This window comes from Pleurodeles waltl, chromosome 5, assembly GCF_031143425.1.
Source record: "Pleurodeles waltl isolate 20211129_DDA chromosome 5, aPleWal1.hap1.20221129, whole genome shotgun sequence".
NCBI classification, from domain to species: domain Eukaryota; kingdom Metazoa; phylum Chordata; class Amphibia; order Caudata; family Salamandridae; genus Pleurodeles; species Pleurodeles waltl.
In genome coordinates this window covers 1,060,880,374-1,061,168,731 of record NC_090444.1, presented here as the reverse complement: position 1 = coordinate 1,061,168,731, position 288,358 = coordinate 1,060,880,374, and the positions used below count along the sequence as shown (strand labels likewise).

Sequence of the window (288,358 nt, the reverse complement as noted above, 5' to 3'; positions counted from 1 at the left end):
AGGTTCTGTTACCCAGAATCCTTTGCAAACCTCAAAATTTGGCTAAAAAAACACATGTTCCCCACATTTCTGTGGCAGAAAGTTCTGGAATCTGAGAGGAGCCACAAATTTCCTTCCACCCAGCGTTCCCCCACGTCTCCCGATAAAAATGATACCTCACTTGTGTGGGTAGGCCTAGCGCCCGCGACAGGATATGCCCCAAAACACAACGTGGACATATCACAGAAAACAGAGCTGTTTTTAGCAAAGTGACTACCTGTAGATTTTGGCCTCTAGCTCAGCCGCCACCTAGGGAAACCTACCAAACCTATGCATTTCTGAAAACTAGAGACCTAGGGGAATCGAAGGAGGGGTGACTTGTGTGGCTCGGACCAGGTTCTGTTACCCAGAATCCTTTGCAAACCTCAAAATTTGGCTAAAAAAACACATGTTCCTCACATTTCTGTGGCAGAAAGTTCTGGAATCTGAGAGGAGCCACAAATTTCCTTCCACCCAGCGTTCCCCCATGTCTCCCGATAAAAATGATACCTCACTTGTGTGGGTAGGCCTAGCGCCCGCGACAGGATATGCCCCAAAACACAACGTGGACATATCACAGAAAACAGAGCTGTTTTTAGCAAAGTGACTACCTGTAGATTTTGGCCTCTAGCTCAGCCGCCACCTAGGGAAACCTACCAAACCTGTGCATTTCTGAAAACTAGAGACCTAGGGGAATCCAAGGAGGGGTGACTTGTGTGGCTCGGACCAGGTTCTGTTACCCAGAATCCTTTGCAAACCTCAAAATTTGGCTAAAAAAACACATGTTCCTCACATTTCTGTGGCAGAAAGTTCTGGAATCTGAGAGGAGCCACAAATTTCCTTCCACCCAGCGTTCCCCCACGTCTCTCGATAAAAATGATACCTCACTTGTGTGGGTAGGCCTAGCGCCCGCGACAGGATATGCCCCAAAACACAACGTGGACATATCACAGAAAACAGAGCTGTTTTTAGCAAAGTGACTACCTGTAGATTTTGGCCTCTAGCTCAGCCGCCACCTAGGGAAACCTACCAAACCTATGCATTTCTGAAAACTAGAGACCTAGGGGAATCCAAGGAGGGGTGACTTGTGTGGCTCGGACCAGGTTCTGTTACCCAGAATCCTTTGCAAACCTCAAAATTTGGCTAAAAAAACACATGTTCCTCACATTTCTGTGGCAGAAAGTTCTGGAATCTGAGAGGAGCCACAAATTTCCTTCCACCCAGCGTTCCCCCACGTCTCCCGATAAAAATGATACCTCACTTGTGTGGGTAGGCCTAGCGCCCGCGACAGGATATGCCCCAAAACACAACGTGGACATATCACAGAAAACAGAGCTGTTTTTAGCAAAGTGACTACCTGTAGATTTTGGCCTCTAGCTCAGCCGCCACCTAGGGAAACCTACCAAACCTGTGCATTTCTGAAAACTAGAGACCTAGGGGAATCCAAGGAGGGGTGACTTGTGTGGCTCGGACCAGGTTCTGTTACCCAGAATCCTTTGCAAACCTCAAAATTTGGCTAAAAAAACACATGTTCCTCACATTTCTGTGGCAGAAAGTTCTGGAATCTGAGAGGAGCCACAAATTTCCTTCCACCCAGCGTTCCCCCACGTCTCCCGATAAAAATGATACCTCACTTGTGTGGGTAGGCCTAGCGCCCGCGACAGGATATGCCCCAAAACACAACGTGGACATATCACAGAAAACAGAGCTGTTTTTAGCAAAGTGACTACCTGTAGATTTTGGCCTCTAGCTCAGCCGCCACCTAGGGAAACCTACCAAACCTATGCATTTCTGAAAACTAAAGACCTAGGGGAATCCAAGGAGGGGTGACTGGTGTGGCTCGGACCAGGTTCTGTTACCCAGAATCCTTTGCAAACCTCAAAATTTGGCTAAAAAAACACATGTTCCTCACATTTCTGTGGCAGAAAGTTCTGGAATCTGAGAGGAGCCACAAATTTCCTTCCACCCAGCGTTCCCCCACGTCTCCCGATAAAAATGATACCTCACTTGTGTGGGTAGGCCTAGCGCCCGCGACAGGATATGCCCCAAAACACAACGTGGACATATCACAGAAAACAGAGCTGTTTTTAGCAAAGTGACTACCTGTAGATTTTGGCCTCTAGCTCAGCCGCCACCTAGGGAAACCTACCAAACCTGTGCATTTCTGAAAACTAGAGACCTAGGGGAATCCAAGGAGGGGTGACTTGTGTGGCTCGGACCAGGTTCTGTTACCCAGAATCCTTTGCAAACCTCAAAATTTGGCTAAAAAAACACATGTTCCTCACATTTCTGTGGCAGAAAGTTCTGGAATCTGAGAGGAGCCACAAATTTCCTTCCACCCAGCGTTCCCCCACGTCTCCCGATAAAAATGATACCTCACTTGTGTGGGTAGGCCTAGCGCCCGCGACAGGATATGCCCCAAAACACAACGTGGACATATCACAGAAAACAGAGCTGTTTTTAGCAAAGTGACTACCTGTAGATTTTGGCCTCTAGCTCAGCCGCCACCTAGGGAAACCTACCAAACCTGTGCATTTCTGAAAACTAGAGACCTAGGGGAATCCAAGGAGGGGTGACTTGTGTGGCTCGGACCAGGTTCTGTTACCCAGAATCCTTTGCAAACCTCAAAATTTGGCTAAAAAAACACATGTTCCTCACATTTCTGTGGCAGAAAGTTCTGGAATCTGAGAGGAGCCACAAATTTCCTTCCACCCAGTGTTCCCCCACGTCTCCCGATAAAAATGATACCTCACTTGTGTGGGTAGGCCTAGCGCCCGCGACAGGATATGCCCCAAAACACAACGTGGACATATCACAGAAAACAGAGCTGTTTTTAGCAAAGTGACTACCTGTAGATTTTGGCCTCTAGCTCAGCCGCCACCTAGGGAAACCTACAAAACCTGTGCATTTCTGAAAACTAGAGACCTAGGGGAATCCAAGGAGGGGTGACTTGTGTGGCTCGGACCAGGTTCTGTTACCCAGAATCCTTTGCAAACCTCAAAATTTGGCTAAAAAAACACATGTTCCTCACATTTCTGTGGCAGAAAGTTCTGGAATCTGAGAGGAGCCACAAATTTCCTTCCACCCAGCGTTCCCCCACGTCTCCCGATAAAAATGATACCTCACTTGTGTGGGTAGGCCTAGCGCCCGCGACAGGATATGCCCCAAAACACAACGTGGACATATCACAGAAAACAGAGCTGTTTTTAGCAAAGTGACTACCTGTAGATTTTGGCCTCTAGCTCAGCCGCCACCTAGAGAAACCTACCAAACCTGTGCATTTCTGAAAACTAGAGACCTAGGGGAATCCAAGGAGGGGTGACTTGTGTGGCTCGGACCAGGTTCTGTTACCCAGAATCCTTTGCAAACCTCAAAATTTGGCTAAAAAAACACATGTTCCTCACATTTCTGTGGCAGAAAGTTCTGGAATCTGAGAGGAGCCACAAATTTCCTTCCACCCAGCGTTCCCCCACGTCTCCCGATAAAAATGATACCTCACTTGCGTGGGTAGGCCTAGCGGCCGCGACAGGAAACACCCCAAAGCGCAACGTGGACACAACCAAAATTTTGGAAGAAAACAGTGCCTACCTGTGAATTTTGGCCTGTAGCTCAGCGGGCACCTAGGGAAACCTACCAAACCTGTGCATTTCTGAAAACTAGAGACCTAGGGGAATCCAAGGAGGGGTGACTTGCGGGGCTCGGACCAGGTTCTGTTACCCAGAATCCTTTGCAAACCTCAAAATTTGGCCAAAAAAACACTTTTTCTTCTCATTTCTGTGGCAGAAAGTTCTGGAATCTGAGAGGAGCCACAAATTTCCTTCCACCCAGCATTCCCCCAAGTCTCCCGATAAAAATGATACCTCACTTGTGTGGGTGGGCCAGGTGCCTGCAACAGAATAAGGCCCAAAACCTGAAGAGATAGAAGGGATAGGTATTTTTGCAATATATCATTTTGATGTGTGCACATACGTCCGTGATGTGCCAAACACTAAAATAGTGAAAAGAAACACTTAGGTTATGTGAAGAAGACCCCTCACCCACCAACCAAGTTGGTGGCATGCTTCATCATCGGGGTCCCACCCGAGGCACCTAGCGTGTCACAGGTGTGCTGCGACGCCTGATTACAGCGGAGCAGGTTTTGTCATTTTTTACAACACATACTGGTTGGATTTGGCACGAGGGTGAGTGATGGTTCAGTGGATCAAATTTTATTAACAAGAGATTTCACAAAAATGAAATGCACTGCTAATAACTGAAAGGCAAAAAAGTGAACCAATGACTCACAGCTCGTGAGCTGTAAAGCCGCGACAAGGCACCAACCGCTTTACAGTCCATTCACACACCTTTCATACATGACACGCACAAGACCATTCACACCACCAGCCACGGGCCCAGCACATTACAACACTCACATCGACAGACCGCGCCACTCAAGGGCCCATCACTTACATACGCCACATGCCTGATACAAGAATCACACCAGCTGATGGGAGTGTGGACTGCCGTTTGGCTGGCACCGCCAGCCAAGCGCCACCCCACGCACACCGCCAGCCAAGCGCCACCCCACGCACACCGCCAGCCAAGCGCCACCCCACGCACACCGCCACCCCACGCACACCGCCAGCCAAGCGCCACCCCACGCACACCGCAATCACTTTTTTTTATTTATAAACAACAAATAAACTACTAATTATAAAATAGGCACAAAACTACAAACACAAAACCTCAAACTAAATACACGACAGATGCCAACCGTGGAAAATATAAAACAGACAGCTTACGCTCACGGTATTTCCCAAAAGTTTTTCCTTGTGTGGTAACTTCTAAAACAGCTAGGCACACACAGCCCAGGCTTTGAAGGGCATTCGGGGCAGTACATCCGGCTCTCCCTCTGGATTGATCTCCGGGCACATACTCTACATTTCTTTGTGGGCATGTCTTTTTTGGGAGTGGGAGGAATGTGATCTGGAAAGTGCCGATCTTTCAATCTAGCCACATCCTCCACCACTTCTACTCTAGGAACTCTTGCCGGTTCCACCACAATAAGGCTTTCTATCACCGACTCCTGAAATTTAACAAAAGTCATCCTTGACTCAGGTGAACAATCCTTGTATACAATAAAGGCATTAAAAGTTGCCAAATGAAATAAATGTAGGGCCAACTTTTTATACCACACATAGGACTTACGAAGAGCAGTGTAAGGTTCCAACCTCTGATCTACTCTATCAACACCACCCATGTGCCTATTGTAGTCCAAAATGCACGCAGGTTTGCGCACTTCCGCAACCTGACCCCAAACAGCCACAGGGGAAGTACTCTCATCATGGATGGTCGATAGCATGTACACATCCCTCCTGTCTGAAAATTTCATAGCTAACAGCTCATTATTCCGCAAGGCACTGCACTGTCCCCTCTCAAGTTTTTTACAGACAAGCTCCCTTGGATAGCCTTTGCGGTTAGAACGGATTGTGCCACAAGCAACAGTGTCCACCCTAAACAACTCCTTGAACAACTGCACTCCAGTGTAGAAATTATCTACGTACAAATGGTGACCTTTGTTAAACAGCCGTCTAGCAAGTTCCCACACAATTTTTTCGCTAACTCCAAAAGTGGCCGGACAACCAGGAGGGTCAATACTGGAATCCCTACCAGTGTAGACCCGGAAATTATAAACATATCCTGTACTGCTTTCTGACAGCAGATACAATTTAATCCCATACCGTGCCCTCTTACTAGGGATGTACTGCTTAAAAACTAAACGCCCCTTGAAAAGGACCAAAGACTCGTCCACACTTATCTCTTTGCCTGGAACATAGACCTCTGAAAACCGATCCACAAAATGATCAAGGACAGGCCTAATCTTAAAAAGGCGGTCACAATCAGGGTGATCTCGTGGCAAGGCTAAAGCATTGTCTACAAAATGCAGCATACGAAGAAGAAGCAAATACCGATTACGTGTCATAGTTGCAGGAAATATAGCAGTTGCCATCAAGGGACTAGTAGACCAATAAGAAGCCAGTGACGGCTTCCTGATCAACCCCATCAAAAAAGACAAACCTAAAAACCTTTTCATCTCTTCCAGATATGTGGGAACCCAATGAGTAGCTCTAGACTGAGGCTTAAGTCTGGCAGCGTTGTCCCGCAAATATTGCTCTGCATACACATTTGTCTGCTCCACAATCTCTTCCAAAAATACATCGTCCATAAACAAGTGAAAGAAATGGACAGGCAGAAAGTTTTCCGTATTAACTCTACACCCTGGGAGACTAGTAAATGCAGGTAACTGTGGCTGCTCCATGTTTGGGGCAATCCAGGTGTCAGGTCTTCTAATGGGAAACCCTTCAGCCCCAGGCTGCTGCACTCTTGGCACATCAATGTCCTCCTCTAACTCAGGCCCTTCATCTGCACTGAGAGTAGCTTCCTCATCAGAAGAATACTCTTGGACAGAAAACTCACTTCCAGAATCTCCTGCTTCCTCCTCTGCCTCAGATGCAGAGTCAGTGTCGTAATCATGGTCTGAAGACGACTCAAAGAGCATGCGAACAACCTGCTGAGCGGTCACTTTGCGGCTAGCCATGATCCTAACAACAAATGGATTGCCAACAACAACTAGCACTAAAATAAGTAATAAACAAAGTGTAGCTTTATCACAAAGAGTTATGTACTACAAAAAACTATACCACTCAGTTGCCTGAAATAGCTACTCACCAAGCAACTACTCTGCACAGACACAGCAATCACCAATGATATCCCACTAAAAAGAAAAAAGAAAAAAGCAAATTAGACATATGACAACACAAACATCACTGTGCTCAAATCTAAGGACAATGTCAAACACACAATACTGCATTTAGTACACCACCTACAAACATGTCATTCATGCATGTCAACAATACTCCTTTGGAGTAAATTGCTTTCACTTACCTAAAACATGCAGCTATGCAAACCACTGGACAACTACTGCCAAAACCGCTAAGATCCACAGCAAAGGAAGCAAAAGCGTTGAACTAGAAGAAAAAGAAGAAATAAATTGTTATAATCACAAATACAAATACTTTGCCTGTTGACAAACACCCCACCACCAAGAACTTAGAAGTTGTCCCTGGTACCTAAGTGGATCCTGCCCCCCCTCGGGGGTAGATGGGCGTAAAAAAATTAGCCGAAATGGGCAACACCTCTGTGCCCCCTTTTAGGGGGCAACCCTTCCCAAAGGGGGCACCCCCAGCACAAAACAAAAAAATCCCTGCCGTATTGGTGGTTTCTGCCCTCCTTGGGGGCAGATGGGCCTACAAAATTACACACACACCACGCAATCCCTGGCGCCTAGTGTGCTTCCACCCCCCCGGGGCCAGATCGTCCAAAAAATGACTGGTCTGCCATCGGGGGGCCGAAACAGAAAAAAAAAACTCCCCAGGGGAGAGACCCTTGCCCAAGGGGTTGCCCTCAAAATAAACAACAAAAACAAAATCCCTGGTGTCTAGTGGATTTTGCCCCCCCGCCCCCCCCCCCCCCCCCCGGCGGCACATCAGCCCAAAAATTGGCAATCTGCCCCCGTGGGGGGAGGGGGGGGGCAAATACTAAAAAATGTGTCCCCCAGTGGGACGCCCCTTGCCCAAAGGGTCGCCCCCCCCAAAAAAAACTTTACAATAAAAATAAATCCCTGGTGTCTAGTGGTTTTCAACCCCCCTCGGGGGCAGATCTGCCAAAAAATCAGCGGATCTGCCCCCCGGGGGGGGGGGCTAAATACAAATAAAAATTCCCCGGGGGGGCCACCCTGGCCCAAGGGGTCGCCCCCAAAACATACACAAAATATAAAATCCCTGGTGTCTAGTGGTTTTCGCCCCCCCCCCCGGGGGCAGATCCGCCGAAAATTCGGCGGATCTGCCCCAGGGGGGGGGGCGAAATACAAAAAAAAATTGCCCCCGGGGTGGGGCGACCCTTGCCCAAGGGGGTCGTCCCCAAAATAAACATAAAATACTATATCCCTGGTGTCTAGTGGTTTTCGCCCACCCCTGGGGGCAGATCCGCCGAAAAATCGGCAGATCTGCCCCCAGGGGGGGGGCGAAATACAAAAAAAAATTGCCCCCGGGGGGGGGCGACCCTTGCCCAAGGGGTCGCCCCCAAAATTATGGCAAAATAACACTATCCCTGGTGTCTAGTGGTTTTCGCCCCCCCCCCTGGGGGCAGATCCGCCGAAAAAACGGCGGATCTGCCCCCAGGGGGGGGCGAAATACTAAAAATAATTGCCCCCGGGGGGGGCGACCCTTGCCCAAGGGGTCGCCCCCAAAATATTGAAAAAAATAAATCCCTGGTGGCTAGTGGAGATTCCTGCTCCACGATCGCGGGCTCTGCCCGCGATCGTGGAGCAGGAATCTAATGAAAACAGGCACCGGGGGAAAGGAAAAACCCTTTCCTTTCCCCCCGTGTCTGTTTCCCACCACCCCCGACCCCCAAAAACGAAGAGGACTCACCTTTCGTGTCCTCCTCGGTAGACGCGCTGGAAGCAAATGGCTTCCAGCGCGCCCGGCAACACTAGATGACGTCAGCGCGCTGTGCGCGCGCTGACGTCATCGGATTGCCGTGGGGGGGGGCGGGGGTGGAAGGGGAAGGTCTTCCCCTTCCATCCCCACCTGGGGGGGGGAGGGGGGTGCACGGGGGGCGCGCTAGCGCGCCCCCAAGTTCCCCTGTGCCTAGGACGAGATGATCTCGTCCAAGGCACAGGGGAACTGTAGCCTTGGACGAGATCATCTCGTCCAAGGCACAGAAGAGGTTAAGCGCTACTGGCACTTTGGTACTTCTGTCTGAGCTGTAGAATGCAGCACACACAGAAGAGACAAATTGTCTTTTATATATGGTTGTTTATGTGCATGAAGGAACACCTTCATGCTCATAAACAACCATTTCTGGCATTTTGCTATTCCCATGCATGCTGCAGAATGCAGCACACATTGGAAAAGCAGAAAAGAAGGATGTCTAAATGTATTCCACATCGTCACACCTTGCTAATGCCACCCCTGGTGCTGCCGTTAGATTTTTGGCCCTTCCTCAAGTTTACAATATTCCATTTATCTGAGGCAGCATCAAAATGTAATGGGTGTTGCTGTGCACCTTCCATGCACAGTCCTGATCAAGAGAGTACGTACTTACAAGGTGACATAATGCCACAAAAAGTGGCTCAACGCTACCTTGTCAATACAGCGCAGTGCTTAGCGCCACAGGAGCATCACTGAAAGTGACGGTTTTGTGGCACTAGGGGCTTATGATGCGCCCATTAGTTCCAAAGGATTGTTCCAGGACATCATAGCTGCAGTCTACAGCCCTATGCCCCACCTGCATGTCACATGAATGGAAGCCCAGTTGCCACTATTGGCTGCGTCATATCTTCTGAGTGTGTTGTCTATCCTAATTGAGTCTTGACACCCTCTTATAATGCAGAATGTTCAGAAATGCATTTGTCTCTTCAAGATAAGAACTCTGCCAAAATATGAGGTCTGAAATACACCAGCTGTTCTAGGAAAGTACGGCGCTCAAAGAACAAACTCCCTGGAGAATACTAGTCACTTAGCTGCAGTCTTTTCCGGAGTGCTGGAGGAATGCCTGGTGTCAGCTGGTACAGGAACGAAGAAAAGAATTGCTTCAAAATTCCTGAATACGCGGATGACAGCAGGGGCTGGACTGCCAAATCAGATGCTGAGATCAGAAAGGAAAACAAAGCCAAGCAGGGAGACATGCTTCACTCTGCTATTTACAGCCAATCAGGAAAACAGTTGAGTTTCCAAATGTGGATGAGTAACCACACCCAGTTAGAAGCACATGTCTACACCACACCCAATTAGGAGCACATGTCTACACCTGCTCACATTAGCAAACAAGCACTGGTAAAACAAGCATTGATAAAACCAATTGTGTAACACAGCACATTATGGGCCTCATTACGACCTTGGCAGCCGGCGGTAAGCTGGAGGTAACACCGCCAACAGGCCGGTGGTGTTCCGCCAGCTATTATGACTGTGGCGCAATAGCCACGGCCATACCGCCGGCCCCTCCAACATACCGCCAGGCTTCCACGTGGCGGTCTATTACGAGCCAGCAGCAATGTTGATGTGCCTTTTCCACTGGGCCAGCGGACGGTAACACTGTTACCGTCCGCTGACCCTGCGGAAAAGTCATCATAGGGAGCCAGGAATACCACCGGCACTGGCGGTATTCTGGCTCCCGCAGCCTCAGCAGTCTTTTTAAAAGACCGCAGAGGTTGTAATGAGGGCCTATGTTCACTTAGAAATATGAAGGTTTAACCAAGAACAGAGATATGATTTAACCCTAATCCTTGGGAATGCTGACAGATAACGCAGGAGGCACCTTGGGGATTCCTGACAACAGGAGTTGTACTTAATTCAGGGCCTGAGGCATGTTCATATTTCATGTTCATCAGCCCAAGGGGTACCTGACTGCCACTGTGTAATTGATCACCCCCTACAGTACATGTGGTAGTGACAACTGTTGTCAATGTGTAATGCCCCATGGGCCAATGATCTGGACATGGCAAGTTACCATCAGCTTACAGACTGGCTATGGCATCAGTCCTGTGACACCAGACCAGTGAAACATTCAACACTACCCTCCAGGTATGTTTCCACATTTCCTCCAGCATTTGCATGGTGGTGTAACCCCCAAGAAATGGTTGTTGGTGAAGTGGTGTGCCCCTGGTTGCCGCTACACAGCCCGTGCACTTGACATGGGCAGTGCAGGGTGTCCCATACCTTGGCCATTTGCCCTTTCCACTGCCTGATTTGCAGGGCTGAGTGCAGTGTGTCCTGTTACACCCAATGCAGGCCACAACTGGCACTGACTCTATTTGATCCATCAATAACAGAGCTACCATGTGCAGACATATTTCCAGCCACCATCCCAATGTGTGACTCATACTGTCAAGTGTAATGGGTACACTGCACTGGCAGTCTTACCAACACCGGGCTTGCCCATGCACCATTCCCCACCCATTGATGTGGAATTAACCACCATTAAGTGGCATACCCCATGTGTTGTATGTGTGTTTATTTCCACATTCCCATATGTCTGACATAGTTGTGTCTAAATAGTTGTTGTCTCAGCCTGTGACTGTTGTGACCTACTGCTATCTGTTGGTACGTATTTTCTGTAGTGGTACATTTCAGTTCAGCATCAATATGTGTGGTTGAACACAACTTCAGTTTAGTTGTTCTGGGTAGTGGCATGTTACCAATGATAACGGTCCAGCCTGCTATACCCCCAGCACCTGTTGAGTTAATTGTTCCATGCACCCGGGGGACACCCTGACTGCGTGATAAAGGGATGGCTGCCTCATGTGGATGTGTTGTCTGTGTGTGGTGTGGTGGTGCTACCAGCACATGCCTGGGTACTGTTGGGACAGTTGCAATGACTTGTGTGCTGTGAAATGCAGCACACATGCATTTGGGCAAAGAGGCAAGGCAGTTGCAAAGTGTTACTACAAGGAACAGCACTTTTAAGTAGCTTCAGGAATTGTGTTGACTGACTACCTGGTCTCTGAGGTCTTGGTCGAGTTAGTGGTGTTGATGTGACTACATGCAAGGGATATTGTGATGTCACAACCAGTGGCACAGTGATTATAGATGCCATCCATCCCATGTGCTGCATTTTTACATGTAGGTATTTAGGCCTGGTGTTCTTAATATGTCCAGGATGTGTTTGTGTCAATGGTGCATGCCACTCTCAAGGCGTAGGTACATGTGTAGCTTACAATGGCATGGTACAACTTGCTTAATGTGTATTGTACCCCTCTGCGCTCCTTTGACATGCATTGTGTGAAGCCTATGTGCCTCACACTTCTTGTACTTGACATTTAAGCATATATTTCCCCCATGCAACTTACCCAGCATTTGTGGTGTTTCCTGGTATTCTGTGCTGTCCTGTCCTTGTATCCCTGTCATGATTTCCTCCGGGATGACCGCTGACAGCATCTCCTCTATCTCATTAAAGTCCTCTTGCGGTGCTGGACTCCCACCTCCAGTTTGCAGTGCTGCCTTCCTTTTCTGTGCCATTTTTTCCTTGGTCTTTCTCTTAGAGTCATGCCAGTGTTTCTTGCACTCAGTCACAGTTCTCCTGACCTCTGCCACACTGTTGATCTTATCTACAATGTCCTTGCAATTGGCAATTTTGAGGTGACGAAGAGTTGATTTTGATGCTTCGTCACTTCTCTCACCAGTATTTCATGCTCCTCTGCGCTGAAATGACACTTCTTCTTTTTCTTCTCCCTCCCCTGGGTCTTGTCTGTGTCCTCCAGGCTGGCTCCTGGTTGAATGGGGTTTCCCTGGGTCTCCTGGCTTCGGGAATCCATTTTTGGGCTCCTTTGCACTGTTTTCTCTGTTAGCATCTGTTTTTGACGCTATTGCGGGCGAAAATGGTGGATTTCCGTTTTGGGATGTGTTTATATGTCGTAAACTGGATTAGAGTCATTTTTCCTCCGTTAACTTCATTTTGACTTACGACAAGGCGCAATGGTTAACATGGGAAAAAATTACTCTAAACATTTTTTTGCGCCACCCAGCGTCAAAGTATAAATTTGACGCCTGAGTGGCACTAAAAATGGCGCTAGTCAGCGCTAACCTTTTTGAGACAAAACTGTGTTAGTGCAGTTTTGCGTCAAAAAGTATAAATCAGGGCCTCAGTATCTGTGTGATATGAGGTTGTGGGTGGGTGTTTATGATGGTGCACTCTTCAGAGCTCTCGCAGTTTAGGTGGCAGACTGTGAGATTTTCTCACAGTACCTGTCAGTGGGTCATAAAGGTGTTCAGAATACATACTCATCCAGTCTTTGGCTTGTCTGCATATCGCACAGAAAGGTGTATATAGTAATTGCACTTAAGTAGTGCTTACTACCCTGATGAAATGACAAATGAAACTGTGATTCTTTGCAAATGTCTGTCAAGAAGGTGCATAGCTGTTGAAATATTGACAGGGTGAAAATAAAGCAAAAGATATGCATAAGTGAGTTGGTGTGCTGTGTATAAGGGGGTGGTAAAGCGAAGCAGATGCAAGGAAGCTCAATTGCGCTACTGAACATCAACCCCCAAAATATTGTAGTACAAGAATATCAAGAACAGAATATCAAGAAAAAATATCAAAAAGAAACTGCATGTAAGGATATATAGATGTACTATTCCCACTACCCAGCTACATGAATATACATGTACTGCATAAGTACATATATGTGGTGTTAGGTATAGAAAATCGAGACTTACTTGCCTGTCAGTATTTCTGTTTTATATTTTGTCTTTCATATTGTGTTCCATTGATTTTCTGGGCTCGATATTCAAGGTGCACACCAGGAAATGCATGCAGGAGAGACTGAAAAGAGGGTGCTGAAAAGGAAAGAGATGAGATATGACATAAGCAAAGGATTTCAGAAAGATGTGGGGAGAATAAGGATGTGTCTTAACAGAGAGACTGCAGGTGAAAGCCATATGAAGGAAAGAAGTGGAGTGACTGAGGCACTTCGAATATCACTACGCCTTGCACAGACCTTAGTAATGTATTTTTAAACATTTTCAGTTTTAATTATTCACAACAAAATCATAGTTGTTACTTATTTATCTGCTACTGACAACAAGCAGTGGCAAAGCCAATAGGTTTGGAATGTTTCTGTGCATGTCTGTTACTGTGTGCAATGTTTCATTAGAGCCGGTGTTTTCTGTTGCGGGAACCAGCACTTAATTCTGTGGACCGGCACTTATTTTCCAGCATCAGTTATTTACTGACCTGAAGAATGGAAAAACACACACATCGGGAAGAGAAAGAGGCTGAATCCACCAAAGATGCTAACACAGCAGCTGATGGAAGGGAGACACACAGTTACATTGGCAACATTATATTTGAGGTAGGTGTTTTAGTTAAAACATGCAATGTATAGGGGCATTGGTAAAATGCAGAACAATATTTTTTATTCCCAATTCTATTCACAGGAAATGCGAAGACTCACGACGGTGACTGAGAACAATTGTGTTTTTAACAAGATTTGGTATAACAGATTAGTGTCAAAAATAAATCTTGGTTTTCACTTTCACAACATATATATTTGACGCCTTTTTCTTTGCTGGAAGTGAGCCTCTCTAGATTGCTTTGCAAAATATCAACTTCTAAATCAGTAGCCTGACTGAGTACTGCTAGATCGTCTTACATCAGACATAAACATACTTCAATGACTACTAGCCTCCCCCTTTCTAAAGCAGGGGGAGCCTGATCGCTAGAATGTGTTAGCATAGTTCCAATATAGTGGAGATATGAGGTAACCTGCCCTAAACATTTTGTTTTCAACATCTTTGCTACAGTGTGACATTTCTTGCTGATGTGTATAGGGTGACGACTGAGTAGCCCTGTCGCAGTTGCCATTTTTTCAATAATTTTCCAAAATGCTGAAATTAAATACACCATGTCAATGTCTATTATGTTCTTGCTTTAATTCCTGAGCAATAGAATCACGTAATTACTTCACTGATTCATTCAAAAGCTCAATAATATTAACCATAGTAGGTATGCCTTCATCCATGTTTCGTGCTATCATGTTACTGGCATCCAATTGCTTTGCTTGAATGTCTAACATTGATTTCTCGATTTGTACACCTGTATTGTCAGGTCTTGATGGAAGCTGTGGTTGTAGTTATAAGAATATTTGCCTCCTGAGTCTCTGAATAAAAAAGTTTGTTGTACATTGTGTAGCTGCCTGTACATTCCTTGAAGATCCATGTGTGAGTCTTCGTGTCGGCACTGATTTTTCAGACACTGTTGGTGTTGTTATAATGTCTATTGTTGGTGATAGATCAATGATTTATTCTCCTGTTCATGTACATTATCCATGTTGTGATCACCATGATCCTCTATTATGTTGCCTATATATAAATTAAAGATTTATTATGCCACATAGGTGGATATGTACCAGAGGAAGCATTCTACATGTATGATGCACTATTTTTTCCTTGCCTTTTCAGGATCATGCTACTAAAGATTAAAATAATTGAAATTGCAGTAATCTGCATCCTATAATACAATAGGAGACTGTGAATTCATTTAAAAAAAGGGAGATGGATTGGACTGCAAATTCCATTTTGTTGAACATAATAAAAGTGAATTAAATTAGCCCACCTCAACTGTAATGTTTTTTGACAAAATTAAATGGCACTGATAATAACTTCCTTGAAAAAAAAATATTATTATTGACTCATTTGAAAATAATTTGGTAGACACTTTCCCCTGGTTCTGTTAAGGAGGTTCTGAGGTTTCAATATTTGGAGGGCCAGATATAATCTCAGCAGTTAGTGTGCTCTCGTTGGCCTTATCCATTGTTGTAGCTGGTGGCTGGGTAAAATGTCCCACTCCAGTGCCAGCACCTTCATTTATCCTACTGGCTAGCCTTTACTTTGTGTGTGAGCGAAGGTTGTTCCACCACTTCCATATTTCTGGAATACTGCGTGTCGTTACACCCACAACATTTATCCTTTCTTTGATATGGGTCCATATTCTTTTCTTGGTGACTTTAGCGACAGTCAGGGAGGCTTTTCCAGAAGAACACGTCACAAAACTTCTCCATTTGTATAGCAATCTCATCATCTGAGAATCTCTGCTTGTGCTTTATTGATGTTTTCTCTACCAGTCCATCCTAAGTTAACATTCTTCCAATATCGTGCAGCTGGGAGTCCAAACAGTCCTTACTGGAAGTTCCTGTTCTTCAGAAAGGCAGTGCAACAATGCATTTCCTAATTGTGATGTCATCTGTGTGTGTCTTAGTGCAATTCATATTTTGCGAACGGGTAAGTACCGCTTTTAGAGATTCCGTATTTTAGGGACACAAACCCCAACAAATGGCTATTAGGAACATATACGTAATAGCATATTTAAATTATTGAATCACACAATGCAATTTCTTATCAATTGCAACTGATGATTAGGTAAAAAAACAAAAACAAACATCAGATGTAAACGTAATAATATTCCAAAAATATAGGAAATGGTGTACCCGTAAGCTTGAACCACTATAAAGAGAGTTTTTCATAAAAAATGCATGAATAAATTCCTTATCATTCCACTCATTCCTGTATATGTAAGTAAAATAAAGCCATACTATAAATGACCAAGGCACATTTTATCATTTGGTTAAAAGTGATACCATGCAAAAGGTTGGACTGTGGCAATCACCCAATAACAACACATTTTTCTTTCCTTTGTTTCTCTCATAATTTGTTGGTGTATTTATTTGTGAGTGCACCAGACATACTTCCCATATTATTACTTCACTATTGGGAAATGCTCCTAGGGAAGTATTTTTTTTTTCAAATTAGTATAGCATTTTTCCAGTATTTGCACCTAGTTTCTCTAATTGTGATGCACCAATTGGTCCCAATGCATTTACACTTGATGATATTTTTAAACATCCAAGAAAAATAACACTAAAGCAAGCCTGTCATAAATCGCATTGGAATACCGAATGGTGCAGATTGGATTTGGCAGTACTATCCGATATGTTTTTATTCTTTTAACAGCTGTGATTGATCTACATGCAGAGCTCCTTTCAGCATTTCTCACAATGAGTTTTATATTCTTATTAATTCCTTTATGATTCTGTAAGGCTGCTGCTTCTTTGCGATTGAAATGCTGTGCGGCTTTTATAAAGACGTGGAGCTGTAAATCATGTTCATCGTTTATTTTTTCTAACCCTCAGTGAATCTGCTGACAGGGGTTTTCAGAGGCTAGTGTAATGAAACAGGCGATATGGGTATGACATGTTTTTTTGTTATCAGTGATTTTTAGGTCTGGCCTGTGATACTTCTAGCTTTAGCCAGAACTCTTGTAATTAAAAACCAAATACAGAGAAGAGCTCTTGTAATTAAAAAACAAATACCGTGAGGGGATCATGAAAGTCAATTCACCAGCAGAAGTAATATTCACACATTACGTTTGACAATTCAACTCTTGACCATGATGATGCCAAGTGATCAAAAACATGACAATAGGTTAAAAACTAATAAAAGAAACATGATAATAAACCAAACAGTGGAATTTCTTATCAACCATACATTAAAGTTGATATGTAAAAGTCATGTACAGCAATAATTCTCCCAGGGATTACTTTGTACCTACTACAAGGTAACTGCAGTATGTGAACTATCATGCGCTTACTGGAGAAATTCTACCTGACGAAGTCTGAAGTGAAAATGTTTTGACGTTTTATGACTACAGAGCGACATTGCCCTAACATGCTTTTGCAATGTGGCGCGCAGCTCATTGACAAATACAAATTAATCCCAGGTTTTAATATTAGTTTTTCCTCATAATGCTGTTGTGCAGTGCTGTGCTTACTCATCATGCAATTACATGTGCTCTAGGATTTGTTCAGTCAAAGAGAGCAGAAGGACAAATTGTTTCACATTGTGGGCCAAATTTACAAAGTATTCATGCAACGCAGTGCTGCATTGTGTGAAAGGGAGAAAGCAGAACAGCGCCATGTCTGCTAAAATATGGCGCTATGTGGTAAATGTCTAGTAAGACACAGGTGCTTTAAAGAGTTATCAGGTGTATTATATCACAGAACTCTGCCACTTGGAATGTTGGAAATCAACTAAGAGTCAGTTGATTGGCTGAGGTGCAATAAGTGGGAGATGAACCTTCACCTCTGTCTTTTCATCTACCAGGATTTTCTTCGATATTAGACCAGCAACTATTTCGTATGTTGGACACCATACATAATTTTATTCCTCCCATTTCTTTGTTCCAAATGCAGGAGAAACAAATATGTGCTGATGAAAATGTAAAAACGTTATATAAAATATACCGAAACTATACCTGAAAATGTGGTTCAAACCTAAACATAAAAGGAAGTACTCATTGTTTCTGCACTGTTTAGGTGTTAAAGGGGATCAAATCTTATAAACTCTTCCAACACTTAGTCCAGAGGAAGAAAGGACTCTAAATGAGTATAAGGTGTGTGTAAGGATGTTGAACGTAAACTACTTGCCTCAGGTAAGCATGATCTTTGAGCTCCATTGTTTTGGTTTAAGGGTGTTCGGAAAAGACTAGTCAGTTGAGGAATACATTACAAGTCAAAGGGACTTGTCTCTTCTTGCAAATTTGGAGCAACAACAGGAAAAAGAACTAGAGAGCAATTTGTTTTGAGGTGCAACTGTGATAACATAAGGGAAGAACTTTGGTTAAAGGACAAGCCACATTTGCAAGAAGTGATTGGAATAAGAAAAATGGCTGAGCATATGCTTAATTGTGAGTATGAACATATCAAGGAGTGGAGTGTGAAGGGTGTGTCTGAAGAAGAAGCAAAGGAAATTGTTTATATAATAAAAGAAATGATACAAGAAGACAAAAAGTACTTTGTTGCAGTATATTTTCATTCATTGTGGCAACATAGGCCATAAACCAAATGTGAGAGAGTGTCCTGCATTGACTGTGATTTGTAATGCTTGTGGTATAAAGGACCCTTTCATCAGATGTTCCAGGATGAAGGATAGGAAAGATTTTCAGAAAAACAAGTCTAGGAATAAATGATGAGATAGTATTAAGGGTAGGAAATGTGGGGAACAAACATCCTTTTGATGTGATGGAAATGGAGTTGATAACTGCATGACATTTGCTGTATTTCTCATCTCACGATTGTATCTAAAAACACATTTCTAAAGAAATTCAAGTCAGGACAAAAGTTACATAAAATGGACATACCACCTGGAGGATATGGTGGATAACTTATAAACATGTTCGGATATTTCAATGCATGTATTGAAGTGCCAGAGAGATATCTAGCTGGCAAATAGTTTCTCTCTTACGTATTTGCTGACATAATTGGATGGCCACAACAGAGGGTGCTGGCTGTAACACTTAATCCGAATGCCTCACTTCAGTAACAAGTGCATGAGGTGCCCGATAAAGCACCCTAATTTGTGTGAAAATTCAAGACGTTTTTTAGGAGAAAACTAAGTTTTTAAAGGACTATCAGCACAAGATCAGATTGGAGAAGTGGAAGTTCCTTTGTCATCAAGTGTAAGACGCATTCCGTTGAGTATGCAAGATGAGCTTAGCTATGAATTAGAGCAGAGGAGAGAGCCTGATTGTTGTCTCGAGAAAACTTGATGGAAGACAGGTTTCCACACCATAATATTGAAGAAATAGTGATGACCTCGGAAGGGGTAAGATACTTTATCACCCGCAACTTCCCTTTGTAAATTTTGTTGTAGCATGACTCACAAGAGTTGTCTCCAGTTATCACCATTTCAGTGTGTTTTTGCTATGTTGTCTAACTCTGCTTTTAAAAGTTCCATGGCATGGGTTTTGAAGTGAGTGAAGGAAGTTAGGTAGTATGAAGATGGCCTATTGATTTTTGGTGGTACCAAAAGCCAACATGATGAGCTTTTCAGAATAGTGCTCAGAAAACTATGGAGGCAGTATTGACTTTGAAACAGGAGAAGTGCAAACCCTATTTCTGCTGAATGTCCAAAATATGACTTGGGTATTACTACTGTAGGAAAATGCCTCTTTTTGCAAGACCACTCCCATTTTTGTGGACCGATGTTGATAGCTTTTTGACTCTATGCAGTGGGTGTGTGCTACAGAGGCCCCAGTGCAAGTGCTCTGACCCTTCAAAACATTTTAAAGGTGGTTGTACAACTAATTGGCATAGTTAACCTAACTATGCATCCCTAGTATATTGTACATTCCGTACCTTGGGCCTGTAAAGAAATGCCACTACTAGAATGCAGGACCAATTTGTAGGAAAGAACCATCTTTCTTGGCATGTTACCGCCAATTTTACATGTATGTCAGGATGTTTTTGCCAGTCTCACTGGGAACCTGCTAGCCAGGACCCCAGGGCTCATAGTTTGTGGCCTAAATGTGTATGTCTGTGTAGTGCCTAACTGTGTCACTGAGGCTCTGCTAATCAGAACCTCAGTGCTCATACTCTCTCTGCCTTGAAATTTATCACTATAGGCTAGTGACCACTTTTACCAATTTCAATTGGCATACTGGTTCACCTTTATAATTCTCTAGTATATGGTACCTAGGTACCCAGGGTATTGGGGTTCCAGGAGATCCCTATGGGCAGAAGCATTTCGGTTGCCACCCATAGGGAGCTCAGACAAACCTTTACACAGGACTGCCATTCTCACTGCACTTAAGTAACTTATAAGTCACCAAATATGTCTAACCTTCACTTGCTGAAGGTTAGGTGCAAAGTTACTAAGTGTGAGGGCACCCTTGCAATAGCAAATGTGCCCCCAAATAGTTCAGGGCCATTTCCGCAGATTTTGTTAGTGCGGGGACACCATTACACGCGTGCACTACATATAGGTTAATACCTATATGTAGCTTCACAATGGTAACTCCCCATATGCCAAGTAACATGTCTAAGATCATGGAATTGTCCCCGCATTCCAAATCTAATATTGGGGAGCCAATTCCATGCATCCTGGGCGCTCCACTATGGACCCCCAGTATTGCCAAACCAGCTCTCTTGGGTTTTCTCTGCAGCTACAGCTGCTGCCACCCCACAGACAGGGTTCTGCCCTCCTTGGGTCTGGACAGCCCAGTCCCAGGAAGGCAGAACAAAGTATTTCCTCTGAGAGCAGGGTGTTACACCCTCTCTCTTTGGAAATAGGTGTTAAAGGCTGGGGAGGTGTAGTCTCTCCCAGCCTCTGGAAATGCTTTGAAGGGCAAAGATTGTGCCCTCCTTGCATACGCCAGTCTACACCGGTTTAGGGAACCCCCAGTCCCTGCTCTGGCACGAAACTGGACAAAGGAAAAGGGAGTGACCACTCCCCTGTCCATCACCACCCCCTGGGTGGTGCCCAGAGCTCCTCCAGTGTGTCTCAGACCTCTGCCTTCTTGTTTCCAGAGGTGTGGGGGCACTCTGGAGGCCTCTGAGTGGCCAGTGCCAGCAGGTGATGTCAGAGACCCCTCCTGATAGGTGCATACCTGACTAGGTGGCCAATCCTCCTCTGAGGGCTATTTAGGGTCTCTCCAGTGGGCTTTTCCTCAGATTACAACTTGCAAGAATTCATCAGGGTTCCTCTGCACTTCTCTCTTCAACTTCTGCCAAGGATCGACCGCTGACTGCTCCAGGACACCTGCAAAACAGCAACAAAGTAGCCAGAAGACTACCAGTGACATTGTAGCGTCTAATCCTGCCGGTTTTATCGACTGTTTCCTAGTGGTGGATGCTCTGGGAGCTGCCTGCCTTCACCCTGCACTGGAAGCCACTAAGAAATCTCCCATGGGTCAACAGAATCTTCCCCCTGCTCCAGCAGGCACCAAACTTCAGCTTCACCGGTACTCTTGGTCCCCTCTCATCCTGACGAGTGTGGCCCCTGGAACACAGGTGGTGGACCCTAGTTACCCAGACTGTCCAGTGGTCCAACTGTCCAAATTTGGAGGAGGTAAGTCCTTGCCTCCCCTCCCCAGACAGTAATCCTGTGCACCGTGTGATCTGCAACCACAAGGGCTTCTGTGCACATTTCCAAGAAATCCTGCATGCACAGCTGAGCCTAGGTCCCCGGCACTCCGTCCTGTGATGCTCAGCTCCCTGAGTTGATCTCCTGTGTTGTGGGACCTCTCTTTGCAGTGTTGAGATGACCGCCGTGTTCAGACTTCTTGAACCCATGTTCAAGGACTTCTGCAGGTGATTCCTTCTTGCCCGTGGGCTCTCTACGTTGCTGAGGGCCCCCTCTGTCTCCTCTCCCAAGTGGCGACATCCTGGTCCTTCCTGGGCCCAGGCAGCACCCTTTTTCTCTCCAACTGCAATTCTTGCAGCTAGCCAGGCTTGTTTGCGGTATGTTGCCAAGAAAACAACTCTGCATCCTCAATCACGCCGTGAGACATCTTCTGCACAAAGAAGAACTTCCTACCTCCTTTCGCTGTTGCAAAACTTGCAGTTTCTTCCAACCGGAGACAGACATTTTGCACCGTCATCCAGAGTTTACTGGGCTCCTGCCCCCCCTGGACACTTTAGCGACTCTTGGACTTGGTCCCCTTCCTTTGCAGGTCTTCAGGTAGAGGAATCCATCTTCAGTGTTTTTCAGTCTGTTGTGGTCCTTGCAAACTCCTTTATCACGACTTTAGTGTGTTCTTGGGGAAATAGTTGTACTTTACTCCTACTTTCCAGGGTCTTGGGGTGGGGTCTCCTTTACACCCTTAGTGTTTTCTTACACTCCCAGCGACCCTCTACACACTTCACTTGCCTAGGGGTCCATTTGTGGTTCGCATTCCACTTTCTTAGTACATGGGTTGTGTTGCCCTTAGGCCTATAGCATCCTACTGTGTTTTATAGTGTTTGCACTACTTTCTGACTGTATTACTTACCTAATTTGGTTAGTTGTGTATATTTTGTGTATGTTTACTTACCTCCTAAGGGAGTATATCCTATGAGATATTTTTGGAACATTGTCACTAAAATAAAGTACCTTTATTTTTAGTAACTAGGAGTTTTGTCTTTCTTATGATATGGTACCTATTTGATACAAGTGGTATGGCATGAGCTTTGCATGTCTCCTAGTTCAGCCTTGGCTGCTCTGCTATAGCTACCTCTATCAGCCTAAGCTGCTAGAACACTACTACACTCTACTAATAAGGGATAAATGTACCTGGCATAAGGTGTAAATATCATTGGTACCCACTACAAGCCAGGCCAGCCTCCTACATTGGTGGTGCAGCGGTGGGATAAGTACTTGTAACTGCTTTACCACTTTGTCATTGGTGCTTTTCATAAGAAAAACATATTCTAAATACTTTGAAATATACACAAGTAAACTTAACAGTCTTACTTTCATTCTAAAAACTTTCTAAAAAGTCTCTAAAAAGTTTGAAAAAGTTTTTCTCTTGTCTTTAAAAGTTTCAAAACTTTTTTGCTTACCCATAACCTCTTTCTTCTCACCATGTCTGTGCTAGAGGCCCTTCCCAAAGTTGTGAAGACAACTTATGACAATCTAAACTTTAAAAGTTTGAGGGGTCTCTGTATAGAAAGAAGTTTGGGGATAGGTAAGAACCCTACTAAGGATCTCCTTCCTAACCCTCTCCTTGAAAGTGACCTTAGTCAGTCTGATCAAACCCAGGATCAGGAGGTAGAGGAGGGGGGTACCCAGATAGAATCAGTGGAGGGTCCTGAGAACTCTGGGGAGGGTACTTCCATAGACCTTTCACTTATCAGGCCACCTGGTGAAGCTTATAGTGGGAGGGGGGCACGCAACAGTAGGATACCTTTCACTTCAAAAGGCCAGGTCACTAGGGTTCAGGTAGCTAGAGAAAGGTCCACTTCTGCACATTCTCACATTACCTCTGTATCAGAGAATTCCCAAACCTCCCACCCCGAGGATAACACCCTAGACAGGGAACTCAGAAAGCTGAGGTTGGAAGAGGCCAGACTGAGGCTAAGGCAGCAACAGTTGGCCTTAGAGAGGGAATCCCTAGATGTAGAGAGAGAAAGACGGAATCAATCAGTGATTTGTTAAGTGTGCTACTCACCCGGTAGGGTCTCAAGGCGCTAGGCGGGGTGCTACTGCTCGAAGAGTCAGGTCTTGAGGTGCTTCCTGAAGATCAGGAGGTCCTGGGTCAGACGTAGGTTGACGGGAAGGGAGATCCAGGTTTTGGCGGCGAGGTGGGAGAAGGATCTGCCGCCGGTTGTGGTTCGGTAGACACGGGGGACGGTGGCGAGGGCGAGGTTGGCGGAGCGGAGCTGGAGTGTTGGGATGTAGAAGTTGAGACGCTTGTTGGGGTAGGCAGGTCCGGCGTCATGGAGAACCTTGTGAGAGTGGATCAGGAGTTTAAAGGTGATCCTTTTGTTGACAGGGAGCCAGTGGAGGTCTCTGAGGTGGGCTGAGATGTGTTTGTGGCGAGGGAGGTTGAGGATGAGTCGTGCTGAGGCGTTCTGGATATGCTGGAGTTTTCTCAGGAGCTTGGTCATTGTTCCCGCATAGAGTGTGTTACCGTAGTCCAGTCTGCCGCTGATGAGGGTGTGGGTGACCGTTCTTCTGGTGTCAATGGGGATCCATCTGGAGGTCTTGTGAAGCATGTGAAGAGTGTTAAAGCATGAGGATGCGATGGCATTGATTTGCTGGGTCATAGTGAACGATGAGTCCAGTATGAAGCCGAGGTTGCATGCGTGGGTGGTGGGCGTTGGGGCGGCTCCCAGAGTGGCAGGCCACCAGGAGTCATCCCATGCTGCTTTGTTGGAGCCAAAGATGAAGATCTCGGTCTTCTCCGAGTTCAGTTTGAGGCAGGTTGCCTCCATCCAGTTGGCGATGGCGTGAAGTCCGGTGTGGAGGTTGGTCTTGGCGGTTGCGGGGTCCTTCGTGAGAGAGAGGATCAGCTGAGTGTTGTCCGCGTAGGAGATGATGTTGAGGCTGAGGGATCAGACGATGTTGGTGAGCGGTGCCATGTAGACATTGTGGGGCTGATTGAAGATCCCTGGGGGACTCCGCAGATGGTCTTGGTGGCTTTTGACAGGAACGAGGGGAGGCAGACTCTTTGGGTTCTGCCAGAGAGGAAGGATGTGAGCCAATCCAGGGCCCTGTGGCGGATTCCAGCATCGTGGAGGCGTGTGCGAAGTGTGTGGTGACAGACGGTGTGGAAGGTTGCAGAAAGGTCAAGGAGGATGACGGCAAAGGTTTTATCTTAGTCGAGCCTGCTCCTGATGTTGTCGGTGGCAGCGATAAGGGCAGTCTCAGTGCTGTGGTTCTTGTGGAAGCCGGACTGGGAGATGTTGAGTAGGTTGTTGTCCACCAGGAAGCGAGATAGTTGGCTGTTGACTATCTTTTCAATGACAGAAGTTGGGGTTAGTTCCCCATGATGGCAGCAACAGCAGCAATCTTGATAGTCATCCTGTTAGAGAGACAGATTCAAGAAACCTGCATAATATTGTCCCCCCATACAAGGAGGGGGATAACATAAATAAGTGGTTTTCTGCACTTGAGAGGGCCTGTATGGTACAGTTGGTCCCTCAAAGGCAGTGGGCTGCTACATTGTGGCTGGTTATCTTTCACTGGTAAAGGTAGGGGCAGGTTCCTTACTGTCAGGGAGAGTGATGCCAACAATTACAAAGTTTTGAAGGATGCACTCTTAGAAGGATTTGGCTTAACCACTGAACAATATAGGATAAAGTTCAGAGATACCAGAAAAGAGTCTTCTCAAGACTGGACAGACTTTGTAGACTTTTCAGTGAAGGCCTTGGAGGGATGGTTACATGGCAGTAAGGTGACTGACTATGAAAGCCTGTATAATCTAATTTTGAGAGAGCATATCCTGAATAATTGTGTGTCAGAATTGTTGCATCAGTACTTGGTAGACTCAGATCTGACCTCTCCCCAAGAATTGGGAAAGAAGGCAGACAAATGGGTCAGAACAAGGGTGAGCAGAAAAGCTCATACAGGGGGTGACAAGGATGGCAAGAAGAAGGATGATAAGTCTCATGACAAGGGTGGGGACAAAGACAAAAATAATTCTGAGCCTTCATCAGGCCCACAAAAATCCTCTGGGGGAGGTGGGTCCAAATCCTCTTCACACAATCAAAAGAAGCCATGGTGTTATTTATGTAAAAGTAAAGGCCATTGGGCAAGTGATCCCACTTGTCCAAAGAAAAACACCAAGGCTCCCACCATCACAACCCCAATTGCGTCCACTAGTGCCCCTAGTAGTAGCAGTGGTGGTGGGAATAACACTACAAATAGCCAGACAAAGGGTGTAGTTGGGTCCACCATTTGTAATGTAATGGGGGTTGGTCTAGATAGGAAGACCACAGGGGCTGATTTAGTCTCTGATGGTGTTATTGATTATGCCACCTTAGTTGCTTGTCCCCTTAATATGGGTAAGTACAATCAACTACCCCTAATAAATGGTGTTGAGGTTGAGGCCTACAGGGACACAGGAGCCAGTGTCACCAAGGTGATTGAGAAACTGGTTGCCCCTGAACAACACCTACTTGGTCAGCAGTGCCAAGGGACTGATGCTCTTAACAACACTCTTAGCCACCCCGTGGCTGTTGTGAACCTCAACTGGGGGGGGTTACTAGCCCAAAGAAAGTTGTGGTAGCCACTGATATGTGGCTTCGCAATGGTAACTCCCAGTATGACCATGTAACATGTCTAAGATCATGGAATTGTCCCCCCATTCCAAATCTGGTATTGGGGAGCCAATTCCATGCATCTTGGGGGCTCCACTATGGACCTCCAGTACTGCCAAACCAGCTCTCTGGGGTATTCTCTGCCACCCCACAGACATGGTTCTTCCCTCCTGGGGTCTGGGCAGCTCAGTCCCAGGAAGGCAGAATAAGTATTTCCTCTGAGAGCAGGGTGTAGCCTCTCCCAGCCTCTGGAAATGCTTTGAAGGGCACAGATGGTGCCCTCCTTGCATAAGCCAGCCTACACCGGTTTAGGGAACCCCCAGTCCCTGCTCTGGTGCGAAACTGGACAAAGGAAAGGAGAGTGACCACTCCCCTGTCCATCACCACCCCAGGGGTGGTGCCAGAGCTCCTCCAGTGTGGCTCAGACCTCTGCCATCTTGTTTCCAGAGGTGTGGGGGCACTCTGGAGGCCTCTGAGCGGCCAGTGACAGCAGGTGACATCAAAGACCCCTCCTGATAGGTGCATACTTGACTAGGTGGCCAATCCTCCTCTGAGGGCTATTTAGGGTCTCTCCAGTGGGCTTTTCCTCAGATTACAACTTGCAAGAATTCATCAGGGTTCCTCTGCACTTCTCTCTTCGACTCCAAGGATCGACCGCTGACGGCTCCAGGACACCTGCAAAACAGCAAGAAAGTAGCCAGAAGACTACCAGAGACATTGTAGCGCCTAATCCTGCCGGCTTTATCGACTGTTTCCTGGTGGTGCATGCTCTGGGGGCTGCCTGCCTTCTCCCTGCACTGGAAGCCGTGGGTCGACGGAATCTTCTCCCTGCTCCAGCAGGCACCAAACTTCAGCTTCACCGGTACATTGGGTCCCCTCTCATCCTGACGAGCGTGGGCCCTGGAACACAGATGGTGGACCCTAATGACCCAGACTGTCCAGTGGTCCAACTGTCCAAATTTGGAGGAGGTAGGTCCTTGCCTCCCCTCCCAAGACAGTAAACCTTTGCACGGTGTGATCTGCAGCCACAAGGGCTTCTGTGCACATTTCCAAGAAATCCTGCATGCACACCTGATCCGAGGTCCCCAGCACTCCGTCCTGCAATGCTCAGCTCCCTGAGTTCATCTCCGGTGTCGTGGGACCTCTCTTTGCAGTGTTGAGATGACCGCCGTGTTCAGACTTCTTGAACCCGTGTTCAAGGACTTATGCAGGTGCTTCCTTCTTGCCTGTGGGCTCTCTACGTTGCTGAGGTCCCCCTCTGTCTCCTCTCCCAAGTGGCAACATCCTGGTCCTTCCTGGGCCCAAGCAGCACCCTTTTTCTCCAACCGCGACTTTTGCAGCTAGCAAGGCTTGTTTGCAGTATTTTGCCAAGGAAACATCCTCTGCATCCTCCAGCACGCCGTGGGACATCTTCTGCACAAAGAAGAACTTCCTACCTCCTTTCATTGTTGCAAAACGTACAGTTTCTTCCAACCAAAGGCAGACATTTTGCACCTTCATCCGGGGTTTAGTGGGCTCCTCCCCCCTACCCCCCAGACACTTTAGCGACTCTTGGACTTAGTCCCCTTCCTTTGCATGTCTTCAGATGCATGAATCCATCTTCAGTGCTTTGCAGTCTGTTGTGGTCCTTGCAAAATCCTTTATCACGGCTTTAGTGTGTTCTTGGGGAAATAGTAGTACTTTACTCCTACTTTACAGGGTCTTGGGGTGGAGTCTCCTTTACACCCCTTGTGTTTTCTTACACTCTCAGCGACCCTCTACACACTACACTTGCCTAGGGGTCCATTCGTGATTTGCATTCCGCTTTCTTAGTATATGGTTTGTGTTGCCCTTAGGCCTATTGCATTCTACTGTGTTTTACAGTGTTTGCACTACTTTCTGACTGCTTTACTTACCTGATTTGGTTAGTTGTGTATATTTTGTGTATGTTACTTACCTCCTAAGGGAGTATATCCTCTGAGATATTTTTGGCACATTGTCACTAAAATAAAGTACCTTTATTTTTAGTAACTATGAGTATTGTCTTTCTTATGATATAGTACCTTTTTGATACAAGTGGTATTGCATGAGCTTTGCATTTCTCCTAGTTCAGCCTTGGCTGCTCTGCTATAGCTACCTCTATTAGCCTAAGCTGCTAGAACACTACTACACTCTACTAAGAAGGGATAACTGGACCTGGCATAAGGTGTAATTACCATTGGTACCCACTACTAGCCAGGCCAGCCTCCTACACCATTGTGCCACCCGCTAATGTCACAGTGCAAACATGACTGCACACCTACCATTGTAGCCTACCTATGTAGTTTTAAACTGAAAATCCCACCTTTCAAAATAACCCCTGTAGACAGGCCTAAACCTTCCCTTTAAACAATAATAAGTCATCCTGAAGTAAGCCTTGCTGCCCCTAAAGCAGGGTTCATGGTATTTTAAAGGAGGGCATGTAACACATTTTATATTAAGCATGTCCTTAGAGTGAAAAGGCCTCAAAAGTTATTTTCACAGTAGGAAGGTTAGCTGGTTCATAGGAAAGCATTGGGTTACAATGTTAAACTGTAAAATGGTTACTTACCTCGAGCTAGAAAACAGATATACATTGAATTATTTACTTTTTAATATAGTTATTACAAGCCTAATTCACTGGTGAAGTCAGATTTCTAATAAATATTTTGGCAAAGGTACTTTTAGAAAGTTGAGAAAGTTACCTTTCCCTTGCCTAAAACCTCTTGAGGCCAATGTAAATGAGCTCCAACTATCACCTAGGAGCTGAATAGTTCCCTTGATAAGGTGAGAACCTGCTCCCAGAGCTGAAACAAAGGCCTTGGATCTGGGTAAGTGGTCTTTTCCTCAGGCAGGATGACCATCTGGGATGTTCCCAGTAGCTTGATTAACTACTAAGAGGCCTGTCTTGCCACAAACAAATGTTGGATGACACCTAAGAAGGACCCCTAGTCAGACAGGCACAAATCACAGTGGGACAGAAGCTGCCTCCAGAACTGGTTTGAAGTGACCACAGAGGAAAGGTTGCTCATTTCCTTGGCCGTACCTCTGGCATAAACAAATATCATCTGCACAGAGGAGACAAGTTTAACCATCTTGGATTTAGATAGAGAGGAGCATTGTGGGAATGTTTTCAGGGTACACTGGAACTGATGCAAACGTGTGAAGTGCTACCCCTGGGAACTTTTTCCCTATTGGTTGGGGAGGGGCCAGGAGTCACCCTTCACAGGCTAGTGCCAGGAATACATGTGGTACACTGGGAACCCTCATCAGGACACTACTGGACCTGTGGAACACTGAAGGAGGACTGCAACTACTGCTGAGATCGTGATGAGACCTAAAAGAGAGGACCTGCTCTCACTTGTGCCTCAGAAAAAAAACAACTCTAAGGGTTAGTTGACTGACCTCCTGTAAAGCTGCAGGGACACATTAAGCTGCCAGCAGCCCTTTTCCTGAGGAGCTCAGCTGACTAGTTCTAACTGGATCTGCCCTCCCTCGACCTTGCTGGTAGCTTTTGCTGGGTGAGTCGTGACACCCAAGTGCTGTTCTAAGCTCCTGGTAACTTTGGGTGTGTCAAGGTGTACTCTTTACAACATTGTGAAGAACTTAATACTTTTTTGGTGCCATAGACCACTGGAGGACCAGAACAAACTTTGCCAAGTCAACCTGATGAAGGTGCGCTTCAACGTGCCACAGATACAAACTCTCTGACCTTTTCCGCAGCAGCAAATCCTTTTCAGTCAGATGTTGCAGAAAGGGTATCCAGCCTCTTGGGGCCTTGTTCAGTTACAGTTTGTAGCCCTGCCCTGCTACAGATGTCCGAGTTCCAAAAAAGGGATTAAGACCAGATGTATAATTCTTCACTGGGTGAAGGCATCTACGTACCAGCCGGTGACAGATCTTCCTTGGAGTGAATGTTAAATTTCACCCACTCAAAGAACTTTCCTGACAAAAGACAAAGGCTTCCCAGAGCTCTCATTCGATGGCTTTCCAGTGTCATGACGCTCTTCTTGGTCACATTCTGTTGCTTACCCCCACTGAGGATTTTCGACTTCCATTTCGGAGACTAAGGCCGAACATAAAACTTATGACGGGTCGAATCTGGTTTCTGTATCCAACACGTGCTCCATTGGGTCAGTCTTAAATTCAAGCCTAGGTCCCAGTCAAGTACTATCAGATGACCGCAGTTAGCACTTCATGCTTTTTGTCACTGTTTTTAAATTCAAATTTAAAAATCCATTATCTCGAATTCCTCTATTGGAGTAACGTTGTTTTGGTGTTGTTTTGTTCACTAAATTATTTTCAATTTTTATAGATCATTGGAGTGAGAATTTTACTGTGTTACGTTTTTTACCTTTTAAATGTTTTGATACTTCAAACACCTTTTAATCTTTTCTTAAGTTAAGCCTGTCTGCTTTGTGCCAAAGCAACCATGGTTTGAGCTCAGGTTTAAATTACTGGATCCTTTACTAGACTTAACAAGAAAAGTGTCCTTTTTACTTGAGGCAGACTACATCCCTCCCAACTAATAACCCACTGTCTCACAATCATCAGAAATATGTGTGTGAGCCTGCCATCCAAGATTAATTATCTTTATTTCAGTGTATGGTATCATATTATAAGTTTGCAAGGTTATAATGACAAGACTTCCAGCATGAGAACATTGCTCATGAAGAAGATGGAGTTCCAGGGGTGTACTTAGTGTAAGGATGATCCTAACTTGGTAAAGCATAAACTAGAGACGACAGTGTATTTACATGTGTATTATTCGAGTGAGAAGATGATTACTGCCATGCATGCAAGTTTAAAAAGACTTTGCTTCTGCAAAAAAAAGGATTGGAAAAAGAGTCTGAAATCTTGTGCTTCACATATTGTGAGAGGTTCAGTGTTCAATTTTTTCTGCAATTGAAAGAAAGACACTAGCCACTTATTGGGCTCTGAATATATTTAGGAATCTGATTTCTGGTGCTAAGTTCAAGGTGTGCAGGACCATTAACCCCTTAAAGAGTTATTCGCAAAAAAGGCTTAAATTCAATTTCATCCAAGATTAGGTGTGAGTGTCTGGGCTGCAAACACAAAAACTAAACCAACTCTACCATGCTTTTGCCATGTGAACACAATGCCACAGCACTAATACACTCTTGAACTTCAATGATTAATAATTAGGTGTATATTACAGAGCTCAGCTCCGAATGGCATAGGAAGACTAAGGAGTGAGATATGATGTTCTTGTTCTAGCATTTGCTGGTGTCTCTCAAGGTTGCATCTGCAGTGGAAAGAAGGAACTGATTAACAAAAGTTATCAATGTACCAGGAAGGAGCTCTTACACGTAGAACTGATGCATATCTGTTTGTCCTGTCTGAGAGCTGATCTGTTGAGTAAATGTCCATTGCTGGACAAGACTATAACTACTTGTGCTAGGAGTCTCTCATCAGACATTTTACTGGAGTTCTAGGAGCTCCTATGTCATTCAGCTTAATAAAGCTTCCCTCTCAAAGAATGATCCTGCTTACGAATTTTATTTATGGTTTGTGTGGTGACACAGGTGTTTGGTTATCTTCTTGCAGGAGTTTTGTTTTGTTGTCAAAGGTATTCCATGGGTTTGCAACTGTTCAGATGATAGTCTTTCTAGGCTGGCTATCAGAGATTAGGGCCCATAATTATACTTTTGTTGCGCCGCATTTGCATCATCTTTTGATGCAAAAGTGGTGCAAACTTACAAAATACAACTATATTTTGAAAGTTTGTGCCACTTTTACGTAAAAAATGACGCAAATGGGGCACAAAAAAGTATAAATATGCCCCTAGGAGCCTGTTTCCTCAGGTGAGGAAGTGGAAGAAGACTGATGTTTGTGTCATATCTTTGGGTGTGGTAACCAAGGATGAATGAAGGATTATCTAAGAATGTCTTAGTATTGTCTAAGGATAAAACTCTATGTACCTCGTACATTGATGAAAGCTCCACAGAATGAGCAGTTGACTGAGAGAATGTTGTGTGATTAATGTTCAACTTGGTGGATGGGAAGGAAGAAGTTGTCAGTAGATAGAGTAATTTTGTTCAAAACCTCGAGCCTTAAAGCTCTAGAGAACTTTTGGAAGAAACTCTTGTTGGTGACCCATGAGGGATATCTAGAAACTGTAATGAGTAAGGAAAGACTGAGGGCTGATTGTTGTGGCCAGGTTTAGACGAGGAGCTGAAATATATGGTAAGGGAAATTATGGAATACAACAGTAGTGGCAAGGGGCTAAAAGTGACGTAGATGTCTCCTTGGGAAGAGGTTACTGTAGACCTGCGTAAACCCATAAGGAGGGAGCACTTTACTCACCAACTCATAATTATGATGGACATATGCTCAAAGTGGGTACTGGTGTCATGTATCAAAGACATATCATCTCAGGGCGTTTCTTGGAAATTGTTTTCAAATGTGAGTGCTATCCCAGGGGTTTGCTTTTTGATGCAGTCCAATTTTGTTCAAGCATGATCCATAGTTATTTGAAGTCATGTGGCATCATCCATAAAAGAAGTTCTCTCTACCATACCAAAATCAACGGGTGGTGGAGAGGTTATACAAAACGCGTAAGGAAGGTATACAGCTGGCGGCAAGATTAAGTGAGTTGTATTGGAGGGTAGCACTTCAAAAATGTATTTAGGGATATTTCATGCCCCCTTACTGCTCAATGGGTAAACCCCCCTTTGAATTTTTTCAGAGATGTGTCCCATGTACTATGTTGTGTCCACCTGTGCTGGGAGTTTTTTGTCAGACATTTTACTGGAGTTCCAGGAGCTCCCATGACATTCAGCTTAATAGAGTTTCGCTCTCAAGCTGAGGTGTGGCCAGGGAGCCAAGATGGTGTTTGAACCGTATGTAAGCTCCCATCGCTCAACTTATATCTCTCCCCATCCTGCCTGACAGCACCAGACACAGTCCCCCCTGAGACCCAGGGAGCCTTGGGACCTTTTCTCAGCTCTCCTTGGGGTGACAGCTGACCTGCTGGGGCTTCACTGCAGAAACTGGTCGAGAGACAGGCCCTTGACAAAATGGTAGTCACCTTACATTTGAGCCTCCTCCTGCAGGCAGCACGAGGGCACTACCCCTAGACAGAATTGGTGTCCCTCAGAGGTGGACTCCAGGGCCAGGGGTGACCAGTGGCATATGAAGGTGGGCCCTTCTGCACTCGAGGGAGACCCCTGGAGCACATCTGAGGCCATGTGCTCAGGGAAGGTCGGCCCTTCTCTGCGACCAGAACCCTGAGTGATGCAGATCCTGGCCAGCAGTTCCAGATGCAGGAGATCAGCAGTGATTGGGAATATGCGACTGCCACAGTGAGACCCAGGTGAAACAGACTGTGGGACCCCCACAATCCATTGCAGACCCTGTGCCTTGGTTTTGGGTGGTTGGGGAAACTGCCTTTCCAATAGTGGTCCTCCCCCACCTGGAACTGTACCTGTGCACTCCCTGGACTTGCTGAAGGCGCTCTGGTGCCCTGGATTCATGCCGCTGTGGGTCTGCTCCTATGACACACCAGACCCTGCCTATGGCAGTGGAGGGACCTTGTGGGGCTTGCTTTGTGGATCCCAGTGCCTTTGTGTCCTGTGAGGAGGAAACCTGGGGCCCTATTGATTGTAATGTGATGCAATCTGCAGCAGTGGGGGGGGGTGACAGTGCTGCTGCACCACAAGTAATTGGCAGTCAAGCTAAGAGACACCTCATGTTGACAGCTGTGGTGCACTGAGAGGAGATTGGCTGTGTGTTGGGTGACCTGCACTGCCCAGCTCATCTGCTGGTCGGGCCCCCTTGAGGAACTTCTTTTGGGTTGGAGGTAGCAGCAGCTCTTGCACTGGTTTGGCCAAAAGGGAATGCTTGGGCCTCTTGGACATTGAAGTCCCTTAGGTACTTGGTGTCAGACGACTGCAGCACCCCATTGATGTAATTGGAGGCACTGATTGGGTGGTGAAGGAGCCGATTCCCTGCATCTGGTTGCTCATCTGCCTGGCTGGATCCATTGTCCTGCACTGGAGAGGGTCTTTCCTTCTTGGGGAGGGGAGAGGTGCCCAGCCTACCACTGCTGCCTGCTTGTGCTGTACTTGGACAAATGGGTTAGCTACGTCTTCCACAAGCCTCATCTGGTCCGACATGGGCTCCTGAACTGGCACCTTCCTGAAGTAGATCTCATCTCCACTGTGGCTGACTGCTCTTACTGCCCCAAGACAAGCAAGCCAACTGTACAGCAATCTGTTCCCCATAGTAACCGTTAATTTTTGGCTAGAGATGGAACATCATAAACCCCCCATGCCGAAACCAGGCCAGACCAAGATAGACCAGAACAACACTTCCATACTGGATATTAGCGGGGCTGTGGAGACGCCCCACCCGCCATACTTCAACAGCTCCCTGCAGATTTGATAGCCATCCTTACCATTGGTGGGTAGCCCATATTTACAGTTGGGGGCAGGAGGGAAGTTACAATCATAATAAAATAAAATACAGGCACTTACCTTAGGATCATCTCTTCTCTCATTGTCTCTCCCGGCTCCAAAGCACGATGGGACCAAGGAAATTGCAATAACCAATTCTGGTGCTGCTTTCATGCTGATAATCAGCATCAAAGAACAGTCAGGATTGCTGGGAGTGGCCTCTCCCACCTGTGCTTTCTCTAACACAGCTGGGTTAGAGAAGTTTAAAGTGCGCATGTCAAGCTGGCCATCTCAAGACAGCTGGCCAAAGGGACATGTACACTTTAAACAAGACCAGCCCCGTTCTGACACTTGGTTCAGGATGCTGAAAAATAAAATGGTAATAAAGAAAGTTTATTACCATTTTATTTTTCCGTTCTGGAGGCATTTTTTTTTAGCGGGCGAAGCTCCTCCCTTCTAATTGAGGGGCCGCCACTGATCCTTACAGCAATTCAGGACTCTAGAGAGACAGTGGAATCTAAAGCAGACAACCTCTGCATTGATCTCTCCCTCCTGCAGGACCTACACAAAGTGGCGGAGAGGGTGACATAGGCTGAAGCCTAGAATTTGACAATGAAGGATGAGGTGGTGACCCTCAAATGCCAGGTCTCCAAGCTGATGTCCACAGCAGCCATCCTGAAAGAAAGGACAGAAGATACTGAAAATCAATCCAGGAGAAACAACCTGCACCTTATTGGTTTTCCAGAGGGGGTGAAGCTAACCGAGATGGTCAGCTTTCTAGAAGAATGGTTCCGGACCTTGGTTCCGATAGATAAAGCATCCTGATGTTTTGTGGTGGAACAGGCACATCGTGCCTGACCGGTCTCCAACTGCCCCCCACCCAGGATAGCATGCATCTTCAATCATTGAAATGTTATCCTCCAAGAAGGTTGAAATCAACAAGACGTGCAATACCTCAATGCCAAAATTCTGATCTTTCCAGTCTGTACCGGAGCGGTCCAGCAGTGCCTCTGCTCATTTGAGAAAGTCAAGCAGAAACTTTGTGCACTCAGGGTCCAGTACATGCTCCTTTTCTCAGCCTATCTCAAGGTGATCTTTCATTTGTTGAACTATTTCTCTGACACTCATGGACAGGCCTCGGAGTTGGTGACAGAGCAGTGGCCACAGTCATCCTATACACACGTCAGTGGCCCACAAAATAGAGTTCAGAATTGACCTGCTCTGACTCCCAGCCTGTGAATTACTGTTGGTGGAGTCCATCCGGATCCTGCTTCGAGGAATCTGGGGTCATGCACCCCTACTCCTACTATGGGGGACTCATCTGGGCTCCCTTTATCTGCTGTGGAGATTTAATGCATGGCAACCAGGACTGCACCCACTTCGTGAAAGAGGACCTTCTGCCTTTTTTTAGAATCAGTCACGGTCAGTGTCATCTGCTATGATCTTGTGGGCGGCAAATAAACCTACCTTGAGAAGTCTGCTTATAGGGTATGTGCACAGAAAGGAGCAGTGCCAACTGGCGCAGGTGGTGGACCTGAAGACCCAAATCCTTACCCTGGAGTGACAAGCTTGTGCTTGGGACCCAGAAGAAGGCAACTGCCAACTGGCGCTGCTGAGATCCAGACTGCGACAGGTCTCTGTGGAAGAGTCAAAGAAGTGCTTGAGAGTATCAAGCCAGAGGGTATATGAATACGGAGATAAATTCAGCAAATTACTCTGTTGGCTGGTGACCTGAGATGGCTCCAACAGAATAGTACTGGCCATTTGGGGCTCCCCCAGGGGCCTCTGTCAGGAAATGCCTGCAATTGCATAGTAGTTTGCAGCTTATTATTAAAACCTCTATACAGCACTCCTGACTCCCTGTGTGAGATTGAATCTCCACTAATTTGATATATCCCACTGCCTTCTAGTCCTGACTCCTTGGCCTGTGAACTTGATCAACCTTTAACAGCGGAGGAGATAAGCTTGGTTGTATCTGACCTTTAATCAGGCAAGACCACTGGCCCTAACATGTTTCCTATTGAATTCTTTAAGTGTTATGCACTCATCTGATACCCCACCTGTTGGCCCTATAAAATGAAGCAGAAATGTGGCTCAGAAATGGGTCTCTTTTCCCCCAGATGTAGACAATGCCAGTATTGTGGTTATACCAAAGGTGGACTAGCCTGCGCACAGCTGCTCCTTTTACCAGCCAATTTCCCTTATTATTGTTGACATCAAGATATGCGCAAAAGTCTTAGGGACTACGTTGAGCCAGATACTGTCTTACTTAATCCATCTGAATCAGTGTGGCCTTATGCCAGGCAGGAGCACCCAACAATGCATTCAGAGGGTACAGTTGCCCCTCTCTCAATTGAGACGCCCTGGTCACTACTTAGCCCTCCTTCTTGTGGATTTATAGAAGGCATTTGACATGGTTTAATGGCTGTTTCTGGAGGCCGCGCTCCAGCCGTCTGGTTTTGGGTCCTCCTTCCATAGACCTATTGGTCTCCTAAATAATGTCCCTACTGCCCAGGTCTGTGTCAATGGAGTCCTGTCCTCCCCTTTCCCGATTCGCAAAGGCACTCGTCAGGGTTGCCCTCTGTCGTCCATGCCATTGAGCCTATGACATGCCTGATTAGGTGCAATACTCGGGTTGGGGAATGGCAGTGGGAGGGAGGTGTTGAGGACTGCATCACCCTCTATGAAGATGATGTCTTCTTCTTCCTCAGCGACCCTCAATGTTCGGACCCCAGATGCTTGCGATCCTCCATCTTTATGAGAAGGCCTCAAGTTCTAGATCAATGTCTGCAAATCACTCTTGGTGCCAGATGCTGGAGACACTGCTGAGTGTCTCTGGTGCCTGAGGTACCAGTGCAGCAACACTCCTTCAAGTATGTTGGAATTTACATCTCTTCATTCCCAGACCTGGCTTGGCCCTTCAATTTTCAACACCTTGCATCAGCTTTGGATAGGAATTTGGGAAAGGGGAGCTGAACCCGACAGGGTGCATTGCCATTTTCAAAATGAAGTGTCTCCCTCGCTATCCGTATGTTCTGTCTAATTTCCCCCATCCGATCCCTTGAAAGCAATTTTGATCACTGACTTTGAAGATGAGGGCCATTTTTTGGGCAGGAGAGGCAGCACTAAGTGGCTTTTGCCTCTGCGAGAAAGTCCCCATTCAATGGGTGCCTTGTTATGACTGATCTGTTGACATATTAACTTGGTGCGCACCAAGTTGTGATAAATGAGTGGTTTACAGGGGGGGTAGGATGACCTCATGTATCATCTTGAACACCACCTCATGGAACTTCTTTTAGGCAATCCAATATCTCCTGCAATTCCCTCCTGTACACAGGTGACGTTGCTTTGCTGGAGAGCAGCTTGTGCTATCTCCACACAGAAATCATCACGTTATGGACATGATAATGCTGTGGCAGGGTACTTGGCTCAAGCAAGTGGCAAGTCTTCTGTGGTTCGCCCTGTGGGACAGGATGGTAATCACCTACTTGGGGACGTTCACTGAGGGGGGACATTGATATTCTTTCAGGAGCTGTGGGACCAATACTGCCTCTCCCACACGCAATTATTTTGTTACCTTCAGCTGCATCATGCCTTGCTTGTTAACCTCTCAGTAAATGTCCAGAACCCCAAATACAATCATCTTGAGACCAAGCAGTTGATGGGAAGATTGGGCAAGGGAGCTAATTCTGTGATCTATTGCTTCTTGATGATTAATGCACCTGATCACTTTCTTCTTCTGAAACACAGGTGGGAGGGCTCAGTGGGGGTGAGTTGGATGATAGTGACTGGAGGGAGACATGCTTGGCCTAGCAAGAGCTGGCAGTCTCCTTGCAACTTAATCAAATCAACTATCTCCACATGACATATCTGATCCTCCAATGACTGCAGTGGATGGGCCTTTTGGTTCCTTTTGGAGCAGGGTAGAAAGTTAGCAATACGAAGGGATGATGGACGTAGTGCTGAACAATGCAAACACTCACCCCCAGTCACAGATCTGGGTTTAATCCATTGTTCTTTTGCTCACCATGCCACCCCAGTTTGGACCCAGCCACATGCAAATCAGTCTTGACTGTGTTCCTCATGGGCACATTTTGGGGATGGTGTGCAGGAGCGTAGCTTTAGGAGGTGTTTGGGGTTTTACACACCCATAAAAAATTTATGCTGCTGCAAATATTTGGATACAAGTGCTTTCAGCCGGGTGAGGTGCCTCTCAGATTTCAAGTGTTGTTTTTACATACAAACACACAATCGATCTCTTTGTTTTGATGATCTTAAAAATGCCCCTTAGCCCCCCTCATGTCCTGCTTGATTGTTGGGAAATCTGAGGTTCGCACACCTCCAATCCTACTGACCAGGCTACGCACCAGATGGTGTCGTGCCATCCACCCAGAAACACTACTAGCAAAAAAGTACCAGATGCACACCAAGCCGTGTGGTGCATAAAATGGATTTGTGTGGTGGTAGATGATGAGTACCTACGCATCAGGTGATACCTCATTCTGCGCTAAACTTCATGCACTGCCGGCTCATCTCTGGGTGGTGACTGCCAAGCATGTACCTTGGAGGCAGGCCATGCTCCCCTCGTCAGCTTGGAGAATAGCAGCACACCTACATGACCAGCCCATTCTGCCCCACCACCATGCACGTCATTCAGCAGTACAGACGTTTGTTTTAATTATACGGCTCGTGAATTATTCTGACTGCAAGTGTGTTTCTCAAAACCTGCTTCCGTGTGCCAACTGAAGTGACAGTTCACCAGACCCAGCGTGTCACAAATAAAATGTGCGCGATCATGAATTGCATTCCTGACATGAACTCAGAAGATGTTTACAATACTTCACCACTTCATTCACTCGCGTTCTGTATATTACCCATCCGAGGTGTTAACAGTTCTACAAACTCTTACCAAACATTTGCGGCTAACATTCTCCTTGTAAGATAAGACCATATCACAGAAGTTTAGCACAGGCGCTAGCCACAGTTTTTGGCTGATTGGTGCTTTAAGTGTTGAAGGGCTGGAACAGAGGTATTTTTCTCACTTCAGAAGGTGTCTTGTCTGCTTGTCACAGGAACTTTCAAGCCATGTCCTGCTTTTCTCACTGAGTTTATTTAAACAATATGAAAGGGGTTAATAGCTTACCTACTCCGCTATTGGTTTATGTAAGTGGTAATTTATATTTTGATGAGCCCACATTACAGTCACTATTTGTTGTACCTGTCTTTCATAATTTATGGAGTATTTCCTCCACATAGAACACAATGGTGCACATTAAATATAAGAATCACTTAGACCAGTGGTTCCCAACCTTTTGACTCCTGAGGACCCTTAAAGAATCATTACTGGAACCCCCAGCAATTTGTACGATTTAATTTTCAAACATTAAAACAGTAATTCACAAAATATATAACAAGTACACACCAAACAAATACTCAAATTACTAAAGGTAAAATTCTTTTATATTGAAAAAATATGCAAAAATCGAAACATTTTATTGGGAAGGTTGGCGCTGCATCTCGGCAACTACCTTTTCAATGTTTGGTTCTATTTAGGAAAGGTGAGTCCTCAGGTCAGATTCAACATTTCCGGAGTGATTTCTGTTTGTATTTTTTAGGTATGCAAGATCTGAGAAAGCTTTTTCACATAAATAAGTGAAGGGGAAAGGAAGTAAACCATAAGGGCCTCTCATCTCTCCCTAGCCTCTCTGTCACATGTACTTCATTTGTTTTATAGCACCTCTCATACCACTGTAGGGTGTCAGGGCACTTTGCAGGGGACTACAAGGTGTAGGATTCACATGTCATCCACACTGGTAGGCATTTTCTAAGAGTGCTTGGTCCGGAGAAGCACAAACTTAGGATTCAGAACACAGCACAGTGATTAGCGATAACGCTAGCGCAGAGCTTAATTTGTAAATAAGAACATGCTGGTGCCCAAAGCCCTCCTCTTAAACACACGGCTGCTGCAATTAAATGTGGGTACACGGAATACTGCGGCAGCATAATCCTGAAGCTATCTCGGGACTCTTCAATCCATATAAAGCCACTCCCTGCCACTTCAGCTCACTCTAGCAGCTTTCTACTTTCTCCCTTTCTGGCTCTTTTTCGTTTTTCCCTTCCTCTGTCTTTCCCATATGTGTCTTTTGCTCACAGCAAATGCTTGAGGCAGAAGAATAAGCCCTGGCCCTCAAAAATAAGTGCTGGTGCTCAGCACCGGAAACAACAAGGACAAATTAAGCACTGCATTAGCAATAAGAATGTATTTCTACACAAGCAAACCTTTTTTAGCAGCATAAGGAAAATGAAAGACTAGGAAAAAAATAACTTTCCAATTAGTGCCATGCGGTTTGCATGCAGCTCTTTAATGGCAATTCACAGCTCACTGTGCTAGATTACGATTATGAACTGCATTGTAACAAAATAATCTCTGTGACAAAAGCAGTAACCCACTGTGTCATGCACATAAAATACTGTTCTTTGCATGATACACATTCTTTGCAGCAGGCATATTAACCATCTGTGCTACCTTTGAGTCAAAACTGCCACTGCACAAAACTCCCATCTCTCTCCAGCAGATACATTAATCACTTGAGTTAGCTTGACGCTTTTATTTTTGCAGTACAAGGAGCTTTGCAGTGCGCTTAAAACTGCTCAACGGAAGTAATAAATATGAAAACACGCATGCACGTGTTTGTCAGAGGCCCTAGCTAGAGAAAAGCCTTCCTCCCAGCCCAGGCCTGCGGACCCCCTGGGAATGTGTCACGGACCCCTGAGGGTCTGCGGACCACAGGTTGGGAACCACTGACTTAAACAGTGCTTCCATTGAATATCATGGATGGGTTAGCACCCTTGCACAACATTGAGGGGCGTACTGAAGCTGTCACAAGAGACTACATGGCATCTATGACAATGGCACAATGTAAGACATCTCTGTTAGTGTGGATAGTTGCAATATCTCCCACTACGGATCCTTCAACAAAGAACACACTTTTAAAATAAGCCGGACCCACTCGCTGTGAAGATCGTTAAAAGTTAACTACTGGTCTTAATTCGATCACTGCTCGAATTAAAAGAGAATTCCTGTATTTATTTACATTGAAAACAAACTGAAAATAAATGATACAAAGTTTCCTCTTTGTTGATCACATTGGCTCATTGTGTGGTACATATGTGGTAGATTGGCCCCTGAGCTGTACTCTGCTAGAAAGAAAAGGGTATGACATGCCAGATCATATCATATTTCAGTTGCATTTTTGTAAAGCTATACGTACAGTAAACTTACTTATGGGGGCTTTCAACCAGCCCTCTTAATCCATGGTTCTGTTATTATGTAATATACAATTTTTATGCCCAGCACAGCAATGCGGTTGAGCTCACTTCAGACACTGGCTAAGCTAACAAAGAGGCACAAAGAGCACATGTACATACAAAGTAGTTCTCGAAAGGGGCAAAAACCACTATGGCAATGTGTGGTTTTTGAGACCAAAAACTATTTTTGCTCTTAGTTAATGTTTTTTTTACATTGATGAGGGCCTGGCACCTTTCCCAAATATAACATTTTGCAAAGAAACTGTACAAAAAGAAACAAGCACTTACAAAGCCAAAATGTTGACTGCCAAAGACAGACCTATTGGCTTTGCCCATCCTTGTTAACTTGTACATTTAGATATGGCTGTACCATGAAGTTGTCCGGTAGGGGAATAAATAGAAGAACAATGATTTGGGAGTTCAGACTTTATTTACATCCACTATTGACCCTATTGGATGACATGTGTTTCCCAATTTCCAGGACTTTTGGACTTGGTTCAATTTTCAGAGTTATTCAGCCACAACTGTGGGGCAGGCCACTTTTGAGTTTTTTTTTCCTATTAGACATTCTAGGCTAATCATCTCCATTGTTACCTCCAGTCCTATATATAATGTTGTGTTGGCCCAGAGAGGAGTGAAGGAGATCTTCCAACTGAATAGAGTTAGATAACATTTTAGTCTACTCGGCCACGCCCCGATGCCACAAAAAGTTTCTTTTGAACATTAGTTGAGTGAGTTTCAAAGGACTTGAATTTATGTTGGGGGTGTCAGTACAGTCCTGATCCCACACAACGTCGGTTGACAACCTTCATGCAAGAGCTCCCCTTCACCTCTACTTGCATTATGAGGTTAATAGGCTGCCTTCATTGGTAGGTATCATTGAAGGGGCTACACCTGGCGGGCAGTAATCAAAGTAGCCTTAGAACTTGGGCAAGGTGTAGTGCTGGTAGGACTGGTACTCAGTCGTCTGCTTTACTCTTTCAGGGAAGGCTTTCCTAGACTCTGCTTCTTCAAATCAAATCAAATCAAATCATTAACATTTATAAAGCACGCTACTCACCCGTGCGGGTCTCAAGGCGCTAGGGGAAAGGGGGGGGGGTTACTGCTGCTCGAAAAGCCAGGTTTTTAGGAGTCTCCAGAATGCGGAGTGGTCCTGGGTGGTCCTGAGGCTGGTGGGGAGGGAGTTCCAGGTCTTGGCTGCCAGGAAGGAGAAGGACCTCCCACCCGCCGTGGAGCGGCGGATGCGAGGGACGGCAGCGAGCGCGAGGCCAGAGGAACGGAGGAGACGGGTGGGGGCGTAGAAGCTGAGGCGACGGTTGAGGTATTCCGGTCCCTTGTTGTGGAGGGCTTTGTGTGCGTGGGTGAGAAGTCGGAAGGTGATCCTTTTGCTGACTGGGAGCCAATGCAGGTGTCTCAGGTGTGCGGAGATGTGGCTGTTGCGGGGTACGTCGAGGATGAGGCGGGCCGAGGCGTTTTGAATACGTTGCAGGCGTTTTTGGAGTTTGGCGGTGGTCCCAGCGTAGAGGGTGTTGCCGTAGTCCAGGCGGCTCGTGACGAGGGAGGGGGTCACGGTTTTTCTAGTGTCGGCGGGGATCCAGCGGAAGATCTTGCGGAGCATGCGGAGGGTGAGGAAGCAGGCGGAGGACACGGCGTTGACTTGCTTGGTCATGGTGAGAAGAGGGTCCAAGATGAAGCCGAGGTTGCGGGCGTGGTCTGCGGGGGTCGGTGCGGTGCCGAGGGCCGTGGGCCACCAGGAGTCGTCCCAAGCGGATGGGGTGTTGCCGAGGATGAGGACTTCAGTTTTGTCAGAGTTCAGCTTTAGGCGGCTGAGCCTCATCCAATCTGCGACGTCCTTCATGCCCTCTTGTAGGTTGGTCTTGGCGCTGGCGGGGTCCTTGGTGAGGGAGAGTATATGTTGGGTGTCGTCGGCGTAGGAGGTGATGATGATGTCGTGCTTGCGTACGATGTCGGCGAGGGGGCTCATGTAGACATTGAAGAGTGTCGGGCTGAGCGATGAGCCTTGAGGTACGCCGCAGATGATCTCGGTGGGGTCTGAGCAAAACGGTGGGAGGTAAACTCTTTGGGAACGGTTTGAGAGGAAGGAGGCGATCCAGTCCAGATCTTCTTGCAGAGTTTAATAACGTGGGCACTCAGTGGGTCCATGAAAGAACTTCGTAAACAAATGCTCTTTTTATTTTTTCTCTTTAGGTTGCTAATTTTGGCTTGAGAGATACCAATACAGTTTAGTGCTTTTTGATCCTTGACTCTTGACCTCCAAATCATCACGGACAGAAAGTACATGTAATCATTGTATCAGTTCCTTGGTGAATTGGGTGGCTTTCTTGGCAAAGTCTTTTCTAGTTGTCTAGCCGTTGATACGAGAGTTTGAGTCTTTTTTCCAATCCATTATGTTTACTTAATGAACAGGTAAGATAGTTCTGTGAAAACATCTGATTCCTTTATTTGACTATAGAAGAGGACCCATGCATCCTTCTGAAGTGCCCAATGCGTCCTGGTCATCTAAATATCAGCTCCTTTTAACTACCCAGAGAGCTTTTTTTAATTACTTATAAGACGTATTTTTACTAATTATTTTTTTATTAAATATTTGAAAACACTATATTGGAAAAAGTAACTACACAAGAATCACAGCAACTTATCAGATAGTAACTTTTCTAATAATTAAGAAGAAAAGGCAATGCAAAAAAACGAGATTAGACATATTATGAAGCATTAAAAATGCAAACGACAATTATACAGATTTTTTTGTGTGGGTACACTATATAATATAATCTCTTATAATTGTTCAATCATACAAATTAGAACTAATAGAAAAACTCCATCCCTCTCCCTTTCTGCATTGCTATATTTTCGGAACACTAATAAAAAACTAGGCTATTACTTATCTACGTTTTTAGAGGCTTATGTACAACCGTACCTACCTCCACCTCTCACTTCATCCTCATTTCTCTTACGTCCAAATTTTCATGAAAATTTGACTACCCACACATGATCAATATTTTCACTGCTTTCTGAACTGTTGATCCACACTTAATGACAAAAATCAAATTTTGCATATGACAGTCTTGCACTCTTTCAGAAAACCCATGTGTTGCCTTTACATTGGCAGGTTCCCACCCTGTTGGTTTTCCCTTGTCAACAATGCTTGATTTACATATGCCAACCCAATAATTATTCTTGAAATCTACATATTGTTGTCCAATTTTTTATGATCTCTTAAGACTGTCCTTGCTCTTGATATCACTGGACACTACACATATGTCCTTCATATCATCCTCATCACTCCTACCATTCCATGTTCTAATCATCGATGCTGGATTCAGTGTAACTGGCGAACTCAAGCACATCGTTCAATCGTAGAGATTCTTTTGACTAAATATCGATTTTTTCTATGGGTTAACAAAAGTAGCAAGCGCTTCCTTCTTCAAATCAATTCTTTATCACACCACTAACCTTTAATATCATGAAACTCTAAAGAGCATAGAGCTCCTAGCTTATTTCAAACTGAGCCTTTAACCTACTTCATGCCACTCTGAAAACATGCCATTGGCTCTCTATCAAAGAAAGATCACAGTTTGATACATTGTGTGTGGTCCACAAAAGACCAGAATGCCAGGCTACTGTTGATGGCTCCAGATCTTGCTGATCTGCTATCCAGAAAGAAGCCTGTGATCAATGTTCAAAGATTTTCGTGTAATCTGATCAACCATAAACATAGAGATTGGGAGAGTCCACTCCATGCACATGAGCCCATGCGCTATGGAACAACCAGTCGGCGCACTTATAACTTAAAAGCTATTTTTTCAAATTTTGAAGAGGGCTTGAAACCTACCTTCTGTCTTCAGCATATGACTACTGAACATCTCTTGGCCCTTCACTCTCTAGAGATGTCTCTCGATTATGCATGCACTTCGATCAATCAGATGCCTAAGAATAATCAGTGTGCATAGACTCTTCATTTTCACCAGATTGGCGATGTTAAATATCGGGTGTACTAATATAACACGGACCTTACTCAATCAGGCTGTAGAGCTCTTTACGTCGGGGTGGAAATGGAAATACCTACGATTGGTCTTGTGGGATCTGGCAATATCTGTTTTGCGGACTCTGCAGAAGAAAAGAATCACCCCTCTAAATGTATGTTTAGATCCTATAATGTTTTAACCTATCCAAGTGTTTTTATAACGATGAAGGGACGAGTGTCTGGAAGAGACTCATCCCCTTGTAAATCGCAAATCATCACTGAATGAACAGAAAATATAGGATTATATCCTGTTACATTTTTTTCTTTAAATTGAATAAGTGCATTGTACTTGCAGCAATGAAATCAGAACAAAAAAGAAAGGGAAAAGCACAAAACTGTGTTTTTAGTTGAAACATTTATAAACACTAGTGAAATACTCCTTTCAAAAACTTGAAATACTAGAGAAAACCTATCAAAATGACCTAAAAAAGAATAAAAGGCTGTAAACAACCCTAACCATAGCAGGCCTTAACAACGCATGTTATGCGACTGCATTCCCTTGCTAAAGATACTGAGACCTTGGCCATACATCATGAATTAATACTGACTCAATTTCAGTATTTTTGTACTTGATACATGCATGAAAACATGAACCATGTTTACTCTCATTAGTGCAACTATAACCTTCTTAAGCCATGTTTTCTTGCTCGAGCTAACCTTGCCTCCAGGAACTATCTCTGACGCGGAGCCTCTTTTTGAACTTAGCTTTTGATGCTTGAAAAAGCAAGAAGGGCTTGCTGAAATGAAACTGTTTGCTTTTCTACTACTGGAAGCCAACACTATCGTTTTCATGACTTCAGTTAGGCACCTGCTTGTGTTCATGGTAGGAATTAACTTCATAAGTACAACATGAAACTTATCAACATCATAAATTTGAACTTGTCACGACTAATATTTGCCGGGGGAACCCCTGGCTGATTGTCTCTGTGAGTCACAGACTATTCGTTTGTCAACTAAAACTTTGAGACTACATTTGCTGTGCAAGGAGACTGACTTCTTTGACAAATGCATTTGAGGAGTCCTAAGGAACGGGAAGAACTTGCTATGAAATGCTCAAATGAAAATGGATTTGACTAATTTACTGCAATGATATAAGCACGAAATAGGGACAAATATGCCACATATGCCTTTCCGTACTGGACGCACACATTTAAAGAGTGTCTTAGAACAAGATGGTTTGTTTCAGAGCAGCTTCTTAAAGCGTTCATGTGTTAATGGTCCACTAGGTAATATTTTGCAAGATAAGTGAGTGCTCAAAAAATGAAAGGCACATCCTTCCCAACTCTTCTTCCGATGGGTTCCTTTTTCCCAGATCAAGTCGTTTTCCAGTGCCTATTTCTGTAGATTGTATGTATTTGTACAAAGAACCCCGGAAATACATCTGGATATGTTACTCATTTGTATATTTTCTTCAATAGAAGTCGTTCTGCCCCTTTCTTCCATTCCATTAAATTTCTTTTGACTTGATCTCGTCTATGTTGGATGTCATGCTGCTCTGAATGCCCATTCATTAGCATTGTGTGTGTGTGATGCACGCGACCCCTGACAGCCTTTTCTTGACTGATGAAGTCCTTTTAGCGCTCGCAGAAGGAGGCTGATGCCTGACTCTCAAGTCCTAATTTACTCAAGAAGCATATTTTACCCTGCGCTGTGAATAATAAAACATATTGCTGTCAGGCAGGAGGGCAGGTGAGGCAGGACACAAAGGCAAGGAAGACTATTAAAACTGCTGCGCATGTGACACAGCCAAGTTAATGAAAACACATAGTTACATCGAAGAAAGTGTCCAATTTAGATACACAATCATTCAACCTCAATGGCTAAAATGTGTCACTTTAATGAGAGGAGACAGCAGGCAACGTAATCTTGTTGTCAATTTGCAGAATCCCATGCTGTTATCTACACACTAATATGTACTTTACTAAAGACATAATTGTACTGTTTTGCGGATGTAGTTGTCATTAAGTTGTATTACCTGGAAGTTCTGTTCTGGTTTAGGCTATGGCTGTTTACCACCAGTTCTCCGAACTGCTCTCCGCTAGCATTACATATCTACCCTTTTTTATGGGCGAGCGCAAAGCGCTCCGTCCATTCTGTAATCTCTCTTTGGGCTTCAAACCAAGCCCATGCCATGTCAGTCACTTACATTGGTTCGTGGGCTTGCCTTTTAAAATCCGCTTGCTTTCATTTGTGAAAGGCATGCATACGTCATGCCTTTTCCGGTGTTTAGCCCACCTACACAGCACCGGTAAAGTACCAAAAACATAAGAGGCTCGATGTTTTCAGCCTGGAGTCCGGACTACTTTATCTGTTTATTTTCCATGCAGTGCGATCGCGCTGCATTTTACATAGCGCGATCGTGCTGCGTTTTTTTTTTGCTTTATAACGCTAATAGCTCTAACTCGAACAAATCGGAGACCCGTTGCATTGAAAATGCTTGTTACTGTCTGGCCTCTATTATTCCTTCTTTTGCACTCATATATATGGATTACTATTAAACTAACATGACACATTTTCACAAAGTTACCTTGCAGGGCCTCTACATCCCAGACTCACTAATACTTTGCACCATGTTTGCATCACTTTTGAGACACAAACCCTTCACAAAGTGTTGTGGTGGGATTTGTTTCTCAAAGCAAAACATAATTTGTGTTTGTTGGAAAGTGGATTATTGGTAAAGGCAGGTAAGTACCTACACGTAGAAGGTAACTCCCAATAGGTTCAGTTAGGTCTCAATAAATTAACCCCAGCTCAACCTTTGGTAGCTTGGCAACAAGCAACAAGGCTTAATTTAGGAGACAAAGGGCCATATTTATACTTTTTGACGCAAAACTGCACAATGCAGTTTTGCACCAAAACGTTTACCGCCAGCTAACGCCATTTGTTTGCGCCGCTCGGGTGTCAAATTTATACTTTGACACACGGCGGCGCAAACCACTGGTGTGAGTCAAAAAGTGGCGCAAACACAGCAAAATGTTCTAAGGAGAGCCAAAATGGATCCCAGATGCTTGCACAGACCCCAGGAGATGACAACAGACAAGGAACCAGCCAGGAGGACCCACAGAAGACACAGGACAGGGACAGGAAGAAAAGAAAGTGTTGCTTCAGTGCAGAGGAGCAGGAAATTCTGGTGAAAGAGGTGACGGAACACCAGCACCCACTGTTTGTCACCTCAAAGTTGCCAATCAGTAGGAAAGAGGTAATGTGGCAACAAATTGTTGACAAGATAAACAGTGTGGCAGAAGTAGGGAGAACAGTCACCAAGTGCAAGAAATGCTGGCATGACTGCAAGCGCAGGACCAAGCAAAAGATGGCCAGGAACAGGAAGGCAGCACTGCAGACTGGAGGTGGGAGTCCAGCACCGCAGGAGGCCCTGGACCACATGGAGGAGATGGTGGCATCTGTCATCCCTGAGGAGATCGTCACAGGGATTCAAGGACAGGACAGCGCAGACTACCAGGAGACAACACACATGCAGGGTAAGTCGCATGTGGAATTAAAATGCTAAAATGTTAACTGCAAGCGGGGGGGGACATACCTACTACACAATGCATGTAAGCCATGATATTCAAGGAGTGGAATGGGTAAAGGGGCACGGCAGGGGGGCATGGCCCGTTAAGAGGAAACCTGGGGCACAGTACCACACTACATTAACAACCTTTGCATGGGGGTATGCTGCCATGCCAAGGATGTTGGAAAGGTAAAGCCAGTCCAGGAGGGTAGGGTATAACGTAAAACTGGCCTGCTGTCACACGTCAGCTGGTATTCTTCCTACATGAACTAGGGCTCCATTAACAGTCTCAGGCCATATCTGCAAGTGGAATTTAACATTGACAACAGTTTCCACTACCACCTCTGCTGTGTGTGCAGGTCAAGTAGCTAATGGCAGTAACGTCCCCATGGATCAAACACACCCAAATTAGAGGGTTCAGGATGATAACTCTATCAATCCCCTGTAATCAATAAAAATTTTCCAATCCTGTCAAATCTGATTGTCCATAGTTGCTACAAACATTAGCAATTGTCATAAACATTATGAGGTACACAGCACTAATGCCATACCCATCCTGCATATGTCAGGGTCCACCCTGTGCCTGGGTCACAATAGCTCCAATGACACCATGCAACATCCCAAATGTCATACTGCTCAGACAACAGCATTGAGGGGGGGGGGGCATATGTCACCGGCTAGTGAAATTCACCCTCACAGTCAGAAGAGGAAATGGAACACTGCTAGGACCATCAGTGCAATCCAATGTAGCAAACATTCCCCAACATCAACATTACACACTCCAATGCTGACATATGTAGTGTGCCATGCCAATGCTATACATAGTATATGCTAGGTCTCAGCAACATATAGCGGGATGTGAAATATCTGAGACTGGGTCAGTTCCAGATTGTGAAGTGTGGTGCTAGGGCCATCAGAACAACCACAGCCAGTGCAAGGCCTCACCATGAAAATGGAAGTAGACGGAGGGTTGAGTAGGACAAGAAGGTGGCAATTCACAATTTGGCCAGAACCAAGACCTAGAGGATGTGATGTTGACAAGTCCCCAAACTGACCACAATACATGTGACATGAAGGTGGGGCTTAGGCCATGGGAGAATGCTAATATGAAAGACAGGAGTAATGAATCGGAACCAAGATCACAATGTGCAACAAATAGGAAGGCAGGGATGTCACATTACAAATCCCACAACACAGACACACTAATTGTACCATATCTCATTGCAGAGGACGATGGCTCTCCTGGGGATATGCCTGTCCTGGACTTCCCTGATGGCATGGATGACGAGCTGACAAACATCAGCCAGCAGACCCTCCAAGATGTCCTTGGGACCCTCCAGACCCCACCTTCAGTCGCAAGGAGGAGCACAGAAGTAGCAGCCATCACAGAGGAACCACCCCAATTGTACGACCTGCCAGCTCCAACCCAGCTGAGGACTCTGACAACACTGGCACCAGCTTTGAGAGAACTGTAGTTGGAGTACAGCGGGAGCTGGCCAAGGAGGTGCGGGTGGAATGGAAAATATGGCAGCCAGCCTAGAGGGAGTGCGTTCGTGTATGATGTCAACTGCAGAACAGGCAGCAGCCATGCAAGGGCGAACATCAATCTTGCATGAACTCGAACAAAGTGTGAAGGAGATCAGCACAGCTGTAAGAGAGTTGACACAACACCTCCAACAACAACCGTGTCAACGCGTGCATGAATGCAATATTGACCCCCTCAGGGCCGACCTGGCTGCCTACCACAGTGATGTGGCTGCTATACTTAAGAACCAGCAGCTCCTCCTTGCTGCAGTATTGCCCTTAATAGCCCCACAGTTGGCAGCTGCCGGGATGTCTGACTCCGTGTCTTCAAACACTGAGGTGTGTGTTGCCCCTTCACAACCACCACCACCACCAAGGGCAGAGGAGACAACACACACATCAGAAGATGAAGACGTGGAACAGATCACCTTCACCCGTAAGAGTACCCGGTAGCACTAGTCCCTGCCACATGGCCACCTATAACCAAGGTCCTGTGCTTTGTAACATGCCAGTCTTGCAACAGCTGCTCACAAGCACTGTTCTCCAGCCCACTGTTTATCTTGTCACCCTGCCCTGTGATTGTCTCTCCCTAACTCATTGGCAAATCCTGTCCCTCTGCACTGTCTGACACTTCACCCCAGCATGTCCAATTACATGTCCTTTTGCACCTGTGTAGGATCACAATGGAAGGTGTCACACTAATGGACTCACAATCATGGACAATGTACATATAGCACTACAACACTTTAAAATAATTAGCACTTACACAACAACTTTGTCTCTGTAATGTGACACATCAACCGTGATGGAGATCAGTGATGTATACCTCAGGTCAATCATTATAGAATGTCAATACAACTGACTTGAAAGAATGTTGCCTGATAACTATGCACTGTGGTCTGGATTGTACCATCATCTGCCCTTCCTGAGGGTTAATTATGAGGGAAATAGAAACTATACAGTATAATACTGTGTTGGACAGAAGAACGCTTCCTCAAGGGATGTCTAAGCCAAAAATTATTAACTTCAACGTTTTCTTCAAGCCAATATTTACGTATGTGACATGTGACCCAAATGTTTCCTAACACACACCATACAGCATGAATGGATGTGTATGAGTGTACGTACAAATATGTAACCTGGCTGAACAACGTAAAAAATGATAGGTGTGAGTTATGTATACCATACTACATGAGATCATACTACTACTCACCTTATAAGGCTTCACTTGAACATCAGGCTACAGGCAGACTTAACACAGTGTCCTCAATACCAAATCTGGTCGCAAAGTATGTGACATTGAAAACATACATAAAAAATTAACAATACTTTGGGATCCATAGTAACATTGAGTGGTGGGTGCAATGGATGGCAGATTCTTAGCAAAGTAGCTCTGGTGTAGCTGCCAATGTAACAGCTCAATTGGGATTTGGTTGCAGGATGGGACACAAATGTAAATACTAAAGCGACACTGTTCAGCCATGCCAAGGCCCTGATCCCCAAGCATGTGACACATACTGTAAAGGAGTACCTAAATATTTATTTAACAGTAAAAAAGGAAGCTAAAACCTGGGGAAACACTTTACCTAACCTAACCTATCCTAACTACACATTACCCGCAACTGGCCCTAACTAACCTAAGCTAAACTTACTTATCACATTTAATGAAACGATCTAAACATCAACCCTCCACCCCCCTTATAAGACGGGACCCATGGAGTACAACATATACTAACCTAAACACATACTATCTTATACTAAACAAATATATATATTTTTGGATTTTATTTAAATATATATATTTTTTTTATTATTTTTTTTAACACCAAAACCCCAACATCATCAACACACATAATAAAAAACAGATATTAAAATGATCATACCCCCTCCCTTCCACCCACTACTACTAACTAAACTAACAGCCTATTCTAACCTAACACTAAGCCCCCTAAACCCACTAATGAAAAGAACCAGAAAGAGGGGAGGGAATCATGGCTGACGGTAAAATGTTTACAAGTTTGCCCTCCGCAGGGTCTTCTTTATGGCAGGCACCCTCCTATTCACTTGAGCCACCTCCTGCTGCAGCCTGTTCATTTTCCTCAACATACGGTCAATGTCACATTGCATCAGTTGAAAATCTGCTGGGTCAATGACTGCAGCAGGGGTGGTCTGGGTGCCAGTTGAAGATGTATGTCCAGTTGTCGGTGCCATGCGTGTAGGAGGAGGTGCAGGTGGTGCTGTGATAGGTCCAGGAGCAGTGGAGGTTGACGGTCCAGCAGTGGTGCCTGCTTTGGTTGGTGCCACCTGGGTGGTAGTGGTGGTGCTGATGGTGGTGTCTGTGGTGGACACGGAAGGGCTCCCTTAGGCAAATGTCCTCCACACTCCAGAGGCTCTTTCGTGGCGAGAACCCCATGCCATGTTGCGGAACCCAGACTCCACATCCAGAATGTGGCGGTAACGCATCGCCCTGCGCTGAAACTCCCCAATCTGGATGGGATTAATTTTGGCTGCTGTTAAAAAAATGTATAAAACCAAACTTTAGGTACTTCATTGTGTTATATGGCTCCAGAAGTAAATCAGACAATACATCTAATGTACCAGAAACAGGCCATCTCGTCATACAGATCACTGATTGTCCCTGAGGAAGTACATGCCAACGCAGCCTACACATGCCCTATCAAACAGCACAGCAATGCTCTAAAAGATGTATAACAACTTAAATGACCTGTGCATCATTGTTCAGCCATTTGTCACCTAAAAAATGCTGCAAGTCCTCCACATGTGACAGGCCATCTAATGACTAACTTCTGGATGACAATCAAGGGCCACAAGATCTGTGATTTGTAAATGGAATTGCCAGGATAGAATGCAATTGCTAATCATGAGTGGGTATCCTAGTTTTGAACAAGTGATTTACAGATTTACATGTCTGTGTACTAAACTTGGATCATCAGTCCTAGGTACACATTTCATAACCCTACGCCTGTGCCTGAGGGTGGGGGATGGACAAGCAACGAAAACATCTAGGACACCCAGGAAGCTCTGGACAGCAGTACATGGGTTTGGGCAGTCCATCACAGGTAAGGAGGATGTCCAACTAGGATAGACCCAAACCTTGGACAATCCCATCCACATTTATGTTTTTAAAGGCAGACAATTGTCAACATCATTTAATACCACTAATACCTGTCGTACAACAAGCAGATAGATGCAAGCACACATCTGGCCATGAGCTGCATGCACACCTATGACATTGTACACGTAGCACAACATGTGGAGCTAGATGCTGCTAGGAAGTCAAACATACAGTTGAACATGTTCATTAGTGAACAGGGAGGCTGAAGTCTGTGGGTAAGACTTTGGCATCCCTATTCTGTGAGATTCAGGGTCTGACTTGCTGACTAAATCATGAATATGGACCTCTGCTAATTTTTCTTTATAAAAATATCAAAAACAAATGTCACCCTCTTCACATGGCCATGCCTACAGGGTTGCACTGCAATCCCAAAATATGACTATATGCTACTTAGTGTCCAACTCAAAGATGGAAAAAAAGTGAAACTCTAGTCAAGTAACATTTCAGATCATTTGCCAGCACATTATACCTTGCTATGTGTCCAACACACAGGAGTCAATCACATAACAGCTGCAAACACAACACAAAACTGAAATATCAACACTTACTGGATATGTCTGGGTCCGCAAATCAAGCCACTTCTCCGATTGTGTAGGGGGCAGGTCCACCTGTAAAGCATGGAAGGGAGAAATGTGCTCAATGCCTGTGCACTGTACAACACTTCCAAATACAATTACCGTGTGGAAGATTAAATCATAAAGTCCAGCCTCTCAGGCATGATGATACTGCAACCGGCATACCACTGCAAACATGTACAGACCTCAGCACTCCAGTGAGTGATACACACATATCTGCACACATGCAGTGGCCCTAACTATCATGTGGTGGCAAACATGCTCCATCATTTGTTTGCAGACTCATTTATGGAGTGTACTCCTCTCATCATGTGTATCAATGAGAGAAATGCAAAGCCACTTTCCTGGGGGAGTGCAATACCAGTCACTCAGGTATTGTGGCTTGGGCATCAAAGGACAATCCTTTACTGTGTGACGCACATGTGGGTTGAATTAAGGGCATGATTTATCATGCTTTCTATGGTCCCTTACATGTAGGGCCTGTGTTGTGTCTAGGTTACATATGCTACATTAAAAGGGTACCCTCAGCCACATATGCCCCCTATGACCCCATAATGGTACGGATCCTGTGAATTATTTGGTGACAGTTTGAGGCCAGCCATGGATTGACCAGTTTTCATATTTGGATACAACAAGGAGATATATGTTGACAGTGTATATTGTATTCATCCATGACAGACTGCATGGGCACAGGTGTAGTCATTGCACCTGAAATGTGTCTCTCATTGCCCTGTTTACCCAATATGGGTTTCGGAAATCACAGATGAGCCACATTCATCATCCTACATTTGCCAATTTGTTTGATCAGCGGATATATAGCAAACTGACACTGTGATATTATTAATACATGGTTAGGCAAATGTACCAGTGTGTCAATCATGATGATGTAGTTTTCAATTTGTATGTACCTTCGGAATGACAGCAGTTACAGGAATGCTGGTCTACTGATCTTAGCATACACCCATGTCAGTGATAGCCTCCATACTGGGAGGTTAGTTATTAAACACATGCTGCTCTTGATCAGCATGGGTGTGCCAAACTAAACTAGCTAAGTATTAGTTAACTTTATATGTATGATGTAATTGTTCAGTGGTCCCTTGCTTGACATCATGCACTTAATCCATTGTGATCATGCATTCCTCAACGTCAGGTATCCCATGATGATCCCATAACTTATGAGAAGTACATGGCAATAGAGTAACACATGCATTAGCTCGGGTCCAGCTATTGTGACTAAGACCAATGTAAAACACACGGGTACAATGTACAGAGGGCCATGGATAGTTGTTACCCCTCAATTTGTATCATTTGCTTCATTTTATGTGCCACAGCTATGGTAAGTTGCACCAAACATTTTGATATGAACCCGTGTGCATTACTTTTGGCATCCATCCCTAATTTAATTGCGGCAAAACCAAGTCCAACTATCAGCCTAAGATGTTACCTGAGATCAGAAATAACTTGTTACGTATGTGTCAGAATCCAGTTCAGACATGTATCAGAAATAATTGGGGGACACATTATTTCTTTAAAATATCTGGATTAAAAACATGTCTTTCCTGGTACACTCACAGACCATGCATAAAACATATGTTAGAGCCACATTTGCATCATCGAGTGACGTGAAGGCAGCACTAATTTACAGGCTCCTGTTGTGTTTTGTAAGTTAGTGCAGCTGTTGTGTCAACAAATTACGGTAATGTGTAGGAATTATTGTATAACTCACTGCAATTGTATGTTTAACTTGCATTCCACATGTCCAAAAACATTGCCTGCAGCATATGAACAAATCTGCTACTGTCACTACAGAGCATTTAAATGTGTGCATTACTCTGAATTGTACTCAACAACAGGGCCACCAATCACAATCCTCAGGTGGTCCAGCAGGTCTTGCTCCCTGGCAACCAGGTCAGCCCAACGGTGTTTTAGCTGGTGGTCGTTGCGCGGTGTGTTGTATATTATTTTTAGATGATACCGGACCTTTGCCCACCGGAGCCTCCTTGCCTCTGTGTAATACCCCTGTATCACACGGCCACCTGCTTCATTCATTAATGGGAGGAAGTGGCACACCAGTCAAATAAATCCCCCCAGCTCCTCCTCTCCCATCCTACCAAGACGTGGCCTACCCAACATGCTTGAAAAAAAAGAAGTAATAAAGGGGTACAGAGGATAAAGAAGGGAAAGTAGGTGAGGGAAAGGAAAACTAATTAACAGTAAAACAGCCCAACTATCCCCAAACTAACACTACCAACAACAGACTCCCAACAGTACAAAGCCAAAATTAGACACCAGAAATGACAAAAATACACTTACACAGGATAACATAGACACTTAAGAAACACCAAAAGACAATATAAAGACCACACAGGAGACAAGTTCACAATATGCAGAGAGAGACAAGTCCAAACACAACCACACAGTCAAGAAAAATCACAGACTGCAAAGTGAAAGTGAAAGTACACCCACTGTACCAACTCTGTAAACAGGATATCCTATTACATCACTTCCTGCCTCAAATGCGGTGCGTTTTTATTCGTATGCGTCAAAATATTATAACGCTTACAGTCTGTGCGTAGTTTTTTTTTACGCACATGCTTAGAAATTACCCTGCATCCATATTTTCTATTATTTTTCATACTTAACCAATTTCATGAAGTACAATGTGGGAATTACCGCTCTGGGCCAATGGATGTATCATGGCAGTGAGCGTCATTTTTCGACGCATATGCAGCATTTTTTGACGCAGTTACATCTTTTTTCACACGTATGCGTCAACATTTCTGTTTTTTACTGGGTTTGGGTCATTTCTCAATTATAATAGTATATGATAGGTGTGACTATACAGAGATACGCTGTTTGCACCTACATTGTGCATTCCGTTGTATGGGCACATGTGACAGATCATACTACTGCAGACCATGATCCTCTAGTTGTTGTACCGGATTTGCACTCTTTACTGATGTAATAGATGGGCAAACGTATGGAATACAAATTGGCATTACCCAGTTTAGGCATGTTGTGCGTCAATAGAGGATAGCAAGGCTACGCAACTCAATACAGTAACTCTTTGCCTGTGTGTCAATGTGTGACAATTGGCTCTTACTAATGTAGTTGTCCCACTGTGTGAACATCACAAGACAGCTTTTCTTAAATGTGTTTGTATGCATGTGTTCTCAATCTGCCTAACCATCCGATGCTATTCAGTGTGGAAATGAGAAAGGAAATGTGTTTGTCATACACGTAGCAACAAATGCTGTGTGAACTTCCCAGGTTTTTTTGGGACATAAGCCTCTCCAATGACAAACCATGCACAGGATAGATAGAAGACGGTTGATCATGGCAAAGTTCCAAGACTAGGCCATCACATTTCCTGGAATGTTGGATACCACTTCCCGGGCCATGAGTCAGGCATTGGAAAATGCTATGTGGGTACGGTGTTTGTGACACCGAGTCCCAAAACCAATCCACAAATGTAATGTCACGCCACAGTTTGAGTCATATAAATGACCTATGTTTATCCTGTGGCAGTGGAGGACCAGCAGACCAAGCAGAACGTGTGCACATATTTCCAGTGGTTAATTGCACAAAGGTGTCCAGTTCAAGTGTGTGGGGCCATTTGTAGCCTGTGTCATTATTGGGGTCCATGTTGTCACAGTTACGTGCAGGTCTACTCATGAGTCTGTGGAGCCATTTCCTGCATTTACAAAGTATCCTTCACAGCTGAATTGAAGGAAAGCCGAAGAGGAATTGAGAACACACATGGGGATAGTCCAGCTATGGCACTGCAGACTGACAACAGGGCAACCTTGGTGTGCTCACAAAGTTAATGGATCAGGCATTTTAAACCGGCAGGTTTTTTCACAACATTTGTACACAGGGTGGCCTCTAAAATTCCGACTGCAGCCGGGAACATCAGTGCCTCTGTGCTGATTAATCTCACAGCTATTCACCACGCAAGCCCCATCAATATGTTGGGGGCAATGTGAATCAGTGTGTGTACTGTCAGGGTACAAACAAGTGTTGACATTTCATGCACATTATCTAAAGTTGTTTGTTGTGCTCGAGGCACCATACCCAATCCAAGCATACAGCCATGGTACACTGTCAATATTTGTCACTCATGCATACATGAAACCCAGACAAGGGATGGGACATGATTAGGCTATTTGAAGACAAGTTCCACCCCATGATACAATAAGTAAACTGATTACGCTATACAATGTATTTGAGAATTTATTGTAGACCTACATGACACAATACCACAGGAGGAGAGTGAGGGCATGGAAAGCAACTATGAGACAAATGTAGCCACAGGGAACCTTTATTGTGACGCAAAGACAGGAACCAGTCAGGCTAACAGGATGCAGGGTCAATCAGGAACAAAAATGAACAAGGCAAATACACATTGAGCAGACTGAGACTGGAGTGATTTATACGGCAATGCATAACAGTGTTATACATATAATGACAGTTTCTATGCCGTTCCAGGCAGCTGCAAGGGCAGTGCAGGTTCAAATGGCTGGCCTGCATGGAGGTGCACACAGGTGTGTGCAGCTTCAGTCTCTCACAAGTCCTGTAGGTGAGAATCAAGTTCAAAGGGCCAACAGTACCTTTCACATGGGAAGCAATGGACAGGTGATTACAGGTCCTACAGACTACAAGGCAGTGCATTATTCAACCAGAAGTCCATGCAGACAGAAGAACAATGACTATGGCATACCATACTAAAGAGGGAAGCACAACTGGAGTCAGAATGTAAGTCTGGGTGTGTGTAGATGAGGGATTATCTGGGTACAAATATTCCATTTCCAGGGCCCCGTGAGGAAGGATGGGGTGAGACTGAGAACATAGCAGTGACAGGACTTATGACCTGGTATGGCATGTGCAGGGGATGTTGTGTGAGCAATGCCAGTCATACCTGGGGCACTTGTGCTATCCATTTGCTGCTTACATGGATTTCTTGTCACACATACTCCTTGCAAAAATGGCTGATGTCACACTTACCGCTGTCAAGGGTCTGGTCATACCTTCTTGTTACCAATGCTATAGCACATCCACTGCCTCATGCATGAGGCATTTTTTACCTTAGTGAATGATGGTGTCTTAGTTGTGTGCCATATGAACCATGTTGCCAACATGTATGTGTGAAATAGCTGTGGTCCTCTGCGATTGCCCTTCAAATGTGAAATGGACATGATATATGTCATTTACAGTGTGTGTGTGAAGTTGGGTGTACATTCATACCCATCAAATATGATGTAGATTTTTCAGTATCCTAATATGTATTTCTGCAATGCTCCAGGAGGCTACACTCTGATTATAATTCTTAGGGATAATGTGATGCAAAAATGATTACCCAGACCATGATATAGTGATTCGAACAGGTGTTTATTGACATATGTGATGGTGAGTTGAGTTAAAAGAAAAGAAATTTTGGACAATGTGTTGTCTCCGACGCAATCCTGCAGCTGTGTTTGGATGGTCCCCCTCATGTTGATGGACAACGTCCTCCTCTTCCTCCTCTTCAGGCATTTGTGGGTCGGGTTCATATAGGGGAATGTTCCTCCTTACACATATGTTGTACAGGATGGCGCAGGTCAAAATGATCTTGCAGACCATTTCTGGTGAGTATAGGAGGCTGCCTCCAGTGATGTCGAGGCACCTGAATCTTGACTTCAGGATGCCAAAGGTCCTCTCGACTATGGTGTGTGTCCTCTGATGTGCCTCATTATAGGCACGCTCTGATGCTGTGCTTGGGTTGGCAAATGGGGTCATGATTCATGGCTGGATCCCATAGCCGTGATCAGCTAAAAGAGAAAATGAGTGAGAAAATGTTGATGCTGCTTGCACCTTGATTATCACTTTGCATGGCAGTTGTTCTCTTGTGTTGTCTGTGACTCATCTGTGTTTGTGTTATTGTGTGGAATCCTAGGCTTCTAGGATGTACCATCAGCATTGGGTTGTTTCATTATCTGAACTGGTGTTTGGCTGATTGACTGGATGTCAGCGGTATGTTTGTAGAGTTGCAGTACATTGTGTACTCCCTTGCATTATGTCATGTGAAAGAGGTGTCCATGTGTCTTAACTGGGGGAGACATGATACTTCCATACACAGAATCAATTCCACAGTGGTGGTAACATGGTTGCATCTATATGGCCTGGACATCCCATCCAATTTAACATATGCAATAGAATTAGTTAAACATCAGTGAGGCCCTTAGGTTTGGCAAGGTGACAATGTACAACGCATCTCCATAAGCTGTCAGCACTGACGTGTTGACAATTGACTATGCACAAATATCCCATGTGTGACAAGTTCTCCGCAGACCTATTTCTCTGCCCTTGCCAAGTCGACTCAGGTAAAAACATGTACCTATTCTACTTAACCTGTTCCAGTTCATCTGGCTAACTTGGTTGTGAGGTTGTCATTTACAGTGTCAGAAGGTCTATATGCCTGTACATCTGTTGTGTTTGTGTGTGAAATTGTCTCAATCTGTATGTGTAGGAATGTGCGCTTTCAATATTGTCACATCTATATGTGTTCTTAGCACAGTCCACTTGCTTATTGGTAGGGGGCAATGTCACAGCAGGAGTGATGTGAGATATTGGTACTGCCTCAGTGATTCCATGTCGCCTTCATTAGAATCATCATCATCATGCTATGTGTCTCATGGTGTTTGACCTGGAGCGAAACACATTACACACCCCTTACACAGTACATAGGGCAAGATGTAGGAAGCCGTTTGCATGGTGCAAACTGCGAAAATCGCAGTTTGCGCCATGCAAACGGCCTAACGCGATGCACATTCACAAATTGCGAGTCAGTACCGACTCGCAATTTGTGAATGCGACTCGCAAATAGGAAGGGGTGTTCCCTTCCTATTTGCGACTCGCATCGCAATTCAGAATTGCTTTGTGACCGCGAATGCGGTCGCAAAGCAACTCGCAGTTACCACCAATGTCACACTTGTGGTAACTCATTCGCAAAAGGGAAGGGGTCCCCATGGGACCCCTTCCCCTTTGTGAATGTCGCCCAGAATGTTTTTTCAGAGCAGGCAGTGGTCCAATGGACCACTGCCTACACTGAAAAAACTAAAGCAAATGGTTTCGGTATTTTTTTCATTTTGCAACTCGTTTTCCTTTAAGGAAAACGGGCTGCAAAATAAAAAAAAAACTGCTTTATTTAAAAAGCAGTCACAGACATGGAGGTCTGCTGACTTCAGCAGGCCACCATCCCTGTGAGTGCAGGGACTCGCTATGGGGTCGCAAAATGCGACCCACCTCATTAATATTGATGAGGTGGGTCTTTGCGACCCCATAGCGAGTCGCAGACGGTGTCTGAGACACCGTTCTGCATCCGAGATTGCGACTCGGAAATTGCGACTCGGACAGACTCGCAATTTCCGAGTCGCAATCTCGGAGTTTGCTACATGTGGCCCTTATTGCTTCGAAGGATGTTTGATTGAGTGTTATTGATGTGATATTGAAAGATTAATCTTCCAAGTTGTACTGCCAGTTAAGGCCATGTCATTGTCATTGTGTTGTTTTAAATTGTTCCCTTGTGTCTGTGGAGTGGCATCTGTTGTTATTTGGATCTGTCATTTGTCCATAGGTGTGTATCCAAATGGGTCAGGATATCACACATGCCTAGCAGTGTCACAACCTCAGTGTGTTCCTGGCAACGTGTCAATGTAGTGGTGTATGTGTTGTGTGTCCTAGAGGGTTGCTGTGCAGTATGTATATAAGTAGGTTTCTGTACTTACCAACAAGTAGGCCATTTCCATATCGTCCATCCTGGAAGTGTTGATTGATGGTGCAGTGACGGAAGATGAATGAATCATGTACACTTCCAGGATACTTTGCCACGATGTTGGTGATCAATCCCCGGTGATCGACAATGGCCTTCACATTGATGGAGTGTGTGTGCTTCCTGTTGCGGTATAGATGTTCGGTTGCAGAAGGTGGCACAATGCGTACATGTGTGCAGTCAATGGCACCAAGCACGTGTGGGAAGCCATTGATTTGGTAGAAGCCCTGTTTGGTCTCCTGCTGCTTCTGCTGTGTGTTGGGGAAGCTGATGTGGTGGGGTGTGAGGGAGATGATGGCATCCACTACCTTGGGTAGGAAGGCAGAGAATGAGGGCTGTGAGATCCCGGCAACCAGGGCACCAGTGGTTTGAAAGGAGCCACTTGCCAACATGTGCAGGACAGCTAGCAGCTTTCTGGTGGAATGGCGTGGGGTGTCTGCAAGCTGGGTGCCAACTGTGGTTCAATGTTGCTCAGCAGCTGCTGAATGGCTTGCCAGTTAACTCTGTACCTCTGGATGATGTCTTGTTGCCAGATTCCCAGAAGGGTTGTCCTGGTGCAGAATATCCTCTCCTGCCTTCTGCGTTGCCTTTGGGGTCCCTTCTGGTGTTGTAGAAGCTGCTGTTGTTTGTCCTGTGCTCTGCGTCAGCGTGCATGCTGGATGAAAAGTACCTCCATGTCTTCCTTTTGGAGCTCTGCTGTTGCATCTGTGTGTTTTCCTTATGTACTGGTGTGTTTGTCCCATTTTAACGCCTGCCCTGACCCAGGCGTTATTTTTTTACGCAAATTGGGCCATTTTCCGACTCTGCCTCCCGGCCGTGTGGGATTTTTGCGCAGTAGCATAAATATGGCGCATGGGTGTTTAAGTTATTTTTTGGACTGGAACGCCTACCTTGCATGTCATTAACGCAGGGCGGTTTCCCGCATCCATAAAATGACGCACACGGCAGACTTTTGGCATTCGCGGGCTCGGGCATCATTGTATAAATATGGTGCACGGTTTGCACCGAATGTGCGTCATTCGGCGCAAACAGAGTATAAATATACCCCAAAGTATGTAAAACATTCAAGTATCAGAGAACAGTAATTAAATAAAACATAGGAAACAGTTTAAAAATCAAAAGCCAGTTTATAAAAATAGGATATATTTTTATCTTTAATTTCATACCAAAACAAATAAAATCGGATAAGGGGAACCAGAGATCTGAATTTTTAAAGCATTAATGTCGTCTAGCACATAGAAACAAAAAGCGTCAATCTGGTCATCTGGTCGCACCTTGATTGGGGCAAAGTCAAAGTTTCAGGACAACCACGATGGAGCCCTGCTCAGCTACAGCAAGTGGGAGGTCTCAATCAAAAGTTTACTTTCAGACTTAGCTGTTTTCTTGAAGATTTTCTTCAGCGGGACGATGTCACAAATCCGATCCAACCTCCCTGAAGCCCTGCTTGGATACGCTGTGCGGGAAGTCCCGGTCAACTTTTTACCTTCGGACGTACTCCCTTTTTTGGAGCTTTTTCTCTCTGACGTCGTACAACCCTCCAAAGCCAGCCGATTTCCAGTCAACGTCGTCGGATTGCCTTTCCAGGGGCCCCCGGTGAAATCCTGGAAGTCCGGGGCTCTAGAGCTTTTCAGCGGGATGAACCTGCAAGTCAGGCCGGGTCGCGGTCAACATAAGCTGGCTTGAGTCTCAATGGTGGGTCGGTCCCTTTATGGAGCTTTTTACCAAAAAGTTCTCCAATCTTCTCCAAACCTCTGCATCTTCTTCCAGAAGGTCTTTGAATGTCCTTTAGAAGTCCAAAGCTCACCCCAAGGTTCCAGAAGCTCTCAGTTGCTCCTTGAGGGTTAGGACTCCAACTCCCAGAATACACCTGGCTCAAACTCCAAAATGACCACAGGACAGTGGTCAGCTGCTCAGTTTCTTCAGGATTTGATGCAGGGGACTCTGGTTATATGTTTTTCACCTGTAGCAAGCAGGGAGTTCCTTCTGGAACCAGTTGAAGCTAGTCAAAATCTTTCTTGTGGTGAAGCCCATGTGTGCAGCTGGTGCAATCCTTCAGGGTGCAGGGTCCAGGTGCAGGTCAGGGGTCCAGCAGGGCAATCCTTCTTCTTCTGATGTTCTTCCTGGTAGGGATGTGAGGTGTGGGTGCAGCTCTGCCATATTTATCCTTGCTCCTGGGGTAAAAACCAGGGGGGCTAGTTGTCCAATCACAGGCAGGCTCATTCCCACTTTGATGACCTCTTCCTGGAAAGTGTGGCAAAAAATCAATCCCAGGGAGCAACCTTCTTCAAAAATCCAACATGGCTGAAAGTGATTTTTGGAAGTTAGATCTGGCTGAGCCCCCCCACCAGCTTGTGGGTTTAACCTGTGGCTAAAAATCCCAACCACACCTGTCTCCTGCCCTCTCCTAATCTAATCAAAAGGGCACCTAGATGTCTGGGGTTGCAGGAAATGGGGGAGGTCCTGAGCTGGTCCAAATGTCCTTCCTTGCCTTTGAAGACCAGAATGTTTGCTCTCCCCCATCCTGTTTCACCATCTGCTGAGGCAGATCTCCACACCCAGGCACATCCTTTGTGTTCATCCCAGACCACTTCATAACTCATCAAGGCAGCCTGCCCAGGCTGCCAGAGGTTGGCCAATCAGAGAACGACACTACAGAGCTGAAGTTGGCAACTTTCAGGTAGAGTTTTAAAACTCTTTACTTGCACTAGTTATATTAAATCCAACAATGGCAAGTTGAGGGATTTATTATAACAATCATTTTGATACCAAACTCAAGGACCTGTCTCTTTATGGGGACTTTGTTAATTAAAATCAAGTCTCCCCTTGTTAGCCTATGGAGGCCATTCACTACAGTGAGAGGGAAAACAAATTTGCCTGTTTTAAGACACCAGGGCTTTTGAAACAATTTTTATAAGGTCCCTGCTCATAGTTACATGGCACCCAACCGTAGGGGAGCATAGGGCACACCTTAGAGGTGATCTATATGTTAAATTAAGGTAGTTTAAGAGTTTGGAAGTACTTTTAATTCCAAAGTCGCATTTGCATATAACCTAAGTTTAAAAGCAGCCAGCAAGGCAGGCCTGCCTTTAAAATGACACTGGGCACCACAGCAGTGCACCTATGGGTGCACTACCTATGCTGGGGTCCATTAACCTACATGCCCTACCATATACATGGGACTTATAGGTAGGTTGATACTGACAATTATAATTAGCCTAGTTTGCATATCCCCTTTACACAGAGCACTGGCTCTGGGACTGGTAAGCAGTACCCAGGGCACAGCCAAGAGTCAGCAACCGCCAGTATCTGCCCAAGAGGTTTGGGGATGACCAGGGTAAAAAGGAGGACTTTCTAACAGTGTTGGAAAGTTGATTAAACTAACGCAAATTAGACCTATGTGTTACTTTGCATCAAGTGGGCGAGGGTGGCAATTGAGTGTCTTCCCATGTAAAGGTTTTAACACAAATCCCTAACTACTAAAATTAGTTGACAGGGATTTACACCAAAACATTACCCTTTTTCCAGGCATGCTAACAGTGGATCAACTTTTAAAAGTCACCACATTTTTCCAACTTTGTAAGTGTGCCGCACTGTACAACACTCTACAAAGTTTTAAAGCACAGTATTTGTTCTAGAAGGGTCCCCTTCCAGTACAAAACCTTTGCTTGACAGAACGATGAATCCACCTGTGAGAAAGTAGCCTCTTTCTAACATGGTTAACCACATTTTTGGCTTGTTTGTTAGTGTTTGTCAGTGTGTTTACTGTCTCACTAGGATCCTGCTAGTCAGGACCCCAGTGCTCATAGTTTGTGGCCTATATGTCAATGTGTTTTAATGTGTTGTCAGTATGCTTGACTGTGTCACTGGAGTACTGCTAACCAGAACTCCAGTGCTTATGCTCTCTTTGTTTCAAAATTTGTCACTATAGTCCAGTGACTCCATATTTCAATCCAGATTGGCACACTGGACCCCCCTTATAAGTCCCGAGTAAATGGTACCTAGGTACCCAGGGCATTGGGGTTCTAGGAGATCCTTTTGGGTTGAAGCATTTCTTTTGCCACCCATAAGGAGCTCCTAAAAACACTTCTTCAGGACTGCCACTGCACCAGGTAACTTAAAAGTCACCTATATGTCTAACCTTCAGTTTCTGAATGATAGGTGCAAAGTTACTATGTGTGAGGGCACCCTTGCACTATCAAAGGTGCCCCCACCTTGTCCAGGACCATTTTCCCAGGTTTCGTGAGTGCGGGGACACCATTATAAGAGTGCACTACATATATGTCAATATATGTAGCTTCACAATGGTAACTCTGAATATGGTCATGTGAGGTGTCTAAGAGTGAGAAATTGTACCCCCAATCCGATGCTGGTATTGGGCAGCCAATTCAATGCACACTGGGGGCTCCACCATGGACCCCAGTACTGCCAAAGCAGCTCTCCGAGGTTTCAACTGCAGCCTCAGCTGCTGCCACCTCACAGACAGGTTTCTGCCCTCCTGGGGATTGAGCAGCTCAATCCCAGGAAGGCAGAATAATGCATTTCCTTTAGGAGAGGGGTGTCACACCCTCTCCCATTGGAAATAGGTGGTACAGGCATGGGAGGGGTATCCTCCCAGAGCCTCTGGTAATGCTTTGAAGGGCACAAACGGTTTCCTCTTTGCATAATCCAGTCTACACCGGTTCAGGGACCCCCAGTCCCTGCTCTGGCGCGAAACTGGACATAGGAAAGGGGAGTGACCACTCCTCTGTCCATCACCACAGAGCTCCTCCAGAGTGTCCCTGGTGTTAGCCATCTTGGATTCCAAGGTGTGGGGACCCTCTGGGAGCATCTGAGTGGCCAGTGCCAGCACGTGACATCAGAGACCCCTCTTGATAGGTCCATACCTGGTTAAGTAGTCAACCCCCCTCTCAGGGCTATTTAGGGTCTCTACTCTGGGTGTTTTCTCAGATTCGGTTTGCAAGACTCTACCACTACTCCTCTGCATCCTCTGCTTCAGCTTCTGTCTGTCAGATCAAGCGTAGACTGCTCCAGGACCACTGTAACTGCAACAAAGTATCCAGAAATGCTACTGTGACCCTGCAACTTCAGCTCCAGCCAGTAACTGCAACAGTTTCCAGGTTCTGCACACTCTGAGGACTGCCTATCTTCATTTTGCACCAGAAGGACCGAAAGAATCTCCTGTGGAGTGACGGAGTCACTTCCCTGCTTCAGCAGGCACCTCTCTGCAACAACAACTGGTACTCTGGGACTCCTCTCCTGTCGACGAGCATGATCCCTGGAACACAGGTGGTGGACCGAAGTGATCCTGACTGTCCAATGGTCCAGTTGTCCAGATTTGGTGGAGGTAAGGGCTTGCCTCCCTGTGCCAGACAGTTCCCCTGTGCACCCCGTTTTGTGCAGCTCCTTGGGCTTCTGTGCACTTCTTCCACAAATCCTTCCTGCACAGCGTAGCCCAGGTCCCCAGCACTCTATCCTGCGACGCTCAGCTCCCTGAGATGTTTTTCCGAGGCGTGGGATCCCTTTGTGTAGTGCTGCGACAACCGCATTTTGCAACTCCTTTGTCCCTGTGTTCTGGGACTCCTGTGGGTACTGCCTGATCTTCTGAGGGCTCTCTAAAGTGCTGAGAGCCCCCTCTGTTTCCTCAGTCTGAGTTGAGACACATAGGTCCGTCCTGGGCCCGGTAGTACCTTTGCCTGCAAACCATGACATTTGCGTGAGCTAAGGCTTATTGGCGGAATCCAATGACGAAAACCAGCCTGCATCCAACGACTCAACATGGGACATCTCTTTCACCAAGCAGGAACCCGCAGCTGTCTTCCGGGGTGGAGTTCTGACTTCTTCTTCCAACCGGAGAATCCACTAGCAGGGGCTCCTGTTCTTCCTGAACTCTTCATCAACTTCTGGACTTGGTCTCCTCTCTAAACAGGTCTTGAGGTCCAGGAATCTATCATTGGTTTCTTGCAGTCTTGCTTGGATTTTGCATAATCCCTTGCCACAACTTCTAGTGTGTTCTGAGGAAACTTGCTATACTTTACTCCTCATTTCCTGGGCTCTGGGGTGGGATAATTTACTTACCTTTTGGGGTTTTCCTACACTCCCAGCGTCCCTCTACACACTACACTTGCCTAGAGGGGAAAGAGACATGAGCATTCCACTATTTCAGTATATGGTTTGTGTTGCCCCTAGGCCCATTGCAACCTATTGTGTTCACACTATTTTATGACTGTTTACTTACCTGATTTTGGTTACAGGTGTACATATTGTGTATAATATTTACCTCCAGAAGGAGTATTGCCTCTAAGATATTTTTGGCCTTCTGTCACTAAAATAAAGTACCTTTATTTTTGGTAACACTGAGTTTTGTCTTTCTTATGTATAAGTACTGTGTGGCTATAGTGATATTGCAAGAGCTTTGCATGCCTCCTAGTTCAGCCTTGGCTGCTCTGCTACAGTTACCTCTAGACAGCCTAAGCTGTTAGACGCTGCCTATATTTCACTAAGGTGGATCACTGGACCTGGTATAAGGTGTAAGTACCTCTGGTACCCACTACCAACCAGGCCAGCTTCTCACACCACCAAACCCAGAAGTACATAAGCCAGGTAATGTTCAATGTATTGTCATGTAGTATAAATACACCCATTTGCAGGGATACAACCCAACCTTCTCTGTACACCAATGAATGCAAATGCATAAGGCATCTAAATTCAAAGAAGGTGGGTCTTGTTTCCAATGAGAATTTTTACTTCTAACTACCAGATAGGAGATGCTCTAGGCCATAGAACCAACCCTAGAGTGAAAGGACCACACCTCCACTGGTCTTCATAATAACCTAAGGCATATGTCAAATGGTGTAATATGTCCTTAGCAAGAACCTACACAGCACAGCAGTTCCCTATGATGCCATCAATGATTTAATATATGTGACTGGTGTCCCACCAAAGGAAACAATCTCAGGCCATGTTGATAACAAATCCATGATATACCCTTAGGGGACATGCATAGATAGGTATAACCTTTTCAGTGAATCATGTTATAGTTACTACTTGGTGGTCTTACTTTTCACTTACATGTTGGCAGACACTTCATGGAGGACATATCACCAACAATGATTATGATGGGTGATGTGGTGCGAACACAGAGTTACTCATTCAATAAAAATGAACAGGGATGTAATAAAAATAAAGTCTGACAGAGATTACCTACAAAAGAGTGAATATCAACTTCTGTTGATAAATAAATGGAGGCCTTTTGACACTGATATGTCTAAAATAATAGCTGTGATCTGAGTGTTTCTGTTGTTTTGCAGTCTGTAAAAAACATTACCTAGAGACGTGAAAAAATACAATTCTAGATAGGAAGGTACAGATTTGTGAGCTTATTGCTGGTATGTATGATTCGGCTCAAAAAATAGTATAAAAATGATACTTAATGCCAAGACTCAATGTAGAATTAGGTTTAGGAACAGTGGAATAGTGTCAATGTAGTGCTAGGTGGAGTCCGGGAGCATTTTCATCCTTTGCAGGAATCAATGCTCAATGAGGTCAATGTATCTTTGGACCCTGCATACGGAGTGGTAGTACCAAACACCAACATTTCAATACAAACCAATTACATTACACAGTATGACCACGGTGGCCACACAAGGAAAGCTCAAGTGAGGAATAAAGTTAAGAAGTTTAATATGAACTCAGAGTCAGAGTCATGTAGACAATTCTCAAACAAAATTATAGAGATGCAGAATCACCAAGGGTTGACCATGGCGATGAAATAAGATCAGGCGGACTAACGTTAAGAGAACTTGGCACTCAACAAGCACAATACAGAACATCAGTAACATAACCTGATATATGGAAAACAAGCGATGCTCAGTTTTGTTGAGCATTAAGGCAGTTCAAATCATCAAGGTTCAGCCAGTTTGGACAAAGGAAAACCGTAGAGATTAACCAATCAGGGAAAACGTGTGGGGAGGAATACATGCAGGCAAAAGATAAAAAAGGCCAAAAAGAATTTGGAAAAAGGTAATCACAGGCATCCAGTTACTAACTAAGACAGGCAAAAAGTAAGTAATAGGAAAGTGTCAGCATTTCAGAAGCTTGGTCAAGAGTCTTCTTCTTTGGGCTAGGGAGAAATCTATAAGTCTCAGCAAGGCATTTCAAAGGGGCAGGGGCAGACAGGGCAATACCTCTCAGAGTCCAAGGGGGTCAGCATACAGGGTTCTTCATCTCAGTTCTGCAGGGAAGTGCAAGGGTTCTCTGACCAAAGTCCAGCTGGGTATCAATATTTAAAAGTTAATAAGGAAATCTGATTTGTCAATTCAACAGTTCATTTGATGTTGAAGGGGCAACATCCAATCAAAATTCATCATGTGACTCCAACTTGAAACATCCACATGGGTTACAAGGTCTGTCATAAGAATGGTATCCAGCTGTATATTTCCACACAAGGTTGTAAACTGCTAGTCCACAGTCCAGGATGTTCTTGTTTCATGGGCATATTCTTACAACTCTCTATGTGTGGAACAGTAGACATATTTTACCAAACTAGCATTCTCATGGGAAGAGAGATAGAAAGAAATTTACACGTTAGCAAGGTGACTTCATGTTTTCTGCACGGTCACAAATACATGGCCTAGCAGACCTCACTTTGGCTAATACAAATGCATTTAAACAGCACAGTAATACATTAAAATAAAACGCATTTTAATATGCAAACTATAGGTTTGCCCTTAATAAATCTTATTTAGCATTCATCTTACAGTAAAAACAAAATAACATTGTCAATACATTTCAGTCAGAGTGGCACAGAACTGCATTTCTCTATTTTTGGACCGTATTTAAACACTAAGAGGCATATTTATAAGAAAGTGGCACATCGGTCCGATGCACCACTTTTCTTGCACCGCCCCTGCCCCACCTAACAACACCATGGTTGCAGGATATTTAAAATACAGTGCACCATCACTAGGACAATAGTGTCAATATTTTTGACGCCATTGTGGTGCTTTGCTGCACTAGCGTCAAAAATGTTTTTGCTACTGCAGCACTGATTAAAATGGGTGCATCATTTTAATGCCTGCTCTGAGCAGGCATTAAAAATGATGGAAAAAATGGCACAGTGAAATGATGTAAATTTCACTGCTCTATTTTTTCGTCCCTCCCTGCATCGGAACGCCCCCCTTGCATACCTTATGCCTGGCCCAGGCATAATGTGGCACAAGGGTTTAAAAAGTGGTGCAATGCCAGCATTGTGTCAAATTGTCAATATGGTGTAGGAGAAAGGCCTCCTTAACGCCGCCCTAGAGTAAAAAAAATGATGCTAGGGTGGCACAAGGTGTCTCTAGGGGTTTCTAAATATGACCCTAATCATTAGAGATTCAATATTGTTTCAATGCAGACTATCAGTTTAGCCTCTAAAATATACCATAATAACAGATTAATCTATCAAACGTAATTCAATCACAATACCACCTATGTTTCAGTCATTAGTGTAAGACAAATGCACACTAAAATACCTTCTCAGTGCATCCCTCTACAGTCAATCTATTTGTACTTTGATTAACATAGTTCATAAACTGTCACATAAAAATGATCACTGTGATGTGGGGGACGGTACTAACATTTCGGCTACATCAGTAGTGAAGTAGTAAAATGAAGATCTACCAGACAAGCTCATATTAATGTATGTTTCATTCCTAGCTTAATATCATGCGTCGGGTGCATTACTGGCCAAAAGCAGCATTATACAGATAACAGGCCTTTGCTTCACGCAGAATCATGTTATTGCATTTTTAAAAAGGTAACAGTACTTAACTGCAATGTTTAAATAGGTCTAGACATATTTAAACATTGCCATCTTTATAAAATAATTGTGGAAAATTCAACTGGGGGGGGTCGACATTAAAAAGTTTGGAAACCACTGGTCTAGAGACATAATTACTGTGGGTCAATGCACAAGCAACTGATACCTGAGAGCTCCTCCTTAACATGGGTGATAAAGTAAAGTAATACTGGGCAAAGGTCCTTGAGACAGACCCTGTCATCATTCAATGGGATAATAATCAGGCCCTGAAACATATCCTCCTGGCGATATGGACTAATAGGGAAATGGGGATAGAGGTAGGCTGCTTCTGGGGCATCTTTTACAGTTTGAAAAGAGTTATCACAGGTAGTAAAAGGCAGGCTCTGTGTCTGCTAGGGAACAGTGAGGAATAGCCAGGGATGGGAGTATGAACCTGGAACACCTGGTATATAGAAACAGACACAGTGCCAGGAAGAGACATTCTACATGGGGCAAATGGCAGCTTCACAACTGAGTTATGGAATGGATGATCAAGGTTGAGGATAAAACTAAGTTGTCAAAAGTAAAAGTGAGGCATGTTCTGAATGGGTGACTGGTTTCTGAACTGGGACTGTATTGGTGATATATGACAGGAACATTAGGGTCAGGTTTCGGAATTATGCAGTATATCGATTTACAGTGTAGTTTTCTGATAATTCTGCTGTGTAGTACTATCTACTTTCCTCTTTGGTTTCTAAATTATGATGAAAATGTCAATAACAATAACATATGAAAAAGAATGTTTAGAAAGATAATCCTTGGATGCATAAGTGTATACCCAACATCTAGTAAATCATCTTAGGTCTATTACTTCATTCATAGCCAGTTTATTCATTTTTGTGAGCAAAGGCAAAATGTAATTTTGCACTGCTCTCCATTGTAAATGGGACACATTAGAAACTTGTAAATGCCTTTAAGCACTCCCCATTGGTGGTGATCTAGGCTTCTGTTTTCAATTGCCTTAGAATAGCTCTGCTAAATTGGCTTGTAGGGCCTTTTGAACTTACAGACAGGTCACAAAAAGTGAGTACAGATTGCACATATACTTTTTGCAACCTTTTTGTTATTTTACAATGAGACCCGTGTATTTATAGGTCATATCACAAAATATCCATTCTGAAGGTGTCTCAAAATCAGCTGTCTGATGAATATTAATTAGATAGACTACTATATGCAATACCCTAATATTGGCTATACAGGGATGGTGGGCTGCCAGGGGCCACAGACTTCCATCTCTGTGTTCGCATTCCCCAAAGGGAAACATTTAAGCACTATGAGTCTCTTAAAGGAACAAGTGCTGCTTTAAAATACATATGCTTTCCATTAGGGAAGACATTGGAGGAGTAAGCAGTCCCTCTGAGCCCACAATGATTCCCAAAGAGCAAGGTGCTACACAACGATAGCTTGCTCTTTGTGACTCAAATGTCTCCCAAACTCAGGTGTTGTTATCTGATCAATGGTTTGGGGCCACAATTGCAGTCATGAATCATGAATACATGTCATTGCATATTGCAATTAAGAAGTGATATCCTTTTCACACCACTTCCTAAGTGCTTTTCCCAGTTGTCAACCTGGGCCTTCCCGATGTTACACTTCTACAGGCCTAATGGTTTCGTACAGTGGCAATGGCAGTGGAATAGAGGTAAGTCACACACACACTGTACCTTAGCCATGTGTCCCCCTGCACTACACACCACACAATACACCACATACACACTGTTATCCATTGGACTGTCTCCAACTTGGGTAAATAGATGGAATAGCAACTACCAGTCAGTGTGCCAAAATGTCCTGACCTGAAGCCCGGGGTTCCACACAAGTGGGTACCAGGATATTTCTATGAGCTCGAAGATTGGGTGCTGGTAGTCATCTCCCCTTGAGAGCTCCAGACCAGTAACCTGAGAACAACTTGACTATTCTGCCAGGACAGGCTACCAGGGCTGTGCCCTTGCATGAAGAAGATGCTGCTCTGAAGTAGAGAGGAATGTGATGGAGGTTAGTTGAAACAAGCCAACACTGAGAAGGTGACATAGGCTGAATTCTGCACCACTGCATTAAGGGCGAGGTGTGTCTACCCCAGGTGACTGATCTCATACTTGAGATTGAGGGTGTCTTGGAACTTGAAAGGGTGAGTTCCACCTTGTCAACAAGTACTAAGAAGTGCTGGAGGCTACGGACTGCAGTCTGAACAAAATGCAAAGAAACAAGACTTGAGAGAAGACTAACACTGTCAAAAGAAATTGCAGCTGCACAGTCCTTTCGATGCTTTGACCTGGAGTGAGCACCTCTCTTGTTTATGCGAGGGCTTTGTGACTGGGCCCGAGACTCAAGCAGAAAAATCTCAGGATCATGAGCACCGTGCCCCCAGCACAACCTCTTTTGGACAGTTGCTGCCTTGACTCACCTCTCCAACCTCATAGTGTGAAGCATAACCACTTCGCCTGGGCCAGAGCAAAAACAGCAACAACCCCGCCTGGTGGGCTATGCTAGACACATACCACCTGGAGCCAGTCTGCTCCCACGGACAGCAACACTTGCTTTGTGACCTGCTTGGAAGGACTTCACAAACTCTACAACAGGGAAATAGAGGTACAGAGGCATTGTATCTGACAGGCGAGAAAGAGTGTTCATCTATTTGAAATGCTGAAATTTGATCTTGAGAGAGAGAGAGCGAACCTTTAATAACTACCCCTCCCATCCCCACACAGGGCAAGGTCAATCCCACAGGACACTGTCTTAATATTACTGTGGGTGCTGTTCCTGTTAGTACACTTAATGAAACCCTTCTGTTTGTTATGTACAGTATCTTTCTATTGTGCGTGTTGGCATTAAAGTACTTTTTTCTCTAAAGGTAAAGCATTGGCTGGACCTCAATGTACTGACTTATAAATGATGAATATGGAGTGCGGAGTTTCTGATCCCACACCGCTTTAATGAGTAAGCCTTTGACTGCTCGACTTCACCACTCGGAAAACCAAGTGCAAAAGTCGTGTATTTGTTACTCAGTTTAGGGCACAACAGTAGTATTACCACAGGCCCCAATCGTAAAATGCTCTGATTTATTTTAATTTTAGACTGTTTAACTTGCATGAAAATAATATATACACACATTTGTTGGTGTGATATATCTTCTAAAATGTGAAAGTACAAAATGTAAACCTTTGTTACACAAGATTATTTATATTACATGAACATTAACATTTTAAAAATAGCCACACTTTTTAGATCAAAATAAACAAAAGTAAAAATCAAGATCACATTAGGAACATATGTGAACTATGGGCCATCAGGCTTAGAATTCCTTTCAGAAAATATAATCGTCCATTACTCATCTTCAGGCAGCAGGAATTTTCTCAGCAGTAACTGTATCTCCCTAAAAAGAAAATCAGTCTGTTAACATGCATTTAAGCACATTTTATATTGAAAATAGGTACATGGTAAGTGATGACACTGATGTACAATTGTAGTTCTTACAAAGCGCTTCAAAGCCTCATCAGCACTACATGGTCATCATTATCACCTTTCTTTTAGTATTGATAATCATACAAGTACAAAAACAGTACAATTAAAAGACATGATTATCAACACTATTAACACTATTAACATTTGCACATACAAAAACAATTAATTAACATAAACCACGCATGCTGGGTCTGCCCTTCGCATGGTTAAAACGTACAAGCATGCACAGCGTGAGCCGAAAGAGCAAATACTTGGAAATCCGAATAGCAGATTTTAACCAGTGACCAACTGCTACGCACATAGGTCTGCTTTTATTGAAACCATGTCTCTTCAATAAGTGAAACCAAAAAGGTGTTAAAAAGATTCATAAAATGTACAAAAGAAAGAAAATTGTTGCCGGGTTTGAAGTGAGAATTCATCGCAAGGACAACTACAAATCAGATATGGAATCTGAATCTGGTGAGGCGCAATGGCTCCCAGGAATGAATCACAGTTTGTAGGTATGGCTGCAAACACACTGAGGTTCAGACCACTACAGGAGGTCTCACTAGTGTTGTTTGCAATTCCACCGATCTATGGTCGACTGCCTAATGCCTAATGTCCACAGAGGAAAGCTTAACCCAGGACTTGTCCACAGCTCCAATTAAAGAGCGTGAAGTAAGTAAGGACGGCTCCGAACTGGAGGTTATTTCCCCAGAGAAGGGAGAGAAGTATATATTTTGGAAGTGAGCAACCCATTGGTCAGCCCTAATGTTTGATCCCAGTACATGCATTTCGGTTTCATTTGAATTGATTACCTTCCAAAATGCTCGGGTATCCTTACAGATGCTAATCAAGCTCTCCCAAAATGATTTTCATAAGTCATTTGTTCTTTTGTCCAGAGCAAGCGTGTAAGCAGTTTGTCAGCTATCAATTTCTTTCATATCCCTGGGTTGGCATTTCAGGGCCTTCCAAAGTCTTCTGCTGGCTTGACTATAAGCTGTGCCATACAAGCCAGGAAATTCTAGATTAGAAGGCACTGCTTTCAGAACCAACTTCCTTATATGGTTGTCCATTTTTACCAAGGCTTAATAACATCCCTTGGCCTACACTCCAGAGATAAGCACTAGTTCACACAATCTGAAATTTCTCCTAGTAATTTGGGTAACAGTCTAGGGAGATTGTGTATCTTCCATGCTTACCTCATACTACTGTCCTTGGTGGTGACATGCGTCACACCCCTTAAAGAGTTATGGAACTTGCCCTCGGGGAAGCTAATATCACTACCAAGGGATTATGGCAGCTATACATGCTCACTCTTGTGCCCCAGTCTAGGTTTACATATACAAATTTCAAGAAGTAAAGAGCTAATCAATCATGACCAACAAAGGTAGATGGTTGGCTATGATAGACGCCTACAAATTATTTTACATTGCATAAATCATAATCAGCAAGCAAATAGAAAGGATGTTGCCACTTTTATCAGAGGCATTTGCCAGTTCATGTGTTTCCACAACCAGAAATGGGTTTGCCTATAGAGATCTGTCTTCTGTTTTGCAGTTAAAGTTCTCCTCACCTTCCATGATAGCCAGCAGGCCCCTCATGTTATTATACAGCGTAGTCTGCTACCCCCCATACCTCTCCCTGCAGCCTCCTTATTGCCGCTCCCAGGCCATCACAAGAAATCCATACCATCTGGTGTACTGTTTGGGCCTGGAATAGACTGTCTTCATTGTGTAATGTTCAGGTACCATACTCACTGCAAATACCCGGGTACCATACTCACCGCAAATCCCCACCCATTTGCTGCAGCTCAGCTGTGCCTCGTAACTACTGTTGTCCCTTTGAAAAAAATATGTATCAAAACAACGGGTGATTTATTTACAACACGTAAGTGTAAAACGTACCGGGAGTATCTGGGCGACTCCCCTGCCACTTTGCTGGACATTCTTACCTAAGACAAACTCTCTCATGAAGTTTGCCACCTTCTTACTATATTCCCAGAGGAGCCCCTAGTATGGCTGGTTCTGGTGATATTGCTTTCTAACCCGAAGCCATTTAAACTTATCACACGATTGTATGCTGGGGTGATGGATTGTATGCTTACAGAGGCCCCCAGGGTTTGCATGGTGTGGGAGGACGATTTGGGTCATGGCATCTCAGATGCACAATGGCACTTCTGTTGTCAACAAACCAAAGAGGTGTCTCCTAATGGTAGATACCAGTTAATTTATTATAAATTCCTGCTAAGGGCATACCTCTCAACAGTAGACCACGCCTGCTACTACCACACTGATGATACTAAATGTAAGAGATTTGCAGTTTGGGGGTGGATTTCCTTCACCTGGCATGGTCCTGCCCGCGGTGGTGACGCTTTGGACTCAGGTACTTGCCCTAAAGGACATGACAGATAATGCTTTTCAATATGCTCCCATTTTGGTTCTACTGGTTCAAGTCAAGGAAGTGCCTAAACAGTTCTGTAAATTCATTGCCACAAGCCTGCTTTTAGGTAAACGTAGAGTGTCAATGATGTCGGGTAACAGGCATGCTCCGAAATTCAAGGACTGGATAAAAGACATGTCAATTTGTGGTTACTCAATGATGTGTTGAGATATTGTGCACTATTGTGACCTTTGCTGGCCCTGTACCTCTTGTAACACTTGTGAATTTTGGGTGTACTGTATGACTGCTCTTGCCATATTACTCTTTTCAATTGTGATGCTGTATGTTGCTCTGCTGCGTTGATGACTACACCAGCAATGTTTCGTATACATTTTGAATAAATAAAGTCATAAAAAAGTTCTCCTCACAAACAATCCAAAACCTGTAAGAAATGTTGCACAGCTATTAATGAAGTCATCAATTACAACACAAAGGGCTCAATAATTATGATGACTAACATTGGAAAAATCGTCATTATAAAAAATTGGATGAAAAAAATTAAAACTGCCGGACAATTTTAGGTGAAAATCGTGATTTCTTTGCTAACAGGGTTCGGTGTTACGGTACAGTGGAAAGAAACCTTGAACCAAATACACAAACCAAGTCAAGTTCGAGTGCATAGCAGGGCAGGGACCATGCCAATATATTTGGACCCATGAGGGGGAGCCTGCCTCATACCCTGCCAGCCCAAATTTGGCTAACTTCAGCAACTACTGCAAGTTGTTCCTGACTGCCTTGACAATCTTTCCCTCCCCCCGACTCCCGCTTCCTGAGAAGGCAAGCACAGTAACAGTAGTGACAGTGGTAGAGGTGGAAGGAGGCAGAAGCACAAATACAGGCTGGTCCAAGCAGGCTCCCGGCTTCCTGATGAGCGGCTCCCAGTGGTAAGCAGACAGGGATGCTGGAAAGTCCGGGGCCGATGCAGGGCAGAAAAAAGGAAGAGAGAGAGCTCAAGCAGTGCAGTGCACTGAAATAACATCTAAAGGAGACAAAGAGGCGTTTGGAGGTCTGGGAAGACCTGAGAAGAGTGAAAGGTATTCAACGACTGAGGCACCTACGAAGCACCGATTGGATGGACATGAGCACAGTGCAACCAAGGGGGAGGAGGAACCTTGTTTGCCAGAAATCCATTACACTACATAAATTCAACTACAATACAATACAAATGGTATGCATGCATGTATGATTGAAGGGGTTCATTGTGAAGTCAGTTCAAAGGAGAAAACTGCCAATGCACACGCCAATGCCCCATACTGCAATGGTGTGTGTGTTTTGTAAGGAATAGTTTTTGTACTGAAAGGGGACACTTCCACTTAAACAAATATCCCTTAACCTTTTTCCTTTGTATGTGTTCTGCACAATTCAGCACACATGCAGAGTAGGACAAACAAGGAGAAATTAAACATTCCTCCCAAATACTCCTGTCTCAAGGAGTCGTATTTTTGGCACAAATCTATCTCTACCAAAGACTGTAGATAGGGATTGCATCACAACCAATGGGTGGTTGCATGGGAATGCCCATGTACCACCCCTAGAATGTCTCTATGACGCAAAGTACTGCAAAGCAGCGCATAGCGTAACTTTGTGTTACTTTGGGAACCTATCCAACTCAAATCCTGATTTGTGTTGGATAGTAAATTCAAGCATTGCACTTTGTGTCAGATTTGTATTACAAAAGTAACACAAACCTGCCACAATGTATTACTAAATTTCAGCAAAGCTATGATCCCCTTCCCACTGCAGCTTGTCCATAGGTGGTCCAAAAGCCCACTGTGTTCTGAACACTGCAAAGTGCTCCAGCCCTTCCTGCGTTGCTCGGTCCCCTCATCCAAAAAGCCCTTCTGGAATTTGTGGATGACGTGGGGTTCCAGCTCCGTCACTTACACAAAGGAATGTTATGGTGCCATGAAGCACTCATTTCTCCTCTATTTTGTCAGTGAAGATGTGGAAAATCATTCTAATGTCACCAACCACAACTGATGGAAGTGGCTTGATGCAGCTCTTTTGTTAAGAAGCCCCAGTTCAAGCCAGAGGTGAATGTAGGTGACAAGCATTTTGTTCTGCAAACAACCAAGCAGATAGTAAGTTTGATACAGAGTACATTCATCTGAGGGAAACAGTAACTACTTGCATGGTGGCACAACAGGAAGAATTGATGGCTCAGGTCATACAATCGTGCAGATCTTCAAACATATGTAAGCCCATTCTCTGGCATCTGGGGATGTCTCTCCCAAAAATACTAAAGCTGGGAGGTCCAGTGGATGTCTTGAATGCTTAAATGCAAGCACAATACATTTTGAAGAGTTTTTTTTTACCAACATTGCCATCAAACAGGAGCAGATAGCATTTAAAGGGGGCTTAACACTACAGCCAAAATAGAACACCTACCTGCAGATACTTTGTTTTCTTTCAGTCTCTGCAGGCAAGCCGATAAAAGGCATACATTGCAGAAAGCGGACTTATTTTGCCAAGACGTGCCTTGGAGGCTACCCTTGTAGACAGTGAGTGAGAACTCAGTGAGTGCCAAGAACATCGGAGTAGTAAACACAACTTATGGAACAGAGAAGAATGCGGAGAAAGAGAAACACTGTCAGTAGGAGGAGATCATCCTCTGTCATCTTCATAACTGGTATAGGCAAGAGCAGGTGCCACTCCCATCCAAGGAGTAGAATAACGAGAGGAAATTTATAAGTCGTAGCAGTCATGAGCACAGGGGACTCCAAGAATGTGATGGTGGCAGAATAGATCAAATAAATTCACAACCAACCACCTTGATGAAAAGGATCGATAAATTCTGCAGAGTGAAAAGCTTAGACATAAATCTTGCTAAGACCAAGTATATGGTCTTCAATTATTCTCACTCCACTTGTCCGAATCCTAATCTGAGGGGGTGCCCCGTGGAGTGTGTCCAAACGTTTGAATATCTGGGTGTAATACTGACTGAGCATTTCGAATGGCAGTATCACATTACAAGGTGTGGCCTAAAACTAGATCACACTTCCGGGGGGATCCTGACAACGCATAGGGGTACCCCATTCCAGTCTGTTTCTCCAGCATTGCAGGTTTATAACCATCCGGCATTGGGATCTGCCTTATATGGAGCTGAGCTCTGGGGGCACAGTGAGGCATCCATTTTGGTCAACATGCAGAATCGCTTTATGCGACAACTGGTTGGCGTTCCATTTAGTACACTGTTTCTGCCGTTAAGGATGGACTTTGGGCTTGAAAGTATTTTTGACATAGCAAAGTTAAGGCCCCTGTTGTTCTGGAAAAGGATCTGGTCAACACCAGAGCTGAGCTCCTACCAACTGGGTTTGTCTCAAATACTGTACCTGCTAGGGGCAGACCAACTCCTGTGGGTCAAGTACAGGAGGTCCACACTAAAGACCAATGGTTTTGAGCATTTGAAACAAGCAGGCTTGTGGCAAGGAATTTGAGCATTTGAAACAGCAAGTTTGATTTCCAAAGAGCAAATTAAGAGGGCATACAGTCTGCATAGAAGAGGTTTACTGCTTAGCTGACCCAATGTGGGAATTTTGATGCAGACCTTCCTTGTGCAGAAAGCTGATCCTCTTTTGAAGCAGTTTATGGATGACACAGACCCTAATAATGCAAGTAAGCTCTGCCTTCAGTTTAGATATGGGGCCTTTACCCTTGCATCATTCATTGCCAGGTGGGGCCATCCAGCTAACCATCCAAATGGTCACTGCCCATTTTGTAATGTTTGGTAAGAAACCATCGAGCATGTTTTATTTTCTTGTTCCATCTTTCACAGCATTAGGATGAAATGGCTGGCCTCACTGTGCCGTAGCTTTGATGTAAGGGAATTCAAAGTAGCCCTAAGAATTACTCAGTCTGACCCTAGGCAAACTGTTGTTTTCACAGTTTCGAGATTTTTGATGGCGAAGTGGAAGATTAGGCAAAGAGCACTTTAACAGGAACAATGTGACATACTTGTAAGAACTGTATCTAGCTGTTTTAACATTTTTTCTTACCTGTTTTAACTACTGCTCCTTTTAATGTATTTTATTATATGATATGTTATGGATCTTATTACCTTTATACTGCACCATAATGTTGTACATTTGTATTTGTTTTTATATGATAATACATGGAGAGATTCGCAGAATAAAGATATTGTTCTTGGATTTCCCTATCTCAATCAATCAGTCAATCAAGTCTGATTTTTAACACTCAGCTTGTCATCTAGGTGGGTTTCTAGGTGCTTGCTGCAGGTCTCAGATGAAGAGCCAGGTCTTGTGCTCCTTCCTAAGGAGGGTCAGAGAAGTGCGATGCAGAGGTGGAAGAGGAGAGCGTTCCAGGCAATGGCAGTGAAATGGGAAAGGAGTGTCCTCTGGAGCAGAAGTGGTGAATGCATGGTGTCTGTGCAAGGGCGAGGAGGGCAGAGCGGAGGTTCCTGGGAGGTCAGTGGAAGTGCAAGCGTGGTTTATGTAGGCAGGTCCTAGGTCATAGAAGGTTTTGTAGGCATGAGTCAGGAGCTTGAATTAGTATCTCTTCTGGACCGGGAGCCAGTGTAGGTCCTACCAGTGTTGGGTGATGTGGGTTCTATTGGGCAGGTTCAGGATCAGACTGGCAGCTGTGTTTTGGACTGTCTGTAGACTTTGCATGAGTTCAGAGGTGGTGCCTGTATAGAGTGCGTTGCCATAGTCCAGTCTGCTGGTGATGAGGGCCTGGTGTCACCGTTTTCCTGGTGCTGAGGGGGAGCCATTTGAAAATTTTACAGAGCATGCGGAGTGTGTTGAAGCAGGCTGAGGAGAGGGCGTGCTTTGCATAGGCATTTAAACAATAACACTCCCTTATCTAACTTGTGAAACAATAGGCCTCAGTTAAAAGCGGTCAGCACCACTGGTCACTTTTTTCGATGCACCAGTGGCAGAGACTGCAGGGCCATACCTACAAGGACATGCAATCTGATGCATTCCCAGATTTACAAGATTTTGTAAACCCTGTGAATCCGTCAGTTTCCTAAGCCAGCAGAGGGGTGGCATAAGAGTGGTGCAATGGGGAGAAATAACATTATTTCTCCCTGTTTTACTTCTTTCTAAGTGTGCAGCATACATAGAAGGAGGAAAACGCCTCTTGTGATTGTTTTTGTGCACAAAAACAATCACCCCAGCAACGCAGGCATCATTGCACCATGGTGCAAGGTTGCCTGCATTGGCGTATGGCAGCAATTTGTGCATAGGCACGGGGACAATGACATGAATGCACCATATCTTGTAGATACGGTGCATTTCTGGGTTTTGTTCTGACCCAGGGCAGTGCAGCAAAATGGTTTGCAATGCTGCCCTGCGCCAAAACTTTGTAAATAAGGCCCTATATTTAGACACTATGAGGCTTATTTACAAACCCTTTGCCCTGCCAGTGCATCACCTTTTATATAGGGAAAAAGTGACGCACCTGTGGTGCAAGGAGCTTGTAAATAAGCCCTTATATTTGATGTCTCTTGTCTAATTCGAAAAGCCATATTTATTGCAGAGACTACGGTCTCTGCACATTCTAAGAAAAAGGGCCCAAAAGAAACTTCTGTTCCCACAGATCCTGGGTCAGATTGGGCTCAAAAAGCACTTCTGTTCAGCAGTTGCAGTGCCATATTAGACCTGCAAAACACTTCTGTCCCCACTGAGCACAGGATAGCAGATGCTGGGACTGAGTGGGATCACAGTGCACTTCTATTGCCATGCATGTTGTGATAGCAGATGCTGAGGTAGAATCCGCCTACAACACACTTCTGTCCCGCAACTGTGGACAGATTGTGGTCACAATACATTTCTTCTCCAATAGATGCTAGGCCTAAATGAGCCCAAAATGCACTTCTGTCTCTTTAACTTCTTGAACAAGCACAATGCATTTCTGCTCCATCAGATGATGAGGCAGATTGCGCTTACAACGCATGTCTGCCCGAACAGATTCTGGGATAGCAAACCCTGAGACAGAATAAGCCCACAATGCTTGTCTGTCCCCACAGATGTTGGAATGGATTGCAGCCACAATGCACTCCTTTCGCCAAAAGTGTTGGTAAAGATTGTGACACTGAGACACAGAGAAAGATAGAAAAGGTGTTTGGGAGAGAAAGGGAGAAAGCAATGGAGAGAAAAAGAAAGAAACAGTGAGAGAAAGTGAGAGACATAGACTGAAGTAGACAGGGAGAGAAAGAAAAAAAATCAGGGTTTGGGAGAGACAGACGGAAACAGAAAGAGAGAAAGACAAAGAAAGAAACAGACTTATGGGGAACAGAAAGGTAAAGAGAAAGAGAAACAGGTAGAGAAAACTACAAGAGAAAGCCAGCAAGAAAAAAAGAAATGAAAGAATGAGAGATCAACAGTGAGAGAGAAAAAAAGAGCAAGACAGGAAGAGTAAGGAAGACTTGTGCTTGTCCTATTTTAAAACTTGGTGCGTAACAAGTAGCTTCCCACCGCTATTAATAATATTTCTGCATTTATGGAATTTGGCTCCATCCAGCTACAAATTTAGTCATGCACCAATGCATTTGTGCACGTCCTCAGCCATTTGCCCATCTATTCAAATACTCACCCATTCATTTATCTGGACATGCAATCAGTCATCCAGCAACCCATCATCTATTGACTCACCAGCCTATCAACTTTACCACACACACAAACTCAGACAACGAAGGAGCACTTATCACTCAAGAAGCCAAACATAGGCCCTCATTATGAACCTGGTGGTCCATGGACCGCCAGACTCATGGTGGCGGACGGACGGCTGCAGAAATGGCGGTCTGCCCGCCCTATTATGAAAGTGGCAGAAACGCCACAGTGGAAACACTGCCACCACCAGGCTGCCATCACCACGCCTGACGGTGGTGGCGTTTCAGATCCGACAGGGCAGCTGCCCTGCAGATTATGAGTCCCATTCCACCAGCCTTTTCCTGGCCGTTTACACCGCCAGGGAAAGGTTGGCGGAATGGGTGACTCGGGGCCCTCATGCACAGCCCCGTCATGCATTTCACTGCCCGAATTACGGGCAGTGAAATGCGAGAGGGGTGCTGCTGCACCTCCAACACTTGCACATTAGCACTGGCTCCATTTGGAGCCGGCGTCAATGTAAAAGCCCTGTTTCCCACTGGCCCGGCTGGAACATCATTATAGGGCCGGCGGGGGCTTTGCCACACTAGCGGTCTTCAGTCAACCGTCAGTGCGGTTGTCGGCGGGATATCCCGCCATCATCATAATTACCCCCATAATCTTTCTCAATGCTTGTTTACCTTATAATGTGTAAATCTAAGGAAAGCAGTGGAATGTCTTTCCCTTTGTCCATTTCTGCACAAAATGAACATGAGCTGAGTAGGAGTTCCTATGAGTGTCTGGCACTTGCTTTCATTGGAAACTAAGATAAAGTTGATGTCCCAATTAATTATTTGTAATTTTCATTACTCAGTGTCTTCGTATTCTGTGTCCCAGTTCTTATGCAAATTAGCTCAGTGCCTTCTCCCCACCCAAGTCAGAACACACACAAGAGTGCAGAGCAAAGCTAGATGAAATCCACTCCCAATTCAGGTTCTGGAGGGCATCCCAAAATCCCAGCATGGTCCACATTTCATCAAGGAGAATAATCAGGGGCTGGGAACAGCAAAGGAAATGTGTGCCCCTAGAAATACAAGAACAAGGTACTCCGAGACCAGACTATCATAGTCAGAATATCATCTGACTTAAATATTAGTCCTAACTATCCATGCTGTGCTAAATTTTATACATGCTGCTTTTTGTGCTCGGAAAATGTATTAACAGTGTTTTTAGAAATTTTTATGACTGGAAATTCTGTATGTTATTTATTTATTTTATGCCTTTTATGGTCTTTTTGCACCGAATAAAGTAAATTAAAGAAAAAAACTATCTTTTACAAAAATATTGCCCCATTGGAGTTAATAATAGAAGTCCTGCACCAAAAAGGGCACTGTTTTTTAAACATTATTTAGCACCAGATATTTATGGGAGACAATATTTTTGTATATGATATTCAGACATACAAACCCCAGACCATCAAGGCAACAAAAACAGTCCCAAAGGGCAACGCCAGGAATGCAGATATCCACCTTTGAAGTAGGAAAAACAAGCTGATTCAGAACTAGAGCAATAGCCATGCCAGGACTGAAAAACAGGACACATAGGGGGTCATTCCAACCCTGGCGGTCAGTTTTAAAGCGGCGGCCAACCCGCCAACAGGCAGGCGGTAAAAAAAATGGAATTCTGACCCTGGCGGAAACCGCCAACAGAGACCGCCACTTTAACACTCCGACCGCCACAGCGGGACAAACAAACAGCGCGGCGGTGACCGCCAACAGACAGGCGGGAGACAATGTACCGCCCACCCTATCACAACCCACCAATCCGCCACCTTTTCCGGGGCGGTAGCCCCGCCGATAAAAACACGGCGGAAACAGACATTACGAACGGAAAACACTCACCTCTACACACTCCACGAGGAATCTGGACAGCATGGAACCAGAACTACACATCCTACCAGCTATTGTCTTCCTGCTCCTCTACCAGGAGCACGAACGCCGGTGCAGAAGACAACGGTGAGTACTGCACCTACGACACAGGGGAGGGGGGAGGCAAAAAATTACGGGGACACACATACCCGACACACCCACCCTCACCCTCACCCTCACCCACAACTACATACACATCAATGCAGAGCAACAACTCATAGTGACACCCCCAAACCCCCCGGAAGAATGCAAAGACAAAATAAAATGACCATGAAATTTGAAGTATATTGTACGGCTAACTTAAAAAATATATCAAACATCTATAACTATATATACATATGTAAATTGTCCTGTCCAAATTGGGTATCAGTCATTGTTCGTGGGCCAATGGGCAAAAACACATGGGCAAAGCCCACACAGGATACCCGACTCCAATGGAGAGAACACTGCAGGGGCATCAGATAGCAAAACTACAGGCACCTCAGGGGGAAGGGAAGGGGGGGCACCTCAGCCAGATGAGTCCACGATGCCAGATCCACGAGGGGCCTCCATGGCAACTGTTCAATCCTGGGGAGTGCAAAGCCACAGTCTCACAAGTCTCTACAGTGGGTGGATTGCCCACTGTGCCATCCTGGGGAGTGCAAAGCCACAGTCTCACAAGTCTCTACAGTGGGTGGATTGCCCACTGTGCCATCCTGGGGAGTGCAAAGCCACAGTCTCACGAGTCTCTTCAGTGGATGGATTGCCCACTGTGCCATCTTGGGGAGTGCAAAGCCACAGTCTCACAAGTGGATTACAGACTCCACTGGTTCTGGAGGAGGCATGGTGCCCAGAGTGCTTCGTGCAGCCCTGCCCTACACAGATGCGGGCCTGCCCCTTCTGCCAAGGGCCAGCGGTGCTTGAGACGGCGGTGCCCAGCGGAGCGGTGCTTGAGTTGAAGGGCCCAGCGGAGCGGTGCAGAGACGGTGGTGCCCAGCGGAGCGGTGCTTGAGATGAAGGGCCCAGCGGAGCGGTGCAGAGACGGCGGTGCCCAGCGGAGCGGTGCCTGAGATGAAGGGCCCAGCGGAGTGGTGCAGAGACGGCGGTGCCCAGCGGAGCGGTGCTTGAGATGAAGGGCCCAGCGGAGCGGTGCTTGAGTTGAAGGGCCCAGCGGAGCGGTGCAGAGACGGCGGTGCCCAGCGGAGCGGTGCTTGAGATGAAGGGCCCAGCGGAGCGGTGCAGAGACGGCGGTGCCCAGCGGAGCGGTGCTTGAGATGAAGGGCCCAGCGGAGCGGTGCAGAGACGGCGGTGCCCAGCGGAGCGGTGCTTGAGTTGAAGGGCCCAGCGGAGCGGTGCAGAGACGGCGGTGCCCAGCGGAGCGGTGCCTGAGATGAAGGGCCCAGCGGAGCGGTGCAGAGACGGCGGTGCCCAGCGGAGCGGTGCTTGAGATGAAGGGCCCAGCGGAGCGGTGCTTGAGTTGAAGGGCCCAGCGGAGCGGTGCAGAGACGGCGGTGCCCAGCGGAGCGGTGCTTGAGATGAAGGGCCCAGTGGAGCGGTGCAGAGACGGCGGTGCCCAGCGGAGCGGTGCTTGAGATGAAGGGCCCAGCGGTGCAGAGACGGCGGTGCCCAGCGGAGCGGTGCTTGAGTTGAAGGGCCCAGCGGAGCGGTGCAGAGACGGCGGTGCCCAGCGGAGCGGTGCTTGAGATGAAGGGCCCAGCGGAGCGGTGCAGAGACGGCGGTGCTTGAGATGAAGGGCCCAGCGGAGCGGTGCAGAGACGGCGGTGCCCAGCGGAGCGGTGCTTGAGATGAAGGGCCCAGCGGAGCGGTGCTTGACTTGAAGGGCCCAGCGGAGCGGTGCAGAGACGGCGGTGCCCAGCGGAGCGGTGCTTGAGATGAAGGGCCCAGCGGAGCGGTGCAGAGACGGCGGTGCCCTGTTCAGCGGTTCTTGACTTGAAGGGCCCAGCGGAGCGGTGCAGAGACGGCGGTGCCCTGTTGAGCGGGTCTTGACTTGAAGGGCCCAGCGGAGCGGTGCAGAGACGGCGGTGCCCTGTTCAGCGGTTCTTGACTTGAAGGGCCCTGTTCAGCGGTGCTTGGCTTGAAGGGCCCTGTTCAGCGGTTCTTGAGACGGCGGTGCCCTGTTCAGCGGTTCTTGACTTGAAGGGCCCTGTTCAGCGGTGCTTGGCTTGAAGGGCCCTGTTCAGCGGTTCTTGAGACGGCGGTGCCCTGTTCAGCGGTTCTTGACTTGAAGGGCCCTGTTCAGCGGTTCTTGACATGAAGGGCCCTGTTCAGCGGTGCTTGACATGTGTGTCCAGGTCACCAGATCCGGCCATTACATGGCTTTCACTCGCCACCTGACATGTGGCTGCCGGGCCCTTCGTGCACATCTGTCTTCTCGCTTGCGGGGCCCTCCTGTGCTGCCGTCCCGGGCCCGTGGGTGTCCTCCTGCACACCTGGAATGGGGCTGGTGGGGCCCTCCTGGGCAGCTCGCCTGCTGCCGGACTTGTCGGGCGTGCTGCCCTTGCCACCCTTCCCTGCTCGTCTGTGGCCCTTTCCTCCCTTTGGCGGTGTGCCAGGTGGCACCCCACTCCCTGACGGTGCCAGGGTAGTGCTTTTGGAGCCTGCTGTCTTTGGCCTCTCGCGCCGGGCACTGGCTTTCTTGGCTTTCTTTTCAGGGGGTGGGCTGGTCGTCTCTTTACTCCTAGCCGAAGTAGCTGGCCTTGAAGGTGGTGGACTCCAAAATCCTTGGACTATTGTCTTTGTAGGTCCAGGTTTTGTGGTGGCTGAGGTGCTGGTTGGAGTCTTATGAGATGGAGGGGGTGGGTCAGTTGTTGGAAAGAGGTCAAGGTTGGAAAGGAAAATCAATTTAGAAAGACAGGGACGGGTAGTTGTAGTGGGTATGGGAGTGGAGGAAGAGGATGTGGTTGTAGGAGAGTGAAGTCTGGTGTCTTTGGGTGCAGGTGCTTGTGCTGGAGGCTGTCGTGAGGTGGATGGCTGTTGGGTGGGTGGCTGCCTGCGTTTGTGTGGTTTGGAAGAGGGGGTGACAGACACACTGGGAGAGGACACAGGGGACGTGTAAATGGTAGTGGGGGTGGTGACTGCACGTGTGCGGAGTGTTCTGGTGGGTGTGCTGGTGATGGACGTAGTGGCTGAAGATGTTGTGCATGCAAGTGTGAGTGGAGACGTCACAGGGAGGGAGGAGGGAGACGAGGAGGAGGGGGACACAGAGGAGGCAGTGGCTGTTGGCATGTCTGCATGTGGATGTTGCTTGTGTGAATGCTTGTGTGATGTGTGGTGCTTATGTCTGGATGAGCTTCCCTTGGGTGTTGAGGTGTGTGCAGGCTGGTCTGTAGGTGTGTCTGGGATAGGCAGAGGTACAGGGGAGTGGGACTGGGTTGAGGAAGTTGGAAGAGGGAGGCAGGAGACAGGGACAATGGCTGCAGTCAGTGCTGAGGCCAGAGCGTTGAACGATCGCTGATGGGCAGCCTGACCCGAATGAATGTCCTCCAGGTATGCATTACTCCGGTGCACCTCCCTTTCTACACCCTGGATGGCATTCAAAAGGGTAGACTGCCCAACAATGAGCGTCCTCAGGAGGTCAATGACCTCCTCACTGAGGGCAGCAGGGGTAACTGGGGCAGGGCCTGAGGTGCCTGGGGCGAAGGAGATGCCCACCTTCCTGGGTGAGCGGGCACGGGGCGAAGGCTGAGGGGCTGCTGGGAGGGCGGAGCTGGTGCGCTGGGTGGCGGCTGTACCTGTTGTTGCGGTGGGCACGGATGTTGCCCCAACCCAAGGGAGCTCCCTTCCGAGGACGTGTCTGTGTCGCTGGTGTCACCACGTGTCCCTGCTGTGGAGCTCCCCTCGCCCTCCGTCTCACTGGTGAAATCCGAGTCAGTTGCATGGCCCTCCATGGCCATGTGAGATGCAGCTCCCTCGTCCTCCGATGCCACTTCTCCTCTGCCTGATGATGCTAATGCACACATGAACAGGAAGACCACCAAAAAAGGGTGGGGGTGGAGAAACAAAGACATGTTGAGTGCATGCATTGGCGACACCGTTGGCAGAGAGGACAGACACAGAAGCCCCCTGCACTACGCCGCGCACTTGGGGTACACTACTCAATCCGTGGGACATGGCCTACAAGCCTATGGACGACAACTCCACACATAGGTGACACAGGGCCATGAATAGCTGTACTAGGCAACATACAGAGGTGGGGGGCGGGGCACAGGGCCGTGCCTAACGGAGGGGCCTAGCCTACAGAAATCGCCCTGGCCTAGGGATACCCACAGCCCTCCTCCCCCACCCAGACACCTCCAATGTGCGCAAAATCAGCAGAATGTGCTTGTACTCACCCCCTTGTGTCTGCTGTGATGTCCTCACTCGCCCATCCAAATCGGGGTAGGCCACCGCCAGGATCCGGGACATCAGGGGGGTCAAGGTACGACTGGCACCCCTCCTACGTTGGGAGGCCATCCCGAGCAGAGCCTCTGCGGTCTTCCTGCTCCCGCGGCGGATGTCCTCCCACCTCTTCCAGCAGTGGGTGCCCCGTCTGTGGTGGAGCCCCAGGGTCCGGACGTCCTTGGCGATGGCACGCCAAATGTCGATTTTCTGATGGGGGCTGACCTATGTGACATGTACAGGGGGAGAAATAAAAAATCATCACCTTCTGCATGCTCGATGTGAGTGGCCCCCCATCCCCACCCTTGCAATGTGGCACATGCTCTCATCTGTCGTTTGATGCATGCCTCATTCGCTCCCCTCCCCACCATCTTTCATTCACCCCCCTCAACCCAGGCATTGGCCACAAAGCATGGTCCCAGTGTACTTACCTGTTGGTCTGGAGGACCGTAGAGTAGCGCATACTGGGGGAGGACCCCATCCACGAGTTTCTCCAATTCTTCAGAAGTGAAGGCAGTGGCCCTTTCCCCAGTCGCAGCAGCCATTGTCTCTTCCAGACCGAGGTCACAGCAGCACTTGCAGTATAGGTCCTCTCCTGTGGATGATCAGGTATCGAGTGATTAAGCAGATAGAAAATGGCGGTCACGCCCGCGGCGGTGCGTACCGCGGCGGGGCGTACCGCGACCGCCGGCGCACATCGTCGTTGGCTCCTGAAACCCATAGGGTTCAATGTTAACCAATGCGGCTTTGCGCCGCGGTCTTCGACCGCCTACCGCCACGGTGTGCCACGCCAGCACATTAACCTCACATCCCACTGTCGCACTTCACAGGTCAGGCAGCCGCCATTTCAAGGGCCCCCATATCTTAATTTCTACTGCGTCACACTTGCCTAGGCCTTGCATCAACACTCATACAAGCCATTCAATGCATTGAGAATCGTGTACTGTGCAAGCTGTGGGAACGTACCTGTGGGTTGATTGACTCTGTGCTCCATGTTGTCCTTCCTAGGCACCGTCCGCTGGGACTTGCGAGGAGATGGAGGAATCTTCGCGTGTACAGACCGCTGGTGGACCTGTCGACAATGGAAGAAAGACATGTCATACTGACATACAGGCTTGACAGAGCCACTATACAGGAACTGTGTGCCCAGCTGGAGCCAGACCTGATGTCACCCATCTGCCAACCCACAGGGATCCCCCCTCTAGTGCAGGTTCTGTCAGTACTCCATTTTTTGGCAAGTGGGTCATTTCAAACAACAGTGGCCATTTCATCAGGGATGTCTCAGCCTATGTTTTCCAAGGTGTTGTCCAGAGTGTTGTCTGCCCTGCTGAAATACATGCGGAGCTACATTGTTTTCCCTGAGGTGGGCGATTTGGCTACAGTGAAGGGTGATTTCTATGCGCTTGGACATATTCCCAACATCACTGGTGCAATTGATGGGACACATGTTGCTTTGGTCCCCCCCAGCACGAGTGAACAGGTGTACAGGAACAGAAAAAGTTATCATTCCATGAATGTCCAGGTGGTCTGTTTGGCTGACCAGTACATCTCCCGTGTAAATGCCAAGTTCCCTGAGTCAGTGCATGACACGTACATCATGCGAAAAAGCAGCATCCCTTACATGATGGAACTACTTCAGAGACACCGTGTGTGGCTAATTGGTGACTCTGGTTACCCCAACCTGTCATGGCTACTGACCCCAGTGAGGAATCCCAGGACAAGGGCAGAGGAACAGTACAATGAGGCCCATGGGCGTACTAGGAGGGTGATCGAGCGGACCTTCGGCCTCCTAAAGGGCAGGTTTAGGTGCCTCCATATGACAGGTGGATCCCTAATGTACTCACCAAAGAATGTGTGCCATATCATCGTGGCCTGCTGTATGCTTCACAACCTGGCTTTGCGACGCCAGGTGCCTTTCCTGCAGGAGGATGGTCCAGATGGTGGTGTTGTGGCAGCTGTGGAGCCTGCGGAGAGTGAAGAGGAGGAAGACGAAGAGGACGACACAGACAACAGGAACACAGTAATACAGCAGTATTTTCAATGACATACAGGTAAGAATCAACACCGGCATTTTACATTTACTTAAAGTCTCCTGCCTCTCTATTGTCTGAGTTTCCCCCCAGTGTATGTTAACTGAGTTGTGACTTTCCCTTCCAATTTCAGAGATGTGGGCCCCACTCCGTGACCTCTGCTTTGTTTCCCCATGGACTACAGCTGTGTGACAGTGGTATGTTGTCATCACAATGTAACTGGACATTTTGGTATGGTTCTGTGTAATACATTTGTTCAAAAATACAGGCAGACTCCAGTTTTTTTTTGTGCAATAAGTGTGTTTATTAAAGTGCTCAATTTTGGGTAATGGTTGCAATTCGGTGATGGGTGATGGTGGAGGAATGTCCATGGCAGAGTCCAGATTTTCAGTCTCACAGGTGCATTGTCCATATGCCTGTGGAAGGTGGAGCAGGGGCAGTTTAAAGTTGGACAGGGTGACAATGTGGGACAGTGAGATGACAATCAGGGGGTATCCTTTCCTGGCGGGGTCTTGGCATCCTACTCTGTCTTCTTCCTAGATCTCAGGCACCGCTTGCGGGGTGGTTCTCCTTCTGCAGGGGGTGGGGTTCTGGTGGCCTGTTGTTCTTGTGTCGGGGCCTCCTGTCCACTAGCGCCGGCGGAGGTGGTAGCCTGTTCTTGGTCCATGCTAGTGACAGGGGCCCTTTGTGGCGCCACATGGTCCCGCAATGTGCTGACAATGTGCTGACAACGATGGTGCCCATTGCAGAACTGATGTTTCTGATTTCTTCCCTGAACCCCATAAACTGTTCCTCCTGCAGTACCTGGATCTCCTGGAACCTGGCCAGGACCGTCGCCATCGTCTCCTGGGAGTGGTGGTATGCTCCCATGATGGAGGATAGGGCCTTGTGGAGAGTGGGTTCCCTGGGCCTGTCCCCCCCCTGTCGCACAGCAGCCCTCCCAGTTCCCCTGTTTCCCTGGGCCTCTGTCCCCTGGACCGTGTGCCCACTACCACTGCCCCCAGGTCCCTGTTGTTGTTGGGGTGGTGGGTTCACCTGGGTGCCCTGTAGTGGTGGACACACCGCTGATTGACGTGTCCTGGAGACAGAGGCATGGGCCCGCTGGGTGGGTGCTGTGCTGGTGTTCCCAGAGGGGGGTAGGTCTGCTGTGGCCTGTGCCTGTCTGAGGGGAACCGACTGTCCTGAGTCCCCGATGGGCCGGGCTGGTCAACTGGGTCCAGGGAGACAGAGCTGCTGTCATCACTGTGGGCCTCTTCTGGGGGTGGAATGGACATTTCTGGTCCCTCCTGGGCGGTGTCGTGGCGTTCGGGTCCTGCAGGGGTATAAGAGTATGGTTATTGCTTCTGTGTGTGCCATAGCGTGCAATGGGTGGGTGCCCGTGTACCCCAGTGCTGGCATTCCCTTGTGGGGGCTGTTGTGACGGTTGTTTGGGGGGATGGGTATGTGCAGTGGGCATGCTTAGGTGATGGGTGTCCATGGTTTGTGGTCGCATGCAGGGCTTGGTGTTGGGATGGGTGGGTTGTGATGGTGAGACATTAGCAAGGAGGATGTGTGATGGGGGTGGGGGGGGGAGGGTGGGGGTATGATTTGGCATGCCGGTGGGTGGGGGGGGATGAAGTAGTTGAGATTAGACTTACCAGAGTCCATTCCTCCGCCTACTCCTGCGAGGCCCTCAGGATGCAGGATCGCCAAGACCTGTTCCTCCCATGTTGTAAATTCTGGGGGTTGAGGTGGGGGTCCGCCGCCAGTCTTCTGCACCGCGATGTTGTGTCTGGATACCATGGAACGCACCTTCGCCCGTAGGTCGTTCCACCGCTTCCTGATGTCGTCCCGATTTTGTGGATGCTGACCCACAGCGTTGACCCTGTCCACTATTCTTTGCCATAGCTCCATCTTCCTGGCAATGGTGGTGTGCTGCACCTGTGTCCCGAAGAGGTGGGGCTCTACCCGAACTATTTCCTCCACCATGACCCTGAGTTCAGCGTCTGAAAACCTGGGGTGTCTTTGGGGTGCCATGGGGTGGTGTGGATGAGGTGTGGGGTGTGTTTGTGGTGATGAGTGTGGTGAGTGTGGTGGTGTGTGGTGTTTTGTGCGTGGATGTTGTGTGGGTGATGGTGTAATGTGCCTGTGAATGCTCTGTACTAGCTGGTGGTGTCTCTCTCTGGCCTTAGTCAATAAATGGTGGTCGTAGGAGTTTGTGGGTGATGTGGGTGTGTATTTTATATTGTGTTGGGTGTGTGGGAGTAGTGTTTGTATGTGTATCAGGTGTGTGTATTTCAAAATGTCCAATGTGGCCGTGTTTTGGAGCTGTGTGTGTATTTTGACCGCGGCGGTGTGTACCGCCAATGGAATACCGCGGTTGAAAGACCGCCGCTTGGATTCGTGGGTCGGAATGGAATGGGCGTATTTCTGTTGGCGTGACGGTGGAGGTTTGGTCATCGCCAGTTTTTCGCTGCCCGTTGGTGTGGCGGACTTCTGTGGATGGTGGGTTTTTGGCGGGTTGCCTGTTGCGGGTCAGAATGACTGTGGCGGTTTCCCGCGCCCCCGGCGGTGTTATGGCGGTCTTCTGACCGGCGGTAAGCGCCTTTTACCGCCGAGGTCAGAATGACCCCCATAGTCCACAAAGTCAATGGTCAAAAATGCACTTGGGGGGGAGATAATAGGAAGCAAGCCACCCATGGGGCAGAACGCCAAGCCAATGATGAGTGAAGCCCCAGAATAAAGAGAAGTCACACATTTCTAAGGCACACATGAAGAGAAGCACCACCACCCACTTAAAAACTGTGAAGAAGTGGAAAGCCTCTGAAGTCAAAGGAGACCCACTGGAAGCACTACTGAAGGAACACACAATGAAACAAAATAGAAGATGACAAGGCATGAACAATATCATTGAGAGTGATTGGATCCAAATCATGGCAAGGAGAGACCAAGGGATAAACCAGTGATCCACTAACAACTCTCAGTCCTGCTGTCACTTACAGCCTTGGTTGCTGTCACTCATGGTCTCAGCCAGACTCTAAATCTCAGTCATGCTAACTCTTTCTCACTCTTTCTCAGTCACTATTATTCTTAGCCACACTCAGTCTCCAGCTCTCCAAATCTGTCACAATCAGTTTGTTTTGGTCACTCTCAGTCTGTCTCAGTCTCTGTCAGCCTTAATCTCATTCTGTCTTGGGCAACCTTGGACCACATCCCTCTTGGTCACTGTTACTCAGTCTCAGCCACTTGTTGGGTCTTTGGGCGTGGAATGTTGGGAGACAACTGAAATAGAATGTCCCAGGGCTGCGATTCAAAGTATTGGCAGTTATGAGTTGAATCTCAGCCCTGCTGGTTGTACTTTGGTTACTCAGGAAAACATTAGACTTAACTGCTGTAGTACCTGAAGTCATCTGGAGTTTTTTTCTTTCTTGGATCCTTCCAGTGGCAACGAGTCGCTTCCGAGACAAGCATGTAGCACCCACACACACATTTGACCGGCAGGGCAAGTGTGCGAGTGATCCTCATTGGTTGTGGTAGAAGGCCTGGCACAGTAACCCCATTGTAGTTTGATGGTTTCAGATGGTAGAGTTTTGGCAGCAATGGAATTGGAATAAACGCATTGCTGTACTGTCAGCCATCGCAAATGCACAACGGGACATTCATCATGAAGTCATGAAAGCAGACACTATCTTCAATTGGGGTTATAGTCTCAACTATTGGATGTGCCTCAATGTGCGTAGTGATGACAGTACGCGCGACAGTGAAATCATTTTGAAAAGGCCATTTCTCGGTTGGCGGTGATTTGTACATATCAATTAAGGTGTGGATCTCAGGGATTTACACACTGGCAAATAGCACACTCTGCCATGCCAATGTTAGAATTAAACATGGTGCCTATCACAGAACCACACTGATACACACACCATGGCATTAGGTACTGTATTCAATTTCAGTTGCATTTACAGAAGTATATTTCGCTGACTACAGGAGCTTGGTGATTTGCATGCCAGCAGCTAGACACTGATACTTGAGTGTGACTAATATTCTCAAATTGTATTTTTTTATGTGTACCTGACTTGCACAGTTCTATCAGCATGCAGCAGAGTGTAGTACCTCCTCCTTCCTTTTTGTCATCCCCTGGTAATTCTCCTGTTGGGTGGGAGTTATGGATAGAGGGTTCTGAGGCCTATTTGGAGGTAACTGAGGAAGAAAAAAATATTTTATTGCATAATTTGTGGGTACTGAAGGAGGGAAGGTATTGGAACATCTGCCTGTTTTAACTGTGTTGGATGAAGGAGATGCACTTGACTAATATGCCTCTGCCATGAAGATGCTGGGCATTGATTATAAGACAAAATAAAATGTTGTAATGGAGAGGCATAAATTCTACATGAAACAACAGTTACCAAGTGAATCCGTAGAATGTTTTGTCAGTGATCCCTCCATCCTCCCTCTTTTGCCTCACCCTCCCCACCTTGCTTTGTCCTCCTCCATTCCTGCCTCATACTCCTCCCTTTGCCTCAGCCTCAACCTCTTCTCTCTGTCTCCATCTTAATTTCCTCTCTTCCTCCACATCCTTCCCTCTCTTATTCCACTTGTCCTCTGCACTCTATCCATCTCTCCAGCACACATTTCAATCTATCCTCCTTACCCCATGCCCTCTCTGCCCACCTTGTCATTCTCGCTCTCTACCTCGCCCTGCTTCATTTTGCCCTACAATCTCTCTCTTCCCTCCGTCCTCCTTTTGCTCTCCCTCCTCCATCACTCTTCCACACCTCTTGCGTCTCATCCTCCTCATCCTCTTCCCTCTCTCTGAAATAGTGATCCTCCCTCTCTCTCTCTTTGCCTCACTCTTCTACTTCTCTACCTCACTCACATCTCTTTGTCTTTGCCTCATCCTCCTCTGCTTCTTTGCTCTCCTTCCTCTCTTTCTTAACGTCCTCTTTATCCCCAAGGAATAGCCCTGCTCTCAGTGCTCTCTCTCCCTTGCCCTCCATTCTCTTGCCCTACACTCTCTCACTCCCTCGTATTTTTCTCTGCTTCCTAGCCCTCTTAACCCTCCTTTCCTACTCTTCTCTCTCCCCAACTCTTCATTTTCACTCCCACCTAACTATCCTCTCTATTCACCTCACAATCCTCTCTTCCCACCTCACCCTCCTCTCCATCCACTTTACCTTCCTTCTGCACCTTACTCGCATCTTTCTGCCCCTCACCTTCCCCTCCATACCTCAGCCTTTTCTCTCACACTGTGCCTCACACTCCTCCCTCTCTCTACTTCAACCTCCTATGGCTGCTCCTCAACCCCCTTTTCCTCTATCTGTCTCTCCCATCACTCTCATTCTGCTTCACCCTCCTCTTCACAGTCTGCCCGATTGTAAAACATCTCTCACATTGTAAAGGTGTGTGGTGTTCACAGTGGCTTGGATGCAGAGATGAGTGGAGCTTGGGCACACGGCATGGCTAACTGGGAAGCCACAGGGCTCTTGCCTGTGGAACAGATGGCATGTCCTCTATGCGATCTGCTGGAATACTTGTGAGAAGGCAAACGTATATTGCTAATTTGCTTTCGCTGCATACTGTGCTCTTTTCCTCAGGGTGGGAAAATAAATGTACTTTGATTCTCTCTTAGGAAGCTGTCTCAATTTGTGGACCTGCCATTTCATCTAGAGTCTTCTGATCAACCACTGGTAGGTCTGAGTCTCTCTTCTCTCTCTCATTCATTTCCCCTTGCCATCACATGTGTCTCCTTCACACACCTGGAACTTAGTACAGGGGGTGAGCAGACCCTTAAGGATGGGAGGGGAGGGCTGGCCTCAACACCTTCAAATGGCATTGACAATCATAGCCAATTTCAGCATAGCCGTGTAGTTCTTCTAACTGACCCCAAATACAGGATAACAGAAGCTTCTGCTTCGCTTGTGTCGGACCTAGCTGATACTTAGGGTTAGATTTCGGGATCCTGTAATAGTGGAAGCCTTCCAAAATACAATCCAAGACATGCTAGCTGACCTACTGATTGCACTCAATATCAGTGACAGCGTTCTCATCTATACCTCACTGGACAAAGTGCACCATGCAGAGCAGAGGGGAGGACAGCATAAAACAGTGAGAAAGTGAGTTTGTTCTTCAAAAAGACAATAGTGAATTTTCAAATCCCTCTTAACTACATTTTCTCAGTGGAAGGGGTAACAGTCAACCACAACAAATGTTGGCAAAGCTGATCGATCTCGCCTTTAAAAGGAGAGTTCAGGACTTTTGGTTTTAACAGTGCTTGTCTGCAGTGGATTTAGAAAAAAAGAAAATAAAAATAAACAAGAATTTCACTCCCAGAACTTTTAATAGGGACAAAAACTTTTGAACTACTTTCAAATTCCCTCTGTATTTTCCCTACTTCCCACCTGTTACGTCTGTGCTTTTACTGGTTTAGGAGATATGTTATCTTGTGGAGGTCCAGGTTCTTGGGTTTAAGTGGCAAAGCCACACCTGTAATATCTGAATGTTTTAATTTTATAACTTACTTTCACTCATAATAGTATCCAAAGGCAAAGAAATCAAATGGAAAGTGGTGCAATAAATGCACAGTTATGCTTCATAATGAGGTAGGTGAGCATGTGAGTGAATATGTGGGAGAGTGAGTCAGTGAGTGGGTGAGAGTAAGTGCGTGAATGCATGTATTCAGTACACATAGCCTGTTGGGCCGGCTTTGGGCACTGTTGTCAGTTGACTAGATCAAAGTCCAGCACAGGTGTTTCCAACCGGTCGATTGGAAGCTACCAGTAGTTCCCAGAGACACCTTCAGAGTAGCTCACTGCCTTGAGTTCATTTTTAAATAGGCACAAGGTCACACTTTATCCTTTTAATGTTAAGGGAAGGCAGTGTTTACTTTACATTATTATCACCACGCCCCAGATAGCAGGGCCCAATAATGGGCAGTTCCGGAGTGAGATTTATGACCCATGGTGAGACACAGAGGTGAGGAATTTAAACAATAAGGTATCTAGCTCGTAAATAAAAATCGTTGTCAACTCAATATTGGAGGTGAGAACCGTGTTTCTGAAATGCTTTTAAATCAGAGAAAATGAAAATGAAAAGTTACTTTAAGGATTAACTTAACATTCCATTTTAATGTTCTCAGTTTGTTTCTAAGTGTTGCATTTACAAACAGCAGGCCTCTTGCTGCCCATGCACTGTAGAACAGTGTTCCATAGTTATAGCTGAAAAATACAGGCATTTTTTTAAATGGGAGAAATTTAAAGTGCAGAAAAATGTTCCATGTTATGAACATTTTTGCAGTTTAAATTTCTCCAATTTAAAAAAATAGTTTTATGTTTTTTGTTATACATGTAGCGGTGCCACACATAGCGTAAATATGTCCTGTGCCACAAGTATATGACACAGGCATTCTGTCACCCATACGCACATTTTTGTAATTTTTCAAGTGTGATAGAAACAATGATTTTAAAAGGATCGAAACAATTCAAGACACTTTACTTGGTGATGCACAAATGATAATGAAAACCGATTTCTACACAATACCATGTGTGTGCTTTAACAGAAAAGCTATATGTCTGACCAAATTTAGTGGCCATTTCAATGGAAAATGTGATAAGTGCACATTACAGTACTCTACAACACAATGCTTTAGTTACGATAAAAAAAGGCCTGCATCATGTCCATGAAAGCTAGGTGGGCCGTGCAAGTTTGTTCTAAAAATTGAGCTGTGGATTTAAAATATTTGGGAAGCTGTGGTCTAGAAATGTAGGTGATTTGTTTACTTTTTGATGATCTCAGATAAGTAGTTCCTAAAAAGGTAAAGATGGGCTCATACTGTGTATATACATCATTTCCAGAGTATGCCTGACTAAATTTGAGAACCAAAAGGAATTCTTGGTTAACCACTCTTACATTGCTCATTAAGGTGGCTTAATTTGTTTAACCTTACAATCATGTACACCTGCATAAATAGAAATTTGGTTTAAAAATACTGACTGCCTTAATTCTGATATGCTTCTCATGCTCAATGGCAGGGGAGTATGCAAGCTACTCTACAAAGCTCATTAAGTGACATCTATGCTTTATCACATTGCTTCCCAAATTATTCATCTAAAAATGCACACTCACTGAAAGAGTAATTATCTAGGAGGACAACCAATCTAATTCCAATATTCCAGACATCATTGAAGACATAGACAAGCTTGGTTATCACTCAGTCAGAGATTGGCACAGAGAGGGTGTCTTGATTTCTTTTTTCCTTCTCAAAGGATTTCAACATGGCTCACTAACTTTGTAAATTTTTCATTGGTGGTTGTTAGAAATGGGGTTTCTGGTTGGCTAGGGTATACACCTAAGCCAGGCAGAACCCACCCACTCTATTCAGGGCAAGGGAGTTACACGTCCAAGATAACCCCTGCTCACCCCCTTGGTAGCTTGGCACGAGCAGTCAGGTCTAACCCAGAGGCAATGTGTAAAGTGTTTGAACTACACACACAACTCATGTGACGCACTATCCCTACCACAAAGGAAACACAACACCAAGTTATATGAAAATATACTGTATTGTACGCAATGCAATTATTAGACCAAACATCACATATCAGTAATATCCTGCTGCCTTAGCAGCAGTTGTCTGAACATTACACATTAGTTACTCTGAAAACTAGCAGTAGTCACACATAACACACAAGTTACTCAGTATTCTGCAACGTAAGCAGTAGTCAGGAAACATGTTATTACACCAAAGCACTTGTCATAAGAATATCATAAACACCCATATTAGGAACATTATAAAACATATGGTCGGGTGATAGAGGAGAGGAACATGACGGCCAGCTAATGCGCTGACAAAGACAGTGACATTATCTGTTTGGCGGCTTGGGAGGGGGGGGAGCCCGGGGCATTTAGACTCTTGGTTGTAGCTTGACTCTAGCAGGCAGAGGCAGTTCGTATTATCGGTGCTGCCTTCCCAGGAGTAACGGGGCACTTAAGGCAAACATGTATATATATATAAGTGTTGCTTATTTGTAAAAATAAGCAGGTGCAAGAGTTTTCTATGGACCAGAGGAATTTCGTGCTTCTGTATCGCGTTTACAACTGTATTTCGCTAGGGGGTGTTAAGTTTCAGCTCCTTGTCACTCCACAAACACAAAACCTGTGCAAACACACTGCTCTGTGCAGAAGGGAGGTGAAGCGCAGATGGACGCCGAATATTCAGCGCTTTTGTATTCGTGGTGGTTCACCGTTTGTTTGGAAGGGCTGAGATTGTAAATTGCTGCTTCAACTGAGAGTTCTTCAGGTTTAAGGGTCTTTGAGAAAAGAGGTGGGCCATTGCTTAGATAGGTTCCCCGGGGGGTGAGGGTATTCGGACCCTCCCCTCTTGCACTGTGTTTTCCAGGATTTCCAGTTGTCAGAAAGAGAGAGAGGGGGTAAGAAAAATACTTCTGTTATTGCGCCTCGTTAATTTCATTTCACCCCTCTACAGTTTTTTTTTTCTCTTTCCGACTTTTGTCGGGAAAACTAGGAAGGAAAACGGCAAACAAGAGGGGGGGGTCATTGACTGCGGGGAGGGGTGGCGGGGTGCCTGGGAAACAGGCTCTAAATTCCAGTATTTGGACAGAAACAGCGAGGGGTGTGCGACGTGGGAGATCTTATACCTCCCGTTGCTCTCTTCGTGGGAGCCTCCCGGAGACCCCGGGGGTCTTCACCAGAAATAACTTAAGCGGGAAGGGGGTAAGAAGGGACTGTGAGAGTGTTGGAGCCCCACAGTGCATGTCACCAATCAAGCGTCGCCCTAGAGGTGCCCGGGCAGAAGTTAATGACGTGATTGTGGCTAGGAAAAGTAAGCCCGGTACCCGTGGTGCAAGTGCTAATCATCGGACTCAGGTGTCTGGGACTATAATAACAGGCATAGCGGACTTAGATCCTAAAACCTATGGTGAGGGGTCAACCTACACAACATTACTACCTCACCGGGAGGAGAGTCAAATTGAGCTCCAGGGGAGGAGCGACTCGTTGATCACAAGGTACTTTCAGACTACAATCCCTCCACTACAGAACATGGCAAACGCTCAGCCAGTCTTAGGCAAGTTAGGGGTTTCTAAGCTAGTGGAAGGCGGTCCAGCTGTTGGCCCAGCACAAGAACTATTAGACAAGGAACCAGCCATGCTGAGAGAGGGCCCTCCTAAGACACTACCCTTACTGGAAGTTGATGGTAATTCCTCTAGTGGATCAATAACACATGACTTGGATGTACAGGCTCTGTTAATCTCTCTCACTAAAGAAATTAGGGGAAAATTTGAGATTTCAGAAACTAATCAAACTAGGATTCGGGAAGCCTGTGAGGTCTTGGAAAGTAAAATCAATCTGTTATCAGACCGGCTGGGGAAGCTAGAGGCAGTGGTGGAGGCCCACGAGGAGCGAGTGTTAGCTCAATCTAAGGACATTTTACAATTGAAACGGGGGGAAAAATTGTTGCAGGACAAATTGGAAATATTGGAAAATAACATGAGGAGAAATAATATCAGGCTCCTGGGAGTCCCAGAGGGCTTGGAAGGGGAAGATATTAAGGGCTATGTGATCACGCTGATTAAGGAGGTCCTCCCTAGTATGGCAGGGTTTAATCTGGAAGACGATATTCAGAGAGTCCACCGTGATCCTTTTAAGAAAAATCCAGGAAGGAAAAACCCCAGGAGGATTCTGATAAATTTCAACACATACTCTATTAAGGAAAGAATCTTGTCCGAAGCCCTCAAGGTTGGGGCTTTCCCCAAGGGGGAATGGTCTCTTAGGATAAGATCAGATGTGTCTAAGGCAACGTCAGACAGGCAGTGGGAGCTGGGAAACTTCATGCGGGAGCTCCGTGAACTTGGAGCTACAGTACAACTAAGGTTCCCGGCAGCTCTCCGTATAATGTGGAAGAATAAAATGTACAATATGAGAGATCCTGGGGAGGTCAGCATATTTATAGATCAGATTAAGGCGTCTCAATAAGATCTAGTGGAAAGCCCCCGTCCGGCGAGGGGTTCGAAGATAGGATAACAGGATGGTTATCCCAGTAGAAATAGGGAGGGTTCCTCTGGGGGGGGGTGTGGTTTTGGGGGCATGTTGGTGCTGGGTGTAGGGGTGGGAGGCACGGGGTGTCGGGGTTTGTTTTGGGTTTGGTAGGTTGAAAATGATAAAAATAAGAAAGTCCTCATAGGTTGCCAATATAGGTCGGGGGGTCGGTGTCCTCCCTTTTTCTTCCTTCTTTTTACGAACGATCATGCAGGGTATTGAAAGGTTGAAATTCCTCTCTTGGAATGTGAATGGGTTAAGGGTGTCTGGTAGGAGGAGGAGGATCTTTGAGTACTTGCGTTTGGTCGAGGAGGAGATTATTATACTGCAAGAAACCCATCTTCACCAAACTGAATGGGAGACTTCGCTTAAACAGTTGAATTGGGTTTCGTTTAGCGTATGCTCTTCTCAAACTAGTACAATAAAAGGTGTGGCAGTTTTGATCAAGAAATCCATGAGGTTCAGGGTAGGAACAGTACATGTTGACCCCAGAGGGAGGTGGGTAGTGGTAGAGCTGTGTGTATGCGGCCACTGGATTACAGTGTCGGGTTACTACGGGCCAAACATTGACGACCCAACGCCATTTCAAGACTTATTTAATATTCTACTTTCAGCTAGGTACCCAGTAGTGTTAGGTGGGGACTTTAATATATTGCTAGACCCTGCACAGGACAAGTCAATCCCCCGGGGTACGGTAAATTCACCTAAAACAAGGACACTGGTGAAACAAGCGATGCAGGATTTAGGCTTGGTAGATGCCTGGCACTAGAGAAGGGGTGAAGGAGATAGATATACATTCCACAATAAAAAATATGGGCATAGATCCAGAATAGATTTTTTTTTAATTCATAAAAGTTTATGCCCGGAGGTAAGAAGGGTAGCCCACAACACAGCATACTTGTCAGACCATTCAGCAGTAATATTACACTTAGATATTAGGGTTATTAACAGGACTATTAGGAGCACAATTAATCGTGCTTTATTTCTAGACGACGCATTAGTAGAAGTGTTAAAAAAAGATACTAGAGAATTTTTCCAGGTGAATCAAGGAACAGCAAGTCTGTGGTGTGTTTGGGATGCGTTTAAGGCTTATATAAGAGGGAGGTTAGTCAACCTTGCTGCTTATAAGTATCGGGAAGAGAGGGAAAAGCTGGGAAATATGGAATTGTCATTAAAAACCCTTCAAGTCTCAATGTATAATGCGCAGTTAGAAGGGAATACGGACTTAGTAAAGGAGCTGTCTTGTCAAGAGGAAAAGGTTCGGTCTAGTTTAGATGCCTTTTTGGAAAATCGCTGTAAGTTAAAGTGGGAAAGTAGTCAGTACGCACATTTTTAATATGGAGAAGGATGCAGTAAATTGTTAGCGTGGAAGGTTAAGTCGGACCTTTCCAAAAGGCACATTTTATCGGTCAAATCAGAGCGTATGAATCAGATCTGCACGGAGCAAGAAGAGATTGAGGGGGCATTCGTTTCTTTTTTTCAGGAGATATACTCAGAAAGTTCGGTTAACTTGGAAGAGCCGGTAAGAGAATTTTTAGATAATGCAGACCTCCCAGTTCTAGAGGAGTCTAAGATGCTCCTATTGAATGACAAGCTAAATGATCAATATCAATAATATATTTTTCTATGCTATATAGGTTCTTTGTTTAGTCTCTTCCCTTAAAGAAGAAGGAAAAAAGAAAATAAAAAAAAAAAATATATATATATATATATATTTTATTTTTTTATTTTTTAACTTTAAAGTCCAATGATTAGATCTCCCCCCCATTTTTTGGGAGGTGCTGCTTTGGCTATGATTGAAAGTAACAACTTTTGATCAATGACATCCGTACGAGAAAAGTATAATTAGTAGATTAGTTGGGATGAGCTATCGAGGTTTGGACTATGTACTTGGAGGCATGTGGTCGCTTGCCGCGCCAGTGCTTTTCCTACTCAACCAAAGCAGGGGTGATGAATATGAGGACAAAAAAAAAAAAAAACATATGGCAAGTCATAAAAACACATTAGCATGTTATGCCCATAAAAGGAACATTTGCATACACATATGAAAACCTCATCAAACAGGTAGGCAACATATAAATCAAGAAAATCTTTAAGAAGAACTTATGTTGTATATATATTGTCATTGGGTAGTACCTGCTCTGATGTAGGCACCTCTAGTGCCTGAAGAATGAAAAAGGGGGCCCCTGGCGCTCCTCTGCACAAAACAGGGGCCTCCTGTGAGCTCTGAGGCAGAGAAGGGTGGCATGCACCCCAGTGGCCCGTGATCGCTGGGGGCCCCCCTGGGCCTCCAGCAGCCCTCACAAGGGGGGGCAAGGTCAGGGAGAAACTTAAAGGAGGAGGGGGGTGACAAGCACCCCCTCCGTTCCAAGAACGGGCCCCTCCTGGGCCTGTGGTCGCCGAGGTCCCCCCTGGGCCTTCACTGGCCCTCCTGAGGGTAGCCACGGTACAGACACTGGCCCACAAGGGACTGGCGGCACGGGGGAGCCTCCGGCGAGGTTTCCGCCCCACCCGCGGTCCAACAGAAGGCCCGACAGGGGCAGGGAGAGATCTCTTCTCCCAGACCCCCGTGGAAGACGAGAAAAGGGGCCCGGTGGGGTGGGGGAGCCTCCGATGAGGCCTCCTTCCCCGCCTGGCTGACAACAAACGTCGTGGCGTGCCCAGGCAGTTAAAAGCAGCAGGCACCAAAGTAGGTGCCTGCCTGTGCCCCGGGGGCGCTCCACGGAGCGCACTTCACCCCAGGGGTACAATAGTAGTGCGCTCGCTCCAATCTTTACTTTGGCAATCTTCTTTGTGCCCCGGGGGGCAAAGAAAACAGCGAGACTCCGGTGCTGCATTCAAGACGGCCCGGGTCTAAATGAATAAAAGAGGCAGCACTTTTCTGTTTTAGCGCTAAGCCTCTAAAATATGAAGCGCTTTCCAAAGCGCTTGGTCTGGCCAAGGATTGAAGCACTCCTCTTGCTTCACGATGTTGCAGGGGTCATGGGCCACAGTACCCTGCTCCTGGGGAGCAGAAATTAAGGAGCAGGCCCACAGGTGAGGGGGCCCAGCAACAGGCCAGCACACAGAGGAATCAAGCAGGTGGCAAGTCCTTACAGTGACCAAGCAGGTCACAAGTCAGCATAGCAGCAGCAGTCCCTGGTGGTTCCTGGTGAGTCCTTCCAGCCCTTTGTATCCAGTTCCAAAATGATTCCAAGAGTCTCCCAATTGTGGGGAAAATTCCCCTGTACTTATACTCAGTCCTTACAGTGTTTTACAATGAAAGGGGAGAGGAGGTTCCAACCAGTTACAACTGGCCCTGGGAGTGCCCCCTCTCTCCTCCAGCACAGGCTCCAAACATCAGTTGGGGGTAAACGACCCTATTGTGTGAGGCCAGGGCACAGCCTTTACAAATGTAGGTGAGCCCCGCCTCTCCCTTCTCTCAGCCCAGGAAGACTATTCAGTATGCAGATGCACCTCTGTGACACCTCCACCCTCCCTGTGTACAGGCTGTCTGAAAAGTAAGCACAAAGCCCCAACTGTCACTCTGCCCAGACGTGGATTGGAGTCAAGCTGCAAAACACCAGAGTAATTTAAATCACAACTTAATATGAAGTCAGATTTTAGATTGTAATTCTGAAAATTGCATTTTGAGAAAGTTGGCATTTTCTTAAATTTTTGCCATTTGGTGCCTTCTGCCTGTCTCCAAACACACCTCTGGGATGGGTGACAGCTGAGCTTTTGCGTTCCCCCCAGGAAGCCCCACACAAAGGGGCTTAGGTGTGACTGATGGGCCATCCACAGCCAGATGGGCCATGCTGGGCAGGATGGGAGGGAGGAGCTGACACACCTGAATGGGCTCTGTCCTGTCCCACACAAAGGTCTGCATACCCCCCTCTGTTGAGTGTGGAGCTAGGGCACGAAAGGAGGGGCTCTGTGCGCTTCAAAGGCCTCTCTTTGAAGTCTCCCCACTTCAACCATACTTCTGATCAGGGCTTCTTTCATGGGGGATACCGCATCCAGTCACCCACATCTCGGACAAGGAGAGTGTCCCTCCCTTCACTAGCGATATGCCTCCACTGACTAGCCACAAAACCTTCCTCAGGGATCTTGTACATCTGCAGAGCAATCTCATAGGCCTCAAACCATCCATCCATGTTGTCTCCCACCAAAAAGTCAGGGACCAGTCCCTTGAAAATGTGGACCCTTTTGTCTCCAGAGGGCAATGGGGCAATGCTGCCACCACTGGACTCTACTTGCTTAGCTCTGATGTCCAGTCTCTCTAGATTTAGCTCATGGGCCACTCGATGTTCCTCCATAGTTAGTCTCTTCTCCTCTAAGGCTCAGCCTGAGGCTCCAATTTCCTTTGCTCTGTTTCCATCTCAAATTTCAATTTTGCAAGCTCCAATTTTATTTTGCCTCCTGTCCTTCAAATCCTCTGTGGACAAGCCTCTGTATTACACACTGCTCCCTGGCTGGAGTGGAATCACTAGTCAAGATAGGTGTTGACCCCCTCCTCTTTCGGTAGCAGTCCCAGACTCCCTGGGAGTCTTGGTCCAATCCCTCCTTATCCAGTTCCTTATCCTCATCTGGGGTTACATTCAAAGCAGCATGAACTTCTGCCCAGGCCCTCTGCATATTTTGCAGCTCCACTATTTTGCAGAAGCCCTGTTCATTTGCAGAAATCCTTGAGCTGGGCCACAGTATAACTCTCCAAGTTTGCCAACTCAAACTCTTTCTTTGCAGCTGCAGGTTCATCCAGTCAGAAACAAGATTTTAGAAAAAATTATAAATACCAATTATGGAGAACTGAAAAGAGTTCCAATTGGTATTTGGTATGAATCGGTAGTGTACACCAAAGTTCTGTATGGCACTGCACAAACATAAGCTCTATCCTCACAGCTGATCACTAATGTTAGAAACTGGGTTTCTGGTTGGCAAAGGTATGCACCCTGTTCAAGCAGGAACCCAAATCCTAATTAGGTTAAGTCACCAACACACCCTAGGTTAACCTGTGCTCACCTTCTGGTAGCTTGGCACAAAGCAGTGAGGCTTAACTTAAGAGGCAATGTGTAAAGTATTTGTGCAACACTTCAAATAGTAAAACAGTGTGAAAAATACACAAAAAAGATACTACACATGGTTAGAATAATAGTGTTCAATTTAATAAATGAAACAAGGCCAAAATGTCAAAAATTCAATAAGTAGAACTTGAGATAAGATTTTTTAAGGAATAAACTGTTCAAGGACTGACGTTAGACGGCGCTGCGGGCTGGTCAGAGTAAAAAACAAATGATTCAAACCAGGCAGCGCCGGCGTAGGGGAAAATGGGGGTTGTGCAAGTCAGGCTTGAGTCAAAAATCATGGCTCAAACCGGACTTGCGCCATTTTTGACGCACAACAGCCATTGAAATGACCCCTGTCTTAGCAAAGACATGCCCCCTTGCCCAATGGCCATGCCCAGGGGACTTCTGTGCACAGGGGCATGTAGGGGTGCCCACGTTAGGCCCCCCACTTCAAAAAATAAAAAAATTATACTTACCTCAACTTACCTTTACATACATGGGATGGGTACCCCCATCCATGGGTGTCCTCCAGGGGTGGGCGAGGGCAGCAGGGTGTGTCCCTGGGGGCAGGGAAGGAGACCTCTGGACTGCTTCCATGGTCAGAGACCATGGAACTGAGTCCACAGGTCCCTTAACGCCTGCCCTCACCCAGGCATTAAAAAACAGTGCACATCAGGCTGTGCGCCGTTTTTTAAGGCCCGCCCCCTTCTGTGCGTCAAAATGATGCGGAAGTATAAATAAGGCGCACAGGCCTTAAAGTCATTTTTTAGACGGGAACGGCTACCTTGCATGTCATTAACGCAAGGCGGTTTCCTGCATCCAAAAAATTACGCACACAGGTTTTTTGGCATCCGCGTGGTCGGGCGTCATAGTATAAATATGGGGCAAGGTTTGCACCGAATGTGCGTCAAAATTTTTGACGCACATTCGGCGCAAACAGAGTATAAATATGCCCCTGTGTTTTTACTTCCCCTAGAATGCATCTCTTCCCAATTGAGAGCTTCTGCTTGGTTCACACACCTAAGAGTGGTCCCACAAACGTTTTGGCCCCTAGTCCCACCAAACCTTCATATATGTCTGAACATTTGTGATGGTGGAACATGGAATCATGCATCATATTTTACTATGTTGGCTGAAAAGTTCATACTCACTCTTGATCTTCCAATTTAATGGTCTGTTTATCCAGGGCTTTTTGTACATTGGATTCAACATTCTATTGGGGAAAAGAAATTGAAAAGCATGTATCATCAAATTAGCTTCTGTCAGGCTCATACAGAAGGTTCGCTTACTCATGTCTAAAATTGTTTTTCCATTTTGTTTTGTCGTTTGTTACTTGTAAAATTATTTTTCACTCGCAATTTTAACAGAAATGTGTCGAGGTTGAAGGGTGTCTTGTTAAGGACAACTGTGCTTGTCGACATATTAAAGTTACCATTCAGTTTTCTGACAGAATGCAAACATCCGTAGTGATTAAAAAAGTTGTCATGCTAACATTTAAAAATGCGTGATTAATTACACCGTATTGCTTCTTACAGAACTGCTGCGCTGCCAAATGCTCCACAAATCCTAATAAGTACCCTGGGTTGCTTAACGGGTGAAGGAAAACGACACAAATTGTGGGTAAACCTTTTGCTCTGTCATAGAATATTCTTCAAAGTGCCTGAGTAACTTGTATCGAAACACGTAAGTGGAAGATCCACAATATGTAACCTGCTCATCTAAATGATAATTACAATGATCCCATTTAATGTGCTCTTTCATCAGTTGAGCCAGACAGGCTTCATTTTATCTAAGTGAAGTGGGAAATGTAACTCCCACTTCCCTCCCAGAAAACAGAAATTGCAACCCACTGTAATAATGGCATTTTAGGGCACAACTCCTTGCTGTCCAGAGAGTAGAAGCAAACCTTGTCTTAAAAGAGTAGATGCTGTATGGGCTCATTTTACCCCTGGATATTTACTAGACTGTGGTGGAAAACAACAATTGAGTTAGTAGCCCCTCCTATTAAATATTACATTCCCTAAATGTACACAATCACGGCTGAGGTCCAACTGGCTCTGCAGCTGCCGCCAGACTCATCTGGATAAGGATGAGTGGTGGGAGTGAAATTTCAGACGGCATCCTGTCTAACATCCAGCCTTCTCCGGGCTAGTAATGCCTCCACTGATAAAGCAGTTGGTGGAATGCAGCTCTCGACTACTGTGGAGGCACAGTCGGGTTTTGGAGGCTTGTCAGATTTGCAAATTATGGCTTTTGATGGGTTCTCTTATTATGAAGGGAAGACAAAACTTCCAACTAAACCTAAAGAAGGAAAAGCAAATGTCCTCAGTAACACTCTCATGTAGTTTTTCAGGATATAGTCAACCTTTGAGTTTTTGCAATGTCTTTCTTTGTTTTCTCGCTTGACAAGGTTCGGTGAGTTGATGCCACAAATGCCGGCATGGATCAAAAACCCAGGTAAGTATATCAACAAGATTTGAACACCAAAATATTCATTCTATTCCATCAATTGTAGGTTGGTTTCTCTCTTGCATTGTGGGCCCCGTGAACCTCAGGGTTTAATACCTACACCTTTCATTGTACAATGGGTATGCTTTTAAGTGATGTAGTATTCAGCGTTGGACAACCCACTTCTTAGCTAACGGTGTATTATCCATCCTATCACCCATCACCAGTATCTAGTGAAATGTGCAACACATCCCATCTCACCTTCCTGAGCTTGGTGGATATTATAATATAAAGTCCAGCACAATAGTATGAAATACTGAAAAAAAACTAAAGAGAGAAAGTGAAAAAATTGTAACCTCTCCCAGCACCGGGTGTGCAATCACTCACCAGGGTAGTCACAATTCTCCTGAGTTGTGGTGGGCTTTGCCACAGCCGCTGATGACATGCATCACTCCTCGGTCCAGTCGTCATCCTCCTCCTCGTCGTTTTTAGCGTCTCCACCTTCCGGGATCTCTTCATTGAGATCCATCATTGCGTTGTGGAGCTGACATTTCCTTCTACCTGGGTCTTTCTGAATCCTGTTGTGCTAGTCTTATCCTTTCCTTCCAGGTTGTGTTCTCTCTCCTTGCTCCTGGTTTCGTGATCTATCTCTCTCTCTTCCTTCTTCCCGCAGCTTTGCGTTGTCTTTACTTTGCCCACACCTGTGAAAGCGAGTCTGACTTTACTGTTCAATCTTCATTCAGTCTCTGCCTTTTTTTCCTCATGTGTGTGTGTGTGTGTGTGTGTGTGTGTGTGAGCCTGGTCATCCTTTCCACCTCTCTCTGTGTCTCCAACCTATTTCCTCCTATCTGTTGACTATGTGCTTTTTTTCTTTCTAGGTATGGCTTCGGGGTGGGATTTGGACTATGGAGAGGATAAGCATGAGGAAGGAGAGATTGTGGAAGAGCAACAGGAGGGTGAGTGATGGAGGGCACCACCAGCGGCACCTGAGGGGCGGAGTGAATCCCATGTTTTGAGGAGCACTGGTGTTTTGCATCCTGTTACGGCATCAGCAGAGGTGATGGCGGTGTCTAAGACAGTAGAAGCGGGGCCTGTGCAGAGGCAGATGGCTTTAGTACAGGCCCCGACTTTGAAGCCAGGTAAGAGGATTTCCATGGGGGGTGGAGCAGCAGGTGATGTGGAATTTGGGATGCAGGCAGAAGTGGGGGCGTGCAGGGCAGAGGAGAGCAGAGCTTGAGTTTTTCAAAGGGAAAGCATGTTCAAGACCAAGGCACAGGCCTGGAGGCAGGGAAGGGGCTGGAGGAGGTCAGGATGTCTCAGGCGGTGGGTTCGCAGACAGACTTGGGGCGTGACAAACAGGAAGGTGACAAGAAAGAAAGTACGGATGTGAGACGAAATAACCTGCCGTACATGGGGATTACAAAGATTTGAGGGCGCATTTAATGGCAACAACCAAGAAACGCATATGGAAAGGGGAACATATTGAACTGTTTAAGCTGTTGCATCGGGAGGTGCGGGCTAAGGAAGGCTCAAACGAGGAGGAGGAGTATGAGCCTTCGTGCAGGCCAAAAGTCCCAGTTAACAATGAGCAGCCTTCCTTATATATGCAAGCGTTTATTTCAAGAAGTATCCTGAGAGATGTGTGGAATGCTACAAATATCTGGATGTAGTGCTCAAGGAGCAAGTGACTTTTGGGTGAATTGTGTGGATGCACAATGATGAGGAATTTCAGTCACGCCTGGCGGAGAACGTGGATGATATATATGGGGGCAGCTAGACAATGATCTGTTTCTGCAAACTATGATGCCACAACGGCCAGACCCATCAACTTATATGGCGAGCGGCTGGCCAGTTATTTATAAGCCCTTTTTGGGGCACCCCACTTCATTGGGGGTGAGGGCGGTAGGAAGGTGCATCAGGAGTGTTCTGGTCCTACAACAAGGACCAGTGCCTGCAGGAATTCTGCAAGTACAGACACAAATGCTCAAAGTGTGGGGGAAACACATGCTTAAACAGGGTGGCAGGTTTAGCCACCAAGAAGGGCAGTGGCATGGTAACAGTGAGTGTGGCAGTGGTCAAGGGGGAAAGAACCATCTAGGAAAATTCATGCTCACCAGTTAAACTGGACCACTTACAGCTATGGTCTTCAAACATTTTAATGCCACATCCACCCAGCGAAAACAAAAATCATAATGGCCCCCCTCTGAATTTTTTCCAATTATTCTGTTAGATTGGCAATGTTTAAGTATTTCTACACTTTTTTGAACATTGCAGTTCAGTTAAGTTCTGTTACAATTTCAAAAATGCAATCAAATACATGATGCCAAACATACTATTCGGGACAGGCAGGCCTTACTAACGTGTAAAAGTATCCACAGTGTGACTATTAGAAGTGAGGGTGGGGATTTTGAAGAGTGTTTTGGAGTCCATTCCCTTTTCACACATACTCCCAGCTTGGATATATATGGCAAAACGTGTTAGTGATGGACCATTAAAGAGTGGTTTACTGCTGCAAATTTTTTCAGCTCAAAACAAAGCCTGTTTATCACCAAAATGCTTCTTTTGGCCAGAGCCTGGCCCCCCCCTGAGATCACTTGAGGCTCCCCTAGGAGTATTGCCTTATGGGGTAGGGTCGGAGACAGAGTGGGAACTCCTATTGTCTGGTTTTAAAGTTGTTTTTTTCGGTTATTTTATAAAGGCCAGAGAGTACGGCAGTGGGCAGACAACTTAAGTTCAGTGAAGGGGCAAGAGCTGCTTGTGTGAGCCAAATCGATGAAGGAGATACAGCTGGCGAGAATGGAAGTTCCTTTTTCGGATTGGCAACTTGAGTATCTGAGAATCTCCCCAATCGGGGTAGTCCCCAAGAAGGAACCAGGGGTATTTAGATTGATTAACCACCTTGCCTGTCTCGTAGGTCAGTCAGTCAATAATTTCATCCCTGAGGCCTGTAGTAGGATGCATCATATTTCAGTAGACATTGCTGTCCACTTATTGGATGCCTGTGGCCAGGGTGCATGAGTGCGACATAAAGTCAGCATTCTGGCTTTTGCCAGTCCACTCTGATGTTTATGAGTTGCTGGGGATTCAGTTTGGGGAAAGTTTTTCTTTGCCAAAGCATTGCTGATGGGCTGTTCAATCTCTTGTTCCCTGTTTCAAGCTTTCAGTTCCTTCCTGCAGAAGATGTTTGTTCTCAAGGCAGGGAGAGATATCATGACCCACTGTTTGGATTACTTTTTTCTAGTGGGTGCAGCAGATTGTATAGACTGACAGATGAATTTGGAATTGTTCAGGAGCTGAAGCTTGATGTAGGTGCCCCCGTAATGCCATTACATACAGAGGGCCAGTGCAAGTGATTACCTTTTTGGGAGTGGAGGCAGGCTCCATTCGGATGGAGATCAGGATGCCGGAGGACAAGAGGGGGTATTGTTTGGAGCTTTTGGCAAGAGTAAAGGAGGGTACAGGTGAAGGACATTTAAATTCTGTTGGATACCTTTCAATATTCAAAAGCAGGTGGAGGATGAACTCACTAACCTTTTGAAACAGGACATCACTGTGCATGACAGTGACTCCCACCTACAGTGTCCCCCATAGCCCCTGTGCCAAAAAGTGGAAGAGGAGATCAAACTGAATTTGTGCAGTTCCAACGTTGCAATTCAAAAAGAGGCATCTAGCATCTCATATTCAAGACATGATACACCAACTTAACTGTGTTAAGTTATTTTCAAACCTAGACTTAAATAAAGGATGCCATCAGTTGAAGTCAGAGGAGAGATCCAGGTATATTACAGTCCTTACAGCGCACTGCAGCCCGTAACAGATCAATTGCCTCGGTTGTGGTATGTCATTGTCGGCTGAGGTATTTCAAGAAGAAATCCATAGAGTTCTTCAGGGCATTCCCAACTGCTTGAATTACAGTGATGACATACTTGTGTTCTGAACATCCAAAACAGAGTATGGTAAGAACTCCAAATATATGCAATCTGACCTTAAACAAAGACAGGTGCATTTTTGTAAGGCTTCCATAAAATTTTATGGCAATTTCTTGTTGTATGAGGGTATGCACCCTGACCTCGACAAGATCACAGCACTCACTTTAGTTCTAGCACTCCTGAATGTGTTGCCAAACACTTTTCCTAGGTCTTTCCAGTTATTGTGCAAGATACATTCTGAAATTTGTCATTGTCAACACCCCTTTAAGCAGGAACTCATTTGTAGAGGAGTTAGGGCCAGTGCCCAAAGCTCTGTTCAGAAGACCGCAACCAGCACCACCCGGCTGAATACCAATGATGCGTAAACTGGAATCTTATCTCTTGCCTCTTTACTTGAATACCAGACACTCTCTACTCCTTTATCAGACTTCTGAAGGTTACTGCTTTTTCCATTTGAAATTGTTTATTTGTATTTCTCTTTCTCCTTCTTTCCATTTTGTGCTTTTTCCATATCTTGCTCTCTGGAAATGTCCGATTAGCAAAAATGAGTGCCGATTGGGCCTCATCGGAGTCCTAATAACAAAGGGAACCGCTTCCCAATGGTCAGAAGTATATCAAAATGCATTTGAATCAATTTGCAACAGGACTGCATGTGCTAAGAACTTACCATACGCTGATCCTGGACTTGGTCCATAAATTGTGGTAAATGCAAATCTGGTGGGCCTGGGAGCCATACTAGCTCAGAGCGACAGTGAACCGACTGCCCTGCGTCACACTGTGCCCTATACTTGTATGAGTCTCACAAAACCAGAACAAAACTACTTATAGGTAGAAAAATACGATTTGGGAATTATGTAGGCCTGTGAAAACTTTCATCTGTTTGTGTATGGCAAGCAATTTGCCATCATCATTAATCATCAGGCATTGGTTTTCATATTTGGCAACTCCAAAACACAGGTGCCCACATGGATTTAGAAGTGGGTTCTTCGCCTACAGGATTGCAAAATTAACATTGTACACCATTTCAATTGCAGATGTGTACCTATGCTATGTGAGTAGGCGGGCTTATTTGTGTATTCTCAAAAGAAAAGGTCAATGGCACAAGTGGCACGAGAAGACCCAATTCTCCAAGCTGTAGTTGACCCAAGAACACCCATTCGTCTCACGCTATTAAGTGTACTTGCAAAAAACTGAAAAACAGCTTACCAACTTGTTAGAGGACGGTTCTGACCATCAGGACTGCCCTGATTTTTCGATTTTTGACCACCTGGTTTTTGACTGTTTACTGTGAGGAAGCCTCCTATGAGGTGACTCCCGCACAATAAACACATGGTAAAATGGACTGCACGTGTTTACCGCTGGTGTCGCTGTGCTAAGGAAAGGCTGCTGTGGCGCAGCAAGGCAGGAGGCCCCGGGCAGGTTACATGTGATCATGTGTGCGCATGGATGTGCACCCATGTGAGGGCTATGGGAGGAGGATTCCTAGTGTGCGCAGCCCAAGAACTGCGCTTAGGTAGTCCTGGTGCAGGCGGAACTATGCAGAGTGGGTGGTGACCTGGAGAAGGTCTCATGAGAGGGGTGTATACATGTGAGGGAGAGTCAGTGTGCTTACTATCTTTTCACTGTAGGGACACCCAGTTCAATGCCAATGTCAGGGTGCTTAAGATATTTGCATTGGGGGGATACTCCATTGAATGTCAATGGGAAAGGAGGGCCTAGGGTGCAACTCCAGTTCTCTGGGGACCACCGAGACCAGAGTCACACCAAAGTACACTGTAACCTGTAAGAAAAGAATGATGCAGTAGGTTACAGGAGCATAGTTGTACAGCTTATGGGTCATCCAGGGATGTCATCTGTCTCTGCCTCAGCTCAGGATTAGGGCCAATTACTGCTCTGTCCAGTTGCTGGAGCAGGGCCTAGCATCAATCAGCCAGCTGTCATTCCGTGCCAGGAGCAGGCTGAAGAAGCCCTGCGAGGAATGTCAGGGAGGAGGGGCTGAGACTTTCAGAGCACATGTGCCAACTAACTCTTGGAGGATGCCATCTTGAGCTATCCCAGAAGACTGTGCAAGAAGGAGGGGACGGGGGCAAGGAAGTGATGTGGCACATCTGGATAGGCCAGAGGTGCAGACCTGCTGGACACTTCCGCCCCCACTTAAAAGGTCCTGCACAGGGGAGAGCTCTCTCTCTTGGCTGTGCTTCACTGCTGGACACTGGGACTGCAGACGGGCGTCATGGACAACTGGAAGGAAGAACCTCCTGACTGCCCTGGGGGCAGAGACTCTGCCCCTGAAGGATTCCAGGCCAGCGAGGCGAATGCCAGGGCCAGGCAAGCTGGCCCCCTTACCCCCCAGAGGACTAGTTGGGGGAAGGACTGGGCTAGCGCAAGGAGAGCGCCCTGCCCAGAAGGAAAAGAGGGAACCCAGAGGAAAGATTGGCCCAGGAGTCAGTGGAACTGGCTCCCTGATGATCTGGGACCCTTCCAGGCCAGGAGGCCTAAGGAGAGTACTCCTGGTGGCAAGGGCTTGTCACCAGGAGCGGAACGACACAAGAATGATGAAAATCGGCCCTTGGGGGCCCGAGATATCACCAGACAATGGATGGCGACCTTTGACCTTTTGGAAAGCAGCTACGAAGCGCGTGGAGCTTCGCAGCTGCTTGTGACTGTGGCCCCAGGGTGGGCCAGGGCCTGGGGGCTGCCCAGGAGAAAGAGGAGCAAGAGGGGGTGCCGTCGCACTCCCCCTTGCAGAAGAGGAAGGGACCCGGACCCCATCCCGGGGCCCCGTGAAGCCTGGTCCTGTGTTGGACGTTAAATGGGGCCCCCGGAGGCGAAGACAAGCCGGGGAGCGCCATCGCACTCCCCGCAAAGAAAGGAGTATCGGGGGGGGCGCCGTCGCGCACCCCCAGCAGAAGGGAAGTCGGGGTGCGCGTCGCGCTCCCGTGAAGATGGTCAAAGGGGGCCCCGGACCCTATTCCGGGGCCCCGAGAAGAGGCAGGAGTGGGGGTGCGCCGTCGCACACCCCCAGCCGAAGAGAATTCGGGGAGCGCCGTCACGCTCCCCGTGAAGGTGGCCAGAGGGGCCCCGGACCCCATCCCAGGGCCCGAACAGAAGAGGGCCTGGGGGAGCGCCGTTGCGCTCCCCACTAAGGAGGAGAGGGGCCCCGGACCCCATCCCGGGGCCCCGAGAAGAGGACGACTCCGGGGAGCGCCGTCGCGCTCCCCGTTGTAAGGAGGAGGGGTCCCGGACCCCATCCCGGGACCCCGAAGATGCTGGGAGGAAGGGGGTGTGCCGCTGCACTCCCCGTGTCTGCCCGACCCCAAGACAGCAGGCCGGCTCCTGCGGCAGCACCTGGAGGTGCAGGCCGTGCGGGGAGCCGGCGGGGGGGCCAGGGGTGGGCTCCCTGGGCCGCCCTCCAACGAGGGATCCTCTTTTTGGTGCGGGGGGTGTCCGGTTGGGACCGGCACCCCCAAAAACAAAGGCAGCAGACAAGGGCACAACGGCTCTCCCCAGCACAGCGGGAGAGCCGCTCATCCATTATGCAGCCGCCCCAGCATGCTTTGCGGGCCAGGGGCTGTTGTTTGAGCCCCTAAAACGCCTGTGGTGGTCCCAGGGAGATGGGGGCCACCACCAACGGAGAATTAGGAGACAGGGGGAGCTGCAGGAGCAGCACAGCCTCCCCCCAACATCTGTTGGTGTCCCCACCCTAGGTAGGGTGGGACACATGAGAGATAACCCCTCAAGGGTTGGATGGATTTTTTAAGCACAAGCTTCAGTGAACTTTTGTTCCTGGTTGTGCAAGGGTGCCTACCATAGGTGTAGGTTGGTATGGCTCCATGTATTCTACTGTTATTTCATGGTTAAGTAGGAGTAATCTAAAAGTAATCCAAAAGTAATCCTGATGGTTATAATGCTAGAATTTGGTCTCTTATGTTCCCTGATTATGCTAATTTGAATAATGATACTGATAGTCATCTCTTGGCAAGATGAAAGTATTTAATCACAACTGTAGGTGTAATCATTGTACTGTAGTGTTGAATACTGTCAAAATGTTCAAATGTTGCAAGGGGGGCACTGGGATTGTTTTGCAAGGTGGATTGTTGGAATATATTCTCTCTTAAGGAGACCTGAGAGATTACATACTGTTTGTCCAGAGTGATTCTATCATTTTGTATATATTTGTAGATTGTTGCATAGTATTGAGTAGTGTGTGTGAATAATAAATGTACTTTTACTTTATAAAAGGAAAAGCACAGACTGGACATTCATTTATTAAGAGTCATGCTTGCGTGCTTGTGAATGGGGATCACTAGCCCACACCACCTCCCTTGAGTAAGCCTTGGACTGCTCTGCAACGCTACCCAATGAGAGTCAAGCGCTACAATGGGGTGTTTGGTTCCCAGTGGTGGTCGTGTGCGGACTCGTTACTTGTGCAGGCCACACAACTAACGACCCACCTTCCAACACAACTGATCTTAGAGCTTTTTGGTACATTCATAATAAACTGGTGTATAGAGGCACTCATTTTGTGAAAACTTGTTTATTACAAAAACACGCACTTGAATTGGCACATCAGGGTCAGAAAGGTGTTGCTGCCACCGAACACCTTCTGAGACAGAAGTTGTATTTTTTGGTCCTTATTCCCCTTGTAGAGAATATTAAAGGAGATTGTCACGTCTGTCAGCCTCTGTGAAAGGGGCAGGCTCCAGAAGCAAAGCAAATGTCACCCTTGACCCTAAATATGTGGATGGAAGTGGCAAATTGACTTTTTTGGACCCATCACTACAGGGCAGTTACCACTGGTGGCGATGGAAGAATGCTTTCAATTTCTAGAACTGATGGCTATTCGTAGTACAAGTACAGTCCTCCTGGCACTCAACTAAATGCTTGCCACATTTAGTATTCCTTCCATGCTCAAATCCGACAATGGACCTCCATTCAAAACAAGGGAGCTCAAAGAATTTGCAATCTTTCTGGGCTTTAGGCACAAGAATATAACAGCCCTGTAACCCCATACAAATGCATGATTGAGTGTTTTGTGGCTACATTTATAAAGGTTCTGCATGTGACCAAAACCACCAGCTTGCAAATATTCACTGTGCTCCTTTAGACACTGAGAGAATAGAGAGACATCCCTCAAAGTACCACCAACATTGTGCATGCGGAGCTGATGTTGAGGAGAAAGGTAAGGATGAAAATCCCACAACTTCCTACTAATCCTTCTTACAATATTGATCATTAAGTGCAAGCCTGAGGCATTTCAAACATGAACAAAATGAAACACCATGCTAACACAAAAAGGAGACCTTGGATGTGCCAGATACTGCAAGAAGAGTTGGTATTGGTGAATTCACATGTGACATCTGAAGACGACCACAACTGTGACCCCCACACCTGATGTTGTCAGAAATGTCAAAGACTCTTTGATAAGTGTATAGTGCAGTGGTCATGCCATCATCCTAAACTCTTCACTTTTCTCGGTGAACTCCATCCATTGATGAACACTTGGAGGAAGGGGAGCCTGCAGCTGATTCATTGTGCATCAATGAAGTTTACAGCAGCAATGCCCTGTTTGACAGCGAATGGGTCGAGCTGCAATGTTCTTACTTCTCCTGTGGTGTCATTGCCTCTTTTATCCTTTCCTTCTCCATCCTACACCGTTATCCCTATATCTTCGTTCGCTCCCTCACTTGCCTCATCCCTACCCCAATGAACTGTGAAGCCTCCTGAAAGATTCATTTCTTTGATGGAACGATGGGTTCCTATTTCTGCTAGGGTGGAAGATGGGTAAAGTCCTGCTCTCTGCCTGACCTGGGCGCCATTTCCTTAGTACAGGAAGACCGCATCTCCTCTGAGGAAGTGAGTACGGGTGGCCTGGGAGAAGGCCAGCTAAGCAGTAAGCGTATGCTAACAGGCTCACCGATGGAGCCAACACTGAAATCTCCTCTACCTACTTCCACTAGAGGATAGTTACAAAGATGTTGTAATGGAGTTTCTTGCACCTCTGTGTTGTATAAGCTGTCATCACTACAAGATGGCGCACCACAATTTCATATAGCGGCACAACTAAATCAGTTAGGTACATATTTCATTATCAGCATCATGAGTGACCGTACATGTAATGCTGAACTCTCAGAAACAGGAGTGCAAGACATCAATGGACTCCTCATTCAATACTGCCTGCTATGGTAATCAGTTTCAAAATGAGAGTTCAAGAGGTGCGAGGGCCTTGACATTATGATTTGGTGACCATACTGCAATATCATCTCTCTTTTCAGTAGAAATTAAGTTTTCAAAGTGAATACACCATAATCTTGAAGGAGGATTTGAAATGAAGGGGCCCCAGTTATGTAAAACTGGGCAGCTAGGCAGGTGGCAGCCATTCTTCTGCCTTGCAAACTCGAATGTGTGTGTGGGGAGCAGGGGGTGATGTTGTAAATACCCTGTAGTCATGTCAAATCAGAGGCAGCAATACACTGTACACATGGAAGATGTCTCTGATGATCAGCTACGAGTCACCTGCTAGTGATGTGGATGGCTATCGCCTTGTCCTAACACCTTACAGTCATTTTGCCATAGTCAGCGTTGGGAGGGGTGATCAGTGGCAACAGCGGCCTGCATGTGCCATGTCAGGCTGCGGTGAGATCTCTCTGCAGGCACCTTTCATTCATTGTCTTGCAGGTTCCTGATCTGATGCAGCACCTGACTGTTGTGCGCTAGTCTGGGCATTGGTCCCGCCCTGCTGATCCTGTTCTCTTATTTGCCAGTGACACAGGTGAGGGGTAGGTGCTGACCACCCAGCAGAACACAGACACACACAACTCCGTAGTTGCCAGCTGCACTCAGTACTTATTTTGGGCCGATGGTTGCAGATGGCCCATTTCCATGCATTGTTTGGGGAATGGCACGTATTTTACCTTTACACACTTTGATCCAGAGCAAGAAAGAGAAAAACTTAAAAAGGGGAAGAAAGAGTACGAGAAAGGCCAAACCACAGTGACAAAGGGAGAAAGCAGGGATCAAAGAGAATCTGCAAGTATAAGATAAAGAGACAGGGGGTGTTTAATGGTGGAAGAAAGAGGCATTGAGGTGGGAAAGACAACAAATTAACTGGGTGAGCCAAGTCACAGCTGATCCAAGGGTATGGCTTGGGTCTAAGAGCCCACACACGCTGACAACTGAACGCGTTTGTCATGCGAATTGTGCAAGAAACACCATATAAGCTATGATAACATTTCTGCAAAATTTAAAAAAGAGCTTTTCTTTAACATGCAGAAGCTCAGCACAGTAGTTCATGTGACTGTGTTGAGAGTATAATAGTTATTATTAAACTGATCTTAGAAACATTCATTCACCCCACTTCAATGCCCTGACAATGCCATTGGTGAAGTAAAAGATGAATCTGTTGTCACATGCATCTTATGTGTAGACTACATAATTATTACACATGGAGAAACAATATAGTATAATAATAAATCAAACACAAGGGGCTCATGTACAGCGCACATTCTGAGCTCACATATTTGACGTTGGTCTTTTGTGTGATCACAAAGAAAAAGGGGAATGGTTGAAAGAAAATATTCACCTAGAATCACACAATATGGTCACACAGGGAAGCCAGGATTAAACGGGAAACATCACTTACATTGCGGCGAATGCAACAAAATGCATTTACCACGATGCATTTACAATGCATGTGCGTTTGCCACGCATGGCTTTACAACAAATTTCATTGTAAAGGCATGAATGGTAAAGGTTTATGCGTGGTAATGTTTTTAAAGGTAAGTGCAGGTAAGTATTAAGTGGGTTGAATTGTATATATATATATATATATATATAAATATATGGGCATTTTTATATTTTAGGGTGGGCATGGGTTTTGGGGTGGTAAGGGCATTTTTAGGTTCTAGGGTGGGTATAGATTTTGGGGTGGTAAGGGCACTTTTGGGTTTTGGGGTGGGTAAGGGTTTTGGGGTGGTAAGGGCATTTTTAGGTTTTAGGGTGGGTTTGGGTTTTGGGGTGGTAAGGGCATTTTTAGGTTTTGGGGTGGGTATGGGTTTTGGGGGTGATAAGGGCATTTTTAGGTTTTAGGGTGGGTAAGGGTTTTGGGGTGGTAAGGTTATTTTTAGGTTTTAGGGTGGGTATGGGGTTTGGGGGTGATAAGGGGTGTTTAGGTTTTAGGGTGGGTATGGGTTTAGGGATGGTAAGGACATTTTCTAGGTTTTAGGGTGGTTATGGGTTTTGGGGTGGTAAGGGGTGTTTAGTTTTTAGGGTGGGTATAGGTTTTGGGGTGGTAAGGTTATTTTTAGGTTTGAGGGTGTGCATGGGTTTTAGGGTGGTAAGGTTATTTTTAGGTTTTAGGGTTAGTATGGGTTTTGGGGTGGAAAGGGTTTTTTAGGATTATGGTAGATAGCGGTTTTCGGTGATAAGGGCATTTTTAGGTTTTAGGGTGGGTTTGAGTTTTGGGTTGGTAAGGGCATTTTTAGGTTTTAGGGTGGGTATAGGTTTTGGGGTGGTAAGGGGTCGTAAATCTTTAAGGTGGGTATGGGATTTGGGGTGGTAAGGGCATTTTTAGGTTTGAGGGTGTGCATGCGTTTTAAGGTGGTAAGGTTATTTTTAGATTTTAGGGTGGGTATGGGTTTTGGGGTGGTAAGGGCATTTTTTGGTTTTAGGGTAGTTATGGGTTTTGGGGTGGTAAGGGTTTTTTTAGGTTTTAGGCTGAGTACGGGGTTTGGTGTGGTAAGGGGTGTTTAGGTTTTAGGGTGGGTATGGGTTTTGGGGCGGTAAGGGCATTTTTAGGTTTTGGGGTGGTAAGGGGTGTTTAGGTTTTAGGGTGGGTATGGGTCTTGGGGTGGTCAGGTAATTTTTGGGGTTTAGGGTAGGTAGGATTTTTGGGTGGAAAGGTGTGTTTGTGTGTGTGTATATATATATATATATATATATATATATATATATATCCCCGTGCATATGCCTTTACCAACTATGCCTTTATTACAAAATTTTTGTGGTAAAGACATTTGTGGTAAAAGCATATGCATTCTAGGAACATTTTGTGGTAAGTGCATGCGCGGGAATGACCATGAGTTGTACTTACCGCGTTGTAAAGGCATGCGTTGTAAGTGCATGCGTTGTTCCATCATACAACCGATGAATCTAGTGATTCTAGTTTCACATTGTTCCATTCAACCAATTGATGGGAATTTCTTTCTCTTCCTCTGGTGCATGACATTATGGCATAGGTGGCTGGCAGATTTGATCACACAGGGAAACCAGGATTAATCTAGTGATTCTAGTTTCACATTGTTCAATTCAACCATATAGACCTGACAGCCATGAAGGTTGTCTTCCCCAAGTTTTTGCCTGCCTCCCTCCATTTCTCTAATCTCGTTTTTGCTGGTTTTAGGAATCTGCACACTTTACTCTGCTGACCAGTGTTAAAGTGTTTGTGCTCGCTCCCTTAAACAAGGTAAGTTTGGTTCCTACCCAATTGGCATATTTAGATTACCTATAAGTACCTAGTAAAGTGCACTACATGTGCCTAGGGCCTATAAATTCAACACTACTAGTGGGCCTGCAGCACTGATTGTGCTACCCATATAAGTAGCCCCATAATCATGTCTCAGGCCTGCCATTGCAAGGCCAGTGTGTGCAGTTTAACTGCCACTTCGACCTGGCATTTAAAACTACTTGCCAAGCCTTAAACTCCCCTTTTATTACTTATAAGTCAATCAATCAGACAGGGAATTTGTAGAGCGCACTACTCACCCGTGAGGGTCTCAAGGCCCTAGGTAGCCCATAGGGCAGGGTGCTCTATAAGTAAAAGGCAGGATATGTATCTGTACGTTTTACATGTCCTGGTAGTGAATAAAAATCCATACTTGTTTTTCACTATTGTGAAGCCTGTTCCTCTCATAGGCCAGCATTGGAAATGCTCTTATATACTTTTAATTGGTAGCTTCTGATCTGAAGGGGTGGCATTGTCATGTTTGGTATGGTTGGAATGGTAGTATGAAATCCTGCTTACTGGCGATGTTGGATTCAACATTACTATTTTAGAAATGTCCCTTTTAGAAAGTAGGCATTTCTCTGCACTTACTGCTCTCTGTGCCTTACAGCTTGTCTCCAATCCACATCGGGTCTGTGCTGGTTGACAGCTACCCTTGTGCATTTCACCCAGACAGCCATAAACACAGGACACTCAGCTGCATCTGCATACTGAGCAGCAAGGGTGGAATGGCCCTCACACTTCAAAGGGTGGTGGCTTGACCCCACACAAGGACTGATAACACCACACCCCCGCACACACACACACACAGATCTCCTGGCAGACAGGGCTGGGTTGAAAGGGGAACTGGTGCACTTCAAAACCACTCTTTGAAGTCTCCTCCACTTCAAAGGCACATTTGGGTATATATATTGGGTCTTTGACTCCCTAAAATCAGACACTTCTGGACCTACAACTGGATTCTGTCAGAAGGACTGCAGTGGTGTCCAAAAGGCCTCATCTGGACTGGTGTTCTGGCAGCACTGCTCTCCTGCTTGATGCCCTGCTGCCTGCTGCTCCCTGACTCTGCTGGAAAGACTGCCTTCCCCCACAAGTGATCTCCAAGGGCTTGTCAGCTTGTCTCCCGGGTCACAGGGCCATCAAAAACTTTACCTAAAAGAGAAAATCCACTCCTCAACCCGGCACACCAGAAAAATCAATGCAACGCCTGCCTCGCAGCTGGAGAATCAATGCAGCACCTGAAGAAGCGACGCAGCACCGTGGCTGCAGAATTGACACAGCGCCTGTTTCACCGCAGCCCCAACAACATCACACATCTGGATTTTTCACCCATCATCCTTGGACACCAATTCATTGACTCGGAAGTGAGGAACCGAGGTCCCTTGTCCGGAAATCAATGCATCACCTTTCCTGTGAGGAAAGAATCAACGCATCACCTCCCCTGCCAGTAAGGAACCAACCCATGGTCTCACCCGCGTAGGAAGAATCAATGTATCACTTCCTCTCCGCAGTAAGGAATCAACACAACACTTTATTTTCCAGTACCTCATCTCCCCTGTGGTCTGCAGCGTCTTTGTTTTTGACACAGTCCAGGTACTTTGTGTTAAAGAGATACATCCATTATTTCCTATAGATTAAGACCTACTTAAACCTCTAAAAGTGATATCTTGACCTGTGTACATTGGATCTTTGTCATTTTAGTCTTGTTTTATTCAGATAAATATTTATAGTTTATAAACTGGTGTGGAGTACTTTTTGTGGTGTTTCACTGTGTTACTGTATGAGTTATAGCACAAACACTGTACACATTGCCTTCTAAATTATGCCTGCTTGCTCTGTCCCAAGCTATTGGAGGGTGAGCACAGGATAACTTATGTTGTTTTGTGACTACTGTCTAGTATTGTGGTCTCTACTTGGGAAGGGTGCATACCTCTGCCAACTAGAGACCCAATTTCTAACAAACCACAGAATGGGCATTTCTTTCTCTCCTCTGCCAGCCACCCATGCCATGATGTCATGTGCCAGACATCACATATAGGCTTGGCCCATTTTTTGCTTGTGATTCCAAAACTACGCAGCATTGATATTCAGCACCCGACCTTTGCTACAGTCGGCCGTTGGCTTTTGAGCAAAACTTTGAGTCAGCCCCTGGCACTTATTATTTCACAAGTTAAGCAACAGTTGCACTGAACCATGGACCCTAAGCAACATTATCTTTTGTCATAACCACATGAGTTGTACTGTGGGACCAGAACATGGAGGGAATGGGAGACTATGGGAGTGCAACTTTTAGACATAAGTTACAAAGCAGTGAAAGAGCGTGACCTCCAGCAGCTGTGACTGACTGAGTGTAATCATATTCAAACGAGCATACGTTATATGATGGGGGAATACTATATCGGGGCAGAAGGCTCTTTGCTTCTCTGTTCGTTACTGCATTTCAGACAGCAGCCAATTACAATCAAGAAAATCAAAACTTCATTTCCTTTGAGTAATACATAATATAAACAGTCATGTGCTCCAGTCACCATGAAGCCAGCCCTATAATAACAGCAACCACTATTTTAGGTGTGAAGTGATTCTTCAGTACTCTATTGAATGTGAAGATTATTGCAATTCACTTATTGGTACATTGATTGCTTGTACATTTGTTTTACATACTTTATTCAGTCGAGCACCAACTTCAGATCATTTGGGGTGTTGAGTGATAATGCACTTCTAGGAGTAGGGTTTCTTTCCCTTTTTGCATCATTTTTCTTTACACACGGGGAGCGCCTCAGACCTCCTGACTCCATTTCCTTACACAGGGGGAGCGCCTTAGACCTTCTGACTCCAGTGGCCATGCCACGAGCATCCAGTTTCTGTGGAGCAAGAGTGGGAGGGCGAGACATGCTGGCCTCTTAAACCGGAATTAGTCTCTTTTCTATGGCTAAGAGCGTGTGTGTGCATGTGCGCTTGTAAATCTCCTGGTGCCAGGCAGCACAGCTTGCATTGAATGCAGCAGCACATTTTCTTTCTGCACCTCCTGGCCTGCATAGCTCCCCAGTTGATGCCTTATGCATAAGAGATCTCAATGGTTGCACACAATGATGAGGCTTATGGCCAAGAGTGTTCAGGCAGCTCCCTCCAAACTTTACCAATCTCTTTTAATATTCATATTGTGCCTGACTGAGGCATACACTCCGCAGAATATTGAGGGCATAGGATTTTCATCCTCCCCCACCTGGTAAAGGTGCAAGCATGGATTTATTCTTTTTTTATGACACGGCCTAGTATAATCCCTTCAAGGTAGATATGGACCACTACCCTGAGGACCCTGAAGGCTCCTTAGAGTAAAACCTGGTTGATGCTTTGGACTCCAGCATCCAACAGTCTGTGAATAATCTTCTGGCCAGGGCTCTAGGCCTATTACATGCCAACTGAGAGGCTACGCTCACCAGCAGAGCTGGATCACCCCATTCCCATGGCTGTGTGTGATGTGGTTCCCTCAGCTAGGCATGGTAAATCTAAGTCCAAGACTGTGAGGGGCCCTCATATAGCAGCCTTTGAAGAATTGTCTGATACTCTGGTAGGTGTTCATGGTTTTATTGCCCCCAATAGATGTTTCATTCCCCTCTGAAAGCTGTTTTAAGGTAGAGGCATGTGGGGACTCCCACACTTCTGACTCCAGGGACTCCGACCAAGAGGACAAACCAAGTAAGACCAGTAAGAAAAATGCTTGGATCGCCTCAGCAACTCCTCTTTCCCCCCTAAACTTTTGAAGGTGTGATCTTTGGGACCAGTGATATTTTCCATCCCCACTCATCTTACTGAGTCCCCTTCCAAGAGGTGGCAGATTACATCCAAGACCACATCAGACAAGGTTTCGACAAAGAAGTGAGAGCCCACCGCCGCTCTGAATGTCCCAGGCTGGGTAAGGTGACAGACCCCAGAAGAAGACCCCCTGAGGTCACTTTTATGAAAAAAGTACACCCAAGAAGGCTCTGAGCAGTGCCTGGTGCAACTGCCAGGACAAACTACTGGACATTACGGGCCCACTTAATAAAATATTGGAGCTTTCCTTCCAAACAATGGACTCCTGGTCTCCCATAGATCCAGATGTGCTTGTGGGATGGGCTCAGCATGCCGTGTGCCAACTGGACAACCCAAATTGTGCGACTTACTATGAGAGCAGACATAGGGGGTCATTCTGATCCCGGCCGGCGGCGGTAGCCGCCGGCCTGGCTGGGACCGCCAGAAGACCGTACCGCGGTCAAAAGACCGCGGCGGTCATTCTGGGTTTCCCACTGGGCTGGTGGGCGACCGCCAAAAGGCCGCCAGCCAGCCCAGTGGGAAACACCCTTCCATGATGAAGCCGGCTCCGAATGGAGCCGGCGGAGTGGAAGGTGTGCGACGGGTGCAGTAGCACCTGTCGCGAATTTCAGTGTCTGCTGAGCAGACACTGAAATTCAAAGTGGGGCCCTCTTACGGGGGCCCCTGCAGTGCCCATGCCATTGGCATGGGCACTGCAGGGGCCTCCAGGGGCCCCACGACACCCCTCACCGCCATCCTGTTCCTGGCGGTCGAAACCGCCAGGAACAGGATGGCGGTGAGGGGGTCGGAATCCCCATGGCGGCGCAGCAAGCTGCGCCGCCATGGAGGATTCCCATGGGCAGCGGAAAGTCGGCGGTACACCGCCGACTTTCCGTTTCTGGCCGCGGCGGTACAGAATGCCCTGCGGAGCACCGCCAGCCTGTTGGCGGTGCTCCCGCCGACCCCAAGGACCCCGGGGTCGGAATGACCCCCATATTGTTCTAATGAGGAGTGATCCAAAATTAAATGAATTAGCATCTTCGGAAGTGGGCCCGGTGGCCCAGGGTCTCCTCTTTGGTTGTCCTTTCGTCAAGAACCATTCCAAATTTGTCTCCACATACAGCATGCTACATAAGGCTCAACTATCCCTTAAAAAAGTTTCCCCCAATTTCTTTTTTGGCAGGGCTTGGCGCTTCAGGAGACAATTGGTAGCCCGTGGTTTCCAACAAGGTCCACACATGACTATTCCCTGCAAATACAGGGAGGATGGCTGGAATCCAACTCAGGCGCCACCTTCTATCCCTCGAGATCCTGCAACAGTAGAAACCTTTTCTGCAGGGGTGCAGCACAGAGAATCAGAAGGATATGCCCAGGCCTCCAGATTTACAGGTAAGAATTATTTCTCTGACAGAAGTGATTCTGTGGAGTAGGATCAGTCTCTTTTTGAGCAATTGACAGGCTTTAATGCAAGATCCATGGGTCCTTGATTCGCTCCATGGATATGAGCTAGAGTTCTATGACAACCCTTGTAAGGGGTTTCTACCCCAAGGGATGTGTTTCTCCTGAAACAAGCAGACTTTTATTTCCACAGAAATACAAACACTCTTAAAGAAGGGAACAATCTGTCCGTACGTCCCTCACCCTTACTAGTTTCTCAGTCCCATCTTCTTAATAGACCTGAAAGATGCTCAATGATTCTAATCTTTTCTCCACAAAGGAACTTTCTACAGTTCACATGGATAGGCTGTTGTTACGAGTTCAAAGTTCTTTCCTTTGGCCTTTTCTCTGCTCCTTGGTTCACAAGGCCAGTTGTAGAATCCCTGCATGTGAAGGGACTGTGTATCATTTATCAAGACAATCTCATTATATTGGTGCAGGACTGTCACATGGTGCTCATGCATCTTAACTGGATGATTTGTCACTTACAAGAACTTGGTTTCGTGATCAACATACAGAAGACTCTTCTGACCCCCTTGTAATGCATACAGTTTGTGGTGTTCCAGATAGATTTTGTCTTGTCTCAACTCATTCTCCCCCTCAAACAATTCAGGATATCAAGAAGGATGTTGTGGTCTGCTATGTGCAGCCTGATTACTTCTTTGCAATCAGTAGCCCAGATTGTGGGCGTTTTTGGCCTCCTCGATCCAGGCCATCTTTCCGGGTCCCCTTCATTATAGAGCTCTCCAATGGTTCAAGATCGAACACCTTCAGAATGGTCTCTGAAACTCAAATCAGGTCAGTTTGACAAAGGACGCAAGAACAGAGATGGCTTGGTAGCTCAACCACATGGAATCCTGCAATGGCAAGGTATTCTTTGACTCCTCTCTAGAGATAGTTATAGAATCGAATGCCAAGATGTGGTCAGATTTCCATGGGAGGTCTTTGGTCGAGATCGGAGTTTGACCTTCACATTAACTGCCTAGAACTTCTGTCAGACTTCCCCATGAAGACAGACTACTGCATCCTACTAAGAACGGGCAACATTTGAGTGGTGCAGTATGTCAACAAGCTTGGGGGCACCAAATGTTGGCACTTTTGCGTTCAACACCAGATATCGGTCAATGCAGAGTATTTCCCAGGGCAACCGAAAAAGATCGTGGATTGGCACTCTTGCTATCTCAGGAATTTCAGTGATTCGAGGCTTAACCCAAAAGTCTTCTTCGCTATCAGTTGTTTTGCAAAGTGTATCTGTTTGCCTCCCGCCTCAATCATAAGATCCTCATCTTTTTCTGGTGCCGGCTGGATCCACAGGCCCCAATAACAGATGCTATCCCTTCAGGATTGGTCTTCCTTCCTGGGTTATGCATTTCCCCCGTTCATGATGATCTCCAGGGTTCTTTCATAGGTGAGGAATCAGAAAGGGGAGATAGTTCTGTTGACTCTGTTTTCGAAACCCCGGCTGTGGTTTCCTGTTCTTCTGGAGTTGTCTTGTGCTATTCAGATGTTGATTATATTCCAATGGAACCTGTTGCTGGACCCAGTGGGATAACCTCATGTTAGACCTAGCGTCTTTGGCATGGTCTAACTTTTTGCCTCTACTTCCCAGGTTGTTGCTGTGTGCTGGACTCTGTTTTTGTTGTTTTTGTTACTCTGGGCACTTTACTACTGCTGACCAGCGCTAAAGTGCAAGTGCTCCCTACGTGAAATTGCATGTGTAAGTGACTTTTCCATGATTGCCATATTTGATTTACTAGTAAGTCCCTAAAAATGTGCAATAGAGGTGCCTAGGGCTTGTAAATCAAATGCTACATGTGTAAGTGTTTTTTCCATGATTGGCATATTTGATTTACTAGTAAGTCCCTAAAAATGTGCAATAGAGGTGCCTAGGGCTTGTAAATCAAATGCTACTAGTGGGCCCGCAGCACTGGTTGCGCCACCCACATGAGTAGCCCTGTAAACATGGCTCAGACCTGCTACTGCAGTGTCTGTGTATGATGTTTTAAACTGCCCATTCGACTTGGCAAGTGTACCCACTAACAAGGCCAAAACCTTCCCTTTTTATACATGTAAGGTACCCCTAAGGTAGACCCTAAGTAGCCCCATGGGCAGGGTGCAGTGTTTGTTAAAGGTGGGACATGGACTGATGTGTTTTTACATGTCCTAACACTGAAATGCGGCCAAATTAGGTTTTCACTGTTGCAAGATCTATCTCTCTCATAGGTTAACATGGGGGCTGCCTTTAAATGTCCTTAAGGTGCAGTTTCCCTTCGAGAGCAGATGGAAATGTGGAGTTTGGGGTCTCCGAACTCACAATTTAAAAATACATTTTATAGTGAAGTTGTTTTTTAGATTGTTAGTTTGAAAATGCCTCTTTTAGGAAGTAGGCATTTTCTTGCTTAAACAATTCTGTGACTCTGCTTGTTTGTGGATTCCCAGTCTGGGTTAGACTAACAGTTGGGCTGTTTGTGAATCCCCTCTAGACAGAGACAGAAAGGGAGCTGGAGTGTAGCCTGCATATCCTGATGAGCCATCTGGGCTAGAGTAGAGGGAGGAGTTGTCATTTACACCGGAATGGGCTGTGCCTGCCCTAACACAATGCAGTCTCCAACTCTCGGTTATGTGTCTGGGGCCTGGCCTGGGCAAGGCAGGATCCTGTAAACAACAGAGACTTTTCGGTGAAGTTGGGCAAAGTCAAGGACAGAAAGGGGTAAAGTACTGGACACAAAACCCAAGACTTTAGATTTCTTCAAGATTTACTTCTGGAACCAAGAGGAATTTCTGGCAAAAAGAAGAGCTGAGGTGAAGTGCTGCCCTTGCCTGTGACTGTACTGTGTTGGGCTATCCTGCAGTTGCTGCTTCTGCCTGTGAAAGGGGACAACGATTTGACTTTTTGGTATATTCCTGCTTGAGAAGAATCTACAAGGGCTTGGACTGAGCTTGCCCCCTGTTTTGAAGTCTTAGGTCCATCAAAGACTTTCGCTGCCAGCCTGGACTCTCTGCTGAGACTCCTGTCCTGCCAAGTGGTGCTTAATCCAGTACTGGGACCTTGAAAGGCAAAGCTGGTGGAAAATCAAGAGGAACCAAGGAAACCGACTTTGGACGTCTCTGGACTGATGCCGCTGCTGAATCCAGTGATGCACCCTGTAACCGAAGCTGTGGTCCTCACTGGAGTGCGACGACTCCGCAGGCCCAATGCTGCTACAACCTCCCTGAAGTCTGTGACTCCACCGAAGTTGCCACACCACGTTGTGACGGCTGGATACCGACTCCACCGAAAGAGTGTTTCGCACCGACACCGCCTCACCTCCATCGCTCCACAGTAAGGAACTGATGCCTCTTTGTGACATCTCTGCTCCGCAGCACCGGCACTGATCCCACCTCGAATCCAGCGACACTGTGATCCCTGACTCCATGCACCAGCTTGTTTCCTCATTTTCACAAGGTACTGTACCTGGGGGTCCCTGTGACTCCGTGCCCGGGGCGTTTGATTATTGGGAACAGCGACACCACAGTATTACCTAATCAAAGCATTTGTTTTTCTAAGCGCTATATTGAAGTTTACTCTTTAAAAAATCATAACTTTGCCTGTCTGTCGGATTTTTAATGTTTTGGTCTTGTTTTGGTCAGAAAAATATTGGCTATTTGTCTAACCTGAGGTTGAGTCATTTTGTAGTGTTTTTACATTATTACTGTATGTGTTGGTACAAATATTTTACACATTGTCTCTGGGTTAAGCCTTTCTGCTTGTGCCAAGCTACCAAGGGAGTGAGTAGGGTTTAACCAGGTGTGTTTCTCCTTTGCCCTGACTAGAGTGAGGGTCTTTGCTTGGACAGGGGGTAACTTGACTGCCAACCAAAGACCCCATTTCTAACACCTCATACATTGGTTCTCTCTTGACACCTCTTGCTTGTCATGGAGGGTTTCCAAAAGAGATAGAGATTGCCAGGCATTTCGCAGGACACTGCAGCATACATCAGCAAAGCATGGCCTGATAGTACCTGATAGTACCTATAAATGTTATGGCTCAGCCTGGAGGGGTTGGTGTAGTTGGTGCAGTAAAGAGAGTGCTGATGCCGCTGGGGCTGATTGTTATCTAGCAGCACATTTTTTGTCTTCCTTGGCATTCTCTGGTATGGCTTAGAGATCGGTTAATGACTTCAGCTATCTCAGCAGTCAACTCCCTGTAGATGATAAGCCAGTCAGTGAAAACCCTGGAGTTTGCGAACTTGTGGAACCAGAATGTCAAATCCTCCTCAACTTCAATATTCCATGTTGTGGGATGTGAATATAGCTCTTAACTTCCTGAACCATTGGCTGGACAATAAATATCTGTCCCACTATCAGTTATTAGCTAAACTCACAATGTTGTAATGCTTGATTTCTTGTAAAAGGGTTTCAGATGTACGAGCCTTTGATCTCCCTGTAGAATTTTCTCCCTTGAAGCTGTTTCCTTCCCCATTACCAGGCCAATGACTTTAAATTACAGCATGGTTTTGCTTATCAGGCTTTCCCAGGTAATGCTTTGTGTGGTCCAATGCTCAAAGGCGTACGAGGTGAGTACTAGTAATTTCAGTTAGAACTGCAGGGTCAATTGTTAATTGCTTTACAGAAACCCTACAAACCTGTGGCAGTGGCAACTTTAGCCAGATGGATGCGCTGGCTCTTATCAGAAGCAGATATTGACACACTGTGTTTGGTGCTTATTCAGCTAGAGGAGTTATGGCTTCCAGGTCTTTTACTTTAGGTTCACGTCTAGATTATATTCTCAAGGCAGCTAACTGGCCATCCGAATCAACCTTCAAGACCATTTATTACAAACCTACTGTTGATGTAGCATCAGGGGTGGTGGCACAGCTTTAAACAAGAATAATCGGAGCCTAAGGTCCTGACATAGCATAAAAATAATTTTTAGCTTGCGCCATAAGAACTATCGAGCATACCTATATGTTAGAACTTTGATATTCAATGATGCTTGCATTATTTGGATTCTTTTGTCGTCCCACCTTGTTTATGGTGGTTTGGAGGTGATTCTCATAAGTGAGGTAACAAAACTTGAGCCCCGCCCCCCCCCGCCCCTGTAAAGCACATGTATGGACACCACCCTCCCGAACCCAATCAGGAACCTAGTCAGTGTCCTGAGGGGGTTCCCTGACGTCGGGCCCCCTTGCACCGTGGGAGGTATGGGGGCAATGTTACGCCACTGATTCCCAGGGAATTGTATTTGCGGCTTGATGTTCTATTTCCATAGGAGGGGGTCAGAAAAACCCCTGAGCAGAGCTGATGTCAAGAACTGACTGGATAGCATAATTCGTCAAGGTCGATGCCCCTCTTCTCAGAGGTTTCGGATTCACACTTCCTGCAGCAGATGTTATACAGCTTTAAGATGGTGGTTCTTTTCGAATGGACGCCAGTTGAATTCCAGCTTTTATGGGCAAAGAAAAAGGAGCTAAGATGTTACCTGCTATTATTTCAGGGCTGGGTCCATGGTGATTGTAGCATGTGACTGTTAATATCATGTATTATTCCTGGGAAATGTAGGTTTGATTTTCTTGATTGTGATTGGCTGCTGTCTGAAATGCAGTAAAGAATATAGAAAAATAATACTCGCCTCCGTGTCCTCAATAGAAATGAAAATTCTTATCACGTAAGCTAGAAAATGTTTTATTTGTGACCTGCAAGTGAGAACTGCGCCTTCTAGTACCAAAATGCCATGACTTATTCGAAAAACATTGTAAAGGGATGGCACACATACATACCAGAAGAACCCCATTCAGTCGGGTGACTCTCTTTTGAAGAGAAAAAAGGGTTTATGTTAGGAATCTACTGGCTACAATTGTCACTGTTTTAATAAAAGTTAATTGGGAAAATACATTCCCCTGATATTTTTCCCAACTCTCTTACATGCCAGTTTAAAAATGTTGGCATGAACGGGCACATTAGAATTGAGAGTATTTTATGCAATTGCAAAATGCAAATGTCTCATCTTACCTGTCCATGAAAATGAAACAAAAGATTCGATGTGATGGGGCAGGGAGACATTGGTGTATTTATTAGGAAACACCGCCACCTAAAGGACTTTGTAATAACAGCAACCTTTAATTACAAACATTCTTTTTGGTTCTTTTAAACAATAAAGGACTACGGTGTTTCTATCATGACAAAGAGGAGGCTGGATATTTCTAAACAGCACTAATGAGAAACTGTTTCCATTCTGAACCATATATATATTTATATATATATATATATACATATATATATATATATATATATAATAAATGAGTTATTTTGTTCAGTCGCGGCTCGCAGGTGTTAAAGTGGGCGGGGTGACACGCAGGGGTGGTCGCTACAGGGGAAATATTCATAATGTTTTTTTAACTTAGCTGCACGCAGGCCACTCCGCTCCTTTGTCTCCTCTGCATCACCCGGCTACAGGCACAGAATTCCAGTCTGCCCAGCGGCCAGTCCTGATGCTGCTTAAAGCAGCATCAGGATTGGTTGGGAGCGCCCAGCCAGGGCACTCCCAGGAAGACTGGGCTCGAGAGAGCCTATTGCACATGTGTTTGGCTGGCCTGAGACGGCTGCCCAAACACACATGCACTCTGAGGAGGAGTGCTGTGCACTCCCCCTCACTGCTCGTCACCACTGTGGCCCCACCCCTTTAAAAGAAAAAGATAATAAGCTATGTTTATTATCTTTTTCATTTAAAGGTTTTGCAGCTGCTTGACACACTAGTATGGTGTGGGTGCAAAAGACCTGCTACCCTTTTAGTTTTAGTCCCTCCTGGTTCTCTATCTTTTAGTATCAGATGGTCACCATACTCAAGGTCTCTTACAGCTACATGTCTGCCCACTAGTTTGTGTGTTGTTCCTCCTGCATCTGTTTTGTGTTCATTGCGGGTCATATCTTGGGGGTTCCCTCTCCGTATGAACAGAGATTGTATCCCTCCTGTTCCCTTTTAATATCATGGACCACGTTGGCTGCTGCGTGGTGCAGTGGGGTGTTTCTTGGTATTCCCTTAGGAGCCGATGTTTGCTGAGTTGAGGGTCAGTCTCCTCTAGGACCGCAATCCTCATGGTTTTTTTGAGGATGCGCATAAACCGTTCGGCATCCCCATTCACCTGTGGCCACTTGTAGGAGGCTAGCCTGGCTTGTAGTGAGTACCAAGGGGTACTTACACTCTGTACCAGGTCCAGTTATCCCTTATTAGTGTAGAAGAGGTGTTTCTAGCAGTTTAGGCTGATAGAAGGTAGCTATAGCAGAGCAGCTTAGGCTGGACTAGGAGACATGCAAAGCTCCTACTATACCACTGGTGTCATATACACAATATCATAAGAAAACACAATACACAGATTTACGAAAAATAAAGGTACTTTATTTTTATGACAATATGCCAAAAGTATCTCAGTGAGTACCCTCAGTATGAGGATGCCAAATATACACAAGATATATGTACACAATACCAAAAATATGCAGTAATAGCAAAAGGAAGTAATGCAAGCAGTGTAAAGTTACAATAGATTGCAATAGGTGCACATAGGTAAATGGGCAACACAAACTATATACTCCAAAAGTGGAATGCGAACCACAAATGGACCCCAAACCTATGTGAGCTTGTAGAGGGTCGCTGGGACTGTAAGAAAACAGTGAGGGTTAGAAAAATAGCCCACCCCAAGACCCTGAAAAGTAGGTGTAAAGTGCACCTATAACCCCCAGAGAGCACAGAAGTCGTGATAGGGGGTTTCTGCAAGGAAGACCAATACCAGCAAAGCAACAGCAGTGGATTTCCGGACCTGAGTACCTGTGAAACAAGGGAACCAAGTCCAAGAGTCGCGACAATGTCGAGAGTGGGCAGATGCCCAGGAAATGCCAGCTGAGGGTGCAAAGAAGCTGCCACCAGATGGAAGAAGATTTGGTTTCTGCAAGAACGAAGAGGACTAGGAACTTCCCCTTTGGAGGATGGATGTCCCACGTCGTGAAGAAGCTTGCAGGGGTGTTCCCACGCAGAAAGACCGCAAACAAGCCTTGCTAACTGCAAGGGTCGCAGTTAGGGTTTTTGGATGCTGCTGTGGCCCAGGAGGGACCAGGATGCCGCCACTTGGACGAGGAGACAGAGGGGGCGCCCAGCAAGTCAGGGAGCCCTTACAGAAGCAGGCAGCACCTGCAGAAGTACCGGAACAGGCACTTGGAAGAGGAGTGAACCGGAGTCCACCCGAAGTCAGAAAAGGGAGTCCCACGACGCCGGAGGAGAACTCAGAAGGTTGGGCACTGCAGATTAGAGTGTCGGGGACCCAGGCTTGGCTGTGCACAAAGGAAATCCTGGAAGAGTGCACAGGAGCTGGAGCAGCTGCAAATCACGCGGTACCCAGCAATGCAATCTAGCGTGGGGAGGCAAGGACTTACCTCCACCAAACTTGGACTGAAGAGTCACTGTACTGTGGGAGTCACTTGGACAGAGTTGCTTAGTTCCAGGGACCACGCTCATCGTGCTGAGATGGGACTCAGAGGACCGGTGATGCAGTCTTTTGTTGCCTGCGGTTGCAGGGGGAAGATTCCGTCGACCCACAGGAGATTTCTTCAGAGCTCCTGGTGCAAGAAGGAGGCAGGCTACCCCCAGAGCATGCACCACCAGGAAACAGGTGAGAAAGCCGGCAGGATGAAGCGATACAAGGTTGCAGTAGTCGTCTTTGCTACTTTGTTGCAGTTTTGCAGGCGTCCTGAGCAGTCAGCGGTCGATCCTTTGGCAGAAGGTGAAGAGAGAAGTGCAGAGGAACTCTGGTGAGCTCTTGCATTCGGTATCTGAAGAATTCCCCAAAGCAGAGACCCTAAATAGCCAGAAAAGGAGGTTTGGCTACCTAGGAAGGAGCATAGGCTAGTAACACAGGTAAGAGCCTATTAAAAGGAGTCTCTGACGTCACCTGCTGGCCCTGGCCACTCAGAGCAGTCCAGTGTGCCAGCACACCTCTGAATCCAAGATGGCAGAGGTCTGGGGCACGCTGGAGGAGCTCTGGGCAGGTCAGGGGAGTGGTCACTCCCCTTTCCTTTGTCCAGTTTCGCGCCAGAGCAGGGCTGGAGGATCCCTGAACCGGTGTAGACTGGCTTATGCAGAGATGGGCACCATCTGTGCCCATCAAAGCATTTCCAGAGGCTGGGGGAGGCTACTCTTCCCCAGCACTGACACCTTTTTCCAAAGGGAGAGGGTGTAACACCTTCTCTCTGAGGAAGTCCTTTTTTCTGCCTTCCTGGGCCAGGCCTGGCTGGACCCCAGGAGGGCAGAAACCTGTCTGAGGGGTTGGCAGCAGCTGCAGTGAAACCCCGGGAAAGGCAGTTTGGCAGTACCCGGGTCTGTGCTAGAGACTCGGGGGATCATGGAATTGTCTCCCCAATGCCAGAATGGCATTGGGGTGACAATTCCATGATCTTAGACATGTTACATGGCCATGTTTGGAGTTACCATTGTGACGCTATACATAGGTAGTGACCTATGTATAGTGCGCGTGTGAAATGGTGTCCCTGCACTCACAAAGTCCGGGGAATTTGCCCTGAAGGATGTGGGGGCACCTTGGCTAGTGCCAGGGTGCCCACACACTAAGTAACTTAGCACCCAACCTTCACCAGGTGAAGGTTAGACATATAGGTGACTTATAAGTTACTTAAGTGCAGTGGTAAATGGCTGTGAAATAACGTGGACGTTATTTCACTCAGGCTGCAGCGGCAGGCCTGTGTAAGAATTGTCAGAGCTCCCTATGGGTGGCAAAAGAAATGCTGCAGCCCATAGGGATCTCCTGGAACCCCAATACCCTGGGTACTTCAGTACCATGTACTAGGGAATTATAAGGGTGTTCCAGTATGCCAATGTGAATTGGTGAAATTGGTCACTAGCCTGTTAGTGCCAATTTAGAAAGCAGAGAGAGCATAACCACTGAGGTTCTGATTAGCAGAGCCTCAGTGAGACAGTTAGTCATCACACAGGGAACACATAAAGGGCACACTTATGAGCACTGGGGCCCTGGCTGGCAGGGTCCCAGTGACACATACACTAAAACAACATATATACAGTGAAATATGGGGGTAACATGCCAGGCAAGATGGTACTTTCCTACACCACTGAGGAGTGATACTGCAGTGGCAGATCCCTAGAAGTTCTAGGAATTCCTTGAAGCCAGCCCCTTCGAAGGGAGGGCCATTATCTGTTCTCAGTTCATCTGGCAGCCCAAACAGTGCAAACACTTGTTCACAAGCAGGGGCCACTTTTACAAACACTGTTGAATCCAGAATGTCGGTCATTGGGTATTTTGAACATCCATCTACAAGGACCATTGTAATTCTCCCATCAGGAAGACTCCCAAAATTCATGCTCACTTTAGACCAAGGAGCGGGGCTTGGCTCTTCCATGATAACATAAGCAGGTGCTTCTGGGACACTCATGAGTTGCCAGGCGCTGCACCTTCAGATAAGGTCATCAACGACCACTTGAAGATTTGGGAACCAAACTTTTGTGCAAAACCATGCTTTTACTTTGGCTGTGCCTTGGTATCCCATATGGGTAAGGGACACTGCCCAATGTTGCAATCTGGCGGGGATTACTATCCAGTGGCCCCTCAATTTCAGGCCATCTGGGATGCTGATAGGCTCATCGTGGATTCTTAATACTTGTATAAGGCTCTCCCTCTCTCTCAATGCCTTGCCAAGGTGTGGTGTCTCACAGGAAGTTGGGCGACAATCCCTTTTTTATGGCCTCAGGCACTTTGGTTAGCAGGGCATCATTCCTGGTGGCCTCGGTGATCTGTCAGGCTCATCACCTTTGGACACGCACTTCGCACCACTACGTAGATCTGCTCTTCGGATACTTTGGCATCTTCTTCATTCCATTTAGTCTCCTTGGCTGGATGGTGTGACAGGAAGTCGACAGGGTTCTTAGTTGCTGTCAGTACACTATATTAAAGTTATATTGTTGTGTTCGGATGGCCCATCATTCTATCTGGGGCGGTGGGTGAGGAGCTGTGCCCCAGGGCAGTGACACAAGGGGTTTGTAGTCTGTTACCACTGTGAAAGACCTCCAGCATAGATACAGAAGGAAGCTGTTTACAAGCCCACTTGATGGCCAGGGCCTCTCTCTCTATTTGAGCGTATCTTGTTTCACCCGGTGTACGTGCTCAGCTGGCGAATGCCGGCAGTGTCCACTTGCCGGGCTCTGCCTCTTGGGTGAGCACTGCACCAACTTCTAACGAGCTGGCGTCTGTCTACAAGTAGTTCTGTCTGCCGTGTGGGATCAAAAACACCATTGTTTCCTTACATAACAGGGCAGTTTTGCTTTTTTGAAAAGATTGTTCTTTCAGTTGTTCCCATTTCCATGCTGCATCTGCTTTTGTGAGGGCCTGCAGTAATTCAGAGATCGTTGCTAACTTGAGGATCAATCGGCCACACTATGTGGCCATTTTGAGGAAGCTGTGGACCTCAGATACTGTGGTGGGTGCTGCAGCTTGCTTGATGGCTTGCAATTTTCTCAGGTCTACCTTCACATCATCCTGGTTGTACACGTATCCAAAAAACGCAATAGAATTTTGTAAGAATGAGCATTTGTCTTTGTGCAGCATTACTCTCTGTTCCCACAACCCCTTCAGAGATGCCTTCAGGTGCCTGTGGTGTCCCTCAGCTATCATCCAGAATATCAATATGTCATCTCTAATGTTCATGACCCCCTGGAACCCTGAGAGGGTTGCCTTGATTGCATCATGGAACACCTCAGCAGCAGATGAAATCTCAAAGTTTAGCCTTTTTTTATCAGCACAATCCCATGTAGGTTGAGAAAAACATGATGTACCTGCAATTTTCTGCTAGGAGTAGCTGGTGGTACCCTGTGTTGAGGTATAATTTAGAAAACCACCATGATTTGCTGAGGTCTGCAATTATGTCATCCATGGTTGCTGTCAAGCAGCTTTCTCTTTTGATGGCTTTGTTGGGTAGCCTCATATCAATGTACAAGCGTACCTTGCTGGGCTGTCTGAGCTTCTCAGTAATGACCATGGGTGACACACATTGGGTAGGCCGGACACCTTTTGAATCACTCCTAGGTTTTTGATTCTCTCAAGCTCCACTTCAGCTAAGGGTCTTAGGTAGAACAGCACTCGTCGGTGTCAGAGGGCCACAGGTTTGATGGTTGAGTCTATATGTAGTTTTCTTGGAGGGGGCCTTGAGGCATCAAAGCCCATTGAATAGCCCTAGGAACTGTTGTAATAGTTCACCGATCTGATAAAGTTTAAAACTGTAGGCAAACGAAACCAGCCCTAGGTCTTCTGCTGCATAGCTTTCTAATAGGATGTTAGCCTCTCAGTCTACTGCATGGAAGGTGGGATGGATTTCTTGGTTATTGGATCTGACACACACCTTCAAGCTTCCTTTAAGTGGTAGCAGCGTCCGGCTGCCATAGGTGTATATATTTGTGCGGAAGGATGATACAGTTGGTTGGAGCTTAAGGCTGTGGTACTGTTGGGTGCCCATTACGTTTACCATTGCCCCTGTATCAATGAGCTTTAACTACAGACCCGGCTATTACTAGTAAGCATGTTGGTTGTGGTCTTTGGTGTCTCTTTAGCTCATTTGTGAAATAGATTAGGAATACCTCTTCTTCTTCTTCTTCTGAGGGCGAGTTGTCATCACAGTGTTGATATTTAGGCATATGTTTTGTTGCTCCCACTAGACCTGCTCCTCTAGCGACAGCAGTTTCATTGTTTTAGTCGGTATTTTTCTTCCTCAAGCCCCTCTGCCTTGTTGCCCTCCCCGGCATACAGATACCAAGGGACTGATTCTTCCACAGTCGGAGCATGTGTGTCCTTGGTTGGGGCATTAATTTTGGGGTTGTTCCTCTCTCCTGTAAAAGCCACAACATGGTTGTGGGGAGGTGATGGTTGGCGCTCATGGTTTCCTAGGTTTTCCTTTCATTGTTAAGGCATCCGTACATCCAACTTTATTATTGGGTGTCTTGTTAAGTGCTTGGGTGATGTCTAGATCCATTTTGGATGCTCTTGCGACTGAGAGGTCATGTGACCAGGCCATGATGAGAACATTTTCCAAGCTTATATTGGGTTGACGCAAGATGAGGCCTGTCAGAGTCTTGCTGCGGCAGCCTTGAATCAGTTGTGCTCTTATTTCTTTGAGCTGATCATCAGCTGTATTGGTGCTGGCAAACTAGCGCAGTCACAGCTAAAAAGCACTGATGGACTCTCCCTCTTTCTGACGGGCTTGAAGTAGTTTGAATTGTTTAAAGTCAGGGTTTATCTGGGAGTCAAAATGGGCATTAAGGACTCTAACTGCCGCATCATAGTCATTTGCAGCTCAAGTTTTGGGCAGGTAAATCATTTAAGGGTTTCACAACACTGAAACCCCATATCACTGCAATGGTTGTGTCTTAAAATACAGGAGCCGCAGTGCAATTCATAGACACAGCCTGGGCTGGCTTTAGCGCTGGTGGTGCAAGGTGCAGGAATCTTTTTAAGGCTCCCTCTCCCATGACCTCTTCCTCGAATTCCTTCACTATCACCTGGCAAAAGTGCCCCTCATCCCTCCAAAGCCCCTCCTTCTCATACATTTCATTTGATTTAAAGTGCTGGTAAAGGCTGGCTTTACTAATACAGGAACACTGCAGCAGGTGCTTTCAAATCGTAAGTTACTGCTACACGCGGCGTCCCCCCTGAAGTCAGTGCCCCCCTTGGGGTAGGCGCCCAGTTCACGGCAGCACCAGTCTTCCTGCCCTAAAGCTGGCCCTGGACAGAGCCAAACCACTAAACATGGTTAAAATTATTTAAACAATTTAAAAAAAACGTATTTAGTGACATTTATTGAAGGGTATTGTTTCTCATCAAAACTGCTTCAGGGGGTGAAGGAGGGTTTTGCCTAGGGAGCTTGGCCTGGGTCTGTTTTGGATTCCCACTGTCTGTGGGACAAGAACCAAACCACAGCCAGACAATTTACACAAACTGAGCACGAACCGTGGTTGTTTTGCCCACCTCAATGATCTTCTCCAAGAATGCCAAAATCATCGCACTTGCACCCCTGATGCTTAGCCTTGGAATAAGAGAAATTCACACTCTTAGTTTAAATTAAATGGTTGTGGTTCCCAAAGTGGGCATGACCTAGGATGCATAAGCAAGAGTCCTTTATATGAGCAAGTTGAGGAGCCTGGACAGCCTAGTTCACTGATCAGTGCAGTACATGTCAAACCCAGGTATGATGTCTGCACTGCTACTTCCATCTCTATATGTTCAAATGCCCTAAAAAGAGTATGGGTGGCTCGGACCCGCCATCCCAGACCCCATCTGCCAAGAGGAGGTGGGCTTAATGCCCAGACCCCATACCAGTCGCATTCCAGCACCGCTGTATGGGGTGCTCAACACCGTGAACATAGTCTGGGGGCTTTGAACTCGCTTCCCATGCTGCATCTGCCAGAAGGAGGTGAGGCCTCATGCCAATGCTCCAGTTCTGCAGCACGGGATGCACCAGGGCAAAGACCGGCCCCGTCTGAGCCTGTTAGAAGAGAAGAGGTACATCCCTATATTCATACCTTCAATTAGTAGTTGATGGCAGAGTTAAAAGATTTAATTCATTGAGCGTTGTCATATACGCCACGCGGTCACAAGAAACTTGCTAACCGAGAGGATTACAGATTTAGAAGTATCACTCTTGAAGATCCTAATAGCTGAAGAACACTGGCTCAAACCCAAATCTCGACACGTTGCTCATAACCATTTTGATCTTGGAACAGTATATACAGGGCAAAAAAACATAAAATGTTCAATAGTTTCAGAACAGCCAAGACAAGCTGGACAAAGATCTATAGATGGAGTGGTGCCCCAGCTTTTAGTAAGGGATAACAGCGGGAGGCTTCCAAACCGGAAGCGTGCATTGAGAGCCTTCCCCAATAAGTCGGGAATCAGATCAAGATAAGGTTCATATTGGGGATACCACTTAAGATCGATAAATGAGTTGGTCAGCCGGCCACAGGATGTACAATGGACCAGGTTGTTTTTTATGTTGGACCAGTATGCTATCTTCAAAAGAGTTTTATCAGATCTCTCCAGCTTGTGTGGCTCTTCCCAGAACCTTCGTAATCCAAGAATACAGAACCAATTGGAAACATGCTTGACCCATGGAATAGTGGCCACTTTCGGCCTCCTTAGTAGATCAAGTGCTGAATCTCTATATACAATAAGCTCAGGGACAGTCCAAATCCTTACTCACTATAGCAAAGGTCTTAATGCTATCAGGTCGGCTATATGTTTAAAACCTAGGTCCAAAAACATAGGGATCGAGGGGGCACTACGGGGGAATGCTAGTAAAGCCCTGGCAAAGTTATTTTCTCCTACTGTTAATCGTTTATTATCGGAGAATCCCCATATTTCAGCACCATAAGCGGCGGCACCCTGCGCCTTTGCCAAATAGATTTTAATGGCTGGTGATACAACTTTTAATAAGGAATTCTTATAAAAGCACAGGATAGCGGCCGCTCTGTAATGAAGAAGCCCCAAGCTTTTATTGATTTGGTCCTACCAGTGCAGGTTATTTGATAACCACACTCCCAGATAGTCTATAGTCTTAACTCTACTTAATGAGGCCCCATCCAAATTGGTGGTGCATTTCCGACCGGAGCCGGAAGTAAACACCATAAATTTTGTTTTATTGGCATTCAATTCCAAACCATGGTCATCACAAAAAGACTTGAATCTGTCCACAAGGATTTGGAGACCCATGGGGTTCTTAGAAAAAAGAAGCGAGTCATCAGCAAACAATAATATTGGGATCTTCTGCTCATTCAGGGTGGGAGCGTCATTGGAACAGGAGGATGGAATTTTAACCACTTTGTTAATAAAGAAGGTGAATAGTATGGGGGCCAAGACACAACCCTGACAGACTCCCCTCCATATAGGGATTTTGTCCGTCAGTTCTTCCTGAGCACCCCACCTCACTTGCGCATACGTATTAGCATGTAGCCGCTGTAGAAGAAGAACTAAATTAATGGGAACACCCATCTGAAATAGTGCTTTCCACAACTTTTTTCTAGAGACCATATCGAAGGCAGCTCTCAGGTCCACGAAACAACATATAAAGGTTGATTAGCAAGAGCCACGTATTTCCAATACAGAAGTGTCAATCTAAAGACCTGGTCAATCGTGCTGGTTTTAGATCGAAAGCCTGCTTGCAGCGTAGAGAGGGCCTGGTGGTCTTGAACCCAAATAGTTAACCTCTCTAGTTATTGTTTGGCGAAGATTTTCTGCAAATTATCAATCAAGCTGATGGGTCTATAATTGGCAGGGGAATTTGCGCTGCCCTTTTTAAAAATGGGAATTATTTCTGCTCCCTTCCAGGTGCTAGGAATTGCACCACCAGCTGCAATTCTATTTGAAATCAAGTTAATGTACCAAGACCAGATAGAAATTTCTGATTTATAAAGATCGCCTGGTATCTTATCAGTCCCTGGTGCTTTCCCTGATTTTAAGGAATTTATTGCAGCTTTAGTTTCCTCTATAGAGAAAACAAGTGGCTCGTACCAATCTCCCCGGCTAGCCAACCATGGGGTTAATGGGCTGTATGCTGGAAAATGACAAGCCAAGGAGTTGTAGGGGGTAGCATAAAGTTGAGTAAAGTGATCTACCAAGTCTCAGGTTGAATGTGATTCCTGATAGACCTCCTGCTTCCTCCTTGCCCTCTGGACAATAAGTCCCAAAACATAGCATAATTTTTGTTATCCGTAGCAAGGATCAAGCCTTGCCATAATGCATCTTCCCATGACTTTTTAGGTACCATTTGAGCCTTCTTATATGATCGTCTAGCTGGTTAAATCTCTACTAGGCAACCTGTCTTAATGGCAGCTTTTAGTTCAGATTTGGCCCTACTACAGCCCTCGTCAAACCACCCTTAATCGCCATTGGTAAAATCACCACCTAATTTGACACAAGATTTTTTATAAAAGAACCTCTGCAGTCCCTTCAACATTTCTTGATGAATATCCAGAATGGGGATGTTATCAACTTCGCAGTCCTCATAAATTGCCAGCTTATCCGTAAACAATTTGTAAATCCCACAAATCACATAGGAGCTAGACAGAACCTTTGGCCAAAAAACCCTAGTGTGATTGTTGTTCAGCAATGGGGAGGGAACCACTGTGCGCTGTAGGTTCAGAGTTCTCCTAAAGACATCCCCATCCATGGATAGTAACAAGGGATTATGATCACTTTCACATCGAGATTCCACCTTCATATCCTTCAATAGTGGCCACAATCTAACGTCAAGTAGAATATAGTCAATTACACTTGAAGACATCCCACGTTTGAAGGTAGGTGCCATATTTAAATCAGATGGTGTATGTCCGTTGCAAGCCCGCAGTCCCATACCTCAAGCATAGCGAAGCCAACTGGAGGGCTACGCGAGAATGGGTACATGGATGATTATGTATTAGCTGCGGGATTCCCCACATTTCATCTTCCTCATCTGTAAATCCAGTAACCAAAATGGAGGGTTCAAAGGTACAATTTAGATCACCTGCTATTATTAGATAGAATGGGGGGCATAAGGAGTCAAGAAGTTCTGACAGCTGTATCAAAATTTGGGACTCAGTACCCCTTGGAACAGATGTAGCGTACACATTGATAACAATGATTTTAAATTCCCCATGAAAGGTAAATTTTACTCCCATTAGATCCACTGAATCTGTTTTTAACAAATGATGCTTACATTGCAAATTCTTATTAATGAGCATTAGCAGACCCCCTTTAGCACGACCTCGGCCCTTCTCTGATAACTGGGCAGGAATATTATACAAGGAAAACCCATCAATGTGAATTTGGCCAACATCCCAGGTTTCCTGGAACAGGCAAAGGTGGGAATCATTAATGAAGGTGGCCCACTCCGAGTCCCCTAGCTTCTTTCCAAGACCAGCTACATTCCATGTTAAAATTAGAAGCTCAGGCTTAATTATATCATGGCTGTGGGCGGGGCTCAATCCCTCTTCCATACAATTGACCCCAGTAATGTCTCCAGACCACGCTTCCCGATTACTATTTAGTAAATCATTGGCATCCAGGGAGTGGGATGAGTTATGATCCACAAGAGGTTCACATCCCAAGACCGGAGCTGGCTCACTACAATTCTCTCCTATACGAGTGGACGGTGGTTTTGTAGATAAATTAATACCAACCTCCTGCTTCCTCCTTGCCCTCTGGACAATAAGCCTTCTTAGCTTGATCGTCTAGCTGGTTAAATCTCTACTAGGCAACCTGTCTTAATGGCAGCTTTTAGTTCAGATTTGGCCCTACTACAGCCCTCGTCAAACCACCCTTTATCGCCATTGGTAAAATCACCACCTAATTTGACACAAGATTTTTTATAAAAGAACATCTGCAGTCCCTTTAACATTTCTTGATGAATATCCAGAATGGGGATGTTATCAACTTCGCAGTCCTCATAAATTGCCAGCTTATCCATAAACAATTTGTAAATCCCACAAATCACATAGGAGCTAGACAGAACCTTTGGCCAAAAAACCCTAGTGTGATTGTTGTTCAGCAATGGGGAGGGAACCACTGTGCGTTGTAGGTTCAGAGATCTCCTAAAGACATCCCCATCCATGGATAGTAACAAGGGATTATGATCACTTTCACATCGAGATTCCACCTTCATATCCTTCAATACTGGCCAGAATCTAACGTCAAGTAGAAGATAGTCAATTACACTTGAAGACATCCCACGTTTGAAGGTAGGTGCCATATTTAAATCAGATGGTGTATGTACGTTGCAAGCCTGCAGCCCCATACCTCAAGCATAGCGAAGCCAACTGGAGGGCTACGCGAGAATGGGTACATGGATGATTATCTATTAGCTGCGGGATTCCCCATGTGAGAAAACAGGGCTGATTGAGAGGCCCCCTAACGTTTTGCCCCCATTTTCCTCTTTTTGCTGGTGTTTTCCTGACTCTGATGGTGCCCTGGGTACTGCTAACCAGTCCCAGGGCCTGTGCTCTGTGTAAAATGAATATGCAAATTAGGCTAATTATAATTGGCTAAGTTAACCTACCTATAAGTCCCTAGTATATGGTAGGGCATGTAGGTTTAGGGACCACAGCATAGGTAGGGCACCCATAGGTGCACTGCTGAGGTGCCCAGTGTCATTTTAAAGGCAGGCCTGACTTGCTGGCTGCTTTTAAATTAAAGTTAAATGCAAATTCGACTTTGGAATTAAAAGTAGTTCCAAAGTCTTAAACTACCTTATTTTTACATATAAGTCACCCCTAAGGTGTGCCCTATGTGCCCCTAGGGCTGGGTGCCATGTAACTATAAGCAGGGACCTTATAAAATAGTTTTATAAGCCCTGGTGAGGTAAAAACAGCCAAATTCGTGTTTCCTTCATTGTAGTAAATGGCCTTCATAGGCTAAAATGGGGAGACTTTATTTTAATTTTTAAAGTCTCCTTAAATGATGCATACCAAGAGTTTGGTATCAAATTAATTGTTGTATTAAATCCCACAACTTTAATATAGCTTGTTCAGGTAAAGAGTTTTAAACTTTACCTGAAAAGTTGCCAATTTCAGCCCTGCATTGTTTTTGCTGCTGTGCTCCGATTGGCCAGCCTCTAGCAGTTTGGCCAAGCTGCCTTGATGAGGTGTGAAGTGGCCTGGCTTCACACAAAGGAATGTGCCTGTGGGAGGGAATCTCCCCTCAGCAGATGGTAAGGCAGGAAGGGGGAGAGCTGCCAAACTGGTCTTCAAAGGCAGAGAAGGACATTTGGAGAAACCAGCAACACCCCCACATCCTACAACCCCAGACAACTAGGTGCCCCCTTGATTGGATTAGGAGAGGGCAGGAGAGGGGTGTGTTTATGATTTTTAGCCACACCAGTGGGTGGGCTCAGCCAGATGTAACCTCCAAAAATCAGATTCAGCCATGATGGATTTTTAGAGAATGTTGCCTCCTGGGATTGATTTTTGCCACACTTCCCAGGAAGTGGCCATCACAGGGGGAAGGACCCTGCACCTGATTTGAGAACCAGGACCCCCTGCTTTTCACACAGGAGCAAGGATAAACCTGGCAGATCTGCACCCACACCTCAGTTCCCTACCACATCCAACAAGGAAGAACAACAGAAGAAGAAGGACTGCCCTGCTGGACCCCTGGCCTGCACCTGGAACCTGCACTCAGAAGGACTGCACCAGCTGCACACTTGGGCTTCACCACAAAAAGGACTTTGCCTGGCTTCAACTGGTTCAAGGAGGGACTCCCTGTTTGCTACAGGTGAAAAATTGCTAACCAGAGTCCCCTGCACCAACTCCTGAAGAAAGCGACCAGCTGACCACTGTCCAGTGGCCAAAAAGGAGTTTGCGCCAGGTGCATTCTGGGAGTTGTAGTCTGCACCTCCCAAGGACCATCTCAGAACTTCTGGACCTTGGGGTGAGCTGTGGACCTCAAAAGAACCTTAAAAGGACATCTGGGAGAAGCCCCAGAAGTTTGGAGAAGTTTGGACAACTTTTGAAAAAAAGCTCCATAGAGGGACCGTCCCGCCGTGGCAACTCTAGCCGGCTTGCCTCAACCGCGACCCGGCCTGATTTGCTGGTTCGTCCCAGTAAAGAAAATCTCAGAAAAAGAGACTAAGTCCGAAGCTAAAAAGTTGACCGGGACCTCCCAGCCAGCGTATCCGAGGAGGGCTCCATGGACGTCGGATCAAGATCCAGGTTTACCCCGGTCGAAGGATTTTCACCTCGAAAAAAAGACTAAGTCCGAAGGTAAAAATCTCCACCAAGGATTCACGCATTGCGTATCCGGAGAAGGGCTCCAGGAGGTCGAATTGGACTGGCAGGTTCGTCCCGCTGAAGAAAATGTTGGAAAAAAAGACTAAGGCGGTCATTCCTACATTGGCGGGCGGCGGTCTCCGCCCGCCAAGCGGGAACCGCCAGAAGGCCGCCCGCCGGCCCAGCGGGAAACCCCCTTCTACGAGGATGCCGGCTCCGAATGGAGCCGGCGGAGTCGAAGGGGTGCGACGGGTGCAGTGGCACCCGTCGCGATTTTCAGTGTCTGCTATGCAGACACTGAAAATCTTAGTGGGGCCCTGTTAGGGGGCCCCTGCAGTGCCCATGCCAGTGGCATGGGCACTGCAGGGGCCCCCAGGGGCCCCACGACACCCGTTACCGCCATCCTGTCGCCAGGAACAGGATGGCGGTAAGGGGGTCGGAATCCCCATGGCGGCGCTTGGAGGATTCCCTGGGCCAGGGGTAAACCGGCGGGAAACCGCTGGTTGCCCTTTTCTGACCGCGGCTTTACTGCCGCGGTCAGAATGGCCAAGGAAGCACTGCCAGCCTGTTGGCGGTGCTTCCGTCATTTTAGCCCTGGCGGTCGCCGACCGCCAGGGTTAGAATGACCCCCTAAGTGTGAAGGTAAACTTTTAACCGAGGCCTCCCGCGACCTGTAGCCGAGCAGGGCTCCATCGCTGTCGGCCTGAAACTTTGACTTTGCCCCGGTTGAGGTGCAACCAGATGACCCGATTGGCGCTTTTTGTTTCTAGGCGCAAAAAAAAAAAAAAATCTTTAAAAATTCATATCTCCGGTTCCCCTTATCCGATTTTATTCGTTTTGGTGTCATTTTAAAGATAAAAATATAATCTATTTCTATAAATTGGTTTTGGATTTTTAAACTGTTTCCTGTGTTTTATTTAATTACTATTTTGTGATATTTGAATGCTTTACACTCTGTCTCCTAAGTTAAGCCTTGACACTCGTTGCCAAGCTACCAAGGGTTGAGCTGGGTTTAATTTATTGAGACCTAACTGGACCTAAGTGGAGGTTAGTGGCCTATTGCTAAGTGTAGGTACCTACCTGCCTTTACCAATAACCCATTTTCCAACACCCCACATTTCATCTTCCTCATCTGTAAATCCAGTAACCAAATTGGAGGGTTCAAAGGTACAATTTAGATCACCTGCTATTATTAGATAGAATGGGGGACATAAGGAGTCAAGAAGTTCTGACAGCTGTATCAAAATTTGGGACTCAGTACCCCTTGGAACAGATCTAGCGTACACATTGATTTTAAATTCCCCATGAAAGGTAAATTGTACTCCCACTAGATCCACTGAATCTGTTTTTAACAAATGATGCTCACATTGCAAATTCTTATTAATGAGCATTAGCAGACCCCCTTTAGCACGACCTCGGCCCTTCTCTGATAACTGGGTGGGTATATTATACGAGGAAAACCCATCAATGTGAATTTGGCCAACAGCCCAGGTTTCCTGGAACAGGCAAATGTGGGAATCATTAATGAAGGTGGCCCTCTCCGAGTCCCCTAGCTTCTTTCCAAGACCAGCTACATTCCATGTTAAAATTAGAAGCTTGGGCTTAATTATATCATGGCTGTAGGCAGGGCTCAATCCCTCTTCCATACAATTGACCCCAGTAATGTCTCCAGACCACGCTTCCCGATTACTATTTAGAGACAGACAGTGGCTGGGCTGGGCTGTGCATTCCTTTTGGTTTTCCAATGTTCTGCACTGAGCAGGCTAAGATGAGAAAGAGAAAAACTGCAGGTACATATGTGGGTAATGATAACCCTTCAGCTACTAGTGCTGTGACTTGTCTTACAAGGCCAATGGGAGCCATACATAAAGAGATCTGCGATGTGGAAGAAAGGCTGAATATCAGGCAACAAGCTGTTTCGATATGCTTTATTGTTAACAGTCCAGTAGTTTTTTTTTTTTTTTTTTTCAATATCACTATCAAAGCTTTATTTGGTCTAAAAGACCATCAAAGCATAAAATACATACATAACAGAATTAAAAACAAGATAAAACAACTAGCTTAATAACTTAGTATATATATACAATAGTTAGAAAAATAACAGAAGAGGTACATCCCTATATTCATACCTTCAATTAGTAGTTGATAGCAGAGTTAAAAGATTTCATTCATTGAGCGTTGTCGTATACGCCACGCGGTCACAAGGAACTTGCTAACCGAGAGGATTACAGATTTAGAAGTATCACTCTTTAAGATCCTAATAGCTGAAGAACACTGGCTCAAACCCAAATCTCGACACGTTGCTCGTAACCATTTTGATCTTGAAACAGTATATACAGGGCAAAAAACATAACATAAAATGTTCAATAGTTTCAGAACAGCCAAGACAAGCTGGACAAAGATCAATAGATGGAGTGGTGCCCCAGCTTTTAGTAAAGGATAACAGCGGGAGGCTTCCAAACCGGAAGCGTGCACAGAGACCCTTCCCCAATAAGTCTGGAATCAGATCAAGATAAGGTTCATATTGGGGATACCACTTAAGATCGATAAATGAGTTGGTCAGCCGGCCATAGGATGTACAATGGACCAGGTTGTTTTTTACTTTGGACCAGTATGCTATCTTCAAAAGAGTTTTATCAGATCTCTCCAGCTTGTGTGGCTCTTCCCAGAACCTCCGTAATCCAAGAATACAGAACCAATTGGAAACATACTTGACCCATGGAATAGTGGCCGCTTTCGGCCTCCTTAGTAGATCGAGTGCTGAATCTCTATATACAATAAGCTCAGGGATAGTCCAAATCCTTACTCAGTATAGCAAAGGTCTTAATGCTATCAGGTCGGCTATAAGTTTAAAACCTAGGTCCAAAAACATAGGGATCGAGGGGGTACTACGGGGGCATGCTAGTAAAGCCCTGGCAAAGTTATTTTCTCCTACTGTTAATCGTTTATTATTGGAGAATCCCCATATTTCAGCACCATAAGCGGCGGCACCCTGCTCCTTTGCCAAATAGATTTTAATGGCTGGTGATACAACTTTTAATAAGGAATTCTTATAAAAGCACAGGATAGCGGCCGCTCTGTGATGAAGAAGCCCCAAGCTTTTATTGATTTGGTCCTACCAGTGCAGGTTATTTGATAACCACACTCCCAGATAGTCTATAGTCTTAACTCTACTTAATGAGGCCCCATCCAAATTGGTGGAGCATTTCCGACCGGAGCCGGAAGTAAACACCATCAATTTTGTTTTATTGGCATTCAATTCCAAACCATGGTCCTCACAAAAAGACTTGAATCTGTCCACAAGGATTTGGAGACCCATGGGGGGTCTTAGAAAAAAGAAGCGAGTCATCAGCAAGCAATAATATTGGGATCTTCTGCTCGTTCAGGGTGGGAGCGTCATTGGAGCAGGAGGATGGAATTTGAACCACTTTGTTAATAAATAAGGTGAATAGTATGGGGGCCAAGACACAACCCTGACAGACTCCCCTCCATATAGGGATTTTGTCCGTCAGTTCTTCCTGAGCACCCCACCTCACTTGCGCATACGTATTAGCGTGTAGCCGCTGTAGAAGAAGAACTAAATTAATGGGAACACCCATCTGAAATAGTGCTTCCCACAACTTTTTTCTAGAGACCAGATCGAAGGCAGCTCTCAGGTTCACGAAACAACATATAAAGGTTGATTAGCAAGAGCCACGTATTTCCAATACAGAAGTGTCAATCTAAAGGCCTGGTCAATCGTGCTGGTTTTAGATCGAAAGCTCGCTTGTAGCGTAGAGAAGGCCTGGTGGTCTTGAACCCAAATAGTTAACCTCTCTAGTAATTGTTTGGCAAACATTTTCTGCAAATTATCAATCAAGCTGATGGGTCTATAATTGGCAGGGGAATTTGCGTTGCCCTTTTTAAAAATGGGAATTATTTCTGCTCCCTTCCAGGTGCTAGGAATTGCACCACCAGCGGCAATTCTATTTGAAATCAAGTTAATGTACCAAGACCAGATAGAAATTTCTGATTTATAAAGATCGCCTGGTATCTTATCAGGCCCTGGTGCTTTCCCTGATTTTAAGGAATTTATTGCAGCTTTAGTTTCCTCTATAGAGAAAACAAGTGGCTCGTACCAATCTCCCCGGCTAGCCAACCATGGGGTTAATGGGCTGGAAAATGACCAGCCAAGGAGTTGTAGGGGGTAGCATAAAGTAGAGTAGAGTGATCTACCAAGTCTCAGGTTGAATGTGATTCCTGATAGACCTCCTGCTTCCTCCTTGCCCTCTGGACAATAAGTCCCAAAACATAGCATAATTTTTGTTATCCGTAGCAAGGATCAAGCCTTGCCATAATGCATCTTCCCATGACTTTTTAGCTACCATTTGAGCCTTCTTATATGATTGTCTAGCTGGTTAAATCTCTACTAGGCAACCTGTCTTAATGGCAGCTTTTAGTTCCGATTTGGCCCTACTACAGCCCTCGTCAAACCACCCTTTATCGCCATTGGTAAAATCACCACCTAATTTGACACAAGATTTTTTATAAAAGAACCTCTGCAGTCCCTTCAACATTTCTTGATGAATATCCAGAATGGGATGTTATCAACTTCGCAGTCCTCATAAATTGCCAGCTTATCCGTAAACAATTTGTAAATCCCACAAATCACATAGGAGCTAGACAGAACCTTTGGCCAAAAAACCCTAGTGTGATTGTTGTTCAGCAATGGGGAGGGAACCACTGTGCGCTGTAGGTTCAGAGTTCTCCTAAAGACATCCCCATCCATGGATAGTAACAAGGGATTATGATCACTTTCACATCGAGATTCCACCTTCATATCCTTCAATAGTGGCCACAATCTAACGCCAAGTAGAATATAGTCAATTACACTTGAAGACATCCCACGTTTGAAGGTAGGTGCCATATTTAAATCAGATGGTGTATGTCCGTTGCAAGCCCGCAGTCCCATACCTCAAGCATAGCGAAGCCAACTGGAGGGCTACGCGAGAATGGGTACATGGATGATTATGTATTAGCTGCGGGATTCCCCACATTTCATCTTCCTCATCTGTAAATCCAGTAACCAAAATGGAGGGTTCAAAGGTACAATTTAGATCACCTGCTATTATTAGATAGAATGGGGGGCATAAGGAGTCAAGAAGTTCTGACAGCTGTATCAAAATTTGGGACTCAGTACCCCTTGGAACAGATGTAGCGTACACATTGATAACAATGATTTTAAATTCCCCATGAAAGGTAAATTTTACTCCCATTAGATCCACTGAATCTGTTTTTAATAAATGATGCTCACATTGCAAATTCTTATTAATGAGCATTAGCAGACCCCCTTTAGCACGACCTCGGCCCTTCTCTGATAACTGGGCAGGAATATTATAGGAGGAAAACCCATCAATGTGAATTTGGCCAACATCCCAGGTTTCCTGGAACAGGCAAAGGTGGGAATCATTAATGAAGGTGGCCCACTCCGAGTCCCCTAGCTTCTTTCCAAGACCAGCTACATTCCATGTTAAAATTAGAAGCTCGGGCTTAATTATATCATGGCTGTGGGCGGGGCTCAATCCCTCTTCCATACAATTGACCCCAGTAATGTCTCCAGACCACGCTTCCCGATTACTATTTAGTAAATCATTGGCATCCAGGGAGTGGGATGAGTTATGATCCACAAGAGGTTCACATCCCAAGACCGGAGCTGGCTCACTACAATTCTCTCCTATACGAGTGGACGGTGGTTTTGTAGATAAATTAATACCAACCCTTCCCTTGACCTATAGATCGTTGGTACGGATTACAAGTTCCATAAGTTGGTTCACCATGGCTTTCCAGTAGTTATTCCGAATGGAAGTGGTGCTCTTCGCCCAGGGTCAGAGTTTTCCCCTGGGGTTCCAAAATATGTATTCAACTCCTGAATGTTTCCCTGACTATTGAAGTAGTTTCACTGCCTGACCAGAGTGCACAGTCCCCTGCCACAAAAATCTAATTGGCACTGCGTTCCATCCGACAAAAGAGCATAACTATTTCAGGTATGCAGACAGTCCTCAGTGACGTTTACAGATGTAATATGCAGGGTACCGGAGAGAGAACTTTTTAGAAGGCTGATGAAGGAGGTTATGGCCAGTAGTCTCCGATTATTGGAAAATTTGATAACAGAAAATTTCAAAGCTATTTACAATGGACTGGACTCTCTATAGGTGGTTGTTAGTAACTGCACAGCTTCAATGAAGCAGAAAATATCAGAGGAACAGGACAGTGCAGTGCAATCCAATCATCTTCGATTACTGTTTGCTGCAATATCTTATGTCTTAGTACCGAAGGATGTTCCTCGGCTACGCAGTGATAGTGTGAAGGGTTTGAGAAAACTGTGTAACAGGGTTAGACACTGGCTGGGTGTTGGGTTGGATAGGAACTTGGAACATGGTACGAGGCATTCCATGGATTGGTAGCAGTCCAAAAACCTCAAAAGGTGACTGCATTGTGGCGGATTTTAGCTCTTCTTACTAACCAGAAAGAATTTGATCTGAAATTGCTCCCCAGGCACTATAATTAAGCGAAAGTTCAGTTGTTCCTTTTAGGATATTTCTATAACATAACTAATGATATCAGAAAGGGCATTGAGAGGTAAGCTGATCCAGATCGACAAAGAGAGCGACCTCCCTGTCTTTGATCCAGTGTTTAAGCCACTCCATACCTATAATGGTCCAGTAGCCTTCGCCATTGCCAAACTATGGACCACCCACATATAAATTCAGTGGCCGGACCATTATATTGACGATAAGCATACTCTGTCTGTTTTGCAACAGAGTAGGCTTACCGCCAATATATAAATCATGCCCTTAGTTGCCTCTAGCACCCAAAAAGAAGTCTGCAGGAAGGACAATGTTGGGATATTAAGCTTGAATGTTGTGGGTACTGGATCAAAGCTAGCTGCAATAGAAAAGTCCTACACATGGTAATGGACATTAACTCGTGCTCCGAGTGCCCCAACTGTTCTGATGGCTGATCCCTAATGCTGTTTTTTAGGTAAACACAGATCATGACTGTGTACCATTACATAGACCTGTCTCATGGATTGTGGTCTTTTTGGATGGAGAGGGGCACCCAAAACTCTACCCTCAAAGTGAAGAAAGGCTACTGCCTTCACCAAAGAGTTAAACAGCACAGACATCATGGTGGCAGCATACTGTGCAGTGATTTGTAGGAGTGAGCAGGTCCTTTCAAACTGTGTCACTGGAGTGAGCCCTGCAGGCTCACTCATTTGAAGTTCCACTGCTATGCACTTAACTTACCCTTGACCTACATCGGTTTGGTGTGTAGTGCTGCACAGTGCATGTGTGGTGTACATGTGCTGAGTGTATGTGTGCCTGTGAATGGTACAATACAGGGCTAATGCAGTATTGTACAGAATGTGTATGTTATATGCATGTGGTGGGTGTATGTGTGCCTGTGAGTGGTACATAACATGACTGATGCAATGCGGTGCAGGTATGCTGTACACATGTGATGGGTGTGTGTGTGTGTGCCTTTGAATAGTGCAATACAAGGGTGATGCTGGGTTCTATTTTGGAAGACCCTCTGCTGCATGGTGAGACATGAGGAGGTAGAGGAATCCCCCCAGGCATATTTGTGTATTGCTGTATTCCTGTAAGTTGGGTGGGACACAATGGAGAAAGGGAGAGCCAGGCTCCAACAGTGCCCTTGAAAGTGTGAGCTTCGACTCATAGAGAAGTCACAAGAAAGGGGCCTGGGCACACCCTAGTAAGGTAGATGGGGCTGATGAGACAATCATGAAGAGTAGGGCTGAGGTTCTGGGCTAACCTTTTGATATGCATATAATTATGATTGACATTCAGGTGTGAACACCTAGTCACTGCCATGGCCTGTGTTGTGGGGTTATCAGCTGTGCAGTCATTCCTGCTGTGACAGGCTGCTTTCTGGACGGCAGAGGAGTGGGCAATTCAAAAGGAAGCTGACCCCCAACATAAACTTCAAAGATTCATACTCTATACTTTTGGTGTCTGGAAATGGAAAACAAGAAGGGAAGCTTGAGTAAAGCAGACAGTTGGGCAGTGTGAGGAGAAGCTCTGCAAGATTTCTGCCTGTGACCAGGAATGGGATGCCAAGGATTGCTACCTTCATGTGGATACTCTGCCAGGAAGCAGGACTGCTTTGCTGCAACAAGGACTGCCACACTGAGGGACTGCTACTCTAAAGGAACTGCTGCCCTGTTGTGCTGACCTACTGCCCTCTTGCCCGGGGAAGGATAACTGGATCTGCAACTTCATCTTGAACCGAGGACCCCAGAGTGCCTCAAAGGCCTAGTCTTGTGGCCTCCTGGTCTGAGCCTCAGGGACATAAAAGGCTCTACAACCAGCTCTTGGATCCAGCTGCAGCTAGTTCCTAACCCCCAAGTGGTGACTCTCAGGCCATGGACCCTTGGTGTAGCTCATGGGCTCTTTAAATCAAGCTTTTGGACTCTTTGCGATTGCAAACGTCCCAGTTTGTACTGAAATTCAGTGTAGGTCACCGCCTTCACACAGCAAGCATTAATCACCTGCAGAAAAGCGCTAAAGCAAAGCACCAGCCCTTCCATCCTGGTCTTCACACCACACCGACCACCACCCGTGACACTCTCCTTGCTCCCCCCAACCCTCCCTAATGCAAATGGAGCTCTTGGCACAAATCTTAAGAAGGTAAAACTTCAGCAGGACTTATGTGGCACTTTGTCCAGCCCACGCTCCATCGCAGTCTGCTTGAACTTTTGACTTTGGCCCGGAACAGCACAACTAGATAGCCATGAGTGGCGTTTTATGCTTTAATTGCTATTTTACAATTTATTCTTTAAAAATTAATAACTCCAGTTCCAATGATTGGATTTTTGTTGTTTTTATTTATAAAACTTTGCTCTATTTGTCTAACCTGGTGTGGGATCTTATTGTGTGGTGCTTTCACTCTTTTATTGTTTGAAGTGTTGCACCACTATGTTACACATTGCCTCTACATTAAACCTGACAGCTCTGTGTCAAGCTACCAGGAGGTTGAGCAGAGGTTAATTTGGGTTTTGCTTGTGCCTTACCCTAGCAGGGATTGTGGCTGCTGCTTAACTGAGGCTAACACTCCAGTCAACCAGTAACCCGATTTCTCACATTGGTGATTGAAGGTGGGGATAGGACTTGTGATTGTGTAGTGCCATACAGGGATTCAGTGCACACTACCAGCCCACATCTAAGACCAATTTGAGTTTACATTCTCCTTGATTGGCTTCTTTTTGTTTTTTCAAAATTTTCCACTGACTTTTGTGTCTGAGACCACAGCTGTAAAGATGGATTTTGCTTGCCAACATGGGTGCCTATTCTGTGGCCCAGCTCAAGGAGTTCTGCAAGGAAAGGGGACTTCCTGCAAAAAGCACCACCAGGAAGGTGGAGCTACAAAAGATGCTGATTGCCTGGGTGGAAGCTCCCCACTTAGTAGTGAAAGCCACAAGGGGGATGATGAAGTGATGAAAGAACAAGGAGTGGCCCTCTTTGAGATCCATCCTACAGTTGATGTAGATGACTTGATCCCTGAGGTGGGGCATAAAGGGCATAAAGCAGTCTCTCTTCCTGCAGCCTGTCCTCGGATGAGGTGGCGAGAAAAAGGAGGACAGGGAGTTCAGGCTGTAGATGGCCAAACTCAGGATAGAAGAAAAGAAATGACCATGGAGGCAAAGAAGGCAGAAGCAGATAGGGCCTCAGAGGAGAGGAAACTAGCAATGAAAGAAACAAGAATTGACCTTGAGCTACGACTGAAGGAGCTGGATATCAGTGCTAAGCAGGTGGAGTCCAGCAGTAATGCTGGGAGCATAGTAATAGTGCCCTCTGGAGAAAAGAGGGTCAATATTTCAGAAGGCCTGGTGCCTGACTTTGTTGTGAAAGACAAGATTGACAAGTGGTTTGAGGCTTATGGGACTGCTGTACAGATGCACAAGATCCCTAAGGAGGATTGGGGGGGGATACTATGTGGTGGCATCTTCCTGGTGAGGGGTGGGACACCCTGCTGTCCCTAGAGAAGGGAGACAGGATGAGGTATCTCCCCATTAAGGACGTTCTTGTCAGGAAGTATGGTCTCAATCTGGAGAAGTATAGGTAGAAGTTCAGGGACAGTAAGAAATTTGCCCAACGGACCTGGTGTGGATTGAGTAGATTCCTTTTGCAAGACACTAGATAGTTGGGTGAAGGGCAATGTATATAAAGGATTATCAGGGGCTGTACAATTTGATTGTGCAGGAGCAAATGTTCAGTCTTTGTTGTGCAGATCTGCGCCAACACCTGATTGATAGTAACTCACTGACCCCAGGGAGCTTGCTAAGGGTCAGCCCCAGGGTCTACAAGAAGGTATCTGGGGGGGATTGTAAAGGAGCAAAGGTTCAGTCCTTGTTTTGCAGATCTGCGGCAACACCTGATTGAAAGTAATTCACTGGCCCCAGCACTCATAATCCCCGGGGTGACGCTGCATGCAGCGCCACCCTGGAGGATTACAAACATCGAGACCGCCAGGCTGCTGGCTGGTGGCAGCCTGGCAGTGGTGGCGTTTCGAACATGGCGACTCCGCCATGTTCATAATATGGCGGGTGGACTGCCACGCCCGCGGCGGTCTGCTCGCTACCATGAGTCTGGCGGTTCCAGGACTGTCAGTCTCATAATGAGGGCCATAGTCTTGATGGCATGAACAGGAAATGGCTTGCAGCGCCTCTTGGATACCTTTGTGACCTTATGGATCACTGAGTTTTAAGTATCAACTACGGTAAAACCTATACTATGATTTTAGGTCCAGCTAAGAAGAAAGTAAGCTCCTATTTTTTAAACTGCCGAAAGATAGCTACAACTGATACCTTTTCTTATTTAGGTTTATATTTTGATTGACTGAATAACCTGTGCCATCTGAGGAGCACTAGGAGTTTATATTTTGAGGAATCAATTTTGGATATGAAGTGTTTCACTACAAGGTTGTGGTGTAAACCTGTAAAAGAGATGCTGGACCTTTTTTCAAATTTTCAGCTAAATGCTTATCAGTAGTTTGCTATTGAACAGGTATTTGGGGGTCATGACAATTTGAGTGTCTTACACGGTAGAGAATCAATGTCTCAAAAGTATTTTAGCTGTTCCAGCAAGTTGTTCCTCTTCTATTTACCATCAGGAGTTAGGTATGCCACATATAGAAGATCGTTTACCAGACTGTTTACCAGTATCACATTTATTAATCTTTAACCACAGAGCGAGAACTAAGGTGAGAACAGAGCAATCTTAGGTGACCATTAAGAGACATATCTCTACAGATAGATTACTTTGCCCAGTAACTATCAGCACAGATCTTTCCTACCAACATTTAGCTCAAACACAGTACACCGTTTGGCGCATTTTCCCATGAAGTACATCTGAAGGATTTTTTGCATTTTGCCCTTGCAATAACTACTCCAAACAAAGCACTGTACACCCGCTAATTGTCTGTGGCTTTTATGTATCCCAAGCAAAATAGTTTTAATCCCCTGAACTTTACACAATATAAGCCTGCGCTTCAGTATCTGCATCCACACCCCATTTTATCTGTATGCCAAGTAAGAAAGATCATGTTCTTTAAAAAACTAACTAGTTTTAGAACTGTAATCAATGTTCGATGATACTGATTTTGTTTATGGGTGTGTGGCTATTTCGTGTTACCAGTAACCAGAACCTGCCTTTAATTCTAACCTTTAATGTATTCATTTTATAATTTGTATTGTATCTATTTTATAATCTGTATTTAATAGTAATTAACAATATTTGTGTCTGTTTTTATCGTGTTTTATGGCTCAAATTCTGATCCAAATAAAACAGATTTCATTGATTGATTGATATATTAATGTGTTGCTTCTCTTCCTTTTAGTGTAGAAAGTCTGCATTAGTGCCTAAAGATTGTTTTCTACTCTTGTTGGCTGGGATTATGGTTTTTAAAGGTGTTACCTCTTTTAATTTCGTCCTGGTTTTCTACCAGTGTCCCAATTTAATTTATGTACATGCAGTCTAGAGTCAGAACTCATACTGACAGAAAGCTGAAGCCTGCAACACCAGTTGAGAGAAGGTTGACATATTAAGACTGTGTCTTCAAGTGCTGACCCCTTCACTCCAAGGATGGGAAGAAACTAAGGCCAGAATGAAACAAACTAGCAGTTATGCGTTGATAGGAAGACCTGGAGGTATCATGCCTCTAGTGCAGATATGCACTCCTTGCCCAAGGCCCATATACTTCAAACCTATGCTGAGGATAAGTATAGAGCCTGCTGAAAAGACTATACGACCCACAGCCTACCTGATGTGGACCAAACCGAAGAAACTAGTCCTTTATTTACAATACAAAAAGTCGAGAAAATGTCACAGGTGCTGATGGACTCTGCCTGCTGGAGAATGTACTCTAGAAATGACCGCATTCTTTTGCAAGAGAAAGGTGGAACAGAGCAGCTGACAGAAGCCCAGTTTCCTCTTTGCAGTTAGAACACCAGAGCATCTGTGAGATGTCACGCACGGGTCAGGTGGGGCTAAGAATGTAAACCACAACTCTCTCAGCCCTTCTGCAAAAATACAGGGGTTGTTCTTTATATTTTCTGACTTGCTATCTTTGAACTCTATGCAGTCTTGTTTTTTTGGCTGCGCCTTCCTTCCTTTTTTGCTACATAAACGTCTAGATAAAGACGAAAGTGGTTAGAGGCACCGTTTTTTTAACTTGTATGTGCAGACAGATGTAAGTAGAGACAGAAGGTTAGAAAGTGTATGCATTACAAATAACTCACTATCATTAAAGGAAAACATTATGATGTATGTTGCTATGTAAGTATGCATATATTTCGGAAACATTTTTTGTTCTAGTTTGACTGTTATTTGCATCATTATCATCATATATTATTTTATTATTATTATTATTATTATTATTATTATTATTATTATTATTATTACTGTTGATGTTTTATTTTTCTTCTTCTGATTTTTATTATTGTTGTTGCCGTTGTTGTGCTTTGTTGTTGTTGCTGTTGTTATTTTAATTGTTAGATTTTGAACTCCCTGCTTAGAACAGGAGCAGTTCACTTTAACAAAGAAGCATGCAGAAACGAGTACCAGTGAAATGCAGACTACGCTTACCTTGCATGCTCTGTCAAGAAAGATATTGGATGTTTCAAGCTCCGTGGTTTCCGTCTGTGGATGCACAAAATAAAATTATATTATTAAGTGTTAACTGAAATCTTTAATTTGTTCTCATGGTTTTATTTTTATTTTGTCAAAGGTTGAAAATGTCAGTCTGTGTACAAGCTGGTATACATAAGTGCTGCTAATGTTAATTTTAAATAAAATTAACAAGCAGTGACTGGTGAAATTAAAACTGGTGGGCTGTAAATAGGTGTTCTTATTGCACCTGAATAGCGAGATAAGACAAGTTTCTCCTAGGGTGAATCAGGAATTCCGTCCCCACAAAATATTTGTAGATATTGTGCCACATTGTGCATTTTACAGTTGTTCACATAAATTAGTGAACCTCTGTAAAATATACATGCAGTTCGGAAGAGGTACTCATGAAATGTTTCACAGGGGTGCTGCGGTCTTCATCAATGAAGGAACATTAGTAAAAACGTAGCAATATGAACTGGTTCTTTACCCAGTCCCAATAAGGCCCGAGTTATCTACTCATACTTAGCTGGTTCTGGGTCTTTGGCTACACCACGCAACAAGTATCTGCCGTATTCCTCACCACTATGTCCCAGGGCCTAGTTGTGGGCAAAACCCAGTGTTCTTTAGTTGCACGGCACTGAGCAATTCCTCTACCAAGTCCTGCCAGGTGTCAGAGACCACTGGACGCAATTTTGGCTACATCCAGCAGCATTTGGGAAGCTCATACCGCACACTGATTCATCCTTCCGCCCAACCACACTGGACATGGCCTTGGGCCTAAGTTTATGTTTATGTCACTTAATGCAGTAATGCAATCCAATGGTCATGCAATCCAATATGGTTAATTGAAGCACATTTGCCAACCGTACTACATACCAGTAAGCAATAACCCTGTGGAATAATCACAAGACGGCTGATGACACCAGGATATTTATTAGCATCTGTGGTCCTGCAATCTTTGGCCACTGCACTCTAGTCTTTTGCCACAGCCATTATGCTGGTGCCTCACTCTACTATAACAAAAAATAATAAACACAAATCATAAAGAGTAGTAATGAAAGAAGTCATGCCTTTGCATCTTGAATGTATCTTTCCACGGTGTGTGCATCTGTGACATGAGCCATGTGCTCTTTGACATGTTGTTCCACCTCTTGAAGTTCCTGCCAGGCAGCAAACACTTGGCGCCTCTTTGTTTCAAACTGTTCAACAAGAGTAGGGGTGTTGTGCTTCTCTCCAGGTTCCCCAATCACAATGTTCTGTTCACTTTCTAGAAAGACAAAGGTACGAGTTCAAAATTGCAGGCAATGAAGTATAAACCTGTTGACACCTTAGCAGAACTGATAAATGATTATCTCTATATGTGAGGATCTTAAACTAATCCTTAGCCGTTTTAGAGAATAGTTAAGAATGTTTACTTTAAATACCTTCACGAACCAGAATTATGGCAATTATGTCTGTGCAATGAAATATGCCTTTTAGAAGTGCTAGCAATGAATTATTTCATATTACAAATCTACTGAAAGCTGAGATAAATATTATTTGCAACAAGTTACGCTATCAAGAGAACCAATAACTATACTGTTAGTAGAAACACATTGCATGATTTGGTTCAGCAAAGCCTATTAAATCAAGTTTTAATACCTCTGCCGTTTTCACGTATTCTCCTTTGCCTCTCATTTCCTCAGATATTGAAAGTATTTTCAGAGTTAGCAGTCGATGGATCACTTTACTCATCTCCCTTGTTGATCCTATGTGTTGCTTATATGCTCCACCTTTCAAAGAGGTCATACTACTCGCTCACATGTTAGTCATTTAAACATTGTGGGGGTAGGAATTAGTACTTATCTTGTCTGAATCGGCATAACTTCCCATTCTAACCATTAAATGTGTTTGTTATCTCACTACTTAAATATTTGAAATATATATTATTAACATTATTTTTAAGAATTGTTTTACATTTAAAAAGTGCCTACTGCAGATTGACAGGGACCCAATGTTAGTATGTTATACTGATAAAATTGTTTGCCTGGTGAATTTTTGTTTTAGGTCCATACAACTCTACTTTATCTCTTTTTGTCTATAACATGGTGACCTTGTGGTATCCAGTATGATGTAGTATGCGTATTGAGTACCACTTGTTTAAGGGTGCCATTTTCTAATTGGACAAATAAATAATCTCTGGTGCATGTCACAGGTACACTAATGGGTTAACTGGCAGTCCCCAACAATAGCACTGAAACCAGTCCATGAATGGTGGCCCCTTAATGGCAAACAACAATTACATTAATCATAATTATCATGTGTGGTTTACTCTTTTTTTTCATCACATAAAGAAGATCTTGGATTACTTCTAGGAAGCCTCTACTACTTCTGACAGCTCTCCAAAGATCGAAATGTCCTTCTAACAGGTGACTAGAAGAGAAAAAGTAAAGATTGAAGTAGAAGGTAGAAGTGTTGGGCCTCTGCACATTGACAGAGAAGCATGCATGATTACAAGAATTACATCTTTTTAGACCTACTGGAAATTATCCTGCCAGGTCGAAAGCGAGAAAGTAGTTAAATAGGTATGTATATACCCCATGTTGACATCCAGAACAACATGGTCAGGTAGACCCTGCAGTGGCAGAGCAAAGGATTCTTTTAAATATACTCAGTGCACTCTTTAGAAGTGTGGACCACGTTCAATACTTCCCTTCAGACGGAAATGTTAGGAATACGTTTGAAACATCAACTCAAACAGCACTAATTTAAAATAAAGAATGTAAGGTCCCAGCCATGTTCATAATGCTATTGTGACGTATCTATTATCCAGAAACAATTCAAAGAAAACTGTTAAAGAAATAGTGCAGACCATACTCTTGCGGGCCTTGGCACACTAAGATTACAGACGCACACTAGTGGGATAGGACAGAGACAGTTACTTTGGTAGATGCCATTTATCTGTGGTTATGTTGCAGACTTTCATATCTGTACACTGACACTTAAATGCACAGACAGGGAAACTCAAATATTTCAAGTAGAGTCCTATCACCTGGCTTTAGCAGTCTTTCTGTGCCCAAGTAAGATTGGCATAGTATGTGAAGCCTAGACAGCAGCTAAGCTTCAAGATGAGTTTCCTCACTCCTACTGTACATGACCAAGCACACAGGTAAGGGCACAAAGGGGCATATTTATACTCTGTTTGCGCTGAATTAGCGTCATTTTACTTGGCGCTAATTCAGCGCAAACTTTACTCCATATCTATATTTTGCCGCTATACCTGTCTAGCGTCATAATATATGCGATAACGTCATATTTTGAATGCATGAAACAACCTTGCGTCAATGAGATGCAAGGTAGGTGTTCTTGTCTAAAAAATTACTCTAGGGCCCTAGCGCCATATTTATCCACTTGTGCAAAAAAAAGATGCACGGGTGGGAGGCAGACCCAAAAAGTGACGATAACCCTGATTTGCGTCAAATTTTAACGCATGGATCAGACCAGGCATTAAAATGAGGCCCACACACCACTACCTAAGGAAAACTCACAGAAGCAACATTGGCAACCCACAGGACGAGATGGAAGTGTTACTGCTCCAGCTTGGGACACAATGCAGAGGACAACAACAGCAACCGCCACCACTACTGCAGCAACCACAACCACCACTACGGCACCCACAAAGGCAACGCAGAAGGCAGGAGAGGATATTCTGGAACAGGACAACCCTCCTTGGCCACAGGGAACAAGACCTCATTAGGACTAACCATCTCAACCGGCAAGCCATGCTATGCCTGCTGCACCACATTGAGCCACAGATCACAGCCAGGCTGCAGACACCACATAACATGCCACCTGTCACAAAGCTTCTAGCTGTTCTGCATATGCTGGCAAGTGGCTCATTCCAGACAATGGGTGTACTGGTTGCTGGTGTCACAGCCGTCTTTCTCGGACTTCCTGCTGAAGGTATTAAATGCAATCACCTCCCTGACACCCCGCCACATCTGCTTCCCCAACACCCAGCAAATGCAGCAGGAGATAAACCAATTTGCTGGCTTTCGGCAGGTGCTGGGTGCAATGGACAGCAGCCATGTCCGACTTGTCCCACCTGCAGCAACAGAACATTTACACAGGAACCGGAAACATACGCATTCCATAAATGTGCAGGCCATAGTGGACCACTGTGGACTATTCACAAACATTTTAGCCAAGTATCCTGGTAGTGTCCATGACACCTACATATTCAGGCACAGCAGGATCAACGAACACTTCCAGGATGGCCAATATGGAAATGGCCTACTTGTGGCTAAGTCAACAAACCTAGCAATATACACAAAAAACCAACTCTGTAAAACACACAACATACACCACTCCAAAAACACATGGCCAGGGTAACACAGATGTGTAGGTAACAATACATATGCACCATGCTGTAGTACATCATAATCAGTGCACAGCACAAACACATACCCCACATGTCCGTAAAACACCCACAACTTGACAGGCACACCACATGAAGGACAGGTTAAGCAATGTACCCTTTGATAACAGAAGATGTCAACAAACCACTACAAGCACCCACAGGTTGGCTACTAAATACACTTCATACACACATTACACCAAACAAAGAATAGCACAGCAATGTCAATGGCATACACCATGGCCATGTAAAGAAAGTTACGCATAGGCACAGCCTTCTTAAATTATGCTGTGCAAGTTTCTGCCAGAACATACATCAAATGCCAAACAACTGGTGCCAATCCCAACTACATCTCATCAACACATACCTGACTTACCTGTAGTGTGCATATGCATCTACCTGATGCATTGGGTCACACACATAGGAATACCAAATTAACTGTCATTTATACCATGTGCCAGATTTGTGAGAATTGGCACCTCAACTACTGTAGTGCCACCTCACATACACACTTACTGACCCACAACACCATCATGTCTGAACTATAGACAATAAATGGCCCACCATGGGACAGAGTCACTGTTAGACAGTGCAGATCATGGATGCTAAAGTGGGACTCTGTAGGAGTATTTAGGACATCACTGACCTTACATGCACTGTTCCAAAGGACACATTTGTAAAGCAGCTGTGCCCCAGTCCATAGCCTGCACTGTGCATGTGTTGACAGTATAAATGCTGATTCGTGTATTGGAAGATAGGATAAACACTGGTAGTAATGTTGATCATCCTGAAACAATGGGATACCCACCCTTGTACACCTGATGGCTGGCATAAACATTAGCTGACACTCAAGATCACTAAGGGACATATGTAAGAGCCCCTAGTGCCATTGTCATGTCCTGCACAGTATGTACAATTTGGCGGATGACCACTCTTTTGTGACTTGATGCCACATTGTAAATAGGCCCCCCTCCCACGCAGCACTTTGCATGTAACGGGCATGCAATGTGTGTTGCCGTAGGTGTGTCAGCGCAAGACACATAGCAATATGATGCTGACTCAGATGTAGGTGTCATCTAAAACCTGATGCAGTGCCAACATCAAACACCACCCCAGGGGTGGTGTTTGCAGGTAGCAATAAGGAAATAGACTGTGATTTGACCTCATATGAATGTGCCACCTATGCGTGCTGCATATTGCTGCACACACAGAAATAGTAAATTGCCCATGAAAATAGTATATGTATACGTAGGTGTCCCTTCTTGCACAGATTTATCCACCTCCAAAGGGCAGCCATCCAAGCACCCTGGTGCAAGGTTGGCATTGTTGGTGCACAGTTGCATATTTGGCGCCAGCACAGGGGACAACAAAGGGTGCCTTGTAACATATAACTATGCATTCCTGTATAGTGAAAATGATGCAGCATGACACATTTACTCTTTAAAATGGGCCTAAGTATTGTACTTCATCTGTACTGTCACATGTCAAAATGGCTGGGATGTCCAGGCTTTGTTGAGCTACCATGTTGTCACTACATCTGACCCCACTGTGTTGCAAGGATGTGTCATGTCCCCTCTAGTAATAGCACACTGCTACAAAGATGCACTACACAACACATAGTACATACATACTGAGCATCAGTTAGTAATCCAAATGACAGGTCCCAGGTCCTTGAGCCAATGCCAAAAATTGTCATGTCCAACTACACAGTGCTAGTAAAACTTAGCAGAAGGCCAGGAACTCACACCATACCACAAACACGTCTGAGTCACAACCAACTTCAACTAAAAACCTCCATGTTACATACTAATCCTGTTGCAAGCTTTAACAACAACTTCCATCTTTTACTTTGCAGCGGATCAGGGTTACGGCATAAAGCCATAGGTGATGACCCCATTTGCAAACACTAACACAGCAGCAGAGCGTGACTACAATGAGGGACATCGCGTCTGGCATGCAATGTGGTGGAAAGGACATTTGGCATCCTCAAATCCAGATACAGGTGCCTGGACCTGACAGGAGGCAGCCTCCTTTATGCCCCATCCATTGTGTGTAAAATAATCCTCACATGTGCCATCCTGCACAACATATGTGTGCGAATGAATGTGCCATTGTAAGACCAGGTTGCTGACCTGCCTGAGGAGGAGGAGGAGGAGGAGGATGATGCTGACGATATGGAGGGGAACAGCACAACACAGCTGCTGGGGTACGCTGGAGACAACATATTGTTAACAACTTTTATACCTAAGAACCACAGAAATCACCATGTAAAATTTGTAAATAAACAGTTCACAGTTTTCCACCAATCCTACTTTGGTCTATTCAATCTCCACTACATATACCATAGGAATGGGACTCTAACCTCAGGGAGCATGTAACGAACACTAAACTGACAAGTATTGTAGCAACATCATATGTGATGTTTTACATCATACTGCCACCATCACACACATCACTTACAGCCTTATCACTGGTATGTGAAAGCTGAAGGACAAGATCCATGGACCACATGTTGTACATTCACGTTGCCAACTTGCTAATCACTAGCCCATCACACCCAACTACATCATTTCTTATTAGGATGTATGCAAGGGGCCCACACATGAGGTAGGGGATATTGAATAGTTGAACGTAAGTAATGTTGAAACTGAACACTGTCACAACTCAGATGATAGTTGCAATGGCTCCATGGAACATGTGTGATGAGGGGGCTTTATTGGTAACTATGGTTATCATGATTTGCCCATGGATAGTAACCAATGGAAGAAGTCGAGCCTGTGCAGTCTATCCATGGTAAACTGTCCTGCCACTGCCATGGGGCACAATCTTGACATAGGGTAATCATGACCTCGCACATTGGTATGGATGAGAATTTATGCAGCAAGGGCTGCAGGTCCACAATATAAAAACAACAACTATTGGTAAATACAATGAGTTAAATCAAAAATATGTGATCAAAGCATATTCTGGCTGGAATGTATGCAGAGTGTGCGCACACACTATGGACCAAAGATGTACATGTCAGCCAAAACAATAGGAGGACGGGGAGATTAATAAGGTTCAGCATATAGCCTCCCTGACTATAGCGAAAAACAATAAGATTTACTGTTCCTAATAGAGGAAAAAAGCAAGAACACACATCCTCAAGGCACTTCTAAAATTAGAAGCAAAAGCCCTCACACATCCAATCTATGCCATGCTTCATCACAGGGCTAGCTCCTCGTCAGTCCGGCACTGCAATGTCTGAAGGGTCCCATTTGGGGGCACTTTGCCTGAGATCTTGAATATAAAGTGTGTGCCGGATATAGTAGGAGTAAGGTAAACCTACTGTTTCAGAAAAAGCAGGAGAAAAAGAAAAAGAGACTTAAAATTGGCTCAAGGACCTCAACAAAAATTATTTAATTTAGGTTATAAGAATCTTGGTCAAGATAAAAAAACATATGAGAGTGGGTAAGGAATAATGCTCCACCACTCTACTCGTCCAAAAGGAAGGGCTAGAATGGACACTTTCCTTCTAGCTACAATGTAGGATCAACATATATGGCACCTCAAGGGTCCAAATGAATCACATGGCGCTTCAACAGGATCAAATCACACCCAAGGGTGGGCCTTAGAAATGTGCAATAAGGATGAATACTCTTATGTACCCTCCGATTGGGATCTTTCAATGGCTGATGCATTAGGCAGCACACATCTACTATATATCCTCTTTCTCGGTTACTGTATTGTGTTGGAAGGTGTCCCTTCCGTCACTTAATCAAACTCCTCCTCAACGCAGCCAACTATGCACCATGGGGCAAGGCTCCCTGGATTGACGTATGTACGCAATATGTGCCCAGGCATAGCTGACAACACAGGGGTGCACCATATTGATTCTAAATTGGTGCATCCCTGTATTGTCATGAAGGTGGAGGACTGGGCTGGCAATTGTCCCCCAGCATGGCGCTCCATCTTTTGAACTCCATGTACGTTTCACTTTTGTGGAATGTCATTGGCTTGCATGCAGGTCAAGGCCCAACGTGCACTGGCATGGAACTGTGTATGAAAGAATTAGTTATGGCAGATCCCGTATTGATGGGTGTCTACACCTCGCTCGACACATGAATGTCGATGTGATTGACCTATGGATACCAGCTTCCTAGTTGGCAGCCCTCCTAAAATATGGTCCACTCCTTGACTCCATGTATGAGTGATCAGGCCTTGGGCGATGACCAGGACTGTTGAGATGATGGATAGCATGGACATCCCACCTTAGGCTCAGTGGAAGAGGAATACCAAATTTGTAGATAGATGTGATGTTCACAGTGTAGGTGACAGTTATGTTGATCAGGGTTAAATGTGTACCTATCAGCTCTGACCCCTTATGGTTACCAACACCATCCCCTCCTCCCAGTGACATGTCCAAGTTACTGGTGATGTATGGTTGGAAATAGACGCAGATGAGGAGGAAATTTGGGCCTGATAAATATAAAGTTAGCACCGCCTTTGCATTAATTTTTGATGCAAAAGCAGTGCAAACTTACTAAATATAAGTTTATTTTGTAAGTTTGCGTCGATTTAGCGCCAAAAATATGATGCAAAGGCAGTGTTGACGTTACATTTATCAGGGTCTTTGTCTTTTCTGTAATGTTAGTTGGAGTGCATGTGTAATTAGATGTAGTAGTGTAAGCTAATAACCTGTACAGACTCCACCCAATGCTGACACTGATGGTTGCTTGTCTTCATATTACAGCTGCCAACGTGACAAATGAGGAGAGGCGTGAGTTCCAGAACAGGGCAGTACGGTACCGCCACATCCTGGCAGTGGAGTTTGAGTACAGACGTATGGGTCGCCGCTTCCAGGCAGAGAAGGCTACAGGGGAATGGCGGACATTACCACATGGGGCCCCCACACTGCCTGAAAAAGTTCAGCAAGCTTCAGGCTCCTCAGCAGTGCAGAGGGGCACAGCTAGCACCACCCCAACAACATTGGCTGCAGCAGTCACCACACCAGCGCAACAGCCCACACCACCTGCTGCGATTTCAACACTATTGCTGCAGGATCTGCAGAGGGACGTGTCCCACGATCGTACACATTTGGACAGATTGGAGGAGGAAGTTGCAGGCAACAAGAAATTATTAAAAAACAGAAGAAAAAAAACAGAAAAAGGCCAAACTGTGACTGCTATGTGATTTTCCACCTTCCAGTTCAGTCCCCTCCCTTATTAGATATTTTATTGTGGGTTTTAGAGGGTTAGTGTTAGGTTAGTGCAGGTTTTCTCGATTAGTTAGGATAAGTGCAGCTGGGGGGTGTTTTCTTTTTCTTATGTGTTTATTTGTAGGTGGTTGGGTGGGGGGGTCACGTTGGGGTATCTATGGGGGTTATTACAACTTTGGAGGAGGTGTTAATCCGTCCCAAAAGTGACGGTAAAGTGACGGATATACCACCAGCCGTATTACGAGTTCCATAGGATATAATGGACTCATAATACGGCTGGTGGTATATCCGTCACTTTACCGCCACTTTTGGGACGGATTAACACCTCCTCCAAAGTTGTAATAACCCCCTATGTGTTTTATTAAAACAATGGGAAAAAATGAAACATAAAAAAAATGTACAAAAAAATATATATTTGTTAAGGATTAGTTAGTATAAGTGTAGTATTAGTACTTGTTGTCCTGCTTGTGTCTTGTAACTTAAGAGGGGTGGGAGGCAATGTTCAGACTGTGGTGTTCAATGTGTAAGTTAAGTTTAGCATAGGGTAGATAGCTTTAGTTGTGGGATAAGTACAGTTGGTAAAGGCTAATTTAGGATAGGGTAGGTTTTTGGTTTTTTTAGGTTACTTGTTAATAATAAACATTTTTGCATTCTCCCATACAATTTGTGTAATATGCTTGAGTCGCAGGGTCTTCCCATGAGTGCACAGACCAAACTGGGGGCTGGCCTAGGGATTCCTCCTGCCTTCAAATACATCTCTTAACATGTTCGTCACCTATTGACAACTGAGCTGTCAATTGTTGGCAGCAACATCACATCTACTAGTCCTTGCATCTGGCATCCAGTGTACCTACCACTCATGATGACTATATTTACTTTGTATTGGACAGGTAGGTCTGGTACTTCAGCCATCAGTGTTGGGGTCCTGTGTAGGAATGTTGAGAACTGTGGCACATCTGACAACAGACTAAATTGGAACTCTATCCTGCAAAACTGACCAGTGGACAACACTAATGAGGTTAGCTACCTCTGTATCACGCCAATGAGTTCTTCTGGTAATCCCAGCTGACGATATTGCCCTGGACTTGCTTTACAGCCATACCTGCTGTATACAGTGAGAGAAGCATACATGTGTTCTTCATTTGTAACATACTCAGTGAATTGCTTGTAGGTGATGAGACCAGCATACAAATTTGTCATGTTAGGGACCTTGAGTGTAGCTTTGTGCACCCACAGTCCTGCACACTTGTACTGATATTCTTTGACCAATTACATGGATTCACACATTACAATCATTTAGCTAAGTCGATGGATCACAATACATGTAGACATGCTGATTGAGTACAATGTGTTTATTTACAAGTGGAAGCGTTGTAGTGAGATATTTACAATGTCCAGGTCAGTGACCCCAATGGTGAAATCCATACACTTGTGACACAACACAAGTCCAGGGTTGAAGAACATGCCATGGGACATGCTTGGGAGTAGTGTTGATCACTACTTCTAAGCAATAATTGCCAATTGGTAAGTGAGAGACAATGATAGTCCATAGAAGACAAGCCAACAGTGTGTGGGTGAAGAGTACACATATCCAACTATGCTAACACTGGCATGATCTCAAGCACAGAACAAAGGAGAACACTGCCCATGTGGCATAGTCTGGTGCTACTGGGAACTCTTACGGGTTAAGATGATCTGTGCCACGTCTTCATCCTTCGATGTGTGTGGTGTCTCCTGTGCCTTTGATGGTGGTGGTGAAAAGGTAGAGGGGGCCACACACACACTTCAGTTGTTGAAGATGTGGAATCCCAATTCCCGGCAGCAGCCATTTGTGGAACAACATATTGCATCACTGTAGCGAGGAGGAGCTTCTGATTTTTCAGGATAGCAGCAACATCCCGGTGGTAGGCAGCCATGTCTGCCCTGAGGGAGGCCACTTCACGCTGCATGGAGTCCAGCTTGTTCTCAATCGCGCTGCTGTCAGTTGGGAGGGCAGTTGTTGTGGCCTCTCCCACATGGCAGCAGCTATGTCCCTCTGGACTCCATGCAGTGGGGAGTGTGTGCCTTGTTTGGTAGCTGTATGTTCATTAGCCGTCACAAGGCATGTGTGCATTCCCTCTAGACTGGCAGCCACATTCTCTATCCCCACCCGCATCTGGTTGGCCCGTTCCCAATAGACTCCTACCACAGTCCTCTGCAAGCTTGTCCCTGGGTCCTTGGAGTCCTCAGCTGCATCTGTGCTGGAAGGTTGTACTATTTGGGTGCTGGGTGGGGCATCTGGGATGGCTGCTACATTGGTTGTCCTCCTTGCAACTGGAGGTGGTGTTTGGAGGGATACCAGGATATCTTGGAGGATCTCTTGGCTGATGTTTGTCATCTGGTCATCCAGGTCATCGGGGAACTCCAGGACAGGCAGATCAGCAAGGGAGCCATCATCCTCTGCAATGAGATGGTGTAAAACAATCTTTCTATGTTGTGCCAGCTGACATGTCATGTCACTGACTTTCTATTGGAGGCACAGTGACAATTTACAGCCCAAACATTGTTCCTGTGTATCATGGGTGCAATTTATCAGCCCTTTGACCCACCTGAGTGTCACATGAAGGGAAGCTCAGGTGGTGCAATAGGCTGCATTACATTTAGTAGGTGTGATGTATTTCCTTTTGGTGGCTTGACACCATCTTGTTATTGTGGACCCTTCCTATGCATCCACTTGCATCGTAGGGCCTTGAAATGGGTGTTGCAGTGGTCAAGTGACAGCAACATACATTGCAATATGCCCCGTCCCAGTTTTACATGTTTTACATATACCAGGGTGGCACCAAAACCTTACACCACCCCAGGGACAGCATTACCAAGGTGCTATATAGTTGATCCTTTGATTGCTACTCATGTTGATGTATGTGTATGTGTGCTACATTGCACTGCACACATGGACCTAGAAATTCTGGTTGTGCTGGAAGATGCTCCTTGCTACACCACTATCATCTCCCCCTCAATACAGCCACCCTTGCGCTATGGTGCAAGAGATGCAGCAGTGTGGCAGTGCAGCTAATTCGACACAAACACAGAGGTGGACACAGTGATGGCCAGCATGGGTATCATTTGTTGATGTGTACATCATTTTCCACATGACAGTGTCTGATGCCACAAGAGAAGTGAAATAGCCAGTTGACTGATGTTGAACTTAGATCAGGGCCTTGAGCTAGTTTGATGTAGATTTTTACAGCTAGTTGTACTGGTGCATACATGGACCCTTCATTACAAGTCTGGCAGTCCTATGACCACCAGACTGCCATTGTCAATATGACCACCACCAACAGCACAGTTGGAAGTGGCACATGGTGTCCATGGGGAATGCCCCATGGGCCTATGGCCTGGCACTGGCAGGTTGTGGGCAGCTTACAGACTGGCAATGCCACCTGTCTTGTGACATCAGACCAGTATTACGATGTTCTCGCTTTTCCACCAGCCTTTGCATGGCACTGAAACTCCTGTGCAAAGGTTGGTGGTAATGTGGTGTGGTGTGCACTTAGGTGCCCCAGCACAGCCCATGCACCTGGCAGGGGCAGTGCAGGGGGCCCATGCCCAGGCCCTTTGAGCTTTCCACTGCCTGATTTGCAGTGCTAGGCGCAGCATGTCCTGTCACACCCAATGCACCACAAGACTGGCACTGACTATTTGATCCAACAACAATGTAGTGTTAACTGCACCATAGAGCTGACATGAGCAGACAGATGTGAAATTGTAAACCGTGATGTTCACAGACATACAGCATATGTTGTGTTTGTGTGGTTATTTACCCATTCCTATGTGTCGCACATTGTTGTGTCAGAGTAGTTGTGGGTTCATCATGTATGTGTTGTAACCTACAGATTGCAATCTGTAGTGCATATTTTCTCTAGTGGCATAGTTCTGATCAGCGTCAATATGTGTGGATTCACACTACACCAGTTTAGTTTCACTGGGTAGTGCCATGTTTTCTGTGATCCTGCAATTCCCCCAGCAGCTGCACAGATTACTTTTCCTAGACCCAGAGAGACATCCTTACTGCATGATGGAGACTTGGCTGCCTTATAAGGATGTGATGTTTATGTGTGGGGTGGTGGTGCTTCCAGCACATGTCTGAGTAATGTTGGGTAAGGTTGCATTTTATTGTGTGCTAAGATGCAGCACGCTTGTGTTTTCGCAATGGGGCAAGACAGTTGTGAGGAGTTTCTGCAAGGGACTACACAATGACATAACCACAGGAATGGTATTGACTGACTTGGTAGTTTCTGATGTTTTGGTTGTGTTGGTAGGGTTTGTTTGACTATATGCAGGGGATAATGGGATGCCACAACCACAGGCAAAGTTATTAGACATGCCTTCCATCCTATGTGCTGCATATGTACATGTTGGTGTGTAGCCCTGGTGATTAACATATGTCCAGGTTTTGTATGTATTGTCGTACATGGCACAACCAAGGCATGTGTACATGTGTTGATTATGTTTTAATGTGCGAATTGATTCATGTGCAATGTGTCCCTCTGCGCTCCTTTCACATGCATTTAGTGTGTCCTATGGGCCTCCCCCTCTTGCATTTGATCATTTTGCATTAATTTCCCTCATGCAACTTAACCTGCATTTATGGTGATTCTTGGTAGTCTGTGCTGTCCTGTCCTGCAATTCCAGTGACCAGGTCCTCCAGGATGACCACTGCAACCATCTCCTCCATCTAATCCAGGTCCTCTTGTGGTGCTGGACTTCTACCTCCAGTTTGCAGTGCTGCCTTCCTGTTCCTCGTCATTTTCTCCTTTGTCCTTCGCTTACAATCATGCCAGCATTTCTTGCACTCGGTTACGGTTCTCCTCACTTCTGCCACACTGTTAATCTTGTCAACTGTCTGCTGCCATATTGCCTCTCTCCTGCCAATTTGAAGGTGACGCATAGTTGTTGTTGGTGCTCCGTCACCTCTCTCACAAGGATTTCATGCTCCTCCACACTGAAACGACACTTGAGATTTTTCTTCTTTCTTCCCTGAGACTTGTGTGTGTCCTCCTGACTGGTTCCTGGTTGTATGGGGTCACCCTGGGGTCTCTCCTGGCCTGCTGATTCCATTTTGCCTCTCCTTTGCAAAGTTTCCTGCACTAGCGTCTGAAGTTGCCGCCTATGCGGGGGTTAAAATGGTGCATATCTGTTTGTGACATTTATTTACATGCCGTTAAACAGGTGAGGGTCACTTTTGCAGCGTTAACATCAGTTTGCCTTATGACAGGGCGCAAGGGTTAATGTCAACATTTTTTACTCTAACCAGTTTTTTGCACCATCCTGTGTCATAATATATATATGACATCCGGGTGGTGCTAAAAAATGGCGCTAGCCAGCGCTAAACTATTCTCTGAGGTATCTTTTTTACTGAGTTTTCAAAAATAACAAGAAACCATAGCCCTCCACATACTTGGATTACTCACAGAAAGGAAAGCAGGCATGTAAGATTACTTCAGATACAAATCTCCATTTCTCCCATACACAGGCATGTGGATACACAGCCTCTCAACTTACAAATGTATCATCAGCAAGAATCTGGCTTTTCCCTTGTCCTTTGGTCACAACGCTGGCAGAACACACAGACCTCCTGTTATTTGGTTACACCACAGCAGGTACATGGGGTGAGCTAAAAGAAACAAACAAAGTCTGCATTGTGTCCCAGAGTAATTACTAATGGCTGTTGTTAATTCAAGCAGTCTGACATAATTTTTCCATTTGTTATATCCTTAGTCTAGCAGGTACGCCCTGTAATAGGTCCTATGCTCACTCTGCCATAGAAGTGAATCTGCACCTTGGTAAAGGGGGTTAAATATGTTGAAACCAGTCTGGGATCCTTACGTCCTGCTAACAATGGAACTGGCCTTGTAGTTCGGACTGAACTGTTCCAAATGGCACAGGAACAAGGCTGATTTGCATGTGGCTGACTGTATGTCAAGACTAGAGGTGAGGATTATGCTTTTCTTCCTTTGCACTCCATTAACAGCAGCCCTTTCAGAGGTTTTCAAATTATAATCCCAAGAACCATGGTGAAGAAAAATCAAGGAAGTCCAAAGGCCAATAGGCAAGCCATCCATGTGACCCTCCAATCAGGACATGATTGCCTTCACATAGTATTTCATCTATATTCCCAAGTCCTCTTTTTTCGCTGCTCGCAGCCGAGTAAAGTTGCATACTCCATTTCTCTTTATCTTTTGTGCGATTTTATGGTGATTTTATTTTCATGGTTGTGTCTCTGTTTTTGATTTGCGCGGTGTGACAGTGTTTATGCCCCAGGCCACGGGAATGTGTTTGCGCTCTTTCGTAGCTGACAACTTGGTGAGGCTAGCGCAGTGCGATCCTCTGCCTGCCTGGTGGGGCTGCTTAGCGCATCTCCATGCAGTGACGCTCGACTTTCAATTCCTTTCATAAAGGGATTGAGTCACATGCCGTCAGCGTGAGCCTCCCTGCCTGGAGAGTGACGCCCTGGTCAGGGTCTGTAGTCTTGCCAGATTTGCTCACTTTCAGACGCCCTGCTTGGCCCGGGTTGGTATTATGTGAAGTTCGTCAACACCCGTGGGGTCTGTACATTTTCCTTGCCTGCTCTTTCATATGCACATTGAGGCACCAGTTGGGCCCTCAACTTTTTCATGCACAGAGATTTTGCGATACCCTCCCAGGCATGTTCCCCTCAGTATCTTGGAACCAGGGGGTAGTGTCCCAAGGTTTAGACCCAGAACTGTGAGGCTCTGCCCACTCATAACTTTGGCTTTCACCCCAGCCCCATATTGCAGCCCTCTGCCTGCTTTCTTTGGATCTCAACATAATGGCATATCTACTGGTTGTCTCATTCCTGTCCCCGTACGGGGTCATACCTGCCTTGTGCAGTGTCTATTATAGCGCTTGGTGCACTCTGAGAATTCTGTGTCCCTTTGGGATCCTATAATGGAGGTCACAAATAATATCCAGGGAGAGGAAGATACTCTGGCATCCCTCTCCTGGAACGATCATTTGTACGAAGTGGTAGATGCTTCCATTTACCGTGCGGTGACGGACGCTAATGGTCCCTTGAAGCTCCGCCTCTCACAGCAGATTGCACATGAGTGTGTCAAGATATCCCAACCCAGCCAGAACCCTGCTGTCGGCCCGGTCCTTCTGGACCCGCCCAGCCTCAGGGATCTGAGGCTGTGCTGGAGAAACAACACTGTGAGGATTGGGTCGACCTGGATGCCTTTGAGCACCTTAAGCAGGTCTTTTTAGTGCAAGCACCTCCCTGTACCGCACCATGGGATCCAGCTGGACCCATCACTGACCTATCTCCTCCCCCTCCTGATGCAGATGATGAGTCCCACTGGAACACAGATGATCAGGCCAGCCATTCAAGACCCTGGCTGCCTTCCTCCATGCCTACCCCCTCAGATTCCTATGTACAGGGTACGGGGTCCGACATGTTGGACCCAGATGATATTCTCCACATTTGGTCTTCCAAGTGGGCTCGACCTGACAAGGTGGAGAACTATGTGGTGGGCCGTATCCGTAAACCTCTCAAACAGGAGGCCCGTAGCCGCCTTCAGTCAGAATGTCCTCACCCCTCCCTGGATGGTAATGTGCCTTAGCATCCGAATTGGACCCTTGTCTGACCAATTTTCTTGGCAAGTTTATGAAAGACCCTAAGAAGGGTATAGATAGGTCCTGGAGGGAGTGCCAGGACAAGTTGTTAGATGCTCTGGGACCTTTAATGAAAATACTTGACATGGCCGAGGAAGCCAAGGCTTCCGGCTCCTTGATCTTAGAAGTGCTGTCTGGATAGGAACAGCATGCGATTCTCTTCCTATTTAATGCAAACTGTGCACTGTCCACTGAGCGCTGGCACTCCTTGCTAGTAACAGTAGACCCTAAACCCAGAAACTTAGCAGTCTTGGAGGTGGGAGCTGCCACCCAGGGGGGCCATCTTTGGAGAGCTTTTCATTAAAGAGCTGGGCAAATTTGTCAACACATTCACATCCGTAGACAAAATCCAAATGTCAGCCAAAAGTGTATTTGCCCAACGGGGTTTACACAGGGCCGGTCGAGGTAGGAGCCACTCTTCTGGCCATGCAAATCCCCAGTACCCTCCTCCAGGGCAAAGCTCCAGGCATGACCAGTGTCAAGATCACACCCACTTTGTCAATTTCTACCTGAGGCCAGCGCTTAAGAGGAAGAGGCGGCAAAGGATTAAACACTGCTTCCTCTGGAGACTGTTCTTCCTTCTTCGCTTCTAAAAGTAGGGGACCGTCTGGTGAATTTTTCCCACATCGGGAGAACAATAATTTTAGATGCATGGGTTTTGCTAGTGATCTAAGGCTTCCGAATAGAGCTCTAAGGCTCTCCTCTTCAGGGGGCCTGCCGAAGATCCATAATTTTTCCAAGCAGGAGACCACAGTGGTAGACACAGAAGTTTTTTCTCTCTTGGACAAAGGAGCTATTTGCCCCTCGTCTCCACACCCGCATGGGTTCATCAGCAACCTTTTTCTAGTCAACTAGAGGTCAACTCTTAGTTATAAACCTATGAGAGTTTAACGAGCGACTGGCTTATCATCATTTCAAAATGGAGGGCATCCACCTCTTGCGGAATGTTCTGTGACCGTTCTGGACTTGAAGGATTCGTGTTTGTCAATTCCAATTTTTTCACCACACCATTGGTTCCTCCAACTCACCTGGCGCCAATAAATATTTGAATTCTCCACTCCCTTTCGGTCTCTCTTCCACCGCCTGGTGCGTCACAAAGGTACTCAAACCCATTGTGGAGCACCTGCAGGCAAAAGGAGTGTGCCTTATTGTGTATTTAGGTGATATACTCCTCCTAGTCTAGTGCACAGTCCTTCAGTTACAGATGGCCTTCTCCCTTCTACAAAATCTTGGGTTTGTTATAAACTAGAAGAAGTCTCTGCTGGACCCTTCCCAAAAAGCAATTGTTGGAAATGGCCCTTTTTGCAGGGTTATCTCCAAACTTTTTACCTTCCTCCTCCTATTTTTTCAGATGTGTTTTTGCTGGTTTATTGTCTCTCCACACTTTATCACTGCAGATTAGTGCTAAAGTGCAAGTGCTCCCTATGTGAAATTGTATTGGTGATTGGTTGATCCATGATTGGCATATTTGAATTACTGATAAGTCCCTAGTAAAGTGCACCAGATGTGCTGAGGGCCTATAAATCAAATGCTACTACTGGGCCTGCAGCACTGGCTGTGCCACCCACATTAGTAGCCCTGTAAACATGGCTCAGTCCTGCCACTGCAGTGTCTGTGTGTGCAGTTTTAAACGGCCAATTCGACCTGGCAAGTGTACCCACTTGCCAGGCCCAAACCTTCCTTTTTGGTACATATAAGGCACCCTTAAGGTAGGCCCTAGGTAGTCCCATGGGCAGGGTGCAGTGTATCTAAAATGTGGGACATGTACTGGTGTGTTTTACATGTCCTAACAATGAAACACTGCCAAATTTGGTTTTCACTTTTGCAAGGCCTATCTCCCTCATGGGTTGACATGGGGGCTGCCTTTAAATAAAGTGCAGATTCCCTTTGGGGGCAGATAGAAATTTGGAGTCTGGGGTCTCTGAGCTCACAATTTAAAAATACATAATTTAGTGAAGTTGCTTTTTAGGTTGTTAGTCTGAAAATGCCACTTTTAGAAAGTAGGCATTTTCTGCCTTAAACCATTCTGTGACTGCCTGTTTGTGGATTTCCCATCTGGGTCAGTTTGACAGTTTGGCTGTTCACACCTCTCTAGACAGTGACACAAAGGGAGCTGAGGTTTAACCTGCATATCCTCCATTATTGAATCTCTGAAGCAGAAATGGTTCAACAGTATCTAAGGAGACACCCCTAGTGCAACATATCACCAGAATCATGGGATTAAAAAAGTGAAAGCAAATGTTTTTGACCGCAATTCACCGCACAGCAAATTTCTTCACAATGTGTTAAAGAACAATAATAATAGACACAAACAACCAACAATTAAAATGGCAGGTGTCATCAGGTTACTTATAGCACTCAGGTTAGTTAAATCCCAGTTGTAGCAATCAGCAGGTACGGAGTAGCTGTTGCTAGAGTCACTCCTTGAACACCTCTCTGTGAATACTTGAGTACATATGCTTGCTCTGAAACATGCGAAAAATGGCAAAACCACTAAGGCCCAGAGTGCAAGCTGAACAGTACTGCTGTGGTACAAACTCTGCATGCAACATTTTACATTGATAACACTGTACCAATACTCTGGAGTGTTTGGGCACTGGCTCACCCAATCAGACGGTAATCTTATTCTGACTCATGATCAGGCCATAAGTGAGCACCATTTGTTCTTAATTTTTACTATCCAGCATCTCTACTGAGTTAACAAAAGAAAGGCCTCATAACACCTCCAAGAACAAAACCTTGACTGGTTGGGTAACACACCCACGTTAAGGGGTTACATTTTTATTGAAAAGGGTTGCTGTGTATGATCATATGTCAATGATTAGAATTGGTATTTGCCGTCAATTGGTGCCCTAGGTTCTTACCAAACAGGATCATCTATGAGAATGTAAAATGTAAAGCACACTGAAGAACAGAAGGTTGTAAAGCTGTGGAAAGCACTGCAGGCTTTATCACCTGAACGCTTATACCACATATTCATGGAAGCTACAACTGTATTTTAGTGATACTTATTTAGTATACATTTTTAAATCAATGTATGCTGAAACCCCATACCTTTCTTGCAGTTGATTGTTTGTGCTGGAATCAAACAAGTATTTTAATTTCTGCAATTCAGCAAAATTTCAAACCTTATCAAACATGGCATTTATTCACATTTCTTCTGTATCTGATTAGAAGTGCAATGCACATTTTTCAAAAGTCAACAATCACACCACAGTAATAATGAAATCTATTGAATGCATTGGTAATATTTATTGATAGTGATTAAATCTAGCTACAAAGCAACCAGTGCGTAACAACAGCCCCCGCAGCCACTGGGGTGCAGGGGGGTCTGAGCTCCAGGGGGCACCCTCAGCAGATCACCCAGGCCTGAGCGTTCCTGAGTAAGGCTGGGGGGGGGCAGCTATGTACTTTGCTTTGGGGGGGGGCTTAAGTGTTGTTACGCCACTGAAAGCAACAGGCTGTATGGAAGGGGTGATTGTAGCACAGAACTGCACCTGCTGGTGTTTCCTTTCAACTAATATGATGCACTTGTTATTTAATCATTGTTTTCCTTTCCATAATTTTGAATGAGGCTGTGTTGCAGTGGCTCTTTGGTTGTAATTTCGTTTCTTTTCCATGACACATAAAGGCTGTAATGAAAGGCGCATTCTTTAAAAAAAAGTCTGCTGTTGCCAAAAGCGAAGTACCCCTCTACATGGCCCTGCTGTAAGCAAAGAATCTCAGTGACCCAGCGGGAATAAAGCCTCCACACCTCCTGGCCAGCAACAGCTGAACAGTGATGATAATAAAAACAAGTCAATTCAACGTGCCACAGCCACCATGAGTGTGAGCGTGAAGGAGAGACAAAAAAGGGAAAAGAAGTATGCTCACAGTCAAACATATCGGCAGACATGCAATTATCCATGTAACAAGGTCGGACCCCAAACGGTAACAAAATTGCCCTAGGGAGGGACAGATGTAAAGCATTTACCAGTGTCATCGAAGGATTTTTGAAAGGCAAGCCCACCAACAAGTGAAAATGATGGGCGTGGTTAAAAGCCCACATAGATACCAACACGTCAGAAAAGCAGTGCTTGCGCGCTGCTATGCTCAACCTAAAAATGAAACTGTTTTGCTGCAACCGGTGTGCAGGACGCACACAAGCAAAGCCCAGGCCAAGTGGGGGCTGACTTTGCCTGTCATCAACTGGCAGAGTCTGGGCTGACACCCTCCCCCCCCCTCAGAACTCAGCTGCTAGTAAGATACTGTTGCTCGGTTGATGGTTACTTTTATTATTAAGTTTAAACTGTCTAAATTTATGGGGGCTCACTAGCCAATTACTAAACTTGTTCTGTATTGTGGACTTGTTGCTTGTGGTTTTATCATGGGGAAATGCAAATCAGGTTATGCCTCAAAAAATTTAATTAGTGGAAAAGCGTTTCTTCCTCACCATGGATAGCTCAGAAACCCCTTGTGCTACTATAGCTCAAACTGACTCGAGACAACCGTCTATGCCAATTACCCTGGATCTAATATGGCCTGTGTTTCTGACACTCCTGTCCAATTGAGGATATAGACTTTGCTCCCCCGTGCTCTCAGGACACTGCTTTGGTGGTGAAATGGAAACAGCTGGGGCCTAACTACAGGAACCAGAAAAATGCTGAGGAACCAGTCCATCAACAGCCTTCTAATAAAACCTTGTTGGTTGATTTTAAGCACAAACTTATTCTGCAGATTAGCGATAAACTTAAATGTCTTTTGGATGCCTGTCTCCAGCCAACATTCAAGTGCTTTGTTGATACTGGAAAAATCTTTCACTATTGTGCCTTCGAGGGTCTCAATCTAACACCAGACCTGCTCTCTAGACAAGTACCACATGTTTGACACAGCTGATTTATGAGGCCGGGATGCACGGAATGAGGTCACATACATCTTGCTCCAGTGGCAAATATGCCTCTGGAGGTAGTGGGGGATTTATCAAGCCACCATGACCCCACCCGTAATTTAGCTATTGAAGCAACCAAGACCATAGTGTGCAACTTACCACCTGCGGCCTGCCCATATGTTCTTGTTTTGGCTGCTGTTTCTTGTTTAGACCAACAGGAAATGGAAACCACAGTACAGTTATTAAGGTGACCCACTGACTACATGGGAACAGTAAGTGCAGGTGGAAGGTGTTTAATGAGATTTTGTTTGCCAGGAAGGTGGATTAGAAATACATGCTTGATTTGGTCATTATACTCTGTTGGAAAGTGCCACGGTTCAATTAACCCCTTCCCCGCCATGGACGTAATGGTTACGTCCATGGCAGCACCCGTGTGGCGCCATGGACGTAACCATTACGTCCTGCTACCGGCCCTCGGGGGAAGCGCTAGCGCTCCCCCCGAGGGCCGCCCCCCCCCACTCCGCCCAGGGCTGAAAGGGGAATCCCTTCCCCTTCAACACCCGACCCCCCCCACCCCCCTGTGACGTAAGCGCGCGAGCGCGTGCTGACAATCACAGAGCCTCCCCCATGGCTCTGGAAGCTGAGCTTCCAGCGCGATCGAAAGAGAAATGCTCAGCATTTCTCTTTCGATCACGTGGGGGAGGCAAGGAGAGGCTTCAAAGGGAAGGAAATTTATTTTCTTCCCTTTGAAGTCTCTCCCAGGGTTTCAAAAGCCGGATTGCTTGCAATCCGGCTTTTGAAACCCCACTAGACACTAGGGATGTTTTTTTTTCTTTTTGAAAGTGACATAAGGGAGCGACCCCATGGGCAAGGGTCGCTCCCAGGGGGGCATTTTTTTTAAGGCCTTTTCTGCCCCCACTGGGGGCAGACCGGCCTATTATTAGGCCGATCTGCCCCCAGGGGGTCTAGAAACCTCTAGACACCAGGGATACTTTTTTTTTTTGTTTTTTTTTGTTTTTTTTTGTGTTTTAGGTGTGGGGAGCGACCCCTTAGGCAAGGGTCGCTCCCATAGGGGGCAAATTATATTTAGGCCATTGCTGCCCCCCTTGGGGGCAGATTGGCCTATTTTTATGAGGCCAATCTGCCCCCAAGGGGGGTAGAAACCACTAGACACCAGGGAGTTTTTTTTTGTTTGTTTTTCACGTAAGGGGAGCGACCCCTTAGGCAAGGGTCGTTCCCCTGGGGGGCAAATTTATTTTAGGCCATTTCTGCCCGCTTTGGGGGCAGATCGGCCGATTTTAGGTCAATCTGCCCCCAAGGGGGGCAGAAACCACTAGGCACCAGGGATCTTTTTTTGCGCCGTCACGCAAGGGGAGCGACCTTGTAGGCAAGGGTCGCTCCCCGGGCGGGGGGGGGGCAAATTTATTTTAGGCCATTTCTGCCCCCCCTGGGGGCAGATCAGCCTATTGTTATTAGGCCGATCTGCCCCCAGGGGGGGCAGAAACCTCTAGGCGCAAGGGCAAATATTTTTTGTGTGTTTTTTTTTTGTTTGTTTGTTTTTTTAGAGATGGGGAGCGACCAATGAGGCAAGGGTCGCTCCCCTGGGGGACAAATTGTATTTAGACCATTTCTGCCCCCCTTGGGGGCAGATTGGCCGATTTTAGGTCAATCTGCCTCCAAGGGGGCCGAAACCACTAGGCACCGGGGATTTTTTTTGGCGCCAATGTCACGCAGGGAGAGCGACACCGTAGGCAAGGGTCGCTCCCGGGCAGCGGTTGGGGGGGGGCAAATTTATTTTAGGCCATTTCTGCCTCCCCGGGGGCAGATCGGCCTATTGTTATTAGGCCGATCTGCCCCCGGGGGGGCAGAAACCTCTAGGCGCCAGGGCAAATTTTATTTTGTGTTTTTTTTTTTGTTTGTTTGTTTTTTTAGAGATGGGGAGCGACCCATTAGGCAAGAGTCGCTCCCCTGGGGGGCAAATTGTATTTAGACCATTTCTGCCCCCCTTGGGGGCAGATTGGCCGATTTTAGGTCAATCTGCCTCCAAGGGGGCAGAAACCACTAGGCACTGGGGATTTTTTTTTTGGCGCCAATGTCACGCAGGGGGAGCCGACCCCGTAGGCAAGGGTCGCTCCTGGGCGGGGGTTGGGGGGTCCAAATTTATTTTAGGCCATTTCTGCCCCCCCCTGGGGCCGGCTGAGCTAGAGGCCAAAATCCACAGGTAGGCACTGTTTTCTATGAAAAAATGTGATGTGTCCACGTTGTGTTTTGGGCCATTTCCTGTCGCGGGCGCTAAGCCTACCCACACAAGTGAGGTATCGTTTTTATCGGGAGACTTGGGGGAATGCTGGGTGGAAGGAAATTTATGGCTCCTCTCAGATTCCAGAACTTTCTGTCACCGAAATGTGAGGAAAACGTGTTTTTTTAGCCAAATTTTGAGGTTTGCAAAGGATTCTGGGTAACAGAACCTGGTCAGAGCCCCACAAGTCACCCCATCTTGGATTCCCCTAGGTCTCTAGTTTTAAAAAATGCACAGGTTTGGTAGGTTTCCCTAGGTGCCGGCTGAGCTAGAGGCCAAAATCTACAGGTAGGCACTTTGCAAAAAACACCTCTGTTTTCTCTCAAAAAATGTGATGAGTCCACGTTGTGTTTTGGGGCATTTCCTGTCAAGGGCGCTAGGCCTACCCACACAAGCGAGGTATCATTTTTATCGGGAGACTTGGGGGAATGCTGGGTGGAAGGAACTTTGTGGCTCCTCTCAGATTCCAGAACTTTCTGTCACCGAAATGTGAGGAAAACTTGTTTTTTTAGCCAAATTGTGAGGTTTGCAAAGGATTCTGGGTAACAGAACCTGGTCAGAGCCCCACAAGTCACCCCATCTTGGATTACCCTAGGTCTCTAGTTTTAAAAAATGCACAGGTTTGGTAGGTTTCCCTAGGTGCCGGCTGAGCTAGAGGCCAAAATCTACAGGTAGGCACTTTGCAAAAAACACCTCTGTTTTCTTTCAAAAAATGTGATGTGTCCACGTTGTGTTTTGGGCCATTTCCTGTCGCGGGCGCTAAGCCTACCCACACAAGTGAGGTATCATTTTTATCGGGAGACTTGGGGGAACGCTGGGTGGAAGGAAATTTGTGGCTCCTCTCAGATTCCAGAACTTTCTGTCACCGAAATGTGAGGAAAACGTGTTTTTTTAGCCAAATATTGAGGTTTGCAAAGGATTCTGGGTAACAGAACCTAGTCAGAGCCCCACAAGTCACCCCATCTTGGATTCCCCTGGGTTTCTAGTTTTCAAAAATGCGCTGGTTTGCTAGGTTTCCCCAGGTGCCGGCTGATCTAGAGGCCAAAATCTATAGGTAGGCACTTTGCAAAAAACACCTCTGTTTTCTTTCAAAAAATGTGCTGTGTCCACGTTGCGTTTTGGGGCGTTTCCTGTCGCGGGCGCTAGGCCTACCCACACAAGTGAGGTATCATTTTTATCGGGAGACTTGGGGGAACATAGACTAGCAAAACAAGTGTTATTGCCCCTTGTCTTTCTCTACATTTTTTCCTTCCAAATATAAGAGAGTGTGTAAAAAAGACATCTATTTGAGAAATGCCCTGTAATTCACATGCTAGTATGGTCACCCCGGAATTCAGAGATGTGCAAATAACCACTGCTCCTCAACACCTTATCTTGTGCCTTGTAGGATCTACACAAATTACCCCTTGCTGAATTCAGAATTTTGTCTACTTTTCAGAAATGTTGCAGTTTCTGGGATCCAGCATTGGTTTCATGCCCATTTCTCTCACTGATTGGAAGGAGGCTGAAAGCACAAAAAATCGTAAAAATGGGGTATGTCCCAGTAAAATGCCAAAATTGTGTTGAAAAATTGGGTTTTCTGATTCAAGTCTGCCTGTCCCTGAAAGCTAGGAAGCTTGTGATTTTAGCACCGCAAACCCTTTGTTGATGCCATTTTCAGGGGAAAAACCACAAGCCTTCTTCTGCAGCCCCTTTTTCCCATTTTTTTTTAAAAAAACGAAATTTTCACTGTATTTTGGCTAATTTATTGGCCTCCTTCTGGGGAACCCACAAAGTCTGGGTACCACTAGAATACCTAGGATGTTGGAAAAAAAGACGCACATTTGGTGTGGGTAGCTTATGTGAACAAAAAGTTATGAGGGCCTAAGCGTGAACTGCCCCAAATAGCCAAAAAAAGGCTTGGCACCTGAGGGGAAAAAGGCCTGGCAGCGAAGGGGCTAAGGTTTTCCGGCTGTTTTTTTTTATTTTTATAGAAGGCAGAGATCACTAGGATGGGCACCGTCACGTGATCAAGACCCTACATCTTTTATGTACATCAATTTCTATCCACAATAGATACTTAGCCTTAAATTACATGCCAGTGAATGACTGACATTGGGCTCTCCAGTGAATATTGCCAGTTCCAGGCCAGCGGGTAAACAGACCTCAGCCCCTTTAATGACCTTTTCTCTCACAGATGAGTTTGGACTCCGATTGTGGCATTACAAAGGCAGCCCCCTTGCCCCATGAAACCTCTTTAACATCTGGTCCCTCGCCCAAGGGACTGGTGGGGACTAATTCAATTAAGTTATTAAGTTGGACTATTGCTGGGGTATCGAGTAAATTGGGTTGGCATAGGTGGGTTGACTATGTGTAGGAAAGGTAGTAACCTTTCATGTTTTCCGTGACCGTTTTATTTGTTATTCGGCCCTTGGTATTCCTTCAGCATCTGGGTAGGCACAAACAAGTTTAACTTTGTGGTTTAAGGTTATACTAAACTGTGTAACACAGCTAATCACTACTAACTGGGATATGTTTCACACTATTCATTTGGCTTGGTGAAACAAAAACATTAGCATATACCTAATCCAATTTTTGGTTTTTATTTGATTTATTAGCCAGACTTGATATTATGTATGCTAGGGTGGATAAGGAGTATAATTTAGTCCTTGCAGGGGACATTAATGCCAAACTTGGTAAATCCTATATAGCTAGTGACAGTCTTATATCTGAGGCGGGTGGAGATTATCTAGGAGTACGATCATACGGGCTGCCAGTTGTATCCTTATTTGAAAACCTTTTATCTCCATAATACAATTGAATATTGAGATCCTGCTTATTCCACCTCTGCCACCTACCTGAGTGGATGTTGTTAATCTGTAATTGATTATATCTCCATTTCCAGGCCTTTGTTAAATTGGGTGGTTAACAGTACAACCCAGCATTTACAGTGATCATAATCGCCTCACAATTTTATTAGAAACACCAAGTGGGAAACCTCAGCCAGTACCAGTTGAGAATATGGGTTTTACCCAGTGGTAACCAAAAGTGAATATTTGTCTGCCTACTCTAAATCGAGTGGGCTGTCAAATGGCCAAACCCCTATGACAGCCTTTACTCCATCAGGCCATTAGAGGAGTATGTCTGCAATGGAGACAGTGTAGTAACCATCGCTGGAATACTTAAGGTCCGCCTGCCTGTAAATCAGAAGGCGGACTTTGAGGTGGGTGGATCAACAGGAAGGCAGGCATTCAGTTTGTTGGGACCGGAACCCACTCCAAGAAACTCTAAATCAGTCCCATAGTATAAAGTGTGGTTCTCTTCATAATGAGCCCTTTACCTCAAATCATAAAAAATGCAAGATAAAGCCAGTAATTGAATCCAAATCTAGCAATATTTAAAAAGACAGCGATGTTGCGGTGTCCTCCAGGACACTCCTAGAGAGCATATGGTCCCCACCAGTAGCACTACATGCAAGCAATTTAATATCGGAATTGTAGCACACAAACAGGCCTGGAAGCCTTTAGGAAGAATAAAGCATGGCATTTCCTGTAGACGAGCTGAAGAGCATCAGAGGTTAAATAATAAGTTTGTAATGCTATTATACTTAGTTAAATAAAGCAAAATCTGTTAAATGGGTGTTATCGGATGTCTGTTCAGATAGTAAATAATAACATTATTAGTTTTCAATTTGCTTTAAATGGCATTTAGCTATAATTTTAATAGACAAAGGAAGCAAATATACAGCATGGTCCATATGGATAAATAATTCATGTTCCAGTGTTGCACAGTACTGTGAATGGACCACTTGGAAATACCCAAAAAGCAATATTCAATTGTACTGCGTAAATCTTCCTACAAATATCACATTTCTACTTACCAATTCCTAATACCTCTGAGTTGCGTTTAGCCACAGTTTCCAATTGGTTTCGAAGTCTGGAAAGTAAAAAATACATTGTATTACTGCCAAATTGAAAATCGCCGGCAAAAAAGCATCTCAGCTTAATGGGACCATGGACAAAAGCAACTTCAAAACATGAAATAACAAAAAAAGAAAAAAGCTAAATTTCAGTGATATTAATGTAATTCACTCATTACACATCAATCTCCTCCTCAGTTCTTGAATTCTGCAAGAAACTGAAGACCCTGCTCTTCACCTAACCCCTTCCCTGGCTCAGTCCCTAGATAGTTAGTTAATAATACTTTATTGTACAATTAATTAAAATTACTACAATCTAAGACACCTTCACAGGTGGAAAATCAACATTAATAAAGGAGGATAAAAAAAGCATATGTATAAAACACTGGTTGAGAACATAATAAAAGAGATGACGTATTAAAAATGAATATGCCGGAAGGAAAATAGTAGTGAGCGGGCTGTTTCTCCACAACCTCAGAGACGCCCCACTGCTCCCTTTCAATTACTGTTATGGAGCGAATGGGGGCAAGTCTTCAAGGCGCTATTGGAAAAAATCAGCACAGGGACAGTCACGTGTAGCTGCTGAGAGGACAGTACGGCAACTGCTTCTTTCATGAATTTCACTAAGCGGACAGCCATCTGTCCAGATTCACCTCTCAGACACACTTCTACAGCACCTTGACAGGTCCAGACATTTAAAAAGCACCAGTGCAGCCGAAGCCATACCATCTTGAGCAGGATCAAGTCCTCACAGATACACAGCACGTGTCAGTGGTTCCTCCCCCTTTGGGCAGAGGCAACACTGCCTGTCAGTGTCATCCGGTTCCTCCGACCAAACCAGAAGGACTAGTCCAAAATGCAACCCCATAAGCTGCTGTTTCATAGTTAAGTTTAGGGGCAGAGAAAAATATGATGGGAAGGACCCTGACTCATAAAGCATCAAAGCCAGACCTCTGTGACACAATTTCTTCACAACTTCTGCATCACGCTCTGCCAATACTAGCCTAGCTTGTCTGAGCAGCAGGTAAGCCACCACAGGTACTGCCAACCCGCTTGTCCAGACTGCACGTGTTTCTAGGTCCTATGTTTAGAAACTTGTGCCAGTTTGCTGGTGGGTTACTTATTAGTTCCCAAATGTTTTTCTGTGTACGGACCTTCGCCTGCTTGACTTTCAGGCTATAGGCTAGGAACTTGGCTTTTAATATTCATTGCAGTAAGGTTAACCCAAATTCTTTTCTGATTTAGGATTTGAAGTGCAATTTGGAAGCAAAAATACTCTTCGGCAGCAAGATGACTCTGCTCTATCCAGCGCGTTGGCCATTCTATCTCTGAATGTGAGTGCCCCATAGGCCACGTGGGGAAGAATTTGCATCCTATTACCTTCAGAAGTGGGGATAAATCTGGGGTATTCATTGATTATTTCACTTTATCAAAGGCCCATTCTAAGGAATATGCTGCCCCCTGGTGAGCAGTAATGTGTCCTGCCAAATGTCATCTGTGGTCCAGCCAAACTCCCAGGTATTAGTAGGCATTCACCACCTCAATGGCCGTTCCCTCGATGGACCATAGATCCCTTTATGCCAGTTTACGGGAGATTATTATTACCTTTGTTTTCATTACGTTCACTGTTAGTTTGCCTTGCAGTAGAGGGTTAGTGCACTGAAGAGCCTTTGGAGTCCGATAGGTGTATGGTCCAAAAGGACCGTATCATCTCCATACTGGAGTGATTGGATTTTGAGGCCAGCCATTTTAGATGGAAATGCCCTCATTGTCGCCAGGTGGTCTGGGAGGTCAGCCAAGTACAAGTTAAATAAGAGGGGTGCCAGTGTGCAGCCTTGCCTCAAGGCATGGTTTGTCCAAATTTTGCCTATAGTAGTCCCTCCTGTGCGACCTCTTATCTTCATCCAGATGTCAGAGTAAAGGGCGATATCTGCTTTTAATAAATTCTGAGTTTCGCCCAGTGTTCTGGTCGCAAAACACTGTTGCATGCAGTTTGTAAATCGATGAATCCAACATAGAGGGCATTGCCTGTCACTGTGGCTTCAATCAGATGGGAGATGCAGATGAGGTTGTCTTCAATGTGGCTTGGCCCATAAAGCTCCAACTTCAGGGCAAGAATACTCTCCTGAGTTGTGTGCTATACAAATACACATAGCACAGCATAACATAAAAACATAACATATTATTACATAATTTAGCTTTATTAAGGACAAACCTATTGTAACTTGATTTTCCTAATGTCTCATTAAGATTTTTCAATAAGCTTTATTATCAATAGAAACAGACCTGCCTCTATTTATCGATTTCCTTTTGTGGTACACCACAGTTTAGATCACATTAAAGTAGGTGTAACCCATGAAAGACGGAAAATGGTACAAACACATTGATTCAGATGTTGTAAACAAAATAAATAAACAAATCTTCCTGTATGTTAATTAGGAAATCATGCATCATTTTTGAAGGCGTGTTTGGAAATAGTTTCCCAATATAACCCCTTGTGGATTTTGTTGCCTAGTGGAAATTTAGGTTGACTAGTTAAAACTGGTTTCAACCAGATCTATATGTGATCAGTTCAATGGATGTCAAAAACGATTCTTTTTATTTCTTAGCATTTAATATAATATAGACTTAATTCGAAGCAGAGTGTCTAAAATATATAGTTAGTTATTGTAGTAGTAATATGCACATTTAAGGCTGGTGTAAGACAGGCTTACGTAGAAAAAAAGCTTTGCAAATTGGGCCATCGTTTGTTTCATTTGCATTATACCTATATGTCTTTGAGTAAAGTACAAAACCCGGAATAACCTCAATGTTCGAAGCTAATCAGCTTCACCACTAGACCTAATTTCATCCCATCTGCCACTAACTGGAACCAGTGGACGCCATTTGTAATGAACCAAAAAGAATTTCATACAGTGGCTGTAAACTAAATTGTGAAGTTTATAATTTCATATTCATTGTATCCAAGTTACAAATGTTTTAAGGTAGGCAATATGATAATGTTACAAGATGTTTTGTGAAGGCTTGTATTGGTAATGGTATTTATTTTAATTATGCATTGCACACAAATGCTGGAATCATCCATCTTGACGACACTATCAAACAAAGTAATGCTTGCAGTAAAACACACGAAGATTAGAACAATACAAAATAAATAACAAGCATGATCTGAAGGAATCTGTACTACAACTTTAAAAAGGTGACGTAAGCACATATAACACTAAGGCTCCCATTGCAGGTTGGGCCATTTTACATAGATCGATATCTCTGGGTTGAAATTCCTCATCTCAGAATGCTGAATCTTTCCTGGCATGGAATAATTTGCTCTGCAAACTCCGAATCTGAAAATTCCAGGCTCGAAGACACTGGAACTCTGTTATTTTTCAGGGACATGGGCTGTTGGCAGCATCACAGCCCAGTCACCGTCCAATCACTGCAACAGTAAGGGCGGAGCAAACAATCCTCTCCCTGGAAATGCACAAGCATGCCCTACAACCCTGAACAAACCCCATGCACCAGCTCTCTTGATGACACTTTGCAACTGCTCAGAGCAGGCAGAAAATGTTAGCAGTGTTATCCTTAGAATTTGATAAAACTGCGTGGAACAGGGGTCCGTATTACTGGTTGTGAGTCATTCCTCATTCTGGGGGAAAAATTGTAAGTGTGAGAATTTAGTGCGGGAGTGCCGGCAAAAATCATAGATTCCAGTTTCCTTGTACCTCCCAAACCCAATTCCATGATACTTATAATCAGGACCTAAGACGTCAGAGAACCAGCCTACACCAGTAATGGTTCCATAGGAACATAAAAGCAGTTCTAAGGCACGTAACTAGAAGCAATGCCTCCTAAAAACAATGACTTTGGGATGCACTGTGAAGCATAACCTATGCACAGAATGTGTACTTTATAACATTAAGTGCAATGTAAAGTGTTTCTCTACTGAGTCCTCGTGTGTACCCAAAGAAGAAAAGCAGGAAGTGTCTTCAATGAATATTGGTGTAAGCGCCCCATTTATCGAGGTTCTCTTGGTTAGTATAACCTATCAAGCTGTATTATGTTATCCATCATAACCTCCTTTAAAAATATAGAATTTGATGATTCCACTTAAATAGTGTGTTTTTAATGTGATGTGATGTGGATACAAAATATGTTTTGTCACAACATAGCAGATAGCAGGAAACCATCCTTTATCTTGTCGCATCACAAATCATGAAAAGCACAATAAGCATCATCTTTCCAAACTGTATGCAAGCACTTCTATTCCAGGCCTAGATGTGTATTAAAACATGTTTGGACTACTTTGCAAATGCAGAATGTAACTGTAAATATGCACACATGGAAAAAGGCAACTAACTACTTAGGGAGAAGTCTGAAAGGTTTGAAGGAGAGAAGCACCCTCGCCATTCATTAAGCCATGTGTTCCTTACTCATCACCCTGTAGCTTACTGTCGGTACAGCAGTTAAACCCAGACCTATTGGGTTTATCATTCTTTGCTTAGAGTGAGAATTTAATAGCAGCAACATGCACATTCTCGCCTACTGCCAAGCAATAATACTCACTGTTCATTTTTCTCCAAAGAAGCAAATGCCTCTTCTTCTAGTTTCTTCACATCATGTTTGGCCTGCCTAACGTCATTAGAGTCCACAGCTCGTATTTTCATGCTTCGAATCTGCTCCAATAAAATCTGCCAAGGAACAAAAATAGCAAAACAGATAACAAATTAATTCACTTGTTAGCATCTATCACACTATTGACCTTAGTTGTCAAATATACTATATTAACACTGTATGCATGTACATTGTTTTCAAAATATGCATGGTACAGACATCTGACTACTAAAGGATGCATGGCGAAGGCCTATGTTGTGTCGCCATACAACTTGGTCCCTGCAGTCACCAACAGCTGACTTTAATCCAAACATTAGTTCCATTACTTTGTTGTTTGTTGCACTCCTAAGCATTATGGGTATGCCAAGACTAAGGTTCCATGCTCCCTATGCCACAAGACCTTTGCTGCACCTCATTGACGAGGCCTAAGTTGGCTCAAATCTGCCTAGGGTTGCTTGTGTTTCCATATAGAGTGGGCTTGGTCTGGCAGCCTGGGCTGGAGTGTTCCTATTGGAGCAGGACCAAAACTGATTTGAATTAGGATGGTCTCTGCCTAGAGATGCATGGTGGGTGAAAAACGATTGACTGGAATGCGACCTAAATGATCACCAGTGATGTGAATAATTCAAGCATTCCCCCACTCACTTTGTTTGTTAACATAAACGTTAATCATCAAATACAATAAATTAGGCTCCAAGAATGGATATTTTTGATTAACTCAGACATGGTTGTATGTGAAAGGTGAGCTATTAAGGCCAATATAACCCTCTGATTAACCTCAATATTTCCTCAGGAACGTTTCCAACAGGCGGGTCATCAAAGTAGAATATACTATGCTACCTCTAAAAAACCTGGGTTGCATATTCCAAGCACAACGTCTGTCTTTTCGGGCAAAGGTCTATCACTAAATGGGAGCGAGTGTCCTGTGCCCCCTTAATGGCATCAAACGGAGATTGAGGTGACTTTTGACCCATCGCACAACTCAATGTCATTCATATGACTACAGTCTCAGGGGACAACTCCAGATGAAGCTAATAAAAACTCTTTGGAATCTCTCACCCAGACCAATACTTTATCGCACAAATACATACAGTGTGGGAGGAGACCAACCTATCACCTTCCTCATACTGGAAAATCTTGCCACTTTTTTAAAAGTGTGAAGTGTGAAATGATCAGAATAATGTCCGTGGCCCTAGTAGAATAATGCAGTGTGATCTGAATAGATAGGATGTGTACATCCCCAATCATTTACTGCAGCCAGGGCACGTGGTGTACAGCTGCTGTGAGGCTTTGTCTGAACCAACATCTTGTCCCCATCTGAAATATAAAGATTTTCCTGCAGATTTCTCAAAGTATCCTACTACAGAAAAATCGGGTGTGCTAGCAAAGCATTTCTGCACAAACAAATGTGCAAAGCAGACAAAGACAGAGACATATAATCGACTTTAGAGAGCTGCCGGGAGCTGCCAGACATAGCAGATCACCGCAGATAGCACCGAATCAAAAGAGATCATGGAGAAGATTTAAACAGCGCTGGAATATAAAGTGGATGCGAAAGGATCAGCTGCACCTTATGGGAAATACAACCGATTTCAGAAACTGGTTACAGAGGCCAAACGTTGAGTTATGGAGGCCACGGTAAATGTTGTGAATGTGACAATAAGGAGTAATCCTACTGATTGAAAGTGGTATTGGCAAAATCAAAATACCAATAAGAACACCCCCAGAGAAAATGCATTTTATTGGTCCTCGGGAGTCGAGAAATGGAATATGGAGACTTTCTTGGAGAAGTTTATCATGAGCATACAGCCCACAACACTCTTTGCCTATTTTCCGGGCGAGAGAGAGTCCATAGGCCAGTGGGAACTGACTACATCCCATAACCGTCATGACTAAAAACAAAAAAAGAGGGTTCATATTAAGGGCTGCAAAAGAAGCAGATGCGATCACCGGCCACAAAGTAAAAGTGGCCTACTTTATAGCACGACATGTGGGTTTTCAACCTTACAGTCAAGTACATGGGAAGCTCCTCCTTACCATTCAGCCAGCACATAAGGGGGGTTCTCTGCATTATAGCGTGCACATTAAAGACTGGCACTTGTAATAGGCCACTATACCCTACTGCTAATCACCTAAGGGGAGCTCAAACATTTGGAGAGGCATGTGGGCATGCTGTGCGGCCCTCTCCTCAAGTACCTTTACCTTCTCCAACCTTTCTGTCCTCCCCACAGTTTGTGCCCACTACAGTCACCATGCCCTTTTACACGTCCCACTCTGGCTGCTTTGCCCTGCCCCCTCCATATGGTTCTGCCATCTGGCCTTTCCGTGACCATATACCTCAGGTCCCATGACGCAATCCCACTACTCTGCCCCTTCCCCCAGTCGTTGTGCAGCTATGTCCTCATCATGACCGGAAGTGTTATCCTAATCAAGCTGATTGCTCCTCAGCTACCAAAAGTCCCAGCAGCAGTACCGCATTGTTTAATCACTGAGCCACAGAATAAAATACTGACAACAGCTGCCAGTGATGTGGAAGAGCAACCCCCTGGAGGAAGGAGGGAGAGAGAAAATGTGGCAGTGTTTTGTACCTCCCAGTGTTCAGTCACCAGAAAAAGTTCAATCTGATCCCTTGATTTCTCATATTTCTACGCAGTCATGATGCAACAAGGGCATTGTCAATATATATTAAACTTGATTCCCCTTTGGACCTGTATCCTGCACACATCTGGACTTCATATGTTTTGCCCTATGAAGCAATTCGTGAGAAAAAACTCACAGGCACATGTTGTCACTTGTAGAATTAAAAAATCTACAAGATAAATTCTAGACTAGGTTGCACTCCTGTATTATCTACTACTTACTCTCATCCTTTTGGATATGAGTGACACATTTGACACGGTTTTTCATCCATTACTTATGAGCAGACTGTGGTCGCTCAGCTCAGACCTTTCAACAAGGGCAATTCCTTTTTCTATTATAACCAGTTCCCATTCAGACCCAACCTGATATTTTCTACCTTATGTACTCCAGTCTCTGCAACATTTCTTGACCCAATGGCCTGGTTTTGAAGGTGTGTAAAGAAGGAACGATTGCTCCCCTGTCAAGAAAACCGTCAGCAAATTGGCAAATTGAGATGCTAGCAGAATTCACAAACTAGTAGATGATTCCTAGGACAGCTTTCACTTTTTAAATTGTCCTCAAGTAGCACTGTTATTCATCAAGGAAGACCTTCAAATTATTCTTGATTAAGGAGTTCATCTCTCACCCTTTTGGATCTGAAAAGTGCATTGGACACAGTTTCCCAGCAAGTGCTCATTAGCAGGCTGTGGCACACTGACTTGTGAAACATTGCATTATGCTCGATGAGATCATTCTCGGATAGTATATCGCAGACTGTTCTTATCTAGGCTTTCTTAAGCTGTATCTTTCACACAGTGCTGCCCGTATCTGCTGCTCTGGTTTTTCCCTAAAGTTGTTTGCTGACGTCAGGGGATTCTTTAGGGAACTTTGTTCTCTGTTTCTCTGCGGGGTCTCTGGAATAGGACCAACTGCCTCGACCCAATGCAGAATAAGGAAGTTTTGATTTTTGTTCGTCCTGCAACCTTTGGTTACTTGAAGAGTGGCCCATTGAATTAGGTGATCCACCATTTCCACTTCCTCAGGCAAAAACATTGAGTCTCATTTTCAAGCTCAGCTTCCTTGACCGAAGCAATAACATCTAAAGGACTGTGTCTTGCTTAATTATCATTTGTATGTTAGTGAATTTATTGTCCTTGGACTATCAGAAAACTGTGATTAAATGTCCAATTCTGTCATTAACTACTTTAACTATAACGTGCCCCTTCTTCATGCACAACTTATACACTTTCATATGACATGACTTGTACTTCGTTAAATTATAGCAACACTTGTACAATCTGGAATGATATAATTTATGTGAAGAGTGTGCAGACTAATGAAGTCCGCCTAGCAAGTTTACAACAGTGTGTATGGTGTCTATGAGCTATAGCAAGTTATGGCCAGCGTGTAAATTATAAATAACTTTTGAATTTCTAATGTGTATTTAGTTGAAGTCTGTATTGTATAAAAATAATAAATTAAGTTTTCCTCACTATAACTGATCTTCAACCTTTTGTTTTTCACTGAATTTCAATTTTTTAAAATAAATTGTGTTTCAAATCGTAGAGTTGAGTGTTGTTGAGTGGAGTGTCATCGAGTACAGTGGAGGAGAGTGTTGTAAAGAAAGGTGGAGTGGAGTGGCAGAGAGTGGAGTGCCATAGAGTAGAGTGTTCTAAAGTGTTCTATTGTAGAGTGTCATGCCGTGTCATTGCGTAGAGTGTTGTGATGTAGAGTCTTGTGGCATAGAGTGTTATGGTGCAGAGTGTAGTGGCATAGACTAAACTCGAGTGGCGTAGAGAGTAGTAGCGTGATATTGAGTATGGTGGAGTGGCACGGAATGATGTAGAGTAGAGTGGTGTGCCACAGATTAGAGTGGTGTGTTGTAGACTTTAGTGGCATGGCATAGAATGTGTGTTCGTCAAGTGTCTTTCGTCATAAATTCTTTATTTATTTTCATTTCATTAGGTATTGCTATAGTCCTAGGTAGATTCAAAGAAGTACTGTGGTACCCCATAAATGTTTTAACAAATATATAGAACAATAAAAGTCCTTTCTATCTAGACTTTGGTAAAGTGCCTCATTTCTCCCTGGAGCTTGAAAAATAAACTAATCTCACATAGAAACCCCCTATACAGCCCAAACAATAGGGATGCCTTTTTTATTTTGGAATGACTTTCATTACACAATAATTATATGTTTTAATATTGCTGTGCTCCATTGTATACTGAAAAAGTACAGCGGCCCAATATATCACAACATTTTTGTCCCTTTTTACAGAAAAACTATTGAACTAATTTTGATCAAGTAAGAACAAGGACCCTTTCCTCACCATAATCTACATTGCTGTCATAAAATGTTAAGCAATTTTGCTGCCATATCTGTCTAAAACTCTATGGAAAATGCCTTGCTGAAAAAATGTGTTTTGGGACCCCCCATTTCTTCATTGCACCCCCTACCTAATCACTACAAAACTTTGCCTCAACAGCCAATGTAGAAAAAGGAATGATTATTAAGATTTGTCAAACAGTGGCAAAGTTATTACCTATCAACAATCTAAGGTATTCCTAGCTCTCTGAATCTTAACCATAACTATACTGCCACTCCATAAATATATATGGTTCATGAAGGCTATCACCACTCAGGCATGCCAAAAGGAGAACACATCACGCCTAATGAATGACACTGTACTATTAAATCACATACTATCAATGTTTTCTGGTATGGGTGCCTGTCAGAAAACGCTAAAGGTTATTAATTGATCCGTCTAAATTTCACTCATTAAACACAGTTGTATACAACACATTACCTATACCCACCAAGAAAGTGCTTATTTAGTATGTGATGTGGGCTCCCACAAAATGGTGTGCTGGGATGCAGAGTCTCCCAGAATAGACACGGTGAAGACACCCCAGAATGGCAGCCTGTGAAAAAGATGGCCTTGACAAGGGTGCAGGCTCCTCAAAATGGCCATCACACTGGGAAATTTCATTCCTTGTCATTTTATTTTTATTGCACTTATATGGCACTTCTACCTATGAACAAAGAAATATTTTTTTAAAGTGTCAATCATCAGAGGGGGCGGGACATCATTTGTAAAAGCCAAATCTATACCTTTCAAAATGCTGTGGGGTCATTTAAATAATAGTATGAGATTTGTCTTCTAAAAGCTACTTGAATATATGTAAAAAACTAAGTGCACTATTTGAGTTGGGGAATGGGTTACACCATCACAAAGTGACAGATATTCTATCTGCTTTCTAGTGCATTGCTTCCTATGAAACTTGTAAGAAGGTGGACGGGATAACCATCACGTTTGTGAAGGAGTACCCATCCGCCGACCTCTCAATCAGGGACTTCATTTTTTTAAATACAACCATGCAGTGTTGACTGAACCCCAACAATCAGCACTTCAGACACTGCAAAGTTCTGTATAAAAACATAGCAACCTGAAGGAAATTACATTTAAAAGGGAATGCTTTGGCAAACGTGTCCAGGGAGATATAAAGAATTGTGTGTGACAGAGCCCAGGCCGTCACTTTATCTCTAGTGGTTGTCATGTGAAGTTGTACTTCAAAATGCACAAAACATGGAATCTCTCCAGTAATGCTTATGTCGATCTAGGATATAAGCAGTAGTTACAATACACATATGAAGTTCCATAAAAATATATTCTATGGTAAAGCTTTACTAATACTGGAAAAAACAGACAAAATAGTTTTTAAAAGCAAAAAGGCTGTTGTAGTCCCCAATACTATACCTCATACTGTTCTTCTGGATGAGAATCTAGAAGACAATTCAAGTATCCATCGTACACGTTCTAAAGAATGAAAAAAAAGGAGAGTGGTATAGTATGATTTCCGTCACTGTATGTTAAATGTAATGATACTAGCTGCTTTCCCTTTTAAATACTAAAACATGTGTCCCATAGTCATGCAGATTTAAAGGATATCATACAAGATAAGCCAGATATTCAAATACAGCTACCTTCAAAGAATCCAAAAGTGGTTTCTGACCCTTCCAAGTCTGTTTTCAGGAAGTGGAATCAAAGATCCCCAAACCACAGGCACTGGGTTATAGGTTCATGTGAGCACCTCTATAATAACCAAGGTTGTTCAGATCAAAGCCTACCACCTACAAATAATGCATAGCAGACCACTCTCTGCCTCAGACTAGAAACTCATATTTTCCCAAATCTTGTGAGAGCAGCGACTATGGTGCTGCTGAAACTGGTTCTTTGGATGAAGAAGACACTTGAAGACAGAACATTTTAAAAGGTAACAAGGGATTCCTGAAGTATTGGAATGATTGACTAATTTTGAGCAATTTACTTGTTTTTTATAAGCAGTATTAGAAGCTATAGAATACTCACTTTACTGTGATCTTACTCAATGGTACTAATTTCATCAGCCTCGAAAAGGCAAAAGGCAAATTCACATCAACAACTGAGCTTCACAAGTGTCTTTCATGTAATAAAAGTGGCACTGCAGACATTTCTGCCACCAATATTTTTTTTATTTCCAAGAGAAAAGATAAAGACAACCTAATATTTTGTCCTTAAACAAGAAAGCACATGCAGACTTGTGTCCCGAGCTCCTAAACAATCAGTGCTTTTTTTCTCTGGCCTGCTTACACAAGATACGGGTGTTATAATCTATTGGTATGGTGGCCATATTGACCATCTTTTGTCTTTATGCTACTGCGCTTATTTTTAGAGCACAGACCAAGTCCAAAGCAACAGAGAGGTACAGTAAGACGTCATGAATATATATATCATCCATGTTGCATTACAGTATGCAGGCAGGCGTATTTACGTAGCTATCAGACGCAGCATCACATCCGGCCAAGATGGGCATATAAAGAGAGTGTTAGCGGTGGAGAATGAAAGTAGGATTTGAGTGATGGAAGGATGGTACACGGGTGCATCTTTTGACCATTTCCTGAAGCAATGTAGGCGTAGGCTAGTCAGGAAGGTATTTCCATAGTACAGTCTTGAGAGAACAAGGGTTTGCAGTAAGATCTTGAGGGTCTGCTCTGGGATGAGCTGTCTGACCTTCCACAGCAGTCGCAGCTGGAAGTTTGCATTAGTGTTACAATGAGATTGGAAGTTGAGTCTTTCATCTATATTAATAACAAATGATTTTGAGCTATCAAAAAAAAATGGATTCCAGTCCACTACATTACAAATATCAATCCACAATTGTAATGGAACACTGGAGTGCTTGGGGAAATTAGGAGAAACTCAATTTATAGAGGGTTTAATAGCAAATTATAGCTTTTTACCCATTTTTTATAATGTGGAAATGACAACCCACGTGGAAGATCACACCAGGTAAATATATCTTAATGTAAAACTGAGTATCTCCAGAATACGGATATGATCCCTGAATTCTTACAGATGTTACCAAGAGGATCAATGTAAATATTACAGAGGATGGGAGAAAGACTAGATCATTGTGGCACACCTTGTACTAAGATAACAGTGCTAGAAATGGAATTAACGATTTTAGTTTGGCTGAGAGTAATTAGTCAGCTGTGACGTAAAGCAAGTATGGACTGCACTCTGAATGCCCACTTGCACTTTGATAGTATGAGTGATGGTTGAGTAGTTGTTGGTGTATAAGGCAGCAGATTAGTCAAAGGGCCGCAGTAAGCAAGCATCACTAGTGTCAAGAATCCATACCATCATCAGTGTCAACAATCTAACATATCATCTGCATGTAGTCATCTCAGAGAACACTACAGATATGGACAGAGAGCAGTTTAGGAACATATATCGTGCAAGACACAAGTTAATTAGATTAGTTCATTATGAAAGACAATGGGAGCAGAGGTCTTCAGCAATGTCTGTCGGAACTGGTCAGTGAAACGCTTTAACAGTTTAACCTTCCATAGCGTTTTCCTCAAGTCTCTCTAGAAGATTTCTTTGATTGACCACCAAGTGTTCCCAGATTTGTTGTTAGCAATCAAGGTTGTCTTTAGATTAAGAAAAAGAAGCCACAAGACATCAATGGATCTTACCTTTCTATTGAAGAATTTAGCAAATTATTCACATTTTGCCTCTAGATATTTATGCTAAAGGAGAAGAGAAATTATTAGCAAATTTTACAACTTCGAAGAGTTGTATAGATTGTTGTGTGTGCCACGTCGATTAAAGTTCTGGTGCATTAAGTTATGCATCTTCTAAAGAGTCTCTTAGGAAAAAACTTAGTGAATGAGGGCAAATATCTCCATTACATGCTTTTGCTGATGAGCTCATGTGAAAATGTAGTGAGTGCTGTACTTAAGCAGAGGATTTCAAGTATTTTACTTCTTTGATGCTTATGATCTTATGTCCAAGACAACCTGATACATTGCTAGTAGTTTTATAAATAGTTGGTCTATTGAATTCCGGATAATTACCCTGGCCAGAAAAGCAAAATGTGGGCTTTTTAAAGAGCCCTATTAGAAAAACAATCCACCCATTTCCAGACCGATGTATTTATTTCTAACCTAAACATTATGGTGAAATTTACTCCCAATACGTCTTGAAATACCTTAAGAATTACTGTAACAACCTTTCAGTCAGGTGAAAAATTTTACATTCAGTGTGGCATTTTAGTTACCTGTTAATCAGGCTTGGCATTTACTAAACTATACTATTAAATAGGGTTCTGCCTTAGAGCCTTGTCTTGTTTTACATGTTTAATAAAACCTTGGGCAGTTTAAGTTCTGCATTGTCTTTGTCTAATTTTATAAATGTCTTCTTTACCACTTGACCTGTTCCCGACAATTGGAAAAAAAAACTTTAATCACCACCTCATTACAGAAACCTGACATTGATCTGTCAAACCTTACTCGTTTTCGTATTATCTCTCTTCTTCCTCAGCTGGCAAAAGTCATTGAAGAAAAGGCAAACAAACTACTCTCAGTCTTCATTGAATATCTTAATATTCTTGATCCCACACAATCCAGCTTTCACCCTTCTCATGGTATGGAGACTGCTTTGCTGGCCATTGTTGATGACTTCAAAACACAAAAGTGCTCATGGTCTATAGGTAGAGTGGTCAAAGGTGCCCCAGGGAATCGTCATCTCTACATCACAGTGACTCTCAACGTATCCATTTGTTAAAGGCAAAAATCCTCTCCCACACTTGGGTGGCATGTTTCATCATAGGGTTTGATAGAGAGTAAATTGTAGCTCTATCCCTCATGTCACTAAAATCATTAGACTGTGACAAGTTTTATTTTATGAACGTAAAAAAGTGGAAAAACTATCATGGAAAGCTGTACTGACACGCATTTTAAATGTGCAATTTGCTTGTATTTCAAAGTTGGACATATGTGTCTTGTTTAAATCACTTGCCAGAAGTTTAAAGTTGATTTTTAAATGTAATTTAGACTATAGACTAATAGCCTATGTCGAAACAAACTTAGATTTTTTTGTGCTTAATGAAAAATTTATGATTTTGAAAAATAAAAATGTAGTTCTCTGTTAGACCTAATGTAATTCAATAACAAAGATTTTCCATTTATATGAAATGTTTACTATACTGATAAAATACTATTAATGATAAATTTATAAGTTTGCATATTATATGTGTTTCACTAAAAAGTATTAAATCAAATGCATTTTATATTTTGTATTAACATAACTAGGACCTACAGAGCTTGCATTTTGCAGTCATGTAAATGTAGTGAATTATTTTCTCATAACATGAAGTCTTCTTTCAGATTTCGTTCTAATGAGAAGCACAGTCCCATTTGTAGAAAGCCTGTTGGTTAACTGCAGAAGAACCATAGTCACTTATCCTTGAGAATGTTAAAGTACAGGAGCATTGAATTAGATCGTAAACATTTGTTACTAACCTGTTTGGAGTCACACAGAAAGATGTTCCCAAGCCAGATTTGGGAAAATGATGAACTGTTGCAACCTGGAGTCTGGTGATCAATTTTAATTGGTTGATGCCTCTTTAATATAATATGATTGGACACTTTGACAAATCAGAATGCTTTAAGTGAATTCATATTGCAGTGGATATTCAAACTTTGCTCAGAGCAGTGCTGTCTTGGTCAGAGACAGACACTTTTCTGATGCTTGCAGATACATTGCTGATCAGATGCTTTCCTGATGAAGATTCCCTGAATGTTGTATCCCTGGGAGAGGTATATCTGTCTCTGCCATTTGCCATTGCCCCGTGAAATGCCCTTTTTAGATTCAAAACTCCATTATGCTGGCGCTTTATCTTTTATTTTTAGTTAGTGCCCTGTAACCCGAGTAATTCTTTTTCCAAATTATTTTTGTCCTTTTTGTGATTTCTAGTTTGCCAGCATGTGTTCCTCCCCACACATGTATTTCCCAAATTTGGTAAGTTTTAGGGTTGACTTGTGCCCAACCAAAGATTATTGACTCAGCTAAATTTGAATTGACTAATGACTGTGCAATCTGAGCATCGTGTGATTTCTGTGTCACAGATGTTCTTATTGACTATCTGCAGTATTCTTCTTGAATGCTTAGCTTTACTGATGTTAGTATGCCTGAATTTATTTTGTCACCGTTGGCAACCCTTGGTGATTATGTATCTCTATAATCCGATTTTGCACATTGTCTACATGACTTTGAGTTTATGTCTGTAATACGTCTTTTAACTTTATCCCTGATTGGAGTTTTCCTTCTGTGGCCACATTGGTCATTGTGTCTTAATTATTGAGGTGGTGTTGAAATATTGTTGATGGTTCACCACACATCTTTCTGGGTCCAAAGGTCTGTCGACTTCGTTGTGCATTTGATTCCTGTGAAGGATGAAAAATGCATCAGCAGGTTCCACCTCATACCACTTTCAGAGCATGTGAAATAGGCTAGAACTTTCCTATGAGTGAAAAGAGTACTTTAAAGAGGGTGACCTATGTGAGCTAAATGTATAAGTATTCTTAGTTTAAACCCCGTGGGGACACATAATAAAATTCTATTTAGATCCACCAAGAGGTACTTTTACTCACAATTCCTTGTTCTTGCACTCTGCATCTCATATCCTCAGCATGATGCCGCACAGGAAGAGGCAGTGGCCTCTGCCCCGCAGGGACTTCAAGAGTTATATGCCCTACTGACCCTTCATAATAATTTACTTCTCTGTTCCTTACACTTTACTGTCTCAGCATCAGGTTTGTTTGGTTCCAATTCAGTCGGGAACCATTTGAACCTTACTTTAGAGGTAGCTGCAATGTCCCTAGAGCCATCCAGCTGCAGCAATAAATGAGAGGAGCTACTGCACTGGGGGGCTCGTCATTGAGTCAGAGAATTCATTGCTTTGCCAGTGATGTGCTCACAGTGGTTGGCTATAGTATCCACATTGGGCCGCTATGTCAAATTACACATTACCATGCCAGTGTCCTCAGAGCCTCATTATGCTATGCATTTATGTTTCCACACTGGACTTGCCCTGGAGAGCTGCCCTGTTCTTGCCATTCTACCTGACAACCCCTACACACAGGCATTAGTGCTCTATCTCAAAGGTGGGTGTCCAGTGGCAGGGAAATAAGGGTGAATGATTTGATTGTAGACATATCCAACTTGGGGCTAGTAATACTCAATACAGCACAGATATATGTTGTTAGTTACATTGCAGCCATAGTTTCAATGCTCCAAGGGCCCACAGATGGGGCATGGTAGACGTGCACACCAAGCACTGTCAACAGTGATTGGTTAGCTTTCACACCAGTGCTTACCAATCAGAGTTCAACTCACTACAAGAAACATTTTGAGTGGCTACCTCAAGAGTGAAAATATGAGATTCTATTCTGACTCACAACGAACAATTGAGGATAGTTGGCAAGGCAGGTACAGGCTGAAGTTAGCAAGCAACATGCTAAAATCTCTTGTTGCGCTAGAGATGCATCCATCAGCCTGTCTCCGGTAGCTACCTAGCAACGGTCCACCCAGAATTCTCCAGCGCTGTGTATAGCACTTGCTGTGTGTTGGATGTGGCCCTTTTTGCAGGGTCATTCCCAATTTTTTGGCCTCCTTCCTCCTATTTTTCTGACCTGTTTTTGTTGACTTTAGGACTCTGGGAACTTTATCACTGTTAACCAGTGCTAAAGTGCATGTGCTCTCTGTGTAAATTGTATTGGTGGTTCGTTTATCCATGATTGGCCTATTTTCTATTTACTATTAAGTACGAAGTAAAGTGCACTAGAGGTGCCTTGGGCCTGTCAAGTGCTACTAGCGGGCCTGCTGCACTGGTTGTGCCACCCACATTACTAGCCCTGTAAAAATGGCTCAGACCTGGCTGATAAATGATGTACAGCCAGCCTCGTGGCAAAAATCGACGCTCCATCTGCATCACAGCTGGGAGATCAATACATCGCGGCTGAGGAAACGGTGTGCAACACCCACTAGCGGCTGCTGATAACGACACAAGCTCCACACAGCACGGTTTCCTGACACCGTGCGACAAGATTTCGAACTAAACATCGCTGGGCATGAAAAATAAATGCAAAGCCTGCCCGGATCGAGATACCCGTCTGGATTCAATGCATCGCTCTCTTGTGGGAGAGAAGAAATGACGCATGCCGACCCAACCGGAGAAGGAATGACGCACGGTCTCGCTTGCAAATGAGAGAAATTAACACATCGCTGCCCTTTTTCAACCAGGCTCGCCCATGTGGCTTCATTTTTTACGCTAACCAGGTACTTTGTGTAACAACAGCCTTCTCACTGTTTTCTAAGGATCAAGGGCCAGATGTAGCAAAATCCGTTTTTGCGACTTGCAAATTGCGAGTCTGAGCGGCTCGCAATTTGCAAGTCGCAAAAACGGATGCAGAATGGTGTCTCAAACACCTTCTGCGACTCGCTATGGGGTCGCAAAGACTCACCTCATCAATATTCATGAGGTGGGTCGCATTTTGCGACCCCATACCGGGTCCCTGCACTCACAGGGATGGTGGCCTGCTGTAGTCAGCAGACCTCCATGTTTGTGACTGCTTTTTCAATAAAGCATTTTTTTTTCATTTTGCAGCCCGTTTTCCTTAAAGGAAAACGAGTTGCAAAATGAAAAAAATACCAAAACCATTTGGTTTCGTTTTTTTCAGAGTAGGCAGTGGTCCATAGGACCACTGCCTGCTCTGAAAAAATATTTTTGTCGACATTCACAAAGGGGAAGGGGTCCCATGGGGACCCCTTCCCTTTTGCGAATGAGTTACCACCTGTGTGACACTGGTGGTAACTGCGAGTTGGTTTGCGACTGCATTCGCGTTCACAAAGCAACTATGAATTGCGATGCGAGTCGCAAATAGGAAGGGAACACCCCTTCCTATTTGCGAGTCGCATTCACAAATTGCGAGTCGGTACCGACTCGCAATTTATGAATGAGCATCGCAAAAGGCTTTTTGCATGGCGCAAACTGCGATTTTCGCAGTTTGCACCATGCAAAAAGCTTTCTACATCTGGCCCCAAGACTCTTATTCTTTTTAAAATTCATATCTTGACTTGTGTATGTAGGATTTTTATCGTTCTGGTCTTGGTTGATTTAGATAAATATTACCTATTGTTCTAAACTGGTGTGGTGTCCATTTTGTAGGGTTTTCACTGTATTACTGTATTTGTTGGTACAAATACCTTACACAGTGCTTCTAAGTTAAGCCTGTCTGCTCGTGCCACGCTACCAGGGGGGGGGGGTGTGGGGATTAACTTAGTGTGATTCTCCTTTACCCTGACTAGAGTGAGGGTCCTTGCTTGGACAGGGGGTAACCTGATTGCCAACCAAAGACCCCATTTATAACATTGGTGACCACCAGTGAGGATTAAACTTGTATTTGTACTTGACATACAGTGATTAAGTGTACACCACTGTTTTCAGTGCAGACCATTACACAATCACATACTGTTTTTTTCCTTTTTGTTCTCTGGTGTCCTCCTGGATATATTGTTGATACTTGGACTCTGGTTAGGGTTTCCACCTGTGAAGCCTTTGCAGAATGGAAGTCAACTTCTGGCACCTATTCATCAATGCAAAGACGGAGCTGAAAGTTTTCTGCAAGGAAAGGGGACTGGCTGTGAAGAGGAGGTCCAGAAGGGAGGATCTTAAGTAAGCCCTGTTTTGTTATGAGTTGAAACACTGGCAGGCAACACTACCAGATAATCCTGAGAAGGAGGATTACTCTGATGCAGAGGGCAGTGGCCCTGAATGGGAACCAGAGAGGGAGGAATGGAGTTTAGCTTGTGAGCGTAGGCTGAGAGAGCTAGATGAGGATCTTGAGAGGGCTGAGGCTGAGAGAGCCTTAGCCCTGGAAAAATAAATGTTTGCAGTTCATGAGCTGAGCTGTGAAGAGCTGAAGCTGGAAGCAATGAGGGCTGAGTCCAGATCAGATGATGGTAGCAAAAATCTTATGTTCAATGCTGATGAAGAAGTGCACATGCCCAGAGACTTGGTGCCCTACTTGAAGGAGGGGCATAACATACACCAGGAAATTCAGGGGTATGAGGTAGCTCCAGTGATGCGCAGGGTCCCCAAGGTGGATTGGATAACTGGCATGGGGAGTCATATTCCTTGTAGTGGGAAGGAAGCTCTACTGGATCTGGGTAAGAGTGACGGGGAGAGGTGTTCACCCCAGGTAGAAGTCCTGGTTGTGGAGGGTGGAGACACCCAAAAGAGTGTCAGAGACAGTCAGTTGCTGTCTTACCAGTCTCAGGAGGGTGATGTGGGGTACTTTTTCAAGGCTGAAGCACTGAATGGTTGGGTGAAGGGTAGTTTGGTTAACTCATGTGAGGGGCTGTGTGATTGCTGGAGAGCATATGTGCAGTCCTTGTTTTCCAGAGCTACGCCAACGCCAGGTGGAGTGTGAGTTCTCTGACCCCAGGGAACTCGCACTGGAGGCAGACCTCTTGGTGAGTACCAGAGGGTGTGAAGAGGCATTTGGGGGTGCTCCTGAAGGGAGTGGCTTAGGTATTTCCCAACCAGGTGAGGTGGGAAAGGCTTGCAGTGTTCCAGGTAGGACCCAGAGTAGTGGGATGGGTGAGGGATCCCATGTCCTGTCTCAGAGGCAAGGGAATGGGGGTCGGCTGAGTCCCAGGGTGCCCAAGTTCCAGTCCCAGAACCTAGAGGGTTCCATGAGTGAATGCCAGGAGGGGAACCTAGCCTGTAACGTAGAGCCATCTGCCGAGGGAGACCCCATAGTGTCAGAACTTGGAACTTGGGGGGAAGGCTGTAGCCAGTGTCCCACCAGTTCTGGTGTCTGACAGTACCACTCCTAGTGGGGGGGTGCAGAAGTCCAGACAGAGGGTTGAGAGGGGGTTGCAGGCCCCAATGGAGAACCTGGAAGGTCAACTCTGAGGTCAGACCCCCAGGAATGACCTTGGTGATACCATTTCTGGGCTGGGGGGGGATCCAGGCTCTGCCAGGTGACCAGGAGTCAGGGGACCGGCGCCAGCCAGACTCTCATGTGTCCCTTAGGGAAAGTGTTTCCCTTGTGGGGTGTAGGTGTGCTCCCCAGGAAGTCCTGGCTTGCCAGGCAGTGGTCCAGCCTAAGGGTGGTGACTCTGGGTTGGATGGTCAGATTCAGGGGGTAAGCTCTGAACTGATGGGGGGTAGGTGTTCTCCCCAGGAAGTCCTGGGTTGCCAGGCAGTGGTCCAGCCTGAGGGTACAGACCCTAGGCTGGAGCATCAGGTGAAGAGGGTAAACTCTTACCTGATTGGGGGGGGGGGCTTTACTCAATAACCCTCCCAGGTGTCACTTCTAGGGGTACTCTCCATGGTGAGGGGTACAGAACCCTGGGAGTAGGGGCAGGGGAGGGAAAGACTCACCCCTGTCCCCAGTTTAATCCAAGGGGAATGGGTTGAGGGGCCAGGCTCAAGGTGTCCCCCCTGACCCAGAGGGAGGGGCAACTGCTAATAGTGCCCCTTCCATGATGGATTCTGGGGGGGTACTCTTAGTGAGGGGGGTACAGGACACCAGAAGGAAGGGCAGGGGAAGGAAAGCCTCACCCCTGACCCTGTTCCAGCCTGAGGGTATAGACCCCAGGTTGGAAGACCAGTTGCACATTAACATCCCTGCACTGGTGGGAGAATTGTGCAGGACCGCTTCCACAAGCAGCCTGACAATTCTGGACTCTGGGAGTGCCGCTCCTAGGGGGAGGGTACAGAGCCCCAGAGGGGAGGACCAGTGTCAGGCTGTCATCCCTGTCCTGGTGGAAGGGAGAGTGGTCAAAGGGTGCCAGGCACCTGGGGCACTGCACGCCCCACTCCCCACAGTCACGGTGGTTGGAGAACCTTGAAAGGTTGGGCCTGGCTCTAATACCTGACAGCCATCAGTGGCCACTGTGGCTTCCTGTCCTGGTGGACAGAGTAGCCCCTCTGGAGGAGGCAGGAGTCACATCCGGGGGGTAGAGTGGGCCACACAACTGTGTTGGCCATAGTGGTACTGTCTGCCCCCTGGGATACATCTGTGAGCAAAGTAAGGTTAGGTGCTGCAAAGATGGCATCTGCAGGTGAGGAGAGGGGTCCCCCATGGGTTAGCTTAGTGGGCCCTAAGAGTATGGACAGAGGGATTCAGCTGGAGTCAGGAAGGCGTAGAACTGGAACATGCCCATACTGTTGTGGGCCTGGGTCCCTGTTCTATCGCCCCAATCAGGGAAGTCCATCAGGGTATTGATTGGTCTCCCCTTGGTTTAGGCTGGTGGGGGCTTGTGTTGGACCTGTTTCTTTTTGTAGGGTCATCCCCAATCTTTTTTCCTCCTACCTCCGATTTTTTCTGACCTGTTTTTGTTGACTTTAGGACTCTGGGTACTTTACCACTGTTAACCAGTGCTAAAGTGCATATGCTCTCTGTGTAAATTGTATTGGTGATTGGTTTATTCATGATTGGCCTATTTTGATTTACTAGTAAATCCCTAGTAAAGTGAACTCGAGGTGCCTAGGGCCTGTAAATCAAATGCTACTAGTGGGCCTGCAGCACTGGTTGTGCCACATTAGTAGCCCTGTAAAAATGGCTCAGACCTGCCACTGCAGTGTCTGTGTGTGCAGTTTAAACTGCCAATTCGACTTGGCATAACCCTTCCATTTTTATAAATGTAAGTCACCCCTAAGGTGTATGTTAAAGGTGGGATATGTACTGATGTATGTTATATGTCCTAACAGTGAAATACTGCTAAATTCAGTTTCTTCACTGTTGACAGGCCTATCTCTCTCATAGGTTAACATGGGGCTTCCATTTGAGAGCAGATAGAAATATGGAGTTTAAGGTATCTGAACTCACAATTTAAAAATACATCTTTTAGTGAAGCTGGTTTTTAGATTGTTGGTTTGAAAAGGCCACTTTTAGAAAGTGGGCATTTTCTTTCTTAAACCATTCTCTGACTCTGCCTGTTTGTGGATTCCCTGTCTGGGTCAGTTTGACAGTTGGGCTATTTGTGAATTCCCTCTAGACAGTGAGACAATGGAGGTGGAGTGTAGCCTGCATATCCTGATGAGCCATCTGTGCTAGAGTGGAGGGAGAAGTGGTCACTTACACCTGAATGGGCTGTGCCCGCCCTCTCACAATGCAGTCTCCAACCCCCCTATTGTGTGTCTGGGGCCTGGCCTGGGCATGGCAGGATCTTGTGAACAACAAAGAAAACGGGTATAAGTATTGGACCCAACACCCCTGGAAATTAGATTACTTCTGGAACCAAGAGGACCCACTGCCAAGAAGAAAGGCTGGAAAGCTGGAGGAAGAGTACTTCCCCCCTTTGCCTGTGACTGTGCTTTGCTGGATTGGCCTGCAGTAGCTGCTTCTGCCTGAAAGAGGACAAAGACTGAGTTTTGTGTGACTTCCCACTGGTGAAGAATCTCCAAGGGCTTGAACGGAGCTTGCCTCCTGTTGTTGAAGTCTCAGGGACATCAAATACTTTTCTCTGCCAGCACCTGGACTCTCTTATGAGACTCCTGCCCTGCCAAGTGGTGTCCTAACCTGTCTCTGGGCCCTTGAAAGGTGAAGCTGGTGGACAAGGACAGATATCCACGCATAGACCGCAGTGCAGGGCAACTTTCGATGCACCGTCCTCAACGCAGCTGATAAACAATGCACCGTTGGCCTTGCGGATAAAATAGATACTCCACCTGCATTGCAGCTGGGAGATTGATGCATCGCAGCTGGAGAAACAATGCACAACACCTGCTAGGGGCTGCTGATAATGACACAAGCCCCACACAGCATGATTTCCTGACACTGTTCGACCGGATTCCGAACGCAGCGTCGCTGGGCATGATAAATCAATACAAACCCTGCCCGGACCCGAGGTGCCAGTCTGGAAATTGACACATTGCTCTCTTGCAAGAGGGAAGAAACAACGCACACTGACCCAACCGGAGAAGGAACGACGCACGGTCTCGCTTGCGAGTGAGAAATCGAAGACAGGGGGAATCCTGACTGCCAACTAAAGACCCCATTTCTAACACTGTGGTAATGCAGAGGATCCAGAATGCACAGTGATTAAACTTCACTCTAAGGTGACACAACTGTTTCAAGATTTATCAGAAGTAAAGACGGAGACTAGGCAGGCACGAGTAGAGCCCTGAGCTGAGCTGATGTAGCTCCGGTTATCTCTTTCAACTTTTGAATGTATGTGTAAATTACAAATTTGTTGATAGGTGTGGTTGGTTATAAATAAGAATTTGGTTTAATCGGCACCACTTTGTCTGTGTTTAGCCTTCACCATGAATAATAAATGGTCTCACATGGGAGCAGGAAGTCCACTGAGGTTCTTTTCAGTAGTAATGGTAACACTTTTAATGGATGTATACAATCCATTATTCAGTAATTAGACCTTATCCCCATGTTTCTCAAAATACCTTTTAAAGGAGGTTAAATCCCTCGAAGGCTGGATATTAAATGGAGACAATCTCCCTCTTCCTCCAATCTCACACTCCTCAGGGCAGTGAGAGGTAAGTACAAGAAACATAATTCTAGGGCTAAGTCCACACTCTATATCTTTGCTGGACACCTCCTATAAATAGTGAAAACCTCTTTCTGAAGCTGTAAAACTATCCAATCTGCCATTATTATCTTTCAGTGTGGAGGACCTGAATCTAATTGTGAAGAATGTTACACAATCTTTCATGAGAAAATTAATTCTATCAAACACACTCTTTTACTAACGTCTGATGTCATCCACCCCCCCCCCCACCCCCCGCTGGTCTTAATTTAAACCTCAAAGCTGTGACTACTTGTTTCCATTTTGTGGATCCATTTGAAGCTGATCTATTGATCTACTCACTATCATCATCAAAGTGAAACCCTCAGTTCACTTCACTGATGCGGTTCCAGTGAATATTTCCAGGCCCCTGGCGAGTCTAATCTTACCTTAAAATACTGCCTTAGTTCATTCTTCTGTGTGTATCTTGATTGTCTAAAAATCAGCCAAGTTTCACCTCTTCTGAAGAAACCTTCAGCTGATGCTATTGAGCTCAGCAATCTTAATATAGTTTCAGGACTTTTCTTCCTTGATAGAGTAATCAAAAGCTGTGTCCTTCCTCAGCTCTCGAAACATACCTGGGCTAACTTTCCTCTGAACCTCAACTCTCAAGAAACAGAGTTTTTCTAAACGTAATCTAAAAAGACCACTCTACTTGGGCACTTCTAGATTGACTCCATGAATATCCTAAATTGCAAACCGGCCATAGTAGAAAACATAAATTAACCTAAAAAATCCATATTACTGGCATATCTAAGAGTGCATGCTTTCAACTAAACCTACTCTCAGGTATCAGTCAATTTATTCCTGCACTGAATGTAAGACTCAGGCAAGGTTTGGTGCTTTTGAGGCTTGATTAAGGGAACTCACCCTTACTGGCTCAAAGAAAGTTCACCATACTCCCCTGATGGCAGCTCTTCATAAAGTAGTGTTGGGATGAGCTAAGGGGAATGTGAAGTGCAGTGTTTGAAATGTGGAATCTTGATGTCCTAATAGAGTTAGTGTGGAATGTATACAGCAGTTTATGTTACTCTGGCTACCCTGCCTGTTGTATACTTGAGCTTTAATGTAAACTTACCTGAGCTGTAATCATCAACATGTTTTGTCTTCATTTTCCAGCATCACTTTCACTGTCGACAAGCGGCGAGACGGGATACACGAGCCCACAACCGGCAGGGTGGCACTCGAGCACCTAAGTGTACATTCATGAACGACCTTGACTGAGGAAAGGAGAAAGGAACCAAGGAAGCGACCGGCTTTCTGATGCATCAATTACATTTTAGTCTTTCCTGAAGATCTATGACCTTCGATGTATTTCGCAGAGAGGAGCGGCGAGCGAGAGGTGTTGATGACATGTTTAAGTCCACGTCATGCTGAATCACATGAGCCTTTGCGTTCCAGACCGCAAAGCTATTATGGCCTATCAGAGCACCGAACATCTGGTACATAACCTGCATGCCGCTATCTTGAGTGAACAGGATAACATTGTGTCCAGCATTTGTAACCTCATGCATCAGAGCATCTTTGTCTGGTGCGTAGCCTGCGTGTCGCCATCTTAGGTGTACAAGGGAATATCCGAGAAGTAGTAGATCACACAGCGGTCATAATTATTCCTCAATAATTTAAGGTATTTATAGCATGCTATCTGGCCGATGGCAGCAGATTTAGTGCCCTATACATTTTAAGGAATTTATTGGACAGTGATTCTTAGCTCACAGACTGCCGCATTGGGAGCACAGGAACAAAACAAATCTAATTGGGGATATCTCAAGTTATTTGAGCACGGAACCCTGCTGGCAGTAATTTATAGCCCATATATTTAACGTATTTGGCTGGTGCGTTTCAACCACTAATGTTTTAATTGGCAACCTATGACAATGTGGTAGGATGCGCAACTCGGCAAGGCACCTGCATTAAATTGTCTCCACCATTACCATTACAGGGTGCAAACATTTGAAATTTAGCAACTTTCTGTGGAAGCTGTCAGTGATTCACACACCAAAAAAAAGTGTGGATTAAATTTTGCATACCTTCCAAATGTGTGAGTCACAATCTGCGGACGATAGTGAATACTAGTAACTTTTTTCGAGCTGTTCAATATTTGCACTTTTCAATTGGTTAATTAAAAGTTCTCCATTAAGTGACAGTTGTTGTGCATTTGTGGTAATCATTTCAAGGCAGCAGTCAAAGTGCATTAAAGAAGTATGATGTGATGCTGCATGTAATGGGGTGGGGTCAGTGAATGTGGGGGCGCCGTCAAAGGTGTGGCAAAAAAAGCTAAATAGTCTGTACTTTTTTTAGTAGTCCTTCACTTTCAGGTAGCGTCATATAAAATAAAACCCAGCTTAAATGAAAAAGAAATTTAAAAAGTGAAGTTAATCAATGGGAAATGCACTATAGTACATTATGAAACCTCTATAGTTAATGCACTGCAGGGGTCTGTATCTGTAACCAGAGAGCCACAGAAGTGAATCCTTACTGGTGCAATGGAGAATAGTGACTTGGGTATTTTTAGGGCTACGAGGTCCCATGCTGTGACAAAAAGCACTGTAAATATTTAAGTCATTATTTTAAACATTCATTGCGCACATTATAATGTAGGGTGTTACAAAAACGTGCAAACACTTTAAGATAAAATTATTCTTTCAAATTATAGATTTTAGTAGTGCCCAGACTGTATGTAATGCAATTCTGTTTTATATAACTGTCCCTTAAAAGCACACACTTCACAGCTCAGCTGGTAACTCACTGCTACTCAAAAAGCATAAATCTCTGTCATCACAAAGCTTCAAGTGATTGCATTAATTAAGGCTAGTACTAGCCCCAAAGTACTCTTTACATTTGCAGATTAATCAGCTCTGCACATTTGCATTTCTTTCAAGCAGGCACACTGGCAAGAAGGCTAATTTATTGTTTAGCTGTCTGCCCCACCCTCAGCTTCACAGCAGAAGATACTCCCTGTCTTACACTTCATCTGAAGCATGTAAGCTATCAAAATTAACAGTACCGGAACGGTTGTCTTTTCACAACATATAGGGGAAAGTTTTTTCATAAATTGAAAAAGTATGGGCAATTCGTGCCCCTCCGATCCCGCCCACATCGACCTTTGTTTCAAGGAGAAAAAAAATGCAACAAAGTGTCATAGCATCATCAGCATTTTTAGCATCATCTGGCTCTCCTCCCCTAGATTGGAAACAAGGCTTTGAGGCATATTTGGATGCCATAGAGAAGGAAGTATTTACGCAAAAGAAGAAATCTGCTATTTTGGAGCATTCATTGGGAACGGTGGGGAGAAAGGTGTTAAAATATCTACCAGTGTCAATTGTGTTGCCATAATGGAACACCATATGTTTTATAGAAGGCATCAACTTCCTGGTGAGTCAGTTGAACATTTTGTGAGTGATTTAAAAATATTGGCGTCCACGTGATTTTAAGAGGCTTGAGGAAGAGGTAATTTGTGATCAAATAGTGGAGAAGTCAAATAATAAAAAGGTAAAAGGAAAAGTTATTGACGGCGGAGAATCTGACTTTGGATAAGGCTATAGAGATAACGAGTATAATTGAGTCAACCTCTAAGTTTATGGAACAGATTTCCATAGGTAGGCACTACAGGTGGAGGAGAAACGAAAGAAAAAGTGGAAGAGATATAAAGATAGAAAAAAATCACTAGAGTGTTATAAATGTGGTAGTAAAAACGATTTAGAAATTCACCCAACTGTCCAGCTGTACAGAAATTGTGTGGGAAATGTAAAAAGAAAGGGCATTTGTCACAATCTGAATGCTTCTTACCACGGTTATCTGTCAATCTCGAGGCACCACCTGGTCCCTTGCTAGTTCTGGACTGACCAAGGTAAGGGCGACCCTTTCCAGTAGCCACGGTGCTGCTGATAGAGTAACACCAGGCATACTGTGACCTCCAGAAGGAGTCCCAGAGGAAAAAAAACAATCCTGAGAAAAACCTCAGAAGCAAGGAACGCCTAAAAAAGAGGTAAGAAAAAAGAGAAGCGTAATATGAACTGGAAACAACAAAAACTGCAGACAAGAAAAACAGGAGAAGTCAAAAAAATCACCTGATACAGGAGCGAGGAGCACCACCAGAACGGAAGTCTTTGCAACGCAAGGAACAGAAGAGCAACTGAGCTTATATACTGGCAAACAGGAAGTGACACGCAGGAAGTTCCGAAGACACCATCTTGAATGGGGAAAAGCCACATTAGAGTGAATGGAAAAATAGCCATGGTGTAAAAGAGGAAGCAAAGCATGCAGGGAAGGAAACACAGACTCCTGGGAAGAAGAAAAGATGGCTAAGAGGGAAACCACAAAGAAAGAGAAAACAAGAAAAAAGACAGAAAAAATAGGTAAGAGAGATTATAAGGGTAAAAGGTGGGCACAGCGTGAAGCAGCACCCAAAGAAAGATGTTCCAGTCACGCTGTGGACCGAAAAATAGGTAGCGGCCAGAAACCCAGCTCAAAACGCGACCCGTGGCAGAAATTGCCGTCCAGGACACAGACCGCCGATCTGACCGCGGTCCGCAAGTGAGGCATCACACCATTTCATGAAAGTCTGTAAAGCGCACTGGGGCAAGAAACAAAACCAGCAAAAAGTGTAAACACAGTAGGGAGTAGTCAAGACACAACTGGTCAATCTGATTCTGAGGAAGATAATGTTGTGTTCATGATGAATGACAAGAGTTGGATAGTGGATGAGGAAATTGATATAATGATGAAGTATCATTAGTGTGTAGTCCTGTCATTAAGAAGCCGTACTGTAAAGTGAGTATTAATGGAGTCAATGTCAGTATAATAGCTGATTCTTGACCATTGTTCACTTTGATAGGACAAGAAGAATGGGAAAAATTTCAGAATGTGCACCTGAGAAAATCTAAAGTGAAACCGGTTGCGTATGGGTTAAACCCAATGATGTACCTGGGGAGTTGATGCTATATTAGTAACGAAGTGGAAGGTAAGGGGTATGTGACCACAGAGGGGTCATGTTTGTTGGGTTGGTTAGACCAAAGGAATTTGGGAATTATGCTGGATGAGAAAGGAAATCTTGAGTGTGATGACTATGGGAAAATGTGTGTGGACGTATGCTTTTCCAGAAATGTTTAACAATGATTTGGGAAAAATAAAAGTATTCACACATCAGACCCAATTGAAAGCAGGTGCTAAACCTGTTGTTCACAAAGCCAAACATGTGCCCACTGCTATGATGCTAAATTGTGCGAACAAGGAATAATAATCGAACCGATGGGGAGCTCATGGTGGCTATCTCTGGTAAGCAAGGAAAATGGGGCATTGAGGATGTGTCTTGACTTGAGAAACCATAATCGCCATTTGACATCGTTTGTAACTCAGATTTAGATGGATGCCTTTTGGTTTGGCTTTCAATGCATTGTTGAGGCCATGTTTAAGAGAATAGTCAACGTAAGGAATTTTCAGCATTACATACTGGTGTTTGGAGCTGATGAAATGTCACATGAAATATCCTGGCACAGGTATTGTTGATCCTCAAGGAAAGGGGTGTGACTCTGAAACCCTCAAAATGCCAGCCTGCAGTAAGCAGTGTGGATTATTTGGGTCACAAATTATCGGGTAAGGGGTAGGGCCAGAGAAAAGTTTGGTGAAGGCCATTAAAGGATTTCCAGCACTTCAAAATAAAGATCAATTGTGTTATTTTTTGGCATTCTGGAATTTTATGTACGTTTTGTGCCTAAATGTGCAGAAAGAACAAAACTGATGAGGATATTGTTAAAGAATCTAAGGTTTGAATGGAGTGTGTATGAGGATGAGTCCAATTTAATTAAGCAGGAAATAGCTGAATCTATTCCTCTTGTACCTTTTGATACCCAGGATCCATGGATTATAGTAACAGACACTAGTCAGCATAGATTGGGGGCAGTGTTGATGCAGTCACGAGATGGAAAGGATGAGGTGGTGGCATTTGCTTCAAGTACCCTGCGTGGTGCAGAAAGTACATATTCTGTGATTGGGAGGGAAGCGCTGGCATGTTGGTGGGGAGGAAATCATTTCGGAATATATGGGGACTGGAATTTACTCTGAGGATGGATCATAAATCTTTGATTAATTTATTTACTATCAAGGGAGCTTGCAAAGCAACCTAGAGAATTGCCAAATGGCATTACAGGTTGCAAAAGTTTCAATTCAAATTGCAGTACATACCTGGAGTGAAAAATGTTTTTGGGGATTGTTTGTCATGTTTGCTCTTGGTGGCACATGGAGAGGTGGAAGAGGTCGATGATGAGGTTTTTTCAATAGTAGCATGTACATCAGCTGTTGAGGGTTGTATAAGTGAGGAAAAGTGGAAAGAAGCAGTGAATCAAGACAAAGTGAAGCAAGATCTCATATTGAGTTTGAACAAGGATTGGCCAAAGGGAAGAGTAGATGATTCAATGAAAGTACTTAAAGAAGTTTTCCTAGAATTTAATGTATCTGACAGAATCTTGAGACATGCAAACTTGTTCCGCAAGGAGTGCGCTCCAAAGTATTGAAATTGGCACATGAAGGCCATGTTGGTATAAGAGCGATGTAGAGAAGGGTCAGGGACACGTTTTTGTGGCCAGGTGTTAGAACCTGGCATCATTAGGGTGGTCTTACCCCAGACTTTTTGCCTTTACCTCTTGTTTTTTTTGCTGTATCTTTTTGTTGACCTTAAGACTCTGAGCACTTAACCACTGCTAACCAGTGCTAATGTGCATGTGCTTCTCCCCTAAACATGGTAACATTGGTGTATCCCCAAATGACATAATTAATTTACCTGTAAGTCCCTTGTAAAGTGGTATACCATATACCCAAGGCCTGGAAATTAAATACTACTAGTAGGCCTGCAGCACTGATTGGGCCACCCACTTAAGTAGATTTGTAAACATGTCTCAGGCCTGCTGCTGCAAAGCCTGTGTGTGCAGTCTCACTGCCACCACGACTTGGCATCTAAAACCTATTGACAAGCCCAGAACTCCCATTTTCATACATATATCTCAACACTATTGTAGGCTATTGATAGCTCATAGGGCAGAGTGCTATGTAAGCAAAAGGCAGGGCATGTACTTCTACGTTTTTCATGTCCTAGTAATGAAAAACTCCTAAAGTTGTTTTGCATTACTGCGAGGCCTGCCCCTCCCATAGGCCAGTATTGGCAATTGCTTTAAATACCTCTAAGCTGTAAGTGATCTGAGAGGAGTAGCTGAGACATCTTTAGTACCATTGGAATGCTAAAAATAAATCCTCTTTACTAGTAAAGTCGGATTTATTATTACTATTTTAGAAATGCCACTCTTAGCAACTGGCATTTCTCTGCACTCCCTGCCCTGTGTACCTACAGCCTATCTCCAATATACGTCTACCCTGGGCTGGGTGATAGCTACACTCATGCATTTCCCTCCAGACACCCAGAACACAGGATACGCAACTGCATCTGCATGCATATGCACACTGATGGGTCTTCCTGTAGAGGAGGTTGGGAAGGGCTGACACTTGCCCCTCAACGGGTAGTGACTGGAATCCACAGAAAGAGGCTAATTATCTCCCACTAATAGTCTAGAAGAAAGGCTGGCCTGAAAAGGGGACCTGTGTACTTCACATAGACACTTTATAGGTACCCCACATCAAAGGCACTTTCTTGTATATGTACTGGGTCCCTGACCCACTAAAATAAGTACACTCCTGGACTCAAGAAAATGCTGCTGGAGTAAAGACTGCTGTGTGCCAGAATTGCCACTCTGCCAGTATTGATTGCTTTCAGGAACTGCTGCCCTGCTTTTCTGTGCCGCCCTGCTGCCTGCTGATCTTTGGCCGGTAGCACAAGACCCATTCTTCAAAACCAGAATGACTCAGAGCAGCCTCTGCCCTCCTTTGCCTCTCGCTACTTTCAAATCCGGCCCGAGTGGCTTTTGCCAAACTTTGTCGCTCGCATTTGTAAACTTCTGGTAGCGGCTCTGTTTCCCTTAGCCACTCGCTACTTTCCAGCAACCTGAGCAGCTTTGCCAAACTTCACAGCTTGCATCAATGAAGTGCCTAGAGCGGCCCTGCCTCCCTTTGCAGCTCACTACTTTCCGTCAAAACCAAGCCGCTTTGCAAAACTTTGCTGCTTGTACCTGTGAACCGCCCGTAGCGGCCCTGCCTTCCTTTGCCGCTCGCTACTTTCAATCAACCCAAGAGGGTTTGCCTGAGAGAAGTGCAACCAGCACAGGACCAGAGTCCAACAAAATATTGGACACCCATGAAAAGGAGTCCCCAGCACAACCCCTTTTGATCTCTACATTTGCTCATCAACCTTGCTTAATTTTTGAGTCTGCAAAGCAAATCTTTTGCTATTTATGAGTTGGGTGTGTATCATAATGATCTTAAAATTAACCAGATAAACAAGCTTTATTTTTCTACATCCCTATGGAGTCTTTTTCTGTGGTGTATCTCCTGAGGTTAATGTGTGTGTGTTGCACAAGTTCTTTACACATTGCTTTCTAAGTTATGCCTGCCTGCTCTGCGCCAAGCTACCAGAGGGTGAGTGCAGGCTAAAGTATGTTGTTTCATTGACTAAGATTGTGGTCCCTACTTGGACAGGATGCATTCCTCTGCCAACTAGAGACCTCATTTCTAACAGCAGGTATGGCTAGAGAGGTGGAGCATTGGATGAGAGATTGTTTTGCATGTTCCATCAGTGACAAGTCTCTGGTCACCATGCGGAGTCCGGTGGCCCCAGTGCTGGTTCTGGAAAAACCTTGGGTGAAGTTGGGGATGGCCATTATTAAGCCCATGAGCATACTCAAGGAAAGTTGTAGGTTCAGCATTGTGTTAAGTGATTATTATTCAACTATTCATGATGGCCTGAAGTGAAGTTAATGAGAACAGTTGGAGCAATGGAAATCATGAAGTTTCTGCATGAGTTGTTTTTGAGGGAAAGAGCTCCAACTGAATTGGTAACAGACAATGTAGTACAATTTACATCAGATGATTTTAGGAAGTTTATGAAACATTCGGGTGCAAAACACGTGTTAGAAATGAGGTCTATGGTTGGCAGTCAGGTTACCCCCTGTCCAAGCAAGGACCCCCACTCTAGTCAGGGTAAAGGAGGATCACCCTTAGCTAACCCCCGCTCACATCCTTGGTAGCTTGGCACGAGCAGGCAGGCTTAACTTCAGAGTCTAGGTGTAAAGTATTTGTACCAACACACACAGTAACTCAGTGAACAAACTACAAAATGGCAAAACATAGGTTTAAAACAATAGGTAATATTTATCTAAACAAAACAAGACCAAAACAACAAAAATCCAACATACACAAGTCAAGTAATGAATTAAAAAGAAAAAAAGAGTCTTAAATCCTTTAGAAAACAGTGCTAACACAGTTAGCGTGAAAAAGTACCTGGGTTGTGTCAAAATAACACTGCACGGGCGTGTGTGTGTCAGGAATGGCCAGCGATGCATTGAATTCCCACTCGCAAGCAAGACGGTCGGGTCGGCGTACATAATTTTTCCTCTCCGCAGGAGAGCGATGCATCGATCCAGACAAGCACCCTCGTGTCCGGGCAGGCTTTGCGTTGTTTTTCCGCACCCAGCGATGCTGTGTCGAAAATCCAGTCGCACAGAATCACAAAAACGCGCTGCGTGGGGTTTGCATCGTTATCAGCCCTTCGTTAGCAGGTGTTTGCACGTCGTTTCTCCAGCTGCGTTGCGTCAATCTTCCAGCCGCGATGCAGGAGGAGCGTAGATTTCAGACACGATGCTGGCGGCTCATCGTTTCTTAGCCGCATCTCGGAAGGTGGGTCGAAAATTTACCCTCACAGTGGTCTGTGCATCGATTTTCAGTCTTGGACTGCCAGCTTCACCTTGAAAGGGCCCAGAAACTGGATAGGGCACCACTTGGCAGGGCAGGAGTCTCAGCAGAGAGTCCAGGTGCTGGCAGGGGAAGTCTTTGATGGCCCTGAGTCTTCAACAACAGGAGGCAAGCTCAGGTCAAGCCCTTGGAGATTTCTCCACAAGCACGAATGCACAACAAAGCCCAGTCTTTGTCCCTTTTTACAGGCAGAAGCAGCAACTGCAGGATAGCTCCACAAAGCACCGTCACAGGCAGGGCAGCACTTCTCCTCAGCTCTTCAGCTCTTCTCCTTGGCAGAGGTTCCTCTTGATTTCCAGAAGTGATCTAATTTTCAGGGGTTTGGGTGCTTTTCTTATACCCATTTTGGCATTTGAAGTAGGCCTACTTCAAAGGAAAGTCTCTCTTGTTTGGAAGATCCTGCCTTGCCCAGGCCAGGCCCCGGACACACACCAGGGGGTTGGAGACTGCATTGTGTGAGAGCAGACACAGCCCTTTCAGGTGTAAGTGACCACTCCTCCCCTCCCTCCTAGTACAGATGGCTCATCAGGATATGCAGTCTACACTCCAGCTCCCTTTGTGTCACTGTCTAGAGAGAGGTGCAAACAGCCAAACTGTCAAACTGACCCAGACAGGGAATCCACAAACAGGCAGAGTCACAGAATGGCTTAAGCAAGAAAATGGCTACTTTCTAAAAGTGGCATTTTCAAACACACAATCTTAAAACTAACTTTACTAAAAGATGTATTTCTAAATTTTGAGTTCAGAGACCCCAAACTCCACATGTCCATCTGCTCCTAAAGGGAATCTACACTTTAATCATATTTAAAGGTAGCCCCCATGTTAACCTATGAGAGGGATAGGCTTTGCACAGTGAAAACCGAATTTGGCAGTATTTCACTGTCAGGACATATAAAACACATTAGTATATGTCCTACGTTAAAAATACACTGCACCCTGCCCATGGGGCTACCTAGGGCCTACCTTAGGGGTGTATTACATGTAAGAAAAGGGAAGGTTTAGGCCTGGCAAGTGGGAACACTTGCCAAGTCAAATTGGCAGTTTACAACTGCACACACAGACACTGCAGTGGCAGGTCTGAGCCATGTTTACAGGGGTACTAATGTGGGTGGCACAACTAGTGCTGCAGGCCCACTAATACCATTTGATTTACAGGCTTTGGGCACCTGTAGTGCACTGTACTAGGGACTTACCAGTAAATCAAATATGCCAAGCATGGAAATCCAATTACACATACATTTCATATAGGAGCACTTGCACTTTAGCACTGGATAGCAGTGGTAAGGTAAAGTGCCCAGAGTGACAAAAACAGCAAAAACAGAGTCCAGCACACATCAACAACCTGGGAAACAGAGGAAAAAGTTAGGGGAGACCACGCCAAGGATGACAAGTCTAATAGCATGTAACATCATTGTATCATCCCAGAAGCAATGATCTTGTGGAGAGGTGTAACAGAGTGATAAAAGATAATGTGCAGTTGTCTTTAGCAAATGGATTGGATCGGTATAAGGAATTGGAAGATTTGTTTTGGGCAATATGCACCACTCCTAATGCTATAACAGGGCTCTCACCATTTGCATTACTCAAAGTCAGATTGGCCGTGACTAAGTTAGTCTGTTCATGTGAACCACTTTAGAGGTGTCAGGGGAGAGGAGAATGCAAGTTAGAAACAAATGGGAGGCTGCACAAAGAAAATATGCAACTGACAATGTGAATGAGAGGTTGGTAGTCAAAGAAGAAGAATGGGTAAGCGTTCAAATTTCCTGAGATAACTTCCATGATATAACTACCAAGGGTCAGAGTTCTGACGATATGGGAGGCATTCACAAGAGCTACTAGGAAGAGGGAAATGCCACCCACAAGGACCTCTAATGAGAGGAAACTATTGGTATGGTTATGTTACTATGTATCGCTGAGTTTTTATTGTTTTGTTTTGTTCAAGTTATTTATTTTGTCTATAAGTAGTTGTTATTTAATATTTTGTTTAAGGGGAAGATGTGTTGGAATGAGCTAAGGGGAACGTGAAGAGAAGGGCTTGGAATGTGGAATCTTGAGTTAGTGTGAAATGTATGTTTGAATGCCGCAGTTTATGTTTTTCTGGTTACTCTGCTGGTTCTATACTTGAGCTTTGAAGTAAACTTACCTGAACTGTAAACATCGGTGTTTTGTCATCATTGTCTCTCATCTTTTCAAGCAGCTTGCTTCGTTTCGGGTGGCCAGATGTTATATCACATTACACTGTTGCTCTTATCACTCTAGTGTGTTCCTATTGAAGCAAGCCACAACACAGTTCAAAGCAACCTGTGCACACAGCCATTTCCCTTACATTTGTCAAAATGTTGACAATTTCTGGTAGATCACATTGTTTGCTGATTCGCTTTCTCTTCTGCCTCCTACTTTGAAACAAAGAGTGGACCATGCCGGTGCCTAATTTGTGCTTGTTTCCAGCGCGGAGCACCGGCAATTATTTTTGAGGGCCGGCAATTATTTTTCTGCCTCAAGCATTTACTGCGAGCAAAAGACACATATGGGAAAGACAGAGGAAGAGAAAAATGAAAAAGAGTCACAATGGGAGAAAGCAGAAAGCTGCAAGAGTGAGCTGAAGGGACAGGGAGTGGCTTTAAATGGATTGAAGAGGCTCTAGATGGCTTTGGGATTACGCTGCCTCAGTATTTCGTGTTCCCACATTTAGTTGCAGCAGCCGTGTGTTTAAAAGGAGAGCTTTGGGCACCGTCAGGTTTTTATTTACAAATTAAGCACTGACCATGACCCAATCTGATCTTGTCTTTAATATCAGCCTGACTTGCTTCTATCTTCTTTTCCTCCTCTGTATAGTTCTTTCACCCGAGACTTAACCAACCCTGACCTTAATCTTTGTTAAGGTGACAGTGATCAATTGTACTTGCTCTTTGATTTTGTTTCATTGATTCATTTATGACGATGATCATCTCTGTGCTTTTGCAGCTGTTTGTGTCTCATTGATTCACTGTTTTTTTCCTCAGAGGAACTTTCAGGCTCTACAAAAAGAGCTGTAAATCCCTCGGATAATTTTATAGTCTCCTTCTAACCATGTTTTTGAGTGTTTTTTAAAACTGAGCACTGATCCTCAGTGCTGTCAAGGTGGGCGTGAAATTACTATAAAACAAATCTTTTTCAGTGCAATAAAGGTGCTCTCCCAGATAGCATACGAGTCTCCAGTTTGAGCCTCCCAAGAGTGAAGGGGATAATTCCCCCATAAGAAGGTTGACACACAGTGTGACTTTGGCCAGTCAGATCACCAAATCTGTTCAGCAATTTTATTGGTTTCTCAAGGTCAGTGCTTTAGTCCTTCAGGGACTGTGAAGAGATATGTAATGCACTTTATGTACTTTCACATTAATCCCCTTGCAGACAAAATGTTTGGTAGCAATAGCGAAAAGGAGGGGGAGAGGGAAAAACCCTGCCTGGTCTCTATTCTCACCTTGTAAGCTCCTATTATCACGTAGTCAGTATGGACCCTTGTAGTTGAGTACATTTAGAGCAGTTCAGTCCATTCTCTAAACCTTCCCAAGGCTCATTTGTTAAATTACTTTGTAAAGCTATATCCACCTTAGTGTATCGACAGCTAATATCAGAGTCTCTGGATGTGAGTACCCCCCTGGGGTAATATGCCTGACAACCTCCTAATGTTTATAGCTGCATTCTCTCTGGGAATAAACTCGCACTGATCAGGGGGTATCAGCACCTGTATCAAGGGTAACAGTCTAGTGCCAAGTATGGTGCTCAGTATCTTATAACTGACCTTGAGCATCTGAGCATCAAGGGAGGCCTGAACGCATGTGTGCCCCTACCTTTTTTATGTAGAGATACCGCCAATGCCCCCTGGTGGAGGAGGGGAGGAGGCATGCCTCTCTCACACAGCTAAACATTTACACCAGCACCAGGTCCATCTGATTAATATATGCTGCTTACAACTCAACAGGAAAGCCATTTGAGCCTGGTGTCTTTCCCGTAGCAATTTTTCTTAACTGCTGTTCTGGCCTTTTGCGTCATATTGTCCTCGCCAAGTAATTATGCCTGCTCAGGTTGTACTATCTTCGGTGCCTCTTCTTGTAGGTATTGGGGGAAATCTGCATCCTCATACCCACCCCTCTCTGTTTCCAAATTCCTTAAGCACCTCTCAAACACCTCATTCATTTTGTATTTCCAGTGTACTGTTCTAGTTCTGATTTTCTGATCTCAAGGCTGCACACAGACCACAGAGTATATTGTGATGTAGTCAGGATATTCTACTGAAAGGGAACCCTTGAAGTAAGTTGTTCAAACATAAAATGGACCCCTGTTTAATCTGTAAGAATTCAGGAAGTTTTCCTCTTGTCTGAAGTGACATTGCAGAACAATTACTGGGCAACCTGAAAGCACCATTCAGATAGTTCAGCTCAAACACAAGCCCATCTCCTAAGCACTCACAGACTATAGAGACTCTCCTCACAGCACCATTGCAAAACCTTTAGGCAAGATAATGGCTGATAGGATGAGTATATGTCAAAAGGAGAAGAGTAAATCCATCCAAAAAAGTCAGGGGGATCTTGTGTTGTTGAAATGAAAATCTTCACATAATGCAAACAATTTTAATCAATGTATTAACCTATTATAATGTGAAATTCGTGGACCAAGCATATCTAAGCACAGACAAATTCACAAAAATGAAGTAGAAAATGGGACATTAGCAGAAAAGTCAATTTTTAAATGTTTCCTCAAGAGAGCTAAGGGACAAGTTTTACTCAGTTGGACCAGTGGAAGGTTACACAGCCAAAGATTGAGCTCTAAAAATCCAGAGTCCTCTCAGGACCTATTGCTTATCCATAGAGCCATCAACAAGTCAAGAGACCTATAGGTCTCTACAAGCCAAATATTTGAAAGTCAAACCATGAACATTTGTGAATGAAGGTGGAAATTCTAAGGCCCACTTTTCGCTTACTAGAAGACAGAAAAGAGCCCCTTTCAGTGGAAAATGTGTCAATTTATAATGTAATCAAGCGTTAGAATTCAATAGGGTCGGAAAGGCTATCGAAAATTAATTGCTTAGGAGAAAACAGAGAACTCTGCACAGCTAATGAATTCTAAAGAAGCCATTTTTAAACAATGTGCCAAAATGTAGCCCCCATGGCCATCTCAACACAACAGTAGACAATAACATTTGTATAGTTTCTAAAAATGAAATAGTTTACCTGGGACAGAAAGCTGTTTAACAACTAAGATGCTTGGAACCTAGGAGCATCACCAATGCATCACCACTGTTTTCCCTTTAGTTTAGAAAGTGAGTAATCAGGACCTGACACCTCGAGATGTAACAGATGCAAAATGGATAATCCCTGAAGGATACCACAGTCAAACATTTTGTGGAGATGAAAGAAAGATTGGACATGGCTTCCAAGAAAAGAAGAGGACATTTTCGTTGTGACATCTGAGGGTTGCAATGCCCTCCGAAGTCACTCCTACAAGAGCACATGGCTGTCTGTTTTGGAAGCCATTGAAAAAAAAAATCTGCCAGGTCACGAGCAACATTTCTGAGCTGGGCAGCAAATGTCCAGAAGATCATCTTCCTCAATATGTTAGGGCACCAGCAGTTTCATCCAGGAATTAAATTATCAAAATCCGCAAGACCTATCCCACTATAGACCGTACTTTGTTCAGGTTAAGGGAGGCTTTTTCAGTGGGGTTATTATTGCCTTCCTAAGGAAACTAGGAACCACACTGGTGGATAGGTACAGGTTGATCATTCTAGTCCCAGTAATAATAGAGGATAAAGATAAAGGATTCCACATGAGTTTAAGCCAAGGGAACTCGAAGGAGGGTCTTCTTGGCTGGAGGTATTTTCAGGCTTTGCAAATACACAAGGCTTTAGTAAGGGGAAATGGATTGAAGTCAAAGGGGTGTGTTGTGGTTTATTTGAACTTGGGGGAACGGGGGAACTCAGACGTAAGAAATGCCTTGAAAGATATTAATGAAAAATATATTTAAAATGTCTGCTTGATGTTGAAAGCTTTCAATGGTCACACGTAGCACTGGGGGAAGGTTTTTTTTTCGGTTGTAGCTGCTTACCATAAATACCAGTTACATTACTTTTGAAACTCGCCATCAGGACTGTAGCTGACAATTTTTTTCTTAATACAGGGAGTGGAATCAGGGGGCATTGTGATGATCCAGGAACTACCGGGTTTGTTGGTTGTAATGTTTATTTCTGAAATTGATATAAACTGGTTGACCACTTCAGTGCGGTCTGTAAAAGCTGATCTAAAGCTTGGGGGGAAAAAAATCTTTTGGCTACTTGCAAAGCGTAGGTTCAAGGTTTCTTGTTCTGAGCAGCCAAATTGGTCCTGAAGGATGATGCAAGGAGCGAGTGCCACCTAGCTGGATTGGAAAATGTAGATCAAATCTCTCTATTGAACATGCTGTAAGCATCAATAGTGTTAATAACACAGAAAGAAATCAATATAAAGCATTTCAGAAGATTAAAAAACAGTTAAAACAATTACAATAACAGTTCAAAGCAAACTAGAGTAAAATAAATAGAAGAAAATGGTCAAGAATGATCTGGAGAAAAAGTATCTCTAATAAAGTGTAATTATACTGTTGCACTAAGTTTTGAACACAATGTCATGCTGGATGGCACATTCACAAGATAGAAAAGCACAACAGGTGCAGTGGCTACTGTGGGATAGGAACCCTATGTATTTTTGGCTGGCTTTCCCTCATTAGAGACTAAGGCCCTCATTCTGACCTTGGCGGTCTTTTCGCAAGACCGCCGAGTTACCGCCGCGGTAAAGACCGCCGACCGCGGCGGTATGCCGCTGCACGTATTCCGACCGCTGGGAGCGTTCCGCCGGAATACCGCCAGCAGCCACACTGGCGGTCGGCGGGAAAGTGGAGACTGGTCAACCTCCACCGCCACGCCAGCAGAACACCGCCCCCAGAATTACGACCCACATTTCTGTGTGGCGGTCTTCTGTTGGCGGTCACGTCCCTATGGCTCCCGTCGCCTCCCGGAGGACCAACGCACAAGGTAAGTTGATCGTCCGTGAGGGGAGGGGATGGGGGGGTGTTGTGTGATGTGTGCGTGCATGGGGGTGTGTAGAGGGGGTGTGTGAGTGCGTGCATGCGGGCGGGGGGTGCTGCTGTGCCTTTGGGCAATGTGTGTAGTTCGGCGGGTGCGCATGTCGGCATGTATGTGTGCGGGTATGTGCCCCCGTTGTGTATGTGTGTGTGTGTAGGGGGTGTGCATATGTGCATGTTGGGGGTGCGTGCATGTCGGGGTGCGTGTATGTGCATGTCGGGGTGGGAGGGGCAGGGGGTTCGTACCACCTCTGGGGGGTGGCAGGGGGGTGGAGGGTGTGGGGGGAGGACTCGTGGGGGGCAGTGGGGGGTGGGGGAGACCCCTATCAGTGCCAGGGAAGGAATTCCCTGGCCCAGATAGTGCCTACCGCCATGGTTCGCATGGCGGTTCCCGACCACCAAAAACCGCGGCGGTAAGCAGGGTCATGATACGGTTGGCGGTCTTGGGTCGACCACCGGGCCGGAGTGTGCAAACTCCAGCCCGTCGGTCATGACTGCCGTGGCGGTCGGAGTGGGGAAGTGGCGGTCGATCGCGGCGGTGACCGCCGCGGACAGAATGCCATTTTTTGGACCGCCGGTCTGTTCGCGGTCCGACCGCCGCCTCTCCGCCGACCGCCAAGGTCAGAATGAGGGCCTAAGGGCTATATGTATCAAAGCGTTTTCCAATTGACACAGAGTGGGTAAAACCCTTTGATACATCTGGCCTAAGGGCCTGATTTAGATCTCGGCAGAGGAAATATCTGTTTGTGACTGAATAATCTGTCCACCAAACTCTAAATCGGGCCCTTAGTCTCTAATGAGGAAAAAACTGCCACAAATACTAAAGTAAATATACCACAGTAGTTACCGCATCTGTCATGTTTTTCTTTGGAGCTCTGGGAAGACACATGCTGGTATTTCTCCCTCTCTATTTTTGTGATTATAGACATTCACAAGATAAACAAGCATCGACAATGCCAATAAGTCTGTCACTTAAACTTAACTGCCTCATCAGTCATTCATGGGTTTCAGCACTTGAACAATTTGTCATACATGCCCTCTATCACTGATCCTTGCTCACATGCATATCTTCATCCACCCAATGACTCATTCTTACGGTAATCCACTTACCCAACCACAGCAAACAAAACACACACACTCAAGAACACATACAAGCTAAATTAAAAGAATACCAAATAAAACGTCCTCCTGCCTAAACACGACAGGCATATGGCTGCATTAACAAATACATTTAAACATAGTACTGGGTGGCTGCTTTACAAAGGTATTGTACTTAGTGTACCGACGTTTTACATTTCCAGTTTGGCTGCCACATTTAGGTCCAATGACTTAATCAATTATACACTATGGACAATACCATTTCATGGCTGTTGCCCTGGTTTAAAGGCAGTGTCCATGGGGGATGAGACACACTGCAGATGAAATGAGCGATAAGCAACCAGCCCATTAGGACTGCCTGGGGAACTTTAGGATGCTCTAATCTATGAATATGAAAGTAGGTGACAAAAATAAATTAAAGCGCTCCTATAAAAGGAGAAAATGGAAAACTAAAGGCCTGGCCCAACAGTCATGGCATTGAAGCACATGCATTTTCAGGTGGATGCACCGATGTAATCAGACTTATACTATCACTTACTAAGCAAAAGAGCCAGTGACCGAAGTGGGTCAACCCATTATCCTTTGCTGTATGTACTTCAAGATCCCGGCAGAAATCTAAGCCTCTCAGGCCTTCCAAATTATTATTAACACATTATTAATAAAACACAAAGCTTGTCAAATTCTGAGTTGTCAGAAAGCCTAATAAGGGTTATCATAGTGCAAGACATCCATCTCACTGAATTCTTGGAGTATGTCACTAACACCAAAACCCAAGCCTACTACTATTTCCACTTAATACAATAATTGCCTGCTGGCAAAGGCACAATCTAATAGCAATTCCCCCTAAAAGAAAATTTCCTTAGCACTTGCTTTTTGCAATAAATAAGTCAGTCCTACTGGTTTTGGCATATTTTTTCATAACAAAGATCACACCTATGGAGTCAGGTATAACTGTTCTCAATCAAACTATAAGGCCTACAGCTTTTGTCATTGGCTAGACACCATACCTATTATACTCTATGCTCTCACTAGGGGTTATGGGTTGCCCTTATTTATTTAATTAACTACATAACCAACACAAGCTGACTGAAGTGCACATAAGCTTTCAACTATCATACTTACACTTATAAAAATACAAACAAAATCACAGTTGTCAAAATAACACACAGCCCATCTCAAAAGGACTTGACTAGAGTTATCACAGTGGAAAACGTTAATTGCAAAGTGTGTAAGGGATGAACAACACCAAAACCCTTGCCTACTATCGTAATCTGTGCGATTTCATGTGACAAAATATGTTCATAACCTGTAACACAGTCTGATAATATTCCACTGATAAAAGTCTATTGGCTTTAAAAAATGCTGTTCAAATAAATATGAAAGGTCTAATACATATGTTTATATAATAAATAAATAGATTAGATCTATGGCATCAATGGCATCAGAAATACCTTTTACCAGTGAGCCATTTATGCCTTTAGCCTTCACCACTAACTTGTCCCTATAACCAATCCAGGCCTATTGTTTTGAGCATACGTTTTTCCTCAAAGCATCCATCAGCAACACAGCCATAAAAGTACAAATGTATACAACATTACAGTTGGCAATTCAAAATACTCTCTCCTAAGAGTGCATAACAAGGATTATCTCAGTGCAAATCTTCTGTTCTCAAGGGTTGTTACAGGAAGTAACAATACCAAAACCCTTGCCTACTAAGGTATTCTGTACAATTCTATGAAACAATAGATTTCTCTGAAGGCTTTAATGCAGACTATTTTCAATCCACCCTTAAATGCCTATCAACTCTCATATATATAAATATATCGAGCCTACTGCCTTTATCAAAATGATTCAAAATTAATAGATCAGACATATAGCCTTGATCTTATGCTTGCCTGTAATCAATGGAGTCATACTGTATTGAGTAGAAGCTTTTTCCACATAGCAAAAAGTTAAAAAAAATCAGTTTTCAGTGGAAACACTCAACTTCTACCCAAATAAATACTGCACTAAAAGTGTGGGACAAGCCTAAGTTTCTCTCTCTGTAATATTTCTGAAAGCTCTTTTTCTGTTGATCACATAAGGTCAGGCCACAGCTGCACTGTCAAGCCAGACTTTAAAACATGCATAAGTATAGCAGCAGAAACCCTGTTTGACCCACACTGTCAAGACAGGCCTTAAAACAAGCAAGAGTACAGCAGCAGAATCCCGTTTGAAACACACAGCTATATAGTTGATAAGATCAGCCCACCGTAGATGCATATAACATTGAAAACTAGGAATGGCTTATCATTCTTCAGGACTAAACTGCTGGTTTCACAACACAGGCAACCTACTAAGTTTGGAGGAGATGTAACATTGTCACTTCCAGCTGGCCTCCAAAGAGTGATCTGATCCAGAGAAAAGAAAGCAAGATCAGACTCTAATAGATTCTCCAACAGACTAGACAGTGCTCCAGAGAGCTACTCCACATTTGAAATTCTGCAGGAGGAAATTAAATATTACATGTTTACGTATAAACGAAGATTATGTTTCACCTGCACTTTTATGGAAAGAGTTCTGGCTTTTGGGAAAGTGCAGTTAAGGTGTTGTGTTGCTATCTAGAAGCTGAGTGGCTCCTCCAATTTAAAGGATTTGTGAACATGTCATACATTTTTCAGTTTTCTACACTGTCAAACCTCTTTCAGTGGGCCATAGGTCAAGCAGGAGTTACCGGACTCACTCGTGGTGGTTGAGGCCTTTTACTCCCAATGTCCCAGGGCCCGATCTACTATGGATCCTACTCAACTCGATCAAGCACCCCTTTTGTACCTGACTATCAGTTAGGTAGTGGAGGACGAGCAGTTAAGGCTCCTTTAGGAGGAAACAGGGAACACAGCTCATAACTCAATGTGCAAGCATTGCAAACAATATATCAATGTGCAGTCAAGTACTTGTTTTTGTATAAAGAGAAGGATTTTAATTCTAGTTCTACACATGCAAAGGCAAACAACAAGATGAGCTCATCATCTTCGTAAACGCCTCCTCAGCTTGGGACAACTCCTAGTGGCCCACATCCCTCAGCAACCCCCCCTGCACCAAACAAGCACTCCCGCAACTTAGGTATCATCCACTCCTCATCCCTATCCATGACACGCCAGGTAAACTCTGTCACCTCCTTCTGCTGGCACACACTCTGCAAACTTCGGAAGATCTTCAGATGTATCCCAGCAGACTGTCGCAGGACAGTCACCTACGCCTTAGTCATGAGCAAGCTGGACTACGGCAACGCCCTCTACGCCAGCACCTCAACTATGAACATCAAAAAACTTCAACTCACCCAGACGACCGCTGCCAGACTCATTCTGCACCTCCGTCACTGAGAACACATCTCCCAACACCTGAGGACCCTCCACTGAATACCGGTCGAGAAGTGAATCACCTTCAAGCTTCTCACCCACACATACAAGGCCATACACAATGCAGGACCAGCCTACCTGAACTACCGCGTCTCCTTCCACACCCCGTCAGATCCCTCCGCTCCACCCAGATGGCCCTGGCCACCGTCACTTGCATCTGCAAAACCACCGCTAGAGGACGATCTTTCACCTACACCGCAGCAAAGAGCTGGAACAACCTCCCCCTGTGCCTCAGACAAAGCCCATTGCTCACCATCTTCAGGAAGAACCTCAAGACGTGGCTCTTCGAATGAGGCCCTGCCCCCCCCCCCCAGCTCCTTGAGACCCTCACGGGTGAGTATCCGCACTTTACAAATATTGATTGATTGATTGAACAACACTTAAAAGCAATAATATGATCTCCCTGTGGTCAGGGCCCTTGTAGTTGTCAGACCGCTCTCTGTCTCACTAATTGTAGCACTGCGGGTTCAGTGTTATTCCCCATTCACTGATGGCCACATTCAGGAAATGTAAACTCTTAGGCTGTACTCAAGAGTTCTCCCCGTTGACTCCTTTTGGAAGTTCAGTCACAAGAGTCTACAGAGTAGCAGAACCAATCTCAGTATGTCCCCCGGGGCCCCAAAGGCCAAGTTCAGCACTTACCTGATCTGAGGGTATGAGGATCCCTAAGCGGTGCAGCGACATCCTGCTCTGGATCAGCAAAGTTGGGCTGCATATGGTCACAAGCGGCAGCACCTGCCAGGTGAAGGGTCTCCTTCGAGCCACACTACTGGCTGGGTCTAGCAATTGGGTTAGTTCTCACTCCAGTGATCCCCACGGTAAGTCACACTTACCTTTTCTGGGGGGAGAGAGTTGATCTCCTAATTCCAACAGGGCTTCAGTGATGTCCTTTATTCTCAGGCTTCCCTCTGTGCAGTTCGCAGTATGGGGGCCACATCCCCTTTGGTCACAGCAGCAGCTTCTTAGTCCCAGGAGACTGCCCGAACCCTTGCCCTCATTGTCTTCAGTGGATCCTCCTGGCATACGGGGTTTGCCACAACAGCACTCATAAGTCTGTCACAATGACATGGCATGATGTTCATGGTGGCTCCCTCCCTGGCACAAGGGTCACCCACCAAAAGGTTGTGCAGACCTGGCACCCTCTGCACAACCCTCGCTCCTTGGCCCAGTCCACTGCCGCCCCTCCTAGCACACGGGGGTCACCAAATCAATCCAGCACAAGGGCTATGGCCCGATCGGTGCAAGAGCAGATTCCTCACACCTCGCACAGGGAGTCTTCACAATAGGACTCCCTTCTGGACATTGTTCTTTCCAAATCTCTCCTCTTCCTCACAGAGCATGCTGGTCTTGGCGAGCAGGAAGGCAGGCACTGGCGCTCCCAGCTCTAGGGCAGGTGGTCTTGGTTTCCCTGGGTGATGTCCCCTCACCCGGCAGAGAGACTAGCAGGCCTGGGCCCCCAGTCCTGGTCACAGACAGAAGTCTTGTAGAGCTTCTCCTCACACAGCCCCTCATGCTACTCAGCAAATGATAACATTTGGGGTCTCAAACTGTCCTACCTATAGTCCTTTTCCAAACACAAAATGTAATTTAGTATCTGAGTTTTAGACGTTTTATGTGAAATTCTGAAATGGACATCTTTCCCCTTTCTACTTCCTCCTGAAGGATGTCTATCATGGCAGGCAGGACTCGGCAGCTGATTAACCCACAACAAGATTCAAGAGAGTGACCAAAGTTCAGACCTGGATATCAGCCACAGTGATATGTGCATCAAAAGGTAAATCTTGGGCTCCCAGCTCTACTCTTTATGATTCACTTATCAACACCATCTCTGTCTTCCTGAGATGTGTCCAGGCCCCTTTCTTGTGATCCATCATTGAACCAAATAGCTCTTTGAAATGCACAGAGAGCCTGGTTCTCCCACCCTCCCAGGTTAAAAGAATGCAGCAATACACAAATCTTTCAGAGAGGATTCCTCTACTACTCATGTTTTCCACCAGGCAGGCCTGGGCTTCCCAAAAGGGAACCCGAGGTCCTCCATATATTATATTAGTGCAGGCACACTTGTACATCCACAGCACACTTACTGCTAAGCACTGTTATCCCCATGTATTATGCCACCACAAGCATAACTACAGGTAGCAAACACTTTCAGTCTGAACACACTGGTCAGTGCTGCAGCCACTCTGTATTATTCCAGAGTGAGTTATTTTAAAAGCACAAGCTGCCAGCACACATTTACCATTTGCGCACTGTACTGCACTTCACCACTTGTGTAGTGTACCTCTTGCAAGCACAAGTGCACTCAGCACGTGTTTCCATCACTCACGCCCTTCCACATCCACTGGATGTAGGCCAGGGGTGGGTTAAGCACACAGAAGCAAAACTTTTAAAAAGGTGAGTGAGCCTTTACTCCTCACTCCAGGGACATAGGGTAAAAGGATCCTGTTCACAGCTACTGATCACAACATGGTATGCTGCCACCACTGCACTTGTGCTGCTTAACTCCTGGAGAAGGAGCCAGCTATCCACCACTATGAGGTCAGCCCTTTGGGCACCCTTCCCAGTCCAACAAGACCGCAATCCATGAGACAGGCCTTTGTCATGGCGCACATACATGAAATGTGTACACCTATTACAAAAAAACAGCATTAGAGATCCAGACAACTGTACAGTTGGGCACTCAGGGCAGAGGCACACATCTCTTACCATGCAGAGAACATTTCCATTCTAACATACCTCATTACAAAATCTCTTTCTGCTGCTTCCTAGAAAAACAATACAAATCGTTCAGAAATAAATCACCTGCACCACGCTTGTCTGCACCTTTCTGCTGTAATTGATGGTTTATGTCCTCACAGCTAAAAATAATTTCTGGTGGTGCACGTGAGCCTAAATGCACTGTTACTGGCACATGTGTTGAAAGCATAATCCTGAATGCACAGCTGAGTTTCTGTCTTTAAACTTGCCAGAATTCTGCAAACATAGCTTTGTTTCTATAATTTACTGGTACATAAGGTCCTGAATGAACACTTTTTGAAATAAGCACAAATAGTACCAGCAAACTAGCAAAATGGTATGGCTCCAAAATTCTGAAATACAATTCTTAAGACGAATGTGGACCACTTTGAAAGTATAGTTACTGCCAATTTAGCTGTTTGAAAGACATCATGTGATCAATTCTTACGAAAAGATCAAAAGGAAATGCTGCGAGGCAGGGGACATTTTGTTAGACATCGTCAACTACTGGCTTTCTAGTGCTTTTCATGTTTTCCTTTGCATATAGATGGTTTTCTTCAAGCAATCCTGACATCACCTTTTGTGTGTTAGAGGTGTATGTAAAAGAGAAATTGTGATGTGGAAATATGCGTGAGATACCTTGTTTGCTTGCTATGAGCAATGAAAAAGCATTAGCTATTGGCTTTGTGAATGTCTATTCAGTTTTGGGTGTGGTGCGTTTTTATTCTTTCTTAGCTCTCTTTCTCCCTAATTTTTGTGGGCCATAGACTAAAGGGCAAAAAGAGATCGACTACAAAAGACTATAAAATCCTGTTTTCCATTCCCCTCACACGATCTTCTAAACGGTATCAAAGACACCATATTGTGACCAAATGGCTTAAGCATCACGTTATTTGAGACTGTAACAGTTACCTTAATTTGGCCGAGAAGGTGGCCAAATATCACAGATTCGTTGCAAAGATCTTCGAAACACCCACTGATGATCTGCAACCGTTGAAAATGTGGCGGACATGAGTCTGATGACCTCATGAGTTCCTGCAGGGCACAAGAATAAACGGAAATTAGCGTAAATCTTGCTCTGCCTTGCAGCTATACATACATATTCCACAATCTGATAACCATGGGGTATGGTAGGCACAACAATAGAAAGAGAGACAAATAGATCAGGAGCTGTGGTCTAGTAGCTAAACTCCCATCACTGAAATTACGGGACTTGAGTTCAGAACGTGGCTTTGGTTCTTTTTTTTGTGAAACTGTCGTTATTGGAGTTGTGATATACATTTCAAAATAACATAAGGGTTGACATATCTCGCCATGTGTTACATCAGACTATTTCTTTCACAGAACGCTGTTTACAGTGGCATTTTATCCAAAAGTGGTCGGTGTATCCCTCTTAATCAAACCATATAATAGCATGAGAGCACAAGTACCAAGTAACTAATGTGAACAAGAAAAACAAAACATAACATGTGTCCTATCTCACTCGGCGCAGCCAATGTACCCTGGGATGCACAAACCGAGGAGTCGATCTGCTTTCCTCAGGTGTACCCTGTTCCACCGTACACGTCCACCCCAAGGTCACTCCCCACTACACGTGGAAGAGATGTAAAGCCCTGAGACGTGGGCTACAGGCTGTAACAGGCAGGCCTCGGGAGAGAAACGGCACCAGGGGTCCCATATTTAGTCAAAGCTTCTTCTCGATTCTGCCAATTTATCTGTTAAGCGTTCCATGGTGCGGCTGTGCCATAATCTTGTGTACCACAGTGCTATAGGGGGCGGTTCTGATTTTTTCCAGTATAACGCTAAAGCCATCTTCGCAGTTCCCAATGCTAGCCGCATAATGGAGCGGTCTCCCAGTGTTTGGTACTTCAAGTCTGGGGCTCGTATACCTAGCAAAATGTGTGCCTGAGATGCTGGAATGGGGTAACCCAAAATTTCCTTTATGTGTGACAAGATTTCCTCCCAGTAGGGGTGAATAGTTGGGCAATCCCACCAGATATGTCTGAAGTCACCAAACATGCCACAGCCACTCCAGCATTTACTGGACGTGTGGGGATAATTTTTTTACATTTTTTCTGGGTAGAGGTACCAATTGTAAATCAGTTTATAGTGTGTTTCTCTTGCCCCTATAGAGCAATTGTATTTAGTTATATCGCAGAACAGTAGGCTCCAGTGAATGTTCTCTATTGTGGAACCAAATACCTGCTCCCAAAAAGTAATATGGTGAGGGGTGAAAGTGCGCTGGGCCGAAGTCAGTAGTTTATATAGCGTGGAAATGCTTCCCCTTGCTACCCCTCCTTGTTGTACAAATTTTTCAACCGGAAGGTGGTCCCTGGAAGCTGTGAGTCGCATGTGAGGCTGTGCAACCCAGTGTTTCATTTGAGTGTAATGGAAGTGTTCAGATGGGGGCAGCCAAAATCCCTGCAGTAGCTTCATGGGGTTGTTTGGAGTATTACACCCCCCAAAAAATTTATTGTCTGGTAAATAGCTGGATAGAGGTGTTTTCAGTTGGGTATGGTGAGGTGTCTGTCAGATTTCACCAGGAGGTTTTACATAAACACAGACAACAACTCACACACTCTCCACCGCTCTACTTTGAAAAGTCTTCAGAAATGTTGGTTATTTTACAAAATATTGTGTTTTCTCTCACTTTGTACCGCTACCAATTAGCATTTGTCTCCTCTTCCACTGCTCTGCTTGCAGTATAATACATTATAACATATGACAATGTGATTGTTGGAAAATCTGTAGCATAAAAATTAAAGACTCCCTTGGCCATGGTGGGGTTTGTTCCATGTATGGGTATGCGTGTATATATATATATATATATATATATATATATATATATATATATACTGTATATATATATATATATATATATATATATGTGTATATATATATATATATATATATATATATATATATATATATATATATCCAAGAAAGAAGTGACTCAAACAGATGATCTCACTAAAGAAAGAACTGTTATCTCACTAAAGAACTGTTTGAGTCACTTCTTTCTTGGATATTACATTTTCTTGTGGCTCATTGTATCCTTTGGGATCCAGATTTTTTCCCTGGCTGGCTGTTGTTTTCTTGTGATCCTGCATCTTCCAGTATATATATATATATATATATATATATATATATACACACACACACACACACAAAACCTAGGCGGTCGCTACCTGATAGTCATAGTTAGGATCTAGTTTCTATAGAAAAAGTGTTTTTTGTTTTGCTAATAACTTTGGTGCTGTTTGATGAATCTTCCTTACATTTTCCAAAAAACAATGGTGCTCACTTCAGCTGCTGTCTGGGAAGTTTCAGGGTGATTCATCAAACAGGTACCGAGAACAAGGGGGATCCCAAAACGTGTTTTCCCAATTCATTTTTCCATTGGGATTTTGAACAGCGATAGCGCACACCTCTGGATTACACCAAATTTGGCAGAAAGGTAGCTCTTGGTCCAGAAAAAGGCCTTTTTTTTTATTTGGTGTAAAGCAGTTCAGTAGTTTTCTAGTTATTAAATGAAAAACTTTCTGTATCTATAGGAACGCAGATCCTCCTCGGATCCTCCACGGACTCGGAGGAAAAGCAAGGCCCTGATGGCTGGCTGCAACCCGATAGAAGAGTTGTGGTCGCCATTTTGTTTCTCGCATTGCCTGGGGGGTGGGAACAAAACAGTGGAAAAACAAATAAGGAGTCATGATACAGGTGTCCTGACCCCATAGGAGAGATGGAGGGGTCATGGGCAAAAAAGATCCCTTTTTTCTGCGGATTCGAGAAACCTCCTCGAATCCTCGGGAAAAGCAAGGCCCTGATGGGCTTGTCGCAACCTGACACAAATCTTAACGTGTGCGCTAAAACAAAACAAGAAATTCACTGACAAAAAACAAAGGTTACAGGGACGTTATAGTTAGGTTGTCGTTGTACCCATACAAAACCATAGAGTATCAGCAGTTATAGTTACAGTTCTACTCATAGTTATACTTATCTAAAGAAACCATAGCTTGTGCCGGAAACTAACTTTTGGCAATGAGTTATACTTTCTTAACATAAGTATAGCTACAACTGCTGAATTTCTATGGTTTTGCATGGGTAAAACATCAATTAACTATAATGTCCCTGTAATCTTTGTTTTTTTCAGTGAATATATATCTATCAATGAAACATTAGAAGTCAAAATATTGAAGAAAAACTGTGCATGGTGGGGGCATGAGTTATAGTTACCTTATGCCCTGAGTTATAGTTACTTGAAATAACTCTAACTGTAACTGCTAACTTACTCTGGTTTTGTGCGAGTAAATTCCGAACCTAACCATAACGTTCCTGAATCTGTAGTTTTTAAGTGAAAAAAAATATATATATATATACTCTAATGACAAGTTTATCAGCAGCCTCTGGGAGTGAAGCGTTTTCTTTCTTCATGTATATATATATATATATATATATATATATATATATATATATATATATATATATAAATTTAACCACCTGAAATTCAGTGAGAAAATGAAAATAGAGTAGAAACGAGCTCCAAGTTTCTGGGAAACCAATAAGAGTATGTATTTTTCTTCAATATACTATTTATTTATTTATGGGAAAATCAGGATCTATCACTCCTGAAGTCTTCTATAAAAAGAAATGTATATATACTACTAACTCGTGAAAAGACTTTGTAAACTACAGTAGAAAACAATTACTGCACTGTTACAGATTTGGGGGCAGGAAAGGACAGGATTTCAAAGACCACAGTGCTCTTTTCGCTGTGACTTGGTGGAGTCACCCATTCCTCCCCCACCCAATTGGATGCAGCTTGGACACAGAAGGTATGTGGCTTTTAGCATTAAAAGGAGATTGCCAGATTGTGAATAAGGTTGTTTCGGTGCTAGGGTTCAAGGACTAAAGTCTGACCCCGCATTGCAAAAATTTACATTTTGATAAGGTGTGTGGGTATCAACTCTTCTGGAGGATCTCCTAGATAAAATGGCAAAAGAAAAGCAACTGAGCCACTGCTTCTAGTTCTCCTTCTAGTAGAAAGCCAATAACAAATATTTAATAAATCAGGCAAGTCATGTACAATTTCCAGCTTGCGAAAAATCTCTGTCCAGCTAGTATTAATGGGAGTGGTGATACAGATCCTCTTTAAATTGAGATTGTAGGCGAACCCACTCCTGCTTTGGTTTCTTATGAATTTAGTGTGGCTGACAAAAGTTGATTTGCTATTTTGGCAGTGCCAGAACCTGACACTTTGTGTAACGCTGACAATGCCAATAGTCCTCCCGCCACTAACAGTAACATCCAGCACACTGTGACAAAATACAGCATGTTCAAGTTGTGAATGACCTTAAGTGGGTGCGTAACTGTCTGAGTAGGTCAGTGAGCGGGTGCTTGAGAGTCTGAGTTGGGCTGTGAGTGGGATAAATTGTTTGAAAGAGAGAAAGAGAGAGAGGGAGAAAGAAAGTGAGAGGGATAAGCTTTGATGTATGATATACTTAGAATGAGATATTTCTGTACAATATAAAATAAAAAATGTGGCAGTACTTTTTAATTTTTGAAATAATTTGTACTTATAAAAAAAAAAAAGGAGGGAAGCGAGTCTGGCTGGAATCGAACTCCGAGTACTCAGTGTGAAGATCTGCGACCTTCACACTGAGCTATTGATTCCTTTTTTAAAAAAAAAACATTTTAGCCCATAATAGGCTATATGGGACCATGAGGTGGTCTCTACATATTTATTTATTTATTTCTATTTCTTTTATTTTAACACAAGCCTTATATGGCTATCTGGCACTGCGGGGGAAGCCTCAAGGCCTCCCCCGCTGTGCCATTGCTTCAGCAAGCACAGAGCTGCTTCAACAGCAGCACCCTGATTGCTGAAGCATTTTATCTCTGTCCCCTGCACATGTGCAGGGAACAAAGTTGAAAGCTTTGTTTTTTTACAGCGGGACCTGTTTGACAGGTCCTACTGTCAAAAATCAAAGTGTTTGCTGTGGCTTGGCTACAGCTGTAAAGCTGCAGCCAAACCACAGCAAACAGCTATGCCCCGGGGAAGGGCACCCCTGAACATAGCAGGAGCCAGCCCTGGGAGGTGGCATTCCCCAAGGCCATCAGTGGCTCCATGAGGGAGGCCGCATGGCCCTCCTCCAACAAGATATGGCCCCTGGGAGGTGGTGATACATGAGGCTAAAGGGGGTCCAAAATAGACCCCCTTCACTATTATTTTTATCGATGACTGGGGAAGATGGTGATCCCAGGAGTGGGGGACGGGACCAGGCACCCCCCTTATTTATTTTATACAGCCCCCGGGAGGTGGCAATCACCGGGGAAGCAAAGAGTGCCCGATGCCCCTGCTCATTAAGTAATTGAAGCCCCAGGAGGTGGCGGTCCCCGAGGTTGAGGGCGCCTTAAAATAATGTCACCCCTGATCCCCAGGGCTGCGAGGGGGGCAGGAGGCCCCCCACCACACTGAAAAAAAAAGAATGCCCCCGGGACATGGCCCAGCCTGGGGCTTAATACACACAAAGCACTGGAGACCACGCTCATTTAAAAAAAAAAACGTGACCCCCACCATAAAATTTTAAAGAATGCTTTTTGGCCCGGGGGAGCCCTTTGGGACCCCACCACCATAGCTAAGGAGTCAGGGTGTTCATAGCCTGGCCCCTTTTGTTTATTGTTACCTTTATGGCTAACAAAACTTCAACAGCTTTGTGGTTGAAGTGTTGTCAGCCAATGAGATCTCAGCACGAGATCAGGAGGGGTCACTAATCCTTTGCGTCCCTATGTAAACACATTTGTTTTCCTCTTAATTTCTCAAAAACTACTGAACAGATTTACACCAAAACAAAAAAGGATGTCCTTCTCGACCAGGACCTACCTACCTGCCAAATGTGGTGTAATTCTGTCCAATAGTTTTGATGCTATCACAGATCAAAATCCCTACAGAAAAATGAATGGAGAAAACATGTTTTGGGACCCCTAAGGACCAGGGATTTGTGTTTGTGTTTTGTTTATGAATAAGGGGATCAGCCCCTTTGGCAAGGGCCGCTCCCCGGGGGGCAATTATATTTTAGGCCTTTTTTGCGCCCCCTGGGGACAGACCAGCCTATTTTAATTAGGCCAATCTGCCCCGAAAGGGGGCAGTAACCACTAGGCACCAGGGATTTTATTTTTTGCAACAATTTCACCCTAGGGGAGTGACCCCTTTGGCAAGGGGTCGCTCTCCCGGGGTGGCAAATTTACTTTAGGCCATTTAGGCCTATTTCTATTAGGCCGATCTGCCCCTGGGGGTGCAGAAACCACTTAGGCACCAGGGATTGGTGTGTGTGTATGTGTGTTTTGTTTGGGGGGCAGCCCCTTGGGCAAGGGTCCCTCCCCATGGGGACACATTACTGTTGGCCATTTCTGCCCCCACTTGGGGGCAGATCGGCATATTTTTGTAAAAGCCCATCAGAGACCAGGGAAGATTATTATTGGTTTTTTTTTAAAGAGGGTGAGGGTATGGCCATACCCCCACTCCAAATAAATGGGGACAATGTTGTTTTTCACACCGGTGGGCAGATGGGGCAATTACCCTGATCCACTTCCCAGGGGGACAGAAAGCCTACTAGATGCCAGGGAATGAAAAAAAAAAATCATAGTGGGGTGGTGGCTACCAACCAGTATGGGCATGGTAACGCCCTCACCTCAACTGAAGGGGGTAACAGTCTTTCAGCTCTCTCTCCGCACACTAAAACATCTTATACCATGGCAAGCAAGAGGACAGTTGATCATTTTGAGTTTTGGTTTTCCATTTGGGCATGAGAGCTTGTCTCTCACAATCCGTGCAAGTCGCACCACCCTGACACCCTCTGGTGTCTAGTTTTCAGAAATGTTTGCGTTTGGTAGGTTTCCCTATATGGCTGCTGAGCCCAGGACCAAAAACGCAGGTGCCCCCCCACCCCGCCAAAAACAGGAAGTTTTGTATTTGATCATTTTGATGTGTCCACATAGTGTTTTGGGCCATTTGCTTTCGCGGGCACTAGGCCTTCCCACACAAGTGAGGTACCATTTTTATCGGGAGACCTGGGGGAACGCTGGTTAGACAGAAGGTTGTGGCTCCCCTCAGATTCCAGAACTTTGCAGCACCGAAATGTAAGGAAAAAGTGTTTTTTGCCACATTTTGAGGCTTGCCAAGGATTCTGGGTAACAGAACCTGGTGAGAGCACCACATGTTACCCCACCCTGGGTTCCCCTAGGTGTCTAGTTTTCATAAATGTCCAGGTTCGTTAGGTTTTCCTAGGTGCCGGATGAGCTAGAGGCCAAATGTGATGTCTCCACGTTGTGTTTTGGGGTATTTCCTGTAGCGCGTACCAGGCCTGCCCACACAAGTGAGGTACCATTTGTATTGGGAGACTTAGGGGAATGCTGGGTGGAAGGAAATTTGTGGCTCCCCTCAGATTCCAGAACTTTCTATCACTGAAATGTGAGGAAAAAGTCATTTTTTCGCCAAAGTTTGAGGTTTCCAAAGGATTCAGGGTAACAGAACCTGGTGAGAGCCTCACTAGTAACCCCATCTTGGATTCCCCTAGGTGTCTAGTTTTAGAAAATGCACAGGTGTGGTAGGTTTCCCTAGGTGCCGGCTGAGCTAGAGGCCATTATCCACAGCTAGGCACTTTACAAAAAACGGGTCTGTTTTCTTTGGGAAATTGTGATGTGTCCATGTTGTGTTTTGGGGCATTTCCTTTCGCGGGCACTAGGCCTCACCACACAATTGAGGTACCATTTGTATCAGGAGACTTGGGGGAACGCTGGGTGGAAGTAAATTTGTGGATCCTCTCAGATTCCATAACTTTCTGTCACAAGAAATGTGAGGAAAAAGTGATTTTTTTGCCAAATGTTGAGGTTTGCAAAGAATTCTGGGTAACAGAACCTGGTGAGACAACAACGTACACAGCCACAAGGAGCTCTTCAACATTGTGAAGGAGCTCTTCAACCCCGACATCCCGCCATCACAAGACCTCTGCGACTCCCTAGCCGCCTTCTTCCACCGCAAGATCGCAGACATCCATGACAGCTTCAGTACTCAGACCCCCCGTCAACCACTGACACTACAGACTCACCACCCAGCAGCCTCCTGCTCTCCTGGACCCACGTCGACAACAACAACACCATTGAAATCATGAACACCATCCACTCTGCTCACCATCTGGCCCTTGCCCTCACCACATCTTCAACAAAGCAAGCTCCTTCATCGCACTCCAACTCCAGAAGATCATCAACAGTTCCTTCGAGTCCACCACCTTCCGGGAGAGCTGGAAACACACAGAGATCAACGCCCTCCTCAAGAAACCCAAGACGGACCCAAAGGACCTCAAGAACTTCCGGCCCATCTCCCTGCTCCCCTTCTCAGCAAAGGTCATAGAAAAAATTGGCAACAAACAAATGACCCTTTTCCTCGAGGAGTACAACACTCTGGACCCATCCCAATCCGGATTCTGCAGCAACCACAGCACCAAAACTGCCCTCATCGCCACCACCGATGACATCAGAACCATACTGGACAACGGTGAAACCGCAGCCCTCATTCTCCTGGACCTCTCAGCTGCATTCAACACTGTCTGCCACCACACCCTACACACACACCTCCGCGACGCTGGGATCCGCGACAGAGCCCTGGACTGGATCACCTCCTTTCTCCTGTTTCCCTCCATTCCGCTTTGAAGCCACCAAAACCATCTGCGGCGTAACCCAGGGTTCGGCCCTCAGCCCGACCCTCTTCAATGTCTACATGGCTCCGCTCGCTAACACTGCCCAAACTCACAACATCAACATCATCTCATTTGCCGATGACACCCAGCTGATCCTCTCCCTCACCAAGGACACCGCCAAGACCAACCTCCACGAAGGAATGAAGGCCATCGCCAAACGGATGAAGATCAGCTGCCTGAAACTGAATTCCAACAAGACTGAGGTCCTCATCTTTGGCTCCACGCCCCCTGCATTGGACGACTCCTGGTGGCCTGCCACACTAGGAACAGCACAACACCCATCGACCATGCACACAACCTGGGATTCATCCTGGACTCTTCACTATCTATGACCCAGCTAGTCAACGCCATCTCCTCCTGCTTCAACACCCTCCGCATGCTTCGGAAGATCTACAAATGGATCCCGACTGAAACCAGAAGAACAGTCTCCCAGGCCCTCATAAGCAGCAAACTGGACTACGGCATACCCTCTACGCAGGAACAACGGCCAAACTCCAGAAAATACTGCAACGCATCTAGAACGCCTCCTCACGCCTCATCCTGGACACCCTCCACCACTGCCACATCCCAGCCCACCTGAGAGACCTGCATTAGCTCCCCGTCAACAAGAGAATCACCTTCAAACTCCTCACCCATGCTCACAAGGCACTGCACAACACCAGACCAGAATACCTCAACAGACAGCTCTCCTTCTACACCCCGACCCGACAGCTTTGCTCCACCAACCCTGCACATCTTCAGAACAACCACCGGTGGCAGATCATTCTCGCACCTCGCCGCCAAGACGTGGAACACTCTTGCCACCCACCTGCATCAGACCAAGGACCTCGTTACCTTCAGGAGACATCTCAATGCATGGCTGTTCAAGCAGTAGCAGCACAGCCCTCAGCACCTTGAGACCCTCACGGGTGAGTAGTGCTCTTTACAAATTCCCTGATTCGAATTAAGTCTTTATAAGTTAAAGGGTCATAAGAAGAGACATAGAGGAGAACGAATGTGGGCACTACTGACTAGATGGTTGGAATATCAAGATACAGTTTAAAAAAAAAAAAAATGTTAATTGTTTCGATATGTGATATATATAACTGTTGTATTTTTTTTAAGGTCTTCTTTCTCTCGTTGTTTTGTTTACTCTGTTTTCTTTGCACGGATATATTATGTCTTCCTCTTTTTTTCTCTTACGTAACCCCCTCCCTCCGGAAAAAAAAAAAAAATCCCTGATTGATTGATTGATTGAGAGCCCAACAAGTTACCCCATCCTGGCATCTCCTAGGTGTCTAGTTTTAGAAAATGCACAGGTTTGGTAGGTTTCCCCAGATGCCGGCTGAGCAGAGGCCAAAATCCTCAGCTCGGCACTTTCCAAAAAACACGTCAGATTTCAATGTAAAAATGTGATGTGTCCATGTTGCGTTTCCTGTCGCGGGCATTAGGCCTACCCACACAAGTGAGGTACCATTTTTTTATCAGGATACTTGGGGGAACACAGAATAGCAGAACAGGTGTTACTGAACCATGTCTTTCTCTACATGTTTTCCTTCCAAGTGTAAGACAGTGTGTAAAAAAGAAGTCTATTTGAGAAATGCTCTATAATTCACATGCTAGTATGGGGGCCCCAGAATTCACAGATGTGCAAATTACCACTGCTTGTCGACACCTTATTATGTGCCCAGTTTGGAAATACACTTGATACCAATTTTTCACTCTTAATATTTCACCAAATGAATTGCTGTATACCCGGTATACAATGAAATCCCATTGCAAGGTGCAGCTCCTTTATTGGCTCTGGGTACCTAGGGTTCCTGATGAACCTACAAGCCTTAGATACCCCCACAACCAGAAAAGTCCAGCAGACGTAACGGTATATTACTTTTGAAAATGTCCCAGTAAAATGCCAAAATTGTTTTGAAAAATTTAGGGGGTCATTCTGACCTCGGCGGTAAAAGCCGCTTACCGCCGGTCAGAAGGCCGCCACAATACCGCCGCGGCAGCGGTCTGCCGCCACGGACATTCTGACCCACAACTGCAAAACCTCCGAAAATCCGCCCTCCACTGCAGTCCGCCACATCAGCGGCCAGCGGTAAACTGGAGAAGACCAAACCTCCACCGCCACGCCAACAGAAATACGCCCATCCCATTATGACCCACAAATCGACGCGGCGGTCATTCAACCGCGGTATTCCATTGGCGGTAGACCCCGCCGCGGTCAAAATACACACACCTTTACAAACCCCTACCACATTGGACAATTTGAAAGGCACACACCTGAAACACATACACACACCACTCCCACACATCCAATACCATATAAAACACACACCCACATCACCCACAAACCCCTACCAACAAAAACCAGAGACGAAGGAGAGAGAGAGAGAGAGAGACACATCAGAGAATAGATAGCCAGACACACAGAGGCACACCGCAACATCACACACACCACATAGAAGCACAAAGCACCACACACCAACACACACATCATCACATACACCACCCCACACCTCATACACACCACACCATGGCACCACAAAGGCACCCACGCTTTTCGGACCAAGAACTCCGGGTCATGGTGGAGGAGATCATAAGAGTGGAACCCCAGCTCTTCGGCTCACAGGTCCAGCACACCACCTTAGCAAGGAAGGCGGAGCTCTGGCAGCGGATCGTGGACAGGGTCAACGCGGTGGGACAGCATCCCAGAAATAGAGAGGACATCCGCAAACGATGGAACGACCTACGGGGGAAGGTGCGCTCGATGGTCTCGCGACACAACATCGCAGTGCAGAAGACTGGCGGGGGACCCCCACCCACTCCACCCGAATTCACAACATGGGAGCAAGAGGTACTCAACATCCTGCATCCTGATGGCCTCGCTGGAGTACACGGAGGAATGGACTCTGGTAAGTACAAGGCCAACCACTTCACCCCCCCCCCAGCATGCTAACCCCCACCCTCACCCCCAACCCCCCAGGACACATCCTCCCTGAGAATGTCTCCCCAGCACAACCCACCCAACACCAACCCCTGCATGCCACCCCCAAACTATGGACACCCATCACCTAAGCATGACCACTGCACATACCCATCACCCCCCCCCCACAAAACACCCTCACAACACCTCCCCCAAGGGAATGCCAGCACTGGGGGACAAGGGCACCTATAAAACGCAAGCTAATGCACACACAGAAACAATAACCATACCCTCTTACCCCATGCAGGACCCGAACGACAACACACCGGTCAGGAGGGACCAGAAATGTCCATCCTACCCCCGGAACAGGCCACTAGTGATGACAGCAGCTCTGTCGACCTGGAACCTGACGACCAGCCCGGACCATCGGGGACCTCTGGGCAGTCGGTTCCCCTCACCCAGACACAGGCCACTGCAGACCCAACCCCCTCTGGGAACAACCGCACAGCTCCCACCCAGCGGGCCCATGCCTCTGTCTCTAGGACAGGTCAAGCAGCGGTGTGTCTACCACTACAGGGCCCCCAGGGTAACCCACCAACCCAACAACAACAGGGTCCTGGGGGCAGTGGGAGTGGGCACACCGTCCAGGGGACAGAGGCCCAGGGAAACAGGGCAACTCGGAGGGCTGCTGTGCGACAGGGGGGGGAGGAGAGGCCCAGGGAACCCACTCTCCAAGAGGCCCTCACCACCATCATGGCTGCCTACCACCACTCACAAGAGACGATGGCGACGGTACTGGCCAGGTTCCAGGAGATCCAGGCACAGCAGGAGCAACGCTACATGGGGTTCAGCGACCAACTCAGCAACATCTCAACTGCTATGGGGAGCATAGTCCAGGCCCTGAACCGCATAGAGGACACGTTTCGGGACCATGTGGCATCACACAGGGCCCCTGTCACTAGCCAGGAACAGGAACAGCCCACCACCTCCGCCGGCGCTAGTGGACAGGAGGCCGCACCACAACGACAGCCCACCAGAACCCCACCTCCTGCTGAAGAACAACCGCCCCGCAAAAGGAGCCTGAGATAAAAAAAAACGACAGAGTAGGATGTCAAGTCCCCCGCCAGCATCACATACCCCCTGAAGTCCTCCCACTGTCCCACATTGCCACCCTGTCAAACCTTGAACTGCCCCTGCTCCATCCTGCCACAGGCATATGGACAATGCACCTGTGAGACTGAGAACTGGACTCCACCATGGACATTACTCCACCCCCACCCATCACTGTTTCACTATCATGTACCAATATCTATGCACTAATAATAAATCACACATTGCACTGAAATCAATCAGGACTCAGCCTGTCTTATTTACAAATGTATGACACATTACATATCAATTACGTATTGTGAACATTGTGAATTACACATACCGAGGTAACTTAGCATTAGTCCATGGGCCAACCAAGCCGAGGTCACGCAGTGGCTCATACAGCACAGAAAAGGGAAGGGAAAATCAAACATCATGTTCATAGGTCTGGGGGGAAACCGACAAAGTTGAGATGCAGGAGGCTTTCAGGAAATGTAAAATGGCATGGGTGATTATTACCTGTGTGCTACTGGAAATACTGTGCTATTACTCTGTCCCTGTTGTCTGTGTCGTCCTCTGAGTCTTCCTCCTCTTCACTCTCCGCAGGCTCCACAGCTACTTCAACACCACCATCTGCACCATCCTCCTGCAGGAAAGGAACCTGACGTCGCAATGCCAGATTGTGAAGCATACAGCAGGCCACGATGATGTGGCACACCTTCTTTGGTGAGTACATCAGGGATCCCCCAGTCATATGCAGGCACCTAAACCTGGCCTTCAGGAGGCCAAAGGTCCTTTCGATGATCCTCCTAGTTCGCCCATGGGCCTCATTGTACCGTTCCTCTGCCCTGGTCCGGGGATTCCTTACTGGGGTCAGTAGCCAAGGCAGGTTGGGGTAACCAGAGTCACCTATTAGCCACACACGTTGTCTCTGTAGCTGCTCCATCACATAGGGGATGCTGCTATTTCGCATCACATACGCGTCATGCACTGACCCTGGGAACTTGGCATTTACATGGGAGATGTACTGGTCAGCCAAACAGACCACCTGGACATTCATTGAATGATAACTTTTCCTGTTTCGGTACACCTGCTCATCGTCTTTTGGGGGTACCAAAGCCACATGGGTCCCATCAATGGCACCAATGATGTTGGGGATATGTCCAAGGGCATAGAAATCACCCTTCACTGTAGGCAAGTCACCCTCCTCTGGGAAAATGATGTAGCTCCGCATGAGTTTCATCAGGGCAGACAACACTCTACTCAAAATCTTTGAAAACATAGGCTGAGACATTCCAGATGACATGGCCACTGTGGTCTGGAATGACCCACTTGCCAAAAAATGGAGGACTGACAAAACCTGCACCAGAGGGGGAATCCCTGTGGGTTGGCGGATGGGGGACATCAGGGCTGGCTCCAGCTGGGCACACAGTTCATGGATAGTGGCACGGTCAAGTCTGTATCGAAGTATTATATGGCGTTCTTCCATTGTCGACAGGTCCACCAGCGGTCGGTACACGCGAGGATTCCTCCTTCTCATCCCAAGTCCCAGCGGACGGTGCCTAGGAAGGACAACATGGAGCACAGAGTCAGCCAAACCACAGGTACGTACAGACAGCTTGCACAGTTAAAGAATGGCAATGGGTTGAAAGGCGTGTATGTGTGGCAATGCAAGGCCTAGGCCTGTGTGTCGCAGTCAAAATTAAGCCATGTAGGCCCTTGAAATGGCGGCTGCCTGACCTGTGAAGTGGGACAATGGGATGTGAGGTCAATGCGCTGGCGGGGCACACCGTGGCGGTAGGCGGTCGAAGACCGCAGCGCAAAGCCGCATTGGTTAACATTGAAGCCTATGGGTTTCAGGAGCCAATGACGAATTGCGCCGGCGGTCGCGGTACGCACCGCCGCGGTACGCACCGCCGCGGTACGCACTGCCGCGGGCGTGACCGCCATTTTCTATCTGCTTAATCACTCGAGACCTGATCATCCACAGGAGAGGACCTATACTGCAAGTGCTGCTGTGACCTCGGTCTGGAAGATACAATGGCTGCTGCGACTGGGGAAAGGGCCCCTGCCTTCACGTCTGAAGAGTTGGAGAAGCACGTGGATGGGGTCCTCCCCCAGTATGCGCTACTCTACGGTCCTCCAGACCAACAAGTGAGTACACCGGGTGCACATGGAATGGGCTATGCCTGTGTGGATTGGGGTGGATGTAAGTTGGTGGGGTGGGGGGCGAATGAGGAGTGCAACGCCCGACAGATGAGAGCATGTGCCATATGGCAAAGTTGGTGGGGGGGGCCAATCACATCTAACATGCAGGTCATTGATGATTTCCTCCTTTCCACCCTGTACATGTCAAATAGGTCAGCGCCCATCAGAAGATCGAGATTTGGCATGCCATCGCCAAGGAAGTCCGGAACTTGGGGGTCCACAACAGACGGGGCACCCACTGCCGCAAGAGGTGGGAGGACATCCGCCGCGGAACAAGGAAGACCGCAGAAACACTGCTGGGGATGGCCTCCCAACCTAGGAGGGGTGCCAGTCGCACCATGACCCCCCTGATGTCCCGGATCCTGGCGGTGGCCTACCCAGAATTGGATGGGCGCTTTAAGACATCACAGCAGACACAAGGGGGTGAGTATCAGCACATTCTCCTATCTTTCTGCGCAGTGGAGGCGTCTGGGTGGGGGAGGAGGGCTGTGGGTGACATTAGGCCAGGGCGCTTTCTGTAGTGTAGTCCTCTCCCTTAGGCATGGCCCTGTGCCCCCGGCACCCACCTCGGTAGGGTGACAAGTACAGCCATTGAAGGTCCAGCATCTCCCATGTGCGCGTTTGACGTCTCTTGGCCTGTTGTCCTAGTCAGTAGTACTGAGTAGTGTACCCCGAATGCGCAGCTTAGTGCATTAGGCTCCTGTGTCTGTCCTCTCCGCCAACGGTGTTGACATTGCATGCACTCAACCTGGTCTTCTTTTTTCTCCCCCCACCCTTTCTCTTCATCTTCTTGTGCATGTGTGCATTAGCATCATCAGGCGGAGGAGATTTGGCATCGGAGCACGAGGGAGCTGCAGGACACAAGGCCCCGGTGGGCCCAGGAACAGACACCAAGGGCACCAGTGATCCGGAGGGCGAGGGGAGCACCACGACGGGGACCGCTGGTGAGAGCAGGGAAAGCGACACGTCCTCGGATGGAAGCTCCCTAGCGGTGGCGGCAACATCCGTGCCCCCCGCCTCCACAGGTACAGCCGCCACCCAGCGCACCAGCCCCGCCCTCCCAGCAGCCCCTCAGTCTTCGCTCCGTGCCGGTTCGCCCAGGAAGGCGCGCGTCTCCTTCGCCCCAGGCACCTCAGCCCCTGCCCCTGTTGCCCCTGCTGCCCTCAGTGCGGAGCTCATTGACCTGGTAAGGACGCTCATTGTTGGGCAGACGACCCTTTTGAATGCCATCCAGGGTGTGCAAAGGGAGGTGCAACAGAGCAATGCGTACCTGGAGGGCATTCATTCGGGTCAGGCTGCCCATCAACGAGCGTTCACTGCTCTGGCCTCAGCACTGACGGCAGCCATTGTCCCTGTTTCCAGCCTCCCTCTTCTTACTGCCTCCAGCCTTTCTCTGTCTCCTGTTCCTCAGCCTATCCCATCCACACCATCAGACCAGCCTGCACACACCTCAACACCCAAGAGCAGCTCATCCAAACACAAGCACCACAGATCCCACAAACACTCACCCAAGCAACACCCAGATGCAGACATGCCAACAGCCACTGCCACCCCTGTGTCCCCCTCCTCCTCGTCTCCCTCCTCCCTCCGACGTCTACACTCACACCTGCATGCACCCCAACATCAGCCAGTGCTTCCATCACCACCTCACCCTCCAGTACAGTCCACACTCGTGCAGTCACCACCCCCACTGCCATTTACACGTCCCCTGTGTCCTCTCCCACTGTGTCTGTCACCCCCTCTTCCAAGACACACAAACGCAGGCAGCCACCCACCCAACAGCCATCCACCTCACGACAGCCTACAGCACCAGCACCTTCACCCAATGACAGCACACCTGACTCTCCTACAACCACCTCCTCTACCTCCACTTCCATCTCCACTTCTCCTACCCTTTACCTTGGCCCTAAAAAACTTTTCCTGGCTAACCTTGACCTCTTTCCCCCCGATGAGCTCCCCCATCCATCTTCAAAGAGTCCCAAGAGCACCGCAGCCACCACCAGCCCAGCTTCGGGTGTCACTGTTGTGCATGGGTTCTGGAGCCCACCCTTTGCCAGCAGTGACACATCGATCAGCAGCAAGGACACGTCCAGCCCCCCCCCGGCAAGAGGACCCGCAAAAACAAGGGCCCCCGTGCGAGGACCGACAGGGCTGCCCCCAAGGAGCAATGTGCGGCCACTTCACCACCCACACCATCTAGAGGAGGCAAGGGCCCGAGAGCCCCATCAAAGGAGCGGAAGGGCAGCAGGAGCGTGGAGAAGGTGGACCCCACATGCCACATCCCAGCTGGGAAGGAGGACACTAAGGAGGCCAGGAGTCTGTCCCCGAAGGGTCCAGAAACGTCACGGTCCGAGGGCGACTGAGCCGGGAGTCCAGGCCAGGTCTGGCTCCCTTGACCTGCTGGATGAGCACCGCTGAACAGGGCCCGCGGGGCAGAAGAGCACCGCTGAACAGGGCCCGCCGTGGAGAAGAGCACCGCTGAACAGGGCCCGCGGTGCAGAAGAGCACCGCTGAACAGGGCCCGCCGTGGAGAAGAGCACCGCTGAACAGGGCCCCGCCGTGAAGATAGGCATCGCTGAACAGGGCCCGCGGTGCAGAAGAGCACCGCTGAACAGGGCCCGCCGTGGAGAAGAGCACCGCTGAACAGGGCCCCGCCGTGAAGATAGGCACCGCTGAACAGGGCCCGCGGTGCAGAAGAGCACCGCTGAACAGGGCCCGCCGTGGAGAAGAGCACCGCTGAACAGGGCCCCGCCGTGAAGATAGGCACCGCTGAACAGGGCCCGCGGTGCAGAAGAGCACCGCTGAACAGGGCCCGCCGTGGAGAAGAGCACCGCTGAACAGGGCCCCGCCGTGGAGAAGAGCACCGCTGAACAGGGCCCGCCGTAAAGATAGGCACCGCTGAACAGGGCCCGCGTTGCAGAAGGGCACCGCTGAACAGGGCCCGCCGTGGAGAAGAGCACCGCTGAACAGGGCCCCGCCGTGAAGATAGGCACCGCTGAACAGGGCCCGCGGTGCAGAAGAGCACCGCTGAACAGGGCCCGCCGTGGAGAAGAGCACCGCTGAACAGGGCCCCGCCGTGGAGAAGAGCACCGCTGAACAGGGCCCCGCCGTGAAGAGAGGCACCGCTGAACAGGGCCCGCGGTGCAGAAGAGCACCGCTAAACAGGGCCCGCCGTGGAGAAGAGCACCGCTGAACAGGGCCCCGCCGTGGAGAAGAGCACCGCTGAACAGGGCCCGCCGTGAAGATAGGCACCGCTGAACAGGGCCCGCGGTGCAGAAGAGCACCGCTGAACAGGGCCCGCCGTGGAGAAGAGCACCGCTGAACAGGGCCCGCCGTGAAGATAGGCACCGCTGAACAGGGCCCGCGGTGCAGAAGAGCACCGCTGAACAGGGCCCGCCGTGGAGAAGAGCACCGCTGAACAGGGCCCCGCCGTGGAGAAGAGCACCGCTGAACAGGGCCCGCCGTGGAGAAGAGCACCGCTGAACAGGGCCCCGCCGTGGAGAAGAGCACCGCTGAACAGGGCCCGCCGTGAAGATAGGCACCGCTGAACAGGGCCCGCGGTGCAGAAGAGCACCGCTGAACAGGGCCCGCCGTGGAGAAGAGCACCGCTGAACAGGGCCCCGCCGTGAAGATAGGCACCGCTGAACAGGGCCCGCGGTGCAGAAGAGCACCGCTGAACAGGGCCCGCCGTGGAGAAGAGCACCGCTGAACAGGGCCCCGCCGTCTCAAGCACCTCTCCGCTGGGCACCGCTGTCTCTCCACCTCTCCGCTGGGCCCTTCCTGTCAAGCACCGCTCCGCTGGGCCCTTCCTGTCAAGCACCGCTCCGCTGGGCCCTTCATCTCAAGCACCGCTCCGCTGGGCCCTTCCTGTCATGCACCGCTCCGCTGGGCACCGCCGTCTCAAGCACTGCTCCGCTGGGCCCTTCATCTCAAGCACCGCTCCGCTGGGCCCTTCATCTCAAGCACCGCTCCGCTGGGCCCTTCCTCTCAAGCACCGCTCCGCTGGGCCCTTCCTGTCATGCACCGCTCCGCTGGGCACCGCCGTCTCAAGCACCGCTCCGCTGGGCCCTTCATCTCAAGCACCGCTCCGCTGGGCCCTTCTTCTCAACCACCGCTCCGCTGGGCACCGCTGGGCACCGCTGTCTCTCCACCTCTCCGCTGGGCCCTTCTTCTCAAGCACCGCTCCGCTGGGCCCTTCTTCTCAAGCACCGCTCCGCTGGGCCCTTCATCTCAAGCACCGCTCCGCTGGGCACCGCCGTCTCAATCACTGTTTATGGTTCACTGTGCCCACCATGCCTCCTCCTTGACCAGTGGAGACTGTCATCCACCTGATGGACTGTGGCTTTGCACTCCCCAGGATGGTACAGTGGGCAGCCCACCCACTGTAGAGACATTGAGAGACTGTGGCTTTGCACTCCCCAGGATGGTACGGTGGGCAGCCCACCCACTGTAGAGACATTGAGAGACTGTGGCTTTGCACTCCCCAGGATGGTACGGTGGGCAGCCCACCCACTGTAGAGACATTGAGAGACTGTGGCTTTGCACTCCCCAGGATGGTACAGTGGGCATGGTGACTCCTCGTGGATCTGGCGTCGTGGACTCATGTGGCTGTGGTGCCCCCCCCTTCCCTTCCCCCTGAGGTGCCTGTAGTTTTTACATCTGATGCCCCTGCAGTGTTCTCTCCAAAGGACTCAGGTCTCCTGTGTGGGCTTTGCCCTTGTTTCTCAAAACTTTGGCCCACGGACATGATGAATTCGTAGGATGTGCAGGACTTGTTACTTCAGTTATACACTGATGTGTATGTCATTAGTTTTGTTGTGAATATCTTTCATGGTTGTACGATAATTTTCAGGAGCTTTTTGGTACATAAATATTTATTCCAAATTTGATTATGTCCTAGCATTTTTCAGGGGTGTTTGGGTGGTGTCACTGTGACTTGTTGCTCTGCATTGGTGTGTACATAGTTGGGGGGGGGGGGCGCATATGTGTGTGCCCGTAACCTTTCGTCCTCCCCCCTCCCATGTGTCGTAGGTGCAGTACTCACCGTTGTCGTCTGCGCCGGACTTCGTACTCGTGGTAGATGAGAAGGTAGACGAGAGCAGGTAGGATGTTTAATTCGGGTTCCATGCTGTCCTCCTTCCTCCTGGAGTGCGTAGTGGTGAGCGTTTTCCCGTCCGTAGTCTGTTTCCGCCGTGTTTTTATCGGCGGTGCTCCCGCCCCGGAAAAGGTGGCGGATTGGTGAGTTGTGATAGTGTGGGCGGTACATTGGCTGCCGCCTGGCTGTTGGCAGTGACCGCCGCGCTGTTTGTTTGTACCGCCGTGGCGGTCGGAGTGTTAAAGTGGCTGTCTGTGTTGGCGGTTTCCGCCAGGGTCAGAATCCCATATTTTTTACCGCCAGCCTGTTGGCGGGTTGGCCGCCGCTTTAACACCGACCGCCAGGGTTAGAATCACCCCCTTAGTTTTCTGATGCAAGTCTGCTTATTCCTGAAAGCTGGGAAGATGGTGAATGTAGCACCTAAACTCTTTGTTGATGCAATTTTCAGGGAAAAAAAACACAAGCTTTCTTCTGCAGCCCTTTTTTCCCATTTTTGTTTTTTTAGTTAAACGAAATTTTCTTTGTATTTTAGCTAATTTCTTCGTCTCCTCCAGGGGAACCCACAAACTCTAGGTACCTCTAGAATCCCTAGGATGTTGGGGAAAAAAAGGACGCAAATTTGGCGTGGGTAGCGTATGTGAACAAAAAGTTATGAGAGCCTAAGCTCGAACTGCCCCAAATAGCCAAAAATAAGGCCTGGCACCTGAGGTGGAAAAGGCCTAGTAGCGAAGGGGTTAATGATGGTTTATATTTACATATTGCCAAACAATACCAACACATTTCAACTTTAGCATTTTTGTTTGCGGTAAGTGAATTATATTATAATTGCTGTTGGTACTTGCATCCCCATTCTCCAATTAGGGGCATTATGGCAATTGTAGTAGGATGTTCCTTACCCATAGAAGCAATTACTGGAAATGTGTACTTTTTATTACACTGCACGGTGCTTTCACCATTTATGCGGGCACTGTTTACATCCACCCTCGATGTGACTGTGTTACTACCGTGAAGGGTGTAGAGGAATTAAAGTGGGTTTGGTAGGGAGTGAAGCAAGACAGAGCAATTTGACTGGGGACAATGAAATGACAGTGGTGTCAGAAAATCCACTATAAAGCAAATTAATTTACCATTTGTGCCTTCTTCAGTAGAGTGGCATTTTTTTAGAGTCTGATAAATGGTGCAGATATCCTGATATTAGCAACTGCTTCAACTTTACTCTCCTCTTCACCAAGATACCGAGGTAACTCCATCAAATTAGGTAGGCCAATCTTCCCGTCGATAATTGATAATCCCCCACTGTGCTTGGTGGAGTTACTTCCATGAACAGTGATACAGAAAGGGTGCCAGACATTCATAAAAAGGTAAGTATAGTGCCCATTACGTGTAGGAAAGTGTCTGTGTCTGCTTGTGGCTACCTTGGTGTAGTATATTTGTAAGTATTTGTGGACCTAGGGGCGAATCTATGTGTATGCAGTTAGTTGTGTTCATTGTGTAGCGGATTTGTGATTGTATGTATGTGCATGCATGTTTTCCCTTGGTTTCTTTTAATTTTTGGGCGGTACATCTGTGTGAGAGGAGGATGCTTCTGACTAAGGATCTGTTTGAGAAAGGGGTCTGAGGGTAGCATTTTCTTTGTTTAGAACATATATGTGCACGTTAGCACTTATTTGATAGCATCAGCAGCATTTCAACCAGAAGCCTTTACATACCAACGAAGATGATGCGTACCTCTATAAGGATGGGTCATTAACACAGATTAGATCAAATAAGTTACTGTATGAGTTGAATGTGCCTGTTATAATCAAAAGGGTTGGGTTGAGTTTACACGGGACAGCGTTTGGGAGAGAGTTGCTTTACTTAAACATCTCTGTTATTCCATTGTAAATATGAAATGTTACACCGAAGTTTAACAAATGTTGCATTATTTCTAAAATATTTAATTCTTGAGCCACACACACTATTAGCACCTTTGTCACAGCATATAATCTTACATTCTCTATTGAAGCTTTTCTTACCTGTGTCATTTTATTTTCCAGATTCTGGACCGTTATATTTTTGTTGAAATCATTTAATTCTAACAAGTCCTGTGTTTTCAGAAAGTCTTTGTCAAACTGGAGTAGCATGGTCATTTGATCTCTTTTTGTCAAACCGGCCAAATACAGGGGAACAAAGGTGTACTCCCTTTGGTGATCCTGAAGGCAGGTTCTTCTATTCTTGACAGGCTTGAATTTTATCAGCTTTACTTCCGGTGGCTCTAGTTCTTCCATGTTGCATAATGGGGGGACTAGAGCTGGTCCACTTTCTGTGATAGTTTTGGACTCCTGTCTCTTGTATGATGACCCGTTAAACGGTGTGTTTATTGGGGTGTTAGGACCAAACGTTGACCATTTCGGTCCTAAGGAGCTGATGTTAGATGATTTAGCTCTGGAGCTTCCAGGAATTAAGCTTGTCTTGATGGTGAAGTCTGACCAAGCATCTTTCATCCTTTGGGTTTCACCATCTGTAAAATTCTGACTATGTTGTCTTGTGTATGTTTTTGACTTATGAGGTCTTTTCCAGCTTTCCCAGTAAGACGTTTGCGCTAATGCTTCAGGTTTATAAAGGTGGTTATGGTTCAAGTGCCCAAGGGTATAATCTATTGCGTCAGCCTTGTTAGCATTTTCCATGCCATCCAAAATTACCTTTAATGGTACTTGCTTCCTGTACTTGTGTTCTTGCATGTTAAAAGGTGCTGACTTGCCAGTAGATATACTACTTGAGAAAAATTAGTTCGAAATTCGATTCACATTAGAATCTATAAAGGCAAGAAATATATAAATTAATCTTAATTCAACAGTGGACATCAATGACTATAATATATTATTTAAGGTAAAATCAACAGTTTGTTGAGGAGTTTTTGCCTTCATGGAGATTACAGACAGTGAAGGCATCAGAACAAAGCCATAAAACATGGAACCTCAGAGGAGATTTGGCTGGGTTAAATTGACCTTGTTTAAAGAGAAACTGTTAGAAATTGGGTCTCTAGTTGGCAGAGGTATGCACCCTGTCCAAGTAGGGACTACAAACCTAGTCAGGGTAAGTCACAACACAATCCAAATTATCCTGTGCCCACCATCTGGAAGCTTGGCACTGAGCAGTCAGCCTTAACTTAGAAGGCAATGTGTAAAGTATTTGTGCAATAAATCATACAGTAACACAGTGAAAACACCACAAAAATACACCACACAGGTTTAGAAAAATAGATAATATTTATCTGAATAAAATAAGGTCAAATCGACAAAAATCCTATAAGCACAAGTTGAAATATCACTTTTTTGAGGTTTCAATGAGTCTCAGTTCTTAAGAAATAGTGGTTGTAACCTATCCATAATATCAGTCTGTGTTAATATTATGCACCGTATGCTTGCTGGAACTGTTATTGCTCTTTTGGCATAATTCGGAATTTTCTGCAGCTTTCCAATCAGTCTTTAATATGCCTTAAAGCAATAGATGGTATTATTATATATACTAGAGCTCTAATCATAGGTTATCGAGTGACCTGATATGGAAGAGAAGATTCTAAGACACATGATTCAGTTGACCTTTCTTAATGTTGAAAGACCATCATTCTTCAAAGCCTTAACTTCCGTTGTGAAATCAATGAATGGGGATATTGATGGTAACCAATTTGTTGTATTGCCTGTTTAGTAACATCAAATCATGGCTGCTGTCAACACACATGAATTTGATACTTGTCAGTGTCTGCAGACAACCACGTTGAGACATCTATGGTCTCATTCTGAGCTCCATTTAAATCCCAATATGGGCAGAAACATGATTTTGTGACCACATTGGGATTACGAGTTGAACTTTAGATCTGTGCAAAGGGTACATTTCCCAATACAAATTTCACTAGGAAACCCCCAGTGAAATGTGACTAGAGAAAAGTGTTCGGTGAAGGCAAAACATGTGGAAATTAGTGGATAAAACACCTATTTCCTGTGCTATCAAACACTATCACCTTCAAAAAGTTTGACTATGCAGGAATACCACATTTTTGGTAAACACCATACCCCTTGGGATTGTGTGTGGTAATGATGCAAGATTTGTAATGCAGGGTTCTTAATCAAATCTTGGTAATCATACAGTAGCGTCAATTTCAGTTAAAGAAGCTTCAAGGCCTTCAGCATAAAATACTACTGTTAATGACAGTGCTGACACAAAACCAATTAATACTTTTATCATGTGCTTTTCATTGCTTGCACCGATACTCATCACACGGAGCAACACCACCATCCTTCCTTTAGGGCCTAAGACCCTCACTGTATCAAGGCAAGCAATATATAAATTCAGCATTCAGGTATATGATTAATACTGCACAACCCTCATGACAGCAGATCTTTTCCGTACTAATTATCATTAGCCAGAAATTAATACAAAGGAAACTCATTGAATATATTATGTTTTCTGTGTTCATAATATTTGCTCTTTGTTCATTCACAATCACTACATTTATTTTATTATCTACTATAATAAGTTTGCATATACTTTACATTAGATTGGCTCCAAATAAAGCCTTCGAAAATAATGCTTCATATTTCCTGTCTGTGATCTCTTGGGGATACCTGTCTCAGACACGGGAAATCTACTGGGTCCCTTAGTGTGGATTGACACCTGATGCACATCTTGTAAATATAGAATAAAATACATGATGGGGATAAAACAGCCTATTTATAATTGATTATTCCAAATACACTGAGATATTAATACTGGGGATTAGACGGTAGAGGAATATATTTACAAAAAATATTCTAATGTTATCAAATCCATGTTAAATGGAAAGTTCCACTCGTTTTAGTCCCATGAGTAGAAGCCGACCTGCAAGTATATTAGAGGCTTATGGAGAATTTAATTAACAAAGAAGTAATTTGTGAGTTTTTGCTTACCTTGTAGAAATTGTTCTATCATCCTGATATTCAGCAGCAGTCTATTCAATTTTCTGGCCCTAAACACTCTAATAGATTGACCTCCAGATTTACTGAGGTTCCACTAGTGTGTGAGCTTTACTGAGATTTCCCTACGTTGTGACTCCTGGGCACAAGATCCTACTGTGTTTCCCAATCGGGATGAAATCAGACATATATCTTGGTGCTTTTATGCATAAATTTCTACAAGTGGCAGACGATTCTAATATTTAGCTGTAAGTATACTATAGGACAATCCATCTGAGTCTATGGACCACTTCATTTAAATTAGGCCAAAAGAAATACTGCTAATCTCTTGCAAATACTGATAGTCTAATAGGTTTGTTTTTATCCCTTTGAAAAGTCACTGCTAGTTAGCCTGACACATTTATATTAGTTCCACAAAATAATACATTTTGACACCACCAAAGCTTGAACAGGGTTTCTTTGGTCAGATGATAGCATGAGACCCAACTTGGACCTACTATATAAATAACAGTGAACTGTTTTGACAAGAACTGTGATGGGTTGCTCAAATGGGAGTTTCTCAGACAAATTATCCTCGAATTGCACACTGTACAAACAGGAGCAGTTGGTTTTCCCAATAAAGATGGCAAGATAAAGGGAGGGAACTTGTATATTTAGCAGCCCAACTGGAGAATCTCAGACTCTCTAGTTGAACACAAGCATATTTCCTTCTTGCAATATTTTACCATTAGCAGACAGGCCTCTATCACATTGGCTTCTTAGGAATACTTATGTGGGTCTAAAAGATTTTGATATCACCTTAAACCACAGACCATGATCCATATATATTAGAACTATAATGATGCTAAAAACCAGGGACGAGGCAACCAAACCTTGTGACACATCCTCAGCCAAAGGCATCAAGAATGATGTGGTTTTACCTACTTGGATAGTTTTGCCACTCGCCTTCAGGAATGACTGAGTCCAGTTTATCTCACCTCTTTATCCCAAGTAAATGATCTAAACATATGTATAGGAGTTTGTAGTATACTGAATCAAAGCAGCTGGCCTACTTCAATTCCTCAAATCCAAAAACTTCTCTCGAATGTCTACCATTTTATAATACTTGTTTTAGGGTGTATGACAGAGTATCAGACAGCAAATACTGGTTCCTACGTGTTCTTGTAGTTGCAACACTTAAGCTTGAACTAATTTGACCACTATATAGGTAGTTGATATAGCTTTGTAATCTACTAAATTCAAATGGTCTTGTAGTTTTTTTTTAATCAAGGGAGATTGACTGCATTCCTCAAGTCCTTGGGGTGGTAAGCCCTCTGAAAAGAAGCACCATGTATGAAGGCAATATTTACTGAGACATTAATATGTTCCTTCTCTACAGCAGCTGAAGAAACAGCCTTTTGAGCCAAGGAGTCAGAATTGTCACGATATATTCAGTCTAACAAATCAGAACTAGAATGCATGTTGAAGGGGTGAGCTGGTGATTTTGCAAAGATTTTACACAATGCATCTTAGTGTCCTCTGCTATCTTAGTCCAAATATTCTCAATTTTTTAGACCAAATGGGTTGAGAGAGTGTGACAAAAATCGGAACAGTCGGTAATAATGCTTTGAAATCCTATCCCCAGTTGTGTGCACTGTTAGTAGAACAAGGGGCTTTAAAACGCATCACTTCAGTTTGCCGAAAGAGCGCTTCCAAACACTTCCTTAACTATATCACATATAAAAGTCTTGGGCTGCGACTGATGTGTTTTCACTGCTTTTTATCACGGTGGCCGGGTGACTTTTAAGTTCTTTTAAACACGTTGATATCAGCACCACATAGTGCACTTGCTATGGAGACTAGCGATTGAGACTGACCATCTGCAACGGGTATGGACGGAGGCTCTTCAGGCAGTGCTTAATTTGTACTTGTTGTTTCCGGTGCGGAGCACCGCGGCACCTATTTTTCTGCCTCAAGCATTTACTGCCAGCAAAAGACACATGAGAAAGACGGAGGAAAAGAAAAAAGAAAAACGAAAAAGCGTCACAAAGGGAGAAAGCAGGACGCTGCAAGAGTGAGCTGAAGGGGAAGGGAGTGGCTGTAAATGGATTGAAGAGGCCTACGATGGCTTCAGGATTACGCTGCCTCAGTATTCCGTGTTCGCACGTTTAATTGCAGCAGCCGCGTGTTTAAGAGGAGGGCTTTGGGCAACGGCACGTTTTTATGTACAAATTGAGTACTGTCTTCAAGTGACATATAATGTTAAAAATACCGGCCTCCAGCGATGTAAATTACAGCACAGATGAGCAAATAAAAATATCGAGCCCTAAATGTAACTCTCTACGACGTGCAACCCTCCAGGAAAATGCCAGGACGCCTGACTGGCCAGTCCAGCACTTGCACACAAAAAGTGCTGCGCTGACTCAGGGAAAAATAAATCCTGGCACTTGCCTGAAGTGGAAAACTACGTCTGAAAGGAGAATGCTGTCTATAATCCTCGGTGGCAGGGAATGTACTAAAAACGTCCTGGGTCCAAAATAGTGGCGAGGTATACAAGCCTAACTACATTTTCAACCCTTCGGCCCTGCCTAACATATGTAACGTTTAGAACAGGGTTAAATATGAGTGAAATCAAATTACCTTTAAAGTTGAAACGAGTAAAACACTGGGCTCGTAGATACTACGGATGATCCAGAGTGCAAAACCAAGCCCATCCTTCCACTCATTCTTTTCTTTTGATCGCAGCCAAAGGCAGCCTTCGTGACCGGCAGTTACCAAGGAAACCATGGAAGCACAAACAAGCCCCTCCTACTTTCCTTCTTCTGTTAGTGCTGTGCTGAGCCTTGCTTGGAAGCCACTAAGAGAAATCAAAGAAGACAGAGCAGCGATTGATTCAGACACGTACTCAACACCCGTTGGGCTAAGAGGGCTTTAAGCACCCCCCGACCCCGAACTGCCGTAAGAGGAGCTGGCTGGGATGCAGCAGACGGACAAAGGTCATTCTCATCCCACCTGAAGTCGGAGAGCCATTTATAGTTTACTGGCCTCAGTTTAGTTTATTTTTTAGGTTTCGCGTTCATCGCTAAAGTCACCTGGGCTACATAAGATGCCCTGGGGGTTAGGTTAAAAATACGAGCTAGACATGTTTAGTGACAGGGAGAGGGAGAGGAATCGGAGCTTAACAGAAAGACACATTGAGCTTTTCAAGATATTCAAGTGCGGCTCTAGCAAGCCACTTAGAGGCAATAAACTACATGCCGCACAGAATGAGTCTTCCTAATAGACGTATTCAATTGAAGGAGAGATAACTGGTTTCTGAAAAGACAGACACCATGAGGTTTAGGGAAATCAAATCGTTTCCAAGGGTTTACAGTGGTTGAAGGGAAAGGATTACATTAGGCGGTAGTGCATGAAAAGCAAACATGATTACTTTAGGAGCCATCCCAGAGTCATTGGATGATCATCCAACTACATTAGAAGTCATTTTCACATCATCAGGCATCATCAAGCTCTTGAAGTTATCAGCAAAGCTTAGAAACTTGTGCCCGATGATTTGAGAATGACATGAAAATGAGTACCTGATGACTCCTCTAGAGGTGGTTGTTCCTGATGATTTGAGGATTACTTGAAAATTTGTGTCTGATGACTTCAGAAGATGAGTTTGCTCTTGATGATTTGAGGATGATTTCAAAACTAGTATATGATTACTTCGCAAGGATCGTTACGTTCAAAAAGATGAAAATGTTTAGTAATGTTTGTGGATGATTTACTGATTATTTCAAGAGCAACTTTGACATTTTTATTTCAGTTTTGTTTTAAAATGTAACCGTCTGGGTGTTTTCTGGAGTTTTACCTAATTATTGTTAAATTAATTCATGTGATATCTATTGATCAGCATCTGATATACATCAGATGACGTGTTAAGTAAGAGGTTAGTATTTTTACTGGTTTTTGTTACTTATAAATCATTCTTATTTATTATAATTGTTAAAAAAAAAACAATTAAAATCTTAATATGTTCAACATTTCATATTAATATAGCAAATCAGGCTCAGCGCCACACAAAGCCCTCACTTAAAGGGCCATCAGCCCTTCTTTTGTTGAAGTCTCATTTTGGTTGGGGTCTGTCTGGATCCTAACACCTAGATACCAATAGAATGGAGGAGAACAAGAGCACTCAGATTAAACTTTCACAAGTGCTTAAGAAAACATATACTTTGGAAGCAGGTTTTTGATTTAGTTCAACACTTATGCAAGAGATACGTATGTACTGTAAAATTACAGATGCAGCTGTATGACAGTTACAAAGTGTAGGAGTCACACATCACCCATACTGCTAGACATTACATGTTAAGAGTACTATGGCCCTCATTTGAACATGGCGGTGAACACCGCACCGCCGGCAGAAGCAGTAAAAACCGCCAATAGAGGTGCGGTCCGGACCACCAAATAATGAACCAACTGAAACACAGGCATCCAGAAAACCACCCACCGCCAGTAGAGGAGTGCCGACAACGACGGCAGAGCCCGCCTACAGGCCGACGGAAAGGCCCTACCTGCCCATCAAATAATGAACCACTAGACCGCCGTCAGTTCCGGGGCGGGAACCACCGACACGCAAGGCCAGGCGGAAACGAACCAAATATAAGGAAACACTCACTGAAGGCTAACACAACACGCCAAAGCAGACATGGATAGAGAGCTGCAGATCATGCCAGCCCTTCTCTTTGCCATATACCTCCACGACTGAGACTGCTGACGAAGACAACAGCGGTAAATACTGCAATCTACGAAACAAGGCAAGAAAGGGCACAGTTAAAGACCCACCCACTCCACCCTCCCTGCAACGCTCCCACAACCCTTCAAAGCAGCACAAGCTATACACCCCACAGCAAGAGAGACTTACTCAACACAAGGCAAATCCAACCTGTCCATAGTACATACATGTGCCCCACACCCACAAACAATAAAACGAGAAACCAGGGATCCTGAGTGTGCCGCCAAAAACACAGGCCACACATTAACTTTTAATTCTGCTCTCTGAACAAACAAATTGGATATAAGGCCAATGGCCAGTCCATAGTGCAAGAAGTCCCATGGGCCACAATGGTCCCAACCTGACTCCCATAAGTGCTACGGTACTCCACCTCATAGGGGCAACAATGGAGCATCCAGGCACCTCAGGGAACAAGGCAGGGGTTGGTGGGGGTGGGGATTTACGACGGGGTGGGGCTTAGGTTTGTATTCGGAAGGTGGAGGGGGTTTGGGTTTGGCCTTGGAAGGTGGGGGAGTGTGCTTGGACCGGGTGGAGCCAGATGGAATAGGCTCAGCACAGGGTTTCTTTCTCACTGGGGAAGGGGCATGGGAATGTGAAGGGCGGACAGGGGCGGGCTGTGACATGAAAGGAGTGGATAGGGCAAGGAGGTGTGCACGTTTAGGAAGAGGTCGCACGGGAGAGGAAACGTTTCTTTGGTGCAATTGGGTTGGGCCTGGAGGAAGGTGTGGGAGTGGAGGTAGAGGGAGTGGTTGTTAAGTGGTGTAGGTGTGCGTGTTGTGGGTGCAGGTGACAGGACAGTATGCTGAGATGTGGTGGATGTGTGATGGGTGGGTGTTTTGGTGCGTTTGAGTGTTTTGGGAGGAGTGGGGGTGGACACAGTGGGACAAGACAGGCTGCCAGTGTGAATGTATGTTGTCTGGGTGTCTGAAAGGCTGGCAAGTGTGCTGCGTGGGTCAACCAAAGTAGTTGTGGTGAGTGCAGGTGTGGTGTCTGGAGTGCATATATGGATGTGTGCTATTGTGGTGACTGCAGGAATAGGGTCAGCAACAGTGAATGAAGGTGCAGTGCCTGAGGGAGTGTATGTAGAGGGTACAGACAGGGAGGCGGAAGAGGTGGGCACACTGGGGGAAGTGGATGTTGCTGTGTGTGCATGTGTATGTTGGCTGTGTGAATGCTTGTGGTGGGAGGTGTGGTGCTTGTGATTTGAAGTGTGCTTCTTGTGTTTTGAGGTGTGTGCCTCCGTGTCAGAATGTGTGCTTTGGACTGGTAAAAGGAGTGGGGTGCTGGAAGGGGTAGAGGAGGTTGGAGGGGGGAACGGAATGACCAGGTTGGCATCAAAGAGGAGGCCAGAGTCTGAAAAGATCTCTGTAGGCCAGACACGGCACCGTGAATGCCAGCCAGCTAGGCATTAGTGTGCTGCATCTCTGATGCTAGCCCCTGGATGGCATTAACGATGGTTGTCTGCCCTACAGAGATGGTTCTCAGGAGGTCAATAGTTCCTCCGTGAGGGCAGCATGGCTGACTGGGGCAGGGGAAGAGGTGCCTGGTGCGAAGGAAACGCCCACCCTTCTGGGTGAGTGGGCACAGGCAACTCGGTGGGGAGCAAGTGGGAGAGCGGTGATGGTGTGGGAGGTGGCGGAAGATGGCACAGTAGGTGTGGGCCCACTAGGGTCCGCCACTGCCAGGGAGCCCCCATCGGAGGAGGTATCGGAGTCACTACCTCCAGTGGTAGTTGCCTCCCCTGTGGTACTCCCCTCACCCTCCAACCCACTGGTCCCCTTGGCGTCGGACGACTCTGCCTCCGAGGATCCGTGGGCCACTTCATCCCCTCTCACCGGGGCTTAAGCTCCCTCGCCAGATGATGCTGATGTACACAGACAACACAAGAGAACAGGGATGGGAAGACAAAAAAGCAGAGAGGTTTGTAAATAGGTGAATGGAGTTAACATAGTGTTTCATACATACACCCACCCAGAAGACCCTCCAACAGGCAGCACCTACCGCTATACCCATGGCTATGCTCCTGACTAGTGCCCAGAACCCTGCTCTACAGCCATTCCCCAAATAACTTAAGGACCCGACGTGTAGGAGACCTGAACAAAACACCCCTACTCTCCACAGGGGCCATAATGTAGATGAACATCAGTCAGAGTCCCTGCAACTAAGCAGCATAAACCCGAATGCACACACACACATCCATCAAGGGTCAAAAATAAGGTATGTGTACTCACCCCCTTGTGTCTGCTTTGCAGCCTTCAAGCGCCCATCCAGGTCTGGGTACGCCACCCCCAGGATGCGTAGCATAAGGGGGGTCAGTGCCCGACGGGCACCCCTTCCCCGTTGGGAGGACTTCCACAGCTGGGCATCGCAGATTTTTCGTGCCCAGCGCCGCAGGTCTTCCCACCTCTTCCTGCAGTGGGTGCTCCGCCGGTTGTAGACCCCCAGGGTCCGCACCTCCTTGGCGATGGCATGCCAAAGTGCCCTCTTCTGGTGGGCGCTTACCTAAAAGGGACACACAGAAATGTAACACAGAGGTCAGGCACTGCCCAATCATATACAGCTGGCTATATGTCCACTATGGGACGGACAGTACAAACGGACTAACAGCACATACACACGCAGCATGTCAGGAACCCTGGCCCATCCAGTGTCAGAGGTGCACACATGTATGCTGCCAACACCAACCATTACACACATCCATGGCCCCCAAGCCTCCTACTCACCTGTACCTCTGGCTGTGCGTAGAGTTTGGCGTACAGGGGCAGGACCCCGTCCATGAGCCTCTCCAATTCCTCTTGGGTGAAGGCTGGGGCCCTTTACCCTGCAACATGTGCCACTTCCATGACCAGAGGCAGGACACAGCAGTACACTCAGTGGAGTACCTGCTTGTACGAGATCAGGGAGTCAAGTGAAGTTGGGGTGACGAGTTTGCGTACGCACCACGGCGGTGTGCACCGTCACCGGCGGCGGCGATCATGATACGCTAGGATTCCCCATTGACATCCATGTTAACCAATGAATTTGCGTACAGTGCTAAACACCGCCTTACGCTGTTACGTCAATCGCTAGCGGTATGAGGTCACTTCCACAACAACAGTTCTGGATTACATGGGGCAGCCATTTTGCCAAAAACTACGCATTTATAGAACTCCCATCTGCACAATGCAAGCCCTACTGTTCCCCAAACACCCATAGGCAGGTGACAATTAACATTACCTCACCTGACAAGCCCTGATCTATCATTGTGGTCAAGTTGCTGTTATGTCATACACACTATGCATTTGTGTCGACAACAATCAAGCCAGCAGTGCTCAATGACTGACAATGTGTGCCGATGTATGTGTGTTCCTCACACGTGTTTCAAACTCCTCCTAGGTACAGGCCCTTGTGGCGAGGAAGGGCCTCGTCGGTGTACAGACCACTTGTGGATTTGCGGACCATGGTGGAGCGTAACATCATTATCAAATACAGACTCACTCGCTCAACTATTCTTGAACTTTGTGTATTACTAGATCCTGCACTGACTCCAGCAAATCGTAATCAGCATGCCATCCCTACTGAAGTGCAGGTGCTTTCTGAACTCCATTTCCTGGCCACGGGCTCATTTCAAGTGACAGTGGGCATGGGTGCTGGTATTTCACAGCCAATGTTTAGCATTATACTGACAAGATTCCTGAATGCATTTGTACAACACCTGCAGTCCTATGTTAGGTTTCCCCAAAGTACTGACCTCCCTGCCATCAAGTCGGACTTCTATGCCTTTGCCAACATACCCCATGTGATAGGTGCCATCAATGGCACCCACATAGCTATCATCCCCCCAAGAGTCAGTGAACAGGCGTACAGAAACCGGAAGAACTTTCACTCCATGAACATTCAATTGGTGTGTACTGCAGCCCAGTACATCACACATGTGAATGCCATGTGAGGAATCCTGGAACAGATGCAGAGAGGAATTACAATGAGGCCCATGGGCGTACTAGGAGGGTGATAGAGCGCACAATAGGTCTCCTGAAGGCTAGATTTCATTGTCTACATTTCTCTGGCGGTTCCCTGGCCTATGGGCCTGAAAAGGTGTGTAGAATAGTGGTGGCTTGCTGCATGCTGCACAACGTGGCTGTGAGAAATTCTATCCCCCTCTTGGAGAAGGAGGGTGCTGTATATCCAGACCAGCTTCCTCAGAGAGGGGACGATAGTGATGGTGATGATGAGGAAGGGAAAGATGTAAATTCCAGGACCCAACTGATACAACTCTACTTCCAGTAACTATGTGGGAAAATGGGATGAGATTGGTGTCTGTGCATCATACTGTCAGTGTGCCTTGTCACGTGAGGACAGGGGTTGGATTAATACTAATTGCCACTGTGTCCAGCTCTGTATAGGACAGATTACAGTTTAGTGTATTTTTTCTAAACATATTTGGGCACTACTACATGTAAGGCGAGTGGTGCTTTTCATGCTACGCAGGTACAAATAAAGGAGTTATCAACCAGTTGCATCCATACTTCACTTTGTTCACACATAATGACAGGGGACATTGTAACATGTGTGATATGTGTTTTATTTGGTGCAGGGATAGAATTCTGCAAAGTACAGTGATGGTAGTGCGTCAATGGTGGTTATCCAACATGGTGGCAGCATTGTTGTCAGTATTGGTAGGTCCATCCATGCTTACATGAGTTTTTAATTATTGGTAGCACTGTTTGGTGGTTGATTGAGTGGGATAGTTGGTGGACAGTTTTTAGCAGAGTAACTTCTTAGAGGGGGCCTTGTTCTTGGCAGGTGTTCCTGTTCCATATCTTGGCCTGAGAGTCCATTTGGTTGCCTGTTGTTGGCCTGCAGGGGATGAGATGGATGCCCCCTGTATTTTCTCAGAGGGTAGTACATGTGAAGTTGCTGCTGATGCTGTTGTTGACCGGTCTGTCTCCTGTGCTGTAGTGGGGGCTTCCTGTTCTGTGTGGGCCTCAAGCTGTGTTTGGACAAGCTGCAGCAGCGCACCTGCTATGGTGGCAATTGTGCCATTGTGCAGTTTCCACTGCTCCATGGCCTCTTGGTGGTGTGCTTGCTGCATCCTCTGCCTGTGCTCCAGGGTGGATACTATCTGGGCCAATCTGTCCTGGGTATGGTGGTAGGCTCGCAGGACCTCAGAGATCACATCCTGGGCTGCAGCATCCATCCTGTGGCCTCCCACCTGGGCCACTGATGCCCTCCCACTGGGCCTACCCCCCTGTGCCTGTGTCCCCTGCACAGGTCTGGCGGTACCACTTGTACTGGGCCCATCGTCTTCCTGCCTGTTGGTAGGGGGGACTGTGGCCTCTGTACTTGTGTTCCACCAGTCAGTGGTCTGGATACACAGGTGTGGAGACGGTTGCCCTGGGCTGATGTTATTGCCTGGGTGGTAGGGGTGTCAGTGGTATCCTGGGTGGGGCTGCTGGATGGTGACAGTCCAAGACTGTGTGAGGGGCCAGCCTGATCATCAGTGTCCAGGGTTCCATCATCAGTGTCCTGTGAGGTGCCTCTGTCTCCCTGGGGGACACTGCCACTCCTTGTCCTGTCCGACAGGGTGGCATGGGGGGTGGTGCCTGTTGGAGGAAATGGACAGGTCTGTTACATTATCATGTTCAGATAGGGGGCAGGGGCCTGGGCAGGTGTGTGCAGCTTACACACTTTGGGGCCATGCAGGATGCTCTAGTGGGGTTAGCATTGCTTTTAGCTAGGATGTGGAGGTGCATTGTGGGTGTTATAGGCCATTGTGTTTCCATGCAGGGGTGGGTGGCTGTGCACAGGGGGAGGGATGTGGGCCTTTTAATGGGTTTGTGCGCATGCAGGGGGAGTGGATTCAGTGCCTGTGGGATGGGTGGGGTAGTGGTCCTGGTGGGTGTTGGTGGGGTGGTGCATGCATTACAGGTGTGATGGATATGGGGTAAATGTAGACGACTTACCCGAGTCCATTCCTCCAGTGAGTCCAGTGAGTCCCTCAGGGTGCAGGATGGCTAGTACCTTTTCCTCCCAGTCAGTGTAGTCGGGTAGTGTTGGTGGAGGTCCTCCCCTAGTCTTCTGAACTGCAATGTGGTGCCAAGATGCCATGGCCCTGACCTTCCCCCGCAGGTCGTTCCATCTCTTGCAGATGTCTTTCCTGGTGCATGGATGGTGTCCCACTACATTGACCCTGTTGACTATTGTCTGCGATGGCGATGGGTGTGTGCTGCACCTGAGCCCCGAAAAGCTGTGGCTCGACCTTCAGCCTTTGTCCACATGGTCCTTAGATCCCTTTCTGTGAAGCGTGGGTGTTTGGGGGGTGCCATGGTGAGTGTCGTGAATGGTGTCTGGTGTGGATCTTGGTGAGGGTGCTCTTCTGTGGTTGGGTGTAAGCATTGTGGATTGTGGCGTTCAGTGTCTGCTTCTGGTGTTCTCTGTCTTCATTGGCCTACTTTCATTACAAAGGATTGTGGGGTGTGTCTGTGAGTGTTTCATGGTGTTGTGGATGTGTGTCAGGTGTGTGGGTTTCTAACTTATCCAATGTGTGCACTTCTTACTGTTGGGTCCACTTGCCACCGAAGCAGTCTACACCGTCAATGGTCGTTTATCTTCCACAGACCGCTAAGGTGATTTGTGCATCATTATTTGGAGGGTGGGGTGTTGGTGTGCTCGGCGGTGGCTGGGTGGGAGGTCCAGCATTTCAGCCGACAAGGTCCTGGCAGAGACTGGTGGACTGGTAATGTTTGTTGGAATCAGATTTTTGTTCCATTATATGGCGGGTTTCTGTTCACCGCCAATGGCAGTCTTCTGTTCACCGTCGCCACAGCGGTCAGCGGTGTTTACCGCTGTGTTCATAATGACCGCCTATGTCTGGAAAAATAGAAAGTCAGAATTTAAAACTTAGCACGGAGTTTGGGGCTGTTTTTCTAATAAGACTTTACTACTACCTGTCAGGAATCCCCAAGGTGCCTCCTGCGTTATCTGTCAGCATCTCCAGGGATTAGGGTTAAATCATATCTCTGTTCTTGGTTAAACCTTCATGTTTCTAAGTAAACATAATGTGCTGTGTTACACAATTGGTTTTATCAATGCTTGTTTTACCAATGCTTGTTTCCTAATGTGAGCAGGTGTAGACGTGTTTCTAATTGGGTGTGGTGTAGATATGTGCTTCTAATTGGGTGTGGTGACTCATCAACATGTGGAAACTCAACTGCTTTCCTGATTGGCTATAAATAGCAGAGTGAAGCATGCCTCCATTCTTGGCTTTGTTTTGCTTGCTGATCTCAGCATCCGATTTGGCAGTCCAGCCCCTGCTGACATCCTCATATTTAGGACTTTTGAGGCAATTCTTTTCTTTGTTCCTGAACCAGCTGACACCAGGCATTCCTCCAGCATTCTGGAAAAGACTGCAGCTAAGTGACTAGTATTCTCCAGGGAATTTGTTCTTTGAGCGCCGCGCTTTCCTAGAACAGTTGGTGTATTTCAGACCTCGTATTTTGGCAGAGTGCTTATCTTGAAGAGACAAATGCATTTCTGAACATTCTACATTATTATTGTAGTTACTTGCCTAAATGTGCTTCAGGAAATCTGCTTGAGCTCAAGTACTACAAAAAGTCCCAGCGCAATTTTAAAAGAGCATTTACGTGACTTTTCTTTCTCTAATAGCATAACTCTTGGATTTAAATTGTGTCATTCATGCCTGTGTTTCAGGTTTGAGGAATTTGCTTTTGAAGGGTTTTTCACACACACAGTGAAACCAAACCAAACTGTGCCATACTAACTGGTTAAACCCAGAGTGGACATTTGTATTTCTTGGATTATTATTGTTCATATTAGTTTAACCCAATGCATGCAGGAAAGTTATATGTGACAGAATGAATGCCCTTGTTTGTCTTTCTTGTGCATGATAAGTGCAACCACAGTTCTAACTGTAGTGTGCAACAGTGAATCTCTGTGAAGCCAGCCCTAGTGTCGCAGTACTTATTGTTATGGTACCCAGTTTGGGTTATTGGTAATGAAGTGTTAGTATTTGTGCCAACAGTTATTATTATCCAAGAAAAGTGCTGGAGCATCCCGGTGTTCTTCTACCACTCCTGTGCCCATATCAGAAAGAGAGATTCAGTTTCAAGGAAGTTGAGTGCACCAATTCTACTATCACTCTGTCAACAACGACCTGCCCCCCGAAGATACAGGGTGCCTGGCTGGACCGGCAAGACATGGCAGTGTTTTGTCTCTTTCTCTTCCACTCCCCCTTTCCTTTTGGGACACCTGCCGGGGTTTCTGTGTCCACCAGGAAGTGCCGAGAGGTGTTCCAGGAGGTCGGGGACATATCATCGCCCCTGCAGAGTTCCTGCTTTTCAGGTGAGTGGCCCCATCTCGACATAAAGCCAAGCCACAACATACAGGGCTGCCTAGGCGATGGATTACTCAATGGGTACTTTCAAAGGATTAGCACAGGCTTTACCAGCTGATCAGTATGCTCCATCTTTACTAGGAACCTAGCAGTATTACAGAAGGAAGTTCTTTCCTTAAAGCAAGAGAACCTGGAGTTTCACACTGAACTACAGTGGTATAAACCACAAGACACCCCCTTGGGAGGAGTCAAACAAAAACCTCCAGTACTACAGGCCCCTCGGTTTGACCCGTCTAATCATGTTCCTAGACCCAATTCAGGCCCAGCGACTTCCACCACACAACCCATGCAGGTAATGGTCACTACACCAACCCCTGTGCCCTTACCTCCTCCAGAAAGGTTTTTTGGGGATAGTACCAAGTTCAACATTTTTCTTAACCAGTGCCAGCTACAGTTTTTTTGTCGGGCGGCTGCATTCCCCATCGATTCTGCAAAGGTAGCTTTTATTATCTTTTATTTTGGAGACAATGCAGCTAATTGGTCTATTCCACTCGTGGAGCGCAATGACCCTATACTGTATGATTTCAACCGGTTCAAGGAAGCCTTGCAGAAACTGTTCGCCAAACACCTCTTCGTGCAAGCCAGTGACAATGAGTTGCTGAATTTGCACCAGGGAAACAAGGATCTACTGTCCCATATCACCTCTTTCAATCAGTTGGTGGCAGAGACTGAGTGGCCCCAGAAGAAGAGGACCTCCCTTTTCTATTGTGGCCTTCGGGACGATCTCAAGGATGATCTAGCCCAAATTGTGGAACCTCCTACAGAGTGTTCCGAGTTCATTGACCTGGTGGTACAATTGTATCACCACTTGAGTGAATGTAAGGGAGAAAAATCCCGGGGTGACACACGCTTAGTGGTGCTCAAAACTGAGAAAAATGAGTCCACCATTCCCACTCATGATACACCTGAGCCCATGCAAATTGGCAGTGTGCAGGGCCCACTATCTAAGGAAGACAAAGAACATAGGAAAAAATTTAAACTGTGTTTATACTGCGGTAAGGCAGGGCATTTTGCTCTGGAATGTCCTAACAAGCCTACTGCTACAAAGAAAGCCATTGGAGCGGTAACAGGGCCTGAATTCTCTCTTCCTGACCAGGCGGAAAACTAACTGGCTCGATAACTTCTGAGACCATTTTATCGAGCACTTCTTTCAATATGGTCTCACATCTTCTGGCTAATGCCACCAGTCCAGTACCTCAACATCTAACTCTTATTGTGACGTTAGTGTTGTCCCCTCATGTTCGTAAGGTAATTCCCATATTGCTTGACTCTGGGGCTACCGGAAACTTTTTAGACTTGGGTTTGGCTAAAACCCTAAATATTATGACTGTCAGAAAAAAACGTCCCTGAACCAGTCAGAGCCGTGGATGGCTCAGAATTGTCCTCCGGGCTTATTGTTTATCAAACAACACCCTTGTCCATGCTTTGTGCAAACAACCATACAGAACAAATTCAGTTTGACCTCATAGATACCCCAGTATTTGGAGCCAATATGAGGATACCCTGACTTCAGTTACACAATCCCAAAATTGACTGGGCAGCAACTACAGTGACATTAGACTCTAAACATTGCTGGCTTTCCTGTTACCAAGACAAACCATTACTAGTGACACCCTTGCATTGTGGGTCCACACATAGTACAGCTATCAAGCCGGCTGACACACTGGCCATTCCTGCACCGTATAATGACTTCCATGATGTCTTTAGTGAACAGAAGGCTACCCAACTGCCGCCACATAGGTCATACAATTGTCGTATAGACTTGATTCCAGGGGCAACACTACCATGTAGTAGGGTGTATGCTCTTTCTGAGCCTGGGAATCGATACTTGTGAGACTACCTGGATGATCTATTGGCTAGGGGTTTCATTCGTCATTCAACATTCGGCTTTGTTCTTCGTGTCCAAGAAGAATCGCGAGCTGCACGCCTGTATAGATTATCGCGCAGTGAACAAACTGACCATAAAAAATTGGTATCCACTTCTGTTGATCCCGGTACTTTTAGATCAGGTACGTCAGTCGATCATTTATAATAAACTCGACCTCCGGGGTGCCTACCACTTGATCTGAGCGATGAAGGGGGATGAGTGGAAGACGGTGTTCCGAACTAAATTCGGACTCTTCTAGTACACAGTGATGCCCTTCGGGTGTGTAACACTCTTGCAGCATTTCAATTTTTCATCAATGAAGTGCTGCAGGAGTTTCTGGATATCTGTGTAGTGGTATACATAGACGACAATTTGATCTATTCGTCTTCCACTGAGGAACATATATAGCATGTAGGAGCGGTTTTACAACGGCTTTGTGAGCATCATCTCTTCGCCAAGCTGGAAAAATGTGTTTTTCATGCTACAACTGTAGAATTCCTGGGAGATGTGATCACTCCAGATGGAATTTCCATGGATAGGTCCAAGGTACAGGCCATCCTGGATTGGGTAGCCCCAAGATCCATCAAGGAAGTGCAACAGTTTTTGGGCTTCGCAAATGTTTATTGGAGATTTATACCCCACTTTTCTACTGTGGCATCTTCCATAACTCGTCTCCTACAAAAGGGGGTTATGTTCCTCTGGGATGCAGAAGCTGAGAAAGCCTTCCAACATCTTAAAAACACATTCACTGAAGCACCCATTTTCCATCCTCCTGACCCGGCTCAGCCATTTTTTGTGGAAGCAGACGCTTCCCAAATGGCAGTGGGTGGTGTCTTGTCCCAACAAGATCCTGAGTCTGGGCATTTCCATCCAGTAGCTTACTTCTCAAAGAAATTGCTACCTGCAGAGCAAAATTACACAGTGGCGGAGCGGGAACTTCTGGCCATCAAGCTTGCCTTTCAGGAATGGCATCACCACCTACTAGGAGCTAGACACACCGTAACTATTTACACAGATCACTGTAATTTACAGTTTTTTCAAGCGACCAAGGCCCCGACACCTCCTAAATTATGCTGGCTTCTATTCTTTAACGAGTTTGACTTCGTAATCACCTATAGGCCCCGTACTACACAACAAATGGCAGACACGTTGTTTAGGATGGGTTTCCCCTCTGATGTTGCGCTAGAACAGGTCAGAAGCATTATACCCCCAGAAAAAATCGTGGCTGTGTGCACTTCCCAAGAGTTCCTTGAGAAAATAGGGGTAGCCCAACACAAGGTTCCCTGTTCAACTGATGTGTATGAAAAATAGGGTTTACTATACAATTCTGATCAGTTGTACGTTCCTACCAAAGAATTACGGGATACAGTGTTACATTGGGGACATGATTCCATCCTCGCAGGTCACCCGGGTGAGAAAAGGATGTTAGATCTCTGTCAAAGATGGTTTTGGTGGCCCACACTTGTGCAGGATGTCAAAGCTATGTCCAGACTTGTTCCACCTGTGTTTGGGCTAAAACCCCACATACTCCAACCTCAGGATTGTTACTTCCATGCCATTTCCGGTGGCCCCATGGCATACCATAAGTATGGATTTTATTTCTGATCTCCCAGCTTCCAATGGACACACTGTCATATGGGTGGTTACAGATTACCTAACTAAAATGGCTCATTTTGTTCCATTAAAATGCCCCCTACGGCTTCCAAGCTCTCTGATTTGTTTGTCCAACACATTGTACGGCTTCATTGGTTGCCCACCACAATTGTTTCCGATCATGGCCCCCAATTTATATCACGGTTTTGGCGTAGCTTCTGTTCCTCTGTCAGTATGGATGTCCGCTTGTCCTCTGCATATCATCCACAAACGGATGGGCAGACGGAACGTGCCAACCAAACGCTGGAGCAAATCCTGGGATGTTACATTGACACATGGTCTACTGAGTGGGTTAAGGCTTTACCTCTTGTTGAATTTGTATATAACAACAGTGTCCACATGGCTACAGGAGTATCCCCATTTTACTGTTTGTTTGGTCTGCACTCAAGGATGCTACCTATAACTGGGTCCCAAACATCCACAAGAGTCCCATCAGTACAGAAACACCACAAAGAGTTACAGGAGATTCAAAAACAGGTGCAAAACCATTTAAAACACTACCAAGCTCAAGTAAAAAAACAAGCAGACAAAAGAAGGAGACCTGCTCGCTCTTATCAGATAGGAGATCAGGTGTGGCTCTCATCCAAAAATCTCCATTTTGCATGATCCAGAAAATTAAACCCCCGATTTCTAGGACCCTTTCCTATTGCCAAAATCATCAATCCTGTGGTAGTAGAACTGACATTGCCAGATGATTTCAAGGTACACCCTGTGCTTCATGTGTCGTTACTCTGTCCCTATTCCCCTTATACCGGCAATGCCCCACCACCTCCCCCGGTAAAAGTACACGGGCAATGGGAATTTGAAGTGGCCAAAATTCTTGACTCCAGGCGCGTCCGTAGTGTTCTACACTATTTATTGGCTTGGAAAGGCTATGGGCCTGAGGACAAATCCTGGGAACCGCGTCCACAGTTCGTGCTCCACGTCTTACAAAAAAAATCCATCTCCTGCACCCTTCCAAGCCCCGCCCTTTGAAGAGGGTCCCGGGTGGGGGGGACTGTCAGGAATCCCCAAGGTACTTCCTGCGTTATCTGTCAGCATCCCCAGGGATTAGGGTTAAATCATATCTCTGTTCTTGGTTAATAAGCCTTCATGCTTCTGAGGAAACATTATGTGCTGTGTTACACAATTGGTTTTATCAGTGCTTGTTCTACCAATCCTTGTTTGCTAATGTGAGCAGGTGTAGACATGTGCTTCTAATTCGGTGTGGTGTAGACATGTGCTTCTAATTGGGTGTGGTGACTCATCCACATGTGGAAACTTAACTGCTTTCCTGATTGGCTATAAATAGCAGAGTGAAGCATGCCTCCCTGCTTGGCTTTCTTTTGCTTCCTGATCTCAGTATCTGATTTGGCAGTCCAGCCCTTGCTGTCATCCTCGTATTCAGGACTTTTGAGGCAATTATTTTCTTCGTTCCTATACCAGCTGACACCAGGCATACCTCCAGCACTCTGGAAAAGACTGCAGCTAAGTGACTAGTATTCTCCAGGGAGTTTGTTCTTTGAGCGCCGTGCTTTCCTAGAACAGCTGGTGTATTTCAGACCTCGAATTTTGGCAGAGTGCTTATCTTGAAGAGACATATGCATTTCTGAACATTCTACATTATTATTGTAGTTACTTGCCTAAATGTGCTTCAGGAAATCTGCTTGAGCTCAAGTACTACAAAAAGTGACAGTGCAATTTTAAAAGAGCATTTACGTGACTTTTCTCTCTCTAACAGCATAAATCTTGGATTTAAATTGTGTCATTCATGCCTGTGTTTTAGGTTTGAGGAATTTGCTTTTGAAGGGTTTTTCACACACACAGTGAAACCAAACCAAACTGTGCCATACTAACTGTTTAAACCCAGAGTGGACATTTGTATTTCTTGGATTATTATTGTTCCTATTAGTTTAACCCAATGCATGCAGGAAAGTTATATGTGATATAATGAATGCCCTTGTTTGTCTTTCTTGTGCATGATAAGTGCAACCACAGTTCTAATTGTAGTGTGCAACAGTGAATCTCTGTGAAGCCAGCCCTAGTGTTGCAGTACTTATTGTTATAGTACTCAGTTTGGGTTTTTGGTAATGCAGTCTAAGTAATTGTGCCAACACTTATTATTATCCAAGAAAAGTGCTGGAGCATCCCGGTGTTCTTCTACCACTCTCATGCCCATATCAGAAAGAGAGATTCAGTTTCAAGGAAGTTGAGTGCACTAACTCTACTATCACTCTGTCAACAACAACCTGCCCCCGAAGATACAGGGTGCCTGGTTGGACCAGCAAGACTTGGCAGTGTTTTGTCTCTTTCTCTTCCACTCCCCCTTTCCTTCTGGGACACCTGCCGGGGTTTCTGTGTCCACCAGGAAGTGCTGAGAGGTGTTCCAGGAGGTCAGAGGGCATACCATTGCCCCTGCAGACATTCTGCTTTTCAGGTGAGTGGCCCTGTCTCGACACTATCTAAAGAAACCCTTCTTAGTAACTTTGGAATAACAAAAGATTGAGGAAAAAACTAGGGGGCAGATTTAAGAAAAGTGGCTCTGCTCCTAGTGCAGTGCCGCTTTCCTTGCGCCCCTACCGCCACCATATGTGTGCTGCATTTAAAATACAACGCACCATGGTGCAGAGTAGGGTGCAATAGCATCATTTATTTTACTCTATTGATCTATTGATGTACTGTGCAGGAGTAGTGCCAACATTCTGTTGCAACTCATGCAGAGTACATAGGGGCCCATTATAAATAATGTAAGCTCCCTTTTAACACCTGCTCTGAGCAGGCATTAAAAGTGCCCAAAAAAATGGCAGAAGGAAATCTCTTAGATTTCCTTCTGCCATTTTTTCGCCCCCCCTCATTGGGGAACACCCCTCTTGCATACATTATGCCTGGCGCAGGCATAATGTGGCGCAACGGTTTACAAAGTGGCGCAATGCCTGCATTGCACCACTTTGTAAATATGGCGTGGGAAAATGCCACTTTAGCACCGCCTTAGCGTAAAACAAATTACAATATGACTTTTATCTTTCCAGTGTACTGAACTGCAGAACAGTTTTACTGGATGAAAATGTACATATATGTCAGATAAATAGAAATGCATTAGGATAAGTGCAATGAGCACCCCTCCAGTCTCTGCACCACACGACCCACCCCAACCTATATTCCCTGCCCTAGTGAGCCTTATTCAAGGTCCCACCCACAGTACTGAAAAGCTCAATTTAACAATTGCTTGTAACCACCTGCAGAAAAGCCCACATAGCAATGCTCTGTGCTGCTTGAAAAGGACAGTGCAGCACGTGTCAGTGATAGGATACATTGTACCCTCGCCGCTATACTAGAATGAACAGCATTTTGGTCTGGATGCTATGGCAAGCAACATTAAAAAAATCCAGTTTCCCCATTAAGGTAATTCAAGGAAATCCCTGGAAGTGGTGGAGGACTGAAAGGGAAGGTGTCCCAACTGAGATTGGCTATAGTGTATATTTAGATTGGGTTCTCTGCAGCAAGACCAACTCACAATCCTTACATCCCCATTCCATTCAGTGCTACAAAGCCAGAGTCCCCACACCATCTTCACCCTCAAACCAGATTATACTGACCTAGCTTTCCTATTAGAACTTCTCCCAGCACCACTGCAAATGTATGCCTAGGCCTTACCAAAATTTTCATAACACTTGGGAATTTCAATGTATGCAAAATAATGTGAATTTCACAGTGCTTAAGTGTGGGAAATTCTGTTCTATATGAGACTGGTACAAGCAGATAATAACTTGCAGGAGACATTTTCTCCACAAACTGGTCCCCTTGTCTTCCTGTATCTCACAAGACTTTGGTTCGTGAGGTATGACCTGTTGTTCAACTTTTGCATAAGTGCAGTAAAAATTTGCTTCACATACTTTTGTTCTCTAGACCCAGTACATGTTTGTACAAGTGGAGTGCAACCATCAAGAGCCACTCACCAGGGGATCCAGCTGCTCAGCCTCTACCTGAAAAGGCTTCCTCAAATTTCTCTCAAAAACAGGTCAAAATACATATTGGAAGACAGGAGTAGCTGACAAGCCTTGGGCCCATCCACAAAACCGTGGCTAAGCTCCCCTCCCTCCTACCCTGCATTCCAAAACAAACATCCACCTGACCCACTATTTTCACTGTTCTTCTCTATCCCATTTCCTATCCCTCCTCCAACTATATCGTCTGCCACCAGCTCTGTCTTTGGTCTTACCCTACGCTTAGATAGTATATAGAGACACAATTAAATAAATATTCAAGGCCAAAGAAACCTGTCAGAACCACCTAGACTCACTGGCTGCCTCTACCTCTCAAACACTACTTAGGCGGTCATTATGAACACGGCGGGAAACACTGGCAACCGCCGTGGCTGCATTGAACAGAAGGCCACAGTTGGCGGTGAATGGAAACCCGCCACATAATGAACGAAAAGCTCAGCCCGCCAAAAATCACCAGACCACCACTCCCTGCCATGACCCTGTTGGCGGGAATCCTGGACCTCCCCACCTCGCCACCCCCGAGCACACCCACATCCCGGCCTCCAAATAATGATGCACAAATCACCTTGGCGGACAGTGGAGGCCGGACGACCATTGGCGGTTCCCGACCGCCATGGGCGCCAGGTGGACTGAACAGCAAGAAGTGCACACATTGGATAAGCCTGAAACCCACACACCTGACACACATCCATAACACCATAAAACACCCCTAGACATACCCCACAATCCTTTGTAATGAAACCAGGCCAAGAAGATGGAGCGCACCAGAGGCAGACACCAAACGCCACCATACACTAGACGCACACTGACCCACAGAAGAGCACCCTCACCGCATTCCCAGCCCGACACCATTCACCACACTCACCATGTCACCCCCCAAATATCCAC

At 45.6% G+C, this 288,358-nt stretch overlaps 1 protein-coding gene across 1 annotated transcript; it reads right to left on the bottom strand.

Annotated features, from left to right (window-relative positions):
• Nucleotides 1-70,149: 70,149 nt before the first annotated feature.
• On the bottom strand, nt 70,150-269,667 carry C5H6orf118 (chromosome 5 C6orf118 homolog). The gene is made up of 10 exons (XM_069235281.1): nt 269,439-269,667; nt 263,904-264,682; nt 241,752-241,874; nt 203,497-203,556; nt 197,073-197,197; nt 192,474-192,529; nt 165,252-165,448; nt 164,158-164,211; nt 110,283-110,344; nt 70,150-75,665 (listed from the first exon to the last, which is right to left on the bottom strand). Exons 2-10 carry the CDS (start codon nt 264,606-264,608, stop codon nt 75,617-75,619), a joined length of 1,431 nt encoding a protein of 476 aa, XP_069091382.1. The 5' UTR covers nt 264,609-264,682; nt 269,439-269,667; the 3' UTR covers nt 70,150-75,616.
• Between the last annotated feature and the right edge of the window lie 18,691 nt (nt 269,668-288,358).

What these genes read in the sequence shown, in the direction of transcription:
- C5H6orf118 (XM_069235281.1), bottom strand. Translation starts at nt 264,608, where the DNA reads ATGCAAGAACACAAGTACAGGAAGCAAGTACCATTAAAGGTAATTTTG. An exon ending in TGGAAAATAAAATGACACAG is followed by an intron (nt 241,875 to 263,903) that starts GTAAGAAAAGCT and finishes TGTGCCCTGCAG; the next exon opens with GAACTCATGAGGTCATCAGA. An exon ending in TCTTTGGAGAAAAATGAACA is followed by an intron (nt 192,530 to 197,072) that starts GTGAGTATTATT and finishes TTTACTTTCCAG; the next exon opens with ACTTCGAAACCAATTGGAAA.